General features: G+C 42.1%; 2 protein-coding genes across 3 annotated transcripts; both read left to right on the top strand.

Moving 5' to 3' along the window:
- Positions 1-432: 432 nt before the first annotated feature.
- On the top strand, positions 433-34,980 carry mettl25 (methyltransferase like 25). Its single transcript, XM_078416636.1, has 9 exons — positions 433-1,061; positions 2,909-3,062; positions 17,916-18,010; positions 18,131-18,160; positions 21,173-21,270; positions 24,682-24,775; positions 31,276-31,350; positions 34,064-34,135; positions 34,611-34,980. Exons 1-9 carry the CDS (start codon positions 477-479, stop codon positions 34,695-34,697), a joined length of 1,290 nt encoding a protein of 429 aa, XP_078272762.1. The 5' UTR covers positions 433-476; the 3' UTR covers positions 34,698-34,980.
- A 34,990-nt stretch (positions 34,981-69,970) lies between these two features.
- LOC144603436 (protein O-mannosyl-transferase TMTC2-like) lies at positions 69,971-260,258 on the top strand. Of its 2 annotated transcripts, XM_078416635.1 has the most exons (12): positions 69,971-70,306; positions 133,793-134,363; positions 180,645-181,467; positions 181,574-181,688; positions 195,841-195,926; positions 197,518-197,702; positions 212,501-212,579; positions 214,127-214,248; positions 222,445-222,526; positions 231,800-231,914; positions 242,016-242,079; positions 257,896-260,258. In XM_078416635.1, exons 1-12 carry the CDS (start codon positions 70,224-70,226, stop codon positions 258,088-258,090), a joined length of 2,520 nt encoding a protein of 839 aa, XP_078272761.1. In that variant the 5' UTR covers positions 69,971-70,223; the 3' UTR covers positions 258,091-260,258. The 2 variants fall into 2 exon arrangements, 1 of the variants encoding a protein (XP_078272761.1); XR_013548623.1 differs by lacking the exon at positions 257,896-260,258 and having other exon boundaries at positions 231,805-231,914.
- The last annotated feature ends 28,100 nt before the right edge of the window (positions 260,259-288,358 follow it).

Genomic DNA, 288,358 nt, shown 5'->3' with positions numbered 1-288,358 from the left:
GATGTATCCAAAATGCTGGTTTAATGTTATTCTTGTGGACTGAATACAGATTTTACAACAGAGTTTCTGTTTTGTATTTTCACTTTTTATACATTTTCAAATGTAATGATCCATATTTCAGACACAACTTACACTATTCCTGAAGTGTGAGTCTGAAGAAGGGTCCGGACCCGAAACGTCACCTAGCCATGTTCTCCAGAGATGCTGCCTGACCTGCTGAGTTACTCCAGCAAGTTGGGCCTATTTTTGTAAACCAGCATCTGCAGTTCTACACTATTCATTCCTGTGTATCATGAAGAGCAATAAACAAGGGAAATATTATTAATCTATGAATAATGTTAAGACTCCAATTGAAAATGATTAAAAATTAAATTTATTTTGCTTGCTGTTTTTAATGATGTTAAATATTTTATTATGATTTTCTCTAGGTGATTGATGTAGGATCAGGAAAGGGATATCTGAGTTCTTACTTGTCCATGCAATACGGGCTCAGTGTATATGGCATTGATTCATCCACCACCAACACAATTGGGGCAAATGAGAGGAACAGAAAATTAGAAAGATACTGGAAAGTTTATCAGCGCCGAACAAAGCCTCTGACACAAAGTTCTGAACCGGAACATCCAAAAGAAGAGCAAATGCACAATGTGGAAAATGTTAGTGAAATCAAGGAACAGACTGGCCTTGTTGGGGAACAGGAGAAAAGAACTGAAACCCAGAGGAGGCATGGGCAATCACTTATACAGATCCCTATTTCTACTACTTTTGTAGACTCAGAAATATATAACAAAAACAATGCCGAAACATCTGCTGAGACTTTCAGATCAGACGAATATTACGGCTCTGAGAATGCGTTTCTGGAATTTCTTTCAACTGATGCTGTGGAAGTAACTTCACAAGAAAGGCAAAATAAATTTCTGGATGATAAAGAAAAAGAGAGACGGAAAAATGCAGGCTTGGAGGCCAAAGCAAAACGAATAAAAGAGGCCAATCTGTATTCTCCAATAACACTGCATGTTACTTCCACGACAGAACTCCATGACATCGTTTCCTATGGAAAGGTTAGGCATCCGTGAGAATATTGTCTTGAGGTGTGTATTAAGGAGGCGATTGTGTGAGTGACGCAGTGGATTAGTTGCTGTCCTTTCATATTTAAGTCACAGTTTTCACTTAATGCATGATGGCTGAATTTCAACTCCCTTGTAACCTAGGAGAGTCCCTTTTAGAAGAGGGGATGAGGAATGCATGTGTCTGTAAGCACGTAAGTAATATAAACAATGATATGTTCCCAAGCACAAATATTGTTGAGCCAATACAGTATAAAAGACTGGTCCAATTTATAATTTTTAATACATTGAAATTTATTTCATTTTTTGTAATGCTCTATTTTAATGGGGAACATTTGCTCAAAGAGAAAGTTATTTTCTTGCTACCACATGGTGGCAGGCTCTCAGCCTGCCTTTAACAACAGAACCATTAATAACAGAGGCTTAAGCAGACAATTGATGGAAATTAAGAATTCAGAAGTGTTCCACTACTGAGACAATGATTTGGTTGAATTTTATATATTCAAAGTTTCCCAGAATTATAATAAATAGTAAATATATAAATATATAAATCGTAAATAATATCAATCTCAAATGCAACATAAAAATAGCGAGATCATTATTTGCAGAAAAGTGAATTTTCACATTCTGTGGCTCATACGTGAAGATTTTGTGTGAATGTCATTCTTACTGATTTATACAATCCATGAAGTTTCTTGATTTCACTTGACTCTGTGTATTCAAGCCTGAGAAGGAAAATGGGCTGTGTTCTTATTACTTCAATGGCACACATCAAGACAAATGTTAACTTTTGATGTAGAAGGACGTTTGGCTCATTTCCATTTTTCATGGTAATATGGTCTCCCAAATCGCCCCTTTCACTACTTAAATGAGCCTTTGCCTGCTGGAAATTATACTTAATAGGAAGTGACAAAGTAAAATTGTGCTTTGTATGAGGTACTAGAAGCACAGCCTATGTTGAACTATATTCAACACAAGGTTGTAAAAAATAGTGTTTTATGTATTTTGTTTATGACTCCGTCAACGATTGCAGCCTCGTCTACTGTCTGTCCTTCTGTTTTGTTATTTTAAGTACGTGTTCAAGAGTATGTTTTAGTGTTCTCTGGTTTGTTTTATGTGGGGGAGGAGTTCAGGGGAAACGTTTTTTTCAATCTTTTACCTTGCCGGAGATGCGATTTTTTTTTTTCCGGATCGTATCTCCGGTCGCTCTGCGGTCTAACATCATGGAGCTGGAGGCCTTAATCGATACTGACTTTGAGCCCCACCGTGGGGCCGTGAACTTACTGTTGGACCCTGTAATCCCTTGCCTGGGATCGACGCTCCAACCGTGGCCTGCAGATTTCAACATCATGGAGCTCGCGGTCTTGGGTAAGGATTGATGTCGGGAAGCTCCAGGCCGCAAGAGGTTCGACCAGCCCCGACTCGGGAGTCCGATTGCCCGGCGCGGGGAGCTGAGGTCCCCCCGATGTGGGATCTTCATTGCCCCGATGCAGAGGACTCGACCGCCGGTTGCGCGAGCCAAGATCGCCCCGACAACGGAAAGTTCGAGTGCCCCGACTGGGAGAACAAAGAAGGGAAGAGGATTGAACTTTTTTTGCCTTCCAGCACAGTGAGGAATGTGGGGGAGTCACTGTGGTGGATGTTCATGTTCAAAATTTATTTGGGTGTCTTGTTGCTCTTTATTGGTATGACTTATGGCAATCTGAATTTCACTGTACCTTATTTGGTACATGTGACAATAAACTGACCGTGAAACTTCATGGGCCTCTGTGTTGCAGAGCTGATTGCTTTACTTGTGATTTGTCACAAATTTAACAAGGATTCTGTTGCTTACTTTCTAGGATTCTATGGTGGTGGGTCTGCACACCTGTGGTGACCTAGCCTCAAGTACTTTGCACATCTTCATTACTAAACCAGAGATCAAAGCTGTTTGTAGTGTGGGCTGCTGCTACCATCTGCTGTCGGAAGAGTTTGAATTATTGGATAACACGGAAGGTAAATAAAGTAATGCTAAGCAAATTTCAATATGTAATGTGTCGATAAAGTACTGGAAGCAGAAACTGTTAACCATAATGAATGCACAAAATCTACAGTGAGAGTTGCTGTTGGCAAAATCCTGCAAAGAAATGCAAATAGTTCTGCTCACAACCACGACATTGCTGAGCAGAAGTGGCACATTACGATTTTGCTATAGTTCCAAACGTGTCAGTCACTCTTTGTTAGCAACTTGTTGACTCTTCCCAAAATCTAATGATGGAGCAAGAAGCTACAGGAAATCCCCAGCACTTACAGTACACTGGAATTCTACCCAGGAAATCTGCTGGTCTAATCAGCCATGATCATATTGAATGGCGGTGCAGGCTCGAAGGGCTGAATGGCCTACTCCTGCACCTATTTTCTATGTTTTCTGTTTCTATACATTAGACCAAGAACAGCACTCTTGAATTTAATGGAAACGCCTTAAATAATATGCATAATTTTGAATTAATTGAATTAACTATTTTGATATATTGATTATCTCACTGAATGTTTTTGGACAGAAATTTGGAAACATTCATAGTTTTTAACATCTGACAGCTGACAACGGCATGGATTGCAGCTTTCAAAGGTTTCTTGCAATTGTTAAGTTGGGCAGGGCTTGTCCTCTTAGCATCCATCTCTGATATGATGCATTGAGTCACACTTAGTCTTGGTTTTGAGGGTTGGTGCATCTCAGGAGTGAATGGTAGGTGTGCAGGTTAAGTTGAAACTTATTATGTAGGAGAACACAGATGGTTCACAGCTGATCGGAAGCTCTGTCCCATTATCGTTAGTGCCAGCAGCAGCAAAAATGCACTGCGCATTATATGGAAACAATAATAAGTAATTTTTAACACAAAGAGGGAAAATGTTGATGGTGCCTGAAAATTAATAGATACATTCCATTTTCTTGGAATATAAATATTCATTTAATTGAAACCACATGCATTTGTCTTTCAAACTAATCTTACAGTTTTGAAAATCACCTGATTTGTTTGTACAGTTTAATGGCAATGATTTTCTCAGTCTTCTCCTATTAAATCTATTTTACTCCAGACGGTAGGTATTATTACAGTAGCATAATTTGAAATTCAATAATAAATTAGTTTTCTTGAATATGAATTTTGGATTTGAATTTCTATAATTGTATCTATCATTACAATTCTCAACAGAGCTGTATTGTTTTCACAAGGCCTGCTAAGCTATTTTCAGGAAAATAATTTAATCTAAGATCGGTAATTCATTATTACTTCTTGTTCATCATAACGTTGCTAAACACAAATTATATGTATTCAGAATTTAGCATTATTTAAAAGTTTCAGTCTGTTTCGTGCATATACAATGGTTGCCAGACAGTCCTTTTAAAGCAATTTTGTTCGTTGGGCCAATAAAGTTGGAACATGAAATACAAAAAATTCAAGGAAGTAATCAATTAATTACTGCTTCAAAACATATATAAAGCAAGATTGTGACACACCTCTTATAACACACTTGATTTATATTTTGCATGCTAGCAAGGTGGATCGATAATTCAGAACTAGATCGTATCTTGCTTGTATTAAAAAAAACGGTTATTCATTTTAGGTTGTTTCTGACTTGATTTGACATGCCACTCTCAAAATTGAACACAGATTTTCAGTAAATTAATTTTGCAATCTTGTTTGTGTAGTCTCAGACATTAATTGCACCTTTTCCTCGATGACAATACACCTATATTCGAATAATCACACTTTTGTTATTTTGAATGATCTCCAATAAATATTAATGTCATATGTTGGAATGCTATTTTGCAAAATAATCCAGCAAACTTCACAGTATACTAAATGGGGAGCGCTATGTAAAAACCGAAAGGATAATTAGAATCTTATTACTACGTTCAAGAATTTGGAAAGGAAGATGGTCACTTGGTGAATGTGGAAATATAAGGACCAGGGTGATAATATACGGTTGGAGTTATGAATGAATACTTCGTGGAATTACTTTGGAAGATATAAGGAATAGCTGGTGACCTTCATTCAGTGTTTTCAACCTGCATCTATATTATTTCCTCTTCCACTATAATTCATGTCTGTTATTAACTAATTTCCTTCAGTCTTCTGCATTTTGGTTTCCCTGTCCATAGATTGTAAGTCTAACAGAATAACCTTTGAAGTTGTTAGCAGATCCAGCCCCTGGTTATTTTTTCATCCATTTAAACTGTTGATCCATGTCTTTTAATTCTTGCTTTTCATTAGAAGAAGCTAACTTCAATGTTCTCACTTAAGTCATTTCAAATAACTCACCCAGCATCTCATTTACCTTATCATACATGATAACTACAATTCTATTCTATTAAATTCTGTAAAATGTTTCAGACCATGTTTCCATGCAGCAATACATAGGCCAAATGAGGCCAGGTTCACTTTCTGATTTGTTTGACCACTACGAGGTACAAGTCAGGATCCTGATGGAAAACTCTCCACTTTTCCAGATGAGTGTATTTCCAACAACAAACTAGAAGCTTGACACCATTCAGAGCAAAGTGTTTTTTTGATTGATACTGCATATATCGTGATGCATATGATTGCAGTATGGACAGTTCATTAAATGTCTTCGAGTTATTTATCAAGGCTACCATGAACAGCACTAAATATGTAGTGTGTACCCAGGACAGGGCACCAGGTAATTTGGAACATTTTAATCTACAGGTCCTTCTCCAAGTGTTCTTGACTTGAAAATGTATCACTGTTCCTTCATTGTATCTACATGTCCACCTTGAAATATCCAACCTATTGAACATAAAGTCATCTTAGGACAGCAACGTTTAAATGGGCAGCTAACTACCACTACCTCAAGTATAATTAGGGATTGGCAATAAATAGTGGCCTTTTAAACAATGGCTCCATCCCACAAATTAATTTAAAGAAGTCTTTATGTATTTCCTCCACAGTTTTCTCATTCTACACAATAAATGTTCCTAACTTCTAATTCTGCAGTATTCTTATCCCCATAGTCACAAATCTGTAGATTATTAATTTAAACATCTATATGTACTGCCCACCAAGATGTCAAAATATCAAATGTGGATTGATCACCCAAAGTTAGGCAGTCACTTCACTTCCAAAACCAAATCTTGAAAATGTGATTCTGCTGGAATGCAGATATCTGTAAAATGTGAACCCAGCCTCAGATCCCAAGCACCAAGCTCACACCATGGACTTCTCTAACATCTGATCATTCCACCAGGTGGCGCCGTCAGCGATGGCAGCCTCGCCAACGGTCTGTGTCTTTTCGTCTTTTTTTGTTATTTTTAGTGTGTTTTAAAAGTTTGTGTTAATGTTCTCTGGTTTGTTTTATGTGTGTGTGGGGGGGGGGGGTCGGGGAAAACATTTTTTCAATCTCTTACCTTGCCAGAGATATGATTGTTTTCCGGATCGTATGTCCGGTCGCTCTGAGGCCTAACATAATGGAACTGGCGGCCTTACTCGAGACTGACTTTGAGCCCCACCGCGGGGCCGTGGACGTCCCATCGAAGCCTGCGATTCCTTGCCTGGGATCGACGCTCCAACTGCGGCTGCAGAGTTCACCATCGAGGACCTAGCAGTTTCGGGTAGAGACTGATGTCGGGAAGCTCCAAAGTCGCAGAAGTTTCGATCAGCCCCGATCCGGGTTTCGATTGCCTGGAGCCGGGAGCTGAGATTCCACCCCCCCCCCCCCCCCCCCCCCCCGATACGGTAGATTGATCGCCCCGATGCGGAGGGTCCGACCGCCGGCTACAGGAGCCAAGATCGTCCCGTCAAAGGAAGGCTCGAGGCCTCAGGCCGCGGGAGAACAGAGAAAGGAAGAAGATTGAACTTTTTTTTCGCCTTCCATCACAGTGAGAAATGTGGAGGAGTCACTGTGGAGGATGTATATGTTAAAATGTATTTTGTGTGTTTTGTTGCTTTTTATTGGTATGGCAAATCAAATTCCTCGTATGTTGCAAAACATACTTGGCTAATAAAGTATGATTATGATCATGATTACGATTATTATGATTTCTTAATCCTCAATTACATTACTTTACAATAATTAACTCAGAAATCTCCAAAAATATCCTTTTGTTTGTTTGTTTTTCTCCACCCATATTTGCTTTTATTTTTTTCATTTTCACTCCTGGTTATGTGCCATCTGTAACAAGTTTTTGATATATAGAAATATTAGTTGTGAAGCTTAGGAATATTAGTTATTTTAATGTCTTAACTAATATTAATTGAATATTAGTTGTGAAGATTAGGAAATTTACGTTTAATTAAGATTAAAAATGGATTAGGCATGTTTTTTGCCTTCACATCTAATGTAGGTTACCGTCATATCCAGGTGATGTGAGAGGCATGTACTAAGATTGTTCTTTGAAGAAATTCACCAATTTATAACAGCAAAATTTCTCCACTCCATTTTCTGGACTGGTTAAGTCATTGCTTAAATTTTGCCAGTGGCAAAAACAGTTGCCTGCACACTCAAGAAATATTTAGTTATTTTATTCCATGTTGATATATTTATAAAACATTCAGTGAAGTAACTATGTTACTTTAATGAGCTGTTCTTGTTGATTAAAATGTTGTAGTCATTCAAAGAAAAGCTGTTTATTGCTGAGACTAATACATTGGGATTACCTAACACCATCACATATGTAGCTGAATTCCATGGATTGTGTGCATTTATGCACTGTTATCTCGATTTATTCACTAAAAAATCCTTAAATTACAATATTGAAATTAAAAAACCTTTTGTTTAAGGCTGAATATGCATTTTAAATTTAGGTTGTCCTGACAAAATAAAGATGAAACCATTTAATAAGAATAACCAATTTAAGACAAAATCGGTCAGTTTATCGAGTTGAATAGTAAGTAAACAAACCTGTTTCATTTAAACAATAGATTCCATGTAACTAATCAGTAGAGCTACAAAGAAGGGAGGGTGACAGGCTACAAATCAGTAGCGTAATAAATAAATTTGAATAGCTCATGAAAATCTTCCAAGTGGTAAAGTAGACCTGCTCATTCACATTCCAGTAGGCTCCAGTGTATAAAATATAAATCATTAATGAACATTCATTCAGATATTTCCCTACTTTTCTCTGAGGCTAGACTAGCCAATATCTGCCGGTACTGATTATTAGTTAAATGTGCTGGTTTATGAGCCTTGTGAAAGTTTGTTGTGATCCTTTAATGCTGATATTACTAAAGCATTGTATGCGTCTCCCAGGTGGATGTTACAAAATTGTATTTTTTCACACAATGGGCTGATTATTTCCTGAGAGCCTAAACATTATAAATCCATGAAATATGCGTAAAAGCAACTTTTATTTTTGAAACATATAACACAGAACAATGCAGCACAGGAACAGTCCCTTCGACCCATAATGTCCGAACCAATCATGATTCCTACTTAAACTAATTCCTTCTCCCTGCATGTGCTCCATATCCCCCCATATTCATGTGGCTATCTACAAGCCTCTCAAATAACAGTATAATATCTGCTTCCACCACCACCTCTGGTAGACCATTCCAAACACCTACCAACCTATGTGTGAAAAAAAATTCACCGCTCATCTCCATTAAATGTTCCCAGTCTGCCCCATCTAACACCAAGACATATCCAAAAAGCTGGAGTAACTCAACGGGCTCAGGCAGCACTTCTGGAGAAAATGAATAGGTGATGTTTGGGGTCAAGGACCTTCCTCAGACCATCTATTTTCAGATAAGGTACCTGACAAACTGAACACGGGAAGTAAAGATTGCAGAAAATAACTGCTTTGTTACTACATTGTATTGCTAGCGATTTTGCATTTTGATATTTTGTGGCAGTGTGGAGAGGGATTGGTGTGTAATCTTGTTGAGATAACTGGTATTAAAATGTGAAAAGTTAAAGTTGTTTTCACTTTGCAATGTGAAAACATTGAATTTCATGAATTTTCATTAAAAATTATTCCAACGAATATTTATAACCATGGACATCGGGGAAAACCCCCCCTGCAGATGCTAGAAATCGGAAATAACAAAAATGCTGGAAACACTCAATAGGTCAGGAAGCATCTGTGGAGAGGGGGGGGGGGTTAGGGTAGGAAGCAGATAATGTTTCAAGTTTGAGAGCTGGACCACCAAAATTCCAGTCTTTAAATGTTAACTGTTTCTCTTTCCATAGACACTACTAATCTGCGTGTTTGTTGTAAGCATTTTCCATGTTTATTTTGTGCTATGGATGCTGAATTGTCAAATACATGGGCTTTGTAAGAGCATCTCTCCAGGGTCCCATACCTGGCTGTGGAAAATAGCTGACTTAATTAATAGCTCCATTTGCTAGTCCCATGGGGCGAAGGAACCAGTCATACACGAGTCAAAGTTGACACAAAAGGCAAAGTTTCACGTTTAAAGGTCATTTGGTAAACTCCATTGGAGAAAGGTAAAAACTAAGCCAGCCTATCTAGAAACTGAGCCCTGCACCCTATTTCCGACATTTTAAGCCAAAGATTATTCATGAGTGTGTGTTGTTTTCACGCGTAATAATTTAAGGAACTTTTGTGATTTTCTTTATTGAGTTCTAACTAATTTTAAGTTAAAGTATCACCTAGTAACTGTAATCTTGTATTTTTATTCACTGGATGGAATAAAGAGTAACATAACTGGGATTTTAAATTGTGTCCTTATAAAATGTTGCTTGTTCTGCCTTTCAGAAAATAGGATGTACATAAAAGAGCACATTTAACAAGTATGAGATCCAGTCGTATTATAAAAGAATATAATTATTATAGCCCCTCTTCTGGGGTCAATGCATGGGTAAAGCAGTAAAAGTAAACACATCAAAGGTATTTATTCACAAAATGCTGGAGTAACTCAGCAGGTCAGGCAGCATCTCGGGAGAGAAGAAATGGGTGACGTTTCGGGTCGAGACTTTTCTTCAGACACATGATTGTTAGAGATTTTTAAGTCCACTAATGGGAAATCCAAGTGACATCAAGACGAGTAACTGTCTGCTACAGACACAGATTTTTAAAATGAGACTTGAGGGTTGCTTTGGGGCGGGGTAGGTGATAAAGCTGCTGCCTCACATCACTGGAGGCCCGGGGTTTGATCCTGATCTCAGGTGCTGTCTGTGTGGAGTTTGCACATTCTCCCTGTGACCATGTGGGTTTCATCCGGGTGCTCCAGTTTCCTTCCACATCCCAAAGACAGCGGGTTTGTACGTTAATTGGCCTCAGTAAGTTGTCCCTGATGTGCTGGGATGAGAAAGTGGAATAACATCGAATGTGAACGGGTGATCGATGGTTGGTGTGGATCGTTGGGCCGAAGGGCCTTTTTCCATGCTGTATCTGTAAAACCATTCACGAGAGGCAATGTCACAAATGATTTATTGGCTGTATTCTGTTGATATCTTCTGTTTAGGTTGTGCTATGGCACATTTTTTCATCTCAAATTTTCTTATGAAGTACATTTATGAAGATTTGTGTGCTTGTTTTTCCTTGCCTTATTTCTGCATGCTGGTTCCCCATTGTGAAGCCCTGCTGTGTGTCATGTTGGACTGCTGTTTCACTTCCCACAGTGAATGATGTAGGTTCCAGCAGTGGTTGCAAACCACTGGTAAAACTTCACATGCTTAAATTAGAGGTTAAAACAAGCCAAGATAACTGAACTAATTACTCCCAAAGCTAGATTTTTGTCTGTCTTGTAGGCAACCAGCAAAGTGACTGCACAGCAGTTGATTTGCTCTGAAGAGTTGGTGTTCTGTAGAAGAAAATAACTGTGATAGTTATACCACTTCAACATCATTCATATTACACAGGGGTATGACTTGTATTAAAACCACTCCTAAAACTCACTTGTGCTGTGGATTGCTGCACGGCTATATGAGAACATTATTAATCTTAAAATAGTTAGTTATATATCTCAGAAAAAAATCCTATATTTTCACCCTTTCTGTTGAAGACAGGGGAATTAATTGCACTATGCTACACAAACATTTGAATTTGCGGCTTCACGTTTCCTGCTGATTAATTAATATATTAATAAGGTCAATATTTAATATGTACCTGATATGCTGGATTGACATTTGAGTACTGGAGAAGAAATGCCTCACACAGTGCAGGAAGTTTTGAAAGGCTATTTTCTCCCCTGATGTAGGTTCAGGAATAAAAAAATTAAGGCAGGAAGACGATTTGGAAACAACAGACCCCTGAGATAAGGATTCCTAACTTTTTTTTTAACAAAATGTATTAGCTTTGACCTGGATTTTACATTTGTATTGACAGGAAAACTACAGGCACTCACCATCTTAATCTATGGTATCGCAAAATGCTAGAGTAACTCAGCAGGTCAGGCAGCATCTCAGGAGAGAAAGAATGGGTGACATTTCGGGTCGAGGCCCTTCTTCAGACTGATGTCAGGGGAGGGGGTGGGACAAAGAAAGGATGTATGTATGGAACTGACAGCAACTTAAAAAATTCTATACATTCATTATTTAATGCAAAAATGCTAGAGTTGTGATCAGTGAGTCGGCGCATCTCAACAATCTGTCCTGTTTCTCAGATGAATCAAAATAAATTATTTGATTCGACATAAACTAAAGCAACATGAACTAGTTCATAAACAAATACCATGAATACTTAATGGTTGTGTAATGAAGTATATGTGAGTTTTTGTTCACAAAATGCTGGAGTAACTCAGCAGGTCAGGCAGCATCTCAGGAGAGAAGGAATGGGCGACGTTTCGGGTCGAGACCCTTCTTCAGACTGCATCCTTTATCCTACTCAACAAGATATTTGCTCCTAAAAACAAATTCTGTGCATGAGTATTGTGATCCTTTCGCATGTATATTTCAAAATATAGAGTTTTATTTTACCCTTTTATGGATTTTATATAGAATACTTCAACTTTTGTCATAATTTAGATTCTTACTTTTTATTCAGGGCTTTTCATAATGTTTAAATAATCATTAAAAAATTGTGCAATTTGGCTCCAGGTATGATATCTGGGACATTTTCTTTCATGTGATTGGCTGCTCAGCTAGCTTGATGATATCACAGCTGCTGATCGCCAAGGATCCCGTTGAACTGATGTCTGACAGTGGAGAGTGCCATTATTTTAATGATGATGCCAGATTTAGTTACTACTAGACCAAGTGGACCCGTTGGGCCCAAACCTCTCCTGCATTGGTGCAGCACTGTTTTCTCCCCTACCCCTCCCCTCTCCACCCCTTCCCCACTCCCTACCCATTCAACCCCCCTTATCCCTCCCCCCTCTCTCCCTAGGAGATAAATTTAAACTTTAAAATGTGAATAACTTTAAAAATATAACACCGATTTCAATGAAACTTCTTCCATTAGCACCAAAGGGACGACAGTGAGTAAGGTGGCCCTAAAATTGTTGCGCTATCCTGTACCGTTTTGGCTGCAGTTCAGGAACAAACAAACAAACGAACGAGAGTTTTAGTATATAGATATCGTTTTCTTCCTGGAATCTTCAATGTTTCTTGGTGTTTCCCACTCAATTTTTTTTGTTTCCAGCTTTTGTCTCAATTGGGAGGAACTGGCCTTTTCCTGACACCGGCATAACTATAGGGTGATTCATCAACTTTTCCTTCTCATCCGGTGAGATGAATTACTTGATGTGCAACCTTTCCTGAGAGGGCATGTCAGAGGTTTGAATCAACCAGCATGATAAACTTCCTGCATGCTGCATGACACTTCTTTGGATCATTTTTTAAATAGATCTAGCAGATGATATGAAACATTGCTGTTAATTGTCTCTTGTTGTAAGTAACAAAGAACAGACGGTAACTGCATTTATTTGGCAATTAATGTGACCTCAAAATATACAGCTACCAAAGTATTGTTTTTAGTTACGTAGGAAATCCAGCATCCATTCTGTGTGCAGCCAAATCCCACAAGCAACAATTTAGTACTAAAACATAATTGCCTGGAAAGTCAGCTAAACACATTATATAGTAGCAAAAGCATGAACAAATCGTGCTCGGCTCTTTAAATTTGGTTCCATGTAATCAACTCATGATGCACTGCTGCCTTGATATCATTTTATTCTTCAGCATTTGCTTGGGACTACAGACTATAAGATTACTCTGCATGGATTATTTAAATGAGGAATTACTGTTGTACCCACTGGGGATGAGCTTTTAGGCAGTTTTCTGGTAATTTATTTTTCATAGCATTGCCACTGAAGAATGAATGAATGAATAAGTTTATTGGCCAAGTTTGCTTATACAAGGAATGTGCCTTGGTGCTCCGCTCACAAATGACAACACAAACATACAGTTAACAATTAAGAATAAAGCATAAACACATCAGGACAATAAGGACACACCTTTACGGTCTAAAATGTGGGTGAAAATAAACCAGAGCAAAAAAGAGATTACAGACTGGTTATTGAGTAGAACTATCACTCGTGGAAAAAAGCTGTTTTTATGTCTGGCTGTGGCTGCTTTGACAGTCCGTAGTCGCCTTCCAGAAGGAAGTGCTTCAAATAGTTTGTGGCCAGGGTGAGATGGGTCAGAGATGATCTTGCCGGCTCGCTTCATGGCCCTTGCAGTGCACAGTTCGTCAATGGGGGGAAGGTTGCAGCCAACAACCTTCTCAGCTGTGCGAACGATCCGTTGCAGCCTCCGGATGTCGTGCTTGGTGGCTGAGCCAAACCAGACCATGATGGAGAAGGTGAGGACGGACTCAATGATAGCAGTATAGAATTGGACCATCATTGCTGTGGCAGATTATGTTTCCACAGTTGCCACGGGAAGTAGATCCTCTGTTGGACCTTTTTGACTGTGGAGTCGATGGTGGCTCCTAATTTAAGGTCCCTGGAGATGATGGTTCCAAGGAACTTAAATGACTTCACAGATGTGACTATGGTGTTGTTGATGGTGAGTGGGGGGAAGGGAGGGGGATCTCTTCGAAAGTCTACAATTAGTTCCACTGTCTTGAGAGCGATGGCACCAGCAGCTGTGTCACTTCCCATCTGTAGGCAGATTCCTCCCCATCCTGGATCAGTCCAATCAGGGTAGTGTCATCCCTAAACTTGAGGAGCTTGACAGAGGAGTCTGTGGGGGTGCAGTCGTTGGTGCAGAGAGAGTAAAGGAGAGGGGAGAGTACGCAGCCTTGTGGTGCTCCTTTGCTGAGGGTCTGCGGGTCCGAGATGTGCTTTCCCAGCCTCACATGCTGTTTCCTGTCTGTCAGGAAGTTGATCCACTGAAGAAGTGCCTATGATAGACCATTGTTACCATTTTCATTTCACAAAATATGCTTAGTAATTTTGGTGATTAGTTAATTCAACATGATGCTAAATATATTAGCCCTGTGATGGTAAAATACATCAATTACCTGCTTGTAGAAAGAAGAAAAAATATTGATGGCACATTGATAAAAACTATAACAAACATTTCGAAACCATTTTTTGCAACAAATCGCTTTGTAATCCACTGGTGTCACAAGCACAACTGATTTTTTTTGCACTAAATTACATAAACAGCTGTGAGATAAGTGAGCAGTTAGAATCTATATTGGTGTGAAAACTTTAAAATTATGATCTATATTTGAATCTGTAACTTGATAGCATAACAGTTAAAGTTCTGCCACATTTCTTTTGGTTAGTATGATTGGAAGAATAGTGATTGCTCTATTTAATTGAATGTTGACATTTATTTGCTCTTAAAAAGAAGCTAATATCAATAACATACCTGCAATTTCCTTGTATTACTTTCATTGTACACGCTGTTAGATCAAAATATTTCTTAAATTTCATCCTGAAACTCACTATCACAATACTACAAATGTGATGTTATTTCATGATACGATTGTGGGACTGTTTAGATTTGAACTCTAATGTTTGCCGCCATATTTATTGCCATGATAATCACAACCACATAAATTTGTTCAGTTGTAATGATTTAAATTACCAATACATAAAAAAATAATGTGCTGACAGAAATTAAATATTATTACACAATTATGGATTCATAATACATTTTAAGACCATTTTCACATTATCTCAGTTGCCTCCAAAGAGGGCTTTGTTATAATTAAAGTGTAGAGAAAACAACTTGATTTCAGTTTTGTGGATTCAGCTGCATACATGCTTTTCTATCCTCTCATATTACTCCCTATAGTTTGAATTTGACTTTTGTTTGAATGTAATCCCTGCTAGTAACTGGACTTAATGATATACTTGCCTGAATCTTGTACGACTACCTCACGCAGCTGTGTATGATATTTGTTCAGTTCTGGTTTGTATTCAATTGTATTTGATTTATGTTGCAACAGCTTGGCCAATTCTTTCTCCCTGTAGTTGTCTTTCTGCAGTTTTTCTTGCTTCTATCATTTTTCTTTTCCTGTGAGGTAATTTCAGAATAGTCATTAATTTGTTTTTGATATCTACTCTTTTCATGTTTTAATATCAACATTTACAGTCTACAATATCCATTATCCTTTCAACTTGTCAACGTATGCTTTTATATTGAAAGACAGTTGTCACAGGAAAATTAAAGGCTTATTTTCATCATATATTCAGGGGAAAATGTGTTTTATGGCAAAGTCATAAAATACAAATGTTAGGAATAGAGTTACGTGTGCACACAAGTGATTTTACATTTTTCTTATGCTACAGAACTGCTGTTTTGAAGTGTTCTTAGAATAAATATATAATTTCCCTCTTGTCAAATGAACCGTACGCTTATTTCCACATTTTTACAAATTATGTTTTAAACTGAGTTCATGCAACTTCATCCAAGGACAGTGGGGTAATCTTTGATCACTGAAGATATTAATGTCTATTGTCCTATTCTCCCTGCATTCTGTTCCTTTAGAGTCAATGGAAACAAATATCATGAAGAATTTAATATTGAATGTCCAATACCATAGCACCCGTTTACCACTAATGACCAGCATCGATTTGTCCCTAAGGTTTTGCACCATGAACGCAGGGCCACTATGTCCAAACCTGATCAAATCCTGTGTCCGCATAGGTGTAGTTTTCACCTGACTACCTATTGATAGAGATTTATTCTTTCTAAACCAGGGTCTGGAAGAATTGCAATGCTCGTATAAAATTAGTTAATTGAGGGAAAACTTGAGTACATGTTTCAGGCTTAATCTGTATGCTTCAGTGACTGCAAATATTGTGCTTTACTTCCAATGCCATTTTTTAGAACTGGAATGTTTCAGTTTTAAAGCATATAGAAAGCTCTGGATAAAAAAGCACCATTAAATATTTGTCCTTTAATAGTGAGAATTCAAAGGCAATTCATTTAGTTTCCTTTTAAACAAAAGATTTTGTCGCTAATTTTTCTTTTCAAAGATACGTACAGCACAGAAATGGACCCTTTCAGTCTACCTAGTCTGTGTCGACCATGACGTTTAATCACATTTGCCTGCATTAGGTTCAATCTCGCTGTACTTTTTCTATCTAGGTACCTATCCAAGCGTCTTTTAAATATTGTGATTTATCTTCCTTCACCAAAACGTCTGGCAGCTTGTTCCAGATATTCATTACCCACTCAAAAAGGTATCCCTCAGATCTCCTTTAAACTTTTACCCTCTCACCTAAAATCTGTGCCCACTAGTTTGGACTCCCCTTCCCCATCTTTCCTATCTATGCCCATCATAATTTTGCTAATTTCTATAAGGTCACCTCCTACATACCAGTAAACTCAGTCTATCCAATTTTTCTTTATAATTACAGCCCTCCATTCCAACCCACATCCTGGTTAAACTCTTCTGCGCTCTTACTTTTCCTACCACACCCTTCCTGTCATGTGGCAAACAGAACTGTACATGATAGATTCATACTGCACAGAAACTGGCCCATTGGTGTATCCATGCTGACTAATACTCTAAATGCGATCCAACCAACTTTTTGTACACCAGCATCAAGATGTCCCATCTCATACTCTATGCCTTAGCCTTTGTAGGCAAGGATATCAAATTACTTTTTAATTACCTTATCCATCCACTTTCCGCAAGCTATGGATTTGCACCCAGGGCTTCTCTGTACAACAATGCTCCTAATGTCCCTGTAATTTGGTTTAATTTATTTAGTTTAATTTTGGTTCAACATATTTGGAAATAATTAGTATTAGTTAAATGTAGATCAATGATAATGCCTGTATTTGGTTCTGCTTAACTTTGTAGTGATGATTTTATTAACAGATATACTTTATTAAGAAATGTCATACTTAAAAAGGGGAAAGATTACCGTAGAGTAGTTTAGGGATAAAAGTGGGATTAACAAATTACCTTTATCTCAAAGTTCTGGTCCATTTTGATGGAAGAGATATTTAATTTTTCTCGTAATTTTAGCAATTATACTGCCATAAAATTGGATAATCTTAATCTAATTACCCTGGTACAAAACATTGTACATTTCAGTCGTGAATGTCATTGTAGGAGGCCTCTATTAAGACTATTTTAGGAGGTCTAAATTTAATCCACCAACAAGTTGCAAGACTAGTTAATGCTTGATGACGGGGCACGACGGTGCTTGATGCTGATATTAGGAGAAAGCTTTTCGGACCTATTTCATTTCCATTTTGACATCTTTCACCTTGTGGATTACAAAGTGAAAATGTAAAAATATTTGCAATACTCTACAGGGGCACAAATGATATTACAGCAATGTTAATTGAGAGACAAGAAACCAAAAAATAATTTAATAGCCTTTCTTTATTTCAAGTACAGCTGTATTTTCAAATATTCATTCTCTTGATTTATTTTCATAGATTACCTGATGCATTAGCAACTACTTATCCAAAATGATTGTATAAAATATACCTCTAATGTGAATTCAAAGGAATGTGGGGTTTTTTCTGCAGTAAGCAGTCAAGGACCATGGGGATTTCCTATGAGCCAGTACTTGAGAAGCTGTGCCTGGCATTGTGGACGGAATGCCAGAATGTCTGCATGTCTGGTATGTTTGCACATCAATCTTGCAATCTGCTGTGTATGATGCATTCATTTCAGTAAATTATAGGATTATACATTCACCCTATTTAGTCCTTGAAAGCCCTGTTTTTATCTTACTTTGCAGCCATTTGAAAGAGTGACATTTGGCCATGGGGTAAGTGCGTCCCTTTATATTTTAATTTGACAATGATTTAAAACTTGACTATTATCTGAAAATTTAATTAAAAGTTGTTTGAAGGAAAATTGATTCCCCTTAGCAAATGAATACTGATTGCATCACTGAATATCTTTGCTATCATAGTAATTTGGCTGCTTTGAGATTCTTCTGTACCAAGACCTCAGATGGAGTACTCCAGGATCACTCAATAGGGTAACAATTTCTGAATCATTCTATTAAATCCTTTTCATTTCCTTTCCACAATCACTTCCTACAAAAACGTCATGAGCAAATAGACTTCCATATGCAGTTTTCTAGATGGTCATAAGGTAATAAGTAATAGGAACAGAATTGGGCCATTTGGCACATCAAGTCTACTCCACCATTTACTCATGGCTGATCTATCTCTCCCTCTTAACCCCATTCTCCTGCCTTCTCCCCATAACTCCTGACACCCGTACTAATCAAGAATCTATCTCTGCTGTAAAAACATCCATTGACTTGGATCAACAGCTTTATGTGGAAAGGATTTCCACGGATTCACCACCCTCTGACTAAAGAAATTCCTTCTCATCTCCTTCCTAAAGGAACATCCTTTCATTCTGAGGCTATGACCTCTAGTCCTAGACTCTCCTACAAGTGGAAACATCCTCGACCGACTCTATCCAAGCCTTTCACTATTCGGTTCATTTCAATGAGGCCCCCCCCCCCCCCCACACTCTTATAAGCTCTAGCGGCCCAGTGCCGTCAAATGCTCATCATATGTTAACCCACTCATTCCTGGGATCATTCTTGTGAACCTCCTCTGGACGCTCTCCAGGGCCAGCACATCCTTCCTCAGATATGGTGCCCAAAACTGCTCACAATACTATTGTCTCAATTGTAGCAACCAGTCTAACCAAAGTTATAAAGCCTTTGAACTCCTTGAAGATGGTCTTCTCTCTTATCTCCTTTATGCCCTTTTGCAGTCATCAAACTCCTGTTCCCCTGATGTGTAGGAAGAAACTGCATATGCTGGTTTAAACCAAAGATAGATATAAAAAGCTGGAGTAACTCAGCGTCTCAGACAGCATCTCTGGAGAAAAGGAATAGGTGACGTTTTGGGTCGAGACCCTTCAAACCCGAAACCCTAACCCTGTTCCCATTTCAGTCCAACTATTGACCATTCTCTTCCCCTGGATGCTCCCATGCTGACTGAAGTTGTAAATAGTTCTTCCTTTCAGGTGATGTCCTTGATTTTCTTTCAGAACTCCATTAGAAGATTGTATGATTAATTATATCTCAAAAAACATTAACTTAAGGAGCCTTGGGATGTTCCAAGTCAGGAAAAGCAAGGGCCAAACTGCTTTTCTGTGCATCATAAGTTTTCAATTCTGCTATTTTTTAGAATTTTATTGAAAAATCAATTCTTTTGTTGTTTCCAGAATTGCTTAAACTAACTCTGTGTATAATACTCCAGAATAAAGAGTAAACTGGACATATGTAGTGATGAACAGTTGTAACCAATGCAAATATAGTTGCCACTTCTGGGAAAATCAGTCAATAGCTTGTGGCTTGCACATTGTGGAATGTAGAAGTCTGGGAGATGATCTTATAGATGTTTATAACATCATGAAGGGCATAGATAAGGTGAATAGCCACAGTCTTTTCCATGGGGTAGGTAAGTCTAAAATTGTGCATGGTGCAAGCACAGGCAATACATGTAATGTGAGGTCTGTTTCAGTCTTATTTAGTGAGTAAGCATTTGGCACCCTTGTTGAATGCTGAAGGTGTTAACACTTAGGTGGTGAAGAAGGCGTTGAGCACACTTGCTTTAATCAGGCAGGGATTGGCCCATGAAGTTACAACTGTACAAGATGTTGTTGAGACCACACTTGGAGTATTGTGTGGTGTTCTCATCATCTAACTATTGAAACAATGTCATTAAGCTGGGAAGGGTGCAGAAACAATTTACAAGGATGTTACCAAGACTGGAGGGTTTGATTTATAGGGAGATGCTGGATGGGCTAGAATTTCTTTCCCCTGGAATGCAAGAGTCATGCGGATGATCTTATAGAGTTTATAAATTCATGAAGAGCATAGATAAGGTGAATTGCCACAGTCTTTTCCACAGTCTAAAACTTGAGGTTTAAGGTGGAAGGGGATAGATTTAACAGGAAGCTCAGGGTAAAATTTTCACACAGAGGAACACATATAGAATGAGCTGTCAGAGGAAGTGGTAGAGGCAATAACAAAGTTTAAAAAACATTTAGACAGGTGCATGGAGAGAAATTACTTAGTCATAGGAGTGAAATACAGGTAAATGAGACTGGCTCAGGTAGGTAACTTGGTCAGCATGGACGAGTTGGGTCAAAGGGCCTGTTTCCGTGCTGTATGACTCTCGACTTGTTGGTAGCTGCCCTTTTGTTTGATACTTGTTTCCAACTGTGGGTCTCCACAGAAATCACCACTGTCCTCGGGCTTATCAGCACCCTCACCCCACCACATCACCACCGGCAATGTCATATTTAAACTTCAAAATCCTATCCCAGCCACAATTCATTGCAGGCCTAATTCCTACTTCCCCCTCTACCCTGCTCCCATCAGGTGCTCATTCATATTTCATTGACTGGGAATTAATGAGGTATGCCCATTTTGCACAAAACTGTGGATGAGATTATTGCTGTGGATGGTGATTTTCAGATCCAGTTTTTTGCTTGTTCCATCAGAATATCCCAACATTTCAGGAATGAATAAGCAGTGCGTGGCTTTTTCATGGAAAACAACAGCAAAAACTCAAAAAATGATGCACAATGGAAAATTAAATCTATAAATAAACCTTGCACTGTTGGTGCTGAATATGAATTTTTATAGTATTTTTACCAGCTGTTGAAAACACTGGTGATTATTATTGAACCCGTTACACTTTTAATCCCACGATTATGTGCATGTGCTAAATTACATTTATCCATTTGTTCTGAATCTACAACAAGGCACCTCTGTATCTATTTATCTTTTTGTTATTGGCAGCTTCCACTAGATTCCTTATTTTATCGTGCTGTTCTGCAAGTTATTATTAAAGACCACTTTGGAAACGAAGAGACATCCAACACAGTACAACGAACAAAGTATGTTTTTGACGTTTGAATTTCACAGATATAACAGTTATTGTCTCTGAGAGGTGTTATAACTTAGATTGAAAGAGAGTCATAGTACAATCCACAGTATGATAAGGACATTAATTAAAATAAAACCAGCCAACTGTATTGAGGACATGGGATGAAGGTGGGTGGGGTGGAAGCGGAGTGGGCTTGTATCTTAAATCCCCAGTGACGACCAAAGTGATAAGGCACAAAAGCTCTTCTTTCTAACAGCTGCAAAGAATCCTAAGAGAAGTTTTGAAGGTTTCTATATGGTTATTTGTCCATGATTCTGATTTGCTTTAGACCATAAAGATGTTAGAACATCTGGCAGCAAAGCAGTTATCCCACAGACAAATGAAGATTCTGCTGTCAGTGTGGTCTTCTGGGCTTGATATCAATCTCAATGGAAGAATCATTTAATTTTTACTTCCAGCATTTTACTGCCAATTTCACAGCCACTGAATTATCCCAGAATAATGAGGAAATTGGGGTTGTCTAATCAGCCCCTTGACCATTTTCTGCCATTCAATGATATCTAATCCATGTCTTAACTTCAATTGCATACATATATTCTTTTAAAATGTCCTATCTACCAAAAAACAATATATCCAACTTTTGATTTCTAGATTTTCAATTTAATTAAAAAAACTTGGCAATGCAGTTTCATTTTTGCATATTGATTTCTCTTTTGAATGGCATTGTTCTAATTTTAAGGCAATTTTCCCCTATTTGGACTTGCCAGTACAACATATTATTTTTTCTCCATCTACCTAAACAGAGCTTTTACTCGCCTTCAACAATTCAATTAGGTCACTTTTCACGTTGTCCCACATTAATGCTGTTCTTGTTTACTGGAACTTATCCTCTGGTTATGTTTCATGCTGTCCATCTCATTCCGCGCTCAGAGAAGTTCCAGTGTTACACCAGTGCATCATTTCCATTTCCCAGCTGCTCATTTTTGGACAGATTGCTTAACCCGCAACTAGTGCCGAATTTAGGAGCAGTCTCTTTTCAGAAGAATCCACTGGGAGCAGGGTTGAGGGTCAAGTCAAGTCAAGTCAATTTATTTGTATAGCACATTTAAAAACAACCCACGTTGACCAAAGTGCTGCACATCTGACCAGGAAAAAAAAGAAACATACAGTGGCAGGCAGCCAAACACAACGGCGCGGCCATCTTGAACAAAATGTTAATTCAATCACCCACAGTCCAACAATAAAAGCACTAAACAGGCACCCAAAAATTACCCAACCCCAAAAACCCCCCAAAACACAGTCCAACAATAAAAGCATTAAATAGGCATTCAAATCACACACCCCAAAACCCCCAAAAATACAGTCCAACAATAAAAGCATCAAACAGGCACTCAAACCACCCAACCCCAAAAACACACAAAAAAAGAAACATCCATCAAAGAAACATCCATCACAGTGAGTCTCCTCCAGTCCTCTCTCTCCTCACTGTGATGGAAGGCCACAATGTCTTTCCCTTCTCCCGCTGTCCTCGCCCGCAGTCAGGTTGTTGTGGTTGCAGGCCGCACCGGACGGTCCACAGCGGGCCAAGCCCAAGGCGCGTCGCAGCCGCTCCCGCAGCCTCCGAAGACGGCCGGCTCCGCCGATGATAAGTCCGATCCGGGGCGGGCGAACACGCTGCTGCCGCTGTTGCTGCACGTCGGGGCGGTCGTGGCTCCCGACATTGAAGCCCCCGCCCAGCAGAGAAATATCCCGCGGCCATCCTAGGCCGCGCCGGACGGTGAAATGTCCGCGCCCCATGCCCCGCGATCCGGGGCGGGCGAACACGCTGCCGCTGCCGGAGCTCCCGATGTCGGCATCCACGCGGCCCGAGCCTAAGGCGAGTCGCAGCCGCTCCCGCAGCCTCCGAAGACGGCCGGCTCCGGTGGTGGTAAGTCCGATCCGCGGGCTCTGCGAACCAGAGCCCTGGAGGCCGACAGCTCCAGGAGTTGGGCCGATGGTAGGCCGCAGCAGGAACGGAGACACGGCCCAGAAAACAAAGGTCGGGTCTCCGTTCTGAAGGGACACATATTTACAGTGTTAGTTTCCCCCTCCCCCCCACATACACACATAGTACACAAACACAAAAACACCACATCACAACTACAATTAAGACAAAAAAAAAACCAACAAAAACACAAAGACAAATGGACCGCAGGTGAGCGGCAGCTGCTATGGCAGTGCCGCCATTTTGCCAATGGGTGACTGAAGTAATTTAACTAGAACCGACTGTAACACTGTGAGTGAGGTCAAACCTTCTCTGTCTGTTTGGACTGGTTTTAACTTAATTCTTAAAGATGATCAAGCACACTATTTCTATTTTAACAATCCATTGTGATTCTAACAGTTTAAACCACTTACTTTCCTTAATAAGTTCTTCCAATAAAGCAGGGTGGAAAAATAAAATTGGAGTTGGTAGCTAGAATTAGGAAACACATTAATCTTAAACACAATGCTGCTGTAAAGCTGTTACTGGGGGTTGGAAGCATTTCAGCTGGATGGTCATGGTCCAGTGCGTGTGTCAGAAATTCTGAAAAATGTAATGTTTTGAGCATTGCTAATTTTTATTTAAACTAAAAATGTTTCACATATGAACAAACATATTGGATGACCAGGTCAACGCTATGCTGAATGTGAAATATCTTTCCAATTCCTTCACTGTTTTGAAGAAACATTGCTGATTGAATGCCAGACTTCCATGGACTTAGTATTTCCAAAGGGGTTCCATACAATAAACTGTTGCCTAGGTTTCCCATTGTACCATAATAGCGTCATAGAGAGATACAGTACAGAACAAGGTCCCTGAGCCCACCAAGTCTGTGTCAACCATCTACCACCCATTTACACTAATCCTACGTTAATTCCATTATTCTCCCCACATTCCTCCCCACAACTTCCCCTCGGTTTCTACCACTCACCTATGTACTAGGGGCAATTTACTGCAGCTAATTAACTTATGATCCAGTACCTTTTTTTGATGTGAGAGCACCAGGGGAAAACACAGTAACAGGAAGAATGTGCAAACTCCACACAAACGGCACTGGAGGTCAGGATCAAACTCAAACGGGCGGCGCGGACACGATGGGCCGAAGGGCCTCTTTCTGTGCTGTAGGACTCTATGACTCTATGAAATCTCTGGTGCTGTGAGACTTCTCTTTATGAGGTGTTTTACTGTGTGCGTGTGTGGCAGACTGACATTCCTGATGAGACTTTTAATACCAGTCAAATGTTAATGTTCTCCTTGAGCAATCCCTATACCCAACTACGTTTACAAGGATTAGTCATTTAAGAAAGTTGAATACTGAAATTTTCAAATTAAATTAATGTCTTTTGGTAGATTGGTAAAAATGAAATGATTATGTTTATAATATTTGACAATCCGCAGGGTCAAACATGTTGGCAAGATCTATTTTAAATCTTCGTCCTTTGTGGATTACACAAGAAAAGCAATAGAAAAGCTGGGAATGGATAGCTCGAAGGTTGGTGGTTTTATTGAATTATTCAATTAATGAGATCTACCTCTTGTATTTAGAGTGGTATTTTCATGGTAGGCAAAATAATGGAAATTGCCAACTTCACATTTTCTTGCACTGCTGTTGTTTGGTACGAGATGTTGCTAAAATGTTTAAAATATTTGTTGCTTTGGTCCAAATAATTAAGATTTTGGTCACTACTTCCTTCATGTGGTTTTATACCTGGCATTAACCTGTATCATGTTATTTGGCTAATACTTGAATTCAAAGACGACACTGAAGAATTTAGCATAGACATCTTTAAGACTCGTGCAGGATAGAAAATCAGAGATGGTGGCATTATTCAGCAGGTCAGGCTGCATCTGTAGAGGCAGAATCAGCGAACAGAAAGCCTTTCATGGAAGGCCAACAACCTGAAAAATTAGCTTTGTTTTTCTTATTACTGATGACACTTAATTTGCTGAGTACTTGCAGTGTATTCTGCTATAAATTAAAATGTTTGGCATCTGTGATATTTTGTTTTCAAACGTTTTTTATGGGAAATTATTTGGTTAGAATGGATAGGAATTTAAATACTTACTACCAGTTCACTGCATGATGTCTATGCAAGAAATTAAGACATTCCCTCCACCTATGAGAGAAACAATATTCAATCTTGGTGTTTGTGCCAATTGTTGGTTATGAAGTTAGCAGGCCACACAAATTTTGGAAGTCGTAAATTTCAGGAGGAAAGTTTGAGAGAGGTGACAGTAATTAGGATTCAAATTAGTATGCAGCAAATGAATGGAATAAATAACTGAGTTGCTTCATACCAATAACATTTCAGCAGGGAAGTGCAATAATACAGTAGCAAGAAATATTACTAGTTACTTTGGCTGTTATCCAAATGCAGCAATCAATCAACTTCTGTCAGTTAAAGATCAGGAAAAGTGTGCCTGCTGTTTTTATAGTACCTTATATATTTTAATTTGTGCTTCAAACTCAAAATTGTCAAGGAATGGCAAACTTTAAAGAGATGTTGCCTGGAAAATTGAAAATGTTTACATATTTTATCAAAGAACTTGTTTTATTATTTTTGAAAGCACTGGTGTCTATATGTATTCAAATTGCTTCAGTCAAAATGGCCTATTTTTGATATTTTCTAGGTGAATTTCAGTTTGTAGATTAAAAAAAACACTAAAGTCAACAGGAAAAAGAATATCAATCTATCGTAGCCAATGCTATTTCAAGATGTAAATTGTTACATTTTACAGAAATAAATGTTGAGCAAAATTAAACAAGTGACTTGGTTCTGGGGAAGAGAGGAGTTGTTGTTTCATGTAGGTTCTTATGAGGCTCCTGATAAAGCTGTCAGAAGAACCGACTAGATTCCTTGGTGCTTATTGAGACTTTATTCAAGTAATTAACTTTAACACTTGATTGGGTCATACAGCACAGAAACCTGCAGCACCACCGACCAAGATTAACCAACAAAGACCTGAGTTAGTCCCATCTAGTTGTTTTGGAGCCATCTACACTTTGTTTGTTTGTTCCTGAACTACAGCCAAAATGGTAGCGCAACAATTTTAGGCCCACCTCACTCACCATCATCCCTTTGGTGCTAATAGAAGAGGTTTCATTGAAATCGGTGTTATATTTTTAAAGTTATTCACATTTTAAAGTTGATATCTATCTCCTAGGGCGGGAGGGGGCTGGAGGGAGGGAGGGAGGGGGGGAGGATAAGGGGGGTTGAGGGGGATGGAGTGGGGGGGAGGGGAGGGGGGGGGAGAGAGGGCGGGGGAGGGGGGGGGAGAGAGGGCGGGGGAGGGGGGGAGGGGAGGAGAGAGGGGGAGGAGAGAAGGGGAGGAGAGAAGGGGAGGGGGAGGAGAGAGGGGGAGGGGGCGAGGGAAGGGAGAGGGGGAGGGGAGGGGTGGAGGGGAAGAGAGAGGAGGAGAGAGGGGGGAGGGCGCTCTCCCGGCCGCTGATGAATAAATAGCCGATTTCAAGCTATGTTGAAAGATGGAGAAGAGTATTGCAGTGATGAATCTCTCATTATGTAACTGGATTTGTTCTTCTTCATGATAGAGATAACCTATTTTGTCACATAGATCAATATGTAGTGGACCATATCTGGAACCTAGCTCCACCAACCTTATTCAGACTCATGCAAGTTAGAATTTGATTGTTCTATCTGGGACATATGAAAATAAAACACTCTTGACTCTTGAACTTTGTGTCCAGCTTGCAGCAGAGTCAGCAAATTCCAGATTCTCATCATCTGCAGGATAAAGTATTCTTTGGGAGACATTTCACATCAATCTTGAGGGATTGTTAATGAATACATCGATCCATGAGTTAATGAATAAATGTCACAACCTGTTACCAGAGGACATTCTTGCAATTGAAGGAGTGCAGTGTAGGTTCACGGTTAGAAGGATGAGAGGGAATCTTATTGAAACATATAAGATTATTAAGGGATTGGACACGCTAAAGGCAGGAAACATGTTCCCAATGTTGGGGGAGTCCCGAACCAGGGGCCACAGTTTAAGAATAAGGGGTAGGCCATTTAGAATGGAGATGAGGAGGAACTTTTTCACTCAGAGAGTTGTGAAGCGGAGTCAGGGGATATGGGGAGAAGGCAGGAACGGGGTACTGATTGTGCATGGCTCCAAGGGCCGAATGGCCTACTCCTGCACCTATTGTCTATTGTCTACATTTGACACAAGTTAGCACCTATTTAACAAATATTGCAATGGCCAACCTTATATTTTAAAATATTTCCTTTCTGTAGCATTATGCCAATCAATAATGACAACAGCAATATGCACCTAGCAACATTATCATCGTAAAACATCCTTAGGTGCTTTATTAATCAAGATTATTTCTAAGACTTTATTCGTCTGGCCCCTATTCAGTCTCCTTTTTCTCTGGGAAGATATTGTGCTGATGAAGTAGCAAAATATATAAACAACTATTGTTTTGGACACAGTTACGTCAATACTTTAATTCCTAAATAGTTTAGAGACAAATTCATGCCAAATTGACATTGTTTGACGATAAATGATGCTACTTCATTCTGGTTAAAAAAAGTAGATTTGCCTGGTTTGGATGCTGGAATTATGGCTTTGCCCATAAAGTTTCCAAATTGGATTTAAACTATGGAAGAAGCATTTCAGGGATTGTTTTAAAATGCCCGAAATGTAGACAATCTTTTTAAACTTTTGTTTTCAAACAAATGATTGAGTTGCAGGAATTACTGTCAACTAACAGCTCACCAGTTTACTGAATAAGTGGAAATCTGAGAGCGCAAACATTAAATTTATTGAAGCATTGACAGCATTGAACTGTTGTTTTTATTTCACGTTATGTTTTTTTCTGTCATGTTATACTACGTATTTGTGAAATTTATGAGATTACTGGTAACACAGTGGAGGATCTTAAGTTTGAGCTCCTCACTAATTCTTTTCAACTGCCTCTTTTTAACCGTATTGGGATAAATGATTTGCTTCCTACACTGCTGAGCTTGTTTATTTCAGTATAACTCCCAAGGTCCGTGGGGCAGAATACGATCTCAGTGAATGGGAACAGCCAACATATTTTAAATTCTCTTCCATTGCTCTAAATTTAGTAACATTTTCTTTATGCCTCTATTCCCCTGTTATTAAACATTATTTTAGAATTTTTCATAACGCAGAAGAAAGCCTGTTTATTGTTTAGAGCTTTGTTGGACTTCATTAAATCAAGAACTAAACATGATAAAGCTATGATTAAATGGAACAAAAAGAATCCGCTGTATTATTCCACAGTAATGGCCATAGTTATTTTTATGTCACCTTTTCTGAGCATTAAATAGCCAACTGATTATTTATAGAGTAATTGCAGTATAACCTCTTGCTCTGTGAATCTGGACACAGAGATTCTGTCCCAAACAAATCTCCCCAGCATTTACATGTTGAAGGAATCACAGGTCAGGTGGGCAAGACAGATCACAATAATGTCTGATGACAGAGTACCAAAGCATCTACTTTATGGAGAGCTGATTGAGGGCAAACAGTTATGTAGTGGACTGAAAAAGGGATTGAAAGACTCTTACACCATCGGGAACCCAAGCATTGGATTATCTTGTTAGGCGTAAAAAGCAGTGCTCACTGGTGTAGGGCAGATAATATCAAGAGGATGTCAAAAATCAAGAACCAATGTTGCTGCAGCATCCTTGCACCTCTGTCACCTGTGTGACAGGAACATTCAAGCCCAGATTAGTCTAATCAGTCCTACCGTTTACATCACAAGATCATAGACTAGATGTCATGGCCTTACTTGAAAATAAGTGACGAACACCAACAACAACAAGTTGATGTAGTAGCAAGTATCGGTTAATCATTCAATCAATTTTTGATTTTGAATACTGGAATTTTCAGAAAGTTAGCAGGATGAACTGCTCCCCACACACAAAACAACTCAAAAGAAGGATGGTTTTACAAATTGCCTGAAATCTGCATTGTTTAAAGTATTGCTTGCGGGAATTGTTCTCATTTTTCAAAGCATAAAAATGACAGCCGCACATTTGTTATGGCCAAAGTATTTTCAATGGAGTGCAATCAAGGAAGTATTACAGCAGCAGGAGTGGACCAGAGCCAGGAAATTCAGGGTGGATAACTGAGCATAGCCACCCACCTGGTGCAGCACTCTGCAGAGCCACACCAGTTCTGCAAAAATATTTCTATGTAGCAGTGTTTTTGATGCTGACATCTGGATATGCCTGCCAAATTACCAGCAAGGTTTTCAGCTATCACAAATGCTGCCACAAACCCTAATTTGAAATGATGTCTCCTTCCACACTTCCACAAGGCATTTGTAAAACATTATTCTGGCATCTTGCATGTCATGTATCTGCAATAATCAAACACCACCTTTTAAGGAGCAGCCTGATTTCTCCTCTTTGCAATCACCTCAGGCAGCAGAGGCGCACGTGATTCTATCATTTCTATGACCTCAACAAAGCCAATGGCTTTCAGCAAGATGTATAAAGGCGTGAGCTTAACTCGCATGCAACCTCATTAGAATGTGAAGTTCTGCCAATTTACATCATATTGCTTGGTTTGCACAGTGGCTTTGGGAACAACAGGGGGCACATCATTAGCTTTAAATGTAGCCAAGGACATTTCAATATTTTATTTGGCTGAATTACATGTGTGTCTTAATTTTTATATCTTGCTGTTTATCGCTGTTCTGCCCAGTTATTCTATCTTCACACTGAAGCATCTCTGCAAAAATAATTGGAGGAAGGAAAATGTCATGTCTTACACAGCTGGTGATACAGCATCTGTATTCAGTAACCTCTAGGAAGGTGTCCACATTCATTACTGTTTCATTTTTACATCTTGTTTTATTTTGAATTGTGGTTTTACAATTGTATTTTATATAATTTTGTCTTGTACCAAAATTCAGTCTGTTTAAACAGCTTTGAAATATTAACTCGGTAACTAGTTATTGCTGGCAAATATTATACTTTAAAAAAAGACACATACTGGAGTAACTCAGCAGGTCAGGCAGCATATGTGGAGAACATGAATAGGTGACGTTTCGAGGTTTCGGGACCCTTCTTCAGACGGGTTACCAGCACTTTGTGTCTTTATAAACCAACATCCGCAGTTCCTTGGTTTTTTTTAGTTTAAGAGATACAGCATGGAAACAGGCCCTTCAGCCCGCCGAATCTACATTGACCATCGATCACCAGTTCACACTAGTTCTATGTCACCCCACTTTTGCATCCACTCCTTACATGCTAGTGGTAATTGACAGCGATCAATTAACCTTCAAACCCTCACTTCCTTGGAATGTGGGAGAAACTGGAGCACCCTGAGAAAACCCACGTGGTCACAGGGAGATGGTACAAATTCTCCACATTCAGGATCAAACCAGGGCCATTGGCGCTGTGAAGCAGCAACTCTACCGCTGTGTCACTGTGTTTATATAATACTTAAATATTTGCACTAGATATGCTGGACAATAAGCTGATGTTTCAGATAATTAGTCAATGCAGAAATACTGTAAACCAGCACTTTTGAGTGTCTTTCCATTTAGGAGTGCATTCACAAACATTGCTTCAAAATAGATTTAATCTAAACAATAAATCTAAGTGAAGTCTTTGAGAAAGTTACAGGAAAGTTCCAGTTTATTACCTGCCCAAGCAATAATTAAAGATTTTTGAAGAAGATAATGTTTTGTTAAAGAAAAGTTGACATTAACCATTTTCTGTTATGTCCTGCATGACTAAATGTGGCAGACCTGGTACCATGGAAAGGAAGGCATGTCTGCAAGGATATATTTGACCTCAACCAAATTAAATTGCTTAAGTTACAAGCATTTAGCCAAAACTATGTATCATTGTTTGTATAGGGTATGCCAACTACATATTGTAACAATTGTACATTGACAGGTATGTTTATGATATTAACTGGAACAATTCCAGTTGATCATATGATCATAATTGTACTTACATGTGTGCCTGTTTTCCCTTTTTTCAGATGTCAGACAATTTAATACAAGGTTATTATGACAGATACATGCCTCGAATGAAAGAGTTGGAAGCATTTAACCTGGTAAGCTTTGGGGAATAAACTTAAAAAGCTTTGTACTCGTGAAACAAAGGAAACCTGCTCATTCCCCATAGAATTGCTGCTGCTAACAATGTTAACCTGGCCATACAGCTGAAACTATTTTTTTACTGATGGCAATATTTTATAACATGTAAAATATGACCAAATTGTCAATAATCTAAATGAAGTAAATGAAAAGATTAATACTCAGAAACAATCTTACATGGGGTCAAATAATATATATTTTTATCTGTTGAGTAGTTCAGTGCAAAATAAGTATTTTCTCAACTATTGATTTAAGTTACCAATTCAAATGGAAGTCTGCACTTCGAATCAGTCCATATTTTTTAATGAAAGCTGAAGGGGCTGAAAGTCAAATAAATTTTGACAAAATCAATCTAATTCAAATTGAGACGGGGACGGGAGAAGTTGGTGTATATGCAAAAGGAGAAAATGGGATTGCCTCTTCTCTGACTCTAAACATGGGCAAATGGGGCTAGCTTGGAAGGAGCATCTTAATTGGCATGGATGAGTGGGCAGAAGGGCCTGTTTCCCTGCTGTATGACTCTGAATACCTCTCTGATGGGAATTCTGTGAGACCCTCTCTCACTGCTCTCCATCTGTGATCCCTAGGTTTTGATTTAATATTGTTATGTGCACTGAGGTACAGTGAAAAACGTTGTTTTCCATGCTATCCAATCGAATCAGATATTACTCTACATAAATACAATCAAGCCAAACTCAAGTATAATAGGCAGAGCGAAGGGGAAGATATAGAGTAGAATATAATTCTCAGCATTGTCGTGCACAAGTTCCAGAGACAAAGTCCAATGTTCGCAATTAGGTAGAGGAGAATCATACTGTACTCTAGTTCATGGAAGGAACGTTCAAAAGCCTGATATCAGAGACCCTACGGCCGTCCTGCTCGTCAACCACCATCTCATCTAGACTTGCTATCACAGCCGCATGTTCTTCCTCAGCACTTTTCTCCACCACCATAGCCTGACCAACTGAGTTCCTCCAGCTGCCCACTTTCTACCCAAGTTCCCCACTTGAAACATTGTCTATCCATTGCTCTCCACAGATGATACCTGACCTGCTGAGTCCAACAGTATTTTTAAATTTTAAATTGTACATGGGTCCATAGCTAAGTAGTTTAATTTTGACCAATAATTATAAGAGGCTTTAAGATAGTGCCTGTAGAATAAAGAAAAATCATATTGGCTCTCCCCGGTGTACCAGCAATGAGAATGGGTTTTCTAAAACTGGGTGCCAAAAGTTGGGAAGTTAAAGAAGTATTTTAATCGGCAATACTAATATATATAACCATAACCAAAACAAAAACCAAGATTTAACAAGAAAATATTGTTTTACTTCAGTAGACCTTGGAGAAAATCACAACTGCTGTGACCTTTGTCACTGCCTCGCATTGTTGATGTATGAATTTCTAATGAAAGAGATTTAGGCTTGAAATGGCACATACTAGTTTATACCGAAGATAGACACAAAATGCTGGAATAACTCAGCGGGTCAGGCAACATCTTTGGAGAAAAAGCATAGGTGATGTTTTGGGTTGAAAGGTTATCTTCAAAATTTATCGAAATCCAGTCGGAGCTGGACAGAACAGCCGCATGGCTGTGTGTAAACTTGAACTTTATTCTGTTTTAATACTGTTTCTAATTTTGTTGTCTAAATAACTAGGTGTCTAAATTCTGGGTTGTCTAAATTTATACTGATTAGCTAATTAATTTATTGCATCGTATGGAAGGCGCATTCCCAATCTCGTTGTACCCCTGTACAATGACAATAAAGATACATTGTATTGTATTGTAGGTTTGGCTTGCCTCAAAAAAATTTAAGTATAATCTAGAATAATGACATAATTTAAATATGAGTTTACTTTCACATTGATTTGTTGACTTTTTTTAATAAATGCGATTTCTTTCCTTCTAAACTCATCCTTATATAGCAAAGTTACTATCTCTGGTATCAATCCATTGGATCTCACTGCATTTCCTCTGTGTCAAGTACATGCCTTTTTTGGGCTGTCTTTAAGGAAATTAAGTGCCAATGCAATAACACCTTTGAAATGTTGGTAAATCACTTCTAACGCCTCTTGCAGTATTTTGTGTCCCAATATGTCTGTGATACAGCAACCGTATTACAGGCCTGGGTGTCATCTGAAAACAGTTCTAAAATCCATATTGGTGCCTTAGAACTCTATGAATACTATTTTGGGAATACTTAAACAGTTATGCTTCAATGCCTGACTGCACAGATTGTGTTTGCAATTTTGTTGGCTGCCAGGCTAAAGTGTCCAACAAAGAGCATATTGTGTCTTTTGGTACAACATATTGTGTCCTATATATTCCAAAATTGTGTTAATTATAGCAAGGAAAAGGAAGAGGTAATTTTCTCTTATAATGTGTTGGCATATTTATGCACAGTGTACTTAATTAACTTTTACTGAGGTCTGTTTGATGCTGGAATACTTTGGAATTTCTAAATATTATATTGACATATGAATCTATGCCATATGAGTGAAAGTTGTGGATCTCATTAAAAATACATTCTATAAGTGCAATTAGGTGCAGCTGTTAAAATAGATTAATAATTAAAATGATTAAATTCATCATTCAGCTGAGGCATTGACACCTAGTTATTTAAGAACTTCTTCAACAGACATTTAGAACTGTTTCATGCATCTTTCTTTCAGCTGAAAGTAGCCTTAGCCCCCTGCATAGAAGGTTTAATACTTTTGGATCGGCTTTGTTACCTCAAGGAACAGGTAATTCTCTCTCTCACTGGGTGGTGAATATGGGTAATTGATTTGCCAAAATTATCATGCTCATAATGTAATTTTAGAAAATGCAGTACCATATTTATTTCAATTGATCTATATAACTTTGCACCCTTTAAGATGTATGGTTAACAGATGTTCTTTATATTTGATATGGTTACATTTGTTTATCCAACTTAATTTTTAAAAACTGCCACCTAAAATGCAACTTTTAGACAGAAGACAGTGTGTAATCCTTTTGAAAGATATACTTTGAAATGTCAAGGTTTAAACAGTACAAAATGGTGAAATTACAGTGCCTTAATTACAATAAATGATTTACACATGGTAAATTATGTAATTACAATATAGTTTCATCAATAAATAGCTGAGTGTAAATATAGAAACATGTACGAAGTGGAAAATAGTAAATGTTTTGTTGAAGCTTTTTTTGTAAAGAACTTATTCTAAAACTCTTTTGCAGCAAAATGTGGCATGGTCAGCATTAGTCCAGCTCTTTGATCCTCTGAAGTCCCCAAGATGTTATGCGATAATTGGTATGAAGAAGTAGTTCTGCTCCAGTGTTTTGCTATATAATTGAGATCTTTTGATCCCTTGCTTATTCACTTTTCTATTTCTGTACTATTTAAACTCATGCTTTTAACATTCGTCAGTTTATTAATTTTACTTGGCATTCTTTAAACTGTTGATTAAACATTTCCTTTCACTGGAAAACCTATGACAATTGAATAAACAGATGAAGCAAGTTTCAGTGGCAAAGTCATTACAACATGTTACATTTCTTGGCAAGACTTCCACAATCAGAGAGCAAATGTATTAAAAATGAATGATTTGGAGGGTAAAAAAATAAAGTTTTTTTTAATTGCACAGTTGTCGGTAAAATGTTTCCTTCAATCTGTGTCAGTAAAAATGGGGCTAATTATATTTTCTTGTTGGAGATTGAATTCAGATTTACTTGCTTGCACTATTTTTTCCAGAGAATGTAGAATGATGATGGCTGAAAGCTTGTTAGAAGGATCCACTGATCTATTTAAAAGTTGGAGTAACATTATAGAACTTGCAGCTTTAGAGTGTTTGGGTTGGGACCGAGAAAAAAGCATTCCAAGGTCTGTAGCAATACAGCAGACCTAAAGAACATAATACGAAAATTACTGTTAGGAACAGGAGTAGGGCTTCAGGCCCTTCAAACCTGCTCTGTCTTTCATCAAGGTCATGGTGGAATTTCTACTTAAGACAATTTTCTTGTACTATCCACATTAGCCTTTAACATCCAGAAATCTTTTTATCTGTAATGAAAATAAGGTTAATGACTGAATTTTCACTTGCAAAGATTTACCTTTTGCATAGAATTTCTTACCTCTTTTCTAAATAGCCTCCACTTATTCAAACACCATGAAACCCCAGATTCCAGAGTCCCTAGCCCTGCATCTACCAGTTAAATCCTTTAAGAATATCGCATGTTTCAATGAAATCACCTCTTGTTTTTCAAAACATGCTGAATACTGACCTCATTAATATCTACTCATAGAGCAAAATTCCACATCGCAGAAAACAATCTGAGGAATTTTTGTTGCACTTCTCATAAACTATAATCTTTTTTAATAAGACTAAAATTGTATTCAATCCCTATATAATTGCTTTACATCCATTTTTAGCCGATAATTAACCTCATAATAAAGGTAAGCATACCGTTTGATTTGCTATGTACTTGCTGCACCTGTATGTTAGCTCTCAGTGGTTCGTGCACGAAGACTCGTTTCTCTGAAAAAAGGTATTGTTTACTTTTGCGACCAAAGAGGGTAACCTCACATTTTTCCATATTATATTTGTTCTGTCCCATTTTTGCTCACACTTTTAGTTTGTCAATATCCCTTTGAAGCCTCTTTATATCCTCCATACTCACAAGCCAACCAAGTTCTATTAGATTAGTTCCTGTGGTGTATACTGTGAAACACCTTTTCTTACCACCTCACCGGAGTAAGTTCCATCTTCACACTCTTGGGTTGTGCGGACAGCTATCAAACAAATTGACTCCTCCTCCAAGTCAGTGTCCTCTTTGTTGTCAATCACGTGTGCACCAACAGTGCATTTTGCACAAATGCATACTCTCAGTAAGTGATCTATTTTTCACAATGGAGCTACCTTTTCTGATAAAATTATTGGTGGTTACCACACCAATGGTAACATGATTGTGTCATAAAACAATTGTTTGAGGAGGGTGCTTCTGAGGAGTCAATGTTTATTGCTGAATGGAAAGGATCTCTTTTTTAGCACTTGTGCTGTGTAGACCATTTGAACAGCACCTCTAGTTGGGTTAGAATGGAACTCAACATCGATGGCAGCCTCGCCAACGGTCTGTCTGTCTTTTTGTCTGTTTTGTTATTTTTAGTGTGTTTTAAAAGTATGTGTTAATGTTCGCTGGTTTGTTTTGTGTGGGGGAGGGGTCAGGGGAAACTTTTTTTCAATCTCTTACCTTGCCGGAGATGCGATTATTTTCCGGATCGTATCTCCGGTCGCTCTGTGGCCCTAACATCATGGAGCTGGAGGCCTTGCACGAGACTGACTTTGAGCCCCAGTGGACTTACCATTGGAGCCTGCGATCCCTTGCCTGGGATCGACACTCCAACTGCGGCCTGCGGATTTCACCTTCGAGGAGCTCAAAGTCTCGGGTAGAGACTGATGTCAGGAAGCTCCAAAGTCGCAAGAGATTCGACCAGCCCCGAGCCGGTGTCTGATCGTTCGGCGCGGGGGAGCTGAGATCCCCCCCCCCCCCCGATGCGGGAGCTTGATCATCCCGATACGGAAGGCCCCACCACCGGTTACGGTCAAACAATTGAGGAAGGATATTCTTGCTATTGAGGGCGTGCAGAGTAGGTTTACTAGGTTAATTCATGGAATGGCGGGACTGTCATATGTTGAAAGACTGGAACGACAAGGCTTGTATACACTGGAATTTAGAAGGATGAGAGGAGATCTTATCGAAACGTATAAGATTATTAAGGGGTTGGACACGTTAGAGGCATGAAACATGTTCCCAATGTTGGGGGAGTACAGAACAAGGGGCCACAGTTTAAGAATAAGGGGTAGGCCATTTAGAACTGAGATGAGGAAAAACTTTTTCAGTCAGAGAGTTGTGAATCTGTGGAATTCTCTGCCTCAGAAGGCAGTGGAGGCCATTTCTCTGAATGCATTCAAGAGAGAGCTAGATAGAGCTCTTAAGGATAGTGGAGTCAGGGGGTATGGGGAGGAGGCAGGAACGGGGTACTGATTGAGAATGATCAGCCATGATCACATTGAATGGCGGTGCTGGCTCGAAGGGCCAAATGGCCTCCTCCTGCACCTATTGTCTACGGGAGCCAAGATCGTCCCGTCAACAGAAGGTTCGAGGCCCCCAACCGCGGGAGAACAAAGAAGGGAAGTGATTGATTTTTTTTTGCCTTCCATCACAGTGAGGAATGTGAAGGAGTCACTGTGGTGGATGTTTATGTTAAAATGTATTTTATGTGGCTTGTTGCTTTTTTATTGGTATGACTATGGCAAATCAAATTCCTCGTATGTTGCAAAACATACTTGGCTAATAAAGTATGATTATGATTATTTATGATTATGATGGTGTGTTAATTCCATGATATGTTTAGAAGCAAGTTCCAAAGCCATGTGCCATATCCAAGCCTGACACAAAAGTTGCATTCTATTGTCCATATTCAGGGACTCTACGACTAACCTAGATGAATATGCCATTGCTGCTGCAGACTTCAGTCCGTGTGTGGAGGACTGTGTACCAAAGAAGATGATTCGTGTATTCCCCAACATGAACGGACCACTCCCAGATGAAGTCCAAGTCTACAGCATTCAAGTCAAATGATCCAGAGCAGTACACGAATCCTATCCACGACCTTTGGAGAAATCTATCTAAGATCTTTAAGCACGCCAAAGGAGAATTCTGACCAAGCTGAGCTCCCAAGCAAGATAACATGGACACCTGTAGATGAAGGCAAGGGTTCCATACTGTAAATGGCTACAAAGTGAAGGGGGACAGAATCATTGGTTACATTGGGTCTCTCCTCAATGTTCAATGCATTTAATGCCTGTTTAGAAATGATGGTCAGTGGAGGAATTTCACCCACCCTATCAGTATCGGATGCACCTGTACTGACGGTTAGCGTGGCAGACGTAAGATCAGTCTTCCTGAGAGTGAGTATGTGGAAAATATGGCCTGGATGGAGTCCCCAGAGCAGTGCGGACCAACCAACAGGTGTTCACACACCACAGTCAGTGAAGACAACACCACCTCCTCAACACCAGTGCACCATAAGGATGTGTTCTCAGTCCCCAACTATACTCCCTACACACTCATGACTGTGTGGCCAATTTCGGCTCTAACTCCATCTACAAATGTCACCACTGGTGGGCTGGCTGACGAACAATAATGAGATAGAGTACAGGAAGGAGATAGAGAACTTAGTAACATGGTGCCACAACTACAACCTCATCCTCAATATCAGCAAGGAGCTAGTTATTAACTTCAGGAAGCATGGTGGACTACTTGCCCGAATCAACATCAATGGTGCCAAAGTGAAAATGCTTGAGAGCTTAGGCACTTCTTTGACACTAATATTACCAATGATTTATTTTTGACCAACCACTTTGAAGTGACAACCAAGAAGGTACATCAATGTCTTTACTTCATTAGGTGAATGAGGCCATTCGCCATGTCTCCAAAGATTCTTACAAATTTCTACACCTGCACCATAGACAGCATACTTTCAGATTGTATCACAACTTTGTTTGGGAACAACTCTGCCCAAGACCACAAGAAATCGCAGAGGGTTGTGGATGTAGCCCAGGCCATCACACAGACCAGACACCCCACAATTGACTCAATCTTCACGATGCTTAGGAAAAACAGTCAACATAATCAAAATATTGCTGATATTTCAAACATTACAAAAAAGGTACAAGATGTTTTCAGTATCTGATGCCTGTCATAGAGTCATAGCGTGACACAGCGTAGAAATAGGCACAACTTGCTCACACCAGTCAACATGTTCCAGCTACACTAATCCCACCTGCCCACACCTAGCCCATATCTCTTCAAACCTCTCCTATCCACATACCTGTCTAACTGCTTCTTAAATGTTGGGATAGTCCCTGCCTCAATTACCTTTTCTGGCACCTTGTTCCATACCCCAACCATCCTTTGTGTGAAAAAGTTACCTCTCGGATTCCTATTAAATCTTTTCCCCTTCACCTTAAACCTATGTCCTCTGGTCCTCGATTCACCTACTCTGGGCAAGAGACTCTGTGCATCAACCCGATCTATTCCTGTCATGATTTTATACACCTCTATAACATCACCCCTCATCCTCCTGCATTCCAAGCAGTAGAATCCCAGCCTACTCAACCTCTCCATAAAGCTCAGAACCTCTAGTCCAGGCAACATCCTCGTAAATCTTCTCTATACCCTTTCCAGTTTGACAACATCTTTTCTATAATATGGTGCCCAGAACTGAACACAATACTCTGAATATGGCCTCAACAAAGTCTTATAACTGCAACATGACCTCCCAACTTCTCTCCTCAATACTCTGACTGATGAAGGCCAATGTGCTAAAAGCCTTTTTGACCACCTTATCTACCTGCGACTCCACCTTCAAGGAACCATGCACCTGCACTCCTAGATCCCTCTATTCTATAACACTCCCCATATTCCTACCATTCACTGTGTAGGTCCTGCCCATGTTAAACTTCCCAAAATGCAACACCTCACATTTCTCTGTATTAAATTCCATCAACTATTCCTCAGCCCACCTGGCCAATTGATCCAGATCCTGCTGCAATTTCTCTCAACCATCTTCACTATCTGTAAAACCACCCACTTTTGGAATAGCGTGAGAAGTGGATGCTTACTGGGGTGTGGTGGGTGCACAGAAAAAATAGGGGGAAGGTGAAATATTAGTTAAAAATTGAGAATTCAATGTTCATACTGCTAGGCTGTAAGCTACTCTAGTGGAACATGAGTTGCTGTTCCTCCAGTTTGTGTATGGACTCACTCTGGCAGTGGAGGAGGCCCAGGACAGAAAGGTTGGTATGGGAATGGGAGTTAAAATGTTCAGCAACCAGAAGATCCGCAGCGAAGGACCGCAAGAGTTCAGTGAAATGGTTATCTAGTCAACGCTCGGTCTTGGTGATATAAAGGAAACTATATCAGGAGCACTGAATGTAGTTGACTGGATTTTTATAGGTGCATGTGAACCTCTGTCTCACTTATAAGGGCTGCTGGGGTCCCTGGATGGAGGTGATGGAAAAGGTGTTGCATCTCCTGTGTTTTCAGTGGATAGTACCTATGAAGGGGCCGGTTTGGTGGGAAGGAATGAGTTAACCAAAGAGTTGCGAAGGAATTGGTCTCTGCGGAAAGAGATAGGAATGGGAAGATGTGACTGGTCGTGGGATCATGTTGAAGGTGGCGGAAATGTCAAAGAATTATGTGTTGGATGTGCAGGTTGGTGGAGATGAAAGATGACCATGGAAACCTTTCCACCTCAGGGAGGGGAAGGAAGATCAGACCCAGGAGACACCGAGTAGACATGGATGAGGAATGTATCCACAGCAGCAGGGATGAAACCACATTTACTGAATGAAGCAGACATCTTGGATGTTCCAAAGTGGAAGCCTTGAAAGCAGATGTAACGGAGACGGAGTAATTGAAAGTAAGTATGGTGCCTTTGCAAGAGGCTGGGTTGGAGGAGGTGCAGTCAAACTAACTGGGAGTCAATGGATTTATAATTGACGTTGGTTAGTAGTCTGTTCCCATAATGGAGATGGAGAGACCGAGAATGGGGAAAAAGGTGTCAATGATAGTCCAAGTGAATTTGAGGGCAGGGTGGAAATTAGTTCCAAGGTTGATGAAATCACCGTGTTTTGCATGGGTGCAGGAGACAGCCCCGATGCATTCACCGATGTAGCGGAGAAAGAGTTGTGGAATGATACTGGGACAAGGACTGTTCAACGTAACTAACAAAAAGTCGGGCTCATGAGAGTGCCCATGACTACACTTTTGACTAGAAGTGCCTTCAACACGGTCTGCCTTCAACACGGTCATCCCCACCAAGCTCATCACCAAACTCCACCAGCTAGGCCTCAGCTCGTCATTATGCGACTGGATCCTGGACTTCCTGCTGGAGCGACCGCAGGCAGTGAGAATGGGCCCGCACCTGTCCTCTACTATCACCCTGAGTACCGGCACACCACATGGATGTGTTCTGAGCCCCATGCTCTACTCCCTCTTCACACACAACTGTGTTCCTGCATTCGACCCCATCACCATTGTCAAGTTTGCAGACGACACAACAGTGATCAGGCTGATCACCAACGGTGATGAAACAAAATACAGAGCGGAGGTGCAGAACCTGGCGGACTGGTGCTCTGATAACAACCTGTCCCTAAATACCACCAAGACCAAGGAGCTGATCATCAACTTCCGTGGGTCACATAACGGGGAATACGCCCCGATCTTTATCAACGGGGACAGTGGGGACAGTGTGGACAGAGTGTCCAGCTTCAGGTTTCTGGGCACTCACATTTCGGAGGACCTAACATGGTCCAATAACACTGCTTCGCTGGTCAAGAAGGCGCAGCAACGACTGTCCTACCTAAGAACACTGAAGAAGTCTGGTCTACCCCAACAGCTGCTGACGACATTCGAGGAAAGTTCTTCAGCGGGTAGTCCATAGAGCTCAGAGAACCATCGGAACACAGCTACCTGCCTTGGAGGGCATCTACAACACACGATGCCTCTGAAAAGCCACCAGCATCCACAAAGTCTCTTCACACCCCTGCAACAGTCTGTTCAAACTCCTTCCATCGGGCAGACGATACAAGGCCTTCTATGCCCGCACCTCCAGACTCAGGAACAGCTTCATCCCCAGGGCCATAGCTGTTATGAACCGGTCCTGCTGAGCCGGATGGTCACATCGCACAGTGATCCGGCACAGATCTACTTGCACTTTATTCTGTCTTAAAACTGTTACAATTTGTTTTGTTGGGTTGTTTAAATTAATACTGACTAACTAATTAAATTATTGCTTCGTATGGGAGGCGCATTCCCAATCTCGTTGTACCTCTGTACAATGACAATAAAGATATATTGTATTGTATTGTATTGTGAGATGAATCAAAAGAGAAGCTGTTGAGAGGGAGTCCAAGTTCTACCAGGCTGTGTAGAGTTTTAATAGAAGGAAACTGGATGGATTTCTGTCGCATTCTGTCTGATTGGATCACAGCCATCTTTGTTCTTATTTAGCCCCCCCCCCCCCCACCCACTGGTAAACTGGTAATCAAGTAGGAGAGCAACAAAATGCAGACAAACAAAAAGGTTGGACGTCAATGTACAACATTCAGGCCCCTCTTTGGGCAAATTTAAAATTGGTTTCCTACTTAAGGTATGGGGTCTGGATGACTCTTTCAAATGATGCAGACCAGGTCTCCTCTGGTACATGAGCAGCATGAAGTCATTAACTGCTTGGGTATTTGTTGTAAACCTGAGAAACATTCTGTACATTATTGATGATCAAGGTTTCTGTATTTTTATTGATTCATTGTAGCACAAGAAGCAGCCTCACCAAACAGCTGTGTCATATCCAATTTTTAAACTGCAATTCTGTTAATTTTTTGTTTTGAAATGCAATGTGACAGGGTCGAACAAACGTTTTATCACATTGTGGTGCTAGGTCATTTTTGCAATGGAGCAAAGCATTTCGAAACATGCCCTCAGTTTGATAATGGTAAGCTGCACATTGTCTGAATTGACAAGTGGATTACAACATGCAGATGGCACTCTATATCATGTGGTTAGTCCTACTAACCACTTCCCCTCCTACAGAATCATAGAATGCTCAAAAGGTCAGTGGTGATAAGTTTTAACAGTTTGAAAATGCCTTTTCACCCCCCCCCCCCACTCCCCTAAACATTTCTTATTTTTCAATGATTATCCATTTATTTGTTAAAACTCAAATCCTCAGGTTGTTTCTATGTGTACTTTCAATGACAATTTAAAACTTCTAAATTACTATTTATCAATTCACCAACCAGGAGGAACGGTGTTTAGCTTAGCAGAACACTTCATTTTGACGGCTGTCAGATTTCTTCAACTTTCTGTTAGAGAATAAAGGTTCTCTAGTTTCTCTAGAATGTTCACAATGAAATCTTGTTTTTGCAATCTGCTGTACCTCTATTTATGGCCACGATATACTTGCCAAAGTAAAGCACTAAACTGAACACCATTTCCTTGATATTTACTGGGAGCAAGTGGTGGGTAGAACCTGTGTTTAGGAAATCAATAGTGTAAGTAACTTTGATATCTTGGTTTAAACTACAGGACTTCTTTGAGTTTTCAATGGAACAAATCCTGCTTCCTGTGGAGTTCCAGTAGGGGGGAACCAGTCTTTCTTGGATTCCCTCGCATTCAGTTGGAAATTTGTCTCATCAATTCTAGGAGAGGTCAGACAATGCAGGATGAGAGACCCCCTTCATTCAAATTGGGATTCTTCACCCATGAAATAGAGAAGATAATAAATTTTTTTTAATAAGATCGGTCTTGTTTAATAATGTTCAGGTAATTTATTGGTTCCATTCTTTAATTTTTTTTAAATGTTTACATTTTTTCATCAATTGTCAATCAGTTCTTAAATGTTACTGAATGTCAGAAAATTAAAAAACTAAACTTACTTGATAGCTTTGACACAAATTAATGCTTTGCCTTGTCAGATGTGAGCCAGGAGTGAACCAAAACAATGGACTAAGCCTTGCTGAATGTCTGCAAGATCCAGAGGCTTAGCAATATTAAACCTACGCATCGATACTAGGATAGTGTATCCGCAGAGAGGACATAGGCAGTGAGTACAAGCAGCAGGTTTTTCACCCTACAGCCTGAAACATTCATAGGTGGGCTGCCTCTCCATGGGCGACTACCCAGGTGGGAAACGATTGTTGGGCATGTTAAAGATCACACAAGGAGGCTCGATTGCAGTGATGTGTGATGGAGAAAATCTAAGATCTCAGATGAGGATGAAAGCTGTTAAACTTGGACTTAAGAAATCAGAGATCAAAGAAGTAGATACAGAAATTATAGAATGTGGATGGGTGAAATTTTGAGATTGAGTAAGGCAGGTAACTTAGATCATGTGAGAATGGGGGATTTGAAGATTTTAAGAGACGAGAGAAGCTGGACATTGCCAAAGCAACAGACGAGAGGACGCCTCTGCTTTTCCCTCTCCACCAGGAATGCAGCAAATGCACGTGCCTCGTGAATCTTGCCACCTTTCTCATTAGCTACAAAGCACTTTGGGAGGTCCTGAAGTTGTGAAAAGTTTTTATTGTGAATGCTGGTCATTTTTTATACCTGCCAGGAATTTCAGGCACCAGAAAACTGAAATGCCCTCCACGGTTTAAAATTGAATGTCCAGTTACAGTGATGACAATAATAGATGAGGTCATCTGCCTGGCATCCATGTCCACTAAAGCCTGAAGTGAGACAATTGGAATCATACTTCAGAACTTTTAAAGTGTTATCTGCCCCATATTTAATTGATGTATTCAGGTTCAGCAATAAGCCCATTGGTTTTTGCTATTTATAGATCTTGGATCCATTATTTTTTACAGTTTGATTGGGTACTTCTTTAATAATTTTTAAAGTATTTTAATCCCAAGGTCTGTGCATTTCAAACCTTTAGTCTAAATTCTATCTCCAATGATTTTTCAAACATGTGTAACCTTGCGTTCCAACTCATAAAATTATCTCCCGAAATGGTGAAGTTTTCTCAATTTCTGATTCTCTGCAATATATACAATTCAACACTTTTAATACTGTCTATGTTCTTTTGCCAAGCAGCTTAAGAACTAAATCCTTTCAGGAGTGGTTAGAAGTTGGTTCTATTATAATTATTTGTAACTTATTTTCTCCAGGTGCCTATATGTCTGCAACTGGCAAAGAAACAAAAACACATCATAGATTTTGCTTGTATTTTGCTTCTATTGCTAGTTATAATGTTCAACTTCTTCAGGGCAAAAATTCTAAAGATATTTGGAAATAAATTGCACATGTGCGTGAAAGAATTGTTGAGAAGAAAAGGAGGCGGTGTTTAAGATAATGAATAATGGAAATGCTGACAAACTTCTGTACAATGAACATCTTACAAATTATGGTCCTTGCTGCCAATTTAACAGTGATTTTAGTTATGTTTAGGACAATTCTACTAAACTTAACTAATTCCGATATTTGCTCAGAATGGATCTGGATCTTGTGATTATCTTGTGGGATAATAATGTACAAAACCTAATCCAATTTCTTTGCTGTTTCAGCTGAGGCATTAATGTTTTTAATTCATTTCTGCTAAACCATTGCAGAGGAACTTAAACAAGACATAAAGCATGTGTATGTTAGAATCCCATTAATTGTTTTAATTTCAGGGCTTTAATATTTAGAATTTCTCCTGTGGAAAAGCATGTGGAACCAGATTATCATAATCATAAGAATCATAATCATACTTTATTAGCCAAGTATGTTTTGCAACATACGAGGAATTTCATTTGACATACAGTCATACCAATAAAATGCAACAGAACACACAAAATACATTTTAACATGAACATCCACCGCATTGATTCCTCCGCATTCCTCACTGTGATGGAAGGCGAAAAAAAGTTCAATCTCTTCCTTTCTTTGTCCTCCAGTGGTCGGGGGCCTCTAACCTTCCATTGACAGGACGATCTTGACTCTCGTAGCTGGCGGTCGGGCCTTCCTTGTCGGGGCAACCAAGCTCCTGTATCAGAGGGGAATCTCAGCTGGTCCACGCCGGCGATCTACCCCGGGTCGGAGCTAGTCGAACCTCGTGCAGCTTTGGAGCTTCCCGACACCAGTCTCAACCCAAGACTGCGAGCTCCTTGATGTTAAGGATCACGCAGGCCAAGGTTGGAGCGTCAATCCCAGGCAAGGAATCGGCTCCGATGGTAAGTCCACAACGGTGGGGCTCAAAGTCAGTCTCGAGCAAGGCCTCCAGCTCCACGATGTTAGGCCACAGAGCGACCAGTGATACGATCCGGAAAACAATCGCATCTCTGGCAAAGGTAAGAGATTGAAAAAAGGTTTCCCCCGAACACCCCCCACACCCACCCCCCACATAAAACAAACCAGAGAACATTAACACATACTTTTTAAACACACTAAAAATAACAAAAAAAAGACAGACAGACTGTAGGCGAGGCTGCCATCACGGCGCCACCCAATGCTTACTGGTTTGAATAGGTGTAGGCCATTCGACCCTCCATGTCTGCTCCGCCATTCATCAAGATCATGGCTTATCTTTTACCTCAGTGCTCTATTCAACATTGTCTCCACATCCATCGATTCCTTTAATGCCCAGAAATTATTGAACTTTGTTCTTAATGAACATAATGACTCAGAATCCACAGCAACCTTGGGTTGAGAATTTTAAAGGCTCACCACCCAATGAGGGAAGACGTTTGTCTTTAACTCAGGACTGAACACCATAATTCCTTTTTCCAATCTGTCCCCATGGATTCTCCACTCCATTGTTAGAAAAAAACATACTCTTTGCATCTAACTTGTCAAGCCTTAAGACTTTTGTAAGCTTTCATGAGGTATCCTCTCATCCTTCTAAACTCAAAGGAAAACAGTCCCTTTCTACTCAATCTTTCATTATACTGCAAACATGGAACTAAATTAGAGAATCCACTGCACACTGTGGCAAGTGCATCATTTCATTAGGTAAGGAGATTAAATCAGTACAAAGCACTGCAGTTCCACTAAGGCTCTGTACAATTGCAATAAAGGTTCTTTAGACCTGTAATCAAGACTCGTAATAAGACACAAAAAGCTGGAGTAACTCAGGTCAGGCAGCATTTCTGGAGAAATAGGTGACATTTTGGGTCGAGACCCTTCAGACTGAGAGGGGAAATGGGACACATTTGCTGCCTGACTTGCTGAGTTATTCCAGCTTTTTGTCTCTCTCTTTGGTTTAAACTAGCACCTGCAGTTTCCTCCTACACCTCTCGTAATAATAACACTTGTCATTTTAATTCCTTGCTGCACCTGTATATTGGCCTTCAGCGACTTATATACAAACACACCTTTGAACATCAACAATATCCAATCTCTCATCATTTAACATGTCTGGCCCGTATCTATCTAAACCTTTCCTATCCATGTACCTGTCCAAATGTCTTTTAAATGTTAATATTTTACCTGCCTCTATTCCTTCATCTGGCAGCTCATTCCATATATCCATGTGTCATGTCCTTATTCCCATTATAAATTCTCACATCTCTGTCTATAAGAGACTGCATTTGCCATCACTAGACCCTTCCTTTTCACAGACCTACAAAGGTTGTTACCTTCCTCTCAGCCAACAATGAACCATTCTACATTTCCTTAAACATTGTCTGCTTTGATCTGTTGTTTTCACACATTACATTCTCTTTGTACCCTTCCATATCTCCAGTTTCCCTCTCCCCTAACTCAATCTGAAATAGGGTCTCAATCCGAAACATCACCCATTCCTTCTCTCCTGAGTTACTCCTGCATTTGTGTCAATCTTCGGTGCAGCGGCAACTTTAGTCTTCCCAATAAACTCCTAAAGTTTACCGTTGACGAAGGAGGGGAGCGATATTTCTTGACACAAAAACAACAACAGAGAGATCTTCACGATGTTGCAGTTTAGTTAGTTATATTTTGAAGTAACAATACAAAACAAATTAGTATATCTCCTGTCGTTAACTTGTTTGTTTGGTAAGAACTTAGTAGCTCACCGTCACTGCTTCGTATCCTGTTACTGACTTGCTAAAACCTTAGCAGGCTCCTAACATAACTGCTGCTTTACGTAAGTGCTGGCCGAATTATACTCATAATTCTGGCCCCTCCCATGGCTCCTCCCAGTCCGTATACATAAGCCTAGTATTCATCTCACGACAACCCCCTGGTGTCCAAAAATAATACAGCAGGATACAAATTAATATAATAATATGCTAAGATAGCTAATGAACACAAAATGACTCCTACATTCGGAGTAAACTGGCATCTGCAGTTCCTTCCTACACAAGGTTCAAACAATCCACTTTTAGTTTTTTTCTTCCCCAGTCATCTCCTGTGCTTTATCTTCCCTTTCTTTATCAATTTCTTGATTGTTTACTTTCATCCTTTTCATTAATTTGTCTCAGCAATTCCAGTAAAAAAATATGTCATTAATTAATGTAGCAAAATGACCATATTTATTGTAAAATAAGAAGGTTTTTTGCAGGTCAATGTGGTTATTGCCCTACGGGATGCCAAAAAGGAAAAATAGATTGGTGTAATTCAATTTAATTCCAAATGACAATACATTCCACAAATACATAAGTGGAATTGGGAAAATTGGTCTTCAGATGTTTTCTTCATTAGTATTTTTTTCTTGTAAGAAAACGTAGATGGAGTTTTGCTTGTTAAATGAATCAAAGGAAACGGAGTTAATGATGGAAACTTGCTAAATGGTTTGCTTCAATTTCCAACATGCTCATGTTCTAATTAAAAGGTTTTATGTAGGAAATTACAGCAGACTACCTGATACATAGGCAATAGGTGCAGGAATAGGCCATTTGGCCCTTCAAGCCAGCACTGCCATTCAATGTGATCATGGCTGATCATCCACAATCAGTAACCTATTCCTGCCTTCTCCCCATACCCCTTGATTCCACTAGCCCTAAGAGCTCCATCTAACTCTTTTGAATCCAGTGAATCGGCCTCCACTGCCTTCTGAGGCAGAGAATTCCACAAATTCACAACTCTCTGTGTGAAAAAGGTTTTCCTTATCTCAGTTCTAGATTGCCTACCCCTTATTCTTAAACTGTGGGTCTTGGTTCTACATTCCCTCAAAATCGGGAATATGTTTCCTGCATCTAACGTGTCCAATCCCTTAATAATTTTATATTGTTTAATCTCTTCCAGTATAGCAGAGAATAGTTGTGAAATATATTTTATCCATTTAAATATAGTTTGTGTTGCATGTGGATAGGAAAGGTTTAGAGGGATATGAATGTTTAGGAAAGGTTTAGAAGAATATGGGTCAAACCCGGGCAAATGGGTTTAAAAATGGGGGCAAAAGCTGACCCGAGCTTAGATGGGCATCTTGGTTAGTTAGCATGGATGAGTTGGGTTGAAAAACTTGTTTCCCTGCTGTATTACTTTTTTTGTTCTTTAATATTTATATGATCATCTTGTTTCCTTTGTTTAATGAAATGAAATGAAAATAGAAAATATTAATATTTGGAGACCATTTTTCCAGTCTCACATAAATGAGAAAATAATGGCCCAAATTCTTTTCAGGTGAGGCATAGGTTCACTTGCAGCTCCTCCAACCTCATCTACTGTATCCGCTGTTCCAGGTGTGGACTCCTGAAAATTGGCGAGACCAAGCGCAGGCTCGGCAATTGTTTCGCTGAACACTTCCACTCAGTCCGCCTCAACCTACCTGAACTCCCGGTTGCTCAACATTTTAAATACCCCTCCCATTCCTACACTGTCCTGGGCCTCCTCCATTGTCAGAGTGAGGCCCAGCGCAAATTGGAGGAACAGCATCTCATAATTCGCTTGGGTAGCTTACACCCCAGCAGTATGAACATTGACCTAACTTCAAGTAGCCCTTACTTTTCCACTCTCTCCATCCGCTCCTCCTTCCCAGTTCTCCTACCAGTCTTACTGTCTCCGACTACATTTTATCTTTGTCCCATCAATTTGAAGAAAGGTCTCGTCCCGAAACGTCACCCATTCCTTCTCTCCAGAGATCTACCTATCCTGCTGATTTACTCCAGCATTTTGTGTCTATCTTCGATTTAAACCAGCATCTGCAGTTCTTTCCGGCCCAAATTTGATGTTCACTCCCAGCTATTGGGCAGGACATAAGATAATCTGAACTTTCTACAGTATGCAGATTCACCAATTATAAGGTAGTGGAATGCTGTGAAAGGACAGATAGTAATTTTGAAAATTAATATTTGTTAATTGTAATTCAGCTCACTGTGGTAGATTGAAGACACAAGGTTAACAATCTATCTTCTGGTGCTGAAAATTCAGAAGCTCTGCACCAAAAGCTGCATGTAATGAAAGTGGTCTTCTTTGGTTTATTTGCAGACAATGTCTTCCACTCTGCCAGGTACACGTCTTGAGAGCCAGCAATGCAAAGGTGATTTTTTTTAAGCTACTGGTTGCTAGAGGATGCCTGCTGTTTGACAGAGAAGAGTTGCTAAAGGCTTCCAGGAGGCACACTCCGAAGATGTCTGTCAGGTTTTAAGTATTGTCAGAGGGAAGATGTCAGCATCCCAAAGGCCAAGGAAAAATTCACAGGTTGTTGCTGGATTGAAATGTGATAATTATAACGTGACAATTAATTTACTAAAATTGTCAATGGTCTTCAACAGCCTCTCCTGCAGTTTAGTCTTTCATGGATGGTGTTCTGACTTTTCCCTCAGCTGCCTCCTCTGATTGATGAATTTATTGCCAAAAGTGACCCTCAAATCAATCACCAATTCAGCTATACTCACCAACTCACGTGCCCAACAGACGGCAAGATAGACTTATAGCTCAGGTGCTGAGCCCAAAATACTGCTTAGGTATTTTACTCATTTCAGGGGATATTTAGTTGAATTATGAAATGACGCTTTAAATAACAATAAATAATTAAATTACTTTATCAAAGTGATGCATGACAAACCAAGGCCTGTTTTTTGCACAACATCCCTGTTCCAACAATAACTTCTGAAAATAATTTTAAATTTTGTATGCCTTCCTGACGTAGACTTGCATGGCCAAGACAGAACAAATAGATCACAAATAAGAGTGTATGCCCTTTAGGGGATATTTCACAAATTATGGAACCTCAGTAGCTCTAATTTTATGAAGGATCCTATGTATTGTAACAGTATTTATTTCTGCGCTGAATAAAAGACCATCAGTTTTTTCATGCTGTCTGATTAAATCTTGAAAGGAAATTACAACTGCACAAAGTGAATAAAACTTGTATCTCTGTCTCTTGTAATGATAACATCATATATTAATTATATTACACAGTGAAATATTCATGCTTTTCCAGGCATTATTAGCTAGATTTATGGTTGTTTAAGGATCTGCTGTGAACATAATACATCTAGTGCAGAAACAAGGCGGGGTAAACATTTTTGACCCTAATTTTCTTATGTTTACTTGTTACATCTGTTTATGAGTATAAACATTAATGAATTTTCTTGGTCTTCAGTCTTATACTATAAACTAAAATGCTGTAATTATTTTTAAAGATTTGTTGAACAGGCTTTCAGATATGTTATTAAAGGTAACCCATATTTTAAAGGTCAGAAGTGTACTGAGTTTATTTATCCTTTAAATAAATTCAGTACAAACCATGCACTGTATGTTGTAACAGTAAAGTAAATTTTGTTACACTGTTAATCCAAGTCAGTTAATGATTATTTCAGGTTGCAATGACAGGGGATCTATGCAAAGCTATTAACACGTCCACTAAATATAATGTGGAGAGGAAATTAATCCAACAGATATCCTGCAGGATGCACATCCTTGAAACCTGTGCAAGCATTGATGTTGGAGTAATTAGATTTTGTAATTGGATGGTTGAAATATTTTTACTTGGGGAAAGAAAGTAAAACTTGGATATATATAGCACTTTTAATGATTGGAGAACATCACGAAAGCACTCCAGAGCTTATGAAAAACTTTAAAGTTATTGCAGTGTTGGTAGCGTAGTAACAATTTACTAAACTAGTAATCCAGATGATTAGATTAATGATTCAGAGAAGAGAGTTAAAACCCACTGCTTTTTAAGAAATACAAAATACATATCCAGGGGCAGTTGTCCATGCAAAGAAAGACCTGTTTGCAAATATTCAGGGACTTTTGTTGAAATTGCAAAGAGCCACAGCCTGATAGTATATTCTACAAATTAGAAACTTGAATCAACATCTAAGATTCCCTATGGGCCAACCCTGGGTATACAGTATATTGTTCCAACAATAGGAACCATACACTGAAAATGGGAGCAAAATGATATATTGAAGGGGAGGTGGTTGCAAGGGCACTCAACCTGGTGTAAGATTGTACACGGTGTAAGATTACACACAGCAAAGGAAAATTTCTCTCAGCTATAAATGCAATACTTGAAAAAGGCATTAAACATAGGCACAGAAATACTGCGAGTGACAACTTCAATATTCACCAGCAGCTTGGCAGCACTACTGCTGACAAAGCTAACTAACTGTTGATTGCTTCCAACTGAAATTTATAAAAGACTGAACATCATCACATCAAGAGCTCTAAAAACTTATACTACAGCAAAAACCATGCAATTAGTTAGCACCATTATGACACAAGTATCCAACCGATAAAAATGTGGGTAAATGGTTGCATGTGTTCTAGCATTAAAAGTTGGGAAAATCCAAGTGGCCAGTTTTGCCACCATCAGTCCTTCCAACCACCAATACACAGATAACAAGAACATTTTCTGAAGAATATTTTCCTGGCACAAATTTGGCTTCCACCAAGTTTATTTAGCTCCAAACTCTTTTACAGTCTTGGTCTATATATGGGCAAGGCTGAGAATTTATCGCTTGGTATCAAGTCTGGATTTGAATGTGGGGGGGGGGGGGGGGGAGTTGGGGGAAACTTCAATTCCTTTACTTCGACTAAGATGTGACTTTTCTCCGTATCGTAATCCGTTCACACTGCGGCCTAACATCGAGGAATTGGCAGCCTTTCCTGGAGACCGGCCTGGCGCTTCATGCCGCGGGCATGGCGCGCATTTTAAAAATGCGGAGCTTGCGATCTGCCGTGGACCGAATGTGGAGAGTTCCAACTGCGGGGCCTGTGGACTTTAACATCGTGAAGCCCGCGGTCTCTGGTAAGAAGAGGCCGACTCGGGAGCTCCATGCCGCGGAGGTAGTTTCAATCGTCCCGACGCGAGTTTCAATCATCCCGACGATAGGGCTTCGGACAATCGGCAGCAGCGACTGCGGTTGTTCAACAGCCCCGACTGGTTGAACAAAGAGGAAGATGCTTGAACTTTATTACCTTCCATCACAGTGAGGAATGTGGAATCTGCTGTGGTGGATGTTTATGTTAAATGTTATTTTATGTGGCTCTTTGTCTTGTTGCGTTTTACTTAGTATGGCTGTATGGTAACTTAAATTTCACTGTACCTTAATTGGTACATGTGAAATAAATTATCTTCAACATATATAAATATATACACACACACAAAAACAATATTAGTCTATGTAGTTCAGACCTTATTTGGAGGTTGTAGTGTTTAATAACCGAATGGCTGTAGGGAAGAAGCTGTTCCTGAACTTGGAGTTTACAATTTTCAGGCTCCTGTACCTTCTTCAATCACTGCCAAAATGTTGAGCTATGAAGCAGTGAGACACGGGTTTATACTCTACACCTTGTTTAATGTATAGATACATCGCGGAAACAGGCCCTTCGGCCCACCAATTCCGCACCAACCAGCGACCCCCACACACTAATACCATCCCACACGCACTAAGGACAATTTTTTATATTTTTATACCAAGCCGATTGACCTACAAACCTGTACATCTTTGGTTTCTGTTACGTTTTCTGTTTCCCTTGTTTGCTACACATGAAATATCTTGAAGATTGTGCTTCAACATCTGCAACAACTTGACCTAGACTGAGCTCATGAAAGAACTCACTAGCCGCTTGGGATGGAAAATAAAAGATAGTATTGTCAGTAATAACCATATCCCATAAACAAAGTAATGCACATGCCAATTCTGCATAAATTCTCACCGGTAGTGACACAGGCGACTGCAGATGCTGGAATCTGGAGCAAAAACAAACGTCTGGAGGAGCACAGCATCTGTGGGTAAAGGGAATAGTCAACTTTTCAGATCAAGACCTTGCATCAAGACTGAGAGTGATTTGGATTGATCTTCCAGCTCCACTCTCAGTTCTGATGAAGGGTCGTGACCCGAAACACCGACAATTCTTTTTTCCTGCCTCTCAAGATATTGTTCGACCCATTAGGATACTCTAACAGCATTGGTGATAATGATCAAGTAATCGGAGGCGAAGTGTTCTGTACCAGCCACCTCATTTTCACACTCCCAAACGCTTTCTTGTCATCTACATGGTAAAAGTCGGGAGGAGGTTGGAATACATTCCACTTGCCTGAATGAGTGCAGATTCATTAATACTGAACTTATCTTTAATTCGACTTTACTGGATTTTAGCTTGCACAAAACGTCATACCGTTTATCCTCTATCTGTACACTGTGGATGACTTGATTGTAATCACGTATAGCCTTATTGCTGACAGGATAGCAGGCAACAAAAATCATTTCTCTGTATCTTGGTACATGCGGCAATAATAAACTAAGCTATGAATGCTTTAAGAACTAACTATAAAGCAGCATGCTAATTGGCAAATACAGAGCATGGGAGGTAGAGGGGAGCAAGCTAAACATGTCAACCTCAATATGACTCAGTTATCAAAAGAATTAGATGTCCTTTTGCTGAGGTTAGTTTGGTAGAGCACATTCATTATAAAACAAATGAACTAAAGCTCAGTACTAAAATTGGGACCCTCATTAGCCATGGCACCTCATATGTGTCTGATGGCCATCCGTATATCTTAGCCAGGGCTCCTGCAAATTCTTATCTGCCTCATACAGTTTTCTTGGATCAAGCCTGGGTGATATATCTACCTTCATATATTTGAGGACATTGAGCACCTCCTCAACTGTATACAGAGTGTCCACAAGTCATCGCCATTAATTTTGCCAAGTTGTCTTGTCTTCATGTCAAGAAGATAGTTCAGGCTGGGTATCAACAACAAAAAAGAGCCTTTGGACTCCATTTGGGTTCATATTGACCACAGTCAAGTCAGACTTTTATTTTATACCCAAATAAATCTCTACCCCCAGAAACTGTATGTACAACATTTTAAAATAATTTTGGAATGCTAGATGCAGGTTTCTTATCAGTGAACCACTGATGCTTTGCAGTTTTCAGCTTATGTTACTTTTACCAGTGTGTTTTATCGTTTTTGAAAAGATCAACTTCGATCCGAAGCTTTGGCATTGAATTTCAAAATGAGGTTAAATCGATGTGAATACTTATATTATTTTCTGACTCAAAGGTCATTGCTATTTGACAAAGGCGGACAGGAAGGTTAGCTTTTCACTAATGGAGCAGGGATTTCTCATTAAAAATGTAGCACAGTAAAGTAGCTCATAAGTGTGTAGTTGGCTCTGAAATCAGCATGCATTGATTTGTAGGAGTCACTGGTAATGTTAAGAGCTATAGTAAGGAATATTTAATCCCATTTTATTTTTCTAACATTTTCATCAGCTCCCCTCCAAGTTCTGCCACTCACCCACATATTGGGGGGGGGGGTTACGGTGGCCATTTAGCCTACTGACGTGTACCTTTAGGATGTGAGAGAAAACCTGAAAACCCAGAGGAAACCCATACCATCACAGGGAGTATGCACAAACTCCAGACGGACAACAAGAAGTTTGGATCAAGCCCAAGTTCTTGGAACTTCATTAACTGTGCACTAAAATGCCAGAGGAGATTTTAACCAAACTCTGATTTTTAAAGTTATCAGCACGCATTATTCAAAGTGAATACTATGTGTTCACGTAAAGGCATGGTGCTGTGAGATCACCATAATGGCTGCAGCTACAGCTTCATGTCTGAGGAAATTGTTGTGACAGATTTTCAAGTTTATCTACCATTATAAACACTATATAATTTTTAAGGCAGTTGGCAGTAGTTAGAAAAATAAAAGGAGTGACATTAATTGGAACCTGTGAGTATCTAATGGAGTAACATAAACCTTCATTAATGGTTTATGAAGTGGATTTGCTACTAAGCGGATGGAGCCAAGTATTTTGATCATCCGCATAGAATATCAGTGCAGCTTCTGTGACAACCAGAGATAACATTATGCACAGAATCATAGATATAGATTAGGTTGCCAAGGTGTAACTAGCCAACGGTACTAGTTTCCAGATTTCTGTGGTCATTGCAAAGTGTTACTCATCAATTAGTAGGTCTCCTCCATTGTCAGAGTGAGGCTAAACGCAAATTTGAGGAACAGCATCTTATATTTCACTTGGGCAGCTTACAGCCCAGTGGATTGAATATTGATTTCTCTCACTTCAGGTAGCCCTGGCATTCCCTCTCTCTATCCCTCCTCCACCTCAAGTCACACTAGCTTCTCATTTTCACCGGATAAACAGCTAACAATGGCCTGTTTCCTTTATCATCATTCCTTTTTTGCATATCTTTGATCCATTGTTTTTTATCTCTCTACATCATCATCTATATCTCTCGTTTACCTTATCCCTAACCAGTCTGAAGAAGGGTCTCGACCTGAAACGTCACCCAGTTCTTCTCTCCAGAGATGCTGACTGTCCTGCTGAGTTACTCCAGCTTTTTGTGTCTATCTTAATTTAAACCAGCATCTGAAGTTCCTTCCTACACATTCAGTTACACATTCAAGTGGCCATTCTTTACATGGTTCCATTGTACTGCAGTGCTGGTCGTGGAGGTGCATGGCAGTTACACTCACGCTCACCACTACAAGTCTTCAAGCAAATGGTCATTGTAGCAAAACCCTATTGGAATGATTCGTGGTCAGATGTGATGCAGAATGCAGGACAGATATACTGTTGAAATCTTTGATTTCTTTTACTTTGTAAAATGGAGAAATGCAATGCCATCCAACAACAGTCTGCAATTATCATTGCTGTGAAATTAGAAACAAAAGATAATAGCTTTAGCCATTACCTATACAACAGTCACATTCTATGCATGTGTCAGCTGTACATTGTTCCACTTAAGATTATGGCTGTCATTGTGCTGAAGAAGGTGGAAATCAATGTTAAAATGTAATTTAGTGATGAAATAATCCTCAACCTGCCAGTGAAGTCCTGTCTTAAACTGGGGATGATAGAGGAGTCCACTGTTAATGTCTACATACAGAGGAACTCTGTGGATTTGACCTGGAACCTCCAGTATTAATACATACTAGACCAAGTGGACCCGTTGGGCCCAAACCTCTCCTCCCCCCTCCCCTCTCCCACCCCCACTCCCCCCTCCCTCTCTCCCCCTCCTCTCCCCCTCTCCTCCGTCCCCTCCAAGCAAACAAACAAGAGTTTTAGTATATAGATTACTGGGGATCCAAGGACATTGGAGTCCAGTCTCTATCTCCACCTCTTCACAGCTGTATGTGTATATCAAAATGATGGGACGTAGCAAGCACACAATTCTGTTGATCCAAAACCAGGCCCAGTATTGCCCTGCTAGTATTTCCAGAACTTGTTGTTATATGTAATACCTTTGTTGCAGCTGTATAATGTTATGGCTGGGAATATATCAGTGAGCATGCTTAGCTGGTACCGACTGACATATGTGCCTTGGGATCAACATTAAAATCCTCAGGTGGCTTCTAAAGCTACCTCACCTATATCCACCTATCACTTGCCAGCCTTTATCCCACCCCATCTCTCTTCCAGCTTTCTCCACCACCTCTACTACAACCAGTCTGAAGAAAGGTCCCAAACCGAAATGGCATTCATCCATGACCTCCAGAGATGCTGCCTGACCCACTGAGTTACCTGACCCACTGAGTTACTCCAGCACTTTGTATCTATTTACATCTTGTATTTGCCCTAGTTGCAGATTACTAGCTAAGCTGAATTGTTATTCTTTCAGGACAAAATATAAGCATCTCCAGATATTTATCTCAAGAATAGCATCCTAACATCTTGCTTTCTAATACATCTGGGGGGGGGGGGGGGGGGCATTTTTTTTCCTTTTTTTTCTTTTTCTTTTTTCATATTTCAGATACAGCGCGGAAACAGGCCTTTTCGGCCCACCAAGTCCGCACCGCCCAGTGATCCCCGCACACTAACACTATCCTACACACACTAGGGACAATTTTTACATATACCCAGTCAATTAACCTACATACCTGTGGGGTTAGATTGTTGGATTGTTTAAGGAAGACATTACCTTACTTGCTCACAGCTAGATTGTGGGTGCATTGCAAGCAGAAGGTAGATTTAAATTTCTGTTTACTGAACAGCCCTAGTTCAACTGATGACAATGGAGAGTGAAGCACCAAGGGGAAGCAGGAATTCACTTGCATTTCTTCCAATCTAGTGTATTGTATTCTTTATTCATAATGTGGTCTCCATCGGAAAAAGCAAGGGCATGTTGGTCAGTCACTTTATGGAACATCTTTTTTTGTTTAGTTTAGTTTAGAGATACAGCACGGAAACAGGCCCTTCGGCCCACTGAGTCTGCACCGACCAGCGATCCCTGCACACAACACTATTGCACACTAGGGACAATTTTTACCTTTATACCAAGCCAATTAACCTACAAACAGGGCTCACATTGCTGACCTCAGTCAGGCGGACGACAACAAACAGAGACAGCAGAAGCAGAAGCAGCTTCATAACTTCTGCTGCATCAAACACAAGAAGAAGAACCTACAAACCTGTACATCTTTGGATGTGTGGGAGGAAACTGAAGTTCTCGGAGAAAACCCACGCAGGTCAGGGGGAGAACGTACAAACTCCATACAGCCAAGCACCCCTAGCCAGGATCGAACCTGGGTCTCTGGCGCTGTAAGGCAGCAACTCTAACGCTGTGCCACCGTGCCGCCCCTCTGTGTTCAGTCTGCGGGAGACCCGGAGCCAACGCTTTCATGTCATTTTAATTCCTTATTCTATTCCTGCTGTGAAGCATCTGTCTATGATGGCCTGCACCGTTAGAACATTGACGCACACATATTTGAGGAACACCTATTCTTAGTCCAGGCATATCTATTAATTTTCGGTCATTTACTTATTCTTTCTGTATAAAAATTGGCCATTCATATCAGTCATCACCCATGGCTCAGTTTATTACTATTTCTATTAGTACAGTTTGACCAGCTGGGCATGTCCCACAACCTTGCTATTTGCAATACATTACCCAGACAAAGAGACATAACGACCTTCTAATTCATCCCTCCAACATCTATCAGCACTTGGTGTATTTATTGTTCATTTGAAGTACTATTCAGTGAATGGTGGCTGAATAACTATTTAATATACATTTAAACCTTTCCATTTTTTACTTATCATTGATATAATTGATTGAATTTTCTCATTCAATGATGGCTTTGAGCACTACATCATTGCATCATTTTTTAATGAGATACACAGCCAATTACCATGAAAAGAAGATTTACTGAAAAAAACTACCAGGCTGTGCAAAATACAATACAAGCTGAAACACCAGAAAAGTTTATTTCATACTCCTTGTTCCTATAGGAGTAGGTCAATCAAATCATTGAACTGTCTTACAATTCAAAGATAGACACAAAATGCTGGAGTAACTCAGCGGGACAGGCAGCATCACTGGAGAGAAGGAATGGGTGACGTTTCGGGTTGAGACCCTTCTTTAGACCCTGCCTTACAGTTCGATCTCTACTTCAATTCCATTGATCTATTTTTACTTTAATTGCAATCCTCAGCTAATAATAATTTATCAATCGCAGTCTTGAAGATTTCGATTAACCCAGTATCTACAGCCCCTTGTGTGAAAAGTGCCTCTGATTTCACTACCGATATGGTCTTGTTTTAATCTACTTCAGCAAACATTGGAACCATCACCTGATTGATGCCGCTACAAGCTGTTGCTTGACAAGCATTGTTAATGTTGGGTGTTGAGCCTGATAAAGATTGGAGGAATAAACATGTAAAGGGTTCAAGTGTAGGAAGGAACTGCAGATGCCGGTTTTAACCGAAGATAGATACAAAAAGCAGGAGTAACACAGTGGATCAGGCAGCACATCTGGAGAGAAGGAATGGGTGATGTTTTGGGTTGAGACCCTTCTTCAGACTTCATAGTGACCATCATTTCATTGGGCATTGTGTCATCTACCTATCAACTGAAGCATAGACGAGCTTTACATTAAACACAAAGGTCCTCAAACAATATGACCCTGCTGCACAACACTGCTCCCGGCAATAAAGATCCATGACAAGACCGAAAGAAAGATTAATTGGGAGCCCTCTCACAGCAAAGGCATCCAGCAGTGATGAAATTCTCCATTGCTTCCAATGGGTCAGCATAGACTTTGATGTTGTTTGAAGGTTGTTTGAAGATCAAGATCTCGGATCGAGCACAATGCTCATGGTATGCCAGACAGCAGAAACTTCTGCCCTTATTTATGCTTCAGAGACGTAGATTATCTAGAGCAGGAACTTTAAAAGACAGCAGAGGACCGGTTGCTGGACACTTTAATTCTCCTTCCCATTCCACCACAGACCCCTATGTCTCCTCCATTGTCAGAGTGAGGCTCAACGCAAATTGGGGGAACAGCATCTCATATTTTACTTGAGCATCTTGCAGCCCAGTGGTATGAATATTGATCTCTCTCACTTCAGGTAGCCCCGGCATTCCCTCTCTCTCTATCCATCCCCCACCCAAGTCGCACTAGTTTCTCATTTTCACCCTACAAACAGCTTTCAATGGCCTGTTTCCTTTATCATCGTTACTTTTTTGCATATCTTTCATTCATTGTTCTTTATCTCTCCACATCACCATCTATATCTCTCATTTCCCTTATCCCTAACCAGTCTGAAGAAGGGTCTCGACCCGAAACATCACCCATTCGTTCTCTCCAGAGATGCTGCCTGACCCGCTGAGTTACTCCAGCTTTTTTGTGTCTATCTTCGAGGAAATACTAATTCTGTCTCTACAAATCTTTCAAATTCATTGGCAGGATACGTGAACCTCTCCCAGGTTAACATCCTCATCACCGAAGGTCTAAGTACGCAGTCAACACCCTTGGGGGGGCCACATCATTTAACAAGATACAAAGTGCTGGAGTAACTCAGTAGGTCAGGCAGCATCGAGGAAGGAAATGGATAGGTAATGTTTAAGGTCGCGATCCTTCTTTAAACTGAAAACTCTCCTTCAGATTGAAATTTACATCCACAGATGCAGGCTGTGTTACTCCAGCACATTGTGTTTTGCTCAAGGTTACAGCATCTGCGATTTCTTGTGTCTCCTGCGAATACATCCTTTGCAAGCCTCACGCTAAACACCTGAAGCAGAGAATATGTTCCAGTGAGGGTCTTTGATCACAAGGAAGGTCACCTATAATGGACGAACGAGTCTATCGCCTCCCATAGTCCAACACACCCATCCCATCAAACATCCCCATGTTTCTTGGATAAACATACTTTATTTCTTCACTGTTTTTATGAGTAGCACACATATATTGGTATGCATTTATACACACCATTGACAGGGCAAGGGTTTTCACACCCGTTCTCCTCTGTGGTCTCTCTGCAGCTGCAACTTTACATGTTGCTCCAACCCGCGCTGCTGTTACTCTTCCGTTCAACAGACGAGTTCCCATTTTCAGATGGAAGAACACTATTGGTCACTCCTTAATTTTTCTGATTATTTTTAAAGGACAAATAAATGCCACTCACTAGATACCAATGAACTACTGGGATTGTAGAGCAGGGAGGAAGTAAGTTTGCGATGCAGTTTACATTCACCCCTCATTCTAACTTTATTCTTGGGGATTAATGTGTGATTGGATTTAGGGTACCTTACTTTTTGTTTTCTCTCCTCAGTGTAAGAGAAAGAGATATGTAATATAGGTTTATATTGCAGATTCCAGCTTCTGTCGTCTTGGGTGCCTCTTTGTAATACCCTGAGTTTTCTTATCTTGATGTATCTTTACTTCACTTTGTTTGTGATTCTCGTTTGTTGTTTATTTTTGGTGTACTGATATGTCCCACATTGTGTTTTCCCTTACTTTGAACTGATTGCTCGGATATCAGAAACCACACTTGGCTTTGCCATGACAATGATTATATCACCACTAAAATAGGCTATCTTGGTTACCATCAATTTGCTGATTGTAGTGTGTTATTTACTTTTCTAAACTTTATTTTTGTACATGTTTTTGCAAGGTTGTATTGCACTTTGCTGCAGTGGCTTGTACTTGTAAGTTGTGAAATGAACACGTTTTATTGTAAAGGAACACAATTATGCTCCAGTTTCAACTACTATTGTTGTCAGGGGAAATAAATGTGCAAAATAAAATAGGGAAAACAAGCTGCCGGATTCAAGAGAATTCAACAAATGTGAACTTGAGACTCGACGAAGTATCTTTCTCAGTCTAGGATTTTGACTAAATTTGACATAAACTCATTTCATACCCTATATTTTTGGATGTGCAGAATGAAGATTTGAAACAATGAGACATTCACTCAATGAACAAATGATGATCTAGAATAAAGCACCTGTAAAATAATTTTAAAATGTGTATTTCCAACCTACTTATTATGCCACCATGATTGCAATACCTGCCATGGTGTCAATAAAATATAATAACAGCATTTTGGTTGACAAAACATTGGGGCTAAAGAGTGGCATAATGCAAGCAGTACATTTATGTTATTTTTCGGTGCTGATATTTATACTCTTTGGCAGAATGTCCATTAAATATGAACATCTGAAATCTTTGGCAGAAGAATCTTCCAGATAAACACTTATATTTATTTATAGTAAAATGTACAGCTGTTGTAATTAGTTATTCTACAGCTGCGGCTTACCTGTGGTCCATTTGTCTTTGGGTTTTTGTTGGTTTTTTTGTCTTAATTGTAGATGTGATGTGGTGTTTTTGTGGTTGTGTACTATGTGTGTGTGTGTGGGGGGAACTGTAAAATTGTAAATTTGTCCCTTCCGAACGGAGACCGAACCTTTGTTTTCTGGGTCAGGTCTCCGTTCCTGCTGTGGCCTACCATCGGCCCAACTCCTGGAGCTGGCGGCTTCCAGGGCTCCGGTTCGCAGAGCCCGCGGACCGGACTCACCATCAGTGGAGGCGGCCGTCCTCGGAGGCTGCGGGAGCGGCTGCGACTCGTCTTCGGCTCGGGCCGCGTGGATGCCGACATCGGGAGCTCCGGCAGTGGCAGCGTCTTCGCCCGCCCCGGATCGCGGGGCTTGGGTTGGCCCGCCGCGGACATTTCACCGTTCGGCACGGCCTGAAATAGGCCGCGGGAGTTTTCTCTGCTCGGCGGGGCTTCAATGTCGGGAGCCCCGACCGCCCCGACGTGCAGCGGCAGCGTGTTCGCCCGCCCCGGATCGCGGGGCTTGGTTCGGCCCGCTGCGGACCTTTCACCGTCCGGCACGGCCTGGAACGTGGCAACGACAACAGCCTGACCGCGGGAGAAGACGGCAGGGGAAGAGAAAAGACATTCTGGCCTTCCATCACAGTGAGGAGGTGACTGGAGGAGACTCACTGTGATGGATGTTTCTTTTTTTTGTGTTGGTTGAGGTTGTGTAATTTGCTTATTTTATTGCTCTTATTGTTGGACTGTGGGTGACTACATTTCGTCCAAAAAACTTGTTTTTTGGATGACAAATAAAGGTATCCTGAATCCTGAAGAGATGTTATTGAAAAGGACAAGAACATTTGCCTTCTTTAACTGTCAACTCGTTTTCTATTTTATCCGTATTGTTTTAGGAAATACTGCATAATTTAAAATATATTAAGTCAGCTAGCACCATCCACATAATAAGCCACAAAAGACACAACGTGTTGGAATAACTCCTGGGTCAGGCTGCATCTCTGGAGAGAATGGATAGGTGACATTTAAGGTCGGGATCCTTCTTCAGACTGAAGAAAGGTCCCAAACTGAAACATTGTCTGTTCTTGTGCTCCAGTGATACTGTCTGACCCGCTGTGTTACTCCAGCATTTTTTTTGTTGCAAATCAGCATCTGCAGTTCCTTGTGTCCATATAATAAGCTGTTTGACTGAGATGATGGTCAGATGATCAGCATTTTTGTGGTCGGGTCTTTGTTGAAGGAATTCAAAAGTGGTTGAGAATGAGTTGCATTTAATTTGTGCATTCCTCTGGCTAAAAATTGAAAGTGAGGAAGGTGAATGCAGTGAGTGAACAGGTGAGGGGAGATGGCTTAACGTGGTGGGCATAGCTGGCAGGTGAGTGAACAGGACAGACTGTGAAGTGGATATTTCCACCAGTGGGAGAATCTAGAACCAGAGGCCATAAGCTCAGAATAAAAGGACATACCTTCAGGAAGGGGATAAGGAGGAATTTCTTTAGTCAGAGGGCTGTGAATCTGTGGAACTCGTTGCCACAGAAAGCTGTGGAGGCTGTTAATTGACAGATTTGTGATCAGTAAGGGTGTTAGGGGCAATGGGGCGAAGGCAGGAGAATGGGGTTGAGAGGGAAAGATAGGTCAACCATGATTGAATGGCGGAGGAGACTTGATGGGCCGAATGGCCTTATTCTGCTCCTAAAACTTATGAAATACGATCTCTGATTTTTTTGTTGTTGAAAATTTGCTATGTTAAAGCCAAGCAAAACCATGTGGAGAAATACCTGTTAACTACTTCCCTAATATTCCATGCGTGAACGTGTTAGATCCCATGCCATTATATAATTCTGTTTGTAAGTACCAATTATTGGCGCAGCACTGCCCTGCATTGCAGTTCATTTATGTCGACGATTCTATGTAATAAGCTACAAATTTTATTCAGCTTTATCAACAGAACTACTTGTTCGATAGTAGCCATTGTTTCCCTTATTCAGTGAGATCAAAATTCACGATACAATCCATTGTCTACTCCAGTACACCTCCTAGTGGACACTTAAGGGACATATCTAGTGGAAAGGTTGAGAGGATCTTGTACCCCAGGCTCTGGGGGGTGAATTTATTTCAAGGAAATAGTAATATTAAAAAAGTTGAGTGGGTGACTATGGGTGCATTATACTTAATCATACCCATATAAATGACCATATTTCTATGTATGCCTCTTGTCTGAGGGAAAACACCAGATATCTGCTCCTTTGCAAATTTAAATCAATCATACAATTACCATGGATAACGGGAAATTACCACAAACCACTGGGGGTATAATGTTCAACTTGAGGATAAAGGAGTATTTGTTTCCTTTGTTATTTCCTGTTGTTAGTATATCTCCTCCAATATTTTTAGATAGACTTGCAGTGCTTTGCAAAGTCTGACCTCAATTTGTTGGTTTTGACTACAGCAGTTTCAATTTAAATCAAAACTGAGCAGATTCCATTTAGTAGAACCATAAAGCTCAGCGGCGCAGAAAGGAGGCCATTTGGCCCACTGAGTACATGTTCGCCAAAAACACAGTGGCTGTACATAGGTTATTTCTATCCCTCAGCTTTTTCGGCAGCCTTTCAGGCTACAGGTTTTCAAGTACTTATGCAGCTAAATTTTAACTCTGCCCAGGATTTCTGCCTCGGTGTTCCTTTCATGCAGTGAGTTCTGGACTCTCACTGTTCTTTGAATGAGAATGAGGGAGCTGTCGGGAGAGGGTTGTTACTCATATCCAAGGCTGAGATAGATTTCTCATGAGTAAGAAGATCAAGGTAAGAATGTAATCAATGTAAAGACGACAAAGGTAGGAAGGTAGACCTGATAATGTCAGATCAGACACAATCCTATTTAATGGTGAAGCAGGCTTGAGGGACTCATGGGCCTCCTCCTCCTCCTACTTTTCATGGCCTGAACTCCCCTCTAATCTTTCTACCCAGTTAAACCTGCCCTCCCTAGTGATTGATCATATGAAAAAAAAAGCCCCTTCCTCTTCATCTGTTTAGGCTTCCTAATTTGCTCTCATTGATCTCATGTTCGAAGCTCCATGCAGTGGACACTCAGACACTATGTCAGATTAAGTGTGTAGCAAAGAACTGCAGATGCTGGTTTAAATCGAAGATAGACACAAAATGCTGGAGTAACTCAGCGATACAGGCAGCATCTCTGGAGAGAAGGAATGGGCGACGTTTCGGGTTGAGATCAGTCTGAAGAAGGGTCTCGACCTGAAACGTCACCCATTCCTTCTTTCCAGAGATGCTGCCTGTCCCACTGAGTTACTCCAGCATTTTATGTCTATGTCAGATGAAGTTCTTGACTGGTGCTTACATCAGTATTATTTGACAGCAGTGGTGGGGTGGCTAATTAGTCCCTGTGGTCCCTTCTGGCTAGTTCAAGAAAATTGACTTGTTTATTTATTCTAATTTAATGATTCCTTTTGCAAGATACCACAGGCAAATGGTTTGCTTGTTAATACCATAATGGGATCCCGCTATAAGATCTTCCTCCTTTGGCTAGCCTGCAGTCAACCTCAGATGGCTAACCTAATGTGATGTTGATGTGGACTTCTTCCTGGTGTTCCAGTTTCCTCCCACTGTAGATTGCCCCCAAAGGTGTAGGAGAGTGGTAGAATCTGAGGGGAGTGCTGCAAGAATTAAACATGGAATTGAAGTGGGATTAGAATTAAATAGATGTTTCCATGCTGTGTTTCTTGTGACTACCCCAAGCAGATACAATAGTGGTGTTAAAGAGGCAGTTAGAAAGAAACATAAATATGCAGGGATTGGAGGGAGAGCATTAACAGAAAGGATCAGTTTAAATTAGCATCATGTTCGGTACCGACATAGTGGGCTGAAGGGCCTGTTCCTATTTTATATCCTGTCTAGTATCCTGCGTGAAAAATCGTCGTTTCAGTGATTACCCGACCTTCAGGGGTTATATCTCAGTGACATCAAAAGACATTGAATCTGTGAGGATGAAAATCTTTTATCTAGTCACCTGCAGTGGTTGTTAAACGAGAATTTTAGGGAACAAAACATTCTGTGGTGAATAATTATAATAATACGAGAACTGACATCTCATGGTGGGGGGAAACCCCGCCAGGGGGTGGCTAACCATTAGATAGAATTTTAATGCGTGCTGCAGATTTGAACAGATGAAATCGGTGAATGGATATCTCCGAAGTGTGTTATGTTATTCCTCCTGTTTAATGTGACAATTTGGAGAAAGCACCGCCACTAGAGGGCAAAATAGTTTCAAGCCCCAGTTAAGGCTGGACGAGAAACTGAAAATAACTCAGACTGGAGGTGAACTAAGGAAACCGGTTTAAAAGTAGACACCGACTCCGAGTGGCGAGCAGAATGCGTTCCAATTACGGGCATTACCATTATCTACCATTAACCTTGAGAGAGAGAGAGAGAAAAAGAAAAAAGAAAGAGCATTGAATATTCCAACGTGGCGACCTGAAATAAACTACTGACCGCATCAAGATTGGAGTTTCAACACAAGAAAACACATTCTGAAACATTGTGTGTTTCCTTTGTTATTTCCTGTTGCTGGTGCTGTTTGTACACGCAACCGGTCAAGGCGCATAGTTAGCACGAAGCAACGTTTCTCACAGATCGCCCTTCAGTTAGAGTTCGGGAAAAGGAAGTGTCGGGCACAGGTATGTATCGTGCATAAGGAGCTTTCAACACAAAATGCTTTGAAGTTGTAGTTCTGGAGCTGGAAATGGTCAGATTTGAAATGACCCAGCAGAGAACTGGGTCACGGCATCACTCAGTTAGTTACTGGGAAGCGCAGGTGGACACAGCCGGACGCCAAACTTATTCAGGAAACGTCTCATTATATTGAATCACAGAAAAAAATGTGAATGGTGGTGAAAACACGTAGAATAAACAAACGGCTGGCCCAATCTGTTTCTTTCTCGAAGTGCCGGTTGTGTTCCGGACAGGAACATTGTGGCTGTGACCGCCCCTGCAAAATGTCCACAAGCTACTAAGCACCTGCTTTTTTTTAAACAAATATTTTCCGAGCTCATTGCACTTGAGGCCTTTACGACCTTAAATAGCGAGAGCCCGTAAATGACCCGTGTTCATTACAAGCGTTAAGTCCTAACATTTGAAGTTACGAGCACCTTGGAATCTGAAACGAGGGCTAATTCTATTCAAACTTGCAACCGGAATAATAAATGTTACCACTATGTAGAGTTAGAGTGCAAAATATAAACAGATTGCCGTCCGGGATGCTGTGCCCGAATGATTGGAGATGGGATTTGCAAACATAATGGATCATTTTCACGATCTATTACCAGCTGATGTTACGACTTAACTACCGCAGGTGTATGCAGGCTGGACCTTAACCGGGTTGCATGTTTGATTAAAGAAGTGACTTGTGATTTGGTTCTCTGGTGGAAATCCCCATTGTACCCTCTGCATCCTGCATTCCCGGCTGCCTCTGGCCACGGCGAGCCCACGCTAGTATACTAACAACCCTGAAGAGATTACCCAAGTAGTGAGAGGAGGAATCCTAAATATTCTTAATTGTGACACTAATAACCGCGCACAGACACGACATGTTGGAGTAACTCAGCGGGACAGCGGGCATCATCACTGGAGAGAAGGAATGGGCGAGGTTTCGGGTCGAGACCCTTCGTGTACCCGGTCATTTTAGTCATCTTACTCCCGAGCCAATCCATCAATAATCCCATCAAGGTTATTCCTATTGAGAAATGAAGTTGCGCTTCGCAAATGCAACTCTGTGAATGCCAGTGATTAATGTCAGTGACCGGAGTTACATCGAATGGAACTTTTGCCCCCGTCTTTAAAAACGCTGATAAGACACAAAATGCTGGAGTAACTCAGCGGGTCAGACAGCATCTCTGGAGAGAAAGAATGGGCGACGTCTCGGGGCGAGACCCTTCTTGCGCTGAGTTTGCTTAGCACACCACTCTGGGACTGAAAATTTGCGCTAAGTTTGCTTAAAACTCACTCTGGCTCTGCAATTAATTCGGCGCATTCAATTTACATTATACAATCAACCCTACAATCGGCCAGATCGATGCCACGACCCAATCCGCATGGTCCGCCATTGACCTGGTTCCCCGTGAACTGTCCACCCAGCGTTGCCCCTTGCAGCAATTCACAGAGATCAGCTTCATTTCAACTCGCCCTCGCCACTCCAATCAGCATGAAGTTATCTCTCCACTCTGAAGGTATTTATTCACAAACTGCTGGAGTAACTCAGCAGGTCGGGCAGCATCTCAGGAGAGAAGGAATGGGTGACGTTTCGGGTCGAGACCCTTCTCCACTCTGACCTCTTCCCATCCAACTCGCCCGGGCTCGGGCTCTGACACTCTCCCACTAAAACCTTAGACCTCTCCTAAACCTCCCCGTGTTGGAAAAAGCTTGTGAACAAACACGTTTTGAACAAACACGGCTGGGTGACAAATAACCTAAGCGAGGTTCCCAACTGGGAGATAAGATACAAAATGCTGGAGTAACTCAGCGGGACAGACGCTGCGGTGAGAGACCCCTCTTCAGACCCTTTCCAACTGGCAGCTTGGGACGCAAAAGGGCAAGGCGCGATACACACTGGGCTGCAATTCCGCAAGAGCGTGGGTCAGATCCCCTCCCTCCCTCCCGGTACACATGCAACCTGTTGTGCCGCTACAGGTGCGCGCTGTTCAGTGAGGAGAGGGGGGTGGTGGAGGTGGGGGGGGGGGAGGTGGAGGTGGGGGGGGGGGGGGTGGGGGTGGGGGGGGGGGGTGGGGGTGGGGTGGAGGTGGGGGGGGGGGTGGAGGTGGGGGGGGGGGGTGGAGGTGGGGGGGGGCGAGGGGGGGGGGTGGGGGCGAGGGGGGGTGGAGCGAGGGGGGGTGGGGGTGGAGGGGGGGGGGGGTGGCTGCAGTTGCAGCTGACCAGTGGCTGCCCATCTCCGGGCTCCAGGAGGATGGGGAAGGGGCGGAGAGAGGGAGGGAGGGATGGAGGGGGCGCGGCTGTACGCAGGCGTCCTGTTGCCGGCCGGATCCAACACTGTGTTTGCGAGCAGATACACACACACACACACACATACACGTGCATGCGCGCCTGCCTCTGTGTGCTGTGCTGTGTGTGGTGTATGTGCATATAAGCGGGTTCCTCAATGCAGGAGACTGACTGCACATCGTGCCCGCGTCCCCTGCAGTAGTGGAGAGCTCTACGGGTTAGAGACTCAAACAAGGGGGAAGGGGGGAAAACCCCCATAAAGCGGACAAGACCAGCCCGAGGATGCGGGTCCATCCCAGCGAGGTGGAAGCAGGAGTCGGTGCGATATCGTAGTAGACATGATTTGTGAATTCGTGAGCAGCGCGGTTGCTATTGCCCTGTATCTCAACACACTGGACGCTGATTTCTGTTACGATGATAGGTAGGTTTTGTTCTTTCTCCATATACTTCCTGGTGCCTTGCCTGAAGCTGCCGCCGAGCAATTCATAATGTTATTACGCGAACGTGTGATGGATGCGCTCCCCTCCCCTCCTCTCCCCTCCCCTCCCCTCCCGTCCGGAGATTTCACTTCCTATCTTGTTTCTGCTTTTTAAAAACCCCCTCAGTTGTATCAACCACCAGCTTGTGCGGACACGATCACAGCTGAGCTGCAAAACCCTGTCGCCAACCCGGCCGGGGGAAGCGAGAATCCTTCTCCCATGTCCCCCGATTAGAAATGTTATTCTTTTTAATATAAAGCGTTGGATGCAAGTGAAATTGTCCCAACCTCTCCGCTTTATCTTCACACACAACAACGGAATTGTTTTATTGGACACACACGCATGTCACAATTGAATTCTGTGAGCCTGGCATCTTTGTGAGGAGCGAGGGTAGAGATGTTGTTTAAGGTCGCATCCCACCAGCTTTGTAGAGGTGTGGGCTCGTTGTCTTTGAGACAGAGGGAGGGAACCTTATGTGCGACCTCACAGTTCCACTGGCTGCTGTTCCATTGGCGAATTACCGCAGTGTTGTGAAGCTCGGCATTGATTGTTGCGAATTGATTGGAAGCGTCTCCTGCTATTGTGAATCTAGAGTTTTCATCCAGTTTCAGGCGACTTAATCTAATTATCATTTAGCGGCGGGATAATTGGAAGATATCAGAACAATCACGCGTGGATAAACTTCACTTTCCCAGCCCCATTTACATCAAACCGACCCTCATTATACTTCTGCGTGATCCGTGCCCGTTTTTCACACTGGGCTCGCCGATCGTTCCTTGGGGTTTAAGCTGTGAATTTAAAGCTGATCTGTAATCAGTTGGAGACTGTCTCCCTACCCCTACCACCACTCTCCAGTTCATGCTCCGCTTTCAAAGAGAGGGAGAGAAAACGAGTGACATAGAGATAAAGAAACAGACAGATAGGGAGCGAGACAGAGACAGAGTGTGAGACAGAGAGAGGGAGAGAGGCAGAGTGAGAAAGAGAGAGACAGAGTGAGAGAGAGAGAGAGAAAGAGAAAGACAGAGTGAGAGAGAGAGAGACAAACAGAGAAAGAGGAAGACAGACAGAGTGAGAAAGAGTGAGATTAAGAGGGAGAGAGAGATTATTTGGTTGGGAGCTAATACAAGTGAAGCCATGGAACCAGCGAGCGGTAGACTGCTTCCTCCCGAAGGCTGCTTGCTTTATTTCCAGTGAGATATTTGGGAGAACGGTTTAACCTTTTTATCTGCGAGTTTCTCTGAAAGCACGCAGCTTTGCCTGAGTCATTGTCCAACAGTGTACTCGTTATCTGTGGGGAGCGAGGCGTCCTGAGTGAATGGAGGTGGTTGACAGTGACTGGATTTATCTGTTCGCACGCCGGCAGACACTTGGGAGAAAGTAATTTCCTGGCATCGTGGGGGGAGGGAATGGATCGACTTAGATCTGCGCTCGGTGCGTGCAAAGTGCCTAATAGAAATGTGCAGATCCTGGTTTATATTGAAAATAGACACAAAATGCTGGAATAACTCAGCGGGACAGGCAGCGTCTCTGGATAGTTTCGGGTCGAGACCCTTCACAGGGGAGAGGGATTCGCAGAGATAAAGAATGTAAGGTGTGAAAACGAGACATCATTGGGGACGTAGTTCAAGGAAAATGTGGAATAGATCATTGTTGGCTAGAAGGTGACAACGAAGCATACAAAGATTAAAAAAAATAATAATTCGGGGGGCAGTCAGAGTGGTTGGAGAACTAGGATGGGGGGAGGGATGGAGAGGGAGGGGAAGCAAGGATCTGCCTGAAATTGGTGCCAGAAGAGAGTCTCCCTGTTTGTGACCGGTCCGTGGCAAGTCCGTGGGCATCGAGCCAGCAGTTCCGGATAACCCCACACAATGGTCTCAAACACGCCACAAAATAAGGCATCTTCCTGGTCTATTGGCATAATAACGTGCGATGCAAGTAGTGCGCCGGGCGAGAGTTTGGCCAACTGCCAACTTCTCAGCATTATTGGAGACGAGGTGCAGAAATATGCGCCTCGAAAGGCTAATATATCAACCGGGCGTTTGTCTGAAATCCCTGCTATTTTAGTGGAGGCGTTAACGCACTGAGAATACCCCTTACAATAAGTTAACCAGTTTTAAAACAAACGAGTTAACGACCCCACTAAAACAACAGAAGGAAAGGGGGTTTCAAAGAAGCAGTTAAGAGTTTGTCCGCCAGTATCCCATGGATATTGCCCTTAGTTCAGGGTCTGGCCACTTTGTCACTCCTTCTTGGGACCTCCCGCTGAATAATGCTTGAAATAAACAAAAGGGAAAGAAAGATCTCAGATGTTTGGCCATAACATTGAACTATTTTTTAATACCTTGTCTGAGATGGAGACGGCAGATCAGATCGGAGAGTGTTTGTTCATCGTGTGCTTTCTTTCCTTTGATGGAAAAGCTTGGGTTAGTTCAGCTTGGGTCATGGTTTTCAATGGGTGATCTGGTTAAAGTGAAGAGGGGGTGGTCTCCCTCCCCCACAAACCCCGCCTCACAGCCCAGAATATATGTGCAGTATCCTGTAAGTAAAATGCTGTCCCCAAGATGATACTTAACGGAAGGCAGACACAACTCAGCGGGACAAGCACCATCTTGGATAGAAAAAAATGGGTGAAGTTTCGGGTCGAGACCCTTCTTCTAACTTAGTGGATCTTCTCAAGTTGATGACTTGGTAGTGCAGCCTATTGTAGTGGCTTATTGTATAATGGTCGCTTTTCTCCAGAGATGCGGTCTGACCCGCAGAGTTACTCCAACTTTCTGCGTCTATCTTCACTTATGCACATGGCTCACAGGTTATTTATTTTTTAGGAAGACTAATCGCTAGTGGATTATTTTTCAGTCAAGGCTGTGGTGTTTTTTTCAGGATGTTACCAACATTGTCCTAGCGAGGATCATTGACCATCTGATATATGTTGTGGTGCAACGTTTTCAATGTTATTGGTTAAATAATATTATTCCAAATGATTATTCCAGAGGTCTCCTGCATAAGATTCATGACTAAGCCACTACCAAAATATTTAACTCCTCTAAAATTGGAAATAATCATTCATTGTTTGTGTTACCATCAGAAATGTATTCTTTAAAAAATCTCTACTGCACACTGAAATACCCTTGGATTCATGAGGCAAATATAAAGAAGTTGCATTGTTACAGTGATTGTCGAAATACAGTTTGTCCTAAAATACAGAATGGAAAATGACAGCCAAGAGTAATTAATGTTGTCATTGCGGGAAATGCACAAGTTCAGGACTGTACAGTCATACAATTGTTATAGTAAAGGAGGAGACTATTCAGCCCATTGACTCCATGCTAGCTCCTTGTAGTTAAGTCCAGTCAGCCCACTTTCTGCCCATTTTCCTTCCAGTCCTATAAATTATTTCCCCCAGACATTTTCCACTTCCACTTCAAAACGATGAATTGGCTCTGCTTTCGACTCCTACAGACAATGAATTCTAAATTGCAGCTATTCTCTGCATTAAATAGTTTTGCCATTGCTTTCCTCCCGTTTGTTTTGCACATCCCTTTGACTTCCTGCCCTTGGGTCATCTGCTAATGGGAACGACTTTCCTCTATTTGCATACAGCTGCTTTTCATAAACAGGGTCTATGTAAAATGCCCAGGTTATCTGTTTCAGATGCAGATTGAAGGATTAAAAAAAAAAACACGTCAAGAATAACTGGAGAATGTTCACGGTGTGTAGGAAGGGAATGCAGATGCAGCTTTAAACCGAAGAAAAACCGATAGATAGTGTGAAGAAGGATCTCGGCCCAAACGTCACCTATTCCATTTCTCCAGAGATGCTGTCCGACCTACTGACTTACTCCAGCATTTGTGTCTATCTTTGGAGAACGTTCATGCTCCTTATCAAAGATTGTACTCAGAAACTCAGAAATAAAAGTAGAAACTGCAGGTCAGGCAGCAGCTGTGAAAAGAGGATGAAAATGTTAATCCTTTAAGGTCACTAAGCTTTCATGAGAAATGGATATATTTAGAGATAAGCAATGTTATGATTTGGAGAGAGAGTGTCTGTGGTAGGTGGAAGACAAGAGATGGCATGGTGGCACAGCGATGGAGCTGGTGCCTTACCGTGCCAGAGACCTGGGTTCAATCCTGACTATTAGTGCTGTCTGCATGGAGTTTGTATGTTCTCCCCGTGACCGCGTGGGTTTCCTCTGGGTGCTCCGGTTTCCTCCTGCACTCCACAAAAACATATAGGTTTGTAGGTTAATTGGCTCAGTATAATTGTAAATTGGCCCTAGTGTGTAGGATAGTGTTAATGTGCGGGGATTGCTGGTCGGTGTGGACTCGGTGGGCCAAAGGGCCAGTTTCCGTACTGTATCTTTAAACTAAACTAAACCTCAAGCAATGAATGCCATTATTCTTATTTTGTTAGAAACTTTTCCTACTTCAACCTGATACAAGACTCTGAATATTCCTGAGAAATGTGCCAGTTTTACACAGGAATGCCGACGCATCTCCACACGATGTTCAGGTAGTTTGGGTCTCCTGCAGGTGTGTGTGTGTGATGGTGAATGGCACAGAGCTCATCAGCTGGTCTCACTTCATAGAGCCCAGCGGTGGAGAGTAACAGTCCAACAGTCATCCTGCAGTCTATTGAAACTGCACCGAGGTAGATGATTCATTTCAATGTAAGAAAGGGGGCAATGTCTCAGATGATTTACCATTTTTTAATTTACCGAGTGATATTCATAAAGAGTACATCTGAACACATGCACCATAGTTAACTTGCGTTTACTGTTGTGATGGAGCAGGTGTAGTGACTAGATTTGAAACGTTCCTGGGTGGCACAAATGTGACAATCTGTTTTTCACAAGATTGAAGTTATCTTGCATCTGGGATACAGATGAACATATTGGAGCTGGCCTTTTCTTGTGTGTCTACTTGGATTTGCAGCATTCTCAACAGTGAGTTAGGAACCTGACTGTTGAGCCTTGCACTGCTGTTTAAACATTGATGCCGTTCAGGAATCTTTAGCATCAAGACAAAAGTGGTGGGTTACTGGCATTGATCAATTGTCCAGACTTTATTGTCATTACAGTATAACTTGAAGCCTTCAATTTTATTTTCCTGATAGATCTTGCCAGTTATGACAAGTTTGACCTCTCTTATTCTATGCATCGAATGTGCAAGCCTCGCTGAGCGAGTTTGTGTACCCTCATCTCTTAGGCAGAAAAAGGGATGATTGTCCACTGAATTAAATAGTTCTGTTCTGATCCCTCCACCCTCATTTAAAGAATGCTGCAAAATTTGAATGCATTGCTGCCTGGGACAATTACTTGCTCTCTTTCACAAACAATAACTCCTGTAACCCCTCATACAGTCAAAAATTGTTTTCCACCTCTCTGAAGGCATATAAAAGTTCTCAGTGCTGATATCACATAGTCATAGAGTCATACAGCACAGAAACAGGGACTTCAGCTCAACTTGTCCATGCTAACTAAGATGCCCCATCGAAACTAGTCCTATTTGCCTACATTCAGCCTGTGTTCCTCTAAACCTTTCCTATCCATTATACATTTATAATATGATTAATAAATTTACTAATACGATTTAAAATCTCATCCTCTTTTTTTGTAACTCTTCCCTCTGTCTGACTTACCAGACATTAGTGAAGTCATGCTAAAATAATTGCTGCAACCTTTCTCATGTTTAATGCGAATAGACGTCAAAGTAAGTACTTTATTTTCTTTTAAATTGTCCAGTTGACATAAGGTGAGAAAATCTTAAGAGGCTGGGGCTATTTTAAGACTTGATTAACTTGTACTGTTGCTTGCTATTTTGCAGTTGTGTCAGTAAGTGGCCTTTCTGCTTGCAGCAATGGATGAGAATATTGTAATTTTTTGACAGTAGCTAGTGCAGTCAATGCCAAAATGCAATAGAAAAAGGTCATGCATTTTAAACAAGCCTCTCTTGTCACCAAAGTGGAAATTATTGTAAATTACTTTTTGAAATAGTTGGCATGATGTTTATAGAAGAAGTAGAAGTTCAAGATTTTTTTTTTTTTTAAATGAAATAAAATCGTATACTATTATATAAAATCATGAGAGGAATAGATCAGGTAGATGCACAGATTCCCTTGCCCAGGGTAGGTGCATCGGGGACAAGAAGACATAGGTTCAAGGTGAAGGGGAAAAGATTGAATAGGAATCTGAGGGGTACCTTTTTCACACAAAGGGTGGTGGGTGTATGGAACAAGCTGCCAGAGGAGGTAGTTGAGGCTGGGACTATCGCAACGTTTAAGAAACAGTTAGACAGTTACATGGTTAGGACAGGTTTACTAACAGGACAGGACAGGACCACTAACATGGTCCAATAACACTGCTGCGCTGGTCAAGAAGGCACAGCAACGACTGTTCTACCTAAGAACACTGAAGAAGTCTGGTCTACCCCAACAGCTGCTGACGACATTCTACCGCTGCACCATAGAGAGCATCCTAACACATGGCGTCCCTGTGTGGTACCTCCGCTGCACGGAGGCAGAGAGGAAAGCTCTTCAGCGGGTAGTCCATAGAGCTCAGAGGACCATTGGAACACAGCTACCAGCTTTGGAGGGCATCTACAACACACGATGCCTCAGAAAAGCCACCAGCATCCACAAAGACTCTTCACACCCCTGCAACAGTCTGTTCGAACTTCTACCATCGGGCAGACGATACAAGGCCTTCTACGCCCGCACCTCCAGACTCAGGAACAGCTTCATCCCCAGGGCCATAGCTGCTTTGAACCGGTCCTGCTGAGCCGGATGGTCACATCGCACAGTGATCCGGCACAGATCTACTTGTACTTTATTCTGTTTTAAAACTGTTACAATTTGTTTAATTGGGTTGTTTAAATTAATACTGACTAGCTAATTAAATTATTGCATCGTAAGAGAGGCGCATTCCCAATCTCGTTGTACCCCTGTACAATGACAATAAAGATATCTTGTATTGTATTGTATGGAGGGATACTGGCCAAACGCAGGCAGGTGGGATGAGCGAAACTGGGAAATGTTGGCCGGTATGGGCAAGTTGGGCTGAAGGGCCTGTTTCCACACTGTATCACTATATGACTCTATGGTGCTATTGCTTTTTAAGAATTAGTAAAATTACAACATAACAAATGTCTTGTAAATAAATTATTCATCCAGAAGCACATGGCCATTAAGAGCTGAAACGGTAATATTTTTGAGCAAGACTGATATAAGACAGACCACAGGTTTTATGCATGATCAGTTCCTTTACTGTCAAGCTGTTTGAAGATCTAAGGTTTATTTATACCAGCTGGGAAGGGATTGAGTATTGGATATGTCTGAAAACATAAATAAATCATCTCTTGTTAAGAATAAAAATAACCTGAGCCAAAATATGTGCAATCCTTTTCTTGCCTCTTTTAACACCAGATATTTATGTTTGTATTTGAGTAAAGATGATTTAGTTTAGATACATGATGACCTCAAATGCTCTGGTAGTGGTGAACTGATGTATGAGTGTGGCTCTGTGTGGAGTCGTGTCCTTGTACATGTGAATGTTGTCATTTGTGGAGAAATGTTCATAAGTTATAGGGGCAGAATTAGGCCATTCGGCACATCGTCTACTCCGACATTCAATCATGGCTGATTTATCTCTCACTCTCAACCCCATTCTCTTGTCTTCTCCCCATAACCCCTGACACCTGTACGAATCAAGAATCTGCCTTAAAAAAATATCCATTGACTTGGCCACCACAGTTGTCTTTGGCAATGAATTCCACAGATTCACCAGCCTCTGACTAGCAACATTTCTCCTCATCTCCTTTCTAAAGTTCTGTCCTTTCATTCTGAGGCTATGGCCTCTGGTCCTCGACTCTCCCACTAGTGGAAGCATCCACTCCACAACCCCTGTATCCAAGCCTCTCAAGACCATCACCCACAAAAAAAAGGATGCAAACCTTGGCTGAAAAAACTTCCTGGCATAAACATTTAGAAACTGTTAAAATTCAATCAAATATTTTCAAAGTGAAACATAGTGAAACATTACTCTGAGATTTCATGTTCCTTGTTACTTGAATTCTTCATCCCCCTCCCACTCTGTTGCACGGTGGCGCAGCGGTAGAGTTGCTGCCTTACAGCGAATGCAGCGCCGGAGACTCGGGTTCGATCCTGACCACGGGTGCTGTACTGTATGGAGTTTGTACGTTCTCCCCGTGACCTGCGTGGGTTTTCTCCGAGATCTTCGGTTTCCTCCCACACTCCAAAGACGTACAGGTTTGTAGGTTAATTGGCTGGGCAAATGTAAAAATTGTCCCTAGTGGGTGTAGGATAGTGTTAATGTGCGGGGATCGCTGGGCGGCACGGACCAGGTGGGCCGAAGGGCCTGTTTCTGCGCTGTATCTCTGAATCTAAATCTAAAATATAAATCTGCTTGTGGCCTCCTGCACTGTTCTGTTGATTCCCAACATAAGCTTGAAGAGCAGCACCTCATTTCTCACCTGGATGCTGCCTTGCAGCCTTCCGGAGTCAATATTGAATCAAACAATTTTGGATAATTAGCTTTGTATTTGTTTGTATCCAGAAAGGGCTAGTTATTCTGTAAGGTAATCCACCAGTGATATTAACTCTATTTCACTCTCTCCGCTGATACTTGCTGATCCAAAGGTCATTCCTCCTTTTGGTTTCAAGTCCTAGCAACAACACTGACCTGCATTTCACAGCTTTAGCATGCCCCTTGGATCTCTCTCTCTCTCTCTCTCTGACCCACCTCATTATTCATCAACCAGTTGTCTCCAACAGTGGGATCACCTTCGCTGCTTTAGATGTCAACTTATTTACATCGGCGAAACCAAGCGCAGGCTCGGCGATCGCTTCGCTGAACACCTGCGCTCGGTCCGCATTAACCAAACTGATCTCCCGGTGGCCGAGCACTTCAACTCCCCCTCCCATTCCCAGTCTGACCTTTCTGTCATGGGCCTCCTCCAGTGCCATAGTGAGGCCCGCTGGAAATTGGAGCAACAGCATCTCATATTTCGCCTGGGCAGTTTGCAGCCCAGTGGTATGAACATCGACTTCTCCAACTTTAGATAGTTCCTCTGTCCCTCCCTTCCCCTCCTCCTTCCAAGATCTCCCTCTATCTTCCTGTCTCCACCTATATCCTTCCTTTGTCCCGCCCCCCTGACATCAGTCTGCAGAAGGGTCTCGACCCGAAACGTCACCCAATCCTTCTCTCCCGAGATGCTGCCTGACCTGCTGAGTTACTCCAGCATTTTGTGAATAAATCGATTTGTACCAGCATCTGCAGTTATTTTCTTATACTAGTGGGATCACCTCACCACCTTTGCCCTAACCTTATCCAAGATACCCCCTTGGTCCTCTCCTTTCTGGTCCGATCCTCTCTCCAATTTAAAACGATCTTGCTTTCTCACTTTCTATTTCTGAGGATGGGTCTTCTACATGAAACGTTCACCCTGTTTCTCTTTCTACAGGTGCTGCCTGACCGGCTGAATGTGTCCAATATTCTCTGCTTTAAATTTAGTTTAAAAATTGTTTTTGCATTAATTTTTTTAAAAAGAAACCAAAATAAAATAAAACCCCCACGAGGGCCAGAAGGAATTTACAACATTTAATTAAACTTACAAAGTAATTTACTAAACAATAACATTATCTTTTGCAGCCATTCCTCCCCATGTGAATGACAGAGATGGTACGAGCTTAGTGGATTATTCCACAGCCTAAAGGCCAGAGAATTACTTTATTCCATCCTTGACTTCACAAGGATCTCAAAAGCAGAACTAGCTGATTCAGCACTTCTATGTTTAAATGTAACGGTGCAGAAATTCTGGAATTTGGTCCCATTTACACTTGGACAAGCTGGCAGTTCTCTTGCAAAATTTATGCTTACGATCTTTCAATCCGGCTTTACTTCAGAACATGGGTTGCGGAAATCTTTCCCCCCCCTTATAATCAACCCTATGGAGTTATGGAGAAATACAAGGAATTAAAGAATGTAATTCCCAAGGCACAGATTAACATTTTGGAATCCCATGCGAGAAAAGAATTTCTAATTTATTTATTCACTGTAAATCAATGGATGGAATTGTGGAGTGCCATTCCGAAACACCACTTAAAGATCTCAGTATCTATTGCCAAAAAGGAATTTGATTTTTATAGTCATTATTATATATAAGACAGTGGTCTTGCTTGTAATTATTGCTGTCAAGTTATAGAGGGGGGCAATGGGGAAGAGTCCACTTGTTCTCAGCTGTTGTTACCAGACCTAATGATTTTAACTGTTGTTCCCATGTGCAATGTCTGGTTTCTTAAATAGAACTGGATTGCAATTACTTTTGAAACAGCGGAATGAAGTTAAGGCCTGTTTGCACTCTATTGAGCTGTATAGTTATCAGCTCAGATTCCTAGCTAAAACTGGCTGTTGTGCTCACTTAACCTTATAATAATTGCCTGCTCAATCCACCGCTGAGAACTTAATGTTTTTCCTTGTGTCTATCCTAAGCAGAATACTATTTTTATATCGGACGTGTCTTTTAGAACACATTTGATAAATTTAAAATACACAATATTGGTGGCAATATAGACACAAAAAGGTGGAGTAACTCAGTGGGTCAGGCAGCATCTCTGGAGAAAAGGAATAGGTGACCTTTCGGGTCGAGACACCTTCTTCAGTCCCGAAACGTCACCTATTCCTTTTTTTTCCAGAGATGCTCCGTGACCTGCTGAGTTATTCTACCTTTTTGTGTCTATCTTCTGTGTAAATCAGCATTGGCAGAAAACAGAGAGGGGGAATAACTGGGCTTTTTGGATTGGGAGAGTGTCACTGAACAGGTGCTGGAGGGATTGGTTCTGAGGGCCCAGCTGGTCACAATCTATATAAAAGACTAGACCAAGTGGACCCGTTGGGCCCAAACCTGCATTGGTGATGCAGGTTTCATCTCCGCCCTCCTGCCCCCCTGTCCCTCCTGCCCCCCTGTCCCTCCTGCCCCCTGTCCCTCCGCCCCTTCCCTCCTTCCCCCACCCCATTTCCCCCTCCACTCCCCCTTCCTCCACCCTCCTCCCTCTCCTCCCTCTCCCCCATTCCCCCCTCCAATCCCCCTCCCCCCCACTCACCCTCCCTCCACCCCTTCTCCCTCCCTAGGAGATAGATTTAAACTTTAAAATGTGAATAACTTAAAAAATATAACACCAATTTCAATGAAACCTCTTCCATTAGCACCAAAGGGACGATGGTGAGTAAGGTGGGCCTAAAATAGTCACGCTATCGTGTACTGTTTTGGCTGTAGTTCAGGAACAAACAGACAAACAAACAAGAGTTTTAGTATATAGATTTGAACGATGAGACTAAGATTAATGTATCAAATTTGCTGATGTTGCAAAGCTAGATAACGTGGTGGTTGTGGGATGATGTATAAGGCTTCAGGCAGATCTGGACAGGTTAAATGACTAATGGTAGATGGCATGTGACGTGGAGTAAATGCAAGGTCATTCACTTCGATAGAAAAAATATATAAAAGCAGAGCATTCTTTAAATAATGAGAGACTGAAAGCGGTTTGTGTTCGGGGGAACCTGCATTTGTGTTCAGGGGAACCTGCATGACCTTGCGTACAAAACATTGAAAATTAACCTGCATGTATTACAAGCAATTAGGAAAACAAATAGATGGTAGACCATTTTACCAAGAGGATTTGAGTAGGAGAGTAGAGATGTGCTCCTTCAATTATGTAGAGCGTCAATGAGACTGCATTTGGAATGCAGGAATGAGCTCCCTTTTTAAAGGATATTTCTGCCAGAGAGAGAATGCCAGGAATGTTTTCCAGGCTGACTCCTGGGTTCGTGGGTTTGTCAGATTTAAAACGATTTAACAGGTTGGGACTATACTCATTCTGGTTCAAAAGAAGGAGAGGTGATCTCATTAAAATCTATAACTTTTTTTATGGGGCTTGGTGGGGTAAGTGTGGTGTGGATGTTGCCCCTGGCTGGGGTGTCTAAAACTAGAGTTCTCTCAAAGTAAGTGGACAGCCACCTAAGACTGAGAGAGAAGAGATTTCTCTCTGGGATATAGTGCACCCAAGGAATTTTCTTCCTGAGAGGGCTGTGGAGGCTTACTTACTGGCACTTCCATGACAGCTGTGGATAGCTTTTTTGACATTGAGAGAAATGTTGAGTTTGTGCAAAAAAGTGGTCCTGAGGTTAAAGTTCAAACATGATCTGATCAATTGACGGAGGAGGCACAAGGGACCAAATTACTAAATCCTACTTTCATTTTTGACCTTTTTAAGGTCTTGAATAAATCACCTTCTGATGTATTGCAAAAGTGTATTAAAGCATGATAATTGTTTTGACCATAAACCAGCTTACATTCTGAGATCCTCTATTGTGCAAAGGACAATATTTTTATTTTATTGTCTGCTCACGGTGAGGGATGGAAATCCTGTATAAAGACTAAAAAAATTACAAGATCAGTTATGAGTCAGGTGCATGCAAAAGCAATTCCTTTCCTTCATGCAAGAAGCATATGAACTTTATTTGCAAAGAAGTCGACTGTGTAACTTCTCTAATTTTTCTTATTATTGATCATTGTTGACTATTTTCTCTGGGTATAACAAAATTACATTAAATCCAGTGAGATTCATAGTCATGCAGCATTGAAACAGGCCTTTGGTTCCAACTCGTCCATGCTGACCAAGACATCCATCTAAGGTAGACCCATTTGCTCACATTAACCCATATGCTTCTAAATCTTTCCTATCCATGTACCTGTCCAACTATCTTTTTAATATTGTACCTGCCGCAACCCCTTTGGAGATGAAACATGGAAAAGTTGTCCTGCAGGTTCCTATTAAATCTTTTCCCTCTTAATTTAAATGAATGTCTCTCGTTCTTGATTCCCCAATACTGGGGAAAAAAGGACAGCGTGCATTGACCCCACCTAGTCCAACAGTTCTACTCTCTGTCAGCTTAATGGCATGTTTCTCAGAAGGCAGTGGAGGCCAATTCTCTGAATGCATTCAAGAGAGAGCTAGATAGAGCTCTTAAGGATAGCGGAGTCGGGGGGTATGGGGAGAAGGCAGGAATGGGGTATTGATTGAGAATGATCAGCCATGATCACATTGAATGGTGGTGCTGGCTCAAAGGGCTGAATGGCCTACTCCTGCACCTGTTGTCTATTGTCTATTTCCTATTGGAGACTGACTAAAACTGAACACATTACTCCAAATTCAGCCTTCCAATGCCTTGTAACATAACATCCCAAATTCTATACCCAATGCACCAATTGATGAAGGCCAATGTGCCAAACGCCTTCAGCAGCACCACCCTGCTTCCTTCCCTGTGACACCACTTTCAGGGAACTATATACTTGTACTCCTAGATTCCTCTGCTCGGCAGCACTCACCATTTACTGTGAAGGTCCTGCCCTAGTTTGACTTCCCCAAATGCAACACCTTTCACTGATATGATTGAGACACTATTGGCTTTTCTTCCGCCCCTTTACCTAGCTGGTCAAGATCCTGTTGTCATTTTTGATAATCTTCTTCACTTTCTACAATATTACATATTTTCGTGTCATTTGCATATTTACTAACTGTGCATTGTATATTCTTATCCAACTCCTTGATATAGTGACGAATAACAATGGGCCTAGCACCGACCTCTAAGGCACACCACCATTCAGGGCCTCTGTAAAAACCTTGTCCAATAAACTTTTGCCCCTGTCTTATACCATCAAAATTTGCTTCAATTTTGAGCTTTAACTTGTGGACCAGCTCAATTCTTTTCCATAACTATTTTAAAACTAACATAATCAATGGTTCAGTGCTTCTTTAATATCACATGTACCAATTGATATATATATTTTTTTGCATACACTTTAGTAAATTATTACCATACGTAAGAACGATCCCAGATTAAGTACAAAGTGTATGGAAGTAGCCCAGTGAGACCATATGTAAGAACCGCCAGGTTATACATCACTTTCAAAGTCCAAGCTGCAGATGGCCATAGATGCCCATTGCAGCTGTTGCCTCCATCCAGATCAACCATTGTCCCTCTCCTCGCCCGGCCTCCATTAAGCCTTTGTGCTCTGGGGGTTCCTCCTACAGCTGGTCTTGAAGGCGCGGAAGGTAAGACCGCTGTGTAAGAAGGAACTGCAGATGCTGGTTTAAACTGAAGATAGACACACAATGCTGGAGTAACTCAGCGTGACAGGCAGCATCTCTGGAGGGAAGGAATGGGTGACATTTCGGGTCGAGACCCCACTTCAGACCTTTTCCAACTGGTAGCTCCTCTCCTGCATCTGACCCAGGCTCTTGTCGACGCGTTATTGCTCGCCCAATGTGAACGTATTGATATCGCGCCTTGGCATCCCAAGCTACCAGTTGGAAAGGGTTTGAGATGGATCTCGACCCGAGAAGTCACCCATTCCTTCTCTCCAGAGATGTTGCCTGTCCCGCTGAGTTACTCCAGCATTTTTTGTCTACCTTAGGTAAGACCCCCGGTTCTTACCTGCCCTTTGTTCTTGCGTCTGTTGTTGCCGACTCCCTCCACCCTCCTCTCCGGTTCTCGGGGACGAGCAGGAGCTGGGCTTGGTGGCTTCCCTCTCAAGGTGGGTTTCCCGGTTCCGTGGTGGGCGAGCCAGGCCTGCTGCTGGGTTATGGCCATGGCCTGATAGTCCCTCCTGCCTCGCAGCCCGACCATCCCACATCATGGTCTATGAATACTAGTCCAAACCATGGTCACCAGTCCAAAAGTGCTGCCCCACTGATGCCTCCTCTAGGGAAAGTCACCATTTCCCGAGAGCTCTCTTCCCGAGAGCTTTGCCCTCTTCCTAGTAGGCCTCCTGTACATTGCCTGAGGAAAATTTCCTCCACACTTAATAAACTCCACCACATCAAAACCCTAAGCACTATTGAAAAGTTATAATCCTCTCTTATTCTTGAAACTCTCTGCAATGTTCTGGCATATTTGTTCCTCCAAATCCTGTTGACTATTGGGGGGGACTATTGGACCATTGATAGTAAAATCTCACAAGGTGATCATCCCTTTTTAATGTCTCAACTCCACCTGTAAAGCCTCATTGGATGATCCCTCAGTAATTTGTTCTCAGACTACTGCTGTGGTGTTCTCATTAATCAAAAATGCACCTCCCCCTCCTCTCTTTCTCCCACCTCTCCCCCACACAGCACCTGTACCCCAGAACATTAAGTTGCCGGCCCTTAACCATGTTTCTGTAATGGCTAAAATATCCCACTCCCATATACCTAATCCTAAGTCACATCTACCTTGCCTGTCAGACCTATTGTACTGAAATAGCTGCAATTTAACCTAACAGTCCGTCCTCGCTCCATGCCATGCCCAACCTGCCTTGCCTACTGAACTTGCTGCCGTTGACTTCTGTATCAGTTTCCAGTTTGTCGCCTGCCTCGTTACTGCTTTGGATCCCACCCTACTGTCAAACTACTTTCATCCACCTCCCCCCCTAAAAGCACAAATGAAAATGCCTGCCAGGATATTGGTCTCACTGCAGCTCACATGCAACTGTTCCCTCTCCTGAAGATATGCTGGAGTAACCCAACGGGACAGGCAGCATCTCTGGAGAGAAGGAATGGGTGTCGTTTGCGGGTCAAGACACTTCTTCAGACTTCTCGACCCGAAACGCCACCCATTCCTTTGCTCCAGAGATGCTGCCTGTCCCGCTGAGTTACTCCAGCATTTTGTGCCTATCTTCGGTTTAAACCAGCATCTGCAGTTCCTTCCTGCACCTTCCCTCTCCAGCCCCAGGAGAGATACCATTTTGCCCAAAAATCAGAATCCCTGCTCCTGCAGCAACTCTTCAGCCGCTCATTCATCTGTCCTCGCCTTGTATTCCTGCCCTTGCTAGCACGTGGCTCTGACCATAATGCAGAGATTAGCACATGGCATTGGGAGTAACCCAGAGATTACTCCTGGGACCTGTTTGAAGAAGAATGGTGACTGCTCCTCAGTGAACTAGCCAGTTTCCATGCTTAAATTTATACCTAAAAATAGATTATAAACTCACTTTTGTGCTGCAGATGTGTGCAAATTACCTGCTGCATTTAACTATGTTACCACAGTTAAAACCTTTTCAAAATTTCTTTATAAACTGTAAAATGCAGTGTTATTCCTTAAGGTTATTACAGGATTGAATATAATTTTCTTTAAAGCAGCCCATTATGGCGAGTCTGGAGGCTTGTACTTTGTTAAAGAAGTTTATTGCGGCAGCAATATTCAATTACAAAGGATAACAAACGAGATTACAGACAACCATTAACTCAAACTGTTCACATCGAAGTTCTCTTCCCACTGCCTGGTTTTTGGGCCCAAAACCACCACCTGACCTTGCTGGCCAAGCAGCGGGTTCGACTCTCAGGACCAATCCCTATGGTCGCACCACCATGTGACCTTGCTGGCCAATCCGAGGGTTCGACTCTCAGGACCAATCCCTATGGTCGCTACACCATCACAACTGTTGATTTGTACTCATGAAGTAGGAAATGTATAAAAGTTGAAGCAATACCAACACTTTTGTCAGCAATGGTACAGATGATGCCCAAGAGCTCAAATAGGCTATCATGCCAATGCATTAATTTAATATTGTTCTGCATTTTTTCCTATTCCATAGTGACTTGGCTCACCAAATCAAGCAACAGATTTTTTCGCAAAGAAACATAAACATGCTATGATATTATGCCATCTTTGCACCAGATGTGGGAAATTCATAATGTTTAAGATCTTGAATGCAGGAACATATAGTCCAAGTTGAGCCAGCTGAGCTATAGCTCCTGAAACCTGGGTTCAATCCTGACCTCTTTGTGGAGTTTGGATATCTTCTCTCAAATGAGTTTCCTCCAGGTGCTCCAGTTTTGTCCCACATCCTAAGGTAGATAATTGGCCTCTGTGTAAATTGTCCCCAGTGTACAGATGAGTGGTAGAACATGGCGCGAGTTAATGTTTCAGTTTAGTTTATTGTCACGTGTACCGAGGTACAGTGAAAAGCTTTTGTTGCATGCTATCCAGTCAGCAGAAAGGCAATATGTGATTACAATTGATCAATTTACAGTGTATAGGTACATGATAAGAGAATAACCTTTAGTGCAAGGTAAAGCCAGCAAAGTTTGATCAAGTCCGAGGGTCACCAAAGAGGTAGATAATAGTTCAGCACTGCTCTCTGGCTGTGGTAGGATGATTCAATTGCCTGATAATAGCTGGGAAGAAACTGTCCTTTAATCTGGAGGTGTGCGTTCATAGATGGGAATGAGGGAAGCATGAAAAAATGGGATTGGTGTGAATAGTCCTTGATGGCTGGCATGAACTTGCTGGGCCAATCGTCTGTTTCTGACTCCATGATGTGAAAACCTAAACAATCTTTCTCTTTGCTCTGGGCAACTAATAAGCAAACCCTTACGAGAAACCATAAATATCAGCTGATGAATTTTGATTTTAAAAATACCAATGCATTTTAGACATGCATGAAAACCCTAGAATCTATGATTCCACAATCCCTATAAATTGCACGCGATTCTTTTCCATCTTCTTTGACCACTTTAAAAGACAGATCCTTCGGAATGAGTAGGACAATTGGCCTGTTTATGGTCAATTCTTTCAGTTAACTAACCATTAAGAAAGATAAAACCAATCGGGATCATTTTCCAGTATCTCTCCCGCTTCTTTGGAGAACCCCATACCTTTAACTGGTATCAATTTAGACATTTGCAGGATTTTAAAAAATAAATCCTATGTTTCCATGCTGCTCTGCACAGTGGCAGGGCGTGCTTACCTGAGTATTTTCGTAAACAAGATTGTCGAATTGGATCAGTAATTTTGTGCAACCCATCAAGGTAACTTCTTGCAAACACCAGAGGTAATGCAAATTATGGCAGAGCCAAAACAAAACTACATGTATAATTAAAAAAACAATTTCTAATGTGGCACATTACATAAAAATGTAATGAAGCATGCAAAATCACAGACACAATGTATTTTGGGATTGCAGATTTGTTGCCTGTATTTATGTATCTGCACTCTAATTCTGTTAGAAGTGACTCGTGGGCCCTCAATTTCATCACTGATCTTGCCACTGTATATTTGGAGAGCTTTACGATAGGCATGAATCATATTTTGCATCTCATTTTCCTACCTTTAACAGCCGTCTCATCTGTAAAAATAGATTAAGGGAGATTGACAGACAGTATTCTGACAAGATCAATGTCTGGAGGGGATTTTCCTTCCTCTAAAATTAAGATTAATTGATGAGGTTTTATTTAGTTATTATGGATTGCATCTGGGTAATGGGGTTCCTGCATTCATTGGCAATTAGTCTGTGGTGTCATCCATCCAGAAGATGCTCTATCTGGAATTGCAGTCCTGTGAATATGATTAGAGATTTTTATAGGGTCTCCTGAGTATTAATCTGGGTCTTAGTCTACTTTTACTTGGCACATCCAACATCGTTTATTAAATTGGCTCCATGAATAAATATTGGAATAGTTACAACATGCAAAACTGGGCCAGGATTTACCTAGCTTTTTACAGCAAGCATTTTGCAACAGATTATAGTTGCTTTCTTGCATGTGCATTATGTACAATTATATATATTTCTTCAATAGGATGTGCTCACCTTAGCACTAAGACTGCATTCCCATGTGGCGTCTAGACATTAACCATATCAAGTCCTCCGTGATATTTTTTCCGGTAGTTTTAGACACAACATTAGAGATACTCCGTATTGGTTTTGGAATCACTCTCAAGGAAACATTCAGAACATTTTTAGGTTATTCGTGCCTAGCCTTTGATTGGAACTTATTATTGCGAGTACCACGTTCAGAATGTTTGGTTGTTTAAGCTGGGAATTTTGACAGGCGTAAATCATATCTTGGTGACAGGAGACAACTTGTAATCTTATGATTTCAAAGATGGTCTTACTTGTGAATGCAATTTCTGTGCAAGCAGGTGTTACTAATTCTGGGTAATGTTTTATGAATATCTTCATATTTCTTTAAATACAACTGCCAGAACAGTTTTGTTTGATTGGTTTTGCAGTCACATCCTGCTGATTTTGCAATATTAAAAAATCTAGCATAGTGCTATTAAATATTTTTTAGAAACATATCATTTTCTCACCAGCCTCCTATGGATCAGAGATTGTCACTTGATTGAACAGCAGGAGATCCATTATTTGAAGCCTTAACTTCAGAATAAATAGATAATTTTGCAAGAAGATCCTTGCCCCTGATTGCATTGCATCAAAGTCGTAGATCTGTAGTCTATATGATAGATCTCTCTGGGGAGGGCTTTTTCGTGCATTTCTTTTTTCGTCCCCAATTTTGATTCAATTAAAAGTTGTTCTTCGTCTCACAAGCTACGCAACTAGAAGTTAATAAACCAGTATTGAAAAAAATAAATCATCTTTAGCACTCAATATATCACTTTAATAGCTCTCATATTCTTTGACTTTGATTTTTATAAAATACGAGACCAAGTGGACTCGTTGGGCCCAAACCCCTCTCCTGCATTGGTGCAGCACCTTGCCCTCCCTCCCCTCCCCTCTCTCCTCAACCCCCCCCCTCTCCCTCCTCCCCCACTCCCCCCTTCCCCCCTCCTTCCCTCGTCTCCCCTCCCCTCCTTTTAAACTTTAAAATGTGAATAACTTAAAAAATATAAGACCGATTTCAATAAAACTACCTGCTTTATCACTAAAGCGACAATGGTGAGTAAGGTGGGCCTAAAATTGTGGCGCTATCGTGTACCGTTTTGGCTGAAGTTCAGTCACAAACAAGATAACAAACGAGAGTTTTAGTATATAGATGAGGTAACAAATTGCTGTTGATGATGTTAGCAATTAAAATATTTGTATATCATTATTATATTGGTTATTTTAAGTGAATACAAATCAACATCTCCCAGGCCAATATCCCCAGTATTGAGACCCTCATTATCCATGGTTGGCTGCATCTAGCACGCCATTAGGTGGCATGCCCTGCCTCAGACTAATGTGGCAGACTTCCTATTCTGAGTTCTGCCACAGCAAGAGATTAGCCGGCAGACAGAGAAAGATTTGAGGAAGTTGCTCAATGCATCCTGAAGAAATCTAACTTTGCCACTGACTCCTGGGATCCTTTGACCCACGTGTGCTCAAAATGGAGAGGAATACATTGGGAACCTCAAGGCCAAGCACCAGAAAGTAGGTAGTAGACCTCCTCAGAACTTGCCCACTCGTCTGTCTCATCAGCGCCAGCTGCAAAAGAATCTGAAATTTGAGTCATACAGTGTGGAAACAGGCCCTTCAGCCAAACTTGCCCACACTGACCAACATGTCCCATCTACGCTTGTCCCACCTGCTGGCGTTTGGTGCATATCCCTCTGAACCTGTTCTATCCATGTACCTGTCTAAAGGTTTCTTAATCGTTGCAATACTCCCTGCCTCAACTACTTCCTCCGGCAGCCCATTTACCCAACACCCTCTGTGCGAAAAAGTTGCCTCTCAGATTCATGTTAAATATTTCCTCTCTCACTTTAAACCTATGTCCTCTGTTTCTTGTTTCCTCTACTCAGGGTAAAGATTCTGTGCATCGACCTTAACTATTCCCCTCATGACCTTATACACTATATGATCACCTCTTATCCTCCTATCCTGCAAGAAATACAACCTCTCCCTAGAGCTCAGGACCTTTATTCCTGGCAACTTCCTCGTAAATCTTTTCTGCAATCTTTCCAGTATAACAACATCTTTCCAATAATAGCGTGACCAAAACTGAACACCATAAACCTGACTGAGGCCTCACCAGCGACTTGTACAGCTGTAACATAACATCCTAACTTCTATACTCAAAACCCTGACTGATGAAGGCCAATGTGCCGAAAGTCTCCTTAGACCACCCGATCTATCTGGGATACCACTTTCAGTGAACTATGTACCTGCAATACTAGATCACTCAGCTCGACAACACTCCCCTGAGCTTGACCATTTACTGTGTAGGTCCTACCATTCCCAGCACCTCACATTTATCTGCATTTAACTCCATTAACCTTTGCTCTGCCTACTTGCCCAGCTGATTCTACTGTAATCTTTGATAACCATCTTCATTATCTACAATACCAACCATTTTAGTGTCATCTCATCTTGTTTGATTGCTTAAACATTCCCAGCCTCGAATGATTCAGAGATTTAGAATTTCAACCGCAGAATGACCTTCCATCTCTATAGGCATCATGGTCCGCACATAGATCGGTGGCTGGAGTTTCATCTGCAATAGGACACAGACCCGATGATAATTGTTTTGAAAATAATTTTGGCTCGCGCTTCCTCCAACGGATAGATAATGGGGCATTGCTCAGGGAATAATCTTGCAGAAAAGGTTCTCGTGGCTAAAGTCTTTCTTTCCCTCTGTGCTAACCCTTCTCAGGCACAAGCTTTGCTGATGGAGGCCTCTGCTCCAGCTTCTGGCTCAAATGACAGTGCTCAGAATCTTCACCTCTAAACTGTTTTTAACAAAATCAGTAGGAGTCTTCACCTTTGCCCAGAGTACCAATTGCCTACTTTCAGCGTGCCTGTTTAATCCACAGGCAATTGTGTGATTCTTTTTTTTTAAAACTTAAAATGCACTGTTTGTTTTTTGAGAAGGTCAACAAGAGTTTTTCAATCCATTGTGAAGTTTTGAGTTTAGTCTTCAGAATATTTGTCCGAGTTGCTAATTTCTCACATGTATGTATTTGTTTAATCCTCTTTTTCTTAAAGTTCATTGAGAGAAATGGTATTTTGATGAAGTCAAGAAAGTCAAGATTGCGTGAAACTCTGTAAAATAGATGGAGTGTGCAATTAAATGGAAATTGTGAAATCTGATCCATGAAATGGCAACATCTAACTAGTTCTGGCACTAGATACATACAAAAGAGTGGATTTCCCAGATATGGAAATGTGCTATTATTTATACGGTATGTTTTAAACAATAAAATGTAGATTTCTAAGAGTAAAGAGACAAAAGGAATGGCAGGGACTATTCAGCCATTCTGACCTGGTTAGCCTTCAATAAGTTCACTTCCTTTACTTGCAATGAACTTTGATATCCTTTAGACATCTATTGATCTCAGTTTTGAAAAATGTAGTTACCTCACCATCTACAGCATTTTTAGGAACATACTTCAATATTTTCACTCCCCCTTGTGTGAAACAAGGTTCTATTTGATTTGACTCCTAAATGAACTCCAAAATTCAAGAAGTGCAGGAAGGAACTGCAGATGCTGGTTTTAGATTTAGAGATACAGCGCAGAAACAGGCCCTTCGACCCACCGGGTCCATGCCGCCCAGCGATCCCCGCACACTAACACTATCCTACACCCACTAGGGACAATTTTTACAATTGCCCAGCCAATTAACCTACATACCTGTACGTCTATGGAGTGTGAGAGGAAACCGAAGATCTCGGAGAAAACCCACGCAGTTCACGGGGAGAACGTACAAACTCCGTACAGACGGCGCCCGTAGTCAGGATCGAACCTGAGTCTCCGGCGCTGCATTCGCTGTAAGGCAGCAACTCTACTGCTGTGACACCGTGCCGCCCGAAGATAGACACAAAATGCTGGAGCAACTTAGCAGGGCAGGCAGCATCTGCAAGAAGGTTCCCCACCCAAAACGTCACCCATTCCATCTCTCCAGAGATGCTGCCTGTCCCGCTGAGTTACTCCAGCATTTTGTGTCTTTTTCCGGATATTAAGATTTGTGGAATTGAGATTTTGGTGTCGCCCGCAGTAGAGGAAATAGTCTCAATGGATCTCTGTCATCAAATATGTTTCTCATTTTAAAGACTTTTTTAACATCACGCATGGAATTCTCAACTCAATGAAATGTAAATGGGTGTGATGCAATTTTCCTAATTGACTAGTAAAAAAAACAAAGAAGTAATTTTCTGCTGTACTCCCTATCAAAAGGCAATCCACCTATCCTGGGGCGCAGTGTCCAAACTGAATGTACTTTGACGCATAGATTTAGGGAGAAATTTCAGAAAATATGATGATGTGACTGGAACTATTTTACTGATGAAATAAGTCATGGGATTGGAGTGGGGACTCGCTTCAAACAAGAAGTTGGAATTAAAAGAACTGTGGGCTGGGATCTGGATATAAAAGAGGTTGCAAAGATAAGGGGAGAGAATGGATAGGTCATAGAAACATAGAAACATAGAAAATAGGTGCAGGAGTAGGCCATTCGGCCCGTCGAGCCTGCACCACCATTCAATATGATCATGGCTGATCATCCAACTCAGTATCCCGTACCTGCCTTCACTCCATACCCCCTGATCCCTTTAGCAAAAAGGGCCACATCTAACTCCCTCTTAAATATAGCCAATGAACTGGCCTCAACTACCTTCTGTGGCAGAGAATTCCACAGATTCACCACTCTCTGTGTGAAAAAAAACAGAGATACTGACAATTAAATTCTGTGTTCAGCTTCACAGAATGTTTTTTTTTTGTTCTTTGCATTCTTTGAGCAAGTGTTCTCCCACTTCAGAGCAGAACTGGCTTTAACTTGTGACCACTAATTCTATTTTGCAAAAAATGGTCTAATTCAGAGATTAATGTCCTGGACTCTCAATCACTTCATTTCTGTGGCTGAGTTGACCATGAATGGTGTGCTAGCCCCTACCATCTCCCTGACTTCAGGGTGTGGTCTAAATCATCTGGAAAAAAAAAGTAATTTTAGACACATTTAAGTCACGAGCCTGGCTAATGATGCTTAGTTGTACGGAAAGTCTAAATGAATCGGGTCAATCTGGAAAACATTATTTGAGAATCAAGCAACAGTCGTTATTTGTTATATTGAGGACAACAGTGGCTAACATAAAAAGCATCCCAAATCTTCTATATACAAATGATCTTGTGGCAGGGTGGTGAAAAGAAGGATGAGGCTGATTAGAACCCAAACTGAGATCTTTCTGAGGAAGCAGAGGATATGGTTGAAATATTAAAAGTTCATTTTTTTCCATCTGTTTTCACAAGGGAAGAAGATATTTCCAATGCAGCATGAAAAGAAGAACAGCTGTGATACTAATAGTATAAAAATAGATGTACTTAAAAGACTGATGGAAGTGGAATGGGATGCAGGTGACTGAGGGAAACTAATTTCTGGTGAGCTTACTCGACTGTGGTGACTCATTCCACAATTTCCTAATCCTCCTTGGCTAATGGGTTGGAGTTAGAGTACTGAAAAAAATGTTTTCAATTTAGTTTATTGTCACGTGTACCGAGGTACAGGTGTCAGAGGTTATGAGGAGAAGGCAGGAGAATGGGGTTAGGAGAGAGAGATAGATCAGTCATGATTAAATGGCGAATTACACTTGATGGGCCGAATGGCCTAATTCTACTATTCCTTATGACAATTAAAAGCTTTTCTGGTGCGTGCTAACTAGTTAGTGGAAAGATTAAACATGATTACAATCGACCCATTCACAGTGTACAGATACACTTTAAAGAGAATAATGTTTAGTGCAAGATGAAGTGCCGTCATTGCAAACTGGGGTGTGTGTACTGCTTCACTTCCTGAAGTCGATCACTATCTCCTTTGCCTTGCTGGCATTGAGAGAAGGGTTGTTGTCTTGACACCAGGACACGCGATTCTCGATCTCCTTCCTGTACCCTGTCTGGTTATTATTTGACATCTGGCCCGCAACAGTGGTGTCGTCTGCAAATTTGTCAATTGAAATTAATTTGTACTTCAAAGGATTCAAGGTACAGTGATGTGCGAATTACCATACAGCCATATGGGGAAAAAAAAGCAACAACTACATAAAAGTTAAACATAAACATCCACCACAGCGGATTCCCCACATTCCTCACTGTGATGGAAGGCAAGAAAGCCCCAGCTTCTTCCTCTTTATTCTCCCGCGTCGGGGCGATCGAAACTCCCGCGTCTGGGCCATCGAAACTCCCGCGTGGGGGCGGTCAAAGCTCCTGCAGCTTGGCGTTCCCGAAGTCGGTCTCTGACGGCATAGTCGTGGATGTATAAGAAATGAAGAAGAGGGCTGTGTATGCATCCTTTTGAAGCACCAGTGTTATTTACACAAATATAAACAAATGTAAATGTGACATCACTATTTAAATTGAATTAGATAATGAAGGGTATCCACTAACCTCCGTCTCTACTATTCCCGCAACCATCCCCCATCTGGCTCCATCATCCTACTGTCTTCTTTATGTTTCCACCTACTGGTCCCTACTGGACAGAAGAAACGGTTTAAGGACTGCCTCAAAGTGTCCCTCAAAGACTTGGACATCAACCTCAGCACTTGGGAGTCTCTTGCTCTGGACCGTCCAACCTGGCGTAGCAAGCTCACCACAGGAGCCCGTGCAGCAGAGAACAGACGTGCTGCAGAGGCCCAGAGGAAACGCACCGCGCGCAAGGCCCGGGCTACCTCCACTTCCACTGCAGCAGCCATCCACTTGTGTCCGACGTGTGGGTGTGCCTTCCGGGCCCGGATTGGGCTCACCAGTCACTTCCGGACCTACAGTCACCAATCCTCCAACTGCAAGTGAAGTCATGGTCATCTTCCAACCCGAAGGACCAACAACACAACAGGTCCCTCTCCTCACTTTCACACATGTATTGACTATCTTCCTTCTATATTCTCAGTCCTGTTGCAGCCTCTCCACCCAAAATGTCAACCACCCCTTACTTCCACAGATGCTGCTGGACCAGCTGGGTTCTTCCTGCATTTTATATTTTGATCCATACTTCAGCATTTCCTATTGTTTGTGAATGCATAATAGATATGGTCACAAAGTTAAGTAGACAAAGAGGCAGTCTGGATACAATGACTAATGACTAAAAAACAATGCAGTAGTAAATGGTTGCTTTACATACTCAAGTGGGGGATACTGTGATGCTCCTTCGGCATTGCTTTATGATCACAGCTCTTTGACGTAAATTGGTCTAGAATTGAGCATGATACGACTGAAATGGGTAGATAGAAGACATCAGCGCAGGAACAAGTAACATGATATTTTATTAGAACAAATGGAAATATGAAATAAATGGCTCCCAATCGAAGGAGGTATCAGAAGAATGATTTGAAAATCCATGTATACAAACCTTTGACAGTGGTTGAACAAAATGATAAGCCAGTTCAAGAAAAATCACAAAAGATCTTTGACTTAAAACAAAAGTAGACACAAAATGCTGGAGTAACTCAGCAGGATAGGCAGCATCTCTGGAGAGAAGGAATGGGTGACGTTTTGGGTCGAGACCCTTCTTCAGATCTTTGACTTAGTTATATATAAAGGATAGCACGGTGGCGCAGTGGTAGAGTTGCTGCCTTATTGCCCTTGCAGCGCCAGAGACCCGGGTACGATCCTGTCTACGGGTGCTGTGTGTACGGAGTTTGTACATTCTCCACGTGACTGCATAGGTTTTCTCCAAGATCTTCGGTTTCCTCCCACACTCCAAAGACGTACAAGTTTGTAATTAAATTGGCATGGTAAATGTAAAAATTGGCCCTAGTGTGTGTAGGGTAGTGTTAAAATGCGGGGATCGCTGGTCAGCACGGACCTGGTGGGCCAAAGGGCCTGTTTCCATGCTGTATCTCTGTATCTCTAAACTAAATAAAAGTAAGGATGTAGGAGTAACTTTTTGTACCAGTCAGCACTCGGATGAAGTATTGTGCTCTATTTAGTGCATTGAACTTTAGGAGGGATGTCAAGGTGTTGGAGATGTATTAAGAGGAGGAAGTATTAACTGGCTGTTAATGTAGTGTACGAGTTACTATAAGATAGACAACTACAGATAAGATACTATTAATATGGAAATCAGAAAACAGCATTTAGACAATAGACAATAGACAATAGGTGCAGGAGTAGGCCATTCAGCCCTTCGAGCCAGCACCGCCATTCAATGCGATCATGGCTGATCACTCTCAATCAGTACCCCGTTCCTGCCTTCTCCCCATACCCCCTCACTCCGCTATCCTTAAGAGCTCTATCCAGCTCTCTCTTGAAAGCATCCAATGAACTGACCTCTACTGCCTTCTGAGTCAGAGAATTCCACACCTTCACCACTCTCTGACTGAAAAAGTTCTTCCTCATCTCCGTTCTAAATGGCCTTCCCCTTATTCTTAAACTGTGGCCCCTTGTTCTGGACTCCCCCAACATTGGGAACATGTTTCCTGCCTCTAATGTGTCCAATCCCCTAATTATCTTATATGTTTCAATAAGATCCCCCCTCATCCTTCTAAACTCCAGTGTATACAAGCCTAATTGCTCCAGCCTTTCAACATACGACAGTCCCGCCATTCCGGGAATCAACCTAGTGAACCTACGCTGCACGCCCTCAATAGCAAGAATATCCTTCCTCAAATTTGGAGACCAAAACTGCACATTTCAGGTGATGCAGGACATATGTGTGTTCATGGGAATGTAATACCTAAAATAAATGGTCTATGTTGGATGGTAGACAAAATTACATGTGTGGGAATGAACTGCAGATGCTGGTTTAAACTGAAGAAAGACCCAATAAGCTGGCGTAACTCAGCTGGTCAGACAGCATCTCTGGAGAAAAGGAATAGGTGACGTTTTGGGACGAGACCCTTCAGACCAGTCTCCAGTCTGAAGAAGGGTCTCGACCCGAAACGTCACCAATTCCTTTTCTCCAGACTGACCCGCTGAGTTACTCCAGCTTTTTGTATCTACCTTCAGAAGAAATTGCATATTCAGTATTTAAAGTCTGCACAAATAAATTCAAACAAATTGATTACTTAAAGAAAAATAATAGTCGCTTTCATGATTGATGAAAAAGTCCAAGTTACTACTTGAATCCTAATGGGTGAATATTGAATTTCTTTCTACACTTCCCGAAAAATTAATAGTATTACGAGCGACACTGAATAAAAAATTTAACATTTTAAAGAGGGCAAATGAAAAGGTCATAATGAAGCTTGTTTTAGTATAATCATACAGTACAGTCTGGTTTTTGAATGTTAAAGGTCCTTGTTGTCTTGTGAGAACAGTAGTTATCTCTTCATGTAGATGTAGAAGTGTCAGGCAAGATGAGCACCCACTGTCCATCCCTAATCATCTCTGTGAGCTGGAGGCACAAGAAACTGCAGACGCTGGAATCTTGATGAAAACACAAAGTGCTGGAGGAACTCAGTGAGCCTGGCACCATCTGTGGAGGGAATGGATACGCAACATTTTGGGACTACGGTTTGAAGAAGGGATCTGACCCGAAACGTCACCTGTTCATTCCCACCACAGACCCATGTTGCTGGACCCATTGAATTCCTCCAGCAGTTAAGCCTTGAGCTAAGTGGCTTTAGGTTAGTTTGGTTTGGAGATACAGCGTGGAAACAGGCCCTTCGGCCCACCGAGTCCTCGCCGACCAGCGATCACCCCGTACACTAACACTATCCTACGCACCAGTCACAATTTACATTTTTTTTACAGAAGCCAATTAACCTACAAACCTTTACATCTTTGAAATGTGGGAGGAAACCGGAGAAAGCCACGTGGTCACGGGGCGGATGTACAAACTCCATACGGACAGCACCCCTAGTCGGGATCGAACCCGGGTCACTGGCGCTGTAAAGCAGCAACTCTACCGCTGCACCACCGTGCCGATTCTTTGTTCTTTTGTTCTTTGTTATAAGTCAGCACATTGATGCATCTGATAGCATGTGATAGTCAGCACATTGATGCCGATTCTTTGTTCTTTTGTTCTTTGTTATAAGTCAGCACATTGATGCATCTGATAGCATGTGATAGTCAGCACATTGATGCATCTGATAGCTATTTTTCAGACTAGACAAAATAGCTATTTTTGCTCCCTGAAGCCTGTGAATGAATCAATTGGATTTTTAACGATAATTCAGTAGTTTTACCAGTACTGATACTAATTCTTTATTCCAGATTTATTTAATTACTTACATTTAAATTCCCCAGATGCTCTGGTGTGAATCGAACTCGTGTCTGAGATCAATAATCCAAGACTCTGCATACTAATCCAATCATTTAACCACTGCTGCATTGTGACTGCATCCACTGTGCTACTACTATATTACCAGAAAGACACCAGGTCAACATATTTCACACAAAAGTGATGGGAATTGGGCTTTCCTTCAAAATCCATGAATTTATAATGTAATTGAGAAAGGCTCGCCTTTCAAATAGATGATTTGTGAAAATGACATGCTTTTAAAAGCAACAAGAAGAACAAACTTCAATCATGGTCCTTGATGTTTTTCAGGCAACTCCCAAACTACTTAACAGTCCTGTGTCAAAGTTTGGTAATCTAGTTATGGGGTGTTTAATGGCCAGGAGATAATATGGGAATACATGGTAAAGATAGGCACAAAATGCTGGAGTAACTCAGCGGGACAGGCAGCTTCTCTGGAGAGAAGGAATGGGTGACGTTTTGGGTCGAGACCCTTCTTCAGACTGAAGACCTGAAATGCCACCCATTCCTTCTCTCCATAGATGCTGCCTGTCCCGCTGAGTTACTCCAGCATTTTGTGCCTATCTTCAGAGTGAACCCGCATTTGCAGTTCCTTCCTACACAACACAAAGTAAAGGGCCTTTTAACACCAGTGTCTTTCAAGTAACAAAGTGTTCCATTGGTAGACGTGGTGAGGACACATTGCAAACACTGATCCATGGTGCAAATCATTGCAATGTGTTATAAACATGGTCAGTGCTGTCTCCACCACTTCAAAAACTTGGCAGGCAGTTTAGAAGAAGGTCCCTGACTTCAATAAAAAAACATAAAACCATAGCATGCCAACACAGCAAAGCAGTTTGCACACAACAACAATGCAGAAGAACAAAGGAAGCAACAGAAGATCCATATAAAGTATGTTGTAATGCCTGAGTAGCATAATGACAAAGCTACAGAGGTGGGTTATTTGAGGTTTTAATCAAAAGGGAAGATCATATAAATCGCATTAGATGTGATAAAAGGGATTAAAGAAAGTATCATTGGGCAATAATTTGCGAGGAGCAAATCATGTGTTATTCATATGTTTCAAAGTAAACTCAGTGGGAGTCCTTGGAGTTCAATCTTCTCTATGTTAATGCAAAGCTTTATCGTGGAGAATTTTATAGGCAACTGAGAATTAAGATTGGATGCCCAGATAGACTAGTGGGCACCTAGACAGTTAATCTAATCATGGCACAACTGAGCACCACAAGAACAGATATTTGGCACTCCAGGTCAATGGCATTTTGGTTGCATCTCTTCATACTGAACAAGAGATGGCAAATGATAACTTTGAAAGCTCTGAATTCAAAGCAACAATTGCTGTTTGATCCTCATTCCTCGTCAGTATATAACATCAATCCTAACTGCATCTCTGCACTGTTAGAACACACATCTGAAATCTTTTTTTCCCCACATCATTGTGGCCCTCAAACTGGCCCTGTGTTGAGCTCTCTAACAGCAGACCTGACCTGACTAAAATGCTTTTTAGAGTGAGTTTACCTTTGTGAAGCGTCAATGATCTCAACAATTGCATTTGTTTTTCCAGCTCTCTTGTTTTTTACAACTACATTGGAGCTATGCCCCAAATCAGAACACAATTGAATCATTTCAAATTGGCACATTAATTTGACATTAAAAATCCATATCAGAGTGTGTGCAGGAATTAATATCTCAATACTTTTGGAGGTGCATGTTAAAAAAAACCTAATATGTCTTTGCACATGGGACTGTGTACCTGTTCCACCTTGAATTAATAATTTTTGGGGAGGGGGCAGACACTGAAACCCTTGTTCGTCCTCCTCTATTCATTCATTTCTTGTTTATTCACATCTATTTATTCGCTAGCTTGGGAACATTATGCACGAGGATATGCCGTTAGGTTGCAGAGGGCTTTATATTTGTAGATCTGCATACATGTTTTGAGAATATTACTGTATGAAATGATTTGGAGTTTATCTGAGCTACTTGTTCATGTGTAAGTAGTGGTGTCTGGGTGATGATGGTGGTTTCCGCTTCAGTCTGCTGTGAACGTTTTCTAATCCATATCAATCAATGCAAAGCCAGCAGTCAGGCCATACAAATGTGCTGAGCCTCGCTCGAACATCGCTGGCAGGGCTGAAGGTACATCTGACCTCTTGTCCTGCTCTGCATCCTGAGGCAAAGCACTGACAAGCGAAGCAGAGAGGCTGGATACACCTTGTGTTTGCCCTTCTCTATTATCTCGCTCTGACTAGCAGTGGTAACATGACAACATTAAATGGAATATTATTTGCTGGAGATGGACACAAAAAGCTGGCGTAACTCAGCGGGACAGGCAACATCTCTGGAGAGAAGGAACGGGTGACCTTTCGGGACAAGACCCTTATTCAGCACCCATTCCTTTCTCTCCAGAGATTTTGCCTGTCCCGCTGAGTTACTCCAGCTTTTTGTGACTATCTTCGGTTTAAACCACCATCTGCAGTTCCTTCCTACACGTATTATTGTATTTATGTGTAGGATTACTTTTGTGTATTAAAGCAATTGTGTTGCTTTTGAATGGTGGGACTGGGCTAAGAAGATATGAGCCAATATATGGGGCTTACAAGTCTGATTCTTGTATGCAGCAGCAGGGATGACTAGGAGCCTGTCAGAAAACTTTATATTTAACATAGAAAATAATGAGGCTTTTTAGCCATTCTTTTCACAGGCTGATTAATGACCTGAAAGTCAATCTGCTTAACACCATGTACAAATTATGATTGCACAATATTCATCTGCTATTTACTTATTGCATGTATTGAGGAAAATAAACCACCAGTTAAGCAACGTCTCCAGATATCATGATTGAAAACACTAAAAGCCATGGTTCAGTGGATAGTGCTCTCAATTCTGAATCGGGTAGTTACAGGTTCAAGATGCACCCCAGAAACCTAAGCAGATAACACCTGTCCCCGTCTGAGGGAAATCTGGATTGTCAAAGGCATTGCCTTTTATCTGAGTTATGGGTCTCGCAGGTGAATGTAAAATGTGCAATTTTTGGTTTGTAGATGATAAGAGTTTAGTTTAGAGATACAGCGCAGAAACAGGCCCTTCGGCCCACCGGGTCTGCGCCGACCAGCGATCCCCGCACATTAATGCTATCCTACACCCACAATGGACAATTTGTTTCACATTTACCAAGCCAATTAACCTACAAACCTATACGTCTTTGGAGTGTGGGAGGAAACCGAAGATCTCGGAGAAAACCCACGCAAGTCACGGGGAGAACACGCAAACTCCATACAGACTGCACCCGTAGTCGGGATCGAACCCGGGTGTCCGGCGCAGCATTCGCTGTAAGGCAGCAACTCTATCGCTGTGCCACCATGACCGCCCACCGGGAGAACTGCCAAGTATCCTGGGCAATGCTTATCCCTTAAAAAACATAATTAAAAATCAGTGGCACAGTTAGCAGAGCTGCTCCCTCGTCGCTCCAGTGACCTGGGTTCAGTCCTGACCTTCGATACTGTCCGTGTGGAGTTTTGCCTGTGGTTGCTTAGGTTTCTTCCTACATACTAAAGACCCAGGTTGTCAGGTTAATTGGGAAATGTAAATTGCCCCATCATAAGTAAAGGAACGGCAAAACCTTGGTGGAGTTGATGGGAATATGTAGTGAATAAAATGGGATTCGTCTGGTTGGGGTTGTGGTGGTCAGCATGGTCTTGGTTGGCCAGTGGGTACAATGACAATAAAGATATATTGTATTGTATTGTATTGTATTGTATAACTCCATAACTCTCTGATTTGATGTACAGCATTAAAAAATCAAAAGACTGCAAAAAAGGCCATGACTGTGTGGGTGCGAGAGTTTGGTTGAGAGAGAGAGGGTTCAGGGATCCATGGAACAACACCTTGCTTTTTGTTTGATGGGTGGGGTTGTGATTAATGGAGATGGGAAGCTTAGACTGGAGGGTAACGATGGTCTTCTTATCGAGTCCACGTCACAAGATTAGAAATTGTCCAGCCAGAGCTGAACACGCTTCTCGGCATCTGCATACAAAGGCTTCTTGCGCTTCTTGTGCGCAATGGTGCAAAGATGGGTGGAAACAGGGCCGCGCGACGTGAACGCTCTTTCCTTGACCCCGGTAACGATGTTGAGGATGGTAGAGAAGGACCAGGGCATTTGAATATTGAATGTTGAGGAGCTGGAAGTCAGAGCCTGGGCTGAAGATATCATTCCAGGAATTGGTGATTGAGGAAGGTCAGAGATTAAGTAAAAGTCGAGGTTTCAGTACAATGGGGTGAGAGGGGCCTGAAGTGGAGAAGGTAAGTATTGGGACATAATGGTGTCACAGTCCAGAGTAGCATTATTCAAACCCATTTGTTCCAGGTGTCAAACAATGGTTAATCCCTGGACAGTGTGGCCAAATTTAACTTGTAGTTCTCTTGCAGTGAATAATTTTCTTTTCCCCTTTTATTTTGGCGGAGAATATATCTGAATTATGCAGATTTGGAAAAGTTGTATGTTTCCCGATTCCCAATTAACAATGATAGAGGCTGAATGAAAGATTTATTTATAACCAGAATTCCTATGATTAATCTACTATCCATATCTTCACACGATAGACATATCAAGTAGCCAAATTAAATGAAAGTTTAGCATTTAAGTTTGAACATCAAAAAATAAATTTTACACATTTTCTGCAAACAATATTGAAATCAGTAACACTGAAGATGAAGTGAAATTTGAACAGCTGAATGATATTGGCCATGTTTTTAGAGATATTGTGTTTTGTGATAAATGAGTGTCTGTGTGTGGGAGATGAGGTGAATTCTATATGTCTCTCCGGGCTGCCTGCCGTGGTAATGAAAATCATGCAGGTTTCAGTCATAAGCAGAATCTTGTGCCGTTGCCATTTATTTCATTTCAATTTGAGCTGGATGGTGGTTAGCGGTATAATTGGAACTAGATGGATCATCAGAATGGGGTGAAAGATTACTGCTGCTAACTGATGCCCTTGGTTTCATCAGCAGAAGCTGATCAGAGATTACTGGCCATTGCTTTCTGTCACTTGTGATGATGAATGCCACTGATCATGCTATGAGGGAATAATAGGCATCAACATTTGTAGGCACTATAATCAAACGATAATACTTGCCATGCAGATAACGATTTGAAGGTTTGCCGATTGACAAAATGCTTCAGATTATGCCTACTGCATGTAGCGTAACCTCATTAGTTCTTTCATAGACTGGTCTGGCAATGTAGTGATCCCAATGAATAATTCAGGCATTTGCTGTTGAAACAACAATAATGTCTTTGAGATGAAGAATATTCAGGATATTTCCTCCTTTTATGATTCCTTAAGGTCGCTTAAAAAATAAGAATAGGAAACATTTATGTTTGAACTCTTCCTATTGTGCAGCTATAAAACCTTTAATGGATTGCACGCAATGCGATTTTGAATTGAGCAGTGGAAATGTAGTGCTGAAGATAGCTGGAATGGCAAAAGATTGTAAATAGTTATTCCCTGCACCATGAAGTCATATTCTTCACAGAACAAATACAATTTCAAACAAACCCACTGATAAGTAGTTGAACCCCCTTTACAAGGCTACCTTTTTGTGCCGTGCAATGTACAGAGAATGTGGATTAATCGCAATGAATATCTGAAATAAAATCAGGAAATGCTGAAGTAATTAAGCAAGTAAAGTGTCGCAGGAGAAACTGTTAACGTCTCAAGTTGGTGATCTGATGAATGATAGCGGTCATGAAACATTAACTGTTTCACTTTCCAATAGATGTTGCTTGACATTCATTTAGTTCATCTTTGACGATGATTGGGAACTTTCAAGTGAATCAGATCATTTTCCGCTTGATTCTCTAGAATTAGAGAAATAATATATTTTTATGTAACTCAGAACAGCAGAGGCAGAAGTCTGAAAGGGGATTGCATCAGTTAATGGGAAATGTCTACAAAGAAAATAAAATGTTGGGGGAGTCAGAAGAAGTAGAGAATTGATTTTGAGTGCTTGTTTTTCATTTTATTAGCTGTGTGGCAAAGAGTTTCACAAAATATATTGAACGTTGATTTTGACGTTAAGTACAAACATAAGTCATAGTATCTAGGAAAGACCAAGCAAGTGGTAACAGTGATATCATCAAAGCAACAACAGTCACAATGAAGAATTTGCAACAATAGTAAACCAAGAAGGAAAAAGATCTGAATTTTAATTATTTTTAAATAGTCTGTCGGTGTGAAATAAAAGCACATTTTCATGATTAAGTTAGAAGTTGAAATATTATTTACTTTAAAAAGAAATGAAATATGTTTCCATTATTTAATTCACTCTCTTGGCATGTCAGGTGTCCCTGAAAAGGCTAGAATTAATAGTTCATCACAATCAGTATTTTTAGTCTGTATATAAAAAAAAATTGAAATGATTACCAGAGGAAATGGTAATCCACACTGAAAAAAAAGTGGTTTTTGGTGTTGAGGCTTTTAATGAGTTCATGGGGTGCATTTTAATGGGCTAAGCTTGCCATTAAATCACAGCTGTACTTCAATAAAATTAACTAGTTTTTTCTTTTGAACGGAAAAGATTGTGAAAATGCCTGGAATTCTATGATTCCAGGAGACCACATGAGAGAAATGGCAGAAATGCTCTCCAGGGAGAAGAGCCGGGACTAACTGGCAGCAAACTCCATCTTTAACTCGGGTAGTTGTTGTCAGATTGGCTTTGTTGCAACAGTAAGTGCTGATAGACTGACTCTTATTCTCACCACAAATTATGAGCCAAGGATGACAGATGGGTTTTATTTGCAATTGCATCAGCGCGAAATATTTATGTCACACCAAAGCATTCGTGCGCGTACCTTGCCGATTCTGCAGCATCAATTCACACTGCACCAGCGGTACTTCTGTGTGTTGTGGCTGTACAATCCTCAAGGAATGATGGAATTTGGTGTAGGACACTTGCAACAAGCAAAGAGCGAAACAATTTCATTTTTAAGCCCAGGTTTTATGGAAGAGGAACAATTGTGCAAAAATTATCTTGTCACCAACCATCTGTCAAACTTGTGGAATATAGTTCCAAGTTCCTCAGCAAAAACTAGTGCTGGTTCTACTCTCTCTACTGCACATAAAGCAAATGAGCATGATGGAGTGTTTAGAAATGGCATACTTCTCTGTTTCCCAGGACTTGAAATCGGGTAGACGGCGTGATATTCGGCAGCTGGTATGAGTTGAGAAGACTGGGTGGTATCATCAGTGGTTGGTGAAATGACAATGCTGCTGATTTATCCCTCTATGTCCTTTCATCTCGACATAGTTTCCGTATTACAGCTGAAATCCCCCACTTCCCTCTTTTGTCAGACACCCACATGTTGACCATTTCACTTTCTTTTGATTTGGCTGCCTCGGCTCTTGTAGATTTTCTTGACTTTCTCCTGAAGTTGATGATTCCAGGGGAAGCATTCAAATCAAATCAATCAAATCAAACTTCTTTAGTGTCGTTGTAATGGTGTACACAACGAAATTCAGGCCAAGAGCTTTGTCTTAATCAGAGTCAGACAGACCACCACATGACAAGAAGAAGGCTGTAAAAGAAGCAAAGAGTTGGATGAGGAGAAAATGTGGATAATTAATGTAAGCACATTGGAAAATTGGTAAGAAGTAAAAAGAATCACTGGATCATAGAATTATTGTAGCAAAGAAGGAGGCAATTGGCCTTTTAAGTCCATGCTAGTTCCTAGTATTGCAATCTTGACATTCTCATTCATCTGTCTTTTCCCACAACACTGAAGGTTATTCTTTATTCATGTGCCTGTACTTTTCTTTTGAAAAGACTTACAGGTTGCTTGTTTCTTTGATCTCATAGGCAGTAAATTCCAGCTTTATACGACTTTGGTTAGGCTGCACTTGGAGTATTGTGTACAGTTCTGAACGCCCCAATGCAGAAATAATGTGGAGGCTTTGCAGAGGGCGCAGGAGGTTTACCGGAATGCTGCCTGGATTAGAGCGTATTACCTAAATGGAGGGGTTGGACATCGTTCTAATGGGTATTTACTCGTATCCCCCATTGTGTCACTGACCCCAAGTTGTGCTGCCTTGCCCATTAATAGGAATGCCTGGTCCTAATCTTCCATAAAACCTCCATCAACTCTCCTCTCCACCTCCTTTGCTCCAAGGAGAAAATTACCAGCTTCTCCTGTCTGGCACTGCAGTTGACAATAGAGAGTACTGCAGACAATTAGAACAAACAGAGGGACAAGCAATGATTGAGGAGAGGGATGTTTGCAAGTAGAAGCTAAAAGACCATGAAGCGAGGAGCAATTTAGATTCTACTTCTATGGTATGAATGAAAAATGACTCCTCGTTATGCAGCTCCGTCTTTTCCTGTAGTTATCTTTGAATAGAGGAAATTTAACCAAGATATGTGACTGGTCCCATCTGGATTTTATGCATGGCAAGTGGCACAGTGGCGCAGCGGTAGAATTGCTGCATTACAGCGCCAGAGACATGGGTTCAATCCTGACCTCGGGTAATGTCTGTACGGAGTTTGTATGCTCTCCCTGTGACCACGTGGGTTTACTGCAGGTGCTGCAGTTTCCTCCCACACTTCAAAGACGTACAGGGTTGTAGGTTAATTGGCTTTGATAAAATTGCACCATTGTTCCTGGGGTGTAGGATGGTGCTAGTGTACTGGGTGATCGCTGGTCGGCGAGGACTGGCTGGGCCGAAGGGCCTCTTTCCTTGCTGTATGTCTAAGGTCTAAAGCTACGTGTCCATTAGTAATCTCTTGCAGGGAACAAAACATTTTGTCAGTTCTTAAACAGAAATATAGAATTAGAATCTTAATTTTAATATAGGATTAGAATCAATTGTTGTAACTTGTTTCTATTCTCTTGTGACATTTCATTGTTATTCATTCAATGCAAATATGCCGTAACACTAAAACCTCCTGAAAAGTGCACCCTGGTGAATAATAAAAGGCACTGCAGTTGAGTGAAATCTCCCAGGAATAATTCAAGAGAAAATAAGGAGAAGGATAGATGAAATAAGAATAGAACATTATAGATATACTTAATCAGAAGTCAGAAGTGATATGAGCAGAATTAGGCCATTCGACCCATCAAGTCTACTATGCCATTCAATCATGGCTGATCTACCTCTCTCCCCCCCCCCCTCCAACTCCATTCTCCTGCCTTCTCCCCATAACCCCTGATACCCGTACTAATCAAGAATCTTTCAATCTCTGTCTTAACAATATCCACTGACTTTGCCTCCATAGCCTTCTGTGGCAGAATTCCACAGATTCACCACCCTCTGACTAAAGAAATTCCTCCTCATCTCCTTCCTAAAGGAACGCCCTTTAATTCTGAGGCTCTGACCTCGAGTCCTAGACTCTCCCACAAGTGGAAACATCCTCTCCTCGTCCGCTCTGTCCGAGCCTGTAGATGAAGCAGCATCTGTGCAGAGGAAGGGGGTTCACCTTTCACTTTGATATCCTTTCCCCTGGTCCATTCTGATGAAATGTCATTGAACCGAAAAACTAACTCTCCTTCTTTCTCCATTGATGTTCAAAAGAAACATTTCCGAGCTTTTATGTGCTTGTAACTCTGAGAAAAAGTTCCAAAATATCCATTTATGTTTTTTTCCTCATAAAACCTATTGTAAATTACACCTTTTCAGCGATCTTTTTGTAACAGCATGTTTTTTAGGATATTTTGTGATGCAGCCTCATGAAATGATACTTCAATCGCGATTTTATTTCCTATGCTGTTTCTTGCCCTTATCTTCCTCCATTGGGAAGCTGTCAGGAGCAGATTATCCTGGTATCTTTTCCCTCGATAATATAAATCCAAGGTGGTGTAGGTTAAATTCCGAAGAGTTTCTCTACAGTGAAATATCCTGCTGTGGTAATTGCTATTTCAACCTCTATCTCTCTTTAAATGTAGTGTCAGAGTATGTTTCTGGACAAGGCTGAATTTCTAAGCCTGTTTCTCACCCTGCAATCTTAACGAGCAATTTTACTTTCTGTAGTAACCAGGCAGCTTTTGTGGTGAAGGCAGGGACCACAATAGCTGCCTGGTTGCAGAGGGTGATGGTATTCTTTACTGTAGCATGAAAGAATTACCTAAAAAGTAACCTAAAATCTCAAATGTTGTAATAACTTCTACAGTTAAATTAAATTATATTGCATGTCTTGAAATTGGGTACAGACCAGAGCAGACTCAAAATGCTGGAGTAACTCAGCGGGACAGGCAGCATCTCTGGAGAGAAGGAATGGGTGATGTTTCGGGTCGAGACCCTTCTTCAGACTGAAAGTCATGGGGGGAAAGAAACGAGAGACATAGACGATGATGTAGAGAGAGATTGAGCAAATGAGTGAAAGATATGCAAAAAAGTAACAATGGTAAAGGATACGAGCCGTTGTAAGCTGTTTGCTAGGTGAGAAGGAAAAGCTGGTGTAATTTGAGTGGGGGAGGTATGGAGAGAGAGGGAACGCCGGGGTTAATTTAAGGGGTTGGACAGGCTAGATGTAGGAAGATTGTTCCCAATGTTGGGGAAGTCCAGATCAAGGGGTCACAGTTTAAGGATAAGGGGGAAGTCTTTTAGGACCGAGATGAGAAAGTTTTTTTTCACACAGAGAGTGGTGAATCTGTGGAATTCTCTGCCACAGAAGGTAGTTGAGGCCAGTTCATTGGCTATATTTAAGAGGGAGTTAGATGTGGCCCTTGTGGCTAAAGGGATCAGGGGGTATGGAGAGAAGGCAGGTACGGGATACTGAGCTGGATGATCAGCCATGATCATATTGAATGGCGGTGCAGGCTCGAAGGGCCGAATGGCCTACTCCTGCACTTATTTTCTATGTCAATGTTTCTATGTTAAGTTAAAGAAATCAATATCACTCCTGGGTTGTTTCTGAGGAAGAGGCTTGAGCCGAAACGTTACATATTCCTTCTCTCCAGAGATGTTGCCTGTCTCTATTGTGGACGTTTAACGAAGCATTTCTTCGACCTGCTCCGAATCACTTTCCAAACATTCAAAATAACTCTTATTCGCATTATCTTTATTGATGAAAATTCATTTGAGCAAGTCCCAGTGACATTGTGGGAAAATGTGGCAATGATTATTAGTGCAATGAGGATTACGTAATTAAAAAAACATAGTAATATTCAAAACATATTAAAAATATTAACTTAACTAACATTAAACAAAACACCTAGTTCCCTCACAGTTCTTTTCCATTGAACTGAAGATAATATTGGAATACAGTGAGGGTACCATCTGTACTGCTGGCATTGTAAACATGGGCGAGGAAGTAGTCATAATAGGGGCATATTCTAGAGATTGCGATGCAATGCATGGGAGAGGAGCAAAAGGAGCCAGCAAGTAGTGAACTTTCATGTTTGTACAGGAACACTGAAGTTAAGGACACGTCTCCAGAGAACTGTCGACAGTCTGGCATTGCCGGCAAGTATCAGGTCAATGATTCTAAGTCATTTGGGCTGGAAGATCCAGTTCAGGTTCTTTTTTTAGAGATACAGCGTGGAAACAGGCCCTTCGGCCCATTGAGTCTGCGCCAACCGGCGATCACGCGCACACGAGTTCTATCCTACATGCAAGGGACAACTTGCAGAAGCCAATTAACCTACAAACCTGCAAGTCTTTGGGAGTGTGGAAGGAACCCGGAGCATCTGGAGAAAGCATGTAACAAATAAAAATATGTTTACGACATCCTCCCACACAAAGCAATGACATCACCAGTTACGAGTGTTATGGTGACACTTTAGTCCCTCATGCAGGCTGTTTTAATTTTTGTTTGGAATAGGCACACTGGAAATATAGATGCAAGAAATTGATTATTTCTAGAAGGAGAATTGGCAAAAATATTTTCTATAAATTTACCAGAGCCTTATGATAAAGTTTAGGAATTGACAAAAGTCAACAGGAACAAGACAGTGGTTTTCTATAATATAATGAATGGCTTCTGATGTCGATCATTCATGAAGTTCGGGCGTATTCAATCATTCATACGTGTCGCGCAGCGGTAGAGTCGCTGCCTTACAGCGCTTGCAGCGCCGGGTTCGATACTGACTACGGGTGCTGTTTGTACGGAGTTTGTACGTTCTCCCCATGATCGCGTGAGTTTTCTCCAAGATCTTCGGTTTCCTCCCACACTCCAAAGACGTACAGGTTTGTACTTACTTACAGAATTCTTAAGGGGTTGGACAGGCTAGATGCAGGAAGATTGTTCCCGATGTTGTGGAAGTCCAGAACAAGGGGTCACAGTTTAAGGATAAGGGGGAAGTCTTTTAGGACCGAGATGAGAAAGTTTTTTTTCACACAGAGAGTGGTGAATTTGTGGAATTCACTGCCACAGAAGGTAGTTGAGGCCAGTTCATTGGCTATATTTAAGAGGGAGTTAGATGTGGCCCTTGTGGCTAAAGGGATCAGGGGGTATGGAGAGAAGGCAGGTACGGGATACTGAGTTGGATGATCAGCCATGATCATATTGAATGGCGGTGCAGGCTCGAAGGGCCGAATGGCCTACTCCTGCACCTATTTTCTATGTTTCTATGTATGGTAATTGGCTTGTCATAAGTGTAAATTGGCCCTAGTGTGTGTAGAATGGTGTTAGTGTGCGGGAATCGTGGTCTGCGCGGACTCGGAGGGGTGAAGGGTCTGTTTCCGCGCTGTATCTCTGAACTAAACTAAACTGAGTAAACATGTTGCCATTCACAAAATAATTAGTCGTACACACCCTTGTTTACTATCTTCTCCTATTCAAGGATGATGTCACCAATTAGCACTGCATTAGGACAACATGTTCCCTTGAGTTAATAACGTACATGTAACATCAATGGAAAATTACCAGTCATGGCTATTAATGATAATGTTAACAGTATTCATTCTGAAAATGCACCAGAGAGTAGTTTGCATGGGACAAATTTTAAATATTCAGAGCACTATTGCACCTTTGCTTATTCTTGTGGGGTCTAAGCTGAAGTTTTATGCAGGCATGTGTATAAAAATCAATTGAATTGGTCCTTTCTGCTTGCGGAAAAACAGCTTTGTTCATGTTGAAAATTTCAATAGCTCCACAAGTACAAATGGCTTTCATTGTTGCTTATGTGAATCAGCCAACGCGATTGAGAAAAGAAGTGATTTTAGTAGGATTCTCTTTTTTTAAAATCTGACAAAGGTTGATTAAGAACTAAGAGATCTTTTAATTTCTTGCAACCAGCACCCAAGGGTCTAACTTGTGCTGTTTCTGTGAAATCATCTGTAGGTGACGTCAACCTCGAGAAACACAATGAAACACAGCATTGATAACTAAGAATGTTGTTATTTTTCGGCCAATGTAAGTTTACTACATTAGACTAACATACTTACCTTCTGGGAGAACTAGTTTGTGGTTAGTGTTGTAATGTGTTGCCCTAACTCACACTGCTATCCCCAATGCCTCAGTTTGCAACTGCCCTTCATAGGCTCTCGCTGAATAAAATGCTGACATTTAAATTCTCAAATCATTATCAAATTCCTGTCTTGTTTTTGTTTCTCCCCACCTCTCGAGTGGACCTATACTCTCTCAAATATTTTCCAGTTTGGCCAACATGAAAAAGTTCCTTGAAACTGAGGTGAGAAGGAACTTTTTCACCCAGAGAGTTATGAATTTGTGGAATTCTCTGCCACAGAGGGCAGTGGAGGCCAAACCACTGAATGGATTTAAGGGAGAGTTAGATAGAGCTCTGGGGGCTAGTGGAATCAAGGGATATGAGGAGAAGTTGGGCACAGGTTACTGATTGTGGATGATCAGCCTTGATCACAATGAATGGCGGTGCTGCCTCGAAGGGCCGAATGGCCTCCACCTGCACCCATTTTCAATGTTTCTGTGTTTCTATGTTCTCTCAGCTGCTAAAGTAGTAACAGTTGCCTTCTGAAAAATCTTTGCCCCATTCTTTCACATCCCAGTTCGTAAACCATCGATCCTCCATTATCAATTCTTATCCCTGGCTGCCATTGTCACCCACACACCCAAACTCCCAATGCAAACGTTATTCCCTTATCAAGTATCTATACACTGTAAATGGATTGATTGTAATCGTGTATTGTCTTTCTTAGAGCACGCAACAATAAGCCTTTCAATGTACCTTGGTACATGTGACAATAAAGTAAACTGAACTGATGATCTCATGATACTGACTTTCAGCTCAGGCATTCCCCACTTCTGATCCTTGACATTTCCTCCCTAGTCCCCCATCCCCATCCCCATCCCCATCCCCATCCCCATCCCCATCCCCATCCCCATCCCCATCCCCATCCCCATCCCCATCCCCATCCCCATCCCCATCCCCATCCCCATCCCCATCCCCCTCCTAACTGAGCTTTGCCAGGTTTATCTTCTCAGACACCTTGCCTTTGCAGACCATGCAAGCACTTTGAATGTGCGATGCTTTCCAGTTAGTCACCCTGCCTGCTCCTGGTGCAACCCTGACTTCACCAGTGACAGGACCTCAATCAAAACATTCCCTGGATTGATGAAAGCCAGATCAGGCAGATATCTTTCAGGTGATGATTAATCTCTTGGCCAGCATCACTGCTACTTGTTTCTTGTCCTCCCCGCATAGTCACGGTAGTTTCTGAAAGATCCATCCTTGGCTCTCTTCCCTTTAGTCATCCTTGATGACTTTATCTGCAGAGATTTGGTTTGTTTCCAGCATGTTGATGACACCTTCCTGCTGTAAGGTGGAGCTGATCCAAAGCTTTGCTTTTGATATCTTATAGTACATCTATGGGCGGTCACGGTGGCGCAGCGGTAGAGTTGCTGTACGGAGTTTGTACGTCCTCCCAGTGATCTGCGTGGGGTTTTTTCCGAGATCTTTGGTTTCCTCCCACACTCCAAAGACTTAGGTCAATTGGCTTGGTAAATGTAAAAATTGTCCCTTGTGGGTGTAGGATAGTGTTAATGTGGGGGGATCGCTGGTCAGCCCGGACCCGGTGGCCTGAAGGGCCTGTTTCTGTGCTGTATCTCTAAACTAAACTAAACTAAACTATTCCTACCTCCTCCCGTTCTCACTGACTTCAATTGGCTCTCATTTCCATGGTCCCTCAAGCTGAAAAGCCCTCAACCTCCCTGGAATCCCTCTGTGCTTCTGCACAATCAGGGCTTCTGTGCTTCAGGGCTTGGAAGGTTCCAGCAATGAGGAGGTTCAGCTCCCACAATGGGCGGCAGTCCACAGGACTGTTCTCATTCAACCAAGCTTGACGGGGAATCGATGGAGGTGTTCATGATCTAGACTGGTTTAGAAGGGGCAAATGATTAAAGGAGGAAGGGTCCCAAATATAAAAATTAGGGGCTAAACTACAAAAGACGTGAAGAAAATGTTTTTTTAGGCAGAGTTTGGTGATGGTGTGGAATTCACAGCTTGCAGAGCCCGTGGAAGTGAAATTGATCTTGTTGGCAAATGAGAATCGTATGGTTGGGCATCACAGTTGGCATGGATGTGATGGGGAAGGCGCCCATATGTGTGTTACATATTTCCATTCGGAGGTATTTATTCACAAAATGCTGGAGTAACTCAGCAGGTCAGGCAGCATCTCAGGAGATACTGCCTGACCTGCTGAGTTACTCCAGCATTTTGTGAATAAATACCTTCGATTTGTACCAGCATCTGCAGTAATTTTCTTACATTACATATTTCCATGATTCTATGATCAGTGTAATAGACTCATAAAATCATAATGCAAGGAAAAAGGCCCTTCAGCTCAACTCATCCAAGCTAACCTAGATGCCCATGTGAACTAGTCCCTTTTGCCCGCGGTAGAGTTGCTGCTTTACAGCGAATGCAGCGCCGGAGACTCAGGTTCGATCCTGACTACGGGCGCTGCACTGTAAGGAGTTTGTACGTTCTCCCCGTGACCTGCGTGGGTTTTCTCCGAGATCTTCGGTTTCCTCCCACACTCCAAAGATGTACAGGTATGTAGGTTAATTGGCTGGGTAAATGTAAAAATTGTCCCTAGTGGGTGTAGGATAGTGTTAATGTACGGGGATCACTGGGCGGCACGGACTTGGAGGGCCGAAAAGGCCTGTTTCCGGCTGTAGATATATGATATGATATGATATGATAAACTTTTCCTATCGATGTACCTGTCCAAGTGTCTTTTAAATCCCCTAATAATACCTGCCTCAGCTACCTCCTCTGGCAGCTCATTCCTTATACCCACCACCCACTGAGTGAAAAAAAACTGTCCCTCAGGTTCCTATTAAATCTTGACCCTCTCACATTAAACCTATCAGCTCTAATTCTTGATTCTCCCAATCAGGTTAAAAGACAGAGTGTATTCACCCTCTCTACACCCCCTCATGATTTTATACATCTCTATAAGATCACCCCCACAGCCTCCTGCACTCCATTGAATAAAGTCCTAGCCTGCCCAATCTTTCTATATAGCTCGTGTCCTGCCGACATCCTCGTAAATCTTCTCTGACTCGTTTCAACTTAATAAAAGCCGAGTGACCAAAACTGAACCCACAACTCCAAATGCAGTCATTAACGTCTTGTACAATTGCTTTCAAAAAGGATAATTTACAGGATAATTTGCAGTAATAATAGGGGGGTAGAACTGAGGGATTGTTGTATTGAGAACTGCTCCTTTTGTACCATAGCAGTTCTCCGATTGTATTAGAAAATAGGTCAAGAACAACTCAGATCCCTTGAAATCTGTTATCAGTGATATCTATCTATATACTCAAACTCTTGTTTGTTTTGTTTGTTTGTTCCTGAACTACAGCCGAAACAGTACACGATGGCGCAACAATTTTAGGCCCACCTTACTCACCGTCGTCCCTTTGGTGTTAATGGAAGAAGTTTCATTGAAATCGGTGTTATATTTTTAAAGTTATTCACATTTTAAAGTTCAAATCTATCTCCTAGGGAGGGAGGGGAAAGGGAGGAGGGAGGATATGGAGGGGAAACATAGAAACATAGAAAATAGGTGCAGGAGTAGGCCATTCGGCCCTTCGAGCCTGCACTGCCATTCAATATGATCATGGCTGATCATCCAGCTCAGTAGCCTGTACCTGCCTTCTCTTCATACCCCCTGATCCCTTTAGCAAAAAGGGCCACATCTAACTCCCTCTTAAATATAGCCAATGAACTGGCCTCAACTACCTTCTGTGGCAGAGAATTCCACAGACTCACCACTCTCTGTGTGAAGAAATGTTTTCTCATCTCGGTCCTAAAAGACTTCCCCCTTATCCTTAAGCTGTGACCCCTGGTTCTGGACTCCCCCAACATCGGGAACAATCTTCCCGCATCTAGCCTCTCCAACCCCTTAAGAATTTTATATGTTTCTATAAGATCCCCCCTCAGTCTTCTAAATTCCAGCGAGTACAAGCCCAGTCTATCCAGTCTTTCCTCATATGAAAGTCCCGCCATCCCAGGGATCAATCTGGTGAACCTTCTCTGTACTCCCTCTAAGGCAAGAACGTATTTCCTCAGGTTAGGAGACCAAAACTGCACACAGTACTCCAGGTGCGGTCTCATCAAGGCCCTGTACAACTGCAGCAGAACCTCCCTGCTCCTAAACTCAAATCCTCTTGCTATGAATGCCAACATATCATTCGCTTTCTTCACTGCCTGCTGCACCTGCATGCTTGCTTTCAATGACTGGTGCACCATGACACCCAGATCACGTTGCATCTCCCCTTCTCCCAATCGGTCACCATTCAGGGGAGGAGGGAGAGGGGGAGGGGAGGGGGGGGGAGGCGAGGGTGCTGCACCAATGCAGGAGAGGTTTGGGCCCAACGGGTCCACTTGATCTAGTTGTCATTTAAAATTAGCTGCAACAAGCATGTGGAATACTAACTCTGCAGCAGTATTTACATGAGCAAAGTGGATAGGATGTCAATATGACAAAGAAGTTAAAATCAAATCATAGGATCTCGGAATCAGCATAGGATACGTTCCCATGAGTTATCGCTTGTGTTGTGTTGAGGGGATCATAGAGAAGTCGATTCCTAATCTGCTCGCCATCAAATGCAGATGCATACTTCTCCATTTGGTTCCGTCCAAGTTCCACATTTTCAACAAAGTATCATTGTGGTGTAATTAAGATCAGGAGCTCAGAACATGAAACCATATCATCCTACTTAAGGTCGTAATCCCTCTATTATTTACCATGCGTACTTTTTACGTGAAATAATTTGTTATGCTGCTGAACAGGTCTTGTTTGTGTAACCCTATATTTTGGTGATAAATACTCCAGTCACTCTGGCTGATAATTGGGTTCCTTTCTTTAATCACAGGCAATCGCAGTAGCAGGCAACTCAACATGCCATCTCCACCTTGCAAGACAATCAACTAAGATTACATTTGCATTACTCAGTATTTTATTGATTTTATGGTTAGCCAGATGCTGAAACCTGTGAGATATTAAAATGTGAAAAGATGCCAGAATGGAATGGGTGGTCTGGATTGTTAAGGGTAAGAACCAGCTCTGCTAGGCGGAGGAGAGTGTTAGTAGATGGGGATTGGCTGGTTCTACGGTCGAAGAAGAAACGGAGGGCTTCAAGACCATCCTTGTGGGGGATGGAAGTGTAGAGTGACTGGACATCCATGGTAAAGATGAGGGAGTGCGGGCTTGGAAAAGGGAAGTTATCGAGGAGATGGAGAGCATGTGAGGTGTCCATCAGTCTGAAGAAGGGTCTCCATCCGAAACGTCACCCATTCCTTCTCTCCTGAGATGCTGCCTGACCTGCTGAGTTACTCCAGCATTTTGTGAATAAATACCTGAGAATGGAATGGGTTATCGTTATCAACAGTAGCCTCTGTTACCATTAAAATATTAGTAGATGCCATATCAGGATGAAGATCTGGTTACAGACAACATGACAGCTACTTGGTGTGGCTTGTAAACCATTACATCAAATTACATAATTTATGGGCGGTACGGTGGTGCAGCGGTAGATTTGCTGCCTTACTGCGTTTGGCAGTGCCAGAAACCCGGGTTCAATCCACACCATGGGTGCTGTCTGTACGTTCTCCCCGTGACCTGCTTGGGTTTTCTCCGAGATCTTCGGTTTCCTCCCACGTTCCAAAGGTCCATTGGTTTATTGGTAAATTGGCTTGGTAAATGTAAAAATTGTCCCGGGTGCATGTAGGATAGTGTTAATGTGCGGGGATCGCTGGTTGGTGCGGTCCCGGTGGGTCGAAGGGCCTGTTACCACTGTATCTCTTAAAAAATAACGATTAAAAAAAATCAACATGCCTCTGCCCCAACTCTACATTGAATGCTTAACATCAGGTGCAGTTTGAGGATGGATGTAACACTAATTCTCTGGCTCTGAAGAATCATTGAATGACAAAAGGAGGCCACACCTTCCATGAGTCAGCTCTTTGAAAGAGGTGTTTAATTACTCCCATTCCTATACCCCTCCCTTACACCTGCAAAAAAACTTTCCTTCAGATATTCGCTTTGGAAATTTAATACCAAATCAGCTTCCACTTCGCTTTCAGGCACCACCTGACCAGAACAAGTCGCTGAGTTAAAAAAAAAAAGGATTTTCTCATCGCATGCACATTTTGTCAACTTACTTTAAATTGGATTGCTTTGATGTCTGTCCTTCTTGGAACAGTTTCTGCCCTATGTGTCCTTTTACGAGCTGAGTGATGCTCAGTCATTTGCATTGCACGTCCGAGACAACAGACAATTGGTGCAGAGTAGGCCATTCGGCCCTTCGAGCCAGCACAACCATTCAATGTGATCATGGCTGATCATTCTCAATCAGTACCCCGTTCCTGCCTTCTCCCCATACCCCCTGACTCCGCTATCCTTAAGAGCTCTATGTAGCTCTCTCTCGAATGCATTCAGAGAATTGGCCTCCACTACCTTCTGAGGCAGAGAATTCCACAGATTTACAACTCTCTGACTGAAAAAGTTTTTCCTCATCTCCATTCTAAATGGCCTACCCCTTATTCTTAAACTGTGGCCCCTGGTTCTGGACTCCCCCAACATTGGGAACATGTTTCCTGCCTCTAACGTGTCCAACCCCTTAATAATCTTATATGTTTCGATAAGATCCTCTCTCATCCTTCTAAATTCCAGTGTATACAAGCCTAGTCGCTCCAGTCTTTCAACATATGACAGTCCCACCATTCCGGGAATTAACCTAGTAAACCTACGCTGCACGCCCTCAATAGCAAGAATATCCTTCCTCAAATTTGGAGACCAAAGCTGCACACAGTACTCCAGGTGTGGTCTCACTAGGGCCCTGTACAACAGCAGAAGGACCTCTTTGCTCCTATTCTCAACTCCTCTTGTTATGAAGGCCAACATTCCATTGGCTTTCTTCACTGTCTGCTGTACCTGCATGCTTCCTTTCGGTGACCGATGCACGAGGACACCCAGATCTCGTTGTACGTCCCCTTTTCCTAACTTGACACCATTCAGATAATAATCTGCCTTCCTATTCTTACTACCAAAGTGGATAACCTCACACTTATCCACATTAAACTGCATCTGCCATGCATCCGCCCACTCAAACAACCTGTTTCTCAAAGTTCAATATGAGTGCTTTCTGTGAAAGCCGGCTCCCAGGGCCAAAACTATGATTCCCAGGATCCCAAACATGATTATTTTTGGAAAATATCTGGCGTGTGCCGGGACTCCAGAAGGAGGTTACACTAAAATAGCACTTTTGGCTGAGATAATGAGAAGAAAATTTTCAGATTTCAGTAAATTTAATAGAAGAAATGAACCACCTGATTTTTTTTCCTCGTATAAATTAGCAATTGTGCTTTCAGTTGTGATGAAGAGTGTATGACTGAAATAGTAACTTGCCCAGATATCTCGGGTGTCAGCTGTGGTTTAGTCGTCGGGTTAGTCAAAGGTTTGTGTGTTCAAATCACACTCCAGAGACTTGACACACAGTATCAACTGACATTTTAGTGCATTTCTGCGGGATTTCTATGCCCCTTCATATGGCCAATATTTAACCTTCACTTAAATCACTAAGGAAAATGACATTAGGTTATTAACTCATTGCTGATAGGAAGACTGGGCTTTGCGTAACTTGTCTTTAAAATATTTTTTTTAACATCGATGACCTCTTTATTATTTTCTCTATAAAAGTTTGGCTGTTTTCAATAGACAATAGACAATAGACAATAGGTGCAGGAGTAGGCCATTCAGCCCTTAGAGCCAGCACCGCCATTCAATGCGATCATGGCTGATCACTCTCAATCAGTACCCCGTTCCTGCCTTCTCCCCATACCCTCTCACTCCGCTATCCTTATGAGCTCTATCCAGCTCTCTCTTGAAAGCATCAAACGAACTGGCCTCCACTGCCTTCTGAGGCAGAGAATTCCAGATCTTCACCACTCTCTGACTGAAAAAGTTCTTCCTCATCTCCGTTCTAAATGGCCTACCCCTTATTCTTAAACTGTGGCCCCTTGTTCTGGACTCCCCCAACATTGGGAACATATTTCCTGCCTCTAATGTGTCCAATCCCCTAATTACCTTATATGTTTCAATAAGATCCCCCCTCATCCTTCTAAATTCCAGTGTATACAAGCCTAATTGCTCCAGCCTTTCAACATACGACAGTCCCGCCATTCCGGGAATTAACCTAGTGAACCTACGCTGCACGCCCTCAATAGCAAGAATATCCTTCCTCAAATTTGGAGACCAAAACTGCACACAGTACTCCAGGTGCGGTCTCACCAGGGCCCGGTACAACTGTAGAAGGACCTCTTTGCTCCTATACTCAACTCCTCTTGTTACGAAGGCCAACATTCCATTGGCTTTCTTCACTGCCTGTTGTACCTGCATGCTTCCTTTCAGTGACTGATGCACTAGGACACCCAGATCTCGTTGAACATCCCCTCTTCCTAATAACTTTACTACTCTATCTTTTCAACAGAAGATAACTAATAGTTTTCCATCTAACAATTATAGGCCATTGAGCTTCACATCAGTGGTAGGGAAGCTATTGGAGAGGATTCTTCGGGATAGGATTTACTCTCATTTAGAAGAATACTAAACCAGGTGGACCCGTTGGGCCCAAACCTCTCGTGCACTGGTACAGCATCCTCTTCTCCTCCCCCTCCCCATCCGCCCTCCCCCTCCCCTCTCCCCTCCCTCCCACTCCCCCTCCCTCCCTCCCCCCCTCCCTCCACCCCCTTCCCCCCTCCCTCCCTCCTCCCACCCTCCTCCCTCCCTTCCCATCCCCCCACCAGGGAATCACAGGCAACACCAAAACTGGTGGAGTTGCAAATAGTGAGGAGGGCTATTAAAGTATACAACAGGATCAAGATAAGTCACAGAAATGGACAGAGAAATGGCAGATGGAGTTTAATCTGAGCAAGTGTGAGGTGTTGCATTTTTGGAGGTCAAATGTAAGGGGAAAGTACACAGTGAATGGTAAGATTCTTAACACCATTGATGTGCAGAGGGATCTTGGAGTCCAAGTCCATAGTTCACTGGAGGTAACAACACAAGTAGATAGAGTTGTACAGAAGGTGTATGGTATGCTTGTCTTCATCGGTCAGGGCATTGAATACAAGAGTCAAGAGGTCATGTTGCAGTTTTATGTGATCTCGGCTAGTCCTCATTTAGAGTATTATGTGCAGTGCTCCATCACAGGAAGGATATGGAGGCTTTGGCGAGGGTGCAGAGGATGTTTACAAAACATTGCCTGGATTGGTTGATATTAGACACAAGGAGAGGTCGAACAAACTTGAATTGTTTTCTCTGGAACATCGGAGGTTGAGGGGGAGACCCGATGAAGTATATAAAATTACTAGAGGCATAGTTAGGGGAGACATCAGAACCTTTTTACCAGAGTGGAAATGTCAAGAACTTGAGGGCATGGGTTTAAGGTAAGAGGGACAAAGTTAAAGAAAATGTGTGGGACATGTTTTTCCACAGAGAGAGTGGTGGGTTACTGCATCAGTAACCCATGTTAGAGTGGTGGGTTACTGCAATGAGCTGTCACAGGTGGCAGTGGAGACAGATACTATAGTGGCATTTAAGATGATTTCAGATAGGAAAATGGATCTGCAGGGAATGGAGGGATTTGGATCATGTGCAGGCAGAGGAGATTGGGTTAACGTGGCATCACGTTCAGCAGGAACATTATGGGCCAAAGGGCCCGTTGCTGTGCCGTTCCATGTGTAGGAAGGAACTGCAGATGTTGGTTTAAACCGAAGATAGACACAAAATGCTGGAGTAACTCAGTGGGACAGGCAGCATCTCTGGAGAGAAGGAAAGGGTGATGTTTCGGGTCGAGACCCATTACTGCAGCATTTTGTGCCTATGTTCCATGCAGATGATACATTTAGCTGCAGGTCACAATGTGGATTTTGTTTTGTGGAATTAAGCATTATTGGTGACCAAGCAGCATCAACTGAAAATTACAACCCAATAAAATTCTTCCCAGCAATAAGCTGATCTTAACGGCCGTTAAGGGCACTTGATTACGACGTCTGAAAAGTTGAAGTTAGCTTGAAGGCACATCACCAATAATACATTGCTGAAGATGAACACTTAACATCACAGCATGTGATTTCCTTCACAGCAATAAAGCCGTTTACATCTGATATCAATCTTTTTGAAACTTTTTCTTACAGCTGGGAGGGGCTATTCAGCAAATCCAACATGTCCTCAAAACAAAATATCAAGATAAGTGCTGTTTTTGAGACAGAAGTGGATGGACGTCTAAAATATGTAAAATTATTGAAATGCTTACACATGTTTGAAGGCTTATGGCGAGGACTAGAAATTAAAAACAACATTGATAAATAAACTAAATATTTCCGTGCTTATGTTCTGTGAGAAAAAGCACATGGTGTGAAATTCTGGAGTTAAACCACACATTTTTTTGTTTATTGTGACAATAAAATGTATTTTTCTGTAATGATGTGGTACTCATCTTGCATTGAATATAATATATTATCTGTCTCATGTGTTTTGATGTTTGACCAGTTGTTTAACATCTCTAAGACTTCTGTTAGGATCCAAGTTATTTAATTGGTCGTGGCTTTCTAATGTCAGTGAGACTCCAGTGGGCTGGAGTGGGTTGAATCAACCCTGTGACCGGCTTCACCCGTGACAATTTTTATCGGCTAGCTATTTTGTGTTGTTTTGAAATTTCCTCTCCATTTCTTCTTCCCCTCCAGCTGTTGGCCCATTTGATGGCACAGTCTGGAACTCAGCCAAGGGAATCACAGGCAAGAAAATATGGGCCTGGAGTTTGCAGTGAAAATAACCGTGAAGCCATTAGCACTCACCGCTAGTAAAGTGTAAATTGGACAGCAACATCCGGCAGCTGCAAGTATCAGGAGGGTTGTTGCCTGAAATGCAAGCACCTTTCCATTTAGTAGTAACCTACTGAAAGATAGAGCCTGAAAATAAAAGGGAGATTGTGAAGTTGCTGTACAAGTGACAGATAAACTAAACTCACCAGCAAAGTACGCAGGGCTTGTCCTTTGTCGCAAAACCACATTTTTATTGTTGCGCTAAATATCGTTTATGACTAAATAATCACAGCGGCACTGTAGCGTAGCGGTAGAGCATCTGCCCTACAGCGGTAAAGACCCAGGTTCGATCCTGACTACGGGTGCTTGTCTGTACCGAGTTTGTACGTTCTCCCCGTGACCTGCATGGGTTTTCTCCAAGATCTTCGGATTTCCTCCCACACCCCAAAGTCGTACATGCTTGTAGGTTAATTGGCTTGATGGATGTATAAATTGTCCCCAGTGGGTGTAGGATAGTGTTAGTGCGCTTGGATCGCTGGGCGGTTGTGGATTCGGTGGGCCGAAGGGCCTGTTTCCGCACTGTATCTCTAAACTAAACTAAACCAGTTTGTGCCCATTTGTATCATTTGTTTAGAAACTATTTCCTTTCCTTGACACATTAAAAACAAGTAAATTAAAATTATTTTAAATTTATTTTTTCTCTCAATCTCATTATTCTTTCCTTTTGCTTTCTGAACATGACTTGGGATTGAATGAAACATTCTAGTTGACACTTTCTGGCTCAGACTATGCCTTGTTCATGATTTTCAATCTGATTGATAAAATGGAAATTAATAGTTGCTTCTGCTCACAAAGGTCTCTGATTCCCCGCAGTGCTGCACTGATGTAACTCTCGAAGCACAGATTTTTCAGTGTAAAATGTCACAGAAAGTCTGTGGGTGCGTTTAGTGTAGTATAGAGATACAGCGTGGAATCAGGCCCTTCGGCCCACCGAGTCCACACTGACCCCTCGATCCCCGCACATTAACACTATCCCACACACCCCAGGGACAGTTTGAATTCATACCAAGCCAATTAACCTGCAAACCTGTATGTCTTTGGAGAGTGGGAGGAAACCGAAGATCCTGGAGATAACCCACACAGTTACGAGGAGAACGAACAAACTCTGAACATGCAGCACCTGTATTCAGGATTGAACCCGGGTCTCTGGCGCTGTAGGGCAGCAATACTACCACTGCGCAACTGTGCCGCACAGGTAAGTTTAATGAATACCTGCCACTGTTCCTTTGCTGCTGATCTCAAGATCCATTCCATAGTTTCAATTCAATAATGCAAATAATGGAGGGAGAAACTGGATTGCACAATAAGCTAAAACTTTTTAATCACCGAAGCTATATTCAAAGCCATCGCGGATTAATGTAATACAAGCCTTTACTTCTTGCCAACTGAAGGATCCTAAACATCATTAGTTCATATGGTGACAATCCAAATCCCACAACATGCACAGTATAAACATCTCTGTAGTTGGTGCTTAAGGATCACTTTTGTGAAAGGGATCAGAGTGTGTTGGGACGTATACATGCACGGCTTGGAAAGTCATCCTTCGTCGTGAGTGCCAAGGTTGCTCAATAATGCTCTGGTACAACAATTCCATGAGGAGAGCTTGAAGTAAATGAGGCCTGTTTTCTCTAAAGCTCAAAGGAATGGGAGGTGATCTCATGGAAACTAACACAATTCTTACAGGGCTTGACAGGATTGATGTAGAGGAGATGTTTCCCCTGGTTAATGAACCCAGAAGCTACAGAATAAGGGGTGAGTCATTTCAGATGGAGATGAAGAATATTTTTTTCACTTTGAGGATCATTGATCTTTGGAATTCTATGCGCTGGAGTGCCATTAAGCCCCAATCACAATCACAGTCATAGTGATACAGTGTGGAAACAGGCCCTTTGGCCCTACTTGCCCACACCGGCCAACATGTCCCAGCTACACTAGTCCCACCTGCCTGCGTTTGGTCCATGTCGTTCCGAACCTGTCCTATCCATGTACCTGTCTAACTGCTTCTTAAAAGTTGGGATAGTCCCAGCCTCAACTACCATCTCTGGCAACTTGTTCCATACACCCACCACCCTTTGTGTGAAAAAGAATGCCCCTCAGATTCCTATTAAATCTTTTCCCCTTCACCTTAAACCTATGTCCTCTGGTTCTTGTTTCACTTACTCTGGGCAAGAGACTCTGTGCATCTACCCAATCTATTCCTATCATGATTTTATACACCTCTATAAGATCACCCTTCATCTCGTGCTCCAAGAAATTGAGTCACGGCCTACTCATTCTCTCCTTATAGCTCAGACACTCTAGTCCTGGTAACATCCTTGTAAATCTTCTCTGTACCCTTTTCCAGCTTGACAACATCTATCCTACAACATGGTGCCCAGAATTGAACACTGTACTCTAAATGCAGTCTCACCAATGTCTTATACAACTGTATATGACCTCCCAACTTCTATACTCAATACTCTGATGGATGAAGGCCAATGTGTCAAAAGCCTTTTTGACCACCCTATCTACCTGCGACTTGACCTTCGAGGAGCCATGCACCTGCACTCCTAGATCCCTCTACTCTACAACACTCCCCAGAGCCCTACCATTCACTGTGTTGATCCTGCCCAGACTTCCCAAAATGCAACGCCTCAGATTTCTCTGTATTAAATTCCATCAACCATTCCTCAGCCCACTTGGCCAGTCATTCAAGATCCTGCTGCAATTTTTCACAACTATCTTCTATTTGCAAAACTACCCACTTATGTATCATCAGCAAACTTGCTAATCTTGCGATGTATGTTCTCATCCAAATCATTGATGTAGATGACAAACCGTAACAGGACCAGCACCGAACCCTGAGGCACACCACTAGTCACAGGCCTCCAGTCCGAGAAGCAACCTTCCACCAACACCTTCTGCTTCCTTCCATGTAGGCTATTTTCTATCCATTCAGCTATCTCTCCTTGGATCCCATGCGATCTAACCTTCCAGAGCAACCTACCATTCAGAACCTTGTCGAATGCCTTAAGGGCCTGTCCCACTTTAGACGATTTTAAGGCGACTGCCGGTGACTAGGCTGTCGCCGACAGTTTGCCGGGTGTCGCGGACATGATCGTGAGGAGTCTTCCAAGAATCGTAGTGGATCTCAGCGCGTCGCTGCAAAATTCATCCCGAGTGAAATTTGTCGGCGACAGCTGGCTTGTCGCCAGGTATCGTTGCTTATTGTGGGCGCTGTCGCATGCTGTCCCCAGGTTTGCTAGTTTCTCTTAGATGCATTTAGAAGCACATTATATTAAAATAAGTAAAGTCATTTCAAAATACCATAAAATGCTTGTGTTTAACCAATTTATTTACCGTCAGGACATTTGACAGGTAGATTGGAGGCAACAGTTTGACGGTCAGGTAAGCGTGGGAATTTTGCGATGTTTATGGCCATCAGCCATTACATTGAAAGTGGGCTCCCAACCCAGATATGCAACCCAGAAACCAGATATGCATCTCCCGTACATTCTCAAAGAATGCCCACACACTTTTCACAAAAATCCACTTAACCACTTAAAAAAAAATTTTTTTTAATACAGCTATTAGTAAACTGGAAGTAAATCCAGTTTATGCCAGTGATGCTTGGTTTTTAAGTAACCCATACAAGATGTTATAGTTCAAAACTCTCAAGTACTTACCGACTTGTCAGAGATTTCAGCGAAGCATTGACAGCGTGGTAATTTTGCGATGTTTCCGAAGACGGTGTAATCTCGACCTGACTCGGCATTGTCGTGGTCATTGTCGTCGGGTAAAAGAAAAGTTCGGCGATCTGCTACGACTTTCATAGTCGCCGGCAGTCGCCTTAAAATCGCCTAAAGTGGCCCTTTACTGAAATTCATGTATACAGTCATTGAGACAAGGATTGATAGATTTCTAGAAATTTGGGAAAAGTGCAAGAAAATAGGGCTGAGAAAGAAGATTGATCATGATACTGGATAATGGTGGAGTGGAGATGCCCTTCTGGCTCCATGTTCATTTGTTCTTGCACATGTACGCTGGATTTTGCAGCAAAAATATTGGTAGATCAGTTTAATTAGCTTGCTTTATAACTGGGCCCAAATTCTGCAGTTGAAATAATAATTTACCAATGATTGGAAATACTTAAGATAGACACAAAATGCTGGAGTAAATCAGCGGGACAGGCAGCATCTCTGGAGAGAAGGAATGGGTGATGTTTCGGGTCACGACCCTTCTTCAGAAGTCTGAAGAAGGATTTCGACCCGAAACGTCACCCATTCCTTCTCTTCAGAGATGCTGCCTGTCCCGCTGAGTAACTCCAGCATTTTGTGTCTATCTTCGGTGTTAACCAGCATCGACTGTTCCTTCTTGCACAGTGGAAATACTTGGCAGTGTCTGTGGAAAGTGAAGCAGTTCACTTTTAGGTTGATGACCTTGTGGCAGAATCTGATAAAAGGGTTTTGATGAAAGTTTATCAAATTGAAATAATACCTATTTCTCTCTGCAGACATGTCTTGTGACCTGCTGATGTGTACAGTCCGTATATAAATAAGGTTCTTTTTCTTGGATAAATCAAAAGAAACTGATCTTGAGGTTACTGCAGATGTCATGGAAAATGCTTGAGTAAACTGCTGTTGTTCAATGAAAATTGAATTATACTTCATGTATAAAAAGAAAACCCTATTATCTTGCCAGAATGTTTTGATGAGATGGAAATCTGCAACAGAGCGGTGGCACGTTGTTGGCACTACAATAATACATTTGTGTTTACATTCAGTGGAGTATTGCTAAACACATGCTTTAGGCACCTGTGTTCAGTTTAGTTTATTTTATGAGGTACAGTGAAAAGCTTTTGTTGCGTGCTATCCAGTCAGCAGAAAGACAAGGCATGATTACATAGAAACATAGAAAATAGGTGCAGGAGTAGGCCATTCGGCCCTTCGATCCATTCACAGTGCATAGATACATGATAAGGGAATAACATTTAATGCAAGATAAAGCCAGCAAAGTCCGATAAAGGGCAGTCCAAGGGTCATCAAAGAGGTAGATGGTAGTTCAATGCTGCTCTCTGGTTGTGGTAGGATGATTCAGTTGCCTGATAACAGCTGGGAAGAAACTGTCCCTGAATCTGGAGGTGTGCGTTTTCACTTCTATACCTTTTGCCTGATGGGAGAGGGGAGACGAGAGAGTGGCCAGGGTGCCAGTTGTCCTTGATTATGCTGCTGGCCTTGCCGAGGCAGCGTGAGGTTTGCTGGATGAAGATACGTGAGGCGAGAACTGTTATTGCATCGCCCACACAATTCTGGTTCCCAGATGGGTATGAATCACAGCGGTTTAGCAGCCGATGACCTGTGTTGATCACCACAGTTATTGGTTGCATGGAACGTGCTTCTGGAATCATTTTTGAGTAGACAGCTTAAACGAGCAGAAGGCCACTTAAATGTGCAAATTTTCACCTGACCTCGTGAAACGCCTTGGCATTAATCCGGCTTACCTTACACAGGGTGGTATTTGCAGCCATCAGTTCCCTCATACTGATCATTAAAAAAGTCTGGCAATCTGAAATAAATACTGAAATATTCAGCAGGTCAGACATCGTCTGTGGGAGGAGGAACAGTTAACATTTCAGTCCAAAGATCTTTTTCACAATCTATGTGCTTTTGCCTCCGGATATGCTTCACCTTGTGTGCACTTGTTAAAGGGAATTGGCCTGCTCGTTGCCTCGCCATATACCTTTCCACCAGCACGAGCATTGTTATGTCGGGGACTCTCACAAGCCAGTGAGCATGTTGCTCCACATCTGCTGGCACCAAAATCCTGCACAATTGTAACAAAGCTTCCAAACAACCATCGTTGGTTCCCATTACTGTCGTGATATTGGCAAGGACTACTTTGTTGTATCACAAGGACTACTTTGTTTGCCCGCGTAGTAACATGTATATAAGAGAATGACGTGATGTTGGCGGTCACTCTGGTTCCAGGTGGCCGTGAAATAAACAGCCTGGATTTAAGCTCCAGCTTTCAAACCTTTAAACACGTGTACTTGTGGTCCGTCCAGAGTCCTAACAAAGGTATAACAGATACTAGACCACGAAGTACAACTATTACAATAATGTAGAATAATGACAATTATAAGTCTGAAGAAGGGTCTCAACCCGAAACGTCACCCATTCCTTCTCTCCTGAGATGCTGCCTGACTTGCTGAGTTACTCCAGCCATTTTGTGAATAAATACCTTCGATTTGTACCAGCATCTGCAGTTATTTTCTTACAATAATGTTAACATCCCTTTTGACTTCATAAATACCAACTATGTCTCTTTGTCAACCTTGTATGAGAATAGCCAGAGCACTCTGAACACACAGTCAATAGTCTGACATCATAGTAATATTCTGCTTATGACAGTGGGAAGCCTCACAATGTTCACAGTTTCCTTCATTTTCGAATCTCTAATGGCTTTCACCGTTGAGCTGCCTTTTTGAAACAGAATTGATTGTTTGGTGAATGCACTCAATCCCACAGCAGATTTGGTTAGGAGATTAGGGGCGGCACAGAGGCGCAGCAGTAGAGTTGCTGCCTTACAGCGCCACAGACTCTGGCTCGATTCTGTACGGAGATTGTACGTTCTCCCTGTGACCGCATGAGGTTTCTCCGGGTGCTCCTGTTTCCTCCCACACTCCAAAGATGTACAGGTTTGGAGATTAATTGGCTTTGATTAAAAAATGTTAATTGCCCTTAGTGTTTAGGACAGTGCTAGTATGCGGGGATCGCTGGTCGGCATGGACTCAGTGGGCTGAAGGGCCTGCTTCCACGCTGTGTCTCTAAAGTCGACAGCATTTCAATCCAAAGATGACAATGGAACGGTAACAAATTTCCATGTTGGGATAATATGCATCTTGGAGAGGAACCATTATGCACTATAGAAGAAGATCTTATTATGACTTGCATAGTATTCTACATTTCCTTTATATTCATAACAATAGGTAGACTGTGCCTGGATCATGCCAGGCTTTGAACAACAAACCTAAAGGGGGTTCAGGGAAACGCAAGGAACTGCAGATGCTGGAATCTTGTGTAGAACACAGTTCTGGAGTAACTCAGTGGGTCAGGCAGCATCTGCAGAGGGCATGGATGGGTGATTTTGAGGGTTGGGTCCCTTCTTCTGACTGTAGAGGCGAGGCTGGATGAGCACTATGTTATTTGTGCATTCATATTACTGAAGGACTCTTTAAAAACTTGAAAGCCTCTTTATAATTAATATAAATGTAGGTCCCTTGCAGTCAGAAACAGGTGAATTGATCATGGGGAACAAGGACATGGCAGACCAATTGAATAACTACTTTGGTTCTGTCTTCACTAAGGAAGACATAAATAATCTGCCGGAAATAGCAGGGGACCGGGGGTCAAATGAGATGGAGGAACTGAGTGAAATCCAGGTTAGTCGGGAAGTGGTGTTAGGTAAATTGAATGGATTAAAGGCCGATAAATCCCCAGGGCCAGATAGGCTGCATCCCAGAGTGCTTAAGGAGGTAGCCTCAGAATTCTTAAGGGGTTGGACAGGCTAGATGCAGGAAGATTGTTCCCGATGTTGGGGAAGTCCAGAACAAGGGATCACAGTTTAAGGATAAGGGGGGAAGTCTTTTAGGACCGAGATGAGAAAGTTTTTTTTCACACAGAGAGTGGTGAATCTGTGGAATTCTCTGCCACAGAAGGTAGTTGAGGCCAGTTCATTGGCTATATTTAAGAGGGAGTTAGATGTGGCCCTTGTGGCTAAAGGGATCGGGCGGTTTGGAGAGAAGGCAGGTACAGGATACTGAGTTGGATGATCAGCCATGATCATATTGAATGGCGGTGCAGGCTCGAAGGGCCGAATGGCCTACTCCTGCACCTATTTTCTATGTTTCTATAATTCCACCATCATCCACATTCCACTCTGTACTACTCTGGAGACAAGGAATGGGTGACATTTCGGGTCGAGGCCCTTCTTTAAAACTGACAGAAACGTCACCCATTCCTTCTCTCCAGAGGTGCTGCCAGTCCCTCTGAGTTACTCCAGCGTTTTGTGTCTATCTTCAGTTTAAACCAGCATCTGCAGTTCCTTCTGTGCCACATTCCACATTGCAATTTGATATTGTACTTGTAGTCTAGAGGGCAGGCAGAAGTTCCTGCTCCCCAACAGAAGTATTCACAGAGCATTGGTATTAACTAAAATGAGGGCCTGGTTATAAACTGGCCCTGGACTCATGGCAACACTGTCTCTCCCTTGTTGCTGTGGAGTTCCACACAAAATGAAAAACCTATGTCATTATCTGGTAAATTATCTGCTGTTTGGGGGGGGGAGCTGCTTTTCGCAGTTTGGCAATCATGCACTTTCTTTGTTCTTTAACATACTGAGATGAAATATTCTACAATGGTATGAATTACAGTTCATCCCTCATTTTATTAGCTCGTGAAAAATTGTTGTTTGATTTATTTCCGCTGAAAGTAACTGGAGAACATTTGGAAGATATGTTGATTTGTTCATGAAAATTAAAACGAACCCCTGCAGGGAGGGGGAAATGTGAAATAATGAAATGCTGGAAGCTCTCAACATGTTTGTGGCTTGACCCGCTGAGTATTTCCAGCATATTTTGTTTTTTTAATTTTAGGTTGATATGTCACGTTGACCTGAAAACGTCATTAAAATCATCAGAGAATTCAAAGTTAATTTTCCCCATACTTTGGACTTGAGAGCTAAGAGATACAACGTGGAAACAGGCCCTGCGGAGCATCGAGTCAGCGTCAGCCTTTGATCACCCTGTACACTAGCACTATCCAACACACCAGGCATAATTTTACAAGCTTTACCAAAGCCAATTAATCAGCACACCTGTATGAATTTGGAGTGTGGGAGGAAACTAGAGCACCAGGAGAAAACCCACGTGGTCATAGGGAGCACGTACAAACTCCGTACGGACAGTACCCGTAGTCAGGATCGAACCCAGGTCTCTGGTGCTGTAATGATTAATGGACCGCTGCCCCACTTCACCGTTAAAGCTTCTGAAATGATTATGTATCTGCTACTTCAATATTTCATTCTTTATATTTTCATTAGTGTTAACATTTTTGATTTCTTTATTTTAAGCAAACATGTTCCTTTGGTAAAATATTTTATTTTGTTTTCGCATTGATGTCCGGAATCATCTATTACTGTAAATTACGTCGTGGGTGACGGCATTCAACAAACTGTATGCCAGGCTCTGCTGTTGGAATTCGGTGCCATTAAATTCATCTGTAGATCCACAAGTAGATGGGGTGATAGTTGAAGGGACTTGGCATGAGCTGTGATACAAGCAGTCAAATGTTGGCAGCTTTGAAGATAATCTAGTTTATCCATTTTGAAAGAATTTGCTCTGACCCACATCTTTATTTTCGGGCAATTCTTCAGAAATCAACTGCAATCCTTTCATCCACAATGCCCATTAGCAGTATGACAATGCAGATTTATTCCCGCTATTCCTATATCTAAAGATCACATTCGGGATATGTTGTGGGGAACGGCAGGCGCAGGAGTGTGGTATTAGCCTTCGGTTCAGGATAGGAAGTGTGAATAGGCAAACAAATCTAAAGAGGAGTACAATAATTGTTTTCTAATTAGATCCAGGTTTGTCACCTATTGGGGAAAAAACACAGCCATGTTCTTGTAGAAACAAGGAACTGCAGATACTGGTTTACAAAAAAAGACACAGAGTGCTGGAGTAACTGTAGGTCGGGCAGCATCTCTGGAGAACATGGATAGGTGATGTTTCGGGTCAGGACTCTGTAGTCTGAGGAAGGATCCCAAGCTGAAACGTCGCCTATCCAGGTTCTCCAGAGATGCTGCCTGACTTGCTGAGTCACTCCAGCACTCTGTGTCTATTTTTTCCATGTTCTTGTTCTGGTTGGTCATTTACACAATTGGTGACCTTTATAAACCGACAGGAAATGTGATTGGTGTAAACTTGCTCTGACCTTCTAGTGGTTTACTGGCTTAACCTTGCGCTAAACGCTATTCCCCTATCACTGTAAATTGGCTGGATTGTAATCATGCTTTGTCGTTCCGCTGACTGGATAGCACGCAGTAAAAGCTTTCCACTGTACCTCGGTACAGGTGACAATACACTGAACTGTACATAATGTTATTTCTACTTTTTCTTCTAGCCGTGCCATTAAAGCCAACCCCGATCTGCTTCCAGAAACACCGTGGGTGAATATCTTTTACAATGACTTTTGGGGAACACTGCTCACGCACAGCGGCAGCCACAAGTCGTACCGGCCTCTGTGTACACTTTCTTTCCGTTTTAACTGTGCCTTTGGAGGTTTGGACCCCTGGAGCTTCCATCTCGTCAACGTGCTGTTGCACAGCGCCGTCACGGGCTTCTTCACCAACCTCTCGCGGCTGCTGTTCGGCGATGGACAGTGGACGCTGATCGCCGGCCTGCTCTTTGCAGCCCATCCCGTCCACACTGAAGCGGTGGCAGGAATCGTAGGGCGAGCGGACGTCGGAGCTGGGCTCTTTTTCCTCCTCTCCCTGATGTGTTACGTCCGGCACTGTGAGCGCCGGGGACGTTCCCCGTGGAGCTGGCCCTGGCTGTTTGGGAGCTTCACCTGTGCAGTCTGCAGTATGCTCTGGAAGGAGCAGGGAGTGACAGTCCTGGCCATTTCAGCTGTGTACGATGTGTTTGTGGACCGCAGGCTCAGGCTGTGCCAGCTCATCTCATTAATTCACAAGGTAAGCTGTGTCAGATTAATTTGGGAATTACGTTTTAAGAGGCCAAAGTTGAGCTTATGCTTTAGACAAGAAGGTCTCGCCCACTCTCAAGCAATGCACATTAAAAGCCCTGCTGTAGACTGCCCATCATTTCCTATGTGGAAGCAAAGATTTATAACAATCAGTGAATCTTTTTTATTTGCTGCTATCATGCAGATACTGATAATAATTGTATTAAATCCAGATATGCTTGTTTTTAACAGTTGACCTTCAGAGTTTGTGTAGATCTCCCTGTGATCTTTGTGCCAAAAGGCAACTGAAAGCACAATCAGGCACTGGTGTCATGCTGAGAGCAATTTTGACACATGCCAATATGATAGGGCAGCCTAGTGAATGGAAAATTGCCCATCCGTTGTATTTGGTCTTTGAAAAACTGCCCCCCCCCCCACAGCAGGCAGCAGCTGCTTTGTTCCATTTCTTTGCACTTATGATGGTTTATAATTTTTCAAAAGCATGCCAAACCAAAACAGGCTAGATTTTAAAACATCGAGTATTGTGCACACAGTACCGAGCTGCCTCTTGACATCATCCATGTTACATTTGGTAGCATCGCCAATTTATCTCTAAGTAATTTGATGTGAAATTTAACGAGGCTCGATTTTTTTTCAACTTAATCTGAAGGACTCATCTGACCCCTGAGAAAAAATGTGTTGGGAAATTTGAATTATTGCTTGATCGGGTCCATCCCTGCTTCCCCTCTACCTCCACCTCATCGCCCTTCCCCCATCTAAGGTGCCTTTGTTTGCTCTGATTCCCAGCACTGCACTCCAGTAAGCTTTGATAACATGGCCTGTCAGACCCATTCAAGCATGGCAGGGGATCTTATCACGGCTGAGACTGGTGATCTGCGTCTAAGTTCACAGTTGCTGTAGAGGACTGGGATTGTCTCCTCACTAGGGCCCCAGGACAATCCTACTCCTTCCTTCAATTTCCAAACTGAGATCAGATCATTCAGCACGTGCCAGGGATCAAACCAAGTCGCCTGGTCTGATTAATTCAGCTACTCATTCCTTAACTAAATCATGAAAACGTCCCTAGGAACATGGAAGCTGCAGGGGAAAAAAAAATCTGCAATCCATCCATTTTTTCCCTTCAATTGTCCTGATAGTTTCATGATGTAGCAAATGTCGACTTATCATTGCAATCAATCTCCATCAATTAACATACAACAGATGTGAGGGAAAACCTCAGTGTTTTAGTTTTTAGCTGCAGAGGTACAGCACAGAAACAGGCCCTTTGGCCCACCGAGTCCGCGCCGACCAAAGATCCCCGCACATCAACACACACTAGGGACAAATGACACTTATACCAAGCCGATTAGCCTACAAACCTGTACGTCTTTGGAATGTGGGAGGAAAAGGAAGATCTCGGAGAAAACCCACGCAGGTCACGGGGAGAACGTACAAACTCCATACAGACAGAGACAGCACCTGTAGTCTGGATCGAACCCGGGTCTCTGGCGCTGCAAGCGTTGTAAGGCAGCAACTCTACCGCTGCGCCTCCGTGCCGCCCTATTTGTGCCGTGGTTGAGAGCTTTAAGTGTAACAGGCCCAAGGTCATCTTCCCACCAAGCAAACTGCACTCTGGCAAGTTCCTAATAAAATTTCCACAACTATATATTTGTATGCATTGCCATGCAGTCCGTGTATAATTATCGGTCTGATAGTGCAATGCGCTATATTTTGAGAGGCAGTATTCAGCATATGTGATGTCTTTAAATAGCGTTGTTTATTCCATTTGTGTTCCAGATAGGCAGTTTTAATCATATAATCAAATAAGAGAGCACACAGCCTTTCATCTGCGTGTCCTAAGCAGGGTTTTGAAAGGTCCCAATGTGAATGAAATAAACATGAATTTCAATATATGTGTCAAAGAAATCTCACAGATGCATGGTCTTGCCCATCAACTTGTTGGCGATGTTACACGGTGGCCCGCATAAACAGACTGTAATAGCCCACAGTCATTAAAGTTTAAAACGCCATCGTTCCTCTTTGCTTTAATTCAGAGGATCCATCAGGGTGCTTCAGCTAATTAGAATGACCAATGCACAGCAATGAAGTGAAACTAATCCTGTCTTCCGGCTGAAACAAAAGGTTAAAAGCAAGAACGTGTTTCATAGGAGCGATTTCATATTATATTTCAATGATGCTTAATCCTTTTAAACTGTCTGAGTATAAAGGAACTAAAGTGGATTTCGCTGAGCGTGAATGAAATAAGTAATCCTCATGAGGGATTGTTGAGTTTATATCTGAGTAGCAGCTTCGTACGCACCGTACAGGCACATGTCCGGTAGTCCGTACTGTTTCAGTTGCAATTGATGACAGTTTGGGTTCACTTATGCTGAATAGCGCTGTGACCCTTGTGGCCATAATGCCATTTGGGTGAGGAGATGGAAACTGGGAACAACTGGGAACAAATGCAGATGGCTCTCCCTCTGATGTTTCCATCGAGGAGCCATAATTTAAATGCACGGGGCACACAATCTCTGAGTAAGGAACATTGGAAATGTACACACACACACACACACACACACACACACACACACACACACACACTTCCCTTGAAGTTCTCGTGTTGTGCGTTTTCTTTATGTCCACAGTATGTCGGTGAACAGGAGCTCACTGCTTTGATCCTGAAGTCTGTGATTTCCTTTCAGATCGACTTAATGCACGCAGGCATTGGGACATGCACAATGGTATTCAATGCCTGTCTGGCTCTTTCTTTTTACAAATTCAGTCGCATTCATTGGCTGCAAAATTACCTGGTTTAGCCGACAGAAAATAAAACTCTGCAGATATGGGAGATCTGAACTGAGGACAGAGAACAACGGAGATAATTAATTGAATTGAATTGAGTTTATTGGCCAAGTATGTACACATACAAGGAATGTGCCTTGGTGCTCCGCTCGCAAGTAACAACACGAACATACAGTAAACATTTTAGAATAAAGCATAAAACATTAAAACATTAAGAATAAAACATTATAGTTTAAAGATGTGAGTGAAATAAACCAGAGCACAAAGAGGCTACAGACTTTTGGTTGTTGAGCAGAGCTGTTACTCGTGGGGAAAAAAGCTGTTTATATCATCATTCCTTTAACTTATGTCGTGTTTTTATGTAAATTTAATATTTTTTAGTAATTTAATAACTATTCAAAACATTTAAACAGTTTTTGAGAGGCACTGATCATCAGAGACTTTTAAAAGTAATTCGTAGCCACAAGGAAATGCAGATGCTGGTTTACAAAAAAAAGACACAAAGTGCTGAAGTAACTCGATGGGTCAGGCAGCATCAATGGAGGACATGGATAGGTGATCTTTTGGATTGGGACCCTTATTCAAAGTGACTCGAGTGGCGTGCAAAGCTGGAAGAGAGGTGGGGGAGGGATAAAGCTTGGCGAGTGATAGGTGGATACAGGTGAGGGGGTTTTTGATTGGCTGATGGTTGGACAAAAGCCAGAGATGAAAAGACAAAAGGAAGTGAGATGAGCGGTGAAAAGCCTTGAAATGGTAAGCCAGAGGTAGGAGATTGAAATAAAGGAGGGAGAGGGGGCAGAAGGGCAAAGGAAGAAATGGGTACACATCCACATAGAGCACAGGGAAGAGAGGGGGGGAAACAAGGTGGGGGAGGGGGGTGTTGTACACAGGTTAGTTGCTTAGAATTGGAGAATTCCATGTTCATACCATTGGATTGTAAACTACCCAAGCGGAATATGAGGAGGTGTTCCTCCAGTTAATCCCCCCCCCCGCTTCTCTGCAGGCCCCTTCATCCCTTTGCCCCACCTGGATGTGCATTCATTTCTCACTTTCCTCTTTCTCCCGCCTCCTTTCACCCGATGTTCCTTCATCTGGCTTCACGTTTCACGCTTCTCTCCTTATCTCACCACCTTTTATCTTTTCACTTCCGGCCTTTGTCCAAACTTCTGCCAATCAAAACCCCCCCTCATTTCTATCCACCTATCACTTGCCAAGCTTTGGCTTGCCCCCATCTCTCTTCGAGCTATCTCTCCCCTACTACAATGGGCGGCACGGTAGCGCAGCGGTAGAGTTGCTGCTTTACAGCGAATGCGGCGCCGGAGACTCAGGTTCGATCCTGACTACGGGTGCTGCACTGTAAGGAGTTTGTACGTTCTCCCCGTGACCTGCGTGGGTTTACTCCGAGATCTTCGGTTTCCTCCCACACTCCAAAGACGTACAGGTATGTAGGTTAATTGGCTGGGTAAATGTAAAAATTGTCCCTAGTGGGTGTAGGATAGTGTTAATGTACGGGGATCGCTGGGCGGCACGGACTTGGTGGGCCGAAAAGGCCTGTTTCCGGCTATATATATATGATATGATATGATGATACAATCAGTCTGAAGAAGGGTCCCGACCGGAAACGTCACCCATCCATGTTCTCCCGAGACGCTGCCTGACCTGTTGAGTTACTCCAGCACTTTATATGTTTATTTTTAGTCTTTGGCAGCAAATAGCTTTTAGAAGGCCAGTCGGCATTCTTCGGGCCTGGATTAAGAATCCATTGCTTGAGGTATACGCATGTACAAACTGGTGCACCTTGTAGGATGGATGCAGAAGCAAGCCTTCATTCAAGTGCACCTACAGTTGGTTTCTGAGCATAATGCAGGGGTACTGTGATGTGTAGTTCAGGTCATGCATGATCCAGCCCAAAAATATCTCTTTGGTGACCTCCTTAGATCATAAGATCATAAGTGATAGGAGCAGAATTAGGCCATTTGGCCCATCAAGTCTACTCCCACATTCAATCGCGGCTGATTTATCTCTCCCTCCTAACCCCATTCTCCTGCCTTCTCCCCATAACATCTGACACTCGTGCTAATCAAGCCTATCTATATCCATCTGGTGTAACATGCATCTCGTCAAACGCATTATGCTAAACTTGATTTGATGACGGGATATCTGTCTCACTGGCTGAAAGAGTAACACTGCACTGTTACAGCTGGCGAGGAGCCGACATGTTAATCCACTGCTCCCTGGTATGTGTACGGAGCATGCTGGGGCTTAAGAGTGGATCCATTAATCAAATGAACTGCGTGTGTCCGTCTGTCAAACCAAGGAAGGACTCACTTAGCCATCCTTGTTTTCATCCAGCCCATTTTATTTCAGCATTTTTGTAAGAGACGGGAAATCCAATCCCAAAGGGCAGAGCGGATCATGCCAAACATTCTGTAAACTTATGGTCAAAATGCGCGGAGGGATCTGAGTGTTTAGAAAATGTACCGGGCAGGAAAGGGTGCCCTTTAGTAGACCATAGAACACATGGTCAACCTTCAAGGAACAGCAACTCCCATTTATTAACCATCCCAGTCTGTGGGCAGTTTAGGAACAAATTTTATTGAAAACCTCATCAAAATGAGCCCAGGAGAAATGTTAAAAGGATTTTGGTGCAATAAATGTAATTAAATGGTATTTCTGCAACGCTGTTTAATAGGACAATCTGCGCAGTGTGGATTGAGTACAAGGATTACCGTTTCAATCGCAGAACTTGGCTTGCAAGAAATAAAATGCGGTTTGCACCAGTGTGCTTTGGGTTATGCAAAATAAAATGTTATGGGGCAGATAACCAGACTTCTTAAAAAAAAAAAATTAAAAACATGTTACCAATTTTTTAAATGTCCATTCCATTTTGTTAATTTGTTAAACTATTGACATTAATTTTAGTTCTTAAAAAATTCCACTGCTCAGATGAAAGGCTGTGAACATGATGAACAAAACTGACATGCCCGAAGTGGAGATGTGTTGTCAAATAGATTTTTGCCGGTTCTCAAAACACTGTGCAGCCAACACAGGTCTCCCACAAAGGAGTCTTGCAGCATTTAATAGAGGCCACATTAACTGGAACAGGCACACTGTCCTCTGCAGGGAAATGAGAAAGGATGAGAAAGGATGCATGATCTTAAATTTTAGTGTTTTGATGGAAAGCAAAGAGGAGAAAACATACTAACCAGATGGCATTTGCATGCTCTACTTGTTTGATAATAGCTCCTGTCATCAAGTGATATGCTGGAAACACATTTGGTTCTCTGTGCACTTGCTCCTCAGCGACTAGACAAGTTTCAAGTTATTTCAGTGCTCCGTTACCTTTGTCCTCTGTTGACAATAAACACCCTTTCATATATTTTGATTTGCTGATGTCACCACAGTATTAGCAATAATTACACCAAAATAAGTCTCTGTTGGCAAATGGCGAAATTGGTGAAAATTGTATTAGGATGGTGTGCGTAGGTAGAGGATCTGCTGCAGGGTTGGGGGTGAGGGGGGAGGGGAGTGGGGGGGGGGGGGGGGGAAGTGGGTGGAATCATCGATTCAGAGCCTGGTTTAACTTGCTATTGCGCAGAAACAGTAAATTGGACCGCTGCACGACCTCTCTGCCAACCCGCACTGATCCTCATTGTATGCGGTAGAGTTGTTGCGGCACGGTGGCGCAGCAGTAGAGTTGCTGCCTTACAGCGAATGCAGCGCCGAAGACTCAGGTTCGATCCTGACTACGGGCGCCGTCTGTACGGAGTTTGTACGTTCTCCCCGTGACCTGCGTGGGTTTTCTCCGAGATCTTCGGTTTCCTCCCACACTCCAAAGACGTACAGGTATGTAGGTTAATTGACTGGGTAAATGTAAAAATTGTCCCTAGTGTGTGTAGGATAGTGTTAGTGTGCGGGGATCGCTGGGCGGCGCGGACTCGGTGGGCCGAAGCGCCTGTTTCCACGCTGTATCTCTAAATCTAAAATCTAAAAAATCTAAAGCATAGTCCTGCTTTGATGGAAAACAACAGGTGATCGCACACCTTTGATTCAGGGTCCACCAACCAACTGACTTCCGAGACAGTAGGTTGAAAGAATAGCTGAGTAAACAGATCATTGTCACCCCATCTCCTTGAGAGGCGCCAGGCCAGGTCATTGAATCCCCACAACACTTCCAAACCCCCACCACACCCCCCCCCCCCCCCACCCGCTTCATCGATGGTCATGAGCATTATCTGGATTAAAACAGGGAAAGACACCCTTCCCACAGCCAGCATGCATTAGTTGCACAGATATGAAAGTTTGGAGGTAAATGCTTCCATTTACAAAAACTTCATTATAAAAGATTTTTAAACGACTGCCATTGTTCAAAATAATCACTTAATTGTGCAGAAATAAATTATCTGGACTCTAGGCTGATTAGTAAAAGACTATGTTGATGTGAGTTGTCGTGTCAAGAGGATCTCATGGTTTCCTTTAGGCACAGTGGCACAGAGGTAGAGCCCGCTGCCTCACAGCACCAGAGACCTGAGTTTGATCCAAACTGTAGGTGGTGTCTGTGCAGAGTTTGTTCGTTCATCCTGTGACCACGTGCGATTTCTCCGGGTGCTCTGGTTTCCTCCCATATTCCGAAGACATGCAGGTTTGTAGACCTGCTGAGTTACTCCAGCATTTTGTGAAATAAATACCTCGGGTTTGTAGGTTAATCGCCTTCTGTAAATTGTTCCTAGTACAACGTAGGACTCGTGTATGTTGTTTAAAACCAAAACTAAAAAACTATCACTAAGACTTTGATTTAGGAGGTTCCAGATTGAATATCGGTGGCGCAGCGGTAGAGTTGCTGCCTTACAGCGAATGCAGCGCCGGAGACACAGGTTCGATTCTGTACGGAGTTTGTACGTTCTCCCCGTGACCTGCGTGGGTTTTCTCCGAGATCTTCGGTTTCCTCCCACACTCCAAAGACGTACAGGTTTGTAGGTTAATTGACTGGGTAAATGTTTCAAAAAATTGTCCCTAGTGGGTGTAGGATAGTGTTAATGTGCGGGGATCGCTGGGCGGCGCGGACTCGGTGGGCCGAAGGGCCTGTTTCCGAGCTGTATCTCTAAATCTAAATCTAATATCTATGAGCAAATTTCTGATAGCTGCAGACAATGCTTTACTCTTGCGGTCTGGTCTGCTGGGAGGGTATTTCTGTCATGTTTGGTTACGTTTCCTTCTGCTCATCTTGCTCCTGCAGTTCAAATTAGTTTATTGTCACAAGTACCGAGGTACAGTGAAAAAGCTTTTGATGCGTGCAAACCAGTCAGCCGAAGACAGTACACGATTACAATCGAGCCATTTACAGTGTATAGATACATGGTAAGGGAATAACGTTTAGTGTAAGGTTAAGCAAGCAAAGTCCGATCAAGGATAGTTCGAGGGTCACCCCGGTGAGGTAGATAGTAGTTCAGCACTGCTGTTGTGATAGGATGATTCTGTTGCCTGATAACAGCTGGGAAAAAACTTATCCCTGAATCAGTGTTTTCACACTTCTATACCTTTTGCCTGATGGGAGAGGGGAGAAGAGGGAGTGGCCAGGGTGTGAGCCGTCCTTGATGATGCTGCTGGGCAGCTCAAGATCAAAGACAATTTCTGCCTTGAAGCAGAGGGTGTTTCTTGGACTGGAGGCCTGTGACTAGTGGTCTGCCTCAGGGATTGGAGATTTGGATGAGAATGGACGTAAGTACAAGTGATTTGTAAATTTGCAGATGAAACCAAAATAGTTGGTATTGCAGACATTAAAGATGGTTATCAAGAATCGTGATCATCTGGGTAACAGCCGGATATGAATGTAGATATCAATGATTTGGATGGGAATGTAGAGGACATTATTAGTAAGTATGCAGACGACACGAAGGTGGGCGGTATTGTAGATCATAAAGATATTTATTAAAAATTATTGCAGGATCTCGATCAGTTGTGGAAGTGGGCTAAGGAATGGTTAATGGAGTTTAATGCAGGTGTGGTTTTTTGGGAAGTCAAACTTGGGCAGGAGTTTCACAGTGAACATTAGGGTTGTAGGGAATGTGGGAGGGCAGAGGATTCTCGGAGTACAGATACTTACTTCCTTGAAAGTGGCGTCACAGGTAGATTGGGGTGGACAAGAAGGCGTTCGGTACATTTAGCCTTCATTAGTCAGTGTATGGAGTATAGAGGTTGGGATGTTATGTTATAGTTGTACAAGGCATTGGAGTTTTGTGTTTGGTTTTGGTCACCTTGGCATCGGAAGGATATCGTAACCTGGAGAGACTCCAGAGAAGATTTATAAGGATGTTGCCAGGACTTGAGGGGCTGAGCTGTGGGGAGAGGGTGCGCAGGCTAGGACTATATTCTTTGGAGCATAAGAGGATGAGGGGTTATCTTATAGAGGTATATAAGATCATGAGAGGAATGGATAGGCTGCATGCAAAGAGCATTCTACCTAGAGTAGGAGAATCAAGAACCAGAGAATATAGGTTTAAGATGGGAAAGGAAATATTTAATAAGAACTTGAGGGACAATGCTTTCAGGTGTGGGTATATGTAATAAGTTGCCAGAGGAGGTAATTGTAGCAGGTGCTGTAATAAAAAAGTATAAGAAAATAACTGCAGATGCTGGTACAAATCGATTTATTCACAAAATGCTGGAGTAACTCAGAAGGGTCTCGACCCGAAACGTCACCCATTCCTTCTCTCCCGAGATGCTGCCTGACCTGCTGAGTTACTCCAGCATTTTGTAAATAAAGGTGCTGTAAGTTATTGGTTAGCATAAGCAAGTTGGGATGAAAGGCGTGTTTCTGTGCTGTATGTCTCTATGACTCTTAAGTGGGCTGAGGAACGACGAATGTATTCAGATAAGTGTGAGGTGCTGCATTTTGGGAAGTTCACTGTTACCGTGAACCGTAGGGCCCTGGAGATGTGGTGGAGTGTTGTAGAGCAGATGGATCTGGGGGTACAACTACACAATTTCCTGAAAGTGTCATCACAAGTAGATAGGGTACTGATGAAAGGTTTTTTGGCACACTGGCCTTCATCAGTCAGGTAACTGAGTATTAAAGTCAGGACATTATGTTACCATTGTGTAAGATGTTAGTTTGGCTGCACTTGGTATATTGTGTTCAGTTTTGGTCTCCCTGCTATAAGAAATATGCCATTAAACTGGAAAGAGTGCAGAATAGAAGGTGGTGGGTTTCTGAAACAAGTAGTTGAAGCAGGTACAATAACGACCACTCAAAGACGTTTGGGCAGGTACATGAATAGGAAATGTTTAGAGGAATATGGGCCAAACATGGGCAATGGGACTAGCTTAGCCCGGACATTTTGGTCGGCATGGACGTGTTGGGCGGAAGGGTCAGTTGCCGTACTGTACAACTCAATGATTCCAAGTCAGGCTGTATCTGTGAAAGGTGAAACAGTTAACATTTCAAGTCAAAGACCCAACAAGTTTTATTTCAGATTTCTAGCATCTGCAAGCTTTTGATTTTTATTAACCAGCGTAGGTTTACTAGGAATGGCGGGACTATCATATGTTGAAAGACTGAAGCGACTAGACTTGTAGACACTGGAATTTAGAAGGATGAGAGGAGATCTTATCGAAACGTATAAGATTATTAAGGGGTTGGACACGTTAGATGCAGGAAACATGTTCCCAATGTTGGGGGAGTCCAGAACAAGGGGCCACAGTTTAAGAATAAGGGGTAGGCCATTTAGAACTGAGATGAGGAAAAACTTTTTCAGTCAGAGAGTTGTGAATCTGTGGAATTCTCTGCCTCAGAAGGCAGTGGAGGCCAATTCTCTGAATGCATTCAAGAGAGAGCTGGATAGAGCTCTTAAGGATAACGGAGTCAGGGGGTATGGGGAGAAGGCAGGAACGGGGTACTGATTGAGAATGATCACATTGAATGGCGGTGCTGGCTCGAAGGGCCGAATGGCCTCCTCCTGCACCTATTGTCTATTGTCTATTGTCTATCTTGAATTCAGTCCACAGTGTGGGGCATGGTTCGAAGAAAATGGTTAGGCAGAGTGGGGCAGCAAAACAATGGCTGGCTGTGATTGATCGTGCATCTGACACAGCCCATTTTCCATTGACTTTGGTGAGGAAAATTCATTAAGAAATATAAAAAGTGCTTGATCTGCTTTCTCCTCCTTTGTACCACTTTTAGTTTAGTTTAGAAATACAGTGCGGGAACAGTCCCTTCGGTCCGCTGAGTCTGCTCTGACCAGCGATCACCCCATACACCAGCACCGACCTCCAAACTAGGGACAATATTACAACTTTTTACAGAAGGCAATTAACCTACAAACCTGTACGTCTTTGGAGTGTGGGACGAAACTGGAGCACCCAGAGAAAGCCCACGCAGGTCACGGGGAGAACGTACAAACTCCGTATAGACCGCACCCATAGTCGGGGTCGAACCCAGCTCTCCGGCGCTGTAAGGCAGCAACTCTACCGCTGAGCCACCGTGCCACCTGATGTTGAATTGTGCCCTTAAATATTTCTGCCATCCTAACTCTCTGAATAAATTAACTTTTAACAGATAATCAGGTAATATCTCAGCTTCAAGGCAGATTTTAAAAAAACCTTGCTTACAGCTCAATTGCAGCTGTCGGCAGCTATTTCAGCACTGATAAAATGATCATGTGATCATTGTGACAATGTTGGAAGAGATAAAGAGGGAAATTGCAAATGCCAGCAGAAGGTACATTTTTATATTGGCACATTTTTTTGAGTAATTCAACATATGTCTGTTAATAATGATCCTGCATAAGTAAAGCAAGCACCCAATGGCACTTAAATTCATGTGTAATTTTCAGCAGCGACATTCAAAGCGGTGTAATTGAGAAAAGATAAGACTCTACGTCAATTGGTGACTGCTGTCATTCTCTGCACTAAATAGACGACATTTGGAGCCTGCAAGTTTGCTTTACACTTAACAGTACTTGACATTCGAGGAAGTTGGGTTGTTGATAATCCGTCGCATTCCGAGGCCTCCTGTTATTACAACAATTAATTAACTAAATTGGGTGGACTATTTATGACACAAAAGCAGGCCAGCCATTTTGTTTGTGGATGAGTCAACAAACATTGTACTGCTCCTCACCGACAGCTTGACCTCATTTGCCGAGGTGCCCATGTGAGGATTTGGTGCACAGTCAATATTTATTGCATCTGTCAGTCATAACAGATTAAAATCCAAAGTGAAATGAGATGAGTGAATGAGACTTCCTAGCCAGTTTCAAAATAAAGCACGCAATTTAAAATCTCACTTGTCAGTATTGGCAGATGGTTACGGAGCACATTCATCTTATATTCCTACCTTTTCAATGAATGCATTAACACATTTTTTTAAAGTGGGTTACTGCCACCAATCAGTCAATAAAGCAACAACAACAAAAATTCATGCATATGCATTGCCTTTCCACTGATATCACCAATTCTAATTTATCAGATGTGCTAATTTATATTTTCAGGGAAAAATAAAAGAGACTTTCCCTCAATTCTACAGTGTTCAAAAGAATATTTTTGTGAACAGAATTTTAAATCGAAGTTGCAACCCACCAATAATCAAACATTGATGATAGTAGATAATGATGAAAATAATGGGATAACATTGGGCTCCACTTACGTAAATGGATATTGATTATCTAGGATGCTATTCCTTTGTTGCAAATATTTTATGCAAGTAGCACAACAATTTACATTGCTTCTGTGCAAAATGAATAATTTATTAATGAAGCTATTGGGTAATCGCTAAAATTATTAATTTGTTAGAGTTATAACAGCAGTTTGTTTTGTGCAATTGTGAAAACAGCTGTAATGGAAGCCACTCTTGCATTATAAATCTGTTGAATCCCTGTTGGTGTATTACCTTTGCTATCAGCTCTGTGTACAGTCAGTCTAGTCATCTTGCATTGATGCTAACCCCCGGCATAAATGACAAGCAAGGATCCCAAAGAACTTCCCTGTCAGAGGCAAGGTTTGTTTGTTTTGCAGAGGTGTTGGAAGCAGATATGATAGTGGCATTGAGAGGCTTTTACATCGGCACATGGGATATGGCGGGAACGGAGAAGGCTTTGGATCAGACGCAGGCAGATGAGATTAGTTTATTTTGGTATGTTCGGCAAAGACACTTTGGACCGAAGGGCATGTTCCTGTGCTGTATGGTTCTATGTTTAGTTTAGTTTAGAGACACTGCGCGGAAACAGGCCCTTCGGCCCACCGAGTCCACGCCGACCAGTGATCCCCGCACATTAACACTATCCTACACACACTAGGGACAATTTACGCATACACCAAGCCAATTAAAATATAAACCTGTACATCTTTGCAGTGTGGGAGGAAAGCGAAGATCTCGGTGAAAACCCACGCGGTCACGGGGAGAACGTACAAACTCCGTGCAGAAAGCACACGTAGTCAGGATCGAACCCGTGTCTCTGGAACTACAAGCGCTATAAGGCAGAAATTCTACCGCTGCGCCACCATGTCTCGACCCGAAACGTCACCCATTCCCTCTCTCCTAGATGCTGCCTGACCTGCTGAGTTACTCCAGCATTTTGTGATACCTTTGATTTGTACCAGCATCTGCAGTTATTTTCCTGCCCTATGTTCCGTGTTCAGCTGATAAGCTCCTTTCGATATGAATTTTTTATATTGAACATCGTTGTCCCAGTATCCAACTTGGATCAGATCATACATCCCGGAATAGCATAGCCTAGAGGGGTAACAGTTTTTTTTGAAAGGGTTCTAAAGATCAATAATGTGTTTCTAGGGCAACAAACACATCCTGTGCGAATGCTGTCTCACAAACAGTCTCGCCCTCCTCAAGACCCCTGTTGCATTTGTAATTCCTCACCACAGTTACCCAGCAATAATCCAAAGAACTGGAAACTTTGCCCACTCTTCCAACCTTCGTTTTGGTGCATGCTGGTCAATAGCCCAAAGAACGTGAGCACAGGATTAAGAAAGCAGAGAGGTTCTTTTCTGTGAACAAAGGAAAATGGTTGACATGTTTCCCCACAGCAAGCACGCAATTTGCAGGAAGTATTCAATTATCAATTGATGTGAGTAGAAAAATAATGCTTGCAAAGTTTCAGAAAACAGCAAGTTGAAATGCCATATCAGCTCTCAAATTAACCTGATAAGTCAAGATTTCTTTGATTCGGATGGTCGAACACGATGTCCTTTGCCATAAACATGTCTGTGATTCATGAGTTCCTTTTTATCATCAGATGTGCAGCTGAGTAACTAGCTGCCCAGTCGACTTTCAGTGTCTCCAAATGGAGGGAAAGGTTGCTTGACCATTATTTTGCAGCAGACATATGCCTACAGGAGGTGACCTGATTTTTATATTGCGGAATGTAGGCAATCACCACATAATTTAATAATAATTTGAAGCTGACTTGCGGGCATCTTAACGTAGACTGAGACTTTTCTGTTTTGTGGTTGAGCACAGGATCATTAGCCAGTGCATTGCCCTATGTGCTAATGAGGAATGGTTATGAAGGACGCTTGGAGCTAGTATCTAATTATTTTCCGAAACCTTGTTTGCCTTTTCAGTTTTGAAAACAGAAAATAAATATCTGATGTTTTCACCTTTGCAGAGTACTTTCTGAACTTGACTGCTAGAATTTCAAATACATTCACTCGCACTGAATGAGTGTCTAATATTGACAACCATTTGGACTTCTCCCTTAATACAGTGTCCTCCATAATGTTTTGCCTCTGTACTCCACAATTTGAGATTTGCAATAGAAAAAAATCACATGTATTTAAAGAGCACATTGTCAGATTTTACTAAAGGCCATTTTTATACATTTTGGTTTCACCATGTAAAAATTACAGCAGTGTTTATACATAGTCCCCCCATTTCAGGACACCATAATGTTTGGGTCACAGCAATGTCATGTAAATGAAAGTAGTCATGTTTAGTATTTTGTTGCATATCCTTTGCATGCAATGACTGCTTGAAGTCTGTGATTCATGGACATCACCAGTTGCTGGGTGTCTTCTCTGGTGATGCTCTGCCAGGCCTGTATTGCAGCCATCTTTAGCTTATGCTTGTTTTGGGGGCTAGTCCCCTTCAGTTTTCTCTTCAGCATATAAAAGGCATGCTCAGTTGGGTTCAGATCGGGTGATTCTTGGCCACTCAAGAATTGACCATGTTTTAGCTTTGAAAAACTTCTTTGTTGCTTTAGCAGTATGTTTGGGATCATTGTCTTGCTGTAGAATGAACCACCGGCCAATGAGTTTTGAAGCATTTGTTTGAACGAGCAGATAGGATGCGTCTATATACTTCAGAATTCATTATGCTACTACCATCAGCAGTTGTATCATCAATGAAGATAAGTGAGCCAGTACCTTCGGTAGCCATACATGCCCAGGCCACAACACCCCCACTACCGTGTTTCACAGATGAGGTAGTATGCTTTGGATCTTGGGCAGTTCCTTCTCTCCTCCATACTTTGCTCTTCCCATCACTCTGATATAAGTTAATCTTCATCTCATCTGTCCACAAGACCTTTTTCCAGAACTGTGGTTGCTCTTTTAAGTACTTCTTGGCAAACTGTAACCTGGCCATCCTATTTTTGCGGCTAGCCAGTGGTTTGCATCTTGCATTGTAGCCTCTGTATTTCTGTTCATGGAGTCTTCTGCGGACAGTGGTCATTGACAAATCCACACCTGACTCCTGAAGAGTGTTTCTGATCTGTGGGACAGGTGTTTTTTAGGATTTTTCTTTATTATAGAGAGAATTCTTTTGTCATCAGCTGTGGAGGTCTTCCTTGGCCTGCCAGTTCCTTTGCGATTAGTAAGCTCACCAGTGCTCTATTTCTTCTTAAGGATGTTCCAAACAGTTGATTTTGGTAAGCCTAAGGTTTGGCTGATGAGTAACAGTTTTATTCTTGTTTCTTTGTCTCATAATGGCTTATTTGACTTTCATTGGCACAACTTTGGTCCTCATGTTGATAAATAGCAATACAAGTTTCCAAAGGTGATGGGCAGACTGGAGGAAAGACTAGGTGCTGAGAGCTCTCTTATACCTGCATTAAGGAGGCAATTAAACACCTGAACAATTACAGACTCCTGTGAAGCCATGTGTTCCAAACATTATGGTGCCCTGAAATGGGGGGGGGGGGGGGGGGGACGGACGGACGGACAGGGGGGGACTGACTATGTATAAACATAGCTGTAATTTCTACATGATGAAACCAAGATGTATAGAAATGGCCTTTAATAAAATCTGACAATGTGCACTTTAACCACATGTGTTTTTCTATTACAAATCTCAAATTGTGGAGTACAGAGGCAAATAAATAAATGATGGGTCTTTGGCCCAAACATTATGGAAGGCACTGTATTTGCTTTCATTGACTTCAGCAGAACTGAATGTCAGTGGGAAATACAATTAGCAGCCAATGGTGTACAATCCATTTAGCATCAGCATAAAAAAAACCTGATATCCCAATTAGTTTAGCAAAGATACACCAAGAACGGTCTCGACCCGAAACGTCACCCATTCCTTCTCTCCAGAGATGCTGCCTGCCCCACTGAGTTACTCTAGCTTTTTGTATCTATCTCCACTATCCCTGATTCTGACAGGACTAAGAAAAAGCACAGCCAAATTAATTATATCACATTTCATCCAGACTGGTTATTCCATCAATACATATATCTTTGGGGCCAAATTCCTCCAACATTACTGGAGTCTCTCCATTAGCAAAAGCTACATCCCATCAAGATGGCCACTCACCCCCATCTTTTCAAGGCTTGTTGGGGGTGGACAATGATTCCTGACTGTGCCAGCATTGACACTTTTAATACTGCACGTGCTTTATGTGAGAGATTAAAGTTGAAATGAAGAATTATCACAATTTCATGGCTTCACATTTCAGAATGCTCAGTTACATATTATGGGCGGCACAGTGGCACACAGTAGAGCTGCTGCTCACAGCAGCAAAAACCAGGGTACAATCCAGTCCTCAGGTGCTGTTGGTGTGGAGTTTGTACGTTCTCCCTATGACTTGCGGGTTTGTAGGTTAATTGGCTGCTGTTAAATTGCCCCTAGTGGATGAAGAAGCTGGTTAAAACCGGTGTGAATGGATGATTGAAGGTTGGCAAGGACTCGCTGGGCTGAAGGGCCTGTTTCCGTGCTGTATCTCAACTAAACTAAAGCATTCAGCTGAAACGTGATGTAAATTTAGAACGATGCTCTGAGTTTCACACAGCACCATTTTACCAACATTTTATAGTATGGTGATTATTCATAATAAGCAAAATACTGTAGGTATTGCCGTGCGACTAAGTTTCTTTCTTGCGTCTGAAGGAAAACTTAATACTGGAGAAGCTTGATACAGGTTGAGGAGATGGCAGATGAATGAGATAAAAGCAAGTCATTTGAGCAACTCGAGAATTGTGTGCAATTTCAAGATAATTTATTGTGCTTGCACACATTGCTGTGGACATACAATTTGTCACAGTCATTCTCAGTCTGAGGATTGTCATCCGTAGCCACACAACTCTGCTCGAAGATGCGGAAATAGGTCTGAAATGGGTGAAAGCAATGGAATTACACTGTCAATGATACTATGATGTGCAAAGATCCATTCAAAGAATAATCTGAAATCATTTTGCTTTGACAATGAAAAAAAAAATTGAAATGTGCCAAGGCGAAGCATGTGGCAGCTTTGTAAGGAAGTGGAATGGAAATTGAAAGTCGTGAATGTGCAAGATTTTGTCATGAGGCTTGGCAAATGTTCTCCATTCTTCGATGACCAATTTATTTCACATCTTAGCCAGCCATGCCCCTAATCTACTTCATTCCGAAGCACCTTTGAATGCTGCTTTGTTCGATAATTAGTGAAAATCCCTTAAGGCTATTGGTTTTAGGGATTTATTGCAGAAATTTCTCTTTTCGTACTGATCTAACTGAGATTCCAAAGATGATTAAAAGATTTATTTGACATGCAGGGAAACATTATTTAATTAAGTTTGGAGACACAAGGGACCGCAGAAGCTGGAACCTTGAGCAAAATGCAAAGTGCTGAAGGAACTCAACAGGTCAGGCGGCATCTGTGGAGAGAATGGATGACACTTCAGGTCTGGACCCTTTTCAGACTGTTTGTAGTGGTGGGGGAGAATGCTGGAAAGGACAGATGGGGGCAGCACAAAGCCTGGCGAGTGATAGGTGGATACCAACGTGGGCTTTCATTGGCAGATGGGTGGAGTAAGTGACTGGCTACAGTTGAAAAAATTGAGTCAGATAAGGAGAAAAGTGGAGTGATACGTAAGGCCAGCGGGAGGAATATGGATGGAAGGGGGGGAATGAAAGGAAAATGAAGGATTAGGGGGATGGAAGATGAGTGTACAAAGGAGGGGAAAGGACAGGATGACTCGGTGGGGGGGGGGGGGGGAATGGTAGATATTGGGAAAATGGATGGGGGCACAGGAAAGAGAGAGACGGGGTAGGGAGCTGCCTCCTGCACCCTTGCAGAGCTCATTGATTTACTCAACTTCACCAATAACTTCCACCATGCTCTCAAATTCACTTGGACTACATCCGACACATTTCCCAATCCCTCTGTCTTCATCACCAGGGACAGACAATCGAACGATGTCTACTACAAACCTACTGACTCCCACAGTTACCTTGATTCCACCTCCTCCCAACCCGTCTCTTGCAAGGACCTCACTTATTCTCAAGGTATTTATTCACAAAATGCTGGAGTAACTCAGCAGGTCAGGCAGCATCTCGGGAGAGAAGGAATGGCGACGTTTCGGGTCGAGACCCTTCTTCAGACTGAAGAAGGGTCTCGACCCGAAACGTCGCCCATTCCTTCTCTCCGAGATGCTGCCTGACCTGCTGAGTTACTCCAGCATTTTGTGAATAAATACCTTCGATTTGTACCAGCATCTGCAGTTATTTTCTTATATCACTTATTCTCAATTTCTCTGTGTCCACTACATTTGCTCTCGTGATGAGGGTTTCTCTCGAAGACATCCGAAATGTCCTCTTTCTTTAGAAAAGGTTGTGCCATAGCTCCTCTGTGTGCCCGTGGTTCTGCTCCGGCTCCTCCCTCCTGATGGAACAAGGATAGCGTTCCCATGGTCCTTGCCTTTCACCCCACCAGCCTGCACATCCAGCACACCATTCTCCAACATTTCTTTCACCTTCAATCTGATCCCACCACCAGTCACATCATCCCATCCCCATCCATTTCTGCTTTACCCAGAGATCACTCCCTCTGCAACACCCTGGTTCACAAGTAACCTCTCACCCAACTTGCCCTTTCCCCAAGATAAACGTAAGAAGCTGGAGTAACTCAGCGGGACAGGCAGCATCTCTGGAGGGAAGGAATGGGTGACATTTCGGGTCGAGTAAATCTGTTCCTACACCTCCTCCCTCACCACCATCCAGGGACTGCAGCAGCCGTTCCAGGTGAGACAAAGGTGCACACGTACCTCTTCCAACCTGCATTCAGTGCGGCTGATGTGGCCTCCTTTACATCAGTGAGACCAAGCATAGAATAGGTAACCGTTTTTGCTGAACAAATAAATGCCTTCTGTCTGCCAAGGCCTGCTGGGTTTACTGGTTGTGTTTTAACTCCCTTTCCCATTCCCACACCGACCTTTCTGTCGTTAGGCTCTTCCATTGCAGAGTGAGGATACATACAAACTGGAGGAACAGCACCTCATATTCTGCTTGGTTAGCTTACAATCCATTGGCATGAACACCAAATTCTCCAATTTAAAGTGATATCCCCCTACACCCGCTCCTGCGGCCCACACCCCAATACGTATCAATTTCACTCACTTTCCCCCAGCCCTCCTATTCCCTCCTTCGTACACTCACCTCTCATCCCCAAGTCCCCCATTTCCCTTTTAACCGCTCTCTTTCCCCTCTCCCCTCTTCCCTTCCTCCTGGCACAACACTGGTAATAGATGTCATAATATTTGTTGAAATGTTGTTTATGGTGAGAATACATTTATTTAGAACTTTGAACTCAAGTATCAAAAGGACAGGAATAAGCTGTCCACCTCCTCAAGCTTGTTCTTTGATTCAATTAGACCAAGGTTGTATCTCAAATCTATCCACCACATATGGCTGTACATTTTGCACCTGTTCTCTCTTTATCTGACACCTTGTTGGCTCCATTTCCCTCTAGCCTTTGTCACTTACTCCACCCATCTTTCAAGCAAACCCCCCTCATCTGTATCCACCTATCACTTACCAGCCTTTGTGTCCCCACCCCACCCCCCACCACTCTTTACTACCTTTCTCCTCCCTAGTACAATCAGTCTGAAGATGAGACTTGCCCTGAAGCATTGCCTGTCCATTCCCTTCACAGTTGTTGCCTGACCCAGTGTTCCTCCACCACTTTGTGTTGTGCTTTACATTTATTGATGATGCACGCCTTCACAAATTGGAGAGTAGAAATCTAGATTCTTGCAACCCCCAGAAAATATCTGTTTACAATTGTAAAGTTTAAAGATTACTTTTTGTTGATGGAAAAGGCTTTTAAGGTGAATGGATCCGCATAGGGTGGATGGACGTGATACAACTATGGTCTAATTGAACAGAAGAATGAGGTTGAGAATGTTCAGTTTAGTTTAGAAATTTAGCGCAGAAACAGGCCCCTCAGACCACGAGTCCACGCCGACCAGCGATCCCCCATACCCGAGCACTATCCTACACACATTAGGGACAATTTACAATTATACCAAGCCGATTAACCTACAAATCTGTGCGTTTTGGGAATGTGGGAGAAAACCCACGTGGACACGGGGAGAACGTACAAACTCTGTACCCTTAGTCAGCACCCTTAGTCAGGATCGAACCCGGGTCCCTGGCACTGTAAAGCAGCAGCTCTACCGCTGTGCCACCGTATAGCCCTAAGGTTCTTGGCCTTATTCTGTCCTTTTGAAACTAGAGCACAAAATTCCCCAAAATAATTACACTCTCAGCATTTGCAATATTTCAAAACAATACTATGACGTCTATAACTCATTGTTTAAACAACCAATTATTATTTTTTGCATGGTAACCTGGGACACAGGAAGCACCTTACCTCTGGGTGTGAAGAAACAGTTTAAAATGTAGCATTTACCTTGCACTATAATATTACATCAGAAGATCGTCTTTCTATAATGTACCTCATGCAGACACTTGTCTTAGAGTACAATAAGGTACTGTAGTAAGAATAAAGTGCTCGTTTAGAAGGTCAAAGTTGACATGCAAACAAAATAATGGGCAACAAGGGAGTCTTTATAGAACATGAAAGAAGTAGTGGAAATTTTGGAGCAAGAATTTGCAAAGGGGTAAGGGAATGATCACACAAAGAACTGGAATGGAAAAGTTGGTCCGAATCAATGCATGTTATAATTCTAATCCTATTTTTAAAACTTGTAGCAGAAGGTATTTAACAGTGAGAACATCTGAACTCCCACGGTTGACACATTGATCAGGCTGCTCTGTAGGTAATATCTGATTAATATGGAGCTGGTTTCATCTGACAAACCAAAATAATTGGGAGCAATCAGTCCAGAATCCAGAAAATCAGCTACTTATGTTAAATGTTGTTGACAGGTCCTATTTATGAAAAAATACTCTGCTTTAAAAAAAATTAAAATAATTAAAACTGCATGCTTATAATGACACTTGGGATTTAGTTTGAACATGGAGTTCAGAATGACCTATTCTCCAGCTATCTCTGGTTTATCCTCATTTTCCTGTTCAAATCTTGCATCTGTCACCACATGTTGCCCAGAGTTAGTGGAAGAAGGCAGCTGAGCTTAATGGATCTGATCCTTAATCCTTGCAATCTAAATAGCTGTCGCGGGATAAGCTTCTGCTATTCAGACGAGGAAGGTTGTCAGTTCCAGGCCTCGAGACTAGATTGTAGCCACAGCAGTGGCAGGAATATTACTGTCATCCAACACAGCCCTGCACATGTCCTCATTCCAAAGACTGGCCATAAACCCCTTGGCGTCAGCATGTGGATGTTAGGTGAGAAAAGAGTAGGTTGCAGATGGAACGTCCTGCATGCATTCGTCCTCCAGATTCACAGAAGTATGCTTTTGTTACCGACTTACTGAAGGGAGAGGGGTGAAGGGAAGGGAGGCTGTGTCATCTGTAGAACAATACCCCTGCAAGGAAATCCTGCCTTCATGTGAGTAATGGGGAATAATTACTGAGAACATTAGCACAAAACAGTGCCATCGGACACGCTAAGAAATTAGGAAATGGTAAGGTCATTTGGAACTATTGTTGGTGGAAAACCTATGAATGAATTGTCTAAATTATTCCAGAGATAATAGGGTGAACCTCGATAGGTTTTGATGAGTATGTGCAAAATTCAGTATTTCAAAAGTACAATGTGTACTATTTTCTCTCAGCATGGAGCTGCTTTAGATTTCTACCTTGCCCATTTATCAAGAGACTTTATACTAGGATCAGATGAGGATTTTTCTGCTGCAAAGAGAAAAGAATATTGAAGGTGCTTAACTTCTTAGCATTTGAGAGGAGAGAAACACATATTAATGTTTCAGAATTTTTTAAAATAAGAATAACGAAAAAAATGGAGCAAATCGAGGAAAGATTGCCAGATGATGGGTGGGTGCTGGGTTAAAAATCAGCATACAAATTCCAAGGCAACCCAAGAGTTTCTGCTCCAATTTTGCTAATGAGGGATGGAAACGTACATTATGTGCATTGTGATGAGCCTGATGTGGCAAAGGTCAGGTGGACTAACATGAATAGTGCCTGGAAGAGTCCAGCTCAGCTCAGCTTTTTATTTGGCATAATTTCACCTGGAGGTGATCTCCATCTTGATCTATTCTGGTAAAACTGAAATTGGATCATGTAGCTTTATTTGGTTCTTATGACCACATCAATCAAAAATTGGAGGAAACCATTGTGAAAATATAATGACCGTGAAATTATGAAATACTAGATCAAGTGGACCAGTTGGGCCCAAACCTCTCCTGCATTGGTGCAGCACTCTCTCCTCCCCCTCCCCCTCCCCTCTCCCCCCTCCCCTCTCCCCCTCTGCCCCTTTTCCTCCCCCTCCCTCTTCCCTCCTCCCCTCCCCCCACCCCCCACACCCCTTCCCCTCCCCCCTTCCCCTCCCCCCTTCCCCTCCCCCCCACTCCATCCCCCTCATCCCCCCAATCCTCCCTCCTCCCCCTCCCTTCCTCCCCCCCTCCCTCCACCCCTTCCTCCCCCCTCCCTCCCTAGGGGATAGATTTAAACTTTAAAATGTGAATAAGTTAAAAGATATAACACCGATTTCAATGAAACTTTTTCCATTAGCACCAAAGGGACGACGGTGAGCAAGATGGGCCTAAAATTGTTGCACTATCGTGTACCGTTTTGGCTGTAGTTCAGGTACAAACAAATAAACAAGAGTTTTGGTATATAGATAATGAACGCAGCAACAATATCATTCCATTTGTTCTTTGATTTTCAGCATTGAGATAATCATTACGCACAATTTGCTTTCTCAGGTTTGCACATAATACTTCCAAGTGTCATTTTAAAACGTTGACATATTTGCTTATTCATCAGTTTTTAATGTACAGTGCATCTCCAGAGAGTGCCATGGATGTGGGCTGACCATAGTTCAACCTCTTTAATGGACATTGACGTAGGTTTGAGTGAATTTAAGGTACCAACTCACCCATCTTCAGTGTTGGGTAAACATGGCAGCAAAGTATATTTGATATTTGAAGAGTACCAGTTCCATATTTTAAAGGGCGGTGATGTCAATAATTTTATTTTGTATTTACAGGTCCTCCCCCGGCTAAAAACACACTTAACCTAACAGCCAATGCACACAAATGAGCAGTGATCTTTTTGTTGTTGTAGACAAGCAGGTGCCGATACACATAATATCCCTTGCTGTTGGTATCTATGACGGATTATCATCCTATAAACTCCTTAAGTTGTTTAAGGGCCTGGCCACCTAATTTAATTAAAACATTTTCTTTTTTAAACTTCAGTAATCTTTTTGTAATATAAAAAAGTCTAGAAACCTGAAAATCTGCAGATGCTGGTTTACAGAAAAAAAGACACAAAGTGGTGGAGTGACTCAGCAGGTCAGACAGCAACCTTAGAGAAGATGGATAGGTGACATTTCAGTTTGAAGAAGGATCTATCCATGTTCTCCAGGGTTGCTGCCTGACCCCTGGAGTCTCTCCAGCACTTTGTGTCTTATGTTTTAGAAGAAGTTGGGTGTCCCTTTTAAATCCTTCTGTGCATTTTGTTTCAAATTCATTTCAGGTTTCATATACGGAACAATTAAAGGAAGCTATTCAATTTTAAACAAACTTTCGACTAGCAACTGGGACCAATTAGTCAGGAAGGTTTATAGGGATTTGTTACAGCCTAATTTGGTGACTGTGGATGATTTTTCATTCAATTAGTTCTAGGAGGCCTAATGGCAGCTATTTACCAGTGTCAGGAAACAGAAGCTAGGAAGCTCTGTCTGAAGTATATGGTCACAATCTGAGCCCTCCATCTGACATGGAATCCCCAATCTCCACCAGCATGATCACTAATTACACTCTTCTTGGTCGTTGGAACTGTTCATTAATTTTTCTTATCCTTTGTAGTTTTTTGAAAAAATGTCAGTACTTGGTTGACATCTTGAGGATGATGAATTCGAAGAAAAAAAAACGCTTTATTGAAACTGCACATGGATGAGAACATGGACAATTGGAATGACTAAATGATCGCAGAGTTTAAATACTCAGTGCTGCATTTTCAATTGGCATGAAATGGAAATAATTCTGGCACACTCGTTTATTTTGGTCTGGCTGTGCATCTGAAGCACTTAGAAGTCAATGCTAGAGTGGATCAAGCCATTGTGAAATGTACACAGGTGTACAGAAGGTGGCTTCTAACTTGTCAAGTACAGAGTGCACACACTTTGGCTGGATGGACCTCAGTTACATCCAGAGGTTTGCAGGAGCCACTGTCTATGAATAATATAAGTTTATGGGGATATGTAACTACCTGAGCCCGAACCACTTATTGCTGGTAACCCACCTATTACATTTTGCTTCACAATAATAGTTCCTGTTCTTAATGAAAGGTGTATCTAGTTAGCTCTTATTAAACTATGTGGTTTAGGTCTTATTGTTAATGAAGGAAGTGAAAATAGAATCCTTTAAGGTTTTTCAAACAAATTGGATAGGGATTTGAGATTGGATGTGTCGGAAGGAACTACAGATGCTGGTTTAAACTGAAGATAGACACAAAAAGCTGGTGTAACTCAGCGGGACAGGCAGCATCTCTGGAGAGAAGGAATGGGTGACGTTTCGGGTCGAGACCCTTCTTCAGACTCTTCTTCAGTCTGAAGAAGGGTCTCGACCCAAAACATCACCCATTCCTTCTTTCCATAGATGCTGCCTGTCCCGCTGAGTTACTCCAGCTTTTTGTGTCTAACTTGAGGTTGGATAATTTGCAAAGGTGTTGGGAAAGAGTAAAGAAATGGTGCTGAGGGGATTGCTCTATGAGGAGCCAGCATTGACCCAGTGGGCCAAATGGCTGCCTGCAGTGCCTTAACAATGTTACTTTTCTATTGCTGTTGGATGATTGAATCATCCAAATGAGCAATGATTTGGTCTCAATCTTTCATTGCCAGTTTTCTTTAATCTGAGTAGACACGACAGGATTTGTGTTTTCCCCTTGCTTGAGGAGAGGATAAAACTTATTAAGATATCTGTACATTTTGTTTCATTCTCAAACCGCTAGCCAATCGATAGGTCTTTGCAATGTAATAGATAACCATATAAAAGCTCTGTGAAGAATACAAATATACTACGGGCAGTTGAGACTGAGAAGGAGGTGGTGCTGAGGGTCTTGAGGAGCATTAAAGTGTGGATTGTCTCCATGGCCTGATGGGATGTATCCCAGGTTATTGAAGGAGGCAAGAGAGGAGATTGCGGGACCCTTGGCAAAGATCTTTGTTTCTTCTCTAGCCACAGGCACGGACCCGGAGGACTGGAGAGTGGCCAATGTTGCTTCTTAGTTCCTTTGTTTCGAAGGGAAGTAGAGAAAATCCAGGGAACTATAGGCCAGTGAGCTTCACGTCAGTGGTAGGGAAACTGTTGGAGAGAATTATTTGAGATAGGATTTGCTTCCATTTGGAAGAGAATGGGCTGATTAGGGATAGCCAGCATGACGATGTACATGGCAGGTCATGTCTTTCTAACTTTTTTGAGGAGAGGTCACGATGCAATTCTATAGGACTGCGGTTTGGATGCATTTGGGGTACTGAGGGCAGTTCCATTTGCCCCATTCCAGGAAAGATGTGGAAGCTTTGGAGAGGTGCAGAGGAGGTTTGCCGGAACGCCGCCTGGATTAGAGGGTTTCAGCTACAGGGGGAGGTTGGATAGACTTGAATTGTTTTCTCTGGAACGTCGGAGGTTGAGGGGAGACGATATAAGTTTATATAATTATGAGAGGCATAGATTGGGTAGACAGTCAGAACATTTTCCCCAGGGTGGATACGTCCAATACTAAAGGGCATAAGGTGAGAGGGGGAAAGCTTAATGTGTGTGGGGTATCTTTTTACTCAGAGAGTGGCGGGGCCCTGGAATGCATTGCCAGGAGTGATAATATTGGTGGCATTTAAGAGATTTTTAGATAGGCATATTGAAATGCAGGGAATAGAGTGATATGGATCAAGTACAGGCAGATGAGATGAGCTTAACTTGGTGACCTGCTGAGTTACTCCAGCATTTTGTGAATAAATACCTTCGATTTGCACCAGCATCTGCAGTTATTTTCTTATATTAACTTGGCACAATGTTCCGCATGACCACTGTGGGCTGAAGGGCCCTATCTTATGCTGTATTGTTCTATGCACGATGTTCTATGAACGGCAGCTTTCTTTTCTTATAGTTCTGGAGGAAGCGTTTATACTTGCACTGTATTTCCAAGATCTTGGGCATAATGAGTTGCTCCTATGTTGTGAAACCTTCTTCCTCCATCGAGACCCCAGTCTGTATTGACTTTTTCAGGAGCATGGTGCGTTTCAGAAGAGCTTTTGCTTATCGAGACCTTGCAGATTCTGGTGAGAAAGCGAGGTGTTTGTTTCTCACAGCCTTCGGCAGGAAATCACGAACACATGCGCTTTCTGCGCGCAAAATTTCACGTTGATGAAACAAACCTAAATTTAAATTGATCTGGATCAAACGATAGCCCCCTGATGCAATGATAAACATTCTAACAGTATTGACATTGAACCATTCCACGTGGCATTAACTTGCCTTGTGTCATGCGGCACGGTAGCGCAGCGGTAGAGTTGCTGCTTTACAGCGAATGCAGCGCCGGAGACTCAAGTTCGATCCTGACTACGGGTGCTGCACTGTAAGGAGTTTGTACGTTCTCCCCGTGACCTGCGTGGGTTTTCTCCGAGATCTTCGGTTTCCTCCCACACTCCAAAGACGTACAGGTATGTAGGTTAATTGGCTGGGTAAAATGTAAAAATTGTCCCTAGTGGGTGTAGGATAGTGTTAATGTACGGGGATCGCTGGGCGGCACGGACCTGGAGGGCCGAAAAGGCCTGTTTCCGGCTGTATATATATGATATGATATGATATGCCATTGGTACTGGCAAACTACCACTTTGGAACAATACAATTCCACTTCTTCACCATCAAAAATGAATATTAGCACTTTATGCATTTACGAGCTATTAAAGACTCCTGTGTGCTCAATGTGCATTAAAGAAGCACACCCTCTGTTTAATTACTACATCGAAGTTACTTATTTCTCAGTGCAACCGAAACTTAGGGTTTTATGGTATCAGCTTCCTGCCAACAATGTGCACGGCTGCCCAGACTTAGTTGACATAATATGGCCAAATACTAATTTTCTTTTTGTACATGTGTTATCAAAATATGTGATAGAAATTGGGCAGTGTTACAATTTAAAAATAACAGTGATTTTCTGCATATTTTATGATTATTTGTTGATATTGGCTCACTGTTACATCAAACAATGCAATTAGCTTGGAGCAAAATAGGTCGTTGGACCAGATTCTAATCAGCACACAGCAAGCTTGAGATTTTGTGCTTCACGATGTTAATTGGATGTGCAACTAAAGGTAGATGGATGCCAATAAATATTGGAAAACTTGTAACTTGTGTAATGTTTTTGTTTCCGTTACATTTATTTGTTAACTGTTTAAATTTCATACTCATCTGCATGTGGCCTTAACGTAATGTGAGATTGAAGGCTAATGATCTGTTGGGCATTTACTAGACTACCAGTCTGAAAATAAGAATTCAGATCATAATCGTTCTATTGGATAGCAAGTACTGGCAGTGATTCCACTGTTTACAATTACACCTCCTCAAGACTGATCCTTCTTGTACCATTACAATGCCTCTTTTGTCATTATCACATCATCTCCCGCCTTGCGCTTTAGCAAACATCTTCCCTTTTGCTCGTTCATTAACCATCCCCTTTCCAAACACCCTAATTTACTTTATATATCTGTAACATTCACCAGTTTTCAAGAATGGTCACAGGCCTGAGACATTTATGCTTATTCTGACTCCATCGGGAGCTGTCTGATCTGCTGAACATTTCCAACACTTTCTGTTTATATTTCAGAATTGTAACACCCATGATATTTTGCCTTTTAGTTTAACATTATGTTTACACTTCGAGGAGCATGTGGGCCGGAGTCTCAAGGTGACACTTCTGGACTTTGGTATTTGAAAACCTAGGCAAAAATTATGTAAAAATTACACCAACTCCATGAATTAATGTTACAAATTTATGTTGTGATTTCCCAGATTTGGATAAATAGCGTATATTGTAATCGATTTGTTCCCATAATTTGTGACACCAATTAAACCAGGACCATTCTAACTTGCGTTCAGTTCAGAACAGAAGATCAGGGACTAAAATTGTTGCTGCCACTTCCATGAAGGTGGTATCATGTTCCCCACTTACTCTCCCATTTCTCTCACACGTGCTGTTAATATGTCCAATCCCTGATTCTCAGGGGAATCTACAGTAGCCAATTCATCTGACTGCACATCTTTAGGATGTAACAAGAAGCTGGAGTACGAGGGTGTCGTGTGATTTCACGAAGAGCATGCAAACTCCGTATAGATAGCACCCAAAATCAGAATCAAACCTGGGTAGCTGAAGCTGTCCACAGTGTCATTGTTAAGATCTGCTTTGGAGTTAGTTATGTGGCCTTCCTTCGCTGGGTCGCTGACAAAGGTCTATGTTTCTGTAAGTATTTCAGCTAAGCTTCTTTGGAGATCCAACCTCACCCAAGATTCCTTTCACGATTGATGTGTTCAGGAACTTCTGATCAAAGATCCACCCCAATCCTCCTCTGTCTTTCCCCCAATATCTTGCTCCACACACTTTCCCTTCCACTCCCAACCACGATACACTCTCCTGCCAACAACCTTCTCTCTCTAGTCCTACCCTAAAGTCAAGTCTTGATGCTCTGTCCAACTCAAACCTCACTTTGCCTGCTTTCTCCATACTTAGCATTAAATATGGTCTTGTGCACACTGGTTTAGCTAATCTTAAATTAAATTAATAAGATTAAACAGATCAAACCCCATGGCGGGTCCCTCAGGATCATTAACGCACAGGCAGATCTTGGGATGCAAGTCCGTAGCTCCCTGAAAGTATCAACACAGATGAGTGGTAAAGAAAGTGAAGAGCATACTTGCTTTCGTCAGTCAGGGTTTGAGTTTAAAAGTGGGGAAGCCATGTTGCAGCTGCATAAAACTTTCCTTCGGATACAAATAGAATATTGCGTGCAGTTCTGGGTGTTGCATTGCAGGATGTTTGTGGAGGCTTTAGGTAGAGTGCAGAAGGAGTTCACCAGGATGTTGCCTGGTTTGGAGTGTGTTAGCCCTGAGGAGAGTTGGAATTGTTTTCTCCGGAGCGTTGGAAGCTGAGAGATGACCCGACATAAGTTTATAATATGGTGCGAGGCATTGGCATGGTAGATATCCAGATACTTTATTCCCGAAGGTGACATTGTCTAGTATTAGAGCGCATAGATTTAAGGCGAGAGTGAGAACGTTGGAAGGACATATACGAGGCAATTAGTTTTACACAAAGGATGATAGGTGCCTGGAATGCACTGGCAAGTGAGAGATATGTTGACAACATTACAGAGGCATTTAGACGGGTACGTACGCAGGCAGGGAATAAAGGCAGATGCGATTAAGATTGGCACAGATATTGTGGGCTGAAGGGCCTGTTCCTGTGCAATACTCGTTTATGTTCTATAAATTACAGCCCGCTTCCTTCAACTCTTCATGAAGCTTCAGGGTAATTGGAAAATCTAAGATAATTAGCAGTGGAATAGTACTAGAAAGAAGTCTGTCAATTATATTCTGAGCGCATATGCAGATTTTTAATTCCATGGCTACAGCACTCAGCTGGGTAAGAATCGACAGTATCCATTTAACAAATGTTTGGCAGAAATTGGAAGAATAATTAACAAATTGCATGAAATTAACCTACGAACAGACTGAGAAATGCTACTGCCAGCCAAGGTTCTGTATGGGTGCCATGTAAGCTGCTTTCATCCTTCATCAGCCCAAATTATCTTCCAAATCTCTCCATACAAAGCTTCATGGAGAGTCCTAGTCAAAGTGGATGTTAATCAAACTAATATATTCTGCAAATACCTTCCAAGTTGCCTACTTGAAACTCGTCTGTTACTTTGTCAAATACTGCGCTGTGCTAATCTTCCCTCTTTCTTCGCGTTTCACTCAAAACAGCATTTAAAACAAAAAGGCAAAATTGCAAACCAGCCAATTTCAGGTGCCAAATGGAAAGTGCTGCATGCTTCCCATCACACTGCTGTGCTCATAGTTTTCATTGATTTTCAAATCTGTCAGTCCAGTGCATGATGAGTTTTGTCACATTTCATCCGGGTTACGAATTGGGAATATAGACCAAGAGGAGAGGAATAGCATGTCTATTAACAAAGGGTTTCCTCCCACACTCCAAAGACGTACATGTATGAAGGTTAATTGGCTTTGACAAAGTTTGTAAATTGTCCCTAGTGTGTAGAATAATCCTAGTATATTGGGATCGCTGGTTGGCGCGGACTCGGTAGGCCGAAAGGCCTGTTTCCGTGCTGTATCTCCGAACCAAACTATAGTACAATATTGTAGTGCAAAACAAAAATTGTACTTGAAGGGTAGTCTAGGTAGAGATAAAATTCAGATTTTCAAATTACATTTTGATGAATATATGGGGAGAAAAGATTTAGAAGGATATGGGCCAAAAACAGGCAAATGGGGTGGCCAGAATGCCAACTTGGTTTGCATGGAGAAGTTGGTGTTTAACTGTGTGACTATGAATCTATGATAATCTCTGCTTCAGCATCATTGATGTATGCTGGTGTGTGTACTCCAACTTGCTTTCTAAAGTCTATATGACGTTGAGGGAGAGGTTGTTTTGATTCCACGTTACTAAGCTCTCTATTTCTTTCCTGTGCTCTGTCTTGTCATGGGTTAAGATATGACCCGCTGTGGGTGTGTCATGTGCAAACTTGTAAATGGAGATGGAGCAGAATTTGCCTGTACAGTCGTGAGATCCTAGGGAGTACAATAAGGGGCTGAGAACGTTGCCTTGTGGGATGCCGGTGTTAAGAATTATCACGGATGATGTATTATCGCCTCTCTTTACAAAATACAGTCTCTGGCGGGATTGACATATGATGAAAGAATGGATCGACTGGGCTTATATTCACTGGGATTTAGAAAGATGAGAGGGGATCTTATAGAAATATATAAAATTCTTAAGGGATTGGACTGGCTAGATACAGGAAAAATGTTCCCCATGTTGGGAGAGTCCAGAACCAGAGGTCACAGTTTAAGGATAAGAGGTAGGCAGGATAAGGGGTAGGCCATTTAGGACTGAGATGAGGAAAAACCTTTTTCACCCAGAGAGTTGTGAATCTGTGGAATTCTCTGCTACAGATGGCAGTGAAGGCCAATTCACTGGATGTTTTCAAGAGAGAGTTAACAGAATCAAGGGATATGGGGAGAAAGCAGGAACGGGATACTGATTTTGGATGATCAGCTATGATCATATTTAATGGCGGTGCTGGCTTGAAGGGTCGAATGGCCTACTCCTGCACCTATTTTCTATGTTTCCAAGTCAATTGCAGAGATGGGTGCTGAGTCCTATGTTCAGGAGTTTGATATTGCTCGAACTTCCAGCAACACACAAACTGCTGGAGGAACTCCATGGGTCACGCGGTATTTGAGGATGGATAGGAACCTTGCAACCTTGCCTTCCATTCCCAGTTGCAGCTCAACCCACCAAGTTCCTCCAGCAGATTGTGTGTTGTTCCAGATTCCAGCGTGTGTAATCTCATGTGTCTCAATGCTGCTCCTACTTCAATACTGACGTTGCCACTGGGCCCCTCTATCATCAGCTGAAATGTTGACCTGTGGCCACATATTGCTGGCATTCACCATGCAACGGCATCATGGGACGGCTGATCACCTTCCTACCTTTAGCCCCACTTCTCCATCCAAGGGGTTCAGGACAGATATGAGAAATTCCCCTGAGGCAGTTTTGTTCCTTTTATAATATGTTGCTTCCTCAGTTCTCTCAATATTGGCTTTCCCGTCATTTCTGCCACTGCCAGACTAGTCTCAATTTCGCTTTGGTCCCTGATGGTTAATATTCTCACCCATGCCTCCATCCAGCCTCACTTTGTTGCGATATCCCATGCAGTATATTTTCTCTATCCTCTCACCCCCTTCAGGCTCTTGTAGATGGTTCCTGGTACTGTGTCAGATTCATCCCCACACTGCTGCTCCTGACATCCCACATCCTCATTCCAACCTCCGCTGTAGCTGGTCCTCCTAGATTTTCACCAATCCTTCCTCTGAGGAGCTCATAGAAAGAGATGCTTGCCAGGACTCAGCAGATAGTTGCCCCACTGGTTATTTATACCACTGTCCCGATTGGATTTTGTAGTGTGGGGTTGTTCCAAAGGGACAAATCATCACCCTAAGGAACACTCAGTTTCAGGTCTACTGGCCAAAGCTTACAGAGGCGAAGCTGTAGAGTTGCTGCCTTACAGCGCCAGAGACCCGGGTTCGATCCTGGTCTGTCTGTATGGAGTTTGTACGTTCTCCCCGTGACCCATGGGTTTTGTCCGGGTGCTCCGGTTTCCTCCCACACCCCAAAGATGTACAGGTTTGTGGGTAAATTCTAAATTGTCCCTAGTGTGTAGTATAGTTGCTAGTTTATGGGGTTATCACTGATCATCGCAGACTCTGTGGGCCAAAGGGCCTGTTTCCATGCTGTATCTTTAAAGCCTAAAGGCGGCATCCAGACCATAATAGATTTGATTCAAAGGCCGGACTTGTTATCCCAATGAATGCTCCCAGTGAAATTTCTACATTGTTATTGGTATATTATTTTCATGCGCAGTGAGATACAGTGAAAAACTTTGCCTGACTTAATATGCAGACAGACCATTTTATACATGAATGCAAAAGAAAATATAAACAGAGTGCATAATATAGTGTTGGAGCTACAGAGAAAGTGTGGGAAAAATGGGCAGCAACGGGATAGATCATAAGATTGTGACTACCTACATTCTTCGTGTGTGAGGGGTCCATTTATTAGTCGGATAACAGCATAGAAGGAAATATTTTTGAATCTAGTGGTACATGCTGACAGGCTTTTATATCTTCTGACCAATTAGAGAGTGGAGAAGAGAGAATGATGGGAATGTGAGTGGTCCTTGATTATGTTGTCAGTTTCCATGAGGCATCGCAAAGTATAGATTCAGTCGATGGCGGGGAACCTGGTTCACATGAAGAGCTGACTCAGATGCATTTTGTAAAAATTGGCAGTCGTTGTTGGGGACATGCTAAATCTCCTGAGTCTTCATAGGAACTAGAGGCATTAGTGTGTTTCTTTGCCTGTTTCACTGATGTGGTTTGCTTACATTGAAGCAAAGGTTGTTTCCTTGACCAGTCCATTTGTATGGTGGAACCACAATGACTTTAAGCAGGGTAAAATACATATTGCTGGAGGAACTCAGCTGGTCAGGCAACATTGTGAGGGAAATGGACAGCTGATGTTTTGGGTCAAGACCCCTCTCATCAGACACTAAAGCAGAGATAGATAGATTTTTGATTAGTACAGGTGTCAGGTTGTGGGGAGTAGGCAGGGGAATGGAGTTAGGAGGGAGAGATAGATCAGCCATGATTGAATGATGGAGTAGACTCGATGGGCCAAATGGCCTAATTCTGCTCCTCTCACTTATGAACATGACCTTATGATAAACATTGTCTCTCCATTTCCCTCAGATGCTGTTTCATCCATTAAGTTTCTCCAGCAGTTTATTTTTTTACTCACGATTCCAGCATTTGCAGTCTTGTGTCTTGGCTTTAAGTAGAAGTCATTGTTGGGTATTCAGGTGGGCCTGGAAGTTTGAATCTGTCGCCGCCCTCTCTTCAGACTGGACAGGGTTCTCTGCCATCCCACCTGCAACCGAGTTAAAATCGGAGCAGAAATCCCCAATTCAATGAAATAATTTTATACAAGCTACTGTTGAAAAGGTGTATAGTGGGCAAAAGCTAAGCTGAAAGAAGAAGATGATTACTGTCATGTGCATGAAGGAACTGCAGATGCTGGTTTAAACCAAAGGTAGACACAAAATATATATATTTTTTTAGATTTAGAGATACAGCGCGGAAACAGGCCCTTCGGCCCACCGAGTCCGCGCCGCCCAGCGATCCCCCGCACATTAACACTATCCTACACACACTAGGGACAATTTTTACATTTACCCAGTCAATTAACCTATAAACCTGTACGTCTTTGGAGTGTGGGACGAAACCGAAGATCTCGGAGAAAACCCACGCAGGTCACTGGGAGAACATACAAACTCCGTACAGACGGCGCCCGTAGTCAGGATCGAACCTGAGCGTCTGGCGCTGCATTCGCTGTAAGGCAGCAACTCTACCGCTACGCCACCGTGCCGCCGTAATGCTGGAGTAACTCAGCGGGACAGGCAGCATCTCTGGAGAGAAGGAATGGGTGACGTTTTGGGTGGAGACTTATTTTACTATCATGGTTATTTTGGTAGAGCTTTTACCTGTCTCTGTCTTTTCTCTTTTTTGTGCATACACTTCCACCCTCACAGTTTTGTTATGCTGCAAAAGGCTGAGAAACTTTTGCACAATTCTTTTGCACAACAAATAATCCTTCAAGCAAACTATTTGATGTACAACTGCCACACATTTGGCACTAAAGGATGTGTGGGTAGAAGCAGCTTAAGAAAAAAAACAAGTGAATTATATTTATAGTTATTTTTTGGAAAAACTAATTACCTGGCTTAAAGAATGCTGAGCAGGTTTTCTGGTCCTTCGGGAGTTTTTTTCTCGTCCTAAGCTTCTAAGACAATCATTTAAGGAGGACGCAGTCTGAATAGACACCAAAGCATTTGCATGATATTATTCCCCTAGTAAGTGAAAGGATCAATTCTTATGTCCGGCTTCTTGCTGTTGATAAAGCATTGGACTTCTTTTTAACTTGTTCTCTTTGAGTTCTTTTCTATACATTGAAAGCATTCTTGTTTTAGAGCTAATTCAGTTTGCAGAATACACATAGGCATCCACAATAAAAGGCTGGATTGTTTCACGCTTATAATGATTATACTGAAATACAAATGCCTACTAGGAATCAATAAACCTCTTATTTAACACTAAACAGGATTAAAGTTAGTTCTGGCATTCAATAACTTTCCATATATTAACGATGAAAGAAGGAGGGGAGGTAAGGTCAGTTTGAATTTCTCCTTCAATCCCTTGGAGGTTCAATAATTGAACTGTTTAGACTGTTAGCCACTAATAATTTGCTCTTAACATGAATAGGGTATCCGTGCCCACAATGTGCTGACTGGGGAATTTTCTGCATTCTTCTGAATGCGTTGATCTGTTGCATTTTCAACAGCTAATCAGAGAGCTAAAATTCCAGTAAGTAGTTGACTTAGTCACATTTTCCATTCAATTAGACTGCTGGTACATATGGTAAGAACCGTGAAATTGTAGTGTCCTTGTGGAATAAACATTTAGGCAGAAATTTTCACCATTTTCCAATTGTTTATTCTGTAGAGAACTACAACTGTAGAGAATCAGCATTGGAAGGAATTCAAAACGTGGTTCTCAGTTTGTTGGCAATGTTTTCTTTAGCAAAGATTTAATTCCAGTTTAACTTAAACTGCTGTAAATACATAACGGGTCAAGTAGCATCTGTGCATGGAGAAATGTAGAAACATTTCAAGTCAATGACATTTAACCAGATGTAGATAAACGGAACTGCAGATGATGGGTTGCAAAAGAAAAAGAGACAAAGTGCTGGAGTAACTCAGTGGGGGGTCAGGCAGCATCTTGATGAAATGTGTATGAAGGAACTGCAGATGCTGGTTTAAACCGAAGATAGACACAAAATGCTGGAGTAACTCAGCGGGACAGGCAGCATCTATGGAGAGAAGGAATGGATGACGTTTCGGACCCGAGTTACTCCAACATTTTGTGTCTAGCATCTTGGAGAACATGGATACGTGACATTTCAGTCTGGACCCTTCTTCAGATTGAAGTGGGGTTCCGAGCCATAATGTCACCTATTTATGTTCTTCAGGGATGCTGCCTGACCCACTAAGTTACTCCAGCACTTTGTGTATTTTTTTAAAACATTTTACCAGGTGGTTGTTGAAGTGAAATATTAACTCTGTATATTTGTCTGCGAACACTGCATGATCTGCAGATATTTCAAATATTCAGTAACCACAGATTAGCTTTTGTAGATCTGAATTGGCATTACTGTGTGTGTGTCTGGGGTGCCACTGGTGTGGGCACGGTGGCATTTATTGTTCATCTCTGCTTTTGCTGAACGTCTTTCACTGATGTAATACTTGTGATGGTCATGCTTTCACAACGGCATTATTGGGGAATACTGGAGTAGCATCCATTGATGATGCAGACTTAGTGATAGATGCCCACCTTGAGATGGTGCGTGACTTTATAGAAGACAGTCTAGGAGCAGGCACTTGGAGCCACAATGTCTGTGTGAATATTGTGGGTAACTTGGAGATGATGTTATTCACAACACATATGCTCTGAAGAAGGATAGACACAAAAAGCTGGAAAACATTTAAAGAACACATTCCAAATTCTCAATCAACACATATACATACCATTGTCAAATAAAATGTCCATTGGAAATGTGATACAAAGGTACAACCATCCAACATCTCACGACATGTTAAAGATAGAATTAAATTAAAAAAGGTATATATCACAATATTTTTTAGTGTAATAAGCCTAAAGAATTGTGCCGGAAGGAACTGCAGATGCTGGTTTCATCTGTAGATAGACAATACAATACAATACAATACAATATATCTTTATTGTCATTGTACAGGGGTACAACGAGATTGGGAATGTGCCTCCCATACGATGCAATAAATTAATTAGCTAGTCAGTATTAATTTAAACAACCCAATGAAACAAGACACAAAAAGCTGGAGTAACTCAGTGGGACAAGCAACATCTCTGGAGAGAAGGAATGGGTGACGTATGGGGGTTACCCCAGCTTTTTGTGTTTATCTAAGCCTGAAGCATTGTTTGGTTAAATGGAAATTTAGGAGCCTGGTCCCCACAAAGTTTAAAGAGAGTGCAGGAACTAGAGCCCTGGGAAGCAAGGGAGCATTAAAGTCCGATCCCTGCTAAGTCTAAAGAGAGCAAAGGAATCAGGGCCCCAGTGAATGAAAAGGAGCATAGGAACCATGGCTCTTTTGTGCCAACGAGAGCAAGAGAATGAGGTCCTGGTGTGTTAAAGGGTGACTGGGGGCAGGTAAAGGGAAGTGGGAATCAGTGAGCTGAACCATCAAGATCTCTGAATAGACAGAGAGTGTTGAAGAACACGTTTCAAATTGTTAAATAAAAGCTCCATCAGAAATGTGGAACAAAGGTACAGCCATCTAACGTCTCACAACATGTTAAAGATAGTAAGTAACTTAAAGTCTGAAGAAGGGTCTTGACATGAAATGTCACCCATTCCTTCTCTCCAGAGATGCTGCCTGTCCTGCTGAGTTACTCCAGCATTTTGTGTCCATCTTCGGATTAAACCAGCATCTGGAGTTCCTTCCTAAGGATTTCTGAATAATTGGATAGCGAATTATCAGAGAAGAGTGAGATCAGGCCTTGCTACAATTACACAGGTCTTGGGTGAAACCATTCAGTATATCTGTTTACTCCTAAGCAAGGAAGTATATCCTTGCTTTTCAGATTCATTGGATTGCTATTTGGGATAGTAATTTATTGTATGGGATTGAGAAGAAAGAGTCTATGTTCTCCCGAGTTCAGAAGAATATAGTGAGCTCAATGAAATCCAAAAATCTTATAAGACTTCTTGATAGGGAAGATGCTAAGCGATTGATTTCCTGGATGCACTATAAAGAAATTCACATCAAGATTTCAAGGATTAGCCACTTAGAACTGCAGTGATGAGAGATTTCTTGACTCAGTGTGCGATAAATGTTTGAAATTATCGACATTGGAGAACTGTTTTCTCAAGATAAGATCAATAAGTTCTTGTTTACAGTGGGAATTAAGGGATTCGTGTAGGATGGGAAGGAAATGTTGCTCATATAGTTTAACCATAATCTTTTTGACTGACAAAGCAAGCTTTGTCAAGTTATTCATATCATGGACAGGACAGGTTTGGAGGGATATGGACCAAATGCTGGCAGGTGGGACCAGTGAGGCTGGGACAAGTTGGCCGATGTGGGCAAGTTGGGTTGATGGGCCTGTTTCCACACTCTATGACTCTTAAGCTTGATAAATTCCATGGCATATTTCCTACACCTATCAGGTTCCTGAACTAACTTGCACGAAAAACTGAAAATGCCATTTCACACTTATTTTCTGTTACACTTATTTTTAAATTCTCTGTTTGAGCTTACTTTCAAAAACAAAACAATCAGTTTCTAGAGACATATTATGGAAACAAGCGCTTAGACCTATCGATTTCATGCCGACCATTCACTCTCGTCCTATGTTATCCCATTTTCTCATCTGCTCCTTGCTCACTTGCTGCAATTTACAGAGGCCAATAAACTTAAAAACCGCCACATCGTTGGGATGGGGGAGGGAACCAGAGCCAAAGGAAACCCACGCTGTCACAGGGTGAGTGTACAAACTCCACTCAGAAAGCACCCAAGGTTAAGATCGAACTCGAGGTCTCTGGCACATTGAGGCAGCAACTCTACCAGCTGCGCCATTGTGCTTTATGTAGGTTATGCATACACATTTACACAATACCTAGCTGGGCAAGGCTACCACTTACATTACAATCACTTCATTCTAAATATATATTTAGAATGCAATTCTAAAGCAATTTATCTCCTGTGTTCTGGAAACTCTAACAGCATTTCATCAGGTTCAACAAGACTTTTGTGAGGCAAAGTCGAAGGTCTCCATCCTTAGGAACTTTTGCAGGTTTCATTAGAATTCTGGGTGTATAAATAAAGGATAAAGGAGAGAATATACATTAAAATAGTGAATGTAGAGAAGATGTTTCCACTAGTGGCAGAGTCTAGAACCAGAGGCCATCGCCTCAGAATAAATGCACAAAGGAGATGGGAAGGAATTTCTTTAGTCAGAGGGTGGTGAATGTGTGGAATTCACAGGTGGAGAGCTCTTAATGATAGCGGAGTCAGGGGGTATGGGGAAAGGGCAGGAACGGGGTACTGATTGTGAATGATCAGCCATGATCGCATTGAATGGCGGTGCTGGCTCGACGGGCCGAATGGCCTACTCCTGTACCTATTGTCTAGTGTCTATTGTCTATTGAATTCATTACCACCAACGGCTGTGGAGGTCTTGTCAATGGATATTTTTAAAGCAGAGATTGACAGATTCTTGATTAGTAGGGGTGTCAGGGGTTATGGGGCAAAGGCAGGAGAATGGGGTTGAGAGGGAGAGATAGATCAGCCATGATTGAATGGTGGAGTAGACTTGATTGGCTGAATGGCCTAATTTTACTCATGGAACTTATGAACATAAAAAATTGTGTATATCATCAAGGACATTTGCATTTTAGTACACCATACAAAGGATTCACTATTGCTGACGTCTGAATTGACCAACATTTGGTTTAGATGTGTAGGAAAATAATTGTAGACGCTGGTTCAAATTGAAGGTAGTCACAAAATGCTGGAGCATCTTAGGAGAGAGGGAATGTGTGACGTTTCGGGTCGAGACCCTTCTTCAGACTGATGTCAGGGGAGGGGGCGGGTCTGAAGAAGGGTCTCGACCCGAAACGTCACCCATTCCTTCTCTCCTGAGATGCTGCCTGACCCGCTGAGTTACTCCAGCATTTTGTGTCTACCAACATTTGGTTTAGATCTGCCTTTGTCAAGTTATTCAAATTGAGGTTTGTGTAATCATTTACTCTATTTTTACACTTGAACTTTATGAATCGGATATATATCATTGTTGGTTTTCATGCACAAGATGAATTATTATACATTATTGTGAATGTTCCAAGAAGAAGCTGTGGCTGACAAGTCATTTCCTGACTGTCATTGGGACTGAAATTTGAGGCACTTCACTGAACTAAAAAGGAAATAAATGAGTGAGTGGAGGTCTAACGGAGAGGTTAATATAAACTAATCTGACTATATGATCAATGGCAGAGAAGAAGATGCTGTACTCTACGCATTCTGTCCTGTGCCGTCATGATATTTGATCCAAAGAGTCCTTCCAAGCATATACTTGTGAGTTCTAAAGTTGCACTGAAAATATTAACAACTGAAGATTTTTTTAAGGTATCACAAAATGCTGGAGTAACTCAGCGGGTCAGGCAGCATCTCAGGAGAAAAGCAATGGGTGACATTTCGGGTCGAGACGCTTCTTCAGATTTTTTTTAAATCGTTAATTCCAAGTAGTTTTAATTGTGTAATTTCTGTCAACTCTTCCAGCTTGCAAAGATGAGCAGAGGAGGTGGTTATTCAATTTTAAAAGGCGGTACCTTCACAAGAATGCTCAGTATTTTTTTTAATTTAAAATTTTTTTTTAATTTAAATTTTAACAAAACAAATACATGTATGAACTCATAGTACGCGATGGTACCTACATTATAAATTCGATTATACATTTAAATTCGATTATACCTGTATTGTTCTGTATTATCTCCCCACCCACAACCCCCCTCCCCCCACCCCCCAGTTAGAAAAAATAGGAAAAAGGAGAAGAAGACAGATAAAGAAATAAAAAAATTTAAAAAGGAAAGAAAGTAAGAAAGAAGAAAGAAGGGAACCTGGAGACAAGAAGGAAACACTTCCGGCTAATTTTTTATTAAATTCTTTTTAGGGGTATCAAAACAATCCTGAAATTAAATATTTCCAATTCTTAATCCTAGTTTTAAAGTGAATGGGTTCCAAAGTTTCAAAAAGAAATCATATTTATTTCTCAGATTATAAGTAGCTTTTTCTAATGGGATACAACTACGCATTTCTGCATACCATTTTGCAATTCTTATTTCATTGTGATCTTTCCAAGTGACCGCCACACATTTTTTTGCTATTGCTACTGCTATTTTGAGAAACCTTTCCTGATATTGATCTAAAATTAATCTTGGTAATATTCCTTTAGTATCTCCCAATAAAAACAACCTTGAATCCAATGGTATGGTCTTACAATAGACAATAGACAATAGGTGCAGGAGTAGGCCATTCAGCCCTTCGAGCCAGCACCGCCATTCAATGCGATCATGGCTGATCACTCTCAATCAGTACCCCGTTCCTGCCTTCTCCCCATACCCCCTCACTCTGCTATCCTTAAGAGCTCTATCCAGCTCTCTCTTGAAAGCATCCAACGAACTGGCCTCCACTGCCTTCTGAGGCAGAGAATTCCACACCTTCACCACTCTCTGACTGAAAAAGTTCTTCCTCATCTCCGTTCTAAATGGCCTACCCCTTATTCTTAAACTGTGGCCCCTTGTTCTGGACTCCCCCAACATTGGGAACATGTTTCCTGCCTCTAATGTGTCCAATCCCCTAATTATCTTATATGTTTCAATAAGATCCCCCCACATCCTTCTAAATTCCAGTGTATACAAGCCCAATCGCTCCAGCCTTCCAACATACGACAGTCCCGCCATTCCGGGAATTAACCTAGTGAACCTACGCTGCACGCCCTCCATAGCAAGAATATCCTTCCTCAAATTTGGAGACCAAAACTGCACACAGTACTCCAGGTGCGGTCTCAATTGTTCCAAAAAGTTTTTTAGGTCTTTCCAAAAAGGAGTTACCTTAGGACATGCCCATGTGGAGTGTAAAAAAGTACCCACATCCTGGTTGCATCTAAAACAAATTTCAGGTAAATTTGGATTTAAATTGTTTAATGTTTTCGGAGTTAAATATAGTTGATGTAGAAAATTGTATTGTACTAAACTATATCTCACATTAATAGTATTTTTCATACTTCCTAACACACAATCTTTCCCAACTTGGTTCATCATTGCTAATATTCAGATCTGTTTCCCATCTTTGTCTTGATTTTTGAATTCCTGTCTTTGGACTAGATTTTTGTAACAATTTATACATTGAAGATATAATTTTTTTGGTATTGAAAGGAGAAGTTATACCTTTAATTCCTCCATCATATTTGTTTGTACTGACAAGGCTGATTTAGATTTATTCTGGCAAGATAATTACCCCATCTCTCGATTGCCAGCTACTGAGCTGCCTTGACTGCTGCCATGTGTTCTGATGAAGGATCTGTGTTGTTCCCAGTTTCGCCCATTCACACAGCTGGAGCAGCCAGGCCCCTGGGGGCAAATTTCACAATGCCCCAGCAAATATCTCCATGTATGATTATAATTATTCCCCTCCAGCAATGCCCCTCCCGTTCAAAACCTCGAAGAACCCTGCGTCCATTCGGGGAAGTTAATCTAAACCTGCGTGCAACCGTTATGTAAAATCCTCCTCAATGATCCAGTGATTTGCTTTTCCAATCAGAGGGGCAATCACTTGCAATGTTTCGAGTGAGATATTTAAATCCGGATTGCAAAGAAAATACTGCACATGTGAAAACCTTGCAGCTGCACCAACCATTTTCTAGTCAGAAGATGTAAATAATCATTGCTGTCAACCTAATGATGAATTGCGAAGCAGACACCAACGAGGACAGCATTTTTGAACTACATCGTGCAAGGATAAAAGGTTTGAAGGTTTCTGGGTTTGGGGCAATGATATTGAGATTGAACTTTAGCAGCGATGCAAAGCGGTTGACACTGAATCACCAGCTCCTATTAAATCCAACCTGATATTGTGTTCCATTCCGCTCAATAGAAAGCAGAATTGGAAAAGTGGTTATTGATTTGTTGTCACCCGTTTTATGATTCCCGTTAATATTTATCATTTCATAAAGGGAGGCCACTAGACTGATCGAGTCCAAACGGACTGTCTGGGTTTTCCAATTGCACCACATTTCCTGATCTACTGTTCACTCTCAAATGCGCATCTACTATTCTCCCCCCCCCCCCCTCACTCCCAGCACAGCCCCTCCTCAGCTCCACTACCATCCACCTACACCAGGGGAATCTCACATAGGTTAATTAACCAGCCTAGCACATCTGGATGTGGAAGGAAAGCAGCAGTGCTAATTAATCTATTCATTTTAAACCGATAAATATTTTAATTTCATTTCTGCTTGCTTAAGGTGGTTGTACCTGATTATCAAACAGGGACCCTGAGAGTGAGGGAAGTGGACGTTTATTGAATACAAGTTACTACTGATAGAAATTAACACAAAAATTCTACATTTTCAAATCAATACTGAGCCTAGAACATAGAGCAGTCCAGCACAGGATCAGATCCTTTGGCCGACAGTGTTTGTGCTGAACATGATCCCAAGTTAAACTAATCTTCTCCGTATGTCTCCATTTCCTGCACATCCATGTGCCTATCTAAAAGCCTCTTAAATGCCACAATGGTCTCTGTGCTCCACCACCATCCTTGATGGTAGTTTCCAGGGACCCATCACATTCTGCCTAAAAAAAACGCCTCACACAAATCCTTTTAACTTTCTACCTCTGACTTTAAAGTTATGTCCTCTCGTCTTTGACATTTCCACCCTGGGGGAAAAAGAATCTGACTTTCTACCCTATTTATGCCTCGCATAATTTTATATATTTCTATTTGGCCTCCCCTCAACCTCTGACACTCAAGAGAAAACAATCTCTCCTGACAGCTGATACCCTCTTATCTTATCATATCATATCATATACATACAGCCGGAAACAGGCCTTTTCGGCCCTCCAAGTCCGTGCCGCCCAGTGATCCCGCCCAGTGATCCCCGTACATTAACATTATCCTACACCCACTAGGGACAATTTTTACATTTACCCAGCCAATTAACCTACATACCTGTACGTCTTTGGAGTGTGGGAGGAAACCGAAGATCTCGGAGAAAACCCACGCAGGTCACGGGGAGAACGTACAAACTCCTTACAGTGCAGCACCCGTAGTCAGGATCGAACCTGAGTCTCCGGCGCTGCATTCGCTGTAAAGCAGCAACTCTACCGCTGCGCTCCCGTGCCGCCCTCTTATCCAGGTTGTATTCTGGTTAAAGCCCTTTGGACTTTAGAGAGTGAGATACAGCACAGAGCTAGGCCCTTTGGGCCACCCAGTTCGCGCCAACCAGTGATGACCCACACCCTAACGCTATCCTACACACCATGACCAATATACAATTTTACCAAAACCTACAAACCTATGTGTCTTCAGAACGTGGGAGGAAACCGGAGCACCTGGAGAAAACCCAGCGATCCCAGGGGGAGCATACAAACTTAGCACAGAGCACCCATAGTCAGGATCGAACCTGGGTCTGCGGCGCTGTAAGGCAGCAACTCTACCGCTGCACCACTGTGCCGTCCAAAGCCACACTCTCCAAAGCCTCCACGTCCTTCCTGTAATGGGGAGGTCAGAATTGCACACAAATACTACAAATGTGATCGAACCAAAGTTTTACAAAATTCCAACATGACTGCCTGACTCTAATTGTCAATACTTGGATTTAGAAATATCTTGTCACGTACGTGTGGTAAGCCATTTATATAAAGTCAACTTAGTAACAGAATGGACAGTTGCTGTTAATAACGCAATATTATCCTTTGTTTTAATCTAACCTCCAACTTAACTTATAAAACGCAGTGCATTGGAGAATTCTTTAGGTGGGATTAATTGCTTGAAGAAACTCTTACATGTAAGATCTACTTTCGGGAGGTAGATCAACATGTCTAAGACATGAAAAAATGTTTTGTGAGTGTTTCTCAGCATGAGTAGAGAGTTCACAAGGCCTGAGTCAAGTATGGGTGATTTCTTTAAATGCATACCTGGTACATGCATCTCACAGTTAATATTTATGAAGTAGTTTGCAATTAACTAGATTTATGCCATTAAAAGGTCGCAGTTGCAAATTACAGGCATTTTAGAGTAGATAAAATTAAATCATTAAATTTATTTGTAGAGTAAAAGCAAAGCTTTCTTTAAGGATATTTCTCACCCTTATTATTTAATGTATTGTGAATTCCTTAATATTTTGCTTTTAGCAAATTTTCTTCTCGGTGTTTGGTGTCAAAATATATATACGTATGAATAATTACCCAATGGCCTTCTAACAATTACTGATTTTATTTCAGTTTCACTGCGATTGTAGTTTTACATTTTGATGAATTAAAATGAATATTTTAGTGATCATTTCAATGTTTTATGAACATTGATTTTTGAAGCTCTCCAATTTGTTTGGCTTTTCATCAGTTTGTAGGTCACCAAAAGTTGATTTTCTTGGCGCACGATGCAGTTTTATAGCTAGACACTGCTGAGCAGAATCATCAACTGAACGGTTGTTTACTGTACTAAGTACAGTATTGGAGATTTGTTCAGTAAATTGCCTTGTCATTGTCATCGGTTTGTAGAGTTTGCTTGTGGATTTCTTTCCTCCGAGTGGCAAAATTATGAATATTGCTTGAGTGTTTCCGTTAATTACTTTCTCTCCTAATGATGGCAGCGGTAGAGTTGCTGCCTTACAGCGCTTGCAGCACCGGAGACCCGGGTTCGATCCCGATTACGGGTGCTGTCTGTTCGGAGTTTGCACGTTCTCCCCGTGACCTGCGTGGGTTTTCTCCGAGATCTTTAATTTCCTCTCACACTCCAAAGATGTACAGGTTTGTAGGTTAATTGGCTTGGTATAAGTGTAAATTGTCCCTAGTGTGTGGCGGGATGGTGTTAATGTGCAGGGACCACTGGTCGGCGTGGACTCGGTGGGCCGAAGGGCCTGTTTTCGCGCTGTAACTCTCGAACTAAAACTTTAAAAAACGAAAAAACTGAAACTATGCTTGTTTGTTCTCTCTTTTCTCTTTTAGAGGCAGTTGGCTTCCCTTGCGATCAGGGTGGGCCTGCTGGCTGCCTGGGGTGCCACTTTACTTGGTCTTCGCTTGTACTGGATGGGGAACAAGCCACCCAGCTTCTCCAACTCTGACAACCCGGCGGCCGACTCGGACAGCCTGCTGGCACGCACTTTGACCTTTCATTACTTGCCAGCAGCAAACTTCTGGCTCCTGCTGTGCCCTGACACGATGAGCTTCGACTGGTCGATGGACGCTGTGCCTTTGATCAGGGCAGCCAGCGATTGGAGGAACCTGCACACTTTGGCGTTGCTCGTCCTGTTGCTGCTCCTCGCCCATACCAGCCTGAAGGGTTCTCCAAATGACAGGGCATGCAATGGGAAAACAGTGATGAATGGCAAACAGAATACAAATGGGCACAGCTGCCACTCAACAACGGAGCATGGGAACAACGAACAGGGTTTTTATTTTGTACAACGAACTGACCATTTTTTCAAGAGCGATTTAATCCAGGGACCACCGACGGCCCAGAACATATTAATTTTCTCCTTATCACTGCTCATAGTGCCATTCCTGCCTGCTACGAATATTTTCTTTTACGTTGGATTTGTGATCGCAGAGCGAATCCTTTACATTCCAAGCATGGGATTCTGTTTACTAGTAACATTGGGCATTAGGACCCTCTCTCTCAGAGTGAAGAAGAGAATCTTTAAGAGCATGATTTTATATGCAGCCATTGCTTTGATCATTTTATATGGGTCGAAAACCATAAGAAGGAACAGAGACTGGCATGATGAGGAAATGTTGTATAGATCAGGGATAAAGGTGAACCCAGCAAAAGGTAATCACATTTTGATCTTAAATAATGGATCTTGATGTTAAGATGAAGTGTCTCATTTGAACAAATTCAAGCAACAACTTGAACAACTGCTTTCTTTCCCTGGCAGCATGGGGTAACCTTGGGAATGTTCTGAAAAGCCAAGGGAAAGTTTTGGAAGCTGAAAAGGCCTATAGAAATGCCTTGTTCTATCGTAGCAACATGGCTGATATGCTTTATAATTTGTAAGTATGCATGACTCAACAGCTGGCCTTTTTCCTAACCAGGTCAATTATAAAAGTTGCAATGAAAGGAACTATTGATCTATTTGTGTGACACAGATATTGTTTACTGGTACAATGAATCGCTGTAGCAGTGCTTAATTAATCCTTCCCCCCCCCCCCCCCCCCCCCACCATCCTGGCCAGAAAGCAGCATTTCTTCATCACTTTCTTAAACAGAAACAAGTTCAATCACTTTATTAACTTATTAAAACCTCAAATGACGTTTACGATTTGCATGCACGCGGTGTTTTTGCAGTTAAAGCTGCAATTGAGACCAAAGGTACCATCTGTGAAACTAGGTTTGCACTGAGCAAAGTGTAAATATAAAAGAGATCCTTACTCCTTTCACAGTGAGGTGCAGTCCGTAACAAAGCTCTCTTTGCCTAGATGGGGATCTGTCATTCGGGGCTTACTCCTGCTGTCGTTTCTCAGTGTTCCTTGCTTTGTAACAATTCAGGCCAACTTGTCTCTTGGGCTGAAGGTGGACACAAAAAGCTGGAGTAACTCAGAGGGACAAGCAGCGTCTCTGGGGAGAGGGAATGGGTGACGTTTCGGGTCGAAAGCCTTCTTCAGAATGAAAGTCACGGGAAAGGGAAACGAGAGATATAGACGATGATGTAAAAAGATATCGAACAATGAATGAAAGATATGCAAAAAGTACCGATGATAAAAGAAACAAAATTGGTTAGCTGTTTGTTGGGTGAGAGTGAGAAGCTGGAGTGACTTGGGTGGGGGAGGGATGGAGAGAGGGGGAATGTAGGGGTTACTTGAAGTTAGAGAAATCATAATTCATACCACTAGGTTGTAAGCTGCCCAAGCGAAATATGAGATGCTGTTCCTCAGAAGAGGGCTTCTCTTCATCATAGCCAGGCAGTGTCTGCAAGATCTTAGTATACTTGTGGCTATGGCTGTCAGCAAATATGATCATATTTCACTTTTGCAATGGCCTTGAATTGTACAATAAGTTAGTAAGCGACTGAGAGATCTCATGCCTCTGATTAAAAAAATCTCACTGATATTGAAGTATGTGTTATGCATTGTCAGCACTTTCAAACCTATGTTCTCCTCCCTTGGCCTTCTTAATATGTAATGTAACTGCAGGGTAAATAAATCTAACACTGATCATTTCATTGAATTCTATTGGAGACATTATTTTTTTTCAAGTCATCTTTCATTTTCTGTTATGTTCATTCCATCTGCATTCAATAATTATAAATGGATTTAAATAGTAACAATCAAAAAAATATTTATTGTCGTTTAATAAGGACTAAATATACTGGTGCCTCCTGCACAATATAAACTCTGAAGATTCGCCACTGGCGTCTGGTCTCATGACCAAGTGAGATTGTGTTCTCGTTTTGAGTTAAAGGACAATGTGACATCTGAATTTATTTATTTTGTTTTTTGTGTGTTAGTTGTGTCTCGTCTCTCCCAGCTCAACCCAACGATGCCATGCCAGAGAGCTGAAAATCCAAAATTTGTTTGCTATATCTATCTATATACTAAAACTCTTGTTTGTTCGTTTGTTTGTTCCTGAACTACAGCCAAATGGTACACAATAGCACAACAATTTTAAGCCCACCTTACTCACCGTCATCCCTTTGGTGCTAATGGAAGAAGTTTCATTGAAATCGATGTTATATTTTAAGTTATTCACATTTTAAAGCTTAAATCTATCTCCTAGGGAGGGAGGGGGGAGGAAGGGAGGGGAGCGGGGAGGGGGAGAGGGGAGGGGGAAGGGGGGAGGAGAGGGTGCTGCACCAATGCAGGAGAGGTTTGGTCCCAACGGGTCCACTTGGTCTAGTATATATATTACTAAAACTCTCATCTTGTATGTATGTATGGTGTTCCCAAAATACAGCCAAAACGGTACACGGTAGCGCAACAATTTTAGGGGCACCTTACTTACCATCCGCCTGCGGTGTGCAGTAGCAAGTTTCGTTCAAATTGTTGCGCTATTATAAAAGTTATTCACTTTATAAATTTTATACAGTGAACGGGCCCAGCAGCCGCGCCTGCGCAGTTGGGGCCCGTTGATCTTTCACTTACATGTTCATCTTGCGTCACAACAGTAAGATGGCCGCCGGATCCGCGCGTGCGCAGTTGTGGGAGGGTTGCCGGGGAGGACCGGCGCCCGTCCCGGCGAGCCCCGCGCCTGACCTTCCTCCCGTGGTGCAGCGTGGACCTTCCTCCCGTGGTGCAGAGAGAAGGCCAAAGAAGATGGCCGCCGGCAGGACGAACATGCGGCAGCGCCTTGCGGCCGTTCTCCTGCTACTGGCCGGCGCTATGGCTGAGTGGCTCCCTCTCCCCTGTTCTCTCCCCCAGCCCCCCCCCCCCCCCGCCTCCCATTCCTCACCGCCCAGTGCCCGTGTCCACCCGTTGCCATGGCCCCCGGCATGCCGCGAGCAGGTTGAGGTGGCGGCCATGGGAGTGCAGGGCTTCCATGAGTACATGGAGAAACACTGTGCCAGCGCCGCGGTGCCGGTGGAGCTGCAGAAGCTGGCCCGCGGCAACCTGGTGGATGGAGGCCGCAACCGGTCTCCGCACAGCCCGCTCCGCCTGCTGCTCAGTTACTAAAGAACCTTGAGTAACAACGGGTCCACAGGTCGATTAGTCTTCCCTTAAAGTTGCCTCTTCTCATCCAGCTGTGAGGCATTGGTCAGGGAATATACTGATTCAGACTGATGTGCATTCAGTGGGATTGGTATTGATAAAATGGATTACACCAGCACTCAACTATATTCATACATACACACGCGCCAACATACACATATCCACTCACTCACTCACTCACTCAATCTTGTGCTCACTCACACACCGAATGTACACACACACATGCTTGCAAATCCAAAGATGGACACAAAATACTGGAGTAACTCAGCGGGTCAAGCAGCATCTCTGGAGAAAAGGAATAGGTGACATTGCGGATCGAGACCCTTCTTCAGACGTCTCGAAGCGAAACGTCATGTATTCCGTTGCTCCAGAGATGCTGCCTGACCTGCTGAGTTGCTCCAGCATTTTGTGTCTATCGTTGGTACAAACCAGCATCTGCAGTTCCTTCCTACACATTTTGCTTGCAAATCCATATGCGCACACACACACACACACACACACACACACACATTCATTGCAAGGATTCGGATGTTATCTGTCTCCGCCATTTCACCCTTTTCTCCCGGTGAAATGCGAACCAATATGTTCTCCTGAAGCATGACCTCCTTTGCTCTCTGTGCCTATTCACTGTCATTGCTCCCTCATTCATCAGCATCTTAATTAAGGAGGTGGCCTCTCATCTCACCTGAGTTTTCAGATTCCCCCTCCTCATTTCTAAAGTCCACTTGACACAAATTACAAATCTCCTATGTACTACCACAGGACTCACAGAAATTGTTCTGGATTATCCATCTACAAGATAGTTTCTTCATCTGGCCTATGTACTTAAAATAGATCCAAATGATTCAGGTCAAATCACAATATATGGCTATCAACCCCCGCACTGACATAGCGACGGTACTATGTGCCCCTGGTTATCAGTCCGAACATATTAATCATTTGTTGCCCTTTGCACTGACTGCCTACTAAAGATTCTGCAGCATTTCACAGTTTGTTCTAATAAATTAAATCAGGATTGCTGTCAGTTCCACAGAAACCTAAAATTAAAATGAATCTCTCTCTATTGAAACCATATTAAAATCACAAAAAAGAATGCATAGTGTATTCATTTTTTCCAGTCTTATGTATTTTCTGGGCACAGTTGATTATGGGTGCAAATTGTGCATTTTCAGCTGTGAAAAGAAAGTGAATAAACCTACATGCATTTAGACAAAAATAAATATGTCAAATATAAACAGTCAGGAGGACCATAATTGCTGTTTGCTGGCTAGAGGGATTGGAATGTTCCGTTAATTGTGCTGTGCTGCTCAACGACATCATCTTCTATTTATAAAACGTGGAAACTCATAACAGATTATGTTTCTTTAATAACAAATCCAGATATTGTATTGTTTCCTGAATACAGAAATGATTAATACTGAGAAAGTGCAGCAAGATTGCATGGCATTCTAAAGTTTGTGGACTAAATGCCAAATTAGTGTCAGATAGATCCCGCAACTCCTAGCATTACAAGGTGTGATTTATTAGAGCTTCATATTATTGACGGGATTATTCGTACTTAATCACAACATTATTAAATGGATTAACATGTCATTAACCATATTTACACCACACCTTTAGTTACGTGGTAAATTTAGTGATATGGTTACAGCATTCCAATGAAGTTCAATAGAGCTGGCCTGATATTTAATTCATGGAATAATTAAAGTATCGTAATGTTAACAGCAGCAAAATTAATGGTCCATTTGAACTTCCTCACATTCTAAATAATCTTAATTAACTTTTTCCTCATGTATCTATATAACTCCCTGTTAAATCCTTCTATGTTAACCACCCCAACTAATCCAGGAAGTGGTAAGCTCCATATTTTAACCACTTTAATCATTAGTTACTGTATCCCTTATTGAAACCAGGTTATGGCATGATAATACGAGCTTGTATTGAACATTGGACACCTCTTCAAAAAAATTTAGTTACTATCATTGCTTTTTATAATAATTAGTGCAATAATGTATCATTCTATTTTGAATGATAAATGAACAATGAATGATGTATTATCATGTTGAAAGGATCAGTGTGTCTGCGGAAAAGATCTGAACAGAAATGTAAGTAGCGGACTGGTGGTGCAGCGGTAGAGCTACTGCCTTACAGCGCCAGAGACTTGGGTTCGATCCCGATTACGGGTGCTTGCCTCTACCGAGTTTGTACGTTCTCCCCATGACCTGCGTGGGTTTTCTCCGAGATCTTCAGTTTCCTCCCACACTCCAAAGACGTACAGGTTTGTAGGTTAATTGGCTTGGTATAAATGTAGAAATGTAAAATTGTCCCTAGTGTGTGTAGGGTAGTGTTAATGTGTGGGGATCACTGGTTGGTGCGGACTCGGTGGGCCGAAGAGCCTGTTTCCGCACTGCATCTCTAGAATAAAAGAAACTAAGCAAATGTAAGTAATCTTTGTACTGATTTTCTGATGGTCTGATGTTTACCATACATTATATCAGCAATCAATAAGATGTAAGAGCTGCCAAAGTAATTAGAAAACAGAGCCCTGAAACTGTAAATTTAAGTATCAGGGTCAAAGACTTTCCTGAGTGCAGCCACCTCCACTGTCTATCAACAGTGACTCCTCTGAAAATAAATACATCTCATCCCTCTGATCATGAATGTTGACACTTCGCTCCATTAACCCATACTTCTCAATCCATTCGTGCTGCTTTGAAGAACCTGCTTTGAAAAACACTTCTCTCCCTATTGATTTTAGGCATTTGTATCTTTGATTCTGAATATGTTTCCCACTGTGCATAGATTCTGCTTTCCTTTCTTGTTTTGGTTAGTCATTCTTAACTCTGAAAGTTATCAATTCATGTTTTGCAAATGTATATTTTTCTGGGTTTCTGGAGGTTCACAATGATGAAGACTGCTCTAGCAAGCAGAAAAGGTGCAGCAGATATTAATTAGGCTATTAGTTTCCTGCCCTGATGTGCTCAAATATCAAATTACAAGCTAGATATTCATGAACATGTTGTCCTATTGACCTCATAATGTTGAACAGCTATCGATCATGCCAAATATGTATCATTAGATTGAATCACAGGTCAACAAACTCAAATGTTTGATGTATGAAGAAAGGCTGAACCTATTATGAGTGGAATTTAGAAAAATGGTATTCTGAGGGGATTGATGGATGGTTGCTTAGAGGATATTTCCCCTTAGTTTAGTTTAGTTGAGTTTAGAGATACAACTCTATTAATTATACAAACTCAATTAATCTACAAACCTTTATGTCTTTGGAGTGTGGGAGGAAACCGAAGATATTGGAGAAAACCCAAGCAGGTCATGGGGAGAAGGTGCTAACTCCAAACAGACAGCACCCGTAGTCGGGATTGAATCTCGGTCTCTAGCCTTGCAAGTGCTGTAAGGCTGCAACTCTACCGCTGCGCCACTGTGCCGCACTTTTGTGGGATTATCTTGAACTTGGGAGCATCCTTTCAAAATCAGAGCTCAAATATTTAGGATGGAAATGAGGAAAATTGTCTTCACTCAGGAAGTTAGTTTAGTTTACAGATACAGCACAGGAACAGGCCCATCAGGCCACTGAGTCCGCACTGATCAGTGATTTCAGCACACTAACACTATCCTATACACACTAGGGAAATTCACTATTATACCAAGCCAATTGACCTACACTAGGGACAATTTATAATTATATAAGCCAATTAACCTACAAACCTGTATGTCTTTGTAGTGTGGGAGGAAACCAGAGATCCAGGAGAAACCCCACGCAGGTCACAAGGAGATCATACAAACGCCATACAGACAAGGACCCGTAGTCAGGATTGAACCCGGGTCTGTGGCGTTGTAAGGCAACAGCTCTACCACTGCACCAAAGGGTCCCTGAGACCCTTTGTAATTTTCTAACACAGAAATCTGTGGAGGTGGCGTTATTGAATATAGTTGAGGTGGAGATTGGCAGACAATCAACAAACAAGGGTGTTATAGGGTAAGGGGAGGCAGTGGGAAGGTCATGCGGATTGAAGCTTGGAGCTGTCATAATCATATAGAATGGTGGAGCAGGCTTGAGGCCTGATTGCCCTTCTGCACCTGTTTCTCATGTTTTTATTGATAAGAACAGACGCAAAAGCTTGTGTTTCACTCTAATACACTCTATTTCCAGAAGTTCCTTGTTCATTTGAAAGTTTTATTAGTATAATATAAAGGTGTTTTGTGGAAGGCAAACTAACCCTTTGTGTCATGATAAACAATGAAACTGCAAGGACACAAATCCCACCACACTAAATACTGTCGGACTCTAAATATAGTGATGGTTTAACGAGATAACAATCAGCTCATGATGGCTTCTGTTCTCTAAACAGTTTTCCTGGGTGCACGAGTCACAAAACTCAAAATATATGCTAGCACATTTATTAAGAAAACAAACTCACCACCACATGTTGTGCAAAAAAAGACAAAGTGCTGGAGTAACTCAACTGAGTATAGGAGCAAAGAGGTCCTTCTGCAGTTGTACAGGGCCCTAGTGAGACCGCACCTGGAGTACTGTGTGCAGTTTTGGCCTCCAAATTTGAGGAAGGATATTCTTGGTATTGAGGGCGTGCAGCGTAGGTTTACTAGGTTAGTTCCCGGAATGGCGGGACTGTCATATGTTGAAAGACTGGAGCGACTAGGCTTGTATACACTGGAATTTAGAAGGATGAGAGGGGATCTTATCAAAACGTATAAGATTATTAAGGGGTTGGACACGTTAGAGGCAGGAAACATGTTCCCAATGTTGGGGGAGTCCAGAACAAGGGGCCACAGTTTAAGAATAAGGGGTTGGGCCATTTAGAACTGAGATGAGGAAAATCTTTCTCAGTCAGAGAGTTGTGAATCTGTGGAATTCTCTGCCTCAGAAGGCAGTGGAGGCCAATTCTCTGAATGCATTCAAGAGGGAGCTAGATAGAGCTCTTAAGGATAGTGGAGTCAGGGGGTATGGGGAGAAGGCAGGAACAGAGTACTGATTGAGAATGATCAGCCATGATCACATTGAATGACGGTGCTGGCTCGAAGGGCCGAATAGCCTCCTCCTGCACTTATTGTCTATTGTCTATTGTCAGGCAGCATCTCTGGAGTACATGGATAGGAGATGTTTGTCAGTATCCTCCTTCTTCACAACTACGGCATGTTGTGAGTTGGCCGTTTAAAAAAAATCATTTATTGAGCATTGTTCATGCATCAAAAATGTACCAAGATACTTCACTGGATTATTAGCAAGGTCAAAACAATGGATGCCAACCCAATTTATAGTTGTTAAGATAGATGACTTAGTTTACAAACTATCTTACTGTTAGAGAGGGACTTTGTAATTTGTCGCATGGATGGTGGGTGTTGCCATTGGTAATGTTGTCATTTATTGTCCATACCCAATTATCCTTTAATTTAGGAGGCAGTTGAGACTCAACAACATTAGTGGGTTTAGGGCCACATGTAGGACAGTCCAGGTGAGAATGATAGGTTTAATTTCACTGAAGGACATTAGTGAAACATTTTTTTACAAATGTCTGGTAAGTTTATGCCTTCTGCTATTTAAAATTTCAGGTTTTATTTAATTATTCCAATTTAAATTCTCTAGCTACCAAAATGAGATTGGATTCAAACTCGTGTCTCTGGAATAATGGTTAAATAGGTCAACCAATTTGGCAACCTACCCCCCCCCTACCCCCTAAGCATCCAATTATATCCAGGTACTTGGTTTGATAACAAGCTCAATATAAACTGGGCTTCGAACAAAAGTAGCAAACATTTGTTTTGGGATACTTTCAGATTAGGATAAAGAAATTCATATTTAGTTTTGATTTAAAGACATTCCAATGACAAACAGAATGAAAGGATACATTATACAATACGCTATTATAATTTTCTGACATTTTCTTAAGGCACATTATAAAAATATTAATTACTTTTAACCAAAAGCAAATATCATTGAATGAAGTTCTATTATTTGTTGATGAACAAATACTCTCTAAGACTTTAATGTTTCTTTTTTTAATAATACCATGTTTTTTAATAATCAATATTCAATGGGATGACTGCTGTAGAGAGAAGCTTTGAATTAATATATTATGGAATGCCAGCATCTTGGAAATGCAGAGTTACCCTTGGTTCTTAGGGGCGGCGCATCGGTAGAGTTACTGCCTCACTGCGCCAGAGACCCGGGCTTGATCCTGACTATGGATACTGTCTGTACGGAGTTTGCACGTTCACCCCGTGACCGCGTGGGTTATCCCCGGGTGCTCCGGTTTTCTCCCACGTTCCAAAGACGTGCGGGTGTACAGGTTAATTGGCTTTGGTAAAGATTGTAAATCATCCCTAGTGTATAGAATAGTGCTAGTGAGTGGGGCGTGGGCTGCGTTCTGCAGCTGCGGCTCACCGGCAATCTCTCTGTCTTTTTTTTGTTTTTTTGTCTATTGTCATCGTTTAATGTACGTTTTGTTCTATTTTTAACTCTGTATATGTGGGGGGTGGTGGGGGGGTGGGGGAAACCTTTTTTCTAATCTCCTCAACGGAGATGCGACCTTTACTGTGTCGTATCTCCGTTCGCGCTACGGCCTAACACCGTGGAGTCGGCGGCCTCCAGCTGGGATCGACCTTGAAGACTCCGGTCGCAGGGCCTGGACTTAACATCTCGGAGGCTTCGGCCGTGGGCCCTGCAGACCGCAACATCGGGAGCTCGCAGGTCCCTGGCTGGCGACCGGCTTTCGGGAGCTCCAGCCGTAGCAGCTTCGACCGCCCCGGAGCGCGAGGTACGATCGACCCGCCCGCAGGCCCTTCATCGCCCTGCGTGGCCTGGCCACGGCACTTTCCATCGCCCGGTGGGGGCTCAGGACCTTCATCGGCCTGCTCGGCTCGGCCCTGGGACTTTCCATCGCCCGGTGGGGACTTCAAAAGTTGGGAACCTCGATCGCCTCGTGGCGCCACGGGAGAAGAATGAGGAGGAGATAATGACTTTTCTTTGCCTTCCATCACAGTGAGGGTGTGCCTGGAGCAATCACTGTGATGGCTGTTTGTGTTAAAATTGTATCTGTGTGTCCTGTGCTTTTTGTTGTCTACTGCCGGACCCTGACGTGAGAGGACGCTGGCGCTGTTTGTTCGCCGCTTCTCCGTCAGGATAGTTTGTCTGTTTGTTTTTATGTTATGACTGTTTTTGTAAAGCGCTTTGAGCACCTGGTAAAGCGCTATATAAAATAAATGCTTATTATTATTATTATTATTATTATAGTGTATGGGGATCGCTGGTTGGCATGGACTCGGTGGGCCGAAGGGCCTGTTCTCTAAACTAAACTGAACTTAAGTGTTGTACGTAAGAGTCTAGATTCCACAGCTCCCATGGACTTATCCTGACAGTGAACCTTACATAAAAATAACGTTTTTGTTCCTTTCAAAGATTTTAGTGGAACTTCTCCGATCGCTGCTACTACATCATTTTCCTATCTTTATCTTGTCAGGAATTAGGTTCCCCTGGAGTCAAAGAATCATAGTGTCATACAGCAGGGAAACAGGCTCTTTGGCCCAACATGCCCAGGCCGACCAAGATGCCGCATCTATACGTGTCCTACCTGCCAGTGCATCCCTCTAAAACGTTCCTATCCACGTACCTGTCCGAATATCTTTCAAATGTCTTTATAGTACCTCCTTTAACCACCTCGTCTGCCCATGCATTCCCTTACACTCACCACCTTCTGTCAGCGTGTTTTGTTCACAAATGTCTGGTTGTGACAAAAATTCGCAAACCTCAGTTCGATTACGACCACAACAACTTAACAATTCAGTTAATAACCTGTAATTATAAAAAAGGAAAATTGCATTTTGACTCAGCAATGATGACTACAAAACTCTCGTATTGTTATGAGAACTCATTTGCGTCTCGTACCTTGTTTCTGTTTGACTTCAGACCCACTTGCATGGCTGACTCTTATATGGTCCAACAAGCCACAAAGTCCACGGACAACTGGAGATGAACAATAACTGCAGGTCTTGCCTCAGGTGCCCAGATCTGAACAATAAATTAAAGAAGAATCCGTAACTCTGATTCCGTACGAACGTTTTCAGCCCCTGGTTGTGAGGCTTCACCAAGTAGAAGAGTGGCTCATCTACTGGAGCGGATGACTCTCAGAGTCAGGGAGATCACTGGTTTCCAACTGATGCTCTGGTCTCCTCCCGCATCCCAAATGATCTGTGGGTTAATTAGCTACTATAAGTTGCCCTGAGTAAGTGGGTGGATAGTGAAATTGATGGGAATTTGGGAACAGTGGGTTGCAAGGAAAATTAGTGACGTAATCGGATTGCTATGCAGGCCATCATAAACTCAATGGGTTGAATGGCCTCCTTCTATGTCGCGAGGAAGTATGGAGGCAATCTGGCTGGCTCATTACCAATGATACCCTCAGACATCCAGGGTTAACTTGCTTCTGAACATTCATGATCAGATGTGTCATCTTGTAGTAACCCTGTCCCAAGATCAACTTGCAAGAGGAAGGAGTCACAAGTTCACAATGAAATAACTGAAAATGTGGTCTTGGGCATGCAGCAGGAAAGCAACAGACATCTGGAACTCCTAATGCCATCTTGAGCTGCACAACCAAGAGTATATTCTCTGTAGGAAGGGACTGCAGATGCTGGTTTACACTGAAGGTAGACACAAAGTGCTGGAGTAACTCAGCGGGACAGGCAGCATCTCTGGAGAGAAGAGTCTGAGGAAGGGTCGCGACCCGAAACGCCACCCATTCCTTCTATCCAAAGATGCTGCCTGTTCGGCTGAGTTACTACAGCATTTTGTGTCTATCTTAAATACATTCTCTGGCCTGTTGCTGTTTCAACTAATGTTTTTATTTCAGACTCTTAGCGTTTGCAATTTTTTGGGGGGAATATCAATGAATGATCTAATATCAGAGTACCATCCTCCCGAGCACAAGATAAGTTGATACCAAAACTGTTCACGTTGTTATTTTACCAGAGAAAGGCGCAGAGTTGCAACAACACTTGTCTCCCTTCCTTCAAGGCAATCATGGTACAAACGAAAAATAAAGATAAAAGCTACATTGATGCTTGGAATCTGTTACAAAAACAGGAACCACATGGCTGGAGATGCTGAGCAGGTCAGTCAGGTCACAACAGGGAAGCTGACAGATCTGACATTTGTACCTTATCACAGCTGCAATCAGTGTAATCTATCCCTTTATGCACGGGCATGTGTTCTTTCAATCTGTGTCTCTTGCAGTTGATAAGAACATAAGAAATAGCAAGCAAAGGCAAACTGGCCCCTTGAACCCGCTCAGTCTTAAGGTAGTGACTGATCAGATTGCGGGTCTTAGGTTTCCTGTCTCATCCCTCCTAAAGATCTGTCATCTCTGTTTCCCCATTAGTTGGGAGCTGGATACTCCATCTACGGAATGATAGAGTGGACTCAAGGCTCTTCCGACCTTCATGTTGCCCAGTCCAAATACCAGATGGCATTGGATGTTGGCGTTTGCTTAGGTCCTTGTGTGTGACTTTGAGAAAGAACCCTGGAGCCCAATGTTACTCAATGACAGGATGGCGCATGTTGAAAGTTTACTTCCAGCAACTGTTTCCTATTTTTGCTGCAAATCCACTTGACAGCTAGATTCCGGAGTTTGCATTTGAGCACGAGGAAACCCTGCTGTTCCCGACCCAGGAGTTGTGAACTTGAACTTTGTACAAGTAGAGTAATGTGTAGTTCATTATATATAGTGGTACAAGTTTGAATTTAAAAGAAAGTATAATAAAATGGTTTGGTGTTCCTTTGTATCAGTTTTGCTTTAAACAAGACTACTATGAAAGGAACTGGGAGGATAATTGCAAAATTCAGAAAATGGATTTTAAAATACCCAACAATTTAAATCTGTAGGAAGGAAAAACTTTTTCAGTCAGAGAGTTGTAAATCTGTGGAATTCTCTGCCTCAGAAGGCAGTGGAGGCCGATTCTCTGAATGCATTCAAGAGAGAGCTAGATAGAGCTCTTAAGGATAGCAGAGTCAGGGGGTATGGGGAGAAGGCAGGAACGGGGTACTGATTGAGAATGATCAGCCATGATCACATTGAATGGTGGTGCACATTGAATGGTGGTGCTGGCTCGAAGGGCCGAATGGCCTCCTCCTGCACCTATTGTCTATTGTCTATTGACTCCTATTTTCCTTGAATGAAATTCTTACCTTCATAGCATTTTTGCAGTGCCCTTTCAAAGATATGTTAAACAGTGGCAGACACTGGAGCTTGCGGCCAGCGGAAGGATAGCCTGAAAAATTCTTTATAAAGAAAGCGAAAGTAATTTATATCTGTTATTTACTTTTTGTTCATAGCTTTCTTACCCCAAGTGTCTCCAATATAAAACTTCTGAGCATATTCATCCCTGTTGATGCTACCTGGTTTCTGTCAGTTAAATGTGCATGGGCTCTCAACAAAATCATCAGCCAGAACTTCTGAATCTCAACAAAGCTCTTGCCTGCTTCAGTAAGGATCCCGAATGGCCCAAAGTGTTTGTCATCTTTGGGCATGTATGGGACTTCCCAACAATGTTTTTACATTCACTTCCCTGGGAACATCAATGTTACCGGAAGGCAAATGATGGTTCTCTGCGTTGGCACAATGGCACGGCGGCGCAGCAGTGGAACTCCTGCCTCACAGCGCTAGCGATCCGGGTTCGATCCTGGCTACGGGTGCTGTCTGTGTGGAGTTTTTTCATTCTCCCTATGACCATGTGGGCTTCCTCTGCCTTCCTCGCACATTCCAAAGATGTGCAGGTTTGTAGCTTAATTATCTTCTGTAAATTGCTCCAGGTGTGTACGATGCAAAAGTGGGATAACATAGAACTAGTGTGAGTGGTTGGTCGGAGCAAAGGGGCAGTTTCTAAATTGTAAAATTGCCCCAGCAACCAAAATAAGATTCAGAGGCAACCTTGGAAGTTATTCTTCAAAAATATTAACTACATTGATTTGACAGTAGATGGCCAATATCTTTTAAAACAAAAGCAAACAAATTGCCATTTCAGTAAACAAAAAATGTAAGAAAACATTGGGGGGCAGGCAAATTTCAAGAAAAGTGACGCAATTGTTTGAGCCCTGTACCATTCAAAGTCAGAAACAAGGGCAAAAGGCTCTGGGGAACACTGATCATAAGAATCTTTCATCATGGTGAGAATGGACAACCCAGAGGTAGAAGGAGAGTATGCTCCTCAAATACTCTGAAGAGAAATCATTGTATACGTATCCAGGAACTGTGTTTCTGTTGTTGAAATTGAGAACCTAGTTTGGGGAGAAAACATGGAAATGCTGCTTTCATCAATTTTGAATCATTCTGGCAATATTTCATCAATGCAACGTTTGTCTTTAATCCTGCCTTTCTCAATCAAATATGCTCATTGTTTTCAGCACACTTTTATTTCAGTAATGCCTTGGCCATTGTAGTGAATACTTTGCATTTTGTTTTAAATATCAGAGGGCTGCTCCTGCAGGAAAATGACCGGTTCACAGAAGCACTACATTACTATAAATTGGCCATTGGTAGTAGACCCACACTGGCATGTAAGTAACCGTCTAACCTTGTTGAAAACATTAAAAAGTTTTTTTTTTGCATTTCAAAATAGCTAATTAGTTATACTTTTTTTTTCATTTAAAGTAAAGCACCGCTCTCCGGATTTGGGGTACTATTTTAAAACAAACCAAATGTGAGTTGGTCAACGATCATTACGTTGAACCAATTAAAGGGCCATGTATGGTAATTTATGGCCATTTCTCTTTGCAGTAATAGTGATGAAAACATGATTTCACAACGGTGATGAAAGACTGATTACACCCAATTAGCAAAATATGTTTTTTTGTTGCCAATTATTTTATTTATTTAAAAATAGTTCTGGTTCATTGATGTTTGATTCTTCCATATGTTTCTGCTCAAAACTACAGACTGAAGTTAAAATGACAAGGATCGGCATAAACCACTCCTAATTGGAGAGCTCTATTTATTTTGAGATATACATTTCATCTGATGTTGCATTGGCATTGTGCAAATTGTGCGCCAATGTTTAGTTTAGTTTAGTTTAGTTTAGAGATACAGCGCGGAAACAGGCCCTTCGGCCCACCGAGTCTGCACTGACCAGCGATCCCCATACACTACCCTACACACTAGGGGCAATTAATTTTTTTTTCAAAAGCCAATTAGCCTACAAACTTGTACGTCTTTGTAGTGCGGGAGTAAACTGGAGCACCTGGAGAAAACCCATACAGTCACGAGGAGAACGTACAAACTCTGTACAGACAGCAACCATTGTCAACATCGAACCCGGGTCTCTGGCGCTATTAGGCAGCAACTTTGCCACTGCGCCACCGCGCTGCCCCATGTGTTTTGCCTTAATTTAGAAGGGCATGGATTTACCCCGCACATCAATTGCAATGAGTTCCTGGTTTAACCATAGATACAAGAGAGCCAAGAATTTCCATGGAAAGGTGATAACTGCTTTTGGCTAAATCCAGGTGCAGTTACTTACCCATAGACTTTGGGAAACACTGGTCGGCAAATATAAATAAGTAAGTGTAGTGGGTGCGGTCACCGCGGTAATCAGGCCAGACGCCAGGTGAGTAATCAATAACTTTAATAACTGTATTACCTGTAGTATCACACACCGCACTCAAGAAGAAAGGTGAGTCGACACACCCAAACCCTTTATAGTCCCAGACCACCTGACCCAAGGGGACTGACCCAGGAAGTGACCTAATCCCTCCCGTCCACTGAGTGCCGAGTGGAATGACCAAGGGAGTGGCCTAGCCCCCGGGTGCCGCCACATAAGCGAATTAAATGCACAGTATTTAGCAGAAACATGTTTTATGTAAGAGTTGTTAACCACTTCAAATGACTTTCTTGCAAATTCTCTACCATTATACACCAGTTGTTGAATTGAAACAAATGATTGCTTCAACAATGGGACCATTTTACTTTGTATTTGATACACACATTAACTTGATGGTAGTCCACAGCATCTTTTTCAATGGTTAACTGTGGACATTTTAGATCACTGCGACAAAATGATATTGTAATATATGGAGAAAGGGACCATATCCCTTGTGCTTAATTAACATTTCTGGAAGTTGTTTATTCTTTCCTCTTACCTTTTTTTTGCAGCTGCCTATTTGAACACTGGGATTATTTTAATGAACCAGGGCCGGTTAGAAGAAGCAAAGAGAACCTTTGTTATATGTGCTGACATTTCAGATGAAAACCTCAAAGATCCTCACACGCACAGGAGTTCAGTAACGAGCTGCTTATACAACTTGGGCAAACTTCAGCATGAACAAGGACAGCATGAGGTAGGAGCAGAATAAGACGCACAACTGCAACAGAAAGTGTGCAAGATATATTGGAACTGGAGTAGTCAAGTCATTAGAGCCTATCCAGCCATTAAAGTAGATAGTTACCAGAACTAGATGTCAACTTATTTACATCGGCGAAACCAAGCGCAGGCTCGGCGATCGCTTCGCTGAACACCTGCGCTCGGTCCGCATTAACCAAACTGATCTCCCAGTGGCCGAGCACTTCAACTCCCCCTCCCATTCCCAGTCTGACCTTTCTGTCATGGGCCTCCTCCAGTGCCATAGTGAGGCCCATCGGAAATTGGAGGAACAGCACCTAATATTTCGCCTGTTCAGTTTGCAGCCCAGTGGTATGAACATCGACTTCTCCAACTTTAGATAGTTCCTCTGTCCCTCCCGTCCCCTCTTCCTTCCCAGATCTCCCTCTATCTTCCTGTCTCCACCTATATCCTTCCTTTGTCCCGCCCCCCTGACATCAGTCTGAAGAAGGGTCTCGACCCGAAACGTCACCCATTCCTTCTCTCCCGAGATGCTGCCTGACCTGCTGAGTTACTCCAGCATTTTGTGAATAAATACCTTCGATTTGTACCAGCATCTGCAGTTATCTTCTTATACTAATAGTTACCAGAACTTCGTTGGCACTTTAAATGCATGGTGTATGACCAGTAAAATATATGTCTTCTTGAGTGTCTAGTGCTATTCATGTAGTCCTACATGATGTCCACAACAGAACAGGGCTTGCATACTTCACAAGCTGAAAGGCATTTCTTTCACTTGCTTTGCAATGGTGGAACAAGTGTGTAACATCATGAGAGGTTGACACATGGAGTCTCTTGCCCAGCGCAGGGGAATCGAGAACCAGAGGGTATAGGTTTAAGGTGAATGGGGGGAAAAAGATTTTATCGGAATCTGAGTGGTAACCTTTTCACACAAAGGGTGGTGGGTGAGTGGAGTGAACTGCCAGAGGAGGTAGTTGTGGCAGGGACTATCGCAACGTTTAAAAAGCAATTAGACGGGTATGTGGATAGGACAGGTTTCGAGGGATATGGGCCAAATGCAGGCAAGTTGGACTAGTGTAAATGGGACATGTTGGGCGGTGTGGGCAAGTTGGGCTGTAGGGGCTGTTTCCATGTTGTATGACTCCGTGACTAAGTGGAAAAAATACAGATAATGGATCACAGGTAATGGTTCACTAAAGTGGAGAGAGCGCAGTTAGGAAGGATGAGTTAGAATATCTGTTGGGTTGGGCTGACAGGGAGCTCACAGATAGGGTTGGGACATGGGGAAAGGTTTAATCATGATTAGTTGCTGGTGGGAGGTGTAGTTATGGTTGTGATGAACTCTAACAGGGGTAGTGAGTTGCTGTAGTGTGCGGGGGGGAGGGAGTGGGATCACAGCTGTGGTGGGGACTACAGGCCTTGAGGAAGAGCTGACATCGAGGATTTATTTTACTTAAAGTGAACCCACCTGAAACTGGTGTCCAGTGCCAGTCTCCTGGGGTTTTTTAATTAAATTGTAACAAACTGGAATAACTTGCTATCACTTACCCCACAGCCAACAATGGACCATTGTGGGCTCCACCTTTCCTTGGTCATCGGTGCTTTTTGCATATCTCTCATTCATTTGTTCTATGTGACGTCTATCTCGTTTCCCTTTCCCCTGACTCTCAGTCTGAAGAAAGGTCACAACCCGAAACGTCACCTATTCCTTTTCTCCAGAGATGCTGCCAGACCCTGCTGAGTTACTCCAACTTTTTGTGTCCATCTTCGGTTCAAACCAGCATCTGCAGTTCCTTCCTACACAAATGTAAACCCGCCTCTGCAAGTGATGGTTTGCTGGGTCTGCAGCCACACTCATCTGAGCACTGAGACGGTGTTGTAGTCCATCTGTCAAATCTGGCTCTCTGCCCCTCTCTGCATTGGAATGTTACCTCTAGGATGCTCTTAAAAGGAAAACCCCAGTCATCCTCCGACTTGGATTATCAATGGCATTTTTGTCTTGGAGATTCAATCATGCAGCACATTTCAATGTGGCACAATGAAGTGAAATTCCGCAGGCATTGTCCACTCCAATTCTTAACTTCATATACCAAGCTTGCTTCTGAAGTCTGTCAACCTTTGCCTAGCAACATTACAACTATCAGAAAATCCCACACATTTTGAAACGAATCAGTCCTTTGAAAAAGGCCAAATGAGGGAGTATGTTCACTGGATGCCCACGGCCTTTATCCTTGGTCATTCATTCATTCCATTTTTCCTTCCTTGTCACTGCATGTAATTCCTGAAGTACCGAGCAAATGAAATGTGGCGAGTCCGTTAACTAGAAGCTCTGCAGCCATTGAAGAAGCCTGCTCATTATTCCCTCCTCATGGACAATGAGAGACAAGCAACATATGCTCATCTTGTTCATGGCAATGGTGTTCCTTTGATGAAGGATAATGAATGAAGTATGGTTATCTCTGGGAGCTCCTGGAGTTTATTATTAAAGAAAGTATGAAAGATTTATTGATCGGAGGCATAAAAAAAGTTAACTTACATCAGAGATAAATGGTACCCAGGAAGAAAACCTACTCCAAAGACGTACAGGTTTGTAGGTTAATTGACTGTGTAAATGTAAAAACTGTCCCTAGTGTGTGTAGGATAGTGTTAATGTGCGGGGATCGCTGGGCGGCGCAGACTCGGTGGGCCGAAGGGCCTGTTTCCGTGCTGTATCTCTAAATCTAAAAATCTAAATCTAAATCTAGTGAAACACCTCCTGTTTTCTGAGCAAAGTTAAATATTCTATTTTTTGAACTGGAGTGAGTTAAAAGTGCAGAGCAAAATTCATGGCAGAGGTTGGCATATATACTGGAGCATTGTCAGCTTGCGGGGACCACAGGCCAGTTGTTAATGGATGTCACTGGTTAGTGTTCAAAATACAAGGGATGAAATATTGGATCTGGCAGCTAACTTTTTGTGTGGTTCAGAGATCAGCCTCTCCGTAGATAAAAAAGATATCAGTCATGAGCGAATGAAGACTGTGTTAATCTGGTGAGGATCTTAAAATAGTTAGCATTATCGTTGATTTGATGGTAATAGAAAGAGTTTAGGTTATGAATACCGCGCGGTTACAGGCCCTTCGGCCTACTGAGTCCGCGTCGATCACAGATCACCCCGTACGCTAACACTATCCGACACACATTAGGGACAATTCCTACAATTTACAATTCTTACTGAAGCCAATTAACCTACAAACCTGTACGTTTTTGGAGCATGGGAGGAAAATGGAGCTCGGGGAAAAAACCTCGTAGTCACAGGGAGAACGTACAAACTCTACAGAGAGCACCTGTAGTCAGGATCAAACCTGGGTCTCTGGTGCAGTAAAGCAGCAACTCTACCACTGCGCCACCATAACGCCCATTTTGAGTTCCTCATGTGTTTTGGATAACCAGTTGACTTAGAATGAAGATGCTCAAATGAAATCACAAAAGGAAGGAAGGTAGATAATTATTATGTACTAAAACTCAACATAACATACATAATCATTTTCCCACATTCTTTAATGAAACGAGTGGATTAAAGACTTTTACTGGACATTGACTAGGCTTTTAGTTACAAATTGTGTAAGAAGAATGGTTCATAGTTGATGGATTAACTTGCATGACCTTGAAGTCATTATGGAATTAGCATGGAATGCCATTTGGCCCAGTGAAGGAACAAGGAACTGCAGATGCTGGTTAATACACAAAAAGACACAAACTGCTGGAGCAACTCAGGAGGTCAAGCAGCATCTCTCGAGAACCAGAGGACATAGGTTTAAGATAAACGGGGAAAGATTTGACCGGAATCTGCGGGGTACCATTTTCACACAAAGGGTAGTGGGTGTATGGAACAAGCTGCCGGAGGAGGTAGTTGAGGCAGGGACTATCGCAACGTTTAAGAAGCACTTAGACAGATACATGGATAGGATAGGTTTAAGAGGATATGGGCCAAACGCAGGCAAGTGGGACCAATGTAGATGGGTCGTGTTGATAGACGTGGGCAAGTTGGGCCGAAGGGCCTGTTTCTACATGGTATGACTCTATGACTATGACTCTATGAACATGGATATGTGATGTTTTGGGTTGACTAGTGAACCCATTCTTGTTCCCTGCCTCTGAGACTGTTCTGAGGGGTTATGGATGAATTGTTCCATTCCATTTTTGTGGGTTCTAAGGTGGCTAATAAAGTCAATGTGGGATCTGTATGTTTTGCTGCAAGTGAGGCAGATTAAACCCATAGGACATAGAAATTAGGAGCAGGGATCAGTATGCTAATCCTCCTTTCTCCCCATATCTCTTGAACCTTTGAGCCCTTAGCTAACTTCTCCTTCAATGTATTTAATGCATTGGCCTCAATTGGCTTCCATGTAGAGAATCACGCAGGATAATCACTCTTTGGATGAAAACATTTACACTCATTTCACTTCCTAAATGGCTTACCACATATGCTTAGGTTGTGACCTGGCTCGGGATTATATCCCTATTGGGAACACCCTTCCTGCATTTTGCCTGTGCAGTTCCATCAGGATTTTTATAAGTTTCAGTTAGTCTTTGCTCATTCTATTAAACTGTAATGGATGAGTCCGGTATGTGTTTTTGTTCCTCTGTCCCTCTCTTTCCCCTCCCCCTTCCCAGTTCTCCCACTGTCTTCCTTTCTCCTACTACATCCTATCTTTGTCCCGCCCCCTCCCCTGACATCAGTCTGAAGAAGGGTCTCGACCCGAAACATCACTCATTCCTTCTCTCCTGATGATACTGCCTGACCCACTGAGTTACTCCAGCATTTTGTGATACCTTCCATTGCAAGATATCCTTCCTCAGATAAGAAGGCCATTCTTGCTCACTTAGTCAAGACATAAGCTTAACAAGGCCCTGTACAATTACAGTAATACTCAATTCCTTCTGCTTTGAAGACCAACATGCCATTTGTCTTCTAACACCATGCTACTCCTTCCCACTTTTTTCATCAGGTGCTGTACAAGAGCATCTAGATGTTATTGTTATTAATCCCTTTCCAAATCTCTTGCCATTCAAATAATAATATGCCTTCTTGCTATTGCCCCGATTGTGGATAGCCTCATATTTGTACATATTATACTGCACCTGGAATACATTCGCTCACTCATTCAACCAATTCAAATCATTCTGGGCCCTCTCCGCATGCTCGTTCTCCTACCATGGAGACACATCAATTGCCGATGCCAAAGTCTTGAGCAAAAAAAAGTGCTGGAGTAATTCAGCGGGTCAGGCAGTATCTGTCAAAGGAATGGGAGGACAATCTTTCAGGTCAGATTAGTCTGAAGTAGGGTCCCAACCTGAAATGTCGTCAGCACATTCCTGTCCATTTACAGCTGCTGCCTGACCCGCTGAGTTTCTCCAGTACTTAGATTTATGCTCTTTCTCCGACCAGAGTTTGTGCTATCCACTAACCTGGACCGATATTACATTTAAATCCCTTATCCAAATCATTAATGTATATTGTGAATATCGGGGATCCAGCCACTGACAAATTAATGCCAAATTAGTGTTTCTTCCCACTTTCCATTTTCTGTCTGCCAACCAGCTCTGTACCATGACATGATATTACCCTCAATCCTAGGTGCTTTTGTTGGAATTTTATTTATTTATTTGTGTCATCACACAGCTGTGTATCAATAGCGAGCAAATTATAGTGCCACGTCGTTGGCCTCTGCAAGATCGTTTACAGTGCATGTGTCATGCAGCATGTCACAGCTCAGGAGATGTTCCATAGTCTGGAGGCCCCGTCCGCACACGCAGTCTGCCACATCTTCAGTATCTCCCCACTTCAGCATGTTCGATTTACTCCTCCCCATGCTTGTCCGCAGTCTGTTGAGACTGTGCCAGGTTATCCACGGTTGATCGGAACCTGGTGGGAGTTTCTCAGAGGGATCGATTGCCATGTGAATGTCTTCTGGAGATTTCTCTCATCTCTCTTCCCAGAGTTTGAGTCTTCTGGACGATGCACTGCAGTCCAGGGGATGGACAGAAGCGAGGAAACTTCTGCGTCATTTCAAACGCTGAAGTAGCAAAGGGTGGTCGTGTTGGGGGTGTCTTTCATCCTCTGATTGTCTGAGGCGTTCTTTTTGACTGGCTACAGCTCTTCTGATTCCAGGAGGTGCAATGCCAGAGAGTAGGTAGATGTTGTCAGTCTTGGTAGGTTTCATGCATGCACAGATGCAGCGACAGCTTGTTTTTAGCACAGGATCAATCTTCCTTGCATGAGCTGAACGCTCCCATACTGTGCAGGCATACTCAGCAGTGGAGAAGCAGAGAGCCAGAGCTGCTGGTCGAATGGTTTTAGAATTTGCTCCCCATTTTGAGGTACTCAGCTTGCTAAGAAGAGTATTTCTGGAACTGACTTTTCCTTTAAGCTTGGTGATATGTGCTTTGTAGGTCAGAGATTGATGAAGACCGAGATAGACTGGACTGTCACAGTGCTCCAATCTAACTCCATTCCATATGATCTTCAACCTTCGATTTGCATACTTGTTCTTAGACAATAGACAATAGGTGTAGGAGGAGGCCATTCGGCCCTTCGAGCCAGCAAACGCCATTTAATGTGGTCATGGCTGATCATTCTCAATCAGTACCCCGTTCCTGCCTTCTCCCCATACCCCCTGACTCCGCTATCCCTAAGTGCTCTATCTAGCTCTCTCTTGAATGCATTCAGAGAATTGGCCTCCACTGCCTTCTGAGGCAGAGAATTCCACAGATTCACAACTATCTGACTGAAAAAGTTTTTCCTCATCTCAGTTCTAAATGGCCTACCCCTTATTCTTAAACTGTGGCCCCTTGTTCTGGACTCCCCCAACATTGGGAACATGTTTCCTGCCTCTAACGTGTCCAACCCCTTAATAATCTTATACGTTTCGATAAGATCTCCTCTCATCCTTCTAAATATAGACAATAGACAATAGGTGCAGGAGGAGGCCTTCAAGTGGAAGGTGCAGACTTGGGTTTTTAGATGGATTGGCTCTCAGGTGATTCTCTTTGTAGTATGAGGACAGGTTGACTAAAGCCTCACACAAAGTAGCTTCTGCCTCAAGGAAGTCAGCACTTTGGGTTGTAATACACAGGTCATCTGCATAAATGAAACTCCTGGTGTTGGGTGGATAGGCTGGTCATTGTAATTAAGCTTTCTGAAGGGAGGACAGAAGGTTTGTTTGGGAAGTTCTGCATTTTTTCAATATTGTCACTTGTCTTTTACTTATTCCTATTGAAGAGATGAGGTGTTCAGTTCCTTCTCATTTTGAATGGTCATGGGCCAGGGATTAATCAGTTGATTACATTATTATCAAGTCTGAAGAAGGGTCTCGACCCGAAACGTCACCCATTCCTTCTCACCTGAGATGCTGCCTGACCTGCTAAGTTACTCCAGCATTTTGTGAAATGCATTATTATCAAGAATGCCTTAAGAAAATCTTGCATTATTTCTTCTGTTCTTTGTACAATCTCTTGCTATGATTGAGTTCAGAGCAGAATGCCAGCTTCGGGAGTCTGGTGTTGGGTTTCATGATCAGTCAAGGCTCCGAACAGAGCTGTGAGTGCAATTAGATCCTTGGTGTTGTGGATGTTGGCTGGGACATTGCTATACATGTTGGAACATTTACAGGAAAAAGCATTGGTTGGAAGGTAGTTCATGTCTCTGAAGCATGTAGGAGGACTAGAATTAACGTTCTCCTTGCACCATGTCTGAGGTCCATGTCTTCAAACACCTGTGCTGGTGCAATGGAAGTGGTCGAAGATGGACACAAAAAGCTGGAGTAACTCAGCGGGACAGGCAGAGTCTCTGGAGAGAAGGAATGGGTGACGTTTTGGGTCGAGACCCTTCCTCAGGCAGGTGAATCTGGCCATTGACAAGTGCCTTTGTGTGATATGAAAAGCCATCCACGTTTTTAATCATGGATATTTATTGTGAGGGGATGGTGTTGAGCAGCACGGACAGGTTTGCGGAAATACTCCATTTTACAGATTTTAATCCGATTTTCATTCACTCACCAGTTTCAGTGTACACATCAGTGATGACTTGGAGTTGTGTCTCTCAGTGTGATATGCACAGATGCCATTTGCATGCTGCAGTTCAGTGACTGAAATTGGAGTGACCTTGGTTCTGGAGTGAAGGCAATAAAGATTCAGCATTTTTCCATTTGTCCTGTGGATTAGCTGCACTCCAAGATGAACTTGTTGAAGATGAGGTCCATTGTTGGAATGAGGAAGATTGAGATGGGGTTTGGAGTGACAACGGTCATGTTGAGCCTGCATTGGGATTGGATCATCAGAAGACGCATTGATTAGATTCATGTCTTGCACTTCGTTGCATGGCTGTTGTACAATTTGACTGGATTTACAAGGCAAAGCCATTTGAAGAGAATTATCACAAACCTTTGGGTTGATGGAGTTGAAGGCTTTTGTGAGGCCAGCGAAGACTGAGCTAACCTCAGTTCTTTGGAGACCAACCTTGCAGGTCTCATCCTCTTTCTGTGCAAATGATTTCCCATTGTGCTTATCCAAACCCAATTTGAAAGACCTTGATGACTGTTTTACCATTTGGAGTTCCAGATTATACCACTCTTTGTGTACAAACATTTTCATCACATTCCCCAGTAATGTATCCATCGCTATGAATGTGTGTCCCTTGATCCTTGAGTCACCCATCGATGGGAACTACTTCTCTCTTCACTCTGACTAACTAAACCCATGAAGGCCGTGTCACCTCTAATAAATCTCCTCTCAAACTTCTTTGTTCTGAATATATCCTCAGTTTCTCCATTTAGCTGATCCCTGCAACCATTTTAGTAAGTGGCTGCTGCTAACTTCTCTCATGGGCAATTTGGTGCCTGTCTCTCATCTTTCAGCAGAATCCAATTCTGAACAAAACTCCCCAGTTTATCTGGATAATCCTGCAAAGATATCTTTAAACAATCCATCACATATTAAATACAACACCATACTTACCCAAACTTAAAGAGTCAATAGATTAGATTAAAGAGTACCTGCTGAATGTACCACAAATTACCTTTAACCAAAGAAATAATTCTTGAATGAGTGAAAGAAATGAGAGACACTGTTTATCACAAAATTTACGTTTATCAATGTGAAATGGCTATTTTGGGTATTTCATTAAACACTGTGCAAGAGGCAAATTAACCTACTCTTTGCTGGATTTCTGTTCAGCAAACAAATATACATCGCCCCATATCAAAGCTTTTTGCTGATTCCATCTCAATTACACAATTACTTAACCATTATTACTTAACCAAATTTGTGATGAAATTCCATTCCTCCTCAGTTAGAGCAATCTGATTCACACAACTCTCAGAATCAATTCTCTCCTCATCTCCACTCTAGATCTTTTTGTCTATTATTTTAAATATACCTTTATTCATGTGTATTCAGGACGATCATGGCTGATCATCTCCTCGGGTCTCCTCTCATCTGTATCAGATCCTCACAGAACATCCACTCCATGTCTTTCAATAAAGTATCTACTTTTTCTTTTAATTACCTAATGATCAAGCCAGAGTAGAGAATTCCAGAGAGTCACTACTCTGTGCTCACTTCACTTTTAAACGACCAACCCTAACCTTGTAACTATCTTCATCTGATATTCTTTGACGAGTAGACATAGGGTCATAGAGTCATGCATAATGGAAATAGGCCCTTCAGCCCAACTCGATCATGCTGACCATGATGCCCCATCTAAGCTAGTTCCATATTCATGAATTTCATCCCTCTAAACCTTTTCTATCATAGACCGATCCAAATGACTTTTAAATGTTATTATTGTATCTGCTTCAACTACTTCCTCGGGCAGTTCATTTCATATACCTACCCACCCATCCTCTGTATAAAAAAATGCCCCTCAGGTTCCTATGAAATCTGTCCCCTCTCACCCTAAATCTATAGCTATCCATGTGCATTTGTGTACTGGGGATCATCAGCCAGACCAGCATTTATTGCCCATTCCCAATTGTCCCTGATAGTTAGCCACCTTCTTGAAGCACTGCGTGCTGCTGTAAAGACAAATTTTAATACATATGACAATAAATCACTCTTGACTCTTGTCTTTCTCATGAAGGTACTCCCGTAATGCAGATGAAGAGTGAGTTGTATAATACAAGCCCTGTGAAGGACAGCTGGTATATATCTAGGTCTGGATGATGGGTGACTTGAGTTCCCATGTATCTAATGCCCTCCATCATCTGGTTGAAGGGTTTGGGAGCTGCTGTTAGAACAGCCAGGACAAGTAACTGCATTGCTTTTGGTAGGTGGTGCACACTGCAGCTACGTTATGCCAGTGGTCGACGCAATTCATTGTTAGGGTGGCAGATGGAGTTGGTCAACTGGGCTGCTCTCTCCTGGATGGTGTTGACCTCTGAACGTTGGGCTACTCAACAGTGGAACTAGTTTTCCTTAACTTTTCTATCAAATGATCGCATCCTGTGTTAGATCACCACTGAGTCATCTCTTGGAACAAGATTAACCTTCTAATCTCTTGTCATAACAAAAGTCCCTCATCACTAGTAACGTCCTACCAAACATCCTCTACAGCATTTTGAATTGTTTATATCTTCCCTGAAGTGCTGAATTTTGGCGCTGAAATACTTCTATCTAGTGACTAACCAGTGATTTATAAAGTTCCATTTTGAGTCTTTGATCTGTCAACTGAGTCAAAGAACATACAAGCAAAGTATTTTTATATTTTTACTCATCTGTTTATCTTGCCCTGCCAGCATTTTGTTTTGTCTATAAGGATGCAACACCAAGATTTCTCGGTTTAGGTACACAAAGTATTGTACCATGTTGAGAATCATTATCACATATACCAGAGTGCAGTGAGATTCCTTGTTCACAAGAAGCGCATAGAGTACAAAGTGTACATGATAATAACAGATGCAACTGTAAATGCAGCGGCATGTGCAAAACAGCAGAAAGGTGCTAAGATTGTAGCACAATCTGAAATAGTGCAAAAAATAACTGAAGTGCAGTAACAGAATAACCAATTGAGGTAGAGTTAAGAGTAAGAGTGGGAATACATGGCAGCACCTCCAGAAAGGGGGTGGAACAGAGGTGAGTGGTTCAGAAGTCCATAGCTTCCACAGTGAGGATGTGTAATGTTCAGCCATCATCTCCTCAAAAGCTGAAAGCTACCCTTATTTAAGGGTTGTTTAGTTAAGGTCATACATTGTGTCATTCCACAGCAGATTGCATGTACACTGAATTTGATAAAAGTAAAATTCTGCTTCTGTATTGATACCAAGGTAGAAATATTTTCATTGGCCATTATATTGGGTGTAAATTCACAACCTTACTCTGAATAAGCAATGATTCTGCCCTTGAAATCTACTGTCAAATGGTCAATTTTCACCTTTCTGCTGACTCGTTAAAAAATATTTTTCAAAGACTGGTAGAAATGAAGGAAATGTGTCAATACCAGGATGCTAACTGTCTCCTGAATGACCACAGATTGCTGATGAATCAGCACTTGTTTTGCACTGTGGAAAACCACAACTTCCTTCTAGTCTTGTTGGCTATTGGCTTCAGCAATGGTCAACCTGCTGTGGTGGTGTCTGGAAAAACAACGCCTTTCAAACTCACATATTAAAATAATTTATATGAAATGTCTAATAGGGTCATCTGTGGTTGTGGCTAAGTACTCTCACTACTGAGTCAGGAGATTCATGTCCATTTCCTACAACGTGAGCACAAACATCTAAGATGACACACCAACGTTACCCCCAAGGGTGCCCAGCTCTCCTGGAGGTGTGATCTTTTGGACGCAGCTGAATTTTCTTTCTCCGGGGCGGCTGCAAAAGTTTCCATGGCCTGATTTGACCAGAGACTGCATCAATATTTATACCTGAATCAATATTTTAAAATAACAGTCATCTAGCTGTTGTCACACTCCTGAAGGATCTTATTGGGCACAGGTTAACCTCCACGTTTTCTATATTACAATTACGTGTGCAGTTCAAATGTCTTTCATTGAGTGTAAAACATTTTGGGGTTGTTCTAGAAAACGGAACACTATAGCACAGGAAGAGGTGTTCAGCCCACAATGTCTCTGCCAACCATGATGTCAATCTAAAATCCCATCTGCCTGCACATGGTCCATATCCCTCTATTTTCTGCTTGTTCGTGTGTGTATATCTAAGTGGTTCAAAAAAGTTGCTGTCCTATCTGTTTCCACCACTTCCCCAGGCAGTGCATTCTAGGTGCACGCCACCCTCTGTGTAAAGAAAACTAGCCCCATAAATCTCTCTTAAACTTTCTCCCTTTTACCTGATAAGTATTCTCTCTAGAATTTGACATTTCCCCCCCTGAGAAAAGACTCTATCCAACCTATCAATGCCTCACGTAATTTTCTATCCTTCAATCATGTCACCCCTCAAGGTATGCTCCAGACGAAACAATCTAAGACTGCCCAACCTCTCCTTGTAGATAGTATTTTTGAATCCGGGTACCATGCTGGTGAACCTCCTTTGCATCCTCTTGAAAGCACCCATATCCTTCCAATAATGCAGAAGCCAGAACTCCACGCAATACTCCAAATATGTCCTCTCAAAAGTTTTATGAAGCTGCGGTATGACTTCCCTACTTTTATACTCCATGGCCTGAACAGTAAAGGCAAGCATGTTGTCCGCCTTCTTTATCACCTGAGCAGTAGAAGTGTCCACTGAGCCCTTCAAGCCTATTCAGGACGATCATGGCTGATCATGCTCGGGTCTCCTCTCATCTGTGTCAGATCCTCACAGAACATCCACTCCATGTCTTTCAATAAAGTATCTACTTTTTCTTTTAATTACCCAATGATCAAGCCAGAGTAGAGAATTCCAGAGAGTCACTACTCTGTGCTCACTTCACTTTTAAACGACCAACCCTAACCTTGTAACTATCTTCATCTGATATTCTTTGACGAGTAGACATAAGGTCATAGAGTCATGCGTAATGGAAATAGGCCCTTCAGCCCAACTCGATCATGCTGACCATGATGCCCCATCTAAGCTAGTTCCATATTCATGAGTTTGACCCCTCTAAACCTTTTCTATCATAGGCCGATCCAAATGACTTTTAAATGTTATTATTGTATCTGCTTCAACTACTTCCTCGGGCAGTTCATTTCATATACCCACCTACCCTCTGTATAAAAAAATGCCCCTCAGGTTCTTATTAAATCTTTCCTCTCTCACCTTAAATTTATGGCCATTAGTTCTTGATTTCCCTAGCCTGGGAAAATGTCTAAGTGCATTCACCCTATCTATTCCCCTTGTGACTAATAACCTCAATAAGATCACCGTTCAGCCTCTTACACTCAAAGGAATAAAGTCGTAGTCTGCCCAACCTCTCCTTATAGCTCCAGCCCGCGTGCCCTAGCAAATTGCTCGTAAATCTTCTCTGCACGCTTTCCAGCTTAATGGCATCTTTCCTCTGGCAGCATGACCAAAACTGAACACAGTTCTCCAAGTGCACCAAGAACATTCCAACCTCTCTATTTAATTCCATGACTGATGAAAACCAGCATGCCAATAGCCTTCTTCACCACCCTATCTACTTGCACCGCTACCTCCAGGAAATTATGTACTTGTATTCCTACGTCCCTTTGCTCTGGAACATCCCCCAGGGCCCTACTGCCAACTGTGAAGGTCCTGCCCTGGTTTGGCTTCCCATTGTGCAAAACCTTACCCTTAACTGAATTAAATTCTATTTCTTGTTGGCCCACTTGCCCAACTGACCATGTCCTGCTCTAATACTTGATAACCATCGTCACTATGATGCAACCTATTTCAGTATCATCTACAGACATACTCATCAAACTCATTGCTGGTATAGAGGACAAAGAGCAATGGGCCCAGCATAAGTACCTTACCATGTACCCTGCCATGCCCCCTCCGGATCTTGTTTCAATAACATCACCCCTTTTTAACTTTATAAGAAACAAATTTAATTTCTTTAGCCATTTGTGATACTCTCATCCTGCCTCAAATTCTAGTGGAGTATAGTGAAGAAAGGCCAGAGAATCCTAAACCTTGACACAGTCTAAAGAAGGGTCCCAACCCAAAACATCACCTATCCATGTTCTCCAGAGATGCTGTCTGACCCACGGAGTCACTCCAGCACTTTGTGCCCCATTTCAGTTATATCAGAACTATGTGTCACCTCAACCTGACTACTTTACTGCATTTGATGTAAAAGCCAAAATTGATGGACAACACAGCAGACCTGTCAAAATTGGTGGCATCAGGTTAATATTTCATGCAAGGCCTTTCATTGGAAAATGAAAAAGGATAGACAATAGACAATAGGTGCAGGAGGAGGCCATTCGGCCCTTCGAACCAGCACCGCCATTCAATGTGATCATGGCTGATCATTCTCAATCAGTACCCCGTCCCTGCCTTCTCCCCATACCCCCTGACTCCGCTATCCTTAAGAGCTCTATCTAGCTCTCTCTTGAATGCATTCAGAGAATTGGCCTCCACTGCCTTCTGAGGCAGAGAATTCCACAGATTCACAACTAATTCCACAGATTCACAACTGGTGATGGTTATGACTTGATAGCTTTTGTGTTTGTGGATTAGTTCGAGGCCAAGAGAATGGTTTTTTATCCAACCTTTCGATTGCAGTAATTTTATGTAGTCTGGTGAGACCAGAGGGAAAGAGAAAAGTTGTGTGGAAAGGAATGTCGTTCTACACCTCCCGTCTGTGTGTGTGTTCTAATAAATGTGTTCACTGCAACAGTCCCCTTTCTTCACTGCAGGATGCACTTGCTGTCTACAAGGAAGCAATACAGAAGATGCCAAAACAGTTTGCACCACAGAGCCTATATAACATGATGGGTGAGTGCATCCTTTCATATCTTGTAACACCCGTCACATGCACCGAAGCAAACGTGACTAGTCATTGATCTCTAGTCAATAATGTTAAATGTCCGAAAGAGTACCAGTGAATTTTTTCCTGCTGTCAAAGTTCATTCCTTTAAAGTTATATTGATGTGACTCCATAACACTCTTGGTCTTGCTGCCTGTGAATGCATCCCCAGCAATTCTGTTTTGTAAAGGAACGTTGAACATTGTCAGTCTGGGAAATACCATCTTTCCACTCCAGAGGCTTTCAAACTATTTTAATTACACCCCACTTCAGAGAGGTTTTTTTCCCTCCCCCCAACCCCCCTCTACCCACATTCCCCACCATAATTAGAAACATTGTATAAAACTATTCATTTTTTCATAATTGCGAGCCTCCTTCTAAATTTACCACGATCTGAAGTCTGAAAGCTTAGGCTCCAATCAATTGCTGTAAAGCAGCTTTTCTGTCTTAACTAGCTCAGTGTAGCCATATCATCTTATGGAAATGGCTCCGGACAAGAACCTCAAGAAAATTTTAAAGTGATGAATCTCTCAATTAAAATCAAACTCTTGCGACACAAATCGGGTAATATTAAAATTACAATGTCGAGCACAACATATGCTACTTATTAGCCAGTGAAAAAAACAATTCTTGTTATATTAGTCAAACTACCACAGTAAAACTGCTTGTTAAAACAACTAGAGTCAATCTTATACTGGTTCATGTAACGATACAGACACATTTCTATTTGGTTGGATTTTTAACCCACAGAATGAGTTTGTTTTAGCTGCCAGATGTGTCAAAGCATATTGCAAATTTATTATCATGCCACAAAGCTTTCTTAGATTATCACTTGTTGCAAGACTATGAAAACCTCTTGTCCAAGGGAAAATATTACTGTTCGAAAGCATAATTTATTTAAACTGTTGAATTTCACAAAGAAATACGTGAATAATGGTAATATTTTATAATTGTGTTGGTGGCTAATAACTCCATTGTTAAGGACAGACATATCATTAAAAAAAACTATATAGAGGGCAGTAAATATAGTTCAAACAATTCCACTACTTAAAAACGAACACTCTGTCTGTAGATTTAAACATATCCTTTTAAGTTTGAGCCAAGCCCCAAGCAACCATTAGAGTTGTCTTCTCATTCAGACTGCATTGCTTTTTCTGGAATGTGATGTTAGATTAATGTATTTCTGGGAATGTCGGCCTCCTACCTGTTGTAATATATTAGTCTTGGGCTGAATCGGGCTTTGGAAGAGTTGTCTCATTGGGGACACGCTTCATTTATACTTCTCGTCAGCCTGGTTATGTTTCAAAAGGTCATTACTCAAACTGGACATCAAAGTACTTTACACCAGACTGTTCCGTTGAGCGGAATACACCCATTTGTTAAATGTGTCATATTTTAACAAAAACATAGAAGTTAGATGCTCTTAAAAGATGTTTGTTTTTGCCGTGATTGTTTTGAGAGGGGATCCTTTAACCTACATATTCCACCTTCTTTTGTCCCCTGTCTGTATCAACAGGTGAAGCTTATATGAGACTGAACAAACTGACAGAGGCTGAGTATTGGTACCTGGAGTCCTTGCGATCCAAGCCTGATCATATCCCTGCCCACCTCACGTTTGGGAAACTTCTAGCTCTCACCGTGAGTTGACCTTATTAGTATTAGTGCTGCCTTTATGCGACTTATATTTCGGAACTTGCACATCTGGGAAAAGGTCCTTGAAAAAAACTCTTTAGATCCTGGTGTTCAACTTCATCACTTGTGCCTGAACTGTGAGTTACTTAATATTTTCAAATTTTCCGTAGTCAGATGGTTTACTACTTAAAATATTGTGGAGCTGCTTTCAGAATATGTAAGAATAACAGACAAACTCATTTTTCTATGTAAATAAAAGATGTTAATTTTTGTATGAGAATGGTGATCAATTATTGACTAGATGTCACATGTGGTGTAGGAATGGCCCCTCTTTGCATTGTGATTCCAAAGCAATGGCATTGTGCAAATATTGTTATTTCATGTGTTAGATGGTTTCAAAGTGTGGCCCAGTTTAGAGTCTTTAAAATCACAGAGGCCCAGAGTTCAAAGGGATTTGGTACACTGAGCTTGTATGGCTAGTTGTGGAAGTTAAGATGTTAGACTTCCAAAGGTGCAACAGTTTCAATGTACATCATTTTCAAGCATCTGAACTACTTCAGCATGCTGTGACGCATTTGCTGCAAAATATTGACAGAGGAGGTTTGGACGTACCTGAATTATCAATGAGGCATTATAGTGTAGATGTTAAGTCTATCTGTTCACATTGAATATAGCAGTAATAAAATATGTTGCATCAAATATTTTATATTTGTTATATTTGTTATATTATGCACCTGTTTCCTCTTTACCTTTAGCAAGTTTAGTTTAGTTTAGTTTAGTTTAGTTTAGAGATACAGTGTGGAAACATGCCCTTCGGCACTGACCAGCGATCCCTGCACATTAACACTACCCGACACACACCCGGGACAATTTTACATTTACACCAAGCCAAATAACCTACAAAACTAGGTCTGAAAAAATTCAATAATGTATTAATTTATTTTACTGACACTGCGACTTGATGATAATAAGTCTATATGGGAAGTGGTGTCGGACCAGGACAGTGCTTGCAGTCTCACATATTAGTCATAAAAGTTTAAATAACTGAAGGCACCATTTGGGTTGGCCATTGACCCAGTTTCCCACTTTTTGTCACAATTCACCTCATTGAGATTGACGTTGTAAATATTCTTATGGCAATACTCCTCGCGGCATTTTATTTTCTGTGTATCGAAGGCTGATTTATTTTGCAAATGTAATTGTTCTTTTCAAAAGTTGGAATTTGTATCCACGGTAAGCAGATAGTTTTAAGATTTAATTATTTTAGAATATGGTATATAGAACAGTAGAGCATGGAAGCATACGCTGTGGTCCACACTGTCTGTGCTGAACATGATACCAAGTTAAACTGGTCTCCTCTGGCTGCACGTGACCCATATCCCTCCGTTCCTTATTTATCCATGTGCCTTTCTGTAAATCTCTCAAATACCACAATCTGCCTCCATCACTACCTCTAGCAATGTGTTTTAGACACCCACCCACCAGATTGCCCTGCTCCTCTGACTTTAGAAATATACATTTTAGTCCTTGATATTTCCACCATGGAAAAAAAGGTTCTGATTATCTACTCTATCAATGTAATTCATAACTTTATATATATTTCTCTCAAGTCTACCCTCAACCTCCAACGCTCAAGAGAAAACAATCTCTCTTTATAGCAAATACTCTCTACACCAGGCAGCATTCTGGTAAACCTCTTCTGCTTGTTTTAGAAACGTACAAACATAGAAAAATAGGTGCAGGAGTAGGCCATCTGGCCCTTCGAGCCAGCACTGCCATTCAATACGATCATGGCTGATCATCTAAAATCTGTACCCCGTTTCTACTTTTTCCCCATATCCCTTGATTCCTTTAGGCCTAATAGCTAAATCTAACTCTCTTGAAAACATGCAGTGAATTGGCCTCTACTGCCTTCTGTGGCAGAGAATTCCACAGATTCACAATTCTCTGGGTGAAAAGATTTTTCCTCATCTCAGTCCTAAAAGGCCTACCCCTTATCTTTAAACTGAGACCCCTGGTTCTGGACTCCCCCCAACATTCTTCCTGCATTTAGCCTGTCCAATCCCTTAAGAATTGTATATGTTTCTATAAGATCCCCTCTCATCCTTCTAAATTCCAGTGACTACAAGCCCAGTCAACCCATTCTTTCATCTTATGTCAGTCCCGCCACCCCGGGAATTAACGTGGTGAACCTACGTGCACAGGGATGTAATGCTGAGGCTCTTTTCTAATTTTCCAAAATCTCCACATCCTTCCTGTAATGGGCAACAAGAATTGGTACACAATATTCTAAATGGGAGATACTAATTGGGAGATGTACATTGGGCCTTCAACTCTGCTGACCTTCTGCCTCAGTTCCTTCTACCTCATGATCTCTCCATCCCTTACCTTTTTCTACTATCCAGAAATAATCAATAAAAGATTCTGAATGCACTCAAAGAATGAGCCAGGATCATACGTGAAAGGAGCAGAATTAGGGCATTCGGCCCATCAAGTTTACTCTGCCATTAAATCATGGTTGATCTATATCTCCTTCTTAACCCCATTCTCCTGCCTTCTCCCCAAAACCCCTGACACCTGTGCTAATCAAGAGTCTATCTATCTCTGCCTTAGAAACATCCATTGACGTAGCCTCCACAGCCTTCTGTGGCAAAGTATTCCACAGATTCACCACCCTCTGACTAAAGAAATTCCTCCTCATCTCCTTCCTAAAGGTACATCCTTTAAATCTGTTGCTATGACCGTTAGCCCCAGATGCTCCCACTGGCGTAAACATCCTCTCCACATCCACTCTATCCAAGCCTTTCACTATTCACTATGTTTCAATTACATTCTTCTGAACTGCAGCAAGTACAGGCCCAGTGCCATCAAACGCTCATCATATGTCAACCCATTCATGTGTACGAACGAACTGCAGATGCTGGTTTAAACCGAAGATAGACACAAAAGGCTGGAGTACCTCAGCGGGCAGGCAGCATCTCTGGAGAACAGGAATGGGTGACGTTTCGAGACCCTTCTTCAACCCACTCATTCCTGGGATCATCCGTGTAAACCCAGAGGATCCTCCAAATGCAGTCTGACCAGCACCTTAAGAGCCTCAGCATTACATCCCTATTTTTGTATTATAGCCCTCTTGAAATAAATGCTAGCATTGCATTTGCTTTCTTCATTACCGATTCGACTTGCAGATTAACCTTTTGGGAATATAAGAAAATAGCTGCAGATGCTGGTACAAATCGAAGGTATTTATTCACAAAATGCTGGAGTAACTCAGCAGGTCAGGCAGCATCTCAGGAGAGAAGGAATGGGTGACGTTTCGGGTCGAGACCCTTCTTCAGATTGATGTCAGGGGGGCGGGACAAAGGAAGGATATAGGTGGAGACAGGAAGATAGAGGGAGATCTGGGAAGGAGGAGGGGAAGAGAGGGACAGAAATCACAGAGGGGGAGCAGCGAGAGAGCATGTTGCTAAACTCTCGTCGAAGAGAGGAGGAGAACTTCTTCAAAGTGGACATACCTTGAGCAGAAATCGCAGTGGAGCAACAGGTAGTGTAAGAAAATAACTGCAGATGCTGGTACAAATCGAAGGTATTTATTCACAAAATGCTGGAGTAACTCAAAACCTTTTGGGAATCATACACCAGCACTCCCAAGTCCCTTAGCACTTCCGATTTCTGGATTCTCTCCCCATTTAGAAAATAGTCAACACTGGAATAGAGAATTCCAAATACCACCCTTTGAATTAAGAAATCTCTCATCATCTCAGTCATCAATGCCCTATCCATTATTCTGAATACAACTCCAGGTGCTAGACTCCTACTAGTTCTCTAAGAACGTCAATAAATTAATCTAACTTGGTTTCATTTTCACAAATCCATCGTGACTCTGCTTCTGTTGTCTTTTATCCGAATTTGTGGCTATAAATACCGAACACATGCCCCGATTTGTGTTGGTCGAGCCCTTGCTGATAGAATTATAACCACAAATCCACATCATCATCATCAACCATTTGACAATAAACGTGGCAAGGATACTTAAAAAATGAATGCAAAGAATGACAGAGAAAAAAAATGTCTTCCACAACTTCAGGATATTCCAAAACATATTAGCTATGGTTAAAATGTTGTAAGAAATGAGTCAACCTGCTTGGTTCCATAATCAATAATAAAACACGAGGCCAGATTCATCTGTTTTTGGTGTTGCTGGAGGGTTAATTGATTGGCCAGACACCGAGAACTCCATTTGAATGGTGCAGAGGGATCTTTTACACCACCTGAAAGGATAGACAAGACTTTGTGTCTGAAAGTTAGCTCATGTAGTATTATTAGGACTTACTATAATAGCAAGGCATAATAACATTTGAGCAGAACTGGCAAACCAAAGATATGACCTCATTGCCTAGTTTATTATTTTGGTTTGGCTCCGAGTCATTCCGGGCTTTAATTCACTGCTTCCTGTGCATGTACTTCAAAAAAATGTGTGTTCCTTTATTGCTCAGAAACAATAGCCTAAAGATACAGGATTTGAATGTTGCCAATACAGTTATACAAATAAATTAATTTAGATTGAATCCTGATTATCTCATTGCATATCACAGCAGCATCCTAGATCAAGGCTCCAAGTTACATGAAGTCAGTCTCATTTGAGTTCATATTGAACACATATCCTTAGACGAAGATAGCAAAAGAATGTCATTTAGATTGAACACTTTGTTTATATATTGAATATTAAATGGCTGTTCCCACACTGCTGCTCTGAGATAATGTAAGATGAGGAAGCATTTGTGCAATTTGCTCATGAGTTCACGTGCTGCTTCACATTTCCGTTTTACACCAAATATTCTTTTAACATTTTCAGGTGTGTCATTTAAGCTTTTACCTTGCACATGAATTGCTTTTAAAATCCTATGTTTCAGCAGACAGAACGTGCTTATTCTTAACTCTCTGTCAAATTTGGTTTAATGCTGATTCATGATTGCATGTGCCAAATGTATAACTGAGTCTGTTTACATCTATGCTATACAAAATAAATAATAATCCGTGCAAGGCAAATCCAGCAATATAATGCAGTGGGGCTCATTTAAACATATAACATTTAAACATCGCACCATACTATATTATGTAAACGCTTATACAACTAATCATTTTACCATGTAATAATTAATTATGCCAATCTATATATTATGCAATATTTTTAAATATGCCATACTTTGCAACATTAAAATCATCTTAAAATCTAATTAATAAGTCAAATTCATTAAAACGTATGTTTAAAAACACTTAGACATGTCACCTTCACTCTCTAATGTTTATTTTGCTATCTCTATCTTACTGCCTTACTATCTTATGTGAACTAAATGGTGGCTTAATTTAACTCTTAAATGGTGGGAGGTTAAGGGATATAATTGTCTCCTTATGTTTCCTAACTTCCAGCTCACAATGATATTGAAGCAGCCAGTAATATTACAGCTTTACCAGATTTACACTGGTTTTAAAGGATTAGGGAACCTTTTCTGTGCAAGATTACGTCAGACTCAGTCCAAAAGTCGCCACCCACCGACAGTCAGCTGGGTTGAATGCAGAAGGTTAGTCCTGCTGGTCCAAACACCCTAATTCAGGCGGCAAAGAGCAAGTAGCAAGCAGGCCTCAGGCATTGTATGGCTGAATCCCATCTCCAGAATGCCTTTAAGATAAGGCAAAAACTGACAGGTTTTATTTATTTTAGTTTTAATTTAGCTTAGTGTCACATGTACCGAAGTACAGTGACAAGCTTTTGTTGCATGCTAACCATTCAGCAGAAAGACAAAACATGTTTACAATCGAGCAACTTGCAGTGTATAATCAGATACATGATAAGGGAATAACGTCTAGTGCAAGGTAAAGCCAGCAAAGACCGATCAAGGATAGTCCGAGTAGGAAAATAACTGCAGATGCTGGTTCAAATCGAAGGTAGGCACAAAATGCTGGAGTAACTCAGCGGGTCAGGCAGCATCTCAGGAGAGAAGGAATGGATGACGTTTCAGGTCGAGACCCTTCTTCAGACTGATAGTCAGAAGGATAGTCCGAGGATCACCAATGAGGTAGATAGTAGTTCAGTTCTGCTCCCTGCTTGTGGTGGGATGATTTGGTTGCCTGATAACAGCTGGAAAGAAACTGTCCCCGAATCTGGAGGTGTGCGTTTTCACACTTTTATACCTTTTGCCTGATGGATACCTGAAGGGTGAAGAGGGAGTGGCCAGGGTGCGACTCGTCCTTGATTATGCTGCTGGCCTTGCCGAGGCAGTGTGAGGTATAAATTGAGTCAATAGAAGGTAGTAGTAGTAGTAAGGAACTGCAGATACTGGTTTAAGCTGAAGAGAAACACAAAAAGCTGGAGTTGCACCAGCTTTTTGTGTCGATCTTCAATAGAAAGGAGGTTGGTTTGCATGATGGTCTGGGCTGCAGGGCAGGATGGGATGTTGTGTCAAAGTGGTGAAACTCTTTAATGGCTTTTAAACATGATGTTCAAATATTGATATGAAAATAATTCAAAAAAACTTTTTAAAAATTCATGTTTTAAAACCATATTTGCACCTTGGGAAGGATATGCTGGCACTGGAAAGGATGCAGAGGAGATTCACCATTATGTTGCCTTAGATATAGATTATAGGTAAGGAGTAAGAGATTTAGGGGGAATATGATGGAGACATTATTCATCCAAAGAGTATGGATACCTGGAGATACCTGGCTCTCTCCACCACTCTACGCTGAATAGTGGAGAAAGCATCTAAGAGGCATCTAGATGAGCATTTGAGGAGCTGAGACATTGAGGGATAAGGGCCACACACTGGAGGATGGGATTAATAACGAGTGCCCTTTGGGTAGTGTGAAGTAATGGGCCAAATGTTTCCATGCTGTTTGGCTCCATGACTATCACATTAAAACACATTTTACGCATTAACCTTAAGGTAAAACAATAAAATAAATACTTATCCTCATTCCACGGGCCACAAATCCCCAATGAAGTAAATGCTGTCTCACATTCAGTGCTGGATCTGACCTGGTGAAGGAACTGGGAGGTGATTTCCCCAGTGTAATGCTGTGGAATCCCAGTAAGACAGGTCTTGATGGAATGTAGTGACAGCTTTGGAAGCATCCATCACTTCTCAAACCTCTGAAGTCTGCAGTTTATTTCCATCAGGGTGGTTCGACACTGGTGACTCTCCTCAGATTCACCAGCCACAGACAGAAACTTTCTGGACAATACCCTTTTAATAATTAGAAAAAGATCTTAGTTATGCAAAGTTTGAAGCTTATATATTGTTCTGTCGATATCTTTGCAGAACTTATCTTCTTTTATCACATAGCTTCTCACGGTAGGTGACCACTTACCAAAAATCTCTAGCTGGCTGGTGGAATACATTAACTTCAATTTAATTTCTCTTGAGGCAAGCATCTCTCTTGAAATGACACGACGATTTGGGACTTGCTGCATGATGAAATGTTAAGTGTATTAGTTTGAACAGTGTGGATATTGCTTTTTCCGGTATGTTTTATATTTAATAGTTATGTCTTCTCATTTAATATGTCCCGGTCACAACTATTCCACGAATCACCTGCCATTTATAGTGCGAATCCAGAGATCTCTGAACCGAAACACACGATTCTAGCCTTGGATTAAAATATAACAGTGAAGCATCAGTTCTGTTTCCATCATCATTTAATTCATTTGTGAGATGAGAACGTGGCTGGAAAGGCTAGCATTCGTTGCCCATCCCCTATTACACTTGAGACAGCAGCACTGTGCCATCTTCTTTAACTGCTGCAATCCTTCGAAGGTCTTGTACAGACGCAACTCCAATATTTAGAACGAGTGACATTGAAGAGATGGTAATATATTACCAAGTCAGAATGACTTGCGACTTGGAAATGAAATTTATAAAGTATTGCTTTCTCAGATGAATAATATATAGCGAGCAATTATACAGTTTGTGCACACATAAAAGTTAAAATATAACCTAGAAGATAGGAAACAGGTGATTGCTTCAAAATTTTAAATGGAACTCATTCAAAATGTATTCCTTCACAGGTTGACCTTATGAAACGAGGTCAGATTTGCCTAGTTATTTGTTTAGGCACTTATATTTTAAAATTGAAAGCAGTGAGATACTCATGCCTAAATTAATATTAATAATAAGGAAATTAATATTTTGTTTTGATTTAAAGGGCAGGAAAGAAGAAGCTGAAAAATACTTTTTACGTTCAATCCAGCTTGATCCAAGTAAAGGAAATTGCTACATGCATTACGGTGAGTTTTTATCATGCTGTTTTACTTTAAGAAAAAAAAAATTGTTTAATGGCATCCTTAAAATGCCACAAAATGTTTTACATCATTAAATTAACTTGAAATCTTGATTTTTTTTTTGATCTGTGTGTATAAAATTGGAACACAGTACAGAGTTGCACAGAACAATAGAATAGATGATCTGCCAAATTACTTGGGAATGTCTTTTGAGGGATAAAAGTTGCCCAAGAAACTAAATGAATTGCTTCATTCTCTTTGATTAATGAAGCCTTGAATGTTTTGGTCTATTAACAAACTCTAGAAGCTTCCAAGGATTTATGATCAAAAACATATTTTGTAAATATAGCTATTTAAATACTGCAAAAAACAAGCCACCAATTTTATGCAAGGCATTCAGTTTGCACATGGACAGTTTCCAGAATCAATATGATACATTGTTAAATGATCAGTTGACCTTACTGACTTTGATAAATGTTAACCAGAAAGTTGTTGGTTCCGTTATCAAATTCTATGTTTTGTTAACAATCTCCTTATATTTGCTTTATCAATTTATTTAAATTGAATCAAAGTCAATGACAATCTAAATGTGAACTGGCCAAATCTGACTTATTGTTACTTATAAATCTCATAAGTAAGATTGTTCAACTCTCAACTTTTTATATTTGTTTAATTCATTCTCAGGCTGTATCACCACCTATTCTTAAGTGCCCTTAGGAAACGACCTTTCAGTCTTCTTCTGAATGGTTGTAGTCTATGTGTTGAATGTCCTTCAGCAATGCTGTGGAACAGGGAGTTTGAGCTTTTTGACCGAAAGATGAAACAGAAGTGGCAACATATTTCTCGTTTAGGATGCTGTTGTGGCGGGGGAGATCTCTTTCGGTTATGCATTCCCATACGGTAAAGTCACAGGACTTGTGAGGCCCTTTTGAAGAAGATTTGGCAATGGTATCCTTTAGATGGTACAGCCCAACATTGAGAATGAGGTAGTAGTGGAAAGCGTGAATGTGAAGATGATTTGTGTCGGAAGGAACTGCAGATGCTGGTTTAAACCGAAGGGGACACCTTACTAATGTTAAGGTGACATGTTGTTTTGGCCTCATGTGGAGTGTGCCATCCAGCCACCCCACAGCTAATTCATAAGTTGTAGATGGTGGGAAGGCTTTGGGAAGGCAGGAGGAGAATCAGTCGCACTGGAGCCCCCAGTTGACAAACTGCCTTTACAACTTTTAAGTGACTCATCCGGTTATGTTTCTGACCAAAGGTAGTTAGTGCCTTGGATGTTGATGTTGGGGCATTTGGTGACTGCAATGCCATGGAGTGTCAAACGGAGATGGTTTTGTAACATCTTGTTGAAGATGGTCACTGCTAGGTGCTCATGCAGCCCAAATATTAATTGCCATTCATTAGCCTGTCTCTGGATGTTGCCCAGGGTTTCTGCATCCAGCGCTCAAACTGCATCAAGTGAGCATTGGTGAGCAGGGTTTTGCTGAGTGCATGCTTGATAGCATTGTCAACAATTCCATCCATCACTTTGCTGCTGATTGACCGTTGATCAGGGTTTAATTAGGTAGAATGGCTTTATTTTACTTTTATTGGACAAAACCTGGAATTTTATTTTGTTTGTGAGCTGTATTGAAAAGCTAGGCTGGAGGATTACCTGCAACAAGTGTACACGGTTTTCACACTGCAACCAGGATGTTGCCAGTGGCTATGACTGTCACTGTAAGCCTTGCTCTCAGTCTTTTCTTAATATCATGAGGAGTGAATTATCAAGTTTGCTGAAGCCCGGGTTCCAAGTAGGGGTGCCAACTATCTCACTCCCAAATACAGGACAAGATGATGTCACCGCCCCTCACCCCACGTGACCTCACCCAGCCAGTGGCCACGTGCTCCCGCTCCACCAATGGCAGCCGCCCGGGCCGGGAGGCGGGTTGCTATGCAACCTCCATTAGGCGGCGCAGGGGGCCTCCTGAACTGCACTGTCCAAACCTACACTGTCCGGAAGGTAGACACAGATTTTAACCAGCATCTGCAGTTTCTTTCCTACTACTCTGTCCGGACCTACGCTGTTCGGACCTACAGTGTCCGGGCCTACAGCACCCCACCCCCCCAGGCCTAATACGGGACAAGGGTTGTCCCGTACGGGTCAAATCAATTTAGTCCAAAATATGGGATATCCCGGGTAATACAGGACAGTTGGCAACCCTACGTCCAAAACATTGGCAGTTGGGATGGATCATCCACTTCGAACTTCTAGCAGGAAGTGGTGACAAATATTGCCACCATCATTATTGAGACACAATAGGGGAGATAGTCCCTCTGATTAGACCAAACAGCCAAGCTATGCATAGTATGATAATTTGCATCCTATCAATAAACTGCATACGATTAAAATAAGTTAATTCAACTTAGGCTGTTGAGATATGGGCCGTTGATTATGGCTGGAGTATCGGTATCTGTAATTCTTGGATTAGTATAAGGAACATTAGAAACAGAAACATTCGTGGTGCCCAGTGAAGTTCCTTCTGTAATTTGAGGATATTATTCCGAGATCCCGTTGAACAAATCGAATGAAAATAATGTTAAAAAAGAATAATTTTCTCAACCTTCTGATCATGACTTAATACTGAAAAAACTCTCTTCGGCAGGACTCCTAACATCTCGTAAATGGATTATAAAGCAAGTTACAGTTTTGGGCTCTGTTTAACATGATAAAGCTGTTCCTCTTTAAATGTATGTAGCAGAGTGCACTGACCTGCTGATGTTTTCACCATGTGTAAATGGTGAACCAGAGTTTGACCCCTCCCTCCCTCCCTCCATTTCCATCACCTCCCCTCCCCCTCGCCTACTCTGTTGAATGTCTGGTTCGGGTTTAGCCGCTATTGTGCAGAGCAGCAGCAAGGTCAAGCCACGTTTGGGCTACTCCCGTATGTTTATTAGCAGCTGGTTCAGAATAGTGTCTTAAGCCACAATTTGGCACATGGCCCAGGATCAAGAATGGGACATAAAATAATAAAGCTACTTACCCTTAAATGATAATAAAAATAATAAAGTATAGCCTTTTAGTTTATTTTTAATACTAACAATATCCATCAAAATTCCAAAGATTGCATTTGTGTTTATAGATTAGATAGAGCTGGACTGAAGGACATGCAGCATGCCACACACGGTTTAAAATTCAGCTGGGAAACTCCAACCTACTTGTTTAAAAGTTTACTCATTTGGGAAAAAAAATCCTGATTACTATTTAAACAGAACCTCCGAAATTCCTAGCAGCTCACTCTTTGAACTTTTCATCGCAAGTTATGATTGTAGACTGTTTAGGCGCAATTCATTCCATGAACAAAGTAAAGCTCATAGATTTGGAACCAGTGAATTGAAAAGAAAAATTGACACCAACTTGCCATTTACTTAACAATGCCCATTCATAATTCCAGAGATGCTGCCTGTCCCGCTGAGTTACTCCAGCATTTTTTGTGTCTATCTTCATAATTCTCGAACCTCTCTGAGTTGTTTCAATAGGGAATACCTTTCTTTATTTGTATCCATGATATTTGCCGGCTTCTCTCATATCAGAAGCATTGTTCATATTGAAAAAAAAGATTTAAGGTTTGTACCTATTTAAGTAAGACAAGGAGGTTTTTTAAAAAAATGAATGCCACCTGGGGTCCATTTCTGTTGCTGTCCCATGAAATTTGAGGAGTTGAATATTTCCAAATTATTCAGTATCAGACTTAAAGAAAGACACTTTTATTACATACCACCTTTTATCACCTCTATACTCCAGCATGATTGCAGACAATATATAATGTCGGAAGCACAACTAATTTGTGCACAGCTCGCTTTTCACAAAAAAATAGCAATTATGACCATTTCATCTTACTTTAATGGTGTTGGGTGGAGGAAACATATTCATCAAGAAACCAGCGAGAACTGCCTTAGTCTTTTTTAGTGTAAGAAAATAACTGCAGATGCTGGTCTTTTTTTAATTGGTCCCATGGTATTCTTTATGAACTGGAACTTGATTTAATATCTCTTCTGAAAGACAGCATTATTAAAAATTATCAACTGAGAATGCATCTCAATCACGGGACCACATAGCGTGTCAGCTGAAATTTTATGTTCCATTCTCCGAATCAGGATTAATGGATCTCTCCACACCAGAACGCAGCAAGACCTGGAAAACATGCAGGTGAAGCATGCACGTAACATTCACACCAAGTAGGGTGCACGGAATAACCATCTCCAGCAAGATAGAGTCAAACGACATTCAACAGTATTACTTTGGCCAGGTCCCTCCTTATTCTCATATTCACTGTTGGTCAGAAACTTTATTGGATAGGACATAAATGTTGTAGCTATAAAAGTCAAGTCAAGTCAAGTCAAGTTTATTTGTCACATACACATACACGATGTGCAGTGAATTGAAAGTGGCAATGCCTGCGGATTGTGCACACAAAAGAATTACAGTTACAGCATAGAAATAAAGTTAATAATATTAATATAGAGAAGACAAAATTTAGTCCCTGGAGTTATAAAGGTCAACAGTCCTGATGGCCTGTGGGAAGAAACTCCATCTCATCCTCTCCGTTTTTACTGCGTGACAGCGGAGGCGCTTGCCTGACCGTAGCATCTGGAACAGTCCGTTGCTGGGGTGGCAGGGGTCCCTCATGATCTTGCTTGCTCTCGATCTGCACCTCCTGATGTATAGGTCCTGCAGGGGGGCGAGTGTAGTTTCCATGGTTCGATCTGCCGAACGCACTACTCTCTGCAGGGCCATCCTGTCCTGGGCAGAGCTGTTCCCAAACCAGACTGTAATGTTGCCGGACAGGATGCTCTCTACAGCCCCAGAGTGTAAAGCAGGCTATCCTGTGACAGATGACATGACTGACTCCCTCTAAACATTCCACCAGCTTCAAGGTACATCAGGAGTGTGAGTGAATATTGTTTGGATGCCTTTGTGCACCTTCACGAAACATCCACAGTATTCAATGAAGCATCTTCCCATCATCTTCTCAAATCCATTTGGGGATGGGCAGTAAATGTTGTCTTCGTCAACGATAGTCGATTTCCTTAACGAACAAAAATATGGTGTTCACAACCTTCTGATTCAGAGATAAGACTGCTATCATTGAACCATGACTGAAACTTTTAAAATTTGAACTGGTGGTTACTTTTTTTAGATTATTGAAAATCAAGTTGCCAGATACAGAATCCAGGCAAGTTTTTGAACAGCTGAGCTGAAACTCTGAGGAGTCAAAGTTAGGGTGATTCCATTCTATTTTGAAAAAGGTGAGAGGTGAAAGATTTAATAGGAATCTGAGGAGCAACTTCTTCACACAGAGGGTGGTGGGTATATGGAATGAACTTGCTGGAGAGGGTAGTCGAGGCAGAAACTACAACAACTTTTAAAAGACATTTGGACTAGTTGAGGACAGGACATGTTTGGAGGGATAAGGGCCAAGCACGGGTAGGTGGGACTTGTAGATTGCGCACCTAGGTTGACATGGGCAAACTGGGCCGAAGGGCCTATTTCTGTGCTGTATGACTCTATGACTAAGAGCAGGAACATAATTCTTGATGTGCTGACCAGTAATTATTCTTCAGTGAACATCACCCCAAAGCAGATTAATTAGTCACAAGAATGTTCTCATTGTTGAATATTACTGTGTTCAACCTGGCTACATTACCATGGTGATACACTCTCATATTGCTACATTACCTGGAACACACTTTGGAATGTCCTTGTCATGGAAGGCACTACATAAATGCCAGACTTTCTCTTTTGATTTCAATCACAGTGGCAGAAAATGAAACGTGTAACAGTTTGTTAAATGCTAAGGGAGATAACGGAATGTAGGTTTAAAAGCTGTTTTTGAAGACATTAAGAAAATAATATGAATAACTAGATTGTATGGTCCAAGGATTGTATGGTCCTTGAAGTTTTCTTCCCTAAAGTGCTCCACCTAGAATCTCCTGCACATGGGAATGAATTGGTCAACATGCAATAGGCCTGGAACTATTTTAGATGTGGGATGATGACTGGAACCTTGACACTACCAGAGGCCCAAGGCATTGAGCATGAATGCTGGCCTCTTCTTTGTCCTCTGCATCAATGCAGTATGTGCTGAGGGAATCAGTCAAGCGTGTGGGGAAGGCACAGAATGGAGAGCTGGAGGTGAGGGAGCAGGGGCCGCAATTGGAAGAGAGATCGTGGCACGGGTTGGTTGCTAGTGAATGGTGGGGTAGGTAGGGGTGCATGTGAATGCCTCCATCAGTGGAACAAAAGAGACCCATTGCTGGTCTGGGGGAAGCGGAACAGGCAGCATGGTGAATGAGAGGGGGATCTGACCAGGGGAAGGTCGTAACATGTTGGATTCAATGGTACTTTATTGTCATGTACCGGAATACAGTGAAATTCTTTGTTTTGCATACAATTCAGAAAAAAAAATCAAACACTGCATAAGCACACTCATACATAAAGTCCTAAAGTGCAATAATTGTAGCATAAGAATAGTAGATTTAATTGAGGCAGTACACGAAGAGTCACAAAGATTCCAACGCCATGGTTAGAGTTTAGAGTATAGAGAGATACAGCTTGGAAACAGGGCCTTTGGCCCACCGAGTCTGCGCCGACCAGTGATCCCCATACACTAACACTATTCTACACACTAGGGACAATTCCCAGTTTTTAACCAAAGCCAATTAACCTCCAAACCTGTGCATCTTTGGAGTGTGGGAGGAAGCCAGATCATCCAGAGAAAACCCACGTGGTCACAGGGAGAACGTACAAAATCTGTGGTCAGGATCGAACCGGGATCTCTGGTGCTCTAAAGGTAGCAACTCTACTGCTGCGCAATTGCGACGCCCCCAAATATACCCTTCAAGTTTCAAGTTATTAAAAATATTGAGTCTTATCTTGGCCTTCAAGGCCCAGTGTGCTGCCAGTGGCACTGGCTCGGTGTTGCAGAGGTCAGTCTGAGCTGGCGCTGATGCTGGTGTCCTCCGCCGCTCCTTGCCGCTGCTGCAGGGCGTCCAGCAGCCCACCACCAACACCTTGCTCCACAAACGCGAGGTCCCCTCACCTCCTGCAGCCACCAATCTGCATCTGTGTACCTGGTCGCCTCCTGCAGCTGACCTTGGAACCTGCCGAGTGCCTCCGAGGCCATGTGAAATGAGCCCACTGGCATCAATCCATTCCTACATCCACCGCCACCGCCATCTTGAAGTGGACTTGCAAAGGCAGATGAGTTTGAGTTCAGTTCAGTTTACTGTCACATATACCGAGGTACAGTGAAAATCTTTTGTTGCTTGCTAACTAGTCAGCGAAAAGACAATACATGATTACAATCAAGCCATTCACAGTGTACAGATATATGACAAAGGAAATAACGTGAATAACGTTTAGTGCAAGATAAAGCTAGTAAATTCTGATCAGAGATGGTCCGAGGGTCTCCCATGAGGTAGATAGTAGTTCAGGACTGCTCTCGACAAGGTAGGATGGTTCAGTTGTCTGATAACAGCTGGGAAGAAACTGCAGGGGCAGATGGAGTCCTAAGGGAGGACTTGCAAGTAAATACTTAAAGAGGACCTACCTGAGTTTGGTTCTCAGAAGCAGACTGAGATCTCTACAGGTTACACAGACAGAGCCAAAGATTGCTTCAACAGGTGAAGCATACAGATGGCCGAGGCTACTTAAAGGCAAATGAAAATCCCAGACAAAGGTTTTGGATGTTCATTGCTTTTTGATGAAGCATCTGTCGATACTCTTGTGCATTACACAGCAGATGTGTGGATGAAGTTTACAAAAAACACAAAGTTTGCAATGCATATTGTAAGTCTTTCATTTTCATCCACCTTATGTTTTTCTGAGAAACTAAATTGTGTGGAACACAGTCTTTACGATGTAATTTTTAGGCATTCACATTGAGAGTGAATAAAGACAGTGAACTGGTGAAGTTGCAATGGAATTAAGTCTAATGATTTGCAGATTAATGCAAATATATTTGTAATCAGAAGGTGTCTGATTTTCAAGTGAATTATTTAGCAGTTCTTACCTTGTGCGGTCTGCATGAGATCATGAGGATCTTTGGGTTTCTGCTGATTAAATATTACATCTATATCTGGAGGTGTTCAGAAACAATGGGGGAACTATATCAACACCATCATAGATGAATTAAGACCATTTTATCCAGGTATCTCACTACCTGAAAAACTTTAGAAAAATACACATAGCTTGTAAAACCAATAGGGTTGAAATGAACTCTTTTATCCCCCAAATGCTTGAAACAAAAATCACGGCTATAAAATTCAAAAATATGATCACAAGCACAGGGACTTCCACTTCTGGTTCTGACCCCGTTGAAATGAGGACATCGTAAAATCCAAAGCAGGTATTAAAAGAAATAAAATGAAGAGCATTTATATGGTGTAATTTTTGCCCCTTTTAAGGCATCCTGAAGCACTTTGCACCAATGGAGCAATTTTGAAGTGGAGTCGCTGCTGTATTGAATGAGCTGTCGGGTGGCACAGTGGCACAGCCATTAAAGCTGATGCCTCACAGCGCCAGAGACCCAGGTTCAATCCTGAACTCGGGTACTGTCAATGTGGAGTTTGCATGCCCTCCCTTCTGGGAGCTCGGGTGTCCTCTTGCATTCCAAAGGCAAGTGAGTTTGTCGAGCTAATTGGCCTCAATAAATTGCCTCTAGCGTGCAGGGAGTGGACGAGAAAGTGGGATAACATAGAACTTGTGTGAATGGGTGGTCAATATCTGGCGTGTGCTCGGTGGGCCGAAGGGCCTGTTTGCATGATGTTTCTTTCAATCAAGCAAACGATCCATCAGTCAATGTTTAAACATCAGTGATGTTGAGGGAGGGATAAATGTTAGGCTGGTCGCCATTTTTGATTTCCTTGCTCATTCCTGAAGCAGTGAGCTTGGATCTTTCATGCCCACTTAAGAGTACAGGTCTAGATTCAGTTTAACATCTCTGAAATACAAGTTTCCTCATAGTGCAACACTGCCTAACCGAGATAATTATGCTTGTTCCTGGAGTGGGATGTGAACTTTGTACCTTCTGCCTCGGTGTTCTGTGAGGTGAATTACAGCTGATGCATGCAATGCACATCGGGAAATGGCTCCGGTGTGGGTCAATCTCCGCTATACTTTGGTTTCAAGTAGATGGATTGATCATCGAGAAATAGTTTAATTTGCCAGTCCATATAATCATTCCCTGCTTCCTATAAAAAAACTTGCATTTTTTAATGTTTTTTCTTTAGGTCAGTTTTTGTTGGAGGAATCCCGCCTGATGGAAGCCGCTGAGATGGCAGAGAAAGCAGCAGACCTGGACAGCACGGAGTTTGATGTTGTCTTTAATGCAGCCCACATGCTCAGGTTAGTTATTTCCTTGCAGGTTATTGCTCCAGTGAATTGATTTACGGTAGGCGTGTGGTCATCACAGATTCTGTTGTCATCTTCGGGCAAGTGAAAGCAAATTCCTCAAAGGGAAGGATTTGAAAGCTAACATTTCAACGTGGCAGTCTTTCAAATCCATTAAAAAAGCAACAGAATCATGCAGCAATTCTGTCTATCTCTGTGTCTAATTTAACTTGAATGTTGAGTGTACTAAAGCATTTCTTCAAAACAAAGCAGGCGTAATTGATCTGAGTGACCTTGCATGGAGCTCTGAAGGGCAGGTTGGGGTAAGTGCTCTGCTGGCATATAGGAAGGAAACAATACTCTTCACATTTTTGGAGCTTGTCTGTCTTTTGATGAATTTCACCGGCAAATGGATAAAGTTAACCTTTACTTGCCACGTAAAACTTTTCACTCAGAGTTGTTAAACAGATTGGGTTTTTAAAAAAAACACAGTTGAGAACAATCCCATCCATTAATAACACACTTAAAAACACGTCATCAATCTGTGGCACACAGTATTGTTGATAATTTGAAACAATTCCTTTATCTGCTAACATTAATCTACATTAAATCCTCCAAAAATTATGTTTATAAGGAACTGGAATAACAATGTTCTGTGAGACTCAAAAGTTCAACAAGTTGGTGCGTATTTGAAGGTGAAATGTGGACTTGTATTTAAATTGTAACCTTTCATGATTGCTGGAAAGATCAGTCTGGAGAAACAATTGTTTATCAACTCCAGTGAAATCGTATGCATAGCCTCACCCGCTGAATTAAAATTTGAAAGAATCTGCTAATCTAGGATAACATTTTGAGAAACGGTAATAGTGCATTAGTGCATTTCAATATGACTTTAAAATTTCCAAATGAACATATACTTACTAGGCTCTCACTAGGGTCTCTTCTACATCCCGCAGCTCCGCTCTTGCTCCCCCTCCCCCCATTCGTAACAAGGACAGAATCCCCCTCGTTCTCACCTTCCACCCCATCAGCCAGCGTATCCAACAAATTATCCGCCAACATTTCAATCACCTACAACGGGACCCCACCACTGGCCATATCTTCCCATCCCCTCCCCTTTCTGCGTTCCACAGAGACCGTTCCCTCCGTAACTCCCTGGTCCACTCGTCCCTTCCTACCCAAACCACCCCATCCCCGGGCACTTTCCCCTGCAACCGCAGGAGATGCAACACCTGTCCCTTTACCTCCCCCCTCAACTCCATCCAAGGACCCAAACAGTCTTTCCAGGTGAGACAGAGGTTCACCTGCACCTCCTCCAACCTCATCTATTGCATCCGCTGCTCTAGATGTCAACTTCTTTACATCGGTGAAAGCAAACGCAGGCTCGGCGATCGCTTCGCTCAACACCTTCACTCAGTCCGCCTTAACCAACCTGATCTCCCGGTGGCTGAGTACTTCAACTCCCCCTCCCATTCCCAGTCTGACCTTTCTGTCATGGGCCTCCTCCAGTGCCATAGTGAGGCCCACCGGAAATTGGAGGAACAGCACCTCATATTTCGCCTGGGCAGCTTGCAGCCCAGCGGTATGAACATTGACTTCTCCAACTTTAGATAGTTCCTCTGTCCCTCTCTTCCCCTCCCCCTTCCCAGATCTCCCGCTGTCTTCCTGTCTCCACCTATATCCTTCCTTTGTCCTGCCCCCCTGACATCAGTCTGAAGAAGGATCTCGACCCGAAACGTCACCCATTCCTTCTCCTGGGATGCTGCCTGACCTGCTGAGTTACTCCAGGCCCTTCAGCCCACTGAGTCCAACCCATTAGCGATCACCCGGTACACTGACACTATTCTACACAGTAGGGACAATTTAACAATTTTACTGATGCCAATTCACCTACAAACCTGTGCGTCTTGGGAATGTGGGCGGAATTGGCAGCACCCGGACTAAGATGAGAACAAATAGCTTCATTTAGGAGGTAGTGAATCTTTAGCATTCTCTCCAATATATCTCTCAAGTGTATTCTAATTTGGACTCGCTGGTCTGAAATTTCTTGGACCATTAGGTCTCCTTTCTCACCCATGAGCTAAAATACACTCATACACTCAGCAGATCTCTTGTGAGAACTTCCTGAAAGTAACAGGCTCTCACCTGATTAGCAAGGCTCTCCAATTGTACGTTGGACATTAGAAATTAAGCCGTATTGAATGTAAGTGAATGGCGCTGACTTTCACAAACATTTACACATGTTCAAAAACATTACAAACTATTAATATTATTGAAAATGTCACAACAATTCAAACAAACTGCAACACCAGAAAATAATTGAAAAGTACCTCTTCGATTAGAAAGATGTAAATTTCAAAAGATGTATGCACACCTGACCATAAGGACAGCAAAGTCCGGCCAGACCATTTCACACGTCACTGTCCTTTATGGTCAGGTGTGCATACCCCCTACAAACAGCATAGCAGTAAAACTCAGTTTATCTTTGTGTTAGTAGTGTCTGTCTATGTGTGAGCTTTGGCCTTTAATAAATGTAGTGAAATGCCTGTGTATGTGTTTGCCTCATTGATCTAAATAAATGAATGAAAAGTGTTCTCATAATGCAGCGCATGTGTCAGCGTTTGATTTTAATGGTCAAAATGAATGTGACTAGAATCTTTGAATGAGATGTCATGATAAACTACTTAGAAATTCAATAAATTCCGACACTTTTTTTTAAAAAAACCCCACCAAAATCAACTTTATTCAAAAACTCTTTGAATGAGATGTCATGATAAAGTACAGGCGCTGTAAGTGCTGTGAGGCAGCAACTCTACTGCCGCGCCACCGTGCCGTCCAAACTAAACAAAGAACCCGGAGCAGAAGTGTGCTGTCCTCATGTTGCTATTTCAAATGCTACACAGAGATAGGCTCAAGAATAGACTGCAAACACCTTGAATGCCAATTTAATAACCAGTGAACTGCATCTGGAATTGGCTGCACATAGTAAAATCCCATATTTGAACATTTATTGCAGTCACCCTTTCTGCAGTCATCAGTTTTACATTCTACATAAAATAATCGTTTGTGGAGAACTCAATTTATCATGTTTACAGTTCCCAGTACACACAGGCACCTTGGCATCAGCTGCATGATTTCATGTATTTTCATATTCTATCAAGTTGTGGACAGCCTGTATGTAATGACACATGTTCACATGGGAGAGGGAATTGGATGAAGGAAACATTTTACTGTCAGTTAATGATGAATGAACATAATTCATGGCGAGCGGGTTCGTGCTATCAAGCAACTATCAGGTACTTGTGCTGTACCACGTGCTGCATTTCAAAGTTAATCGAGATAGCTGTCCTATATTTGACCAAGCGTTAATTCAGAATTGCTGCTATTTTTCTTTAAATGCCATATTAAAATCAGAGCTGATGATGAGTGAACAACAGAACTTACAGCAATGAGTCGTAAGAAATGATAAATGGAACAGTTGGTTGATCTCCTAACTCCAGATCTGTGGAGCAATTTCACTGAGTTCTTTCAGTCCCAGCGCTGCCAATATTTAAACGTGCTGTATTATGAACCGAGTAAACACTGGCTTGCTGACCTGAGATCATCTTGCAGTGAAGGTTTGTCACCAATGTTAAAGTGAGTACATTCATAGCCTCACGAAAAGAAATAAATCGCTCTGTGGGCTCAGTACCAACCACCTCCTAATGTTTCCTGGTGTGGAGGAAGACAGGGGTGGAGTAATTGTTTGCAGAAATGAAAAGATGGCTGAGCAATAGAGGCTCTGAACTTTAAAAGTGTCGGTATTTGAAAATAAACATCAGGTAAAAATATACTGAGCTTATTGTATATTTGCTCACTGAAGGTTGGCGTGCAGGTACAGCAGGCAGTGAAGAAAGCTAATGGAATGTTGGCCTTCATAACAAGAGGATTTCAGTATAGGAGTAAAGAGGTTCTTCTGCAGTTGTATAGGGCCCTGGTAAGACCACATCTGGAGTATTGTGTACAGTTTTGGTCTCCTAATTTGAGGAAGGACATCCTTGTAATGGAGGCAGTGCAGCGTAGGTTCACGAGATTGATCCCTGGGATGGCGGGACTGTCATATGAGGAAAGATTGAAAAGACTAGGCTTGTATTCACTGGAGTTTAGAAGGATGAGAGGAGATCTTATAGAAACATATAAAATTATAAAAAGACTGGACAAGCTAGATGCAGGAAAACATTTCCCAATGTTGGGTGAGTCCAGAACCAGGGGCCACAGTCTTAGAATAAAGGGGAGGCCATTTAAAACTGAGGTGAGAAAAACCTTTTTCACCCAGAGAGTTGTGAATTTGTGGAATTCTCTGCCACAGAGGGCAATGGAAGCCAAATCACTGGATGGATTTAAGAGAGAGTTAGATAGAGCTTTGGGGGCTAGTGGAATCAAGGGATATGGGGAGAAGGCAGGCACGGGTTATTGATTGGGGACGATCAGCCATGATCACAATGAATGGCGGTGCAGGGTCGAAGGGCCGAATGGCCTCCTCCTGCACCTATTTTCTATGTTTCTATGTTTATTGTGAAAGTTTAGATTAGACTTCAATTCAAACCTTTTACTCTCTTAGAATATATGTTTGACTGCCTTTTCTAAGTAAAAGAACAGTTGTTATGGAATCAGAGTCACCTGCAGGGGAAACTAGATGGAGCCAAGGAAAGTATAAGTTGTCTGAATTGGGAGGCTTGACGTTATACTTTTTTTCTGGCACTATTGGTGTAAGATTGACAAATGACCTTTCAAATTTTCAACGTGTCCAATGTACCAGCACCCTCACATGTGTTCTTTGATCAAACTAGGTTTCTGCAGATGAATTACTGCTCAATTGTGGTTTAACAAACCTGGTATATATTTTATAAAAATGTAGCACATTTTAACTAAGAGCATTTAGCATTTAGAGATACAGCGCAGAAACAGGCCCTTCGGCCCACCGGGTCCGCGCCGCCCAGCGATCCCCGCACATTAACACTATCCTACACCCACTAGGGACAATTTTTTAAAAACATTTGCCCAGCCAATTAACCTACATACCTGTACGTCTTTGGAGTGTGGGAGAAAACCGAAGATCTCGGAGAAAACCCACGCAGGTCACGGGGAGAACGTACAAACTCCATACAGTACAGCGCCCGTAGTCGGGATTGAACCTGAGTCTCCAGCGCTGCATTCGCTGTAAGGCAGCAACTCTACCGCTGCGCCACCGTGCCACCCATGAAGCAATTAAATTCAATAGAATGGTCCTGATGTGTTTATTTTTGAGTAATTCTAGTAAGATGGCTTTTATAACCCATTCTTAGTTACTTATAACCCATCCAAAGATATTCGGAGATACAAAACATAGAACAAACATAGAACAGTAGAGCACAGGACTGAGCCCTTTGGGCCACAATTGTTTGTGCCGAACCTGATACACAAACCTGACTTCGACTGATCTCATCTGCCTGTCCATGATCCATATCCCTATATTCTCTGGACTTCCATGTGCCTACCTATAAGCCTTGTAAACACCACTATCGTATCTGCCTCCACCACCAACCCTGGCAGTGCAGTCCCGGCCCCCACCACTCTCCGGCTAAAACACTTGCCCTGCATATCCATTAAACTTTCCCCCTCTCACCTTATAACTATGCACTCGTAGAGACGCAAGACTAGATTTATTTTGTATCATCTTTACAGCATGCAGCTGCTGTTGGTATGACCAGAAGATAGACACAAAATGCTGGAGTAACTCAGTGGGTCAGGCAGCATCTCCGGAGAAAAGGAATAGGTGACGTTAAGGGGTCGAGACTCTTCTGCAGACTGAAGAAGTCTGAAGAAGGGGTCTTGACCCATAGTCACCTATTCCTTTTTTCCAGAGATGCTGCTGACCCAGTGAGCTACTCCAGCATTTTGTGTCTATCTTTGATGTAAGCCAGTATCTGCAGTTCCTTCCTACACAGTAAGTATGACCAGCATGTATAGCCCACACAGGGTGGTGGGGAACCACCTGTTTAAGTCACTACAGTTCTACTGATGAAACAATTTGTACAGGACAGTTGGTGAGGGAGTTGGAGCATTTAGTTGCCGCAACAACGAGAGCCCAGTGATATAGAAACATAGGCAAAGAAGCAGAAAATAGTTGCAGGAGTAGACCATTCAGCCCTTCAAGCCAGCACCGCCAATCAATATGATCATGGCTGATCATCCAGAATCAGTACCCCTTTCTCACTGTTTCCCCATAAGCCTTGATTCCGTTAGCCCTCAGAGCTAAATCTAACTCTCTCTTGAAAACATCCAGTGAATTGGCATCCACTGCCTTCTGTGGCAGAGAATGCCAATATAATTGGATATATATTCAAGGCAAATGGTGAATGATTTGGAAGGGAACCTGAATGTAATGGCTTGAAGCCTTTGTCTTGGGATTGGCAGCCCCTGTCAGAGTAGCTTGGACGTGCAACTTATGCATTTTGTAGCTGCTACATACTATTGCAATAGTGCAGTGGCGATGGAGGGAATAGATATTTAGAGTAGTGAATAGGGGTGGCAATCAATTGGGCTGCATTTTCCTGGATGATGCCCAGCTTCCTGAGTGTTTTTGGAATAGCATTAATCCAGGAAGGTGAGCCCTCGCACTTCTGACTAAGTCATAGAGCATGGAGAGTTATGGGCTCATTAACGTGCCGTATTTATATCGCCTTGCACTGAAGTGCATATGATACAGCCGTTGGGATTATCATCAATAATATTTGTGAACAAAATGTAGCAAATGAGTTTGGCAGAAGTTCAGGGTAAAACAGGGATTGCCCTGTGGGATACATTTACTTCACATCTTTCTAGCGACGCTTTGAAAGGTTATTTCCTTATTTTGCTGCGGGTGAATTTTGCAAGTTGTAGGCTGCACTTTAAAATCCAATATCTGTTGGTAATGGCTGCTGCACGTGAGATGACACTGGAGAAATGTATGGTAGTGGCAATGAGATCTGGAAGTGCCCAGTCCAATTTCTCAATGGGTGGGGTAACTTCAACAGGAAAACATGCACAAAGGTGATTTATGGCTTCAATGTAAGAAAGCAGGTGCAAGTGGATACAATTTCTAGGTACATTTGTTTTCTTTTAGAGAAATTCTGCAGCTTTCATGCTTATTTTCCATTGCTACTTTCAAATCTCCGCATTTGTGAAATTTAGTTTGACCAGACTCTCGATCTTGGATTGTGAAGTCTCTTCTGGGCTTGTAATAAGATAGTCCTTAAAAATCATTGATATTTTTCATCACATTAATTGTCGTCTAATCAAATTATATTCTTCATGTCATTTCATACTTCTCTCTTTTCAAGGAAATGTTCTGTTTCTCTTGAAATAATTCATCAGCTCTCTGACAATAATGGTCTTTGAACACAAATTTTCATACAATTCCCACTGTGTAGATTCACATTGTGGTCACCTTTATAAACCTGGGTCCTTATTTTGCAATTGCACTGTGCATGCGAAACACTTATCATAACCTTTCATCATTTGGAAAGACCTCTACCATATCATCATGAAACGTCTCAGCTCTGATTTTCAATATATTAATTTAATGTTGAGAAGAACTACAGTTGTCGGGAATCTAACTTACATTGTTTTTCCTAGCTGTAACTACTCGTCCTGAAAAACCTCTTATGAATTTGTGTTCCATCTTTCATATTATCTTAATGTCTTCATAGCAAGTGATAAAAGTTAGGCATGCTGCAGTCGGAATATTCCATCTCAGGACTTGTTTGTTATATTTAGCGGCATTCCCTTGAAAACAAGCATACGATTTTCCTATAGTTCAAATCTTAACCATGTATCTTGTTGCCTTTCATGCATTTAGGCATGATCAGGAACCCTTGATAATTAACTTTTAATATTAACTAGATCAAGTGGACCCGTTGGGCCCAAACCTCTCCTGCATTGGTGCAGCACCCTCTCCTCCCCCCTCACCCTCCCCTCCCCCTCCTTCTCCCTCCTTCCCTTCCCCCATCCCCTCCCCTTTCCCCTCCCCCCCACTCCATCCCCCTCAACCCCCCTTATCCCCCCCCCTCCCTCCCTCCACCCCCCTCCCTCCTTCCCCCCTCCCTCCCTAGGAGATAGATTTAAACTTTAAAACATGAATAACTTAAAAAATATAACATCGATTTCAATGAAACTTCTTCCATTAGCACCAAAGGGAAGACGGTGAGTAAGGTGGGCCTAAAATTGTCATGTCATCGTGTACTGTTTTGGCTGTAGTTCAGGAACAAACAAACAAACAAACGAGAGTTTTAGTATATAGATGATAATTTAAATTGTGTCACTTTCACTCCTCTAGACTTCCAAATGATGTGGTTTCATATTTTTCTACGCTGCACTGTCGTCTTGCATCTTCTCTGCATACTCCTTTATTCTGTCATCGTTTGTCATAGCTCCAACCTCTTATAATTTCAACATTACTTTTGCAGCTTTTTAATTGTTGCTACATCATGAAAACAACATTGCATCCAAATCACAATGCTATTTCATGATAAGAAACTTTCCAATAGCTTTAACCTTTGCTTTTTGTTCGCCCTTGAATACCAGATGAAGAAATTGTAGAAGGTTTTGTTGATCTGGATTTTAAAAGTACTCTGCATGATTGGAACTGACTGGTATTCTATTCAACTTTTAACACCTGCATAGTGAATTGAAGGATTGTATTTGGTCGTGGATTTTACTCATTTGTAATTACATTACCGTAAATACCTTCGTTGTGAATTCTACAGCAATGATTGTTCAACTTATAGCTCAGCAGTCAACAAAAACCCTTGAGCACAGGGATCAAAACCGTGGGACCCCTCGTCTTGATAAATTAAAGACAGAAATATATCATCTGTTTTATTATTCCTTCTGATAGAAAACTATTGGCACCAAACACTCCGAATAGTATGGCTCACATGGGACTTCCATTAAAGCACGATTAACTGGCTAGTATTGAAGGATTCTTTGCTTCCGATGGATCAATGCCAATGTTCATCAATGTTCAATTCCTCCACAAAACAGTAATAAACATGTTTGTAACTTTTAGTGAATGATTGTGAGCAGTGATAAGCATGATGTGGAAAAGAAAGCTTCCAGAAGTTTTGCATGAAAAAAAGCATCACCTTAAATGCACTTTGGTTGCTTTTACTCACATATATTAAAATAAATACACTGTAAAACTGGAAATATATATATATTACATCCAACAAACTTAGGAAACAACAATCAGCTTGTTCCTCTCAACTGCTTCTGCCAAAATTGAATAAAGACATTGTAAAGAAACTCCCCCGGTGCATTTGGTGCCATTTGTGCTATCCAATTTTCAAATAAGTTTGCAACATGATCTAGTAATAGACTACGTCCTCAGGGGTCAGTGTCATTAAGGCACTGTTGAGTGTAGGCTGTATAGACCAGTGTGCTAAATCAATCACTTAACTGTGGTGAGACTGAGGATGCTACAATTGGCCTCAAGTCAGGGAGGGGAAAGTAAGCCAGGGTTCACAAGCCTGATTTAGCTCAATGATTCCCTGTTGTAAAGTGTTTGTAAATGGACTTTGCACCAGATGGAAGCTTGGTCCTAATACACAGTTCTGCTGTGTAACACACCACCAGAAGCTGTCTCAGTTCACTTGTGAAGAATGGAGCACCTCAATCAGACACATGAAGGGTGATGGTACCTATGGAACCACTTCCTCAAGGTGAGGAAGAAGGGAAACTGTAAAGTGTGTGAAGGTCTCAGGATATAGTTGTTATAGGTAATAATATAGTTTCCTAAATTATTATTAAGTTTGTACAAATTATTTGCAAAGTGTTTACAGTGTTTAGATGTTACCACTTAATGCAGGAATTAACATGTGTTAATGCCTTTATAATTTCTATTGATTTGGGAAATAGTCCAATGTGTGTCATGTAAAATGCGATAAGCATGTCTATCAGTGACAGTCATCTTTCTTTTCTCACATTTTTTAAGACTTTGCAAAAGTGCACATCTGGCAGCATTGTTAGCTTTTCCATCCGAAATATAAACCACTTATAAGACACGTGTCCAAAGTCAGATTTCATTTCATTTGACATTTTTTTTTTGTTGCTCCTCAGACAAGCTGGCCTGAACAAAGCAGCTGAGAAACATTATGGATTGGCAGCAGGACTGCGACCCAATGTAAGTGAATACTAACTAGTCAGAGGGAGAACAGTGGCATTGCATGATTAACACGGTGCATCGTTAAAGACAAATGGCCCAGCCCCCAGTAAAAGCACTCAAGGCTGTGCTCAAGTTCCACTGAAACCAGTAGCCAGCCCAGAAAAGGGCCATTGTCACATCATCAGGCTGGATAGTCACATTATGTTGGCCATGGGCGAGCTCTGTGTACGCACATGCATGCTCTCAGCTCCACTCCAACAGGTAAGTGCCTGGAGAGTCTTGGTAAGGATATGAGCAAATTTTAGAGGAGACTCTGGTAATTTTAGACAATAGACAATAGGTGCAGGAGGTGGCCATTCGGCCCTTCGAGCCAGCACCACCATTCAATGTGATCATGGCTGATCATTCTCAATCAGTACCCCGTTCCTGCCTTCTCCCCATACCCCCTGACTCCGCTATCCTAAAGAGCTCTATCCAGCTCTCTCTTGAATGCATTCAGAGAATTGGCCTCCACTGCCTTCTGAGGCCGAGAATTCCACAGATTCACAACTCTCTGACTGAAAAAAGTTTTTCCTCATTTCAGTTCTAAATGGCCTACCCCTTATTCTTAAACTGTGGCCCCTTGTTCTGGACTCCCCCAACATTGGGAACATGTTTCCTGCCTCTAATATGTCCAACCCCTTAATAATCTTATACGTTTCGATAAGATCTCCTCTCATCCTTCTAAATGGATTTTCTAATGCCCTCAAGAGTTCTATTATACAAATAAAAGATAGTCTGAGAACTGCAGATCGAGTTGTATTTATGGCACTTAGGTTTTGTGGGGTGGAAGCTGCACCCTAAACTTATAACCCACTGTTTCAGTCGAGAGTAGGATATGAGGGATTCATAACACATCGCCAATAACTTACCCAGTCATTAACACTATTGTACTATCGCAACTCTGCTGCTAATATTCAGTTCTGTTGGTGGCAATGGAACTGTATTTAAGTAGAATACACAGTCACTGCCCTTACAGTGTGCTTTGCACTAATGACCACAACTATTTTATAATTTTTTGAAATAGGACAATTTAAGGAGTTCAAAGTGATACATTGGCGACACCAATGAATAAATAAATAGTTGCTGGAGCACTTGTGGTGAAAAAGATAGGAACGTAGACGGCGACTTAATCCATTTTCAAGAAACATGACTTAATTATACAGTTAACACATAACCATAGAAATTACTGCGTTAAGTTGTGGCTTATAAAAATCATACTCTTGGTGGCAAATTGCTGTGAACAGATGTACACTTAAGTGTATTTTTGTCGACTGTTACAACTCATCATTTTGTAAAGAACACATTCTTGTATCACATCAAGAAGTAAATTGTTAAATTGATAGAGTCTGCTTTAGCAGACTGTTGGCTGAGCTAGGAATATTGGTCAGGGCACAGGGCAGAACTTGCCTGCATTTTAATGCTCTCAAGGGAATATTTTCTCACTTGCATGTTGCAAGAACCAAGTCTGCTTTTGCATCGTCCCTGTGTTTGTTGTAAGACTAGCTTTTAGTTTCCATTGTTTTAATTAAAAAACCCCACTATGTCTGCAAATCTATTCATGATTTTACTTTGATGGCAACTCTTGTCTCCATTGCACCAGTTTAGCTCCCAGATCAGAAGATCGTGGTTTGAAGCTAGAATCCATTTATCCTGGGCTGACTCTGTGCAGAACTGACTGATTATGAAAGGTTAGAGCTGCTATCTTTCGGATAAGTCATGAAGTAAAGGTCCATCAACACCGACAAAATAGTTCTAATTGGTTCTAGGGTCACAAAGTTAGCTACTCCATATAGATAAACCACAGAAAATGAGGGGGAATGTGGAAATGCAATATGAAATGCATAACGATATGCTGGATCAGTGAGAGGTTTACATAATGGATCAAATCTGCACAGAAAGAAGCATGGATTTTCTTGCACTTATCTTTGCAACCGCATAAGTTTTGGATTCTCGTGCAATCCCACGCACTATTGTGGATGTCGAACTTGCGCACAGATGGTGGCAGCTGAGAGAACAACTCTGCTTTAGCACTAGATTCTGAATGGGCTAACCCTCATAGAGTCCGGTGGTGGAACATGAACCATTGCGGTTGGTGTCTCAGCATTTAGACCTAGTTGGGAACAGCAAGTCCGTTTAGTACTTGGAGAGGTATGTTAGAAGCGAGAAGGGTGAGTTTGATAATTCACTTGAGTTAATGTGAATATGTTTAAAGGTGACTTTTGCTGTTTTGATTTAAAATATTTTAAGAATCTTAATGTTTAATTGCAAATTATATGCAGCCTTGATTTTAAACAGCTTGTTAATAATATTAATATGTCTTAAGCCATTTTATAGGAACTTGAACAATGATTGAAGTTGAGAATAGGCGATAAGGCTTAAAGTGCCTTCTTTTGCAGCAATTAGTAATATTTATCTGCATAAAGGTCAGATTCACAAAACGTGCTTTGAAAGCTGTATGTGGATATCACCATGCTGCGCAATACTAGTGGTGCAAGGATACCTCTTCAAAGTCTTCACAGAAAAATTGCAGTTACTCCAAACTTCAGGTCATTTGCAGTGCAAAGTACTGAGTCTTACAGACAGCAATGTTGAAGTGTCTCTGAGAATTAAGGCACTTTGCTTTTAAGGTTAAAGGAATTCCTATTTTGCCATTTGTGTGGCTATTTTGCAAAGAATTCCTTTTCTGTGCCTTTGGCATGCATGATTTTGAACAGCTGTATTCTGAGGAATTACATCTGCTAATTTATCCTAATGAAAACGAACAGTTTGAAGTTTTTGTCTGAAATGCATTAAACAAAATGTTGGCATTTTGTTACAATGCGTTTCCTTGATGCCAGCATAGAGTTCTGTCTTTTTGAAATATTATTCTGCTGCCTTAATGCCTTGACCCAGAAAGCATATGTGCTCTTAATGGAAAACCTATGTACTAGTGCTTCATATCCGAAGTATTATGACAAACGTTCACTTTGCACGTCAGAATCATGTGGGAAGTAACATTTTTCACTGTAAAATGTTTCTATTCAATGTCATTCCATACAAACAATCACAGGATACTCTGTCTAGAGTTACACCTCCAGGCAGGGCAAAAAAGATTATAATAAAAAGGTCTGCATAGCTTGTAAATCTTCGTGGTCAGCAGAACTTTTCAGACTGGAAATAGTTTGTTGCCATTCAAATTTGTTAAATATTATGTCGCTTGTATTAACAAAGATGCCAAGCATGGAATTTATGGCATGCCAGACTGCCCAATTTTAACTGATTACTTTTTGCTGGGCCCTCTTTATTACTTTTACCAGCCAATATTGTCAAATGAAGATTGTTAAACATCACCCAGAAGAAGGCAAAATCCAAATTAAAAAATAATTTCAGATGGAATGTGACTGATTTGACCACCCAAGAATGAACTTGTCCTGGACTGTGTCTAAACCAACCTCCCTTCTATTGACACAATTTATATCTCACGCTGCCTCGGCGCTGCCAGCAGCAGAATCAAGGACGAGTCGCACCCTGGCCACTTCCTCTTCTCCCTTCTCCCATCAGGCACAAGGCATAGAAGTGTGAAAACGCACGCCTCCAGATTCAGGGACAGTTTTTTCCCGGCTGTTATCAGGCAACTGAATCATCCTACCACAACCAGAGAGTAGTCCTGAAATGCTATCTACCTCTTTGGTGACCCTCGGACTATCCTTGATCGGACTTTGCTGGCTTTACCTTGCACTAAACGTTATTCTCTTATCATGTATCTATACACTGTAAATGGCTCGATTGTAATCATATTTCATCCTTCCGTTGACTGGATAGCATGCACCAGAAGCTTCCCATTATAACTCGATACACGTGACAATAAACGAAACTGAACTGAACAGTGCAGCATCTGATTGTCAATTGCTAGCCAAAGAGACTTCCCATGTCCTGCATCTTCCTTCAACAAGTTAAATTTAACATTTGTTTAATTGTTTGTTTATTGAGTATCACAAACTAAATGAAAATTTTAATTTTGTAATGTTTGCATTATTTCTGTGGATTTCTGGTTTGAATCTGTACTTACAGTAATTTGGTTAGCTTATATCAACTTGTTCTGCAAGGTTTGTGATACGGCAGTGGAGGCAGTGGAGGCCAATTCTCTGAATGCATTCAAGAGAGAGCTGGATAGAGCTCTTAAGGATAGTGGAGTCAGGGGGTATGGGGAGAAGGCAGGAACGGGGTACTGATTGAGAATGATCAGCCATGATCACATTGAATGGCGGTGCTGGCTCGAAGGGCCGAATGGCCTCCTCCTGCACCTATTGTCTTGTCTTGTCTTGTTCTGAAGGTTTCCACAAAGCCTTGAAAACTGATGATTTTTTTTGCACTCTCAGTCCAAGATTTATTCTGAGATTATTCACTAAAATATGTATCTGATATTAACTGGGGTCCGGGAGAATGCTATTTGTGAATTGTCTTGTTTGATAGAATATCCATCTTGGGTTTTAATTGTGTGTGTTCAGACTGCATTGATGTGCAGAGTAATTAATACAGCATGGAAACAGGTCCTTGGCCCACCACGTATGAAGCATCTGCTTGCATGAAACCTACACTGATCCCATTTTATTGCCCCCATACTCTCATTAACTCCCCCAAAAGCAGAGTAAGGGCAATTTAAAGTGGGAGATTAAATCACTGACCTGCACCTCTTTGGTATGTGGGAGGAAACTGGAGAACCTGGAAAAAACCCACAAAGTACCAACTCCACGCAGCCAGCACCTGAGGTCAGGAATGAGCCCAGAATACTTGAACTAAAAGGCGGCAGCTCTCCCAGCTGCACAAATGTACAATACTCATGATGATTATTTATTTTGTCGTGGATTTTGAGGTTTTGTTAATACTCTTAGGCTTTGGTAAGTGTTCGATTTGTATGCGTTTTATCGGTCTTGGGTATCCGCTGACCTGTGTATCACAGGAAATTGAGTCAATGTTTTAATCATTTGATCAGAAAGCTTTAGGTGGTGTCACTTTTAGGGAAGTCTAGCAATGGAGGATTATTGAATTCCCACATTAATGACTTTCTTTATTGATGAGGTGGAAAGGTCTATCAGCTGCATTCAATATAAGACAATGATTTGGGAAACTTTACCATCATGCAGTCATTTATCATTACACCGCCCATTAATCATGTGGGCCTCAAAGCCCACCGGCATAATGAAGGTGGTGCATATCCTGAAGCAAATAAAATGTTCCGAGATCTTTTGCAAAGAAAGTGAAAGAGCAAATCAAATTGCAAAGAAGCCTCTGTGAATTGTGCAGGGGATCAACAGTGTTTTCTATTCATTACTTCAGGACTACATGCAGCTTTTGATAACTCATCTTAGTCAATGAAACTCATGGCAAAGGAGGGGGTGAAAATGAAAGGAATGTTTTTGGCAGAGAGCTTGTATGGCTGTGCTGTTCCAAGAACAAAGTCTTTGTGAAGATGAAGCTCACTTCTTGAAAACCAAGACTGTTGCGCAAGTCTCTTTCATCTTCAGATGCGGACCTGTCTCACTTTGCAAAGCTGCAAGGAAAATGGCCGCACAAAAATGTTTTTCTAATCCATTTGAAAATTTGGTTAAATATAGTCCGGCACTAGTAAATTGAAACATTTCCCTAAAATTTCCTCAATGAACCTTTCCGATAGACAATAGACAACAGACAATAGGTGCAGGAGTAGGCCATTCAGCCAGCACCGCCATTCAATGCGATCATGGCTGATCACTCTCAATCAGTACCCCGTTCCTGCCTTCTCCCCATACCCCCTCACTCCGCTGTCCTTAAGAGCTCTATCCAGTTCTCTCTTGAAAGCATCCAACGAACTGGCCTCCACTGCCTTCTGAGGCAGAGAATTCCACACCTTCACCACTCTCTGACTGAAAAAGTTCTTCCTCATCTCCGTTCTAAATGGCCTACCCCTTATTCTTAAACTGTGGCCCCTTGTTCTGGACTCCCCCAACATTGGGAACATGTTATCTGCCTCTAATGTGTCCAATCCCCTAATTATCTTATATGTTTCAATAAGATCCCCCCTCATCCTTCTAAATTCCAGTGTATACAAGCCCAATCGCTCCAGCCTTTCAACATACGACAATCCCGACATTCCGGGAATTAACCTAGTGAACCTATGCTGCACGCCCTCCATAGCAAGAATATCCTTCCTCAAATTTGGAGACCAAAACTGCACACAGTACTCCAGGTGCGGTCTCACCAGGGCCCGGTACAACTGTAGAAGGACCTCTTTGCTCCTATACTCAACTCCTCTTGTTACGAAGGCCAACATTCCATTGGCTTTCTTCACTGCCTGCTGTACCTGCATGCTTCCTTTCATTGACTGATGCACTAGGACACCCAGATCTCGTTGAACTCCCCCTCCTCCTAACTTGACACCATTCAGATAATATCTGCCTTTCTATTCTTACTTCCAAAGTGAATAACCTCACACTTATCTACATTAAACTGCATCCAGCTGTGGCGGCGCCTAACGGCAGCGGCTGACTAGCAGTCTGTCCGTCTTTTTTTTCCCTTTTTTTTGTTGTGTGTCGGTGTTTGGGATGGTTTTTATATATTTTTTTTGGTTGTGTATGTGTGGGAGGGAGTGGTGGTGTGGGTGGGTGTGGGGGGGGGGGAACTTTTCTCTTCCTCACGGCGCGGGGTGCGGCTCGGCTGCGGGGCCTAACATTGCCCGCTGCGGCTCGGCCGCTGGACTTTACATCACCCGGTGCAGCTTGGCCGCTGGACTTTACATCCCGGTGCGGCTTGGCCGCTGGACTTTACATCCCGGTGCGGCTTGGCCGCTGGACTTAACAGTGCCCGGTGCAGCTCGGCTGCGGGGCTTAACATCGCCCGGTGCAGCTCGGCTGCGGGACTTTTCACCGCTGGTGCGGCTCGGCTGCGGGACTTAACATCGCCCGGTGCAGCTCGGCTGCGGGACTTAACATCGCCCGGTGCGGCTCGGCTGCGGGGCTTAACATCGCCCGGTGCAGCTCGGCTGCGGGGCTTTTCATCGCTGGTGCGGCTCGGCTGCGGACTTGACATCGCCCGGTGCGGCTCGGCCACGGGATTTAGCTGCGCAAGGCTTGGTCGCGGGCCTTTCATCGCCCGGTTCGGCCGTGAGACGTTTCAGCGCCCGGTGCGGGGACTGTGCGGGTCGGTCGGGGACGAGCTGTCTGTCCGTGGGCGTGGGGAAGAGAGGGGAAGTTTTGTTGCCTCCATCACAGTGAGGGGGTGTTTGGAGTCACTGTGATGGACGTTTGTGTTGGGGTTATGTGTCTTGTGTTCTTTTTTTTTTTTTCTATGACTGCTATGTAGTTTCGTTCGGTACTTCGGTACCGAACAACAAATAAAGCTCTGTTATACTGTTATCTGCCATGTATCCGCCCACTCACACAACCTGTCCAAGTCACCCTGCAGCCTTATTGCATCTTCCTCACAATTCACACTACCCCCCAACTTAGTATCATCTGCAAATTTGCTAATGGTACTTTTAATCCCTTCGTCTAAGTCATTAATGTATATCGTAAATAGCTGGGGTCCCAGCACCGAACCTTGCGGTACCCCACTGGTCACTGCCTGCCATTCCGAAAGGGACCCATTTATCCCCACTCTTTGCTTTCTGTCTGTCAACCAATTTCCTATCCATGTCAGTACCCTACCCCCAATACCATGTGCCCTAATTTTGCCCACTAATCTCCTATGTGGGACCTTGTCGAAGGCTTTCTGAAAGTCGAGGTACACCACATCCACTGACTCTCCCTTGTCAATTTTCCTAGTTACATCCTCAAAAAATTCCAGTAGATTTGTCAAGCATGATTTCCCCTTCGTAAATCCATGCTGACTCGGAATGATCCCGTTACTGCTATCCAAATGCTCAGCAATTTCGTCTTTTATAATTGACTCCAGCATCTTCCCCACCACTGATGTCAGACTAACTGGTCTATAATTACCCGTTTTCTCTCTCCCTCCTTTCTTAAAAAGTGGGATAACATTTGCTATCCTCCAATCCACAGGAACTGATCCTGAATCTATAGAACATTGAAAAATGATCTCCAATGCTTCCACTATTTCTAGAGCCACCTCCTTAAGTACTCTGGGATGCAGGCCATCAGGCCCTGGGGATTTATCAGCCTTCAGTCCCATCAGTCTACCCAAAACCATTTCCTTCAGTTCCTCCATCACCCTAGGTTCTCCGGCCCCTAGAACATTTGGGAGATTGTGTGTATCTTCCTCAGTGAAGACAGATCCAAAGTAACGGTTTAACTCGTCTGCCATTTCTTTGTTCCCCATAATAAATTCCCCTGCTTCTGTCTTCAAGGGACCCACATTTGCCTTGACTATTTTTTTCCTCTTCACGTACCTAAAAAAACTTTTGCTATCCTCCTTTATATTATTGGCTAGTTTACCCTCGTACCTCATCTTTTCTCCCCGTATTGCCTTTTTAGTTAACTTTTGTTGCTCTTTAAAAGAGTCCCAATCCTCTGTCTTCCCACTCTTCTTTGCTATGTTATACTTCCTCTCCTTAATTTTTATGCTGTCCCTGACTTCCCTTGTCAGCCACAGGTGTCTCTTACTCCCCTTAGAGTCTTTCCACCTCTTTGGAATAAATTGATCCTGCAACCTCTGCATTATTCCCAGGAATACCTGCCATTGCTGTTCTACCGTCTTCCCTGCTAGGGCCTCCTTCCAGTCAATTTTGGCCAGCTCCTGCCTCATGCCTCTGTAATCCCCTTTGCTATACTGTAATACCGACACTTCCGATTTTCCCTTCTGCCTTTCCATTTGCAGAGTAAAACTTATCATGTTGTGATCACTGCCTCCTAATGGCTCTTTTACCTCTAGTCCCCTTATCAGATCAGGATCATTACACAACACTAAATCCAGAATTGCCTTCTCCCTGGTAGGCTCCAGTACAAGCTGTTCTAAGAATCCATCTCGAAGGCACTCTACAAACTCTCTTTCCTGGGGTCCATTTCCAACCTGATTTTCCCAGTCTACCTGCATGTTGAAATCTCCCATAACCACCGTAGCATTACATTTTTGACACGCCAATTTTATCTCCTGATTCAACTTGCACCCTATGTCGAGGCTACTGTTTGGGGGCCTATAGATAACTCCCATTAGGGTCTTTTTACCCTTACAATTTCTCATTTCTATCCATACTGATTCAACATCTCCTGATTCTATGTCACCCCTTGCAAGGGAATGAATATCATTCCTTACCATCAGAGCAACCCCACCCCCTCTGCCCACCTGTCTGTCTTTTCTATACGTTGTGTACCCCTGAATATTCAGTTCCCAGCCCTGGTCCTCTTGTAGCCATGTCTCAGTGATCCCTACAACATCATACTTGCCCATGACTAACTGAGCCTCAAGCTCATCCACTTTATTTTTTATACTATGCGCATTTAAGTACAACACTTTAACTTCTGTATTTACCTCCCCTCTCACATCGGTCACAATTGGCCCTGCCCTTAATTTCTTTTCCCCTCTAGAACTTCTGTTCCCATTCTTCCGAGAGTCTTTTGCAATACCTCCTGTATTCCCTTTTACCTCATCTTCATATTCACAATAAATGACATATATCTACTCTGCAGTATATCAGTGAAGTGAAGTATTTTTCGTGAGCGGTTGAATTTCTCAAAAAGGTTAGATTTGCACTAAACGTTGTACCCTTTATCCTTTATCTGTACACTGTGACCAGCTTGATTGTAAACATGTATAGTCTTTGACTGGAATGCACACAGCAAAAAGCTTTTTACTGTACCTCGGTACAGGTGACAATAATAAACTAAACTTGTGCAGAATGCTGAAGGAGTATCGGGTTGAATTGGAGCAAGGGAAGTTATAATTGAAGCTGGAATGTAGGGTTTTGGAAGAAGAATACCAGCCTGAACTGGTTGGGAGCAAAGGATGGATTGGAACAGGGGATTTGTGAAAGGTTAAAAGTAATTCTGTTTTTAATCGCAGCCCAGAAGGTTTATGACATAAGAAAATTAACAACCAAAAGCAGACAAGAAAGGTTAAATCCATACAAAAAATGGATGCTATGGGCTGTGATGAGGAGAATGAGCCAAAACATTCTGACCACTGACAGGTGAAGTGAATAACATATAATATCTTGTTACAATGGCACCTGTCAAGGGGTGGGATATATTAAGCAGCAAGTGAACAGTCAGTTCTTGTTGATGTGTTGGATGTAGGACAAATGGCCATGAGTAAAGACCTGAGCGACTTTGACAAGGGCCAAATTGTTATGACCAGACGACTGGGTCAGAGCATCTCTGAAACGGCAAGGCTTGTGGGGTGCTCCTAGTCAGCAGTGGTAAGTACATACTGACAGTGGTCCGAGGAGGGACAAACCACAAACCGGCGACAGGGTGTTGGGCGCCCATGTCTTATCGATGCGTGAGGGCAGTGATGGCACCAGGATGCACTGTGAGAAGACGACAAGCCGGTGGAGGGATTGTGATGTTCTGGGCAATGTTCTGCTGGGAAACCCTGGGTCTGGCCATTCATGTGGACGTTAATTTGACACGTGTCCTAAACATCGTTGCAGACCAGGTACCCCTTCATGGCAATGGTATTCCCTGATGGCAGTGGCCTCTTTCAGCAGGATAATGCGCCCTGCCACACTGTACACTTTGTTCGGGAATGGTTTGAGGGACATGATGAAGTGTTCACGGTGTTGTCCTGGCTTCCAAATTCTCCAGATCTCAATCCGATTGAGCATCTGTGGGATGTGCTGGATTGACAAGTCCGATCCACAGTGGGTCCACCTCACAACTTACAGAACTTGACCGATCTGCAGCTAATGGTTTGGTGCCAGATACCACAGGACACCTTCAGGGGTCTTGTAGAGTCCATGCCTCGGCCGGTCGGCACTGTTTTGGCGGCACATGGAGGACCAACAGCATAATAGGCAGGTGGTCATAATGTTTTGGCTCATCGGTGTATGTTTCTTTCAAACCCAACCCGTCCCTACCATCAGGCCCATGAGCATCGCTGTTTTCTCCTTTGACCCTTTGACCACCATCTATATCTCATCTTAATATTATTTGGCTACCTTCCTTTTTTTTAGATCCCCTCACCATCATTATTATTTCGCCCAGAAACTATAGCCATTACTCTTCTCCCCCATGATCTTTTTTTACTCACGTCTACTTGTTGTCCTTGTGAAACAGGTTGCCAGGCTGTCATTCAGGGTGCTTGAAGATAAGTATTTCCACTTCAAAGAGCCCTGCAGGAAGCCAAGGAAATGCGACCACCAGTTTTCCTGGTCCAACAACACAAAGTATCAACAAAATTACTTCCAGGTTCAAATTCATGGTGGACTTTATGGACATTTGAGAGAGAATAGGTTAGGGACAATTAGGTGAGGGAATGTGATTGATTGGATTGCTCTTATGGTTGTCATAGATTTAACTGACAGAACAGCTTCTTTCATAAGGAAATGAAAATGATACCTAACACAAGAAATGTAGGTCTTTTTTTTTCCAGGAAGTACATCATGTTGCAAGGAACTAGTTACAGATTTATAATTTTCTTCACCTGGATAATAGAGTCATGGAGTGATACAGCGTGGTAACAGGCCCCTCGGTCCAACTTGCCCCACTGACCAACATGGCCCATCTACACTAGTCCCACGTGTCTGCATTTGGGCCATATGCCTCTCAACTTGTCCTATCCATGTACCTGTCTAAATGGTTCTTAAACGTTGTGACAGTACCTGCCTCAACTACCTCCTCCGGCAGTTCGTTCCATACACTCACCGCCCCTTGAGTGAAAAGGTTACCCCTCCGGTTTCTATTGTCTACCCCCCCCTCACCTTAAACCTATGTCCTCTGATCCTCGATTCCCCTACTCTGACCAAGAGACTCTGTGCGTCTACCCAATCTATTCCTCTCATGATTTTGTACACCTCTATAAAATCACCCCTCATCCTTCTGCGCTCCAATGAATTGATTCCTAGTCTGTTTAACATCTCGCTATAGCTCAGGCCCTAGAGTCCTGGCAACATCCTTGTAAATCTTCTCTGTACCATTTCCAGCGTAAACAACATCTTTCCTGTAATCTGGTGCCAAGAACTGAACACAATGCTGTAAAGGAGGCCTCACCAACATCTTAGTTAACAGCAACATGACCTCCCAACTTTTATGCTCAAAATATAATTCTTACTTTTACTGCTCATCACATTTATTCAAAAGCAAAAAGTATTATTTTTAAATTTAATAATCAGTTAACAAAATATACATTAGCTTCTTAGAACCATACTACATCGGCTGATGAAAAGGTCCAAATTTAGACTGAAAGTGCATAATTGTTGAGTATATTTTCAACAATCCTAACCATTACAATGGCATGATAATTGAAGTAGGATTTAAACTGCTTATATCCCATTAGGTATTTTAAAGAAAATATAATTCAATAAAACAGTAGTGTTATTCATAGATAAATTCTACTGAAAGATAATTAGTTTTAAATGTACAACAAATAATGTAGTTTCAAGGTGCTTTTGATATTGGATGATCGTGTAAAATGGCTATTTGCAGGCTGGTAGTTCATAATGCATTCCTCGCTATTTTAATTCCTGTGTAGTTCCAAATACATGAAAATTAGAGATATATTTATCAGGTGGTTGAAGCAGTATTGACTTTTATACCCGACCGTCACTGTTAAAATTATTCTCTTCAGAAAAGGAATAACAGTTTTCAATATATTTGTACATAATGGATACTCAGTTTGCAATGACAATTTTCACTGTTGCTTTGAACAAACTGATGTGCAGCTAAAAGAATTTATGAATTAATTATGCTCACAGACCAAGCAAGAAAATAAATATAATGTCATTGACAGTTATATTCCCCTGCTTTGATATGTTCTTTTTCTCTGCTATGAATGCTGGAATGTTGGAATAGCAACAGCTTAAGTTACAAGCCCATGTGATATTGCACCAGCAATATAATTACTTGCTTTGATGGGCATTGTTTTATCCCTGAGGCTGCTTTTGAAGCTATTTTGTCAGCTCCAGCCCTTTTCTCTGATTCTGATTATGGTTCGGAATTCTGTTATCGTGAAAGGCTAAACTGAAAACACTAGTCTAGAATTTGTGTCAAACTGTGTGTTTCTGTGCAATGCACCATGCAAACAAAATCCTAGTAAAAGTTCACTAAACTTGGGGAAATGGGAAACAATTAAAATGTCCCTTCTACATCTTGCTCTTCCCTGACAAAACCTGATGCATAATCCATTCCCTTGCTACATGACCTGGGTCGAGACTTGACAATGCGTGCAAAACGTATCATTCACAACTATTTGAGTCTCGCACATTCTAGAAGTTGGTTAGCCTACCTACCGGGCATGTGCGTTTGCCGACTACAAAATAATTTTTAAGCCTGCATCTGTTCAGCATCATTATCTCCCAACGTAATTGTCCAAGGGACCATCAATCATTACACCTCAGTTATGTTAGACCACAGCACAAAATATCAATTTATTTTCTTTGGTTGAACTGTGGATGGTCACAACAGAGGTTGGGTGGTCACTACAAAAGTTGGGAAGGTGTACAATGGCAAAACTCTATGAGTCTCTTACAACTCCAAACCTGAAGAAATGAGTAACATAGAAACATAGAAACATAGAAAATAGGTGCAGGAGTAGGCCATTCGGCCCTTCGAGCCTGCACCGCCATTCAATATGATCATGGCTGATCATCAAACTCAGTATCCTGTACCTGCCTTCTCTCCATACCCCCTGATCCCTTTAGCCACAAGGGCCACATATAACTCCCTCTTAAATATAGCCAATGAACTGGCCTCAACTACCCTCTGTGGCAGAGAATTCCACAGATTCACCACTCGAAAACACTTTCTCATCTTGGTCCTAAAAGACTTCCCCCTTAAATTATGACCCCTTGTTCTGGACTTCCCCAAAATCAGGAACAATCTTCCTGCATCTAGCCCGTCCAACCCCTTAAGAATTTTGTAAGCTTCTATAAGATCCCCCCTCAATCTTCTAAATTCCAGCGAGTACAAGCCGAGTCTATCCAGTCTTTCTTCATATGAAAGTCCTGCCATTCCAGGAATCAATCTGGTGAACCTTCTCTGTACTCCCTCTATAGCAAGAATGTCTTTCCTCAGATTAGGAGACCAAAACTGTACGCAATACTCCAGGTGTGGTCTCACCAATGCCCTGTACAACTGCAGCAGAACCTCCCTGCTCCTATACTCAAACCTCCTCACTATGAATACCAACATACAGATATGGATGAAAATCTGCGCTTTGTGCCCCTGGTCATAACCTCTGGCAGTGACTCCATAAGGTTCAGCTGTGCCGATGGAAGGCGCCCGGCTACTCTGGAGTGGGCCCAAAGCAGTCGCTGCATTTGTTTGGCGAGGCAGCAGGATATTCTTCAATCTGTCTCACTTGCAGAGGGGAGAATGGAATTGATTCATTTCCCTGCTCACGGCCAGAGGGATGGACAGATGCATTCACATTTGTCTTGGACAGGCACTGAACAAAACAGGGACTTTATTGCTTTAAACTGTCAACTACATTTTTATCAGAATGTCGAAACAAGGAACAGCAGATGCTAGTTTATAAAATAAGGCACAAAGTTTTGAGGTTAACTCAGTGGGTCAGGCAGCATCTCTGGAGAAAATGGATAGGTGACGCTTCGGTTTGGGATCCTTCTTAACACTGATAACTCAGTCAGATCAGTCTGGAAAAGGGTCGCTACCTGGAAGGTCACTTGTGCAGGTACTCCAGAGATGCTGTCTGACCTGCTGAGTTACTCCAGCACTTTGCATCTTCTTCAATTCTATGTAAATTTCATTTTGTGTGTGAAAGCAGTTGTTTGTATTTTGTACCCTTCTTAAAGTTACTGTTTGAAGATGAATCACCAAATTGAATCACCAAATGCTTTGCAGCCAGACCAGCTCTCAGGTTCAGTGTTTCTGTATACCAGAGAAACTCGCTCCATCAATCACTTTGTCATTCACTTTTCCCTTCATCTCCATTGACAAGGGTGTAATTTCATAGAACATAGGACAGCACGGTGGCACAGCGGTAGAGTTGCTGCCTGACAGCGCCAGAGACCCGGGTTAAATCCTCACTATGAGTGCTGTCTGTACGGAGTTTGTACGTTCTCCCCGTGACCTGCGTGGGTTTTCTTCGAGATCTTCGGTTTCCTCCCACACAGCAAAGACGTACAGGTTTGTGGGCTAAGTGGCTTGGTATAAATGCACATTTTCTCTAATGTGTGTAGGATAGTGTTAATGTGCAGGGATCACTGGTCGGAGTGGACTCAGTGGGCCGAAGGACCAGTTTCCACGCTCTGTCGCTGAAATAAACTAAAACTAACATCATAATGGAGCGGCACAGTGGGGCAGCTGGTAGAGCTGTTGCTTCACAGCAGTGGAGGCCCTGCTTCAATCCTGACCTCGCGTGCTGTCAGTGTGGAGTTTGCACATTCCCCCTCTGACTGCGGGGGTTTCCTCCGGGTGCTGCGGTTTCCTCGCACTTCCCAAAGACGTGCGGATTTGTGGGTTCATTGCCCTTTGTAAAATTGCATCCGGTGTGCCAGGCGAGTGGACGTGAAAGTGGGATAATGTGGAACTAATGTTAACTGGTCGACGGTTCGCCGTGGACTCGGTGGGCCGAAGGGCCTGTTTCCATGCTGCATCTTACAATCAATCAATCAATCAGTCAATCAATCAATCAATCAATCAATCAATAAATAAATATTGTGCCTGTAATCCCCCTCTCACTCGGTTCTCTCTTTTCTGGCAGTACCCTGCAGCGTTGATGAATCTGGGTGCCATCCTACATCTGAATGGGAAGCTGCATGATGCTGAGGAGAACTACCTCCGAGCTCTTCAGCTCAAGCCCGACGACGCCATCACCCAGTCCAACCTTCGCAAACTGCGCAACATCATGGAGAAACAAGGCTTGAATGTGCACAAAAGAGGAGATGGTAAAACTTAGATGGACTCGCTGAACACTAAACTCAGAAGAATTAGCAAGAGTGTGGATGAAAGTCGGTTGTTTGTGACCCTGGGGAGGCCCTCTGGCATTGAAACCGCTCAGAGCTTCTGGAGATGGTGGGAAGTATTTGGTTAGCATGGGTCTTGTCCACCAGATCTCCTGCACTTGCTCAGTAAAGGCACCTAAAATTGTAGGATCAGTCCAACTTACAGAACATGATATTCTTAGAGTCTAGTTCTTAATTCAACTATAATTCCTACAACATCTTTGTAAGTGAGGGCAATCTTTTGAAGACTTTTAAACAAAATGTCCACTTGTTCTTCTGAAGCAATCAAGCCTTCTGAAGGCTGGCACAGCCTCAACTTACTCAGTGTATTAACTTCACTGATAGATCAGAGTGCTGTCTTGTCAAAGAATTGGTCAGTTCTTGGGTCTGCCTTCTTCCTGCTCGTCCTTTAGCTCTTCAAGGGTAGTTGGACATTTTTCCCCTTACGAGGAGATGAAGAAGAGGAATGCTCCAAGGAACAGTGGCGATTCATTAACGAGGAGGCTCCGTTTGTCTCTATTTACAGACTGACCCTAGTTTTATACAAGCTTGGCTTGTCTTGCATCGGCCAAGACAGCAGAAAGTCAGAACATTTAACTAAGCAGACTTAACAACTAATGCTGTTTTGATGAAGGTAAACATTATCAATAAACTGTATCTTTCAATTAGTGCACAGAAGTGTAATATTCTGCATACTGGACAGAGTCTGATTCACACAGCTTTTGTTTAAATGTGCCTTTTTACTTTAGCTTCAACTTCCCATTCATAAACAAGTTGCAGACAAATGACAGGATACTTTTATTTTTAGGTCATTGTCAAAAGCTTTGTGAATTGGGTTCATGCACCTGTCAGAACTGGAGGATAATATGAGTGGTTCTGCCGGGTTATTACCAGTAATTTATTATACAACGGCAGTGGAAGCTTGAGGTTAAGTATTCATAAAGTTGTCCTGCACCCAAATGGTTCTGCTTGTGTTCAACACAATGCTGTGTATGATTCCAGTGTAATTTACACAATTGTGATTTAAAGTTGGTTTTGGCTAAAATATATTAAGCTATTTCATTGACTGTGGAAGAGTAAGTAAGAGTGAGTCAGGCTGGCAGGCTGGCAGAGCTGCTGCCACACAGCGCCAGAGATTTTAGTTTGATCCTGACTTTGAGTGCTGTCTGTGTGGAGTTTGCACATTCTCCCTGTGGACCGAGTGGGTTCCCTCCAGATTCTCCGGTTTCCTCCCACGACCCACAGACACGTGGGGTTATAGGTTAATTTATCTTTGTAAAATTACCCCTAATGTTTTTCTGGAGAGGATGAGAAAGTGGAATAAAATAGAATTAATGGGAACAGATGGTCGGCACAGGCTCTGTGGGCCGAAGTGCCTGTTTCCACACAGTAGCTCTAATCTCCAATCAAACCTGAACCATTCCAATTCAATTGAAATGGTATTGATAATGTTAAATGTCACCCTTATCTCCCACAACAATCGAAGAACCTATTTACTTGTGATACATTTTAATAAAGGCAGATTTGTTCATATTTTGTACGGGAAAGAAAGGAAAAAGCAACGACGACCTGCATTTGTTCTCCTTTTACCTTTGATTTGTTTACAGCTGTCATCTCTTGATGATTGAATACTTTCAACCAATTTGTCAGCCCCTGGGAATAGTTATATGTTTTATGAATTCTACGTAAGTTAAGGACACAAAGGCATCAGTTTACATCTGAACTTGACTCACTTAAACCGAACAGCAGGGACTTTTCTTTTCTTTTTTTTTTAATGTGATTGCATGGCAGAAATGACTAATTGCTCAGACTATATTGGCATTGTGTTGTAGCAATGATTCAATCGTGGGTTTGTCCGAAAGTTAAGGGTGAAACCTAAACCATGCAGGGGAGACTTCCTCTCTGCCTGGCCAATGCTTTCAGGTTCTGAGAAATGCTGATTAAGTATTACATCCGCATTGCTGCTCAGGGATTTCATAAAGTGGAGTAATTTCAGACAGTGCTGAAGAGTACTGAATGTGTTTACTAAATTAAAAGTTTTATTTTTTAAAAATTGTTCTATTTGTATAAATTATCCAAATTTGTAGAAGTGTGTCCTCTTGTAAAATGACTGTGTGTATGCCAGCTTAAATCTCAAGCTTTTTCCCCAATTAAAAGAAAGTATTGATGCAAACTCGTCTTGGCAGTTTTTATAGCGTCTCGCATTCACATTGACACGTATTCACTACACTATGTGTCTAAATATATCTTGCAACAAATAACAGTGGTAGAATGCAATTTGGCAAATATATTGGCTTAAGAGAAACTGCCGAATGTGAACAAACTTTTGCAGCTGTTATGGATCCGGCAATTGGGCAGGCAATGGTGTTGTGCATTTCAATAACTCCGTTGACACAGTGCCAGCAGAGATGTTGGCACTTATATTTTATTCAAAGAAAGGAGCAAAATCACAAATTAATAACCCAACAACAGACAACAAGAGACACATTGACAGCTGACATATGTATAACGGGTCTCAAAGCCAGGTGCATTAACCATTATTAATGTTTCTGAAAGCGTGGTGATGAGATGTGACATGAGCCATCTGCACGTGCTTAACGTATAATCTAAAGATAGTTTACATTTGTGGCTTTTGTCGTAACGTGTCAGAGAGCGTGGAAATACCTTATACAGCCTGGAAACAGGGCCTTTGGCCCAACTTGCCCACACTGAACAACATGCCCCATCTACACTAGTCCCCCCTGCCTGTGTGTGTGGCCCATATCCCGCTAATCCTATCTTATCAGGGTACCTGTCCAAATGTTGTGATAGTACCTGCTAAAGCTGTAGCATTGTGGGAAAACAAATCTTGATTTTGAGTTGATATTTCATGAAGTGTAATCATTTTCATTTATCCACTTAAGCACCCATTTTGACAATAGCATGCTAATAATTTAGTAGTTGGAAGATAGGAATACAACATAGGAGGCGGTACAGCGTTTGGACATTTTCCCAGTTTTCATTCACATCCCAAATACGTGCAAGTTTGTAGGTTATTTAGGTTTTGTAAATTGTCCCAAGGGTGTTGGATAGAACGAGTGGATGGGTGAATGCAGGTCGACGTGGACCAAAGTGCCTGTTTTGCCTGAATTGCCCAAGTCCATAATTAAACTGACGTATTAATTTGCTACAATTAAATTTGGTGTTTTTGAAAACCCTTGCATAGAAATTAATTTTTTTGAAGCAAAAAAAAAAGCCGTATTACCAAGGTTTAAATGAATGAAAATTGAAAAAAAACTACAGATGCAGGAATTCAATAGACAATAGGTGCAGGAGGAGGCCATTCGGCCCTTCGAGCCAGCACCGCCATTCAATGTGATCATGGCTGATCATTCTCAATCAGTACCCCGTTCCTGCCTTCTCCCCATACCCCCTGACTCCGCTATCCTTAAGAGCTCTATCTAGCTCTCTCTTGAATGCATTCAGAGAATTGGCCTCACTGTCTTCTGAGGCAGAGAATTCCACAGATTCACAACTCTCTGACTGAAAAAGTTTTTCCTCATCTCAGTTCTAAATGGCCTACCCCTTATTCTTAAACTGTGGCCCCTTGTTCTGGACTCCCCCAACATTGGGAACATGTTTCCTGCCTCTAACATGTCCAACCCCTTAATAATCTTATACATTTCGACAAGATCTCCTCTCATCCTTCTAAGTTCCAGTGTATACAAGCCTAGTCGCTCCAGTCTTTCAACATATGATAGTCCCGCCATTCCGGGAATTAACCTAGTAAACCTACGCTGCACGCCCTCAATAGCAAGAATATCCGTTCTCAAATTTGGAGACCAAAACTGCACACAGTACTCCAGGTGCGGTCTCACAAGGGCCCTGTACAACTGCAGAAGGACCTCTTTGCTCCTATACTCAACTCCTCTTGTTATGAATTCCGAAATGAAAACAGAAAATACTGGGAACGATCAGGAGGTCAGGCCACTGATGTGGAAAGAGAAACAAAGTTAATATTTCTGGCCTGTGAACAAAGTTCTTATTTCTAATGTCTCCTTAATTCTCAAATAAAATTGTCTCATCTGTCCTATGATCATTTCTGCACTAATTATAAACACAATAAGCTGGAGTAACTCAGCGGGACAGGCAGCAACTCTGGAGAGAAGGAAAGGGTGACGGTTTGGGTCGAGACCCTTTTCCAGTCTGAAGGGTCTCGACCCGAAACGTCACCCATTCCTTCTCCAGAGATGCTGCCTGTTCCGCTGAGTTACTCCAGCTTTTTGCGTCTACCTTCGTTTAAACCAGCATCTGCAATTCCTTCCTACACACTGCACTAATTATAACTCTGGTAAAACTGAGATAAAGATCATTGGATCCAAATTCATCGTGATCGGGGACTTTTAAAAACACAGATCTTTTGATTTCTATATTATACTGAGTTTGAGGGGTTGCACTTCCTTATCACATGCATCAGATATTTTTTTATAACAAAGGAGAGAGTTGAAGTCATTTGATAACATAGAAACATAGAAAATAGGTGCAGGAGGAGGACATTTGGCACTTCGAGCCAGCACCGCCATTCATTGTGATCATGGCTGATCGTCCACAATCAGTACCACATTAAGTAAGTACCACATTATTTTTCCATGCTCCCATATTCTGCTAATCAATGCAGGGTTGGAATCAATTTTGACTGAAAAATAACTTCTTTCACCATTCCCCATGCCTCCAAACAAGGTGTTGGTCCACTAGTGGTCTGTGAGATCACTTACAATTCAATTAGATTACATTTGTCATGACAAAAAAACTACAGGAATAGTCAGTTACACAGACATCTTTCCATCTCTCAATCTATTAATTAGGAGCTGGCTAGTTCTGTTGTGATTGCTATTTGTCTATTGGCTCAAAAATGGTACAGAACACGGTGGCGCATCGTTAGAGTTGCTGCCTTACAGCGCCGGAGAGCCGGGCTCGATCCTGACTATGGGTGCTGTCTGTACGGAGTTTGTACGTTCTCCCCATGACCGCGTGGGTCTTCTCCGAGATCTTCGGTTTCCTCCCACATTCCAAAGACTTACAGGTTTGTAGATTAATTGGCTTGGTGTATGTGTAAATTGTCCCTAGTGTTTGTAGGATAATGTTAATGTGCGGGTATCGCAGGTCGGCGCGGACTCGGTGAGCCGAAGGGCCTGTTTCCGCACCGTATCTCTAACCTAAACTAAACTAAAAACACTGCAAGATGATTATTGTACATGTAAGGCCTTCTAATGAAATACTGGAGAACATGGACAAATAGCACAATGGATTTTAATAGCAACTATTCCCTACGTATTTTGCGCAGTTGGCTTTGTAATGAAGACAATGGAAAGACTAAAACGCTTGTGGAAGAAAAAAACATGCAAAGCCGCAGGTGCTGTACAGATGGGTTTGTTGGGGTTATAATGAGTGACACTTTCCTTACTGGATCAAAGCATCTGCTCAAATCATATTATTTTGTAATAACTCTAGTTGCATGTAAAATACTTTGAAATCTGTACGGCGTAGATCCCACCAGGCACCAATTTAAATGGATTGGGCAATATCTGCAACATTATTGTACAGGATGGAAATGATCTAAATATTAAGCTATTTGACAAGATTATCAAAATTCACCTTTCTTCAGAGCTGACTATTCTATGCCGAAGTAGGTATCCTTATTTTATTTATCACACATGTTTTATTCATCCAGTTTTTTGCATTCAATTCTGACGCTGCATTCTCAACCCACAGTAGTTGCTAAATTCACTAAAGGCCCTATCCCAGTTAGGCATTTTTTAAGGCGACTGCCGGCGACTGTCATAGTCGTAGCAGGTCGCCGAAAAACCGGTGACTGGACCCCCCCTACGACAATGTCTACGACAAGCTACAACATCCTACCACCTTGTCGATGTCAAGCTACGGCAAGCTACCGACAATCGGCGACCCAATCGTCACAAGTAGAACGTCCACCTTCGATCGCACCTATGACAACCTGCCACCACAGAGGCGACAACCGAAGTCAACCTAAGTCCACCCGCGACAAGCTACAACAAGTAATGCCCCTGAAGCCAACTGAAGACAATTCACGTTTCACCCACTTTCCCTATAAAAGGGTGTGTATGGTAGGGTTTCCAATCATTCTGCATCATGACTATTTGAAAGTGATGCCATGAGAAACTATGAAAAACAATGACTTCATTCATCAATTTTCCATCAAAATGTCAGGAATTTCCTTTATTGATATACAAACAAAAATTTTTTAAAGGGTGATAAGAACATACAACAGTGCATACAAAAATATTGTAATAAACTTCAATAAACTTCAAACTTTAAAATTCAAACTTTAAACAGAATACAAGTACAAAAACATATAAAACCTAACATCATTTATGGACACATTACACTGATGGATGATCAGATCAAGTCCACACTTGAAATTCGCCGAAGTCAGCACCGGCAACAACTTACGTCACCTGGCGACAACCTACGACAGCGCCCACGTCAAGCTACGCTCATTGGTGTCAAACCAACAGTCGCCGAAAAATTTCAAGCCTTCACAAAATCCATCCTCGACCAGAAAAACGCTACGACTCTTTGGAGACTACGCGCGACCATGCCCGCAACACCCCAGCGACTGTGTGGCGACAGACTAGTCGCCTGTATTCACCTAAAAAATCGCCGAACTGGGACAGGGCCTTAAGGAAGCCAGCCTAGACACAGCTCATTTAGACAATAGACAATAGGTGCAGGAGGAGGCCATTCGGCCCTTCGAGCCAGCACCGCCATTCAATGTGATCATGGCTGATCATTCTCAATCAGTACCCCATTCCTGCCTTCTCCCCATACCCCTTGACTCCGCTATCCTTAAGAGCTCTATCTAGCTCTCTCTTGAATGCATTCAGCGAATTGGCCTCTACTGCCTTCTGAGGCTGAAAATTCCACAGATTCACAACTCTGACTGAAAAAGTTTTTCCTCATCTCATTTCTAAATGGCCTACCCCTTATTCTTAAACCGTCGCCCCTTGTTCTGGACTCCCCCAACATTGGGAACATGTTTCCTGCCTCTAACGTGTCCAACCCCTTAATAATCTTATACGTTTCGATAAGATCTCCTCTCATCCATCTAAATTCCAGTGTATACAAGCCTAGTCGATCCAGTCTTTCAACATACGACAGTCCCGCCATTCCGGGAATTAACCTAGTAAACCTACACTGCACGCCCTCAATAGCATGTAGTTGGGACATGTTGGCCGTTGTGGGCAAGTTGGGCGGAAGGGCGTGTTTCCACACTGTATCACTCTGTGACGCTAAGACTTCTTTTTAAATGTGGTTACGCAAAAAAAAGTGAGCAATTTGTACCAGTAGGAGCCACTCATTTCTGAAAATTTGCAGAAATAGCTTTGTCAGAGTGGAGGAGATTAATGGTAAATAAACATGTGGCTTGCCAAGGTAATTCCACAACACTAAATACTGTGTGTAGGAAGGAACTGCGGATGCTGGTTTAAACCGAAGATAGATACAAAAAGCTGGAGTGACTCAGTGGGACAGGCAGCGTCTCTGGAGAGAAGAAATGGGTGGCATTTCGGGTCGAGACCCTTCCACTTCTTGAGCTTACATTTGTCTTCATTGGAACTGTGCAGGAGGTCAAATCCAAACTGATTGCAGTGGGAGTGAGATGAAATATTGAAAGCACAGGCTACTGGAAGTTTAATTGTAATAAAAAGGGTCTCGACCCGAAAAGTCACCCATTCCTTCTCTCCAGAGATGCTGCCTGTCCTGTTGAGTTACTCCAGCTTTTTGTGTTTATCTTCACACTAAATACTATGTTGTTCCTTGTATTTTGCTTATTTTGCTTTTACTTCAATTGTGTTCAACATTTTTTATTTGTTCTATTTAATAATAAATATATATTTATTGTTTGTTTCAGTTTCAGTTTAGTTTATTGTCATGTAAATCCAGGTACAATGAAAAGCTTTTGTTGAGTGCTATCCAATCAGCAGAAAGACAATACATGATTACAATCGATCTATTTACAGTGAATAGATACATGATAAGGGAATAACATTTAGTGCAAGGTAAAGCCAGCAAAGTCCAATCAAGGATAGTCCCAGGGTCACCAAAGAGGTAGATAGTAGTTCATTACTGCTCTCTGGTTGTGGTAGGATGATTCAGTTGCCTGATAACAGCTGGGAAGAAACTGTCCCTGAATCTGGAGGTGTGCGTTTTCGCACTTCTGTACCTTTTGCCTGATGGGAGAGGGGACAAGAGGGTGCGTCCGGGGTGAGATTCATCCTTGATTCTGCTGCTGGCCTTGCTGAGGCAGCGTGAGGTAGAAATGGAGTCAACAGAAGGGAGGTTGGTTTGTGTGATGGTCTGGGCTGCGTCCACAATTTGCTGCAATTTCTTGCGGTCTTGGATGGTGCTGTTCCTAAACCAAACTGTGATGCATCCTGATCAAATGCTTTCTATGGTGCATCTGTAGAAGGCGGTGATAGTTGTAGGGGACATGCCAAACTTTCTACGCCTTCTGAGCATTGATGTGGCATTAGTGTGCTTTCTTGGTCATTGCTTGTTGCTGTAAAAACAATCAAAATTATCAATAATCATGGAGTTGTAGAGCACAGAATAATTTTATGATTTTCCAGTTCCATATCCTGCTGTCTTCATTTTCTTCAAAAGCTATGGCTATCTTCCCCTCACACATGGCCCTTTCAAGATGGCATTCTTTCTAGTTGGTCCTCTTACCAGGACACTCATGAACATCCTACTTTTTCAGTCCTGAGTTGAAGGATTAAATATTTAATCTCAAAAGATTTTCTATGCTTATTTACAGATTTACAGTAAATTGGCATAAATGTAACCAAAGTTTACTGAAGTCTGGTTGGAGTCCAGTCCAATAAAGCATCTCAACCTTTGTTGGATTGTGTACCAATAAAGATCATTGATTTTTTTCTGTTATTGTTCAGTGAACTTTACTTTAAAATTAGTATGATTAGTTTAAAAAACATTTGGACAGGTACGTGGATAGGATAGTTTAGAGGGAGAAGGGCCAAACACAGGCAGGTGGTGCTAGTGTAGATGAGGCATGTTGTTTGGCATGGGCAAGTTGGGCGAAGGGCCAGTTTCCATGCTGTGTGACTGCATGACTCTACGACTAGTTTTAACTCTTGGTTGCTGCTTTGTGCACCATGCAATCAGTCAATTTGCTCTAATGTCAAAGAATTCAGGGGCAGTTTATGACAACAGACAATAGACAATAGGTGCAGGAGGAGGCCATTCGGCCCTTCGAGCCAGTACCGCCATTCAATGTGATCATGGCTGATCATTCTCAATCAGTACCCCATTCCTGCCTTCTCCCCATACCCCTTGACTCCGCTATCCTTAAGAGCTCTGTCTAGCTCTCTCTTGAATGCATTCAGATAATTGGCCTCCACTGCCTTCTGAGGCAGAGAATTCCACAGATTTACAACTCTCTGATTGAAAAAGTTTTTCCTCATCTCAGTTCTAAATGGCCTACCCCTTATTCTTAAACTGTGCCCCCTTGTTCTGGACTCCCCCAACATTGGGAACATGTTTCCTGCCTCTAATGTGTCCAACCCCTTAATAATCTTATACGTTTCGATAAGATCTCCTCTCATCCTTCTAAATTCCAGTGCATACAAGCCTAGTTGCTCCAGTCGTTCAACATATGATAGTCCCGCCATTCCGGGAATTAACCTAGTAAACCTACGCTGCACGCCCTCAATAGCAAGAATATCCTTCCTCAAATTTGGAGACCAAAACTGCACACAGTACTCCAGGTTCGGTCTCACTAGGGCCCTGAACAACTGCAGAAGGACCTCTTTGCTCCTATACTCAACTCCTCTTGTTATGAAGGCCAACATTCCATTGGCTTTCTTCACTGCCTGCTGTACCTGCATGCTTCCTTTCAGTGACTGAAGCACTAGGACACCCAGATCTCGTTGTACGTCCCCTGTTCCTAACTTTTACTCGAGCTTCATGTAAGTGAAATTCTTTTGCTACCTTTGCCTCTATTTAAATAGAATCTCCGAATTGCAAGTACTAAATGGGGGCCGTTCCTGTGCTGTACTGCTCTCTGTAGGATTACTGTTCTTTAGAAGGATGAGGGGGACCTCTTTGAAATTTACCAAATTGTGAAAGGCTTGGACAGAGTGGATGTGGAGAGGATGTTTTCACTAGTGGGAGAGTCTACAATTAGAAGTCATAGCCTCAGAATTAAAGGACGTAGGAAGGAGATGAGGAGAAATTTCTTTAATCAGAGGCTGGTGAAATTGTGGAATTATTTGCCACAGAAGGCTGTGGAGGCCGTCAGTATTTCTTTTTAGGCAGAGATAGATGGATTCTTGATTAGTACGGGTGTCAAGGGTTATAGAATCATAGAGTTATATAGCGTGGAAACAGGCCCTTCGGCCCAACTTGCCCAAACATGTCCCAGCTACACTAGTCCCATCTGCACGAGTTTGGTCGATATCCCTCCAAACCTGTCCTAACCATGTATCTGTCTAACTGTTTCTTAAACATTGGGATAGTCTCAGCCTCAACTACCACCTCTGGCATCTCGTTCCATACACCCACCACCCTTTGTGTGAAAAACTTACCCTTCAGATTCCTATGAAATCTCTTCCCCTTCACCTTGAACCTATGTCCTCTGGTCCTCGAGTCACTTACTCTGGGCAAGAGACTCTAGCATCTACCCAATCTATTCCTCTCATGATTTGGGTAAGGGGAGAAGGTAAGAGAATGGCGTGAGGAGGGAGAAATAGATCAGCCATGATTGAATGGCAAAGTAGACTTGATGGGCCGAATGGCCTAATTTTACATTTTATCACTTATGACCTTATGAATTGTAAATTCAACATGGTAAAACAAATCCTGTTACCGATGAGGTGATGTAATGGCCAAGCCAGAACATGGTAGGTGACAAGGATTTTGTTCATGAGGGGAGTTGGTTGTCCTGATGTAACTCAGTGATGGGAGCCCCTCACCATGGGCAGCCCGGGCACACATAACAACAGTGCCCTCAAACCCAGGGAAGTACTTGGCACTGGTAAAGGTCTCACGGGCGCAGGGCATGAGTAGCCCTCCATAACCTGGCGCCATCCTACCTGACTGACCTCCTCCACAGACACACTCCCACCTGCACCCTCCGCTCTGCTGCTGCCAACCTCCTGCCCCCCACCATCCGGACCAAACTCAGATCCTGGGGGGACAGGGCTTTCTCCATTGCTGCTCCCACCCTCTGGAACTCACTACCCCAAACCGTCAGAGACTCCTCCTCACTCACCACATTCAAAACATCACTGAAGTCTCACCTGTTCAGCACTGCCTTCAACCACTGACCGTCACCTCACCTTCTGTCTCCTTTTTCTGTTTGTTTACTTATTTATCTATTTATTTTCTTCTCTATGTTTTAGTAATCCCTGTAAAGCGTCTTTGAGTGTTTGAAAAGCGCTATATAAATGTAATGCATTATTATTATTATTATTATTAGATGTGTTCGCCATCAGAGATTCACAAACACTCTTTACCAGAGTTCTGCCTGGATTAGATGGTATTAGCTACAAGGAGAGATTGGACAAACTTGCATTGTTTTCTCTGGAGTGTTGGAGGTTGAGGGGGATACAATTCTGAGAGGCATGGATGGGTATATGATCAGGACCGTTTTCCCCAAGTGGAAATGTCCAAGACTAGAGGGTGTAGCTTTAGGGTGAAAGGTGCAAAGTTTTAAGGAAATGTTCAGGACAAGTTTTTACTTAGGCAGTGAGTGGTGGATACTAGGAACACACTGGTAGAAACAAAATGCTGGAGTAACTCAGCGGGTCAGGCAGCATCTCGGGAGAGAAGGAATGAGTGACGTTTCGGGTCAAGACCCAACACACTGCCAGGTGTGGTATTGGAGGCAGAAATAATAGTGGTGTTTAAGAGTCTTTTATTATAGGCACATGGATATACTGAGAATGGAGAGATATGGATCATGTGCAGGCAGAAGTTTAATTTAACTTGGCATCATGTTCGGTATGGCCTTTGTGGGCCAAAGGACCTATTCTTGTGCTGTAGTGTTCTATGCTCTATGATATTTGCTCTAAATGGACCCAAAGAAGCTGGCAAGCTTCAGGCCAGCCTATTAATGGCAGTTCAAATGTTGATGAAGAGGTGGAAAACATGAGAAGAATGGTGGAGTGTGGCGTATTTGAGAGAGGTAAAATGCTCCAGATTACACATATGGGGGGATTGGGGTGGGTGAGGAGTTCACACATATTCAGAAAGTCATTTCAAATTTGCTTCCTTGGAGCCCCTTCTGCTCAATTCTCAGCAAGACTGTTTGGAGAATGTGTAATCTCTGCTCTGGCCAACGATACCACAAAACAGCAATCGCTGGAATCAATGAGGTTTCAAATCCTACACGGTCTGAGTGGCATCGGATCACGTTTCTACCTGTGTCCTCTCCCACAAACCCATAAAATTTCAAACTCCACTAATGCTTGCATGGTCTTGAATTTAATCTTGAAAAATTGCCATTGCCCTCCCATGGAATTGACCTTCCCAGTTGTTCCCTCTTCTCCTCTGATGTCTGTTTACCTCTCCACATCATCTTCTCTATGATTAGAAGTCATTCACTTGTTATCCCTGACCTGTGAGTAGTGTCTTCGAGAGACACATCACCCCATTATCTGTTTCCCTTTCTTCATTGAGCCCTCTAAACACTCTTCTTTTCAACCATGCCGTTTGCTTTTTCCTATCCCCTTCGTCCTTTTCTCGTTAAGTGGACTAAATGGTATTATTTCAAACAAGTGGCCCCTCACGAATAGTCGCTATTTTCTCATTCCACCGTTACACAGAAAATGCAAAGAGCCTTTGAAAATGTAAAATACTTTGAAGTGCCCGTAGTTTTTGGTGTTTAATATGCAAGCTTTGCGAGGTTCCTGTTTGATCAGACTAGGAAGGGTCACGTGGGTTAGAAATCTCTCATGCACAGAGAGCCAACGCGACTGATGTTTAATAGCCTCTTCAAGTAGAATAACACACAATTCACAAATTGTTGCAGATGGGCCCCTTGAACCATAGAAACATAGATGTGCAGGTAAAGCAATCTGGTGATCAGATCGTGAATACAAATGGTGAAAGAATGGATATCCTATCTGGTTACCACGTATTTCATGAGGTGACAGATTCAGGAGTTTGGCAATCCATGTCCAAAGACCCAGTCTGCTGTTAAATGTTTAAGCAATGAACTGAGGAAAGGGGACCAGGGAGCAGGCTGTGTTTATTCAGTTAGTTGATTAGTATACTTTACGGCCCCAATTGCTCTCCAGTTTCCTGCCACAGGGTCACTGCCAGGAAGTGCTGTCTTCATAAGATACCATCAGGTGCGGAGGATTTACAGGCTTTTCATTCCCGATAGGGGGACACCGATTGAAGAGTGTGTGAGTTAAAATTCATAGATTCACCATTCACTTGGTATCTCGGTCGAACGTTTTTAGAGATCAGTAAAAAGTGAATTCCACTGAATATTTATATCAACCACCTATTGTGTTGAAAGTCTGGTAGGATAACTTTCTTAAATTATCCTACAAAATGGCTCCCCAGTCTCATCAAATTTCTTTTTACAAAAGTGCAATCCTGGTGATGTTCAAAAATTAACTAAGTGCGGGCCGAATGAGAGCCATTCAACTTCGGTGGGATGATTCATTTGCTTCAGGCGAGAAAGGAGTATTTCTGCTTAAATTGGCCCCAGGTTGGCAATATAATCTTCTCAGAACAGGTTTCTTTATTTTGTTTCCCAAAGACAGGCATTGTAAGATGTCATGATCTTTAAAATCAGTGAAAGAATGTGATAAAAGCGATCTGGGTTTCTTTTTCTCAAGTTAGCTAATGTCAAATAAAGAAGATGTAGTGGCCTGGCGGAGGCCAGAGAAAAGGCAAGACGCCAGGCAGTTTTCAGTAAGATTCTTTATTAGGCTGTGAGCTCCTGCCCACAGCGTAGTCCACCTAGGGATGAGCCACGCCTCCCCCTGGTCTGGCTTTTAACCCCTTACGCCTGTCCGTCACGTAACGAGGGGGCTGACCCAAGGAGTGGCCTGATCCGCCACAAAGAATTATTAAGTCAAGACTTGATGCTGAGGTACATTGGGACACCTATGGCTTGGCCCAAGTGATAGAACTTACAGAGTGCCTTATAGAAGTAAAAGTGATAAAGAGGCTATGGGTTTTGGAGAGGTAAAGCCAGGGTGAAGGGTCTTGAAACTCAACGGTGCAGTTTGTAGCAATGGAGCAATTAAGTTTGGGGATGCTGAACAGGTTAGAATTAGACAAGACACAAAGTGTTGGAGTAACTGAACTGGTCAGGCAGCATCCCTGGGGAACGTGAGTGAGGTGAGGTCTTCTTCAGACTGACCAGACCGGGGAGAGACCATGGAGCAACCTGCAAACAAGGATGGGAATTTTCAAATCAAAGTGTTTCCTAACAGGGAATTGTGTAGTCTATGTACACAGGTCCGATGAGTGAATTCTGCATGTCAGTTTGTTCATGGACAGAGTGACAAGTTCACAGAGGGCATAAGATGGAGTCTACCTGAGAAAGTGTAACTTTAAAAGTAACAAAACTTTAATTGTGGCCTTCTGTCAGAGATGATCTGATTGTAACTAATGTAAAGTAATGTAATATATACAGTATATAGGAGGTAGAATCACATCTCACTGTTTGCCAATGCACCAAACTTTATATCCCATACCTCTCCAGATGCATTCAATATCTTTCCTCTTTCACCTGCTTATTTGGTTGCTATAACATGGACACTTTTTCCTTGCAGGAGAACACTGCATGTGTACTGAGGGAACAGGGTCGAACAAAGAAGATGTTGATTGCCTTGACCTGCTTTAGATGGATGTACTGGATAACACAAGCGAGGTGGGTCAGAGAGGATATCCTGGGTCATAGACCAATAAAACCATGTGGATGGAAACTAGGAATAAGAGTGCCCCCTCTATTGATCCTTCTCCGTGGATTGTCACCTTGTCGTGGTGGAGAAGCTTGTGTGGTCCTGAGATCCTGAGAACGATGCCGTCTGGAGCTAGGCTCCTGGTAGGGTCACCCATGGCGGTAAGGTCGAGGGGGAGGTCCCTGACAAAGAGCAATCCAACCAAGACCTCAACAGTGGAACAGGCGGAGGATGATGGCTGACTTTAGTGGAGCGTCACAACGGCTGGGAAGGTGGATGAAGGCTGCAGCAGAAAAGGGTCCCCAGTCGTCTTGTACTCCATGCCACTGGAACCTGACCCAGATCTGTCAAGGACCGTGTGGTGGCTGTCTGTGCACCAGTCTGCCCACGTTAAACAAACTCACGCACAGGCGTCCTCATAAAGAGGACCATCATACTCGTTTCGAGTGACCGCCGATGATGATCAGGCTGTACTACAGGTCTATCAATAATCACCAGTGATTAGAGGATCAGATACATGAGAACATCACAGAAAGGTATCATTGCAAAGAGCATTAGAGTTACAGTAGTGGGGAATTTTAACTTTCTCGGTATTGAATAAGATTTCCTGATTGCAGGGACTAGGATGTAATGGAAATTGTAACTTATGCCCAAAGATCTGAAGTCTGCTGCTAAATGTTTAAGCAATGGAAAAATGTGTCCAAAGAAGTTTCTTGAGACAGTATGTAGAGTCCTCATCTGTGACCTTATCTGGTGCAACTAAGATTAAGGAAAATCCGAACATATTCGACATGTCTATCAGGAGCAAGAGGGTGGCTGTAGAAAAGTGGGTTCCTTTGAAACCCAAGGTGTAATCTAGATGGGGACCCAAATGAATACTTCTCAATTACATTCACCAAGGAGGACATAGAAGATAGAGAGTTCAGGGAGAGGGTACACAGATAATCTGGATCAGGTAAGTATTAAGAAGGAAAAAATGTTGGATGTTATTGATGAGTTCTATCCCAGGTTATCCCAGGAGATAAACAGGAGACCCCTCTCAGAGATTTTTGCATATTCATTAGTTGAGGTGCTAAAAGACTGGAGGATAGCTAATGGTATTATTTTCTTTATGAAAGACAGAACCAGGTATCTAAAGGCCGGTGGTTTAGATTGTAGCCTACACTAGAGCAATGATCAGGAACGGAAGGGTGTGACTGCAAGGCAATCAGATATGAGATGCAGTTGCCTCATAAATGATTATGTACAGGAAAGAACTGCAGATGCTGGTTTAAATCAAAGGTAGACACAACATGCTGGAGTGACTCTTCTTCGAAGGTAGTCACAAAATGGTCCACAGTCTCTGTCATCAGTCTACGGCCTCAGTCATCAGTCTGAAGAAGGGCCTCGACCCGAAACGTCACCCATTCCTTCTCTCCAGAGATGCTGCCTGTCCCCAAAAGATGATGTACTTGAGTACATAAAGTTTACTCAAAGGTGGTTTGGTATTGATTCATGGGGCACTGGCAGATGTATCTAGGGAAGAGAGCTCCAATTAAACCTGCCTGGGACCAGTGCCTTTGTGAACTGAATAACTGGGGTTTTAGGGAATAACTTAAATTAATAAAAGAATGATAGGACAGGTGAGGAAAAGACTATCTATTTAAAGGAGAAACAATGACGCAATGGAGCAAAGTAGCGATTGGTTATTGAGAAGCTACAAATATTGCTGGGCGAAACTCTCTGGCCCTAAAACAAATTGTTTATATGTATGTGTAGGAAGGAACTGCAGATGCTGGTTTATACTGAAGATAGACACAAAATGCTGGAGTAACTCAGCGGGTCAGGCAGCATCTCTGGAGAAAAAGAATAAGTGATGTTTCGGGTCGGAACCCTTCCTCAGCCTGAAAGATGGAGAAGGCCAGAACAAATCAGAACAAAACAGATGACCTCAGCAAGTGTAGAGTCCATAATGGCCTATTGTTGGCTAGTAGGGAAGATGTGCTAAAAACAGGGATACAAGAATGCAAACGGTGGAACTAGTAATGACTAGGGCGAGGGTGGGGAGAGAGAATGGTTATGAAGTGGGAGTTACTTGAAATGAGAGAAATCAATATTCATACCACTGGCTTGTAAGCTGCCCAAGTGAAAGACTAGAAATGAAAGAAATGTTCATACTGCTTGGTTATACAGTATTCTTGAAATTAGAGAAATCGCCTACGCTAACTCCCGGTTGCCAAACATTTTAGCTCCCCTTCCCATTCCCATACTTATCTTTCTGTCTTGGGCCTCCTCCACTGTCAGAGTGAGGCCACATGCAAATTGGAAGAACAGCACTTCATATTTCGTGTGGGCAGTTTATAACCCAGCGGTATGAACATTTATTCAGAAAATGCTGCCCGACTCGCTGAGTTACTCCAGCATTTTGTGTCTATCTTCTGTTTATATGTATGATGATCAAATTCATTCATACGAGTATTAAAGAATATAATCTGGTAGAAATGTGCCCCTGTTTCCTTGCACCATATGTGCAGATGGTATGTGTAGGAAGGAACTGCAGCTGCCGGTTTAAACCGAAGATAGACACAAAATGCTGGAGTAACTCAGCGGGACAGGCAGCATCTCTGGAGAGAAGGAATGGGTGACGTTTTGGGTCAAGACTGAAGAAGGATCTCGACCTGAAACTTCACCGCTGAGTTACTCCTGCACTTTGTGTCTATGTGCAGAAGGTATGGTTGTGCTTTGCAATTTTCTTCTGAAATTTGGGTTTGCCAAAGATAACGTCGGTGAATTTCAAAAAGCAGAGTATAATATGCAGCTCTATGGCCTATTAAGAGTGAATTGGCCAAGGAATAATTTCTAGCTCAAGTGTATCTTTTAAAGTTTTATATTTTTAATGATGTATTATCTTGCAACTTAAACTTATCTGAAGGGATCAATCTCTATATAAAGTCGTATGACTTATTTAAAAATGAATTCAAAATTCTGCTTTGCCCTCCGAGTTTGCTCTCTGGTTTCTCTCCCGGTTCCTTTAATGTAATTGACTGCTTAGGCAGTTACATGTATTTCACCACAGCTGGAGTTCAAATGGTCTTTTGAATGCATGTCTGATAGAAACAGATATCTAAAGAGTCTTGAGTAAAAGGCAAAGAAAAAATAGGGGGAAACTATTACATCGATGTTGCTTGATCTTTGTAGGCATCTTTGTTTGGAATTTGAGGCAATTGTTCAGTTTAGAGATACAGAGTGGAAACAGGCCCTTCAGCCCAACGAGTCCATGCTGACCAGCGATCCCTGCATGTTAACACTATCCTACGCACACCAGGCGCAATTTACATTTGTAGAAAGCACATTAACCGACAAACCTGTACGTCTTTGGAATGTTGGAGGAAACCAAAGATCCCGGAGAAAACCCACGGTGAGAACGTACAAACTCTGTACGGAGAGCACCCGTAGACGGGATCGGTCTCTGGCGCTGAAAGTGCTGTAAGGCAGCAACTCTTCCGCTGCACCACCGTTCCGCCCCAATTCCTGTCATTGTGCTACTAATCATTAATCCAGAATGTTAGATTTTATAATTTGAAGTCTTTAGTTGATTAGCATCAGATGAAGCATCTCCTGTGATGAAGCACTTATTTGGGCATTGGTTAATTTGTGAGTCGTTGGAATAATAAATAGTTAAGATCGAAGAAAAGTCAAGAAACAAACCTCTTCTTTCAAGAATGGTAAAACTCGGCCTGATACTTGAGAATTCTGAATGCTGTAAAAAGCTTTAAACTGCGAGTTTTTACTCTTCACCTCACCTCGCTTAGAAGAGTTTGTCAGTTAATTACTTTAAAATTGAGTATCTGTCATTTTAGCATTTTCTTTGGGGAAAGGTTATTGAATTTATGAGGCACATTTCCAACCAGGTATGTCCATCAGTTTGATTGACTTGTGTTACCGATAAACAGAAACAGGTGAATGCTAATAGCTTCTTCCAAAGTGGAAAAATGTGGGCCCATATCTCAATATCTTTTTGTAGGGTCATTCCAAACAGAATGTCATTTAGCTGTACCTAGATTATGACCATATGCCGAGAGGTTCCTCAGGCATCTTTCTTCTGCTGTGTATCCAGTTGTAGTGCTGACCAATATGGTGGCCTTGCAATACTTTCATTCGGGTTCATTCTGTTTCTGATAAAGTTACCACATGCCTGCGGAGAATATATTGCTGATGAGAATGAGCAGGAGATATTTTATTGATGTAAATCTGAGAGAACATGATGTTCCCTAAGTTTAAACTTTTGACTAGTTTAAAATGGAATTAGATAAATACTTGAGAAAGAAAAAAATACAGGGAAGTGAGTGGGGGGGGGGGGGGGGGGGGGCAAAAGAAGAAAGTGGGACTAATTGGATAGCTCTTAGAAAGAAGACACAAACTCACTGAATGAGTAGGATGGAACTGAAGATGCTGGTTTACACCGAAGATAGACACAAAATGCTGGAGTAACTCAGCGGGACAGGCAGCTTCTCTGGATAGAAGAAATGGCCCTTGTCTATGGTGTATCTTTCTTTAATTTGATGTGAATAAAGCAGTTCACATTGTAACATTTTTAAGTTTGCGATTGTCTTTTATCATCTCCAGATTACCGACAGGTTCTTCAGCATGCCTACTTTCTTTATTTTTTGTCATTCTCTATCACTATTACATATTCTCTATATGTTTAAATGATCACAATACAAATCTAACTGTGCAGTATGAAGAAGACAAACTCAAGACCAAAATTGATGATGTTTTGGTGTTCTGCCCAAAAATCTAAAAATTTGATTCAACAAAAATTGCTGTCAAGTTTACTCGCAAGGTATATTTCTCAGATGCAATAAAGAATTTATTTGGATCAAATTTCCATCATTAATAATGGTGCTGTTGTAAAAAATTACCGTCAAGCAGGAAATTAAGTTATTGCACTTCATGGAAGCCTCATCAGTCTTGAGGGCAGGATTGTAATCAATTCCTGCCAAGTGGTACAGAAGACTAAATGAAGAACTTGATAGCCTTATTCGGATCCACTGAAATCTTCAATCTTAATCCCAGCAATTTCACACGGAAATTGCTTGTGAGATCCATACTAGAAACAAAATATTTATTCTTTTAAGAACTTGCTCACACCTTTATTTCCACTTTATCTAGTTATTGACTTATTTTGCGATTGCACTTGTAGTTAACCTGTGGATACTGAATGTCCTTCACATCTTTCAAAATATCTTCTTTCAATAAAATGACATATTTACAGGGAAAGAGATAAAAGAAAATATTGGTGTCTTTTTTTTATTCCAGCAAACTGAAATGCTTACTCCTCACCAATACTGTACGCTTTGCTATTCGCCAATACCACACAGTTAATTTTTCATTAATACCCCATATTTATTTATTGTTTCTATATGTTTAGCTCTTCACCACACAATTGCAACAAAGAGCAGTAGCTCTTCATCCTACAGCAATAGTTTATCTTGTAATTTTATTTAGTGGCAGACATTTTTGCAACGATATTTTTAGTGCATGATCACAGAATTGTCGCAGCACAGTAGAAGGGTATTAAGGCCACTGAGTCTGTGATGGATTCAAGTAGAATAATCCCATCTGCACCATGCCCTGTCGAACAATTTTTCCGAAGTACCCTTCAGGTTCCATTTTGAAAACATTTTGACTGAGTCCATTTCCAGCACCTTTGTGGATAATGAGTTAGTGGTCATATCTATTCTGTGCACATAATTGCTTTTCATCCCACTTTTACCTTTCGGTCAAATTTTAATGCTGTATCTGAAGAATGTTCCCAACTAAAGACATAACCCATCCATGTTCTCCAGAGATGCTGCCTGACCCACCGAGTTGCTCCAGCACTTTGCCTCCTTTCTTAAACCGTCTGCTTTGTTAACATTAATCTCTGTAGGTTTAAAACAAACACAATGTAAACACAGCTTTTTGTGTTTAGAAACAGGGAACCGGAGATGCTGGTTTACAAGAAAAGACACAAAGTGCTGGCGTAACTCAGCAGACTAGGCTGCATTTATGGGGAGCATGAATAGGTGATGAATTGTTGGGTCAGGTCCCTTCTTTGGACTGATTGTGGTGGTGGTGGGGAGGGGGATGGGAGATAGCTGGAATAGAGGAGGGGCAGGAGAAAACCTGGTAAGTAACACATGGATACAGCTGAGCTGAAGAGTAGGTGGATTGTGAAGCGAGAGGAAGGAAGGTAGGTGGAAGGGGAGGGGGAGGAGAGAAATATGTGTGAGTCCAGATGGGGTACAGGAGAAAAAGGGGAAGATGAGAGGGAAGAAGGGACAGGGATTACATTGAATTCTCCAATTTTGGGTAACTCCACCCTGCGATATTTCCAAGAAACCACCTTTTGTAAGTGCAGAGAAGCTAATGTTGGGACATATTTTTATCTGAACCTTTCCTTGTCATTATGTCAGACTGCTTGGGGGGGTTTGGGGGGAGGTGGAGTTTGGAGTTTTAGAAGATGTAGTCAAATGGTATTTAGTGGGTTTTTTGGATAACTTCAAGCTGACTTTAGACGACACATTTGCTATACGTTTGAGACCAAAGGCTGCGGAAAAATCCCTCGGCACGGTTAATGAACCTTATTGGATGATGGAGCACTAACAACATGATTCAGGGGCACAAGGTGAGGAAATGATCTGTGCAGATGCAAGAGGAATGTGAAGAAAGAAATGGGGCTGAATGACATTTGGATGTGGTTGAAGGCTGGTGGTGGGAAGGTTGGGAGATGCTTAAAGAGGTCCTGAGGCAGGGCTGCTCACATGAGGAACCCATTTAGAGAAGCATTATTTCAGACTCTATGACCTACCATTGGCGGTTTTATGTCAGAACTATCAAAGTAGTCTAGACAGGTAAATAAACCACTCGGAATAAAGCATCACTCTCTAACCCACACAAGCAATATAACATAGGTTTTTTTTACAGTGGCTCTCAACCAATCCAGCTCATGGTTTTATACCTAGTCATAATTAAATGCATTTCATACAAACTATTTGCACATTCCAGTCAGAATTTATGACTTGCCCTTAATGTCTGCTGTCAGCCTGCAGTAGAACTATGACACCCACACTGCATGTGTGAGGATAACACATGTCCACAAAGACAAACGAAACCAAGTAGAAATATGGACTTCCTTAAGTCGTTGCAAGACGACATGTAATTGTTTACATGCTGTGATTAAAGTTCAAAACTGCAGTTAAAGTGAAATGGTTCACGTGAAAAGAAAGAGAGGGGAATTGAGGTAAGTTATAAATCTGTATCTGTTCAGTCAGCACGACACTGTTCATTGTCCATGTCAACATCACCATCTTTATATCAGGTTTCATCTCCTTTTCACTTACAGTTTCAAAGGGCTAGGACACAAAATTAGATCATGCAGTAACCACTAAAACTAAGATTGAAATCAAATGCAATGGCAAAGAAAATTAAATTGCGCATTTTTCATGAAATGGAAATACCGGTACATCTGTGATATTTCCAGGCAAGTTCAATCTCCAGAGACTCAGCATCAAATATTGTTAAAAATCGAATGAATAATATACCTCATGCTAATTCTGGCATGATTTTTTTCTTTTTACTGTTCGGGTACATCCTGAAATTTATTTAGGAAAAAAACTGCAGATGCTGGTTTAAATCGAAGGTAAACACAAAATGCTGGAGTAACTCAGCGGGTCAGGCAGCATCTCGGGAGAGAAGGAATGGATGACGTTTTGGGTTCAGTCTGAAGAAGGGTCTCGACCCGAAACGTCATCCATTCCTTCTCTCCCGAGATGCTGCCTTACCCGCTAAGTTACTCCAAAATGTTTGTACTGCTGATGACTTTGCCGTGAGAGTTGGTTTGGTGTGTGGTTATAGAGTGAACTTTAAATTGTGCTCTGAATGTTGCACAAGTACCCTGAGCAAGTAAGTGTGTTACTTAACTGATATTTATTATCTGCGCTGGTTATGGCCAAGATTTCTCAATCATTAATGCCAGGAATAATTTTCCACTTGGCGGCCAGACAATGAACTGGTACTGCAACCACTCCATTAGAAATGCCAAGATTTTACTTCCCATCGATTGCAACTGGTGGTTTACCATTGAGGGTGGTCAGTTGCATTTAATTGCCCACCAACATTACGTTTACTGGCCATTCAATCCAATGGCCATTCACGGAAGCTGGCTGCGTGCAAATTGACTGTTACTTCCGCAGATATAATAACAGGTATTCCACCTCAGTGATTTATTGCATGTGGGGCAATTTGGCTCAACTCTGACAGATGTAATAAGGCACCATATAAATATAAGGGTTTTCATGTATATGGAAGGTCTCGAACAGTTAAGAAAATCAGACATTTTTACACTCCTGCCAAAGTTGGAAATCACCCCCCAACATCTCTGTCTGCACAGTGTTTGGTTTCTACTTAAAATCTGCAGCTGATAATATTTTTGGTCACTCCTTCAGGTCAAGTCCAATCGTGTGACATCCAAGATTTCAGAAAATCCATCCGTATATATATATAGTAATGCCACACACCCCAATTGTTGCAAGTGCAGTTTGTGATCAGTAAATTATAACATGTCGCATGCATTGAGAGATTTGAGGACCATATTTTCAAAACAAGGAGAGTAAACAGTGATGGCATAAATCAGCATGGAGTGTACATTTGACACCTGTCCTGTCAAACTGATGCATCTATGTGCAATTGATGCACAGTGTGGGCCAAGCCAAGGAGATCAGGTCACTGCAGAAGGAAAAAATGGCCTTGTTTGTGCTATTTAAAGATGAATCAATTACTGTAGGTTGGTTTGGCTAATTTGGAGGTGGAATAGTGTTGATTTTTCTTTCTCATTATTGGGTTTTGCTTTCTTGTCATCAGCACAGGGCACGTGGGCATCTAAACTGAATCTCTTTTCCTCAGGATATTCCTGCCACATATCAGCTACGACACAAGGCACCACTTAAGTTGGTTGATTAGTAAGGGTGTTAGGAATTATGGGGAGAAGGCAGGAGAATTGGGCTGAGAGGGAAAGATAAATCAGCCATGGTTGAATGGCAGAGTAGATTTGATGGACTGAATGGCCTAATTCTGCTCCTATAACTTATGAACTTAAGCATAATAAACAGGGTGTACACAGAGAAATGGTTCGAGGCAATATTACCCTGCTGCCCTTCCTCTGTTTCAAGGCATCTTTTCGTATTGAATGTTTGGGCCTTATTGTTCACCTTAATTCTGCTCTGCCCACATCCTTGGCACAACCTTTCACACTCAGCTTCATGACATTCAAGGCTTTGCCCTTAACCCAATCTCTTTGACTTGAAACAAACCCAACCACTCCCAAAAGCTCAGGCCCTTGAGTCCTGGCAACATCCTTGTACAGCTTCACTGTATTCTTTCCAGCTTAGTGGCATCTTTCCTGAAGCAGGGTGACCAAAACTGAACACAATACTCCAATTGCGGCCTCACCAACATCTTGTACAATTGTAACATATGTCCCAACATCTATACTCAATACCCTGACCGATGAAGGCCAACATGCCAAAAGCCTCCTCCACCACAGGAAATATCTTCGTATTATTTGCCATGTTAGTCATGCCTACTAATCATTAATCATGCTTTGAGCGTTCTAATGCAAATCATTGATACAGATGACAAACACCAGTTAGCCCAGCTCTGATCCCTGAGGCACCATTCTGTAAAACAACCTTCCACCACTACCCTCAGCTTCATTCTATGAGGCCAATTCTGTACTCAGTTAGCTAGCTCTCCTTGAATCCCATCTGATCCAACCTTCCAGAGTATCCTTGCATGTGGAACCTTATCAAAAGGCCTTTCTTAAGTCCATATAGACTATGTCTATTGCTCTGCTCTCATCAAGCTTTGTGATTACTTCCTCAAAAAAATAATAACATTCATAAGACATAATCTCCCATGCACAGAACCAGGTGCTAATTCACTTCTGTCTTTCCAAATGGATATATATATATGTTTTGCATCCTTTCTTTGGAGATAGAACAGTACAGCACAAGAACAGACCCATATGTCCGCAATATTTATGCAAAACATAATACCAAATTAAACTAATCTCTTCTGGCCACAAGTATTCCCTATCCCTCCATTCCATGCATAATCCATGTGCCTATCTAAAAATCCTGTTACATGCCATTATTGTATCTTCTTTCACAACTACCCTTGGCAGTGCGTTTCTGCACCCACCACTCTGTGTAAAACTTGCCCTGCACATCTCCTTTAAACGTCTTTCTCTCTCACCTTAAAGCTAAGGCCTCTAGTCTTTAATATTTCCATGCTGGGGAAAAAGTTTCTGACTGTCTCCCCTATCTATGTCTCTCACATGCCAAAATGGCGGCGCTGCCATAGCAGCTGCGGCTTACCTGCGGTCCATTTGTCTTTGTGTTTTTGTTGTTTTTTTGTCTTAATTGTAGTTGTGATGTGGTGTTTTTGTGTTTGTGTACTATGTGTGTATGTGGGGGGGAGGGGGGGAACTGTAAAATTGTAAATAGGTGTCCCTTCCGAACGGAGACCCGACCTTTGTTTTCTGGGCCGTGTCTCCGTTCCTGCAGCGGCCTGCCATCGGCCCAACTCCTGGAGCTGGCTGCCTCCAGGGCTCTGGTTCGCAGAGCCCGTGGATCGGACTTACCATCACCGGAGCCGGCCGTCCTCGGAGGCTGCGGGAGCGGCTGCGACTCGCCTTAGGCTCGGGCCGCGTGGATGCCAACATCGGGAGCTCCGGCAGCGGCAGCGGGTTCGCCCGCCCCGGATCGCGGGGCTTGGGTCGCGGACATTTCACCGTCCGGCGCGGCCTAAGATATGCCGCGGGATATTTCTCTGCTGGGCGGGGGCTTCAATGTCGGGAGCCACGACCGCCCCGACGTGCAGCGACAGCGGCAGCAGCAGCGTGTTCGCCCGCCCCCGGATCGGACTTATCATCGGCGGAGCCGGCCGTCTTCGGAGGCTGCGGGAGCGGCTGGGACTCGCCTTGGGCTTGGCCCGCTGCGGACCGTCCGGCGCGGCCTGCAACCACAACAACCTGACTGCGGGAGAAGACGGCAGGAGAAGGGAAAGACATTGTGGCCTTCCATCACAGTGAGGAGAGGACTGGAGGAGACTCACTGTGATGGATGTTTCTTTGATGGATGTTTCTTTTTTTGTGTGTTTTGGGGTTGTGTAATTTTAATGCCTATTTAATGCTTTTATTGTTGGACTGTGTTTTTGGGGTTTTTGGGGTTGTGTAATTTTAATGCCTATTTAATGCTTTTATTGTTGGACTGTGGGTGACTGAATTTCGTCCAATATTGGATGACAAATAAAGCTATCTTGAATCTTGAATCTTGAATCTTGTGTCTGCTTTCTTATATAATTCTCTCAGGTCTCCCCTCAGCCATCGTTACGCTCTGAAGAAAACAATCCAACTTAGTGCCACCTCTCCTTGTAGCCAATATTCACCTATCCAGACACTATTTTAGTTAACCCTTTCTGCCTCCTGGAACTGGGCAACCAGAATTGCACACTACAATCCAAATAGTGGCACATTGTTACCCACCCTCCAATCTACTGGCACCTCATCCAAGTCTAACGATAATTCATATGTTTCAGCTAGGATGAAATCTGCGATTTCTTCTCTAGCTTTCCACAGTGCCCTTGGATAAACCTGTGAGATTTATCTGCCTTCATACGTCTTAGGGCATCTAGCACCTCCTCCACTGTAAAACGGACTGTCGTAGACATCTCCATTAACTTTCCAAAAGTTCCCTAGTCTTTCTGTCTTTCTCTGCGGTAAAAACAGAGGAGATATAATTGCTGAGGGCCTCGTCCATCTCCTGCGTCTCTGTACATAGATGATCACTTTAGACTCAGCTACTATCCCCCCTCGTCCTTACTCTTGATGGGTGTATCAATTGTAGTGATCCATTTCCCCTCGCACACCCATGCGGGCGGCACGGTGACACAGCGGTAGAGTTGCTGCCTTACAGTGCTTGCAGCATCGGAGATCCGGGATCGATCCCGACTATGGGTGCTGTCTGTACGGAGTTTGTACGTTCTCCCCGTGACCACGTGGGTTTTCTCCAAGATCTTCCGTTTCGTCCCACACCTCAAAGACGTACATGTATGTAGGTTAATTGGCTTGGTGTATGTGTAAATTGTCCCATGTGTGTGTGGGATAGTGTTAATGTCCGGGGATTGCTGGTCGGTGCAGACTCAGTGGGCTGAAGGGCCCATTTTCGCACTGTATCTCTAAACTAAAAATTAAAAAACAAGGCGGAGTGATCTCGGAGCACCGAGTATTCCTTAGGCAGCAGGAACTCCTGGACAACATCCGACAGCTTGCCTTTGTTAAATGTTGTAGGACAATTTTTAGATGAATTTCAATAGTTGGAGACATTTAAAATCTACAAATGATTTTCTTCAAAAGTCAAAAATGTAATCAAAAATATAACGACATTTTTTAAAGCATGTTAACAAAATCGCAATATTAAGTAAAGTAAGTCAAAGTACGTAATTTGCAATTTTTGACACAGTATAATCCTATTTAAATAAATAAGATTACTATTCATACACCAATCCTAAATGTGAAGCTAAGGGATGGGTGCAAAGTGTATCGGATCCTTCTCTCAAGTACAACAGTGTTCCACCACTGGGGCCAGTGGTGAGTCAGTGGTAGAGTGGAAAGTCAGATGTGCTGACAGGTGAGTTCCAGGATGCTTCAGACAATGTGCAGATGCCCAAGATGTCCTATGCATCCTACAGAACCACTATTCTCCATCCTACAGAACCACTATTCTCCATCCTACAGAACCACTATTCTCCATCCTACAGAACCACTATTCTCCATCCTACAGAACCACTATTCTCCATCCTACAGAACCACTATTCTCCATCCTACAGAACCACTATTCTCCATCCTACAGAACCACTATTCTCCATCCTACAGAACCACTATTCTCCATCCTACAGAACCACTATTCTCCATCCTACAGAACCACTATTCTCCATCCTACAGAACCACTATTCTCCATCCTACAGAACCACTATTCTCCATCCTACAGAACCACTATTCTCCATCCTACAGAACCACTATTCTCCATCCTACAGAACCACTATTCTCCATCCTACAGAACCACTATTCTCCATCCTACAGAACCACTATTCTCCATCCTACAGAACCACTATTCTCCATCCTACAGAACCACTATTCTCCATCCTACAGAACCACTATTCTCCATCCTACAGAACCACTATTCTCCATCCTACAGAACCACTATTCTCCATCCTACAGAACCACTATTCTCCATCCTACAGAACCACTATTCTCCATCCTACAGAACCACTATTCTCCATCCTACAGAACCACTATTCTCCATCCTACAGAACCACTATTCTCCATCCTACAGAACCACTATTCTCCATCCTACAGAACCACTATTCTCCATCCTACAGAACCACTATTCTCCATCCTACAGAACCACTATTCTCCATCCTACAGAACCACTATTCTCCATCCTACAGAACCACTATTCTCCATCCTACAGAACCACTATTCTCCATCCTACAGAACCACTATTCTCCATCCTACAGAACCACTATTCTCCATCCTACAGAACCACTATTCTCCATCCTACAGAACCACTATTCTCCATCCTACAGAACCACTATTCTCCATCCTACAGAACCACTATTCTCCATCCTACAGAACCACTATTCTCCATCCTACAGAACCACTATTCTCCATCCTACAGAACCACTATTCTCCATCCTACAGAACCACTATTCTCCATCCTACAGAACCACTATTCTCCATCCTACAGAACCACTATTCTCCATCCTACAGAACCACTATTCTCCATCCTACAGAACCACTATTCTCCATCCTACAGAACCACTATTCTCCATCCTACAGAACCACTATTCTCCATCCTACAGAACCACTATTCTCCATCCTACAGAACCACTATTCTCCATCCTACAGAACCACTATTCTCCATCCTACAGAACCACTATTCTCCATCCTACAGAACCACTATTCTCCATCCTACAGAACCACTATTCTCCATCCTACAGAACCACTATTCTCCATCCTACAGAACCACTATTCTCCATCCTACAGAACCACTATTCTCCATCCTACAGAACCACTATTCTCCATCCTACAGAACCACTATTCTCCATCCTACAGAACCACTATTCTCCATCCTACAGAACCACTATTCTCCATCCTACAGAACCACTATTCTCCATCCTACAGAACCACTATTCTCCATCCTACAGAACCACTATTCTCCATCCTACAGAACCACTATTCTCCATCCTACAGAACCACTATTCTCCATCCTACAGAACCACTATTCTCCATCCTACAGAACCACTATTCTCCATCCTACAGAACCACTATTCTCCATCCTACAGAACCACTATTCTCCATCCTACAGAACCACTATTCTCCATCCTACAGAACCACTATTCTCCATCCTACAGAACCACTATTCTCCATCCTACAGAACCACTAGCTCTGTGACAGCTAACTAAAAAAGATGGACACAATGCTGGAGTAACTCAGCGGGACAGGCAGCATCTCTGGAGAGAAGGAATGGGTGACGTTTCGGGTCGAGACCCTTGCTTTCAGTATTCGCTGCCCTATGGGAGCAGGAAGAAGAATAAATTGTGTGACTCGTCTTTGATTATGTTAACTGCGAGGCAGCGTGAAGTGCAGATGGAGTCAATGGTGGGAAGTCAGGTCTGAGTGATGGACTACAACTATAAGTCTCTGCAATTTCTTGTGTGCAGAGCTGTCCCCAAACCAAGTTAAGATGCAATCCGACTGTATACTTTCTATGCTGCATAGAATGAGACATTGGAGACATCCCAAATTTCCTCAGACTCTTCAGGAAGTTGAGACGTTGGTGTGCCTTCTTGGTTGTTGCATCAGCATGGATGGTCCATGAAAGATCTTCGGTAATATTAACGCCAAGGAACGCCAAGAAGCTCTAAACCATTTCCATTTTGGTGCCATTGATGCTGATGCAGGGGCATGCGCTCCACCAATGCTTCCTGAAGTCGAAAACTAGTTCCTTCGTTTTGCAGCAGACAATAAAAATCAGTGTCCAAACACGTTTTTACATAGTGGTCTTGTAGTGAAACATCAGTGGCATTTTAATCAAGGCTCGGCTCATCATTGACTTTCATCTTTTGCACCTTGCAATGTAGGAGAGAGAATGAACTTGGGGCATCTCACCTACTGCAC

The sequence above is a fragment of the Rhinoraja longicauda genome, chromosome 20 (genome assembly GCF_053455715.1).
Source record: "Rhinoraja longicauda isolate Sanriku21f chromosome 20, sRhiLon1.1, whole genome shotgun sequence".
Taxonomy (NCBI): Eukaryota; Metazoa; Chordata; class Chondrichthyes; order Rajiformes; family Arhynchobatidae; genus Rhinoraja; species Rhinoraja longicauda.
Note: the sequence above shows the minus strand (reverse complement) of the source record. Positions and strands in the feature narration are given on the sequence as shown.

Coding starts and splice junctions, on each gene's coding strand:
- mettl25 (XM_078416636.1), top strand. CDS start 477: ATGCAATACGGGCTCAGTGTATATGGCATTGATTCATCCACCACCAAC. Junction 18,011..18,130: donor CCAGAATGTCTGCATGTCTG/GTATGTTTGCAC, acceptor CTTACTTTGCAG/CCATTTGAAAGAGTGACATT. Junction 24,776..31,275: donor TGGGAATGGATAGCTCGAAG/GTTGGTGGTTTT, acceptor CCCTTTTTTCAG/ATGTCAGACAATTTAATACA.
- LOC144603436 (XM_078416635.1), top strand. CDS start 70,224: ATGATTTGTGAATTCGTGAGCAGCGCGGTTGCTATTGCCCTGTATCTC. Junction 134,364..180,644: donor TCATCTCATTAATTCACAAG/GTAAGCTGTGTC, acceptor TTTCTCTTTTAG/AGGCAGTTGGCTTCCCTTGC. Junction 197,703..212,500: donor ATGAACAAGGACAGCATGAG/GTAGGAGCAGAA, acceptor TCTTCACTGCAG/GATGCACTTGCTGTCTACAA.